Consider the following 288,358-nt stretch of genomic DNA (forward strand, 5'->3'; position numbering starts at 1 on the left):
CTTGGTTACTTTAATAGCATTATTTAAAAAAAATACATACAATGGCTTCAATAGTCAGAGGTAGAGGAGCAGAAGGGGAAGGAGAAATGGGCTTCAGGAAACTGGGGTTCAAATTTGGCTGTACCATAGAGTTATTTCTCTAACAACTGAGGAATATAATTTCTCCTCTCACCCCATCCTTCCCTCCCTCTCTCCCTCCCCGGCCCCTGTCACGTTGCCTGCCTACTTTATACTTTATGTTTTCCACAGCACAGATTCCCTCTTCCTATATATCTGTAAAGTGCTTAGGAGTCTCACACGGGGCCTCTAGCTGTTACTGTAATTCACATAATGCCAAAATAATATAAAAAAAGATGATTAAAAGTTGGTGTCCCTATTAATTTTTTAACACAGAGGAATATTGGCATATAATTTTGCTCATTGCTGGTGCTGCCACAGGAGCTGATGCAGCTAGGTTGCCTGTGCACTCACATTGATTATTAATTAATTATTATACATTTCACTTAATGTGCATAATAATAATAATACAAAAGTTGAAACTAGAGAGAAGACTGAGCAGCCCCACTTGAGACAGACTATGAAACAGATGCTAGAAAGTTTGGTTAGAAGATGTGATTTGGTTTGGTTGCATATAATAATGTTGAATTGCGAGTGCTATAAAATTGGGAACACGGTGGGCTGGACAAACAGAGAGGTGGCAGATGGCATGAGATGAAGACGATAAATAGCAAGGAGCTAAATAGTAAGCAAGCAGAGCCTCGTATTAGCTTGGGCTGTTTATTCCGAAATGTGAATGCCTGAAATGGAAATAGCATGAGGTGGCACAGATGGAATGACGACTGCAAAGCAATGGGAGATAAAGGCTGAGATGAAGGATCAGCAAAAGAGACGGGGAAATGCAAATGCTTAGCCATGCTGTCTAGGTGGGATGTGTCCTGGAAGTGGTTGGCTCTATTTTTGTATGTCTTTGTATTTATTAAGAATCACAGAAGTAGGCTTGGTAGGTGCTAACAAGGGGGTAGGGGAAGACCTAGTCCTACTGGAAAAGGATTTTTCAACTGGGGGAGTGGGATAGAGTGGAGGACGAGTGTGACAGTACTGACCAGACTGTAGAAACTCCTTAGGCCATTTCTCCATCTCCTAAAAATGGGCTAAGCCCCATCTCTCTGCTTCTTTCAACCAGACACTGCCCATTGACAGCAGCAAGAGCGACAGGCCTTTCCCCAAAAAACACACTGTATTTCCCAGCTTGCTTGCAGCACATGGAACTGGGGCGGTGGAGAAAACACAGGGATGGGACACATGACGTGTATTAACAGGGATCTCTGATAATACACTCCACGAAGTTCACAGTGCAAATCCAAATTGCCAGGAAATGCTTAGCTATGGGCATCATAGGAAACCCATAGAATAATAGATATGTTAAATGTGAAATCACAAAAATGGGTCAATACAATTAAGGAGCTTAGAAAATAAGGAAACAGCATACAAACACAGGACAATATGCAACAAAAATGACTACTGATTAGTATTGATGTGTATTACTATATTAGGTCTCCAAGTACACCCCTGAAACTATATTAGGTCGGCACCCTGTTTTTGGACCAGATCCCCATTGTGTCTGAAGCTATACAAATGCAGCGCTGAATAAAGAACACATTGAGTTTTTAATGGCAGGAAAGTCATGTTAAATTATCCGAGAAAGAATGCTATCTATTCCTCCGGTGCAGGAAGCAGAAGAGTGGGTAGTATTCTTCAGACTTAGTAGGCTTCTAACAATAAGGCAAAGGATATATCTAGTAAAGACCATTTGATATAAAAAAGATGGACAGACTTGTGTGGAAGCCATGTGAAAAGCAGTGGTTTCAACTTGTGTGGGTGAAGAGACTGATGAGCGGTTGCAACCCCTCTAATTCTCATGTGAGTTCTGGGTTTCGACAGACCCGAATATCCCTCAGAAGTGCGAAGCCCTGCATGATTTTGGGATTCCCTGTGGCTTTCATTTGAAACTCAGCAGCTCTTTCGTCTTGGAGCATTCATGTTCTTTTTCTGCGTAAAACTAAAACATTTCAGGTGTTAATCAAACCTGGGGCCGGAGAGAGAGTTCAGGAAAAGCTCTGCGACCCAAACTGTCTGGTTCTCCACAGATTTGTCATGGGAAGGCCACAAAACCGCGGCCTGGAAAGAAAGGTGAAGGGCTGAACTGTCAGGAAGCAGGAGCTGGGGACGAGGTGACATTAGACGGGCTTTCCGCCCGTTCACCAGCAGGTGGCACTTGAGGATTCCTTTCAACCCTCCAGAAAGGTCTACTAAATACGCACAAGTGAGCGGAGGAAGGCATGAGAAGGTGGCACTCAGGAGACAGACTGGTTCAGAGAGGCGTAAGTGTTCATAGGCGACAGCCTACTTGGTTAGATACGATGGAAATAATAGCAACAGGTTAAGTAGCTGCGGCTCTTAGTACCGTGTTTATTTAAACAAGAGCTCCCAAAGGGAACTATAAGCATGGAGATGAGAAACAGAATTTAGGACAAATAACAGATGCTAATACAGGGGTGGGCAAAATATGGCCCACGGGCCAGATTCGGCTCGCAGAAGGACTTAGTCTGGCCAGTCGCGGGTCCCTCGGTCCTGCCTGGCCCAGGAATTGTCCGGCCATGGTGCATCCTGCTCTCCCCTGAACGTGCAGCAGGGCTGGGGCGGCTCCGTGGCTGGACTGCCTTTCTAGGCAGACCAGGAGGCACCAGCTTCTTCCATTTGCCACCACTGCTGGCCCCAACTGCTCAGTACCAGTGGGGACCTGCACCACAGCCCCGATCTGGCATGCCCTGCGCCTGCTCCAGACTCGCCTGCTCATGCTAAAGAGCAGCAGCAGCTGCAGCAGCCAGGCAGAAACTGGTGCTCAGCATGGGGAAAAGTGGTGCCTCCTCTTTGCCACTGCCTGGCGCTCCCTGCGACAGCTGCCCGGAGCCTGTGCTGGGCTGCCCTGCATCTCCACTGCCATCACCGCTGCCCCCGCGCTGCCCCACGGGGCAGTGGTGGCAGTGCAGAGGAGACTGGGGATGCTGTGCTCAGACCTCCTCATCTGCAGTAGCCCCTTTACACCCTGCTAACAGGAGTTCCTAATGTGCAAAAGGGTTGTGTGGGGAAACGAGGTGATTCCTGCAAGGTTTATATCCTGGCAGACGATCTGTACTGAATACCTTAGTCAGTGCATATTGTCCATTATTTTTTCTGTTTGTGACTTATCCATAAACCACCACGTGTGATTTCCTGGAATTTATTCACTTGCTTTAATTTGCCTGGATTCTGAGAACAGTTCTTGGGCCAGTTTCCTGGCTCTGAGCAATTCGCTGTGGCTCTTTTCTTGGCAAATTGCTCTGACTGGCCTTAAGTCACATGCTGTGTTTTATTCATCGCACTGCTCTGCAAAATCAGGACTGCCATTAAACAGCTGTGATAATGGATCTTGCATTTGCTTGCCATAGGATTTTCAAAGGAGCCTAAGAGACTTAGACACCCAACTTCCCTTAAAAAGTCCAGGCTTAACACTTTGCCATATCTGAGAGTCTTAACTAAAATATTTGTATGAATGAAGCACAGCGGGGATATGGAACCAGTCAGTGCCAATGGATGTGAAATTGGAATAACTGTTTGTAGAAATTATTTTGCAATTCATGCCCAGCTCCACAGAGCCCGACTCAAGACCAGGAAGTCACCAGAAGTCCTTGCTTTCATTTCATAAGGTATTGCATTGGGCCAGATGAAAACCCAGTACTTAGCTTAGCACTATACTTGTCCGATCATCTTAACTTCATCTATTTTTGTGAATGATAGTTTGGTCGTTTGAGAATAGGGGCTGTATGACTGATTTTACCACTTGATTGTATTCATATAAAGTCATTGCCAGCCTGGGAGCTATCCTTCTTTGTCTGTGGGAGATTTAACTTCAGAAGAGAATTTTGCTCCCTAAATTTACAGATTAGCCATTATAGTGTGTTTAAAAAAAAAAAAAAAAAAAAGGCACTGTCCACACGGGTTAAGTCATTCCACTAAGATGGAATTTGACTTTGCTATTTCAATGATTAATTTTCATGAATTTCAAAATATGTTTTATGCTGATAAAGCTTCTTAAAGCTTTTCCTCTAAAACTGTATTAAAGAAAATAGTGCTTACATAAGTACTTTGGCATGCATAATGTGCCATAGCTTCTATTCCAAACATACACTAGTTCATTATTTCCATTCAACTTTTTCAAAGAAAGCATAGGTTGTTCACTTAACTAGTTGGGAGGGAAAGTCACTTGGGTAATTGGATACAAGCTGAATCAGCTTGCAAAGCAATTTGCTCTCTTAAATCTGGGTAACCTGGCAGTTTTTTTCTGCTAGCCTGGCTATTCCCTTGTCTCTCTTCCTTGGTCTGTGTTTTTAAGGTTGCATTATCCCTTCTTTTGTATTTCAAAATGCAAGCATTCCTCATGAAAGGTGCCTGAGTGATAGAGCTGGAATTATTACCTCCAGTAGATGCCCAGCAACCCTTTACCTCCAAACTCAACAAATGTACTTTCTTCCAGATCTGGAAGGATGCTTGCAAAGAACTCACAGACGTCCCTGGTGTAGGGTTTGTCAAGGGTGGACTGAAGTAACAGAGGTCACAATCATAGTGATCCTGTACTTCACTTAGTCCTCATTTGCCCAGATCTATAGGGTCTATGGGAAACTGGTCATCACAGCCCTAGGCTTGTTAAAGGTCATAAAAGCAAAAGTCATGTGATATTTCAAAGCAACAAGTCTCCTGCCTTTAAAGGAATTCAGGAATTTTTACCCCGTTTTAAATCCATGTCAGAATGTGACCTGATTGTTGGTGTCAGTGCCCTGAACAATCACTAGGAGCATTCACTGTGATAACTCCTCTCTCCCTCCTTTCCTATGTAATACACTTCACCTCTACAGTGGGCTCAGCCCTATTGCCCAGATCACTTTGACATAGTTTGTGTGCAAGAACCATGCTCCTACCAACCTTGGGCAGTCGGCAAAAGTGCCCTTGCTTTCCGCAGCAGTGTGGTGATTGGGATACCTCCAGAACCATTATATCAGCCTTTGTCCACAGGTACAATAGACATGGGTCTATTGAAGCTAGGGAACCAGGAGACAGCTATCAACCTGAACCAGTTCAGATCTAGTTTCAACCCCTCACTGGGTGAGAGCTGTCTCCCAGATCCCAGCCAAGGGCTCTAACTGCTAGACTAAAAACTAGGCATTACTCAGACCCCCACCTCAGCTCTCTCTTTGAAGCTGGCTTCTTACATTTTGTTTCTAAAACAAACAGCACTGGGAACGTTCCTGTATCCTGGGAGAAGTAACCCAGGCTCAAACCTGTGGCTTTTTCACTATGTGAAATAATTATGGTAATTTATATATAGTTTTCCCCACTGTATTGTGCCGAAAATTAAAATTATGCCATCAGGTGACAAATTCTATTGAAAATTTCCCTATGACTGAAGAAGGGCATTTGTGCCTAAAAGCTGGCAAAGAACAATTTTTCCAACTATTTAGTTGGTCTAATTAAAGATATCACATCTACCCAAAGAACCTTGTCTGCCTGTGTCCTTAGACCAACACGGCTACAACCAACAACCCTAACTGAAAATTGATCTTATTCAACAAATCCCTTTAACATCCAATCCCATTCTTTCCTAGGCAAATGCATTAAGATGTGCCAGTCAGAGCACCAAGAGCAGTGCATAAGAAACATGTTTTTCAGTCTTAAAAATTGGTAGTGGCATCCCTTTTTTGTACCCACTGTGCTCCAAGCCATGAGAATATCAAGTGGCACTCTTGAGCGATGCGTTTAAACCTGCCTTTCACTCAGAAAGCCAGCAAGGCTCTCTCTAACCCTACTGGAGTCAGGCATCTTCGGGCTGAAACCTTCACTTCTGACAAACCGCCTGGTCAAGGTCACCCACTTAGTAATGGAGCCACACATATTACTGGCTTGAAGGGAATACAAATGCAAGCTACTGCCAGGAAGTAGCAGGGAGAGCATTGTCGGATACTGCTGCACACCCAGCAGTATCCAACAACAACAGCCTCTATTCTTAATTTACCTTGGGAAGTCACCTGTCCTCTGATTAGTTTTGGTTAAAATTATATATTATTGTTACTAGTGTCATTGTGGCATCAAGCAAAACTCTATGCAACTCAAAAAGACTCAGGGCCTTCACTGTGGGCAATTAACCCATGGTTTATGAGGAAGGACAGTCATTAACTTCCATGAAGAGTAGATGAGTCTTTGAACATACAACCCAATGCTTATGCTCAAGTCTGGAGAGATAGTAATTGTAATTTTTACTCGGAGCTTATTGTCACAAGGACTTAGGAAATTTCCCCAGTTGCCCAGGCAGTTGGGGTTGGCTTAGCAAATGCATTCATTTTTTGAATGCTAATATTGATGAGACAGGCTTCCAGAGCTGGAGGGATAGCAGACCAGAGGAATTTCAATTTTACACCCCCCATTATTGCCAAGTGAGAAACCCTGAAAATAATGGGTTGTGAACAGAAACACTGACATAACTTTAACTACAGAGATGTTGCCGTAATTATGGATGCTGTTTACATGCAAAACAAAGTCTGTTGTGCCATTTTTCCCTTCTTGAAAGAACCCCGCAGCCCTGCTGCTTGCACAAATCAACAGTCAGTTAAGTACAGCTTGCCAGCAAAAGGTAATTTTTATGCTAGGCCAGTGGTCTCTCTCTAATTAAAAGAAACATTTTTGACTTGCTTTCAGGATTCTTTCCAGGAAGGAAAATGGAGTTCCAAGAGGCTTTCAAGCCAGGATTGCTTTTCTCAATCTAGTGCCATACCTAGGAGCCAGCAAAAGAAAGAGTGTGTTGAGGGGAAGAGAGAACAAGCCTCAACTTAGTCTGGACAAGAAAAAAAATACAACAATGTCTGAAACTAGAGAGGAAAAAGAAGAAGAAAGGAGCACCACAAAGCTATTGAAGATGCACAAAACCCAACTAACTGGCTGAGAACGTATCCAAAAAAAAAGAGGAGTAACACATCAAGGGGATTAGACATCTCCAGTCACAATGAGCAGAAGGTCAGTTCCCTTTCCCCACCCCTTCTCATTAAACATTTCAGTCTCACATGCTTTGGCTATAAACTTTCTTCCAGGCAACCCATCCATGTCTAAGGCTGACTTGCTTAACATAACCTTATGTTCTACGCAACACCCTTGGATCCTATAATGACCTTTCTGTCAACACAAAGTCTCCCTGTACACATGCAAAGTTTTTGCATGTTATAATGAAACTTTGGCCCCAGGGACATCAGTAGGAGTTTTGCCATGAACTTTGCCATAGTCAGGATTTCATTGTTAATCCTGCATCATTAGAATAAACACTTTGGAAAGCCAAAATACCACTTCTTCTGTCTTAACGGTGTGTCCCAATTTTCCAGAAGGGCTCTATGGCTATTGGAAGCTAGTTATGAGCTTTTTAAGACTTTGAATGTCCAAATACCCTTTTTTTTTCAATGGGTAATTAAAAAAACAAACATAAAGGGTGCAGACAGAAGTTACATTTATTGCATGATTGACCTCTTGAAATCCCTTTACAGCCATACTCTGACAGAATTGCACGGCTGCAGAGCACTTTAAAATTCCCAAATTTTGTGACAAATTAGCCCTCATTATATGAGAGTTTAGATGAAGGCACTTCAAAATGGAGCACCTTCGTTAACTTCTGTTTGATCGGGAAGCTAGGCTGATTCAGCCTAGCCCAGCCCTCTCCTCAGTGCTGTCTGCAAGGTGGGATCGGGGGGAGAATGGAGCCCAGGCTGGAGGTTGCTCAGCCTGAACTAGAGGGGTGGGGTGGATTGGAGGCCTCCACCTCCCTTATCCCCCACTCCCACCATGCAGACGGGAAGGGGCGAGGAAGGAGGGGACGGGGCTAAAGGAGAGAAGCTGCAGACATACAGCTCCTCAGCTGGATCAGCTCCAAATTGAGTTCGATCCCTTACCCTTACAGACAGTAAGTGTCTGTTGGGTCAGGAGCATTGATCTAACTCATGGCACTTTCTGTAAAGCACCATAAGTTAGAGCAGGGAGCCGCATGTCTGTTAGCACCCAAAATGAGTTGCATTTGGTTTGAGCAGCTCTAAAAGTTGGTCTTCAGTACCCTTGGCTGAAAAGAAGGATTTTCAGTTCTTTATTAAAAATTTGGGTTTGTTCTGATAATCCCAGAACATTTTTTGTTTTGGACACACCACCACATTGTGTTTCTGGACGTGGAACATGCTCCCAAGAGCCAGGCAGCTGCTGACTCAGATCAACATCATTTGTATTACTGTTAATGGTGGGGAGTGTGAAATGTACAAGATTTGTCAATTTCAGCCAGAAAGTATTACAGCATCTGGGATTCACAACTACAGGGGAGCTCCTACACCTACTGCTTTGCTGGGCTTCCTATCATTAGAAACTGTGCTTTTTTACCAGGCTGCAGAAATTAGGAACCCTGAGGAGATAGCTGGCAAGGTCTGGAAGCTATGGGGTGTCCCCCAGCAGACATTTAAGTGCTCAGGATTACTCTTGAGCTACCAATGCTGGAAGTCTGACTTCCAAGTTCTTCGCTTCAAGCTTGAAAGCATGGATAACCCCCAGTATTTCTCGCTACAGAAACTGATGTACTGTAAACCCTAAGGACTTCTGGTATCTTTGACTCTGCTTGTGCCTTTGTGCTGTTCTAGCCTTTTAACTCGTTTCTATACAGGTGTTTGTGCTCTACTCCTTTTAAAATGGACAAGTGTTACTGTGCATCTTTTACTGCCTTATGTATTCAGTTTCTGCAACTAGTGATATTCAGTAAAGATTTCTAAAACTAGTATTCTGTGGTACTCATGTTCTAGTGCCAACCTTCTTTTATTTTCTTGAGGGGAGGCAGAGGTGGAAGAGATGGTCCGGGTTGACACAGTGACTGATTTTGTGCCTTATTTTCACTTTCTGTCCAGTCATCACTCTAACTATTTCCAGTTGTTTCTTTTTGTTCCTTTGAGATAAAATTTCCTCAGTGTCAGTCCATAACATTCCCTCTGCAAAGCCCAATTCAGTGACTCTGCAGGGAATCATTTTCTGATAAGATGTTTTGGTGAAGTCTCCTTTGTTTTGTGCTGTGCCTCATCTATTCCCCCTGGATGTTACCCTATTTCTCACATTTAGTTCAGGTCTCAGCAGAAAGCCATGCCCCTTGTATAATGCTATGCCAGGTCATGCTGACCTGGACAGTGACACAGAAAGCAAGGAGGGGGAAATGAAGGATAACGTTTCTTTTATCTATCTCTGTAGAAAAAGAGAGAAACCAGTGAATCTGAAGAGCACACTAAGGGCTTGAAATTGCACCAGAGAGGCTACTAGGAATTTTCCACTGATTTCAATGGGAAACGGATCTGGTGGTCTGGTACACAGCAATGGCATTCTCATGTAGGGACTAGGACAGTTGAATTGTACTCAGACTCTGGTGCATTTTTTCCCTTTAGAGAAAGGCATAGGAAGTTGCTAGACAATACCATATTGTGTGTGCCCATGCTGAGCTGAGCTGTTGGGAGCAAAGAGTGTTTGCAAAGCCTCTGAAAAGAAACTCTGCTTTTTGCACTGTATTATGTAAGAAGCTTAAACCAAGTCAATACAAAGGCTAAAGTGCTTGCTTTGATATACAGGTAGTTCTAGGTGGGGTTTTTTTCTTGTTTGCCATGGTCAAGTAGAAAGGAGAGACTAACACAAAGATATAAACCAATTTCCTGTGAAACTTGGCTGCCTTTAAACTGTGGAGTGATCCCAGAGCCAGACATTCCCGTTAATTGGGTTACCACAGTACAGCGTCCTTGTATGAATCACTGGGGCAAGATTTTGCTTTGCCAGCTCGAATCATCCCACAGGCAGCTGCTTCCCCAGTTGGGATGGCCTTGGCCAACTCTCTGGGTCACGGTCTTCTGCTCGGAAAGCAAAAGGTGTAATTGTTCCTGGATCTGGGTTGCGGGCCCTTCCTGGCACCGAGGCAGTGGGATATTTCACACCTCCCAGGTTTCACCTATTCATTTGTAGCCTTCTAGCTGAATTCATCTCTTTCCCTTTGAGGTAACATTTGTTCTGCTTCTAGGCCTGCTGCCAGAGGAAGCAAATAAATACAAGCCCTGGCCTATAGAAACAGACACAGCAGAAAACCGTCATTCATCATCACCATTGTATGTGTTCAGTTAATGATGTGGGAGCCTCCAAAGGCCTGGAGTGAAGTCTGGATGCCTGGCCGAGTTCCACAGATCTAATGAGGAACCTTCCCAGGCTCTATTGTCTGCTGTCACAAGGCCTCTGGCCCATCTTTGAGGTACTTCTCACGACAGCAGCCGTTTCTGTGGAGTTACCATACTCTTTGGTTCACACATTCAGGATAGAGACTAATGCATTTTCTTCTTTCTCTTACATCTTTGCCAGCTAATTACACTTTGTTGGACTGGATCCTGCCCTGTTTTTCACCGGCAGAGCTCTGGGCTACATGACACATCTGACCTGCCCTGGTAGCTGGAGTCCCCTGAGCTAATAGGAAACCTCATAGATGAATACAATCAACTTAGTTTGGCAAATTCTTGTCCATTCCCCAACTTCCTTTGTCCCCTATTTTCTTGCCTGGGAGTTCTTCCTGTCCAAAAAGAGTGTAGTAAGTTTGCATATAAACTTACTAAATTTGCTTTAAGTTTAGCAGAAGATCAGTGTTTAGAGCACTTTTTCTTCCAATGTATATTACCCTGGAATTCCCCTTAGCATGTCAAGGAAAGCATCTATAGAAAAGCATCTCCGAGAGAGATGCCTACTCAGTACCTTTTATTTAGCTAATTACTATATTGCTCTTTCACCCAAGTGGGCTCTCCCCCCTTTGTACGTGAAGCTAATGGACAACAGTAATGAGAAGATGGAATCACAGAGTCTAATAAAAACATCAGCACAAATGCACAGCTCCTGCCTAGCATATTCATGGCCACCGGCTCTCCAGTTTCCTATCGGTATTTAGTTGAGCAATACTGTTCATTCATTCATGCCATTTTGTTGTGTAAATACAGAGTCAACCTTCCCCAACTGTTTTTCAATGGGCTCAATTGACAGAAAGGCTCAGCACCTCTTTTGCAGAGCTGTGCTCTATCCATTCCTATTGCAATTGGCATGCTGCAGAATAAGACCCCATATTAGTTTCCTAGGCAACTAGGAACTGCTATAGACATCGAGCAACTGTTTCTAATAGCAACAGCAGTTTGCTTCTATGTTTTAGTTTGTGCATTTAAACTTCTTATATTTGGGGAGGGGAGGTTGGTTGTACAGTGAGGAAGGGAAAGCAGGTTTGTGATTAGAGCTTGACATGGGAAAGACTTTTACAAATGTTGTTTGTTGGGGCAGATAAATAAGAAGGGGACAGGGAAGATGTAAGGAGTTTCCCTCATCTCTATCCTTTGTAAAAGGTGGGAGAATCTGTCCTGAGCTATGCACATGCACTGCCTATGAGAGATCAGTGAAGATGCACATTATAAAGATGGGATATAGAGATGCCCATGTGCTGGTAGAAGGAGAAAGGGGTTTCTTGTCACTTGTGAACATCAAGAAGGTCTCTGTCAACCCACCAGTGAATATTATGTAGCATTTGATCACTACAGAGTGGGGAAGCAGCAGCCTTTGCTCTTTTAGGACAGTTTGCTTTTAAAAAAACAGGAAGCCACCAACATGTTCTTGACTGCTACGTGAAGACAAAATCTATTTATGTATTATTGCCTAGGGGTCCCTTCAAGGGGTGCATTGTATTCACCACCTTTTACAATCAAAAGAAAAAGACTCTCTGGATCGGTGCTCAAAGTTTGCAGGGAAATCAGTATGGGACTGATTCAAAGCCCACTGAAGTCAAGACTCCCTTTTGCATCAGTGATGTCTGGATCTGGCTCGGTGCTTGCTTGGCTTAGCTCTTCAGTGAGCTTAAACACAAAAGGGAAGATTACAAGAAGTGGAAGCTCGGACAGATGACTAGGGAGGAGTACAACAATATTGCTCAGGCATGCAGGGATGAAGTCAGGAAGGCCAAAGCGCAGCTGGAGTTGCAGCTAGCAAGGGACATGAAGGGGGTAACAAGAAGAATATCTACAAGAATGCTTGCAACAAGAGGAAGGTCAGGGGACATGTGAGTCCCTTACTGAATGAGGGGAGGCCATGTAGTGACAGATAAGGAGAAAAAGGCTGAAGTACTTTTTACTTAGCTCTTCACTATTGCACCAGGCAGTGCAGTTTGGGGAGGAGGTGAGCAGCCCTCAGTGGTAAAAGAACAGATTAAGGACTATCTAGAAAAACTGAACACATAAATTCATGGAGCTGGATGCAATGCATCCAACGGTACTGAGGGAGCTGGCTGGTGTGATTGCAGAGCCATTGCCCATCATCTTAGAGAACTTCTCACAATTGGTGGAGGTCCCGGTCAGTTGGAAAAGGGCAAATATAGTGCCCATCTTTAAGAAAGGGAAGAAGGAGAATTCAGGGAGCTACAGACTGGTCAGTCCCTCAATCCCTGGAATAATCATGAAGGAATCAATTTCTAAGCACTTGGCGGGGAAGGAGGTGATTGGGAACAGTCAGCATGAATTCACCAAGGGCAAGGCATGCCTGACCAACCTAACTGCCTTCTATGATGAGATCCACTGGCTCTGTGGATGTGAGGAAAGTAGTGGATGTGATATACCTTGACTTTAGCAAGGCTTTTGCTAAAGTCTCCTGCAGCATTCTTGCAAGCAAGCTAAAGAAGTATGGGTTGAGTGGATGAATGGACTGTAAGGTGGATAGAAAGCTGGCTGAATCTTTGGGCTCAGCAGGTAGTAATCAATGGCTCAATGTCTAGCTGGTAGCTGTTATCAAGTGGAGCATCTCAGGACTCAGTCCTGGGGCCCATTTTATTCAATATCTTCATTAATGATCTGAAAGTTGGGATGGAGTGCACCCTAAGGAAGTTCGCAGATGACACAAAGCTGGGGGGGAGGGGGAATACTTGATGTGATGGAGGGTAGGGCTTGGATTCAGAGTGACCTAGACAAAGTGAGGGGCTGGGCCAAACAAAATCTCATGAGGTTCACCAAGGACAAGTGCGAAGTCCTGCACTTAAGATGGAACAATCCCATGCACCAGTACACACTTGGGACCGACTGACTAATCAGCAGCTCTGCAGAAAAGGATCTGGGGGTTACAGTGGATGATAAGATGGGTACGAGTCAGCAGAGTGCCCTTGTTGTCAACCAGTCTGACAGTATACTGGGCTACATTAGAAGGAGTGTTGCCAGCAAATCAAAGGAAGTAATTGTTCCACTCTATTCTGCACTGGAGAGGCCACATCTGGAGTACTGTGTCCAGTTTGGGGCTCTCCACTACAGAAAGGATGTGGACAAGTTGGAGAGAGTGCAGCAGAGGGCAACAAAAATGGTTAGGGGGTTGGGGCACATGACTTCTGAAGAGAGGCTGAGGGAACTGGGCTTATTCAGTCTGCAGAAGACAAGACTGAGGTGGGATTGGATATCAGCCTTTAACTACCTGAATGGTGATTACAAAGTGGATGGAGCTGGACTGTTCTCAGTGGTGGCAGATGACAGGACAAGGAGCAATGGCTTCAAGTTGCAACAAGGGAAGTTTAGGTTGGATATTAGGATAAAATTCCTTTGAGTCTATGATTTGTCATGTGCTCCTACATACCAGCATGCTATGTATCCAAAATGCCCAAGCAGCAACACAAAAATGACTGCAAGAAGAAGGATGAAACATTCAAAGCAGCAGTCCCAGGGAAGTGATTTATTTGCTGTATTTGTTTCTCCACAGTGATTACAAAACAGGCCAGTCTTGCTGGGGAGGAAAATCTATCATTCGAGCTTAATTTGATAGCAGGTTTGAAAATTTCTCCCTTTTTAATGTCATAGGGATGATGAGGGAATCCTGGTATTTCAGCAAGAGACTTTGATATCTTCCTCATAAGGAGAGGCTGATAGTCTGAAACAGTGGTGTGAAATGAATCTCCTAAATGACCCACAAACGATGTGTCATGCTGATTAAAAATACAAACATTGTTCTGGGGAACAAAACCCTGTTTGCATACATATACAAGTATGCAAGTGCTAAAGGAAGATGCCCTTAATTCAAAGATATGAAGAGAACTAAAGGGTGTGTCTAGATGTGCATTAATGCAATTGAGTTAATGCGCATTAAATCTAGTACCTCCGTAAGACTCTGATTCACCAAGGCACTAAACCCCCTCATCGAAAGTTATGGATCTGCTTAAATATGCTACTGAATTGGCCCCTAGATCTCAAACTTCAATTATCAAGGTCTACAACATTAAAGTGTTCTCATTAGAAAATTTTCACTGGAATAATTTAAAAGCAATCAAATGGAGTTCCCACAGACTCCACTTGCTTTGTAGCCCACACCAGCTCCGAAAGACTAAGCCAAGCTTGACGAAAATCAGTTAAGTAGGTTTACATGTGTGAATCTCTGAAGCTGTCAATCCTATACAAAGCTTTAAAATGAGACATTTTTGGACATGTCACAAAAGACTTTTTTCACGGATCAGTGAAATAATCCCTAAAACGGAGTCCTTCTGAATCATATGCATTACAAGATTTACTAGTGAAGCCAAAGCGGGTAAGCCCCTCAAGCTGCATCACTCTGGAATTTCCTTTTGTTTTGTACTTCTCCAGAAGTCAGGCAATCCAAAACCTCAGATGTGTACGATGTCAAGATTGCAAGATCAAAGCCCTCCTGGGCTGGAAGGTTTTAGTAAATGTCTTTGCACAAAGTTAGAGCTCATCCTAATTGAAGACGTAGGACAAGACCGCATGGGAGTATGTCAGTTCTTGAGTAGCTAGCTTGAGACACTTGCAAAGGGTTTCTTGGCCCCGTAGTCTTGACACAAACGGTGTGGAACCTGCAATCAATCACCAAGACTTGAGTAACACTTGCCATATTTTGAGTCAGAAAAAGTTGCCTCCTACAAACTTCTGATCTTTGCAGATGCTGATGAATCTCAGTGTTGGGAAGTGGTCACACAAGGACCATCAGGGAAGACTTGTTTCTGGCTGCCACTAGAAAGTGATTGGAAGCAGTCAGAAATATACTACTTTACACCTCCTTCTATAGCTTTCTGTGTTCGTGTCTGCTGTGGCGGTTTCACATCTCCAGAGACAAAAATAGCCTCCCCCTTCAAGGTTGACATAATTTGTTAGTGCTGCCATGTGGGTAATGTTTATAAACAACTCCTCCAATGGATGCTATTCCTGCCCGGCTAGATCAACTATACAGCAGATGGGAGCTAAGAAAAGTCCACTCTAATGTATTCTACTCCAGCAAACCAAGTCCAGCACAAACCAGGGATAACAAACAACCTGGACTGTAGGTTTCAATAGTAGTGGGCCTGGCCTCTGAACCCCATGTTCCTGGTGAAATCAGTGTCCAGTACTTCACAGGTCCAGGCTTGGTATATCTTCCCTGCTCTCTAATGGCACAGGTAAATTTGCGAACTTAATCATGGGAACAGTATTGAGAAAGAGAGAGAGAGATTGGATCAATTTATCCACCCAGATAAACGCCAGTGCCAATTTCCTCCATCAGGAGATGCAGTCAGTCATCTCTATGACTGTAACCACCTTGCTTAGCACATCCAGAAGCCTGACCAGAGGAAAGGGTATGATCTGGAATACAGAGGAGATTGGGAGGGGTAGGATTGGAGCAGATGCATGCCTTACTTCCTGAATAATCTTTTTTTCAGTTGAGAATTACGAGCCCCGAAGTGTCCCTAGCTGGAACTCCAAGCAGATGGAAACCCACTCGTTTGGGGGATATACCATAGACCAGAACAGTTGCAGTAATACAAGGCCTTTCTACAGAAAGTTCTGATTGATTCCTTAAGATCCACTAGGCTTGAAGATGGACCTTATTGATTCCTTAGGATCCACTAGGTTTGGGCATGGACTCATACCATTTTCCACAGGGAAGGAGAAGAACAAACCCATCTTTGATGAAACCACATGACAGGGACTCTGCCAGGGACTCCTCAGAGAGATTTCTCCCTCCAGACAGGTGTGGATGGTAGGTGGACAGTGATTGAGGTGAGGAAAAAGTTTTGTCATAGCAAAAATGTCATGGGCAATATAATTGTAGTTAAAATAAAGACAACCTTTGAACCTCCTGTCTTCGTACCACAATGTCCCTGTTCCATTTCAGTACAAAATAACCCTCGTACAAAAAACCCCACAAACAAAAAACAAAATGAACTGTTTTCCCTACAGACACCACTTCATACTTCTGAAGTTCCCCATCCACTGCTCCTCCAGATGCTCTCTGGCTGTGAGATGCTATTGAACCAAAGAGAAGAGCAGCACAGGAACACAGTGGCAGTGAAGAGAGAGGACCGCCTGGTTGGTAATGGTCTTGAACTGAATGAGTTAATTGTTGCTAATCCTGAATAAATGGTGATGGATGTATTTATAATTGCCCAATTTCAAGTGCTTCCCAAGTAGTTTCTATAGGCTATAATGGGAGCAAAATGGCTCCTGAAGCTGTAGTAATGGAGAATAATGCAATCCATCATTATCACTGATACAAATAGGGTGCATCTACACAAGAGGTTTACTGCAGAGCTGGCTAATTAGTAGGGGTGAACGAAGCAGTCCCTATTAGATTCGGATTAGGATTCAGGCCGAATCAGGGACAGTGATTCAATTTGTTGGTTTGGATCACTGTCTCTGATTCAATTCAGCCAAATCTGAATCTGAAGATTCAATGTTGATTCAGAAAATCAGCAGTTTGGACACAGACACAGCTTTAACTGTTTTTTCTACATGCCTTGAGGTACCAGCGTGGCTTGTAATCGCTGCAATGCTGGGGTGCATGGAGCATCCCACAGGATCAAGGGGGGCGGGGGCTCCTCATGCTTGGCATTAAACTCAGAAGTGGACCAGAAGTACTTCCAGTCCACTTCTGGGTCTGCCAGGGAGCATGCTGGAAGGCCCCTGAACCCCCCCCCCCCCAAGCTGGAGGCGGGGTGCAGGGGATCCCCTGAGCACTCCCCAGCAGATCTGGAAGTGGTCCACTTCTGGGTCTGCTGCTGAGTGCACTGGGGAGCCCCCTGCATTCCTGTGGGATGCTCCATGGGCCCCAGCATCACAGCACTCACAAGCCACCTGCTACCTAGAGGTATGGAGAAAAAACATTTAAAGCTGTGTCTATGTCTGAATCGCCAAATCTTTCTGAACCTCTCTGAATTGATTCGGAGGCTTCCGATTTGATTCAGAGAGATTAAAGTGTTCTCTGATTTGATTTGGATTCGGAGATTTGGCCACCGAATCAGGCCGAATCTCCGCTGAATCGAATCGGGAACTGAAGCTTCGCACAGCCCTACTAATTAGCTCTGCAGTAAATGTGTCAGCATCTACACGTGCACCCCTATTAGGGTGCAGTAAACTAAACTCAGTATAAGTACTACCCTGCTGTGGAGTTTTTTCATGCACAGCAACAAATATGTAGACACTGCCCAGCTGGTTGGGGCATGAGGGTGCTTCTGTGTAGGGGCTGCCTACCCAGCTACCCCACACTGAAACACTCTTATGCCCCAGACAGCCCCTCCACAGCACAGAGTTGGGTCGGAGCAGCCCCAAGCTAGCAGGCTGACCCTCCCAGGCTCCATGCCAGCCGAGGCTGCTCCCACCCAGCTCAACGTGCTGCAGTTTGGGCACATGTGTAAATGGCATGCCTGGGAGCTTCCCAGGAGCAATAAACTCCAGAACAGTAAGCTCTGGAGTTTATTGCTGCACATTAATGGCACGTGTAGATGTGTATTAAAGTAGTACACACAAGTCTCAGTTATGAACAAGGAATTCCTGTTTGAATCCATGGTAAGAAACAATGTGCTCACCCTTTGAATAAAGAGGACAAACGGCAAGATGAGAGAAAAAAGGCTAAATTTTGGGAGTGCTCTAAGAAGTGGTAAGATTTAGATAAGGACTGAATGTGTGAAACAAGGAGTGGGTGGTGTTACTGGTGCTGCTTAGCTTAGGAGCAGGAGTGACTGGGGGTATAATGAATGCACGCCTACCAGGGTTGAGAACAGCCCAGGAGAGACCACCAACAAAATCTCCCCCTCTTTCTTGTCCGCGAAGTTAGGCATTTCTATGAGCTGTTGTTTTGCTGGCCTGCTTTTCAGCAGAGGGACCTCTCAGAGGTGCAGAGTTTACCCCCGAGGATCCATTTTTCAGTGCTGATTTAAAATACCCTGATTTGAGGAGCAATGCAGCCAGTTAACACGTTCATTAAACAGCCCGATGAAACCAAATGCAATGCACGTGCAAACACCTTTAGCCCACACAGGTTAAGCAGATTAACAAATGCATGCACTTCCATTTTTGCAGTGTTGCCCCAAATCCAGCCAACTGACACTGCATAATTGTCTATATGCAAATTGATAAAAATAATCATTTGCTACATAATAAACTAAAATATGTAGCTGTTTTCTCACAGGTACGTGCTCTCTATAACTTCCTCAATAAACCACATGGTTTTGACTCAAGGTCCGTGTCTCACTATGGCAGCACTCCTACTCCTTATATGTGCCACCTACACGTGGGCTCATATTAAATGTGTAAAATGTTAAATATAGCCACGTAGGGAACCCTAAACGTGCTCCAGTGTGTTCTGATCAGAATGCATCAGAGCCAGGGCTGGATCAAACCCTTTAGTGGGCCCTAGGCAAACAAGCTCATGGGCCCTTGCCCTAGTCGATGCCCTCCTCCCCAGCTCGGCACTGCCGCCTGCTGGGAGCGGGGCTCAGAGCCATGGCTAGGAAGCAGCCGCTGCAGTGGTGAGGCCAGTGGAGGGGAGGGAAGGAAAGGGGAGGCAGGCGGATGGGGCCATTTGCACTGCTGCTGCGGAGGGAAGGCCAGGGGTTCCCGTAGCTCAGGGCCCTAGCCATGTGCCTAGTTTGCCCGTGTGTTAATCCGGCCCTGATCAGAGCAGACTCGATTTATCAAATCTGGTGGAGTTTTCTAATCAGAAAGCTCCAGTGTGCTGCAGCATCTTCTGTATTCAGCATCCCATACTTCAAAACGGCAGTGGGGCATTTAATTAAAGCTTATCAAACAAGCTTTAGTTAAAGCACCCCTGCCACCATTTTGAAACACAGGCCGCTGAGTACACGAGATGCTTCAGGCATTTAAATTAGCGCGGCTCCTGAGAGCCACTTTAATTAAAATGCTCCCCCTGCTCCAAAGCATGTGCATAGGTACCCATAATTTCAGGTAACCGAGGCAAAATGTTACATGGGTTTGCGCACGCACAGATGCACATGCACACACACAATCGGTTTAATCAACCTATTCAAAGGAAATGACTCGAATTCAGCAGGCTATGGGGCTTGAGGGCTCACATTAATTATTTGCCTCAAATCTATTTTATATATATTATACTGACAATAGCAAAGTCTAGTAATCGTGATTTTTTTAAAATTGCCCCCTTATTGTTATCTTAACACTTTGTCTTGTTGGCTGACAATAGGCAGAGCTTTAAAAAAGATGTAGTTTAAGTTGTGACGCAGAAATCCACTGTTTAAACATTGCCAGCCCTTGGACAATTTTATCTGCTCGAAACAGGTGTCCTGAATAATGTGCTCCTATTCTTCATTATAACTTTGCATCTTTAATGTTCAGCCATCTTGTATACTTTGAACCCAGATGGATTGACATTATTCTAAAATACTGGGTATTTCCTGTTTTCAACTCGCATTCAATAGGAGTCATTTTCATTATTATTTCATGACAAATTGACAGCATCTGCATTTTTATTTTTTAATATTTTTTACACATTCAGAAACCAACTATTGGGACCTGGAGAAAACTCTATGAATAATAGGGGGAAAGGCATATTTAAATAGCCTTTAGCTATTGCCAACATAAAAAGTGTACTCCTTGAGGGTCAAATTTTGAGGTCAAATTGATTGACATAGATCTACAGAAGACAATGGAGTTACTCCAGACTTACTGAATAAGCTAGCCCCTTGCTTGCTTTAAATGTTGATTGAGAACAGCAGGAAACGATACTAAGGAGAAATATCACCCTGCTCACTGCTATTCTCATTGTTCTGTCTTGCAGTGGGGTGGCTGGCAAGATAAATTCCCTTGGGAATGGCGCAGAGGACCATGTTGTCCACTCCTCAACGTGGCATGGTAAGTACCATAAGGCAGTGTTTCTCAACCAGTGGGACAGGATGCGAAGGTCATGTAGGTGGGACTTCAAATCATTGCCAAGTTGAAAAAAATCAGTTGTTTGCACTTCAAATAGATGACTCAATAGATATTTTGAACAGTGCAATTTTGTGGGGCTTTGTTTTTATCATGGGGGAGCAGGGTTTTTGGACAAAATGGTCGGTGGGACGCGAGGTGCAAAAGGTTGAGAACCACTGCCGTCAGGAACGGTCTTTGAGTGTGTTCTCGCTCCTTTTTCATGAGTATATGGGACAGCCAAGACAGAAGGAAAGCACAGGTAGGCAGGCTGGAACGGAGAGGAGAGATGGGCCATGGTGACAGGTGAGTTTTAAACTCCGCTTCACAGAGCCTCTACTAAAAAACCAGCTTTGTTAAAACTATTTGGAAGAGGTGCCAACTTCTCCCTTTGCTATGGCTCTCAATCAAAATCCATTGAAGTCAATCCAAATGGTTTCATCAACCTACTGGATAGGATTCTCCAGGGACAACAGTGCATGGTTCAAGCACTATTTCAGCTGAACTAGTGGATGGGAAATAATCCTGTAGAGGCTGTATTTCTGGGTATGGGAACGGTGGACAGATGAGCCTGCAGAGACAGCATCGGGCATTATTTTGTTTCTGTACACATACACAGCATCACAGCATCCTTTCTCTTCTGCTACTAGCCGTGGATGCTCACATGGTAGATATGACCTACACATGCAGTGGGTGTTGCTAGTAATAAAGATACTGTTGCATTAATTCAATTATGCCATTTCATTTTCAGTTGGAGCTAAGACCCATTATTCCTGTTTGTCAGATAATTTGTACCCATGTTTTTGTGCTCACAAAATTATTTGTGGGTGTGAATACCAGTAAATGCACCCTCTGCCTAATGATCTGCACCTGCCAGGAGGTATTAGAGTTGCATCTCCTCTTATTTGTGCCTGAGAATGAATATTAGGTGAGAACATTGAACAGCATACACTCTGCTCACAAAAGAAGGTAATCTCCTCTGAAAGCTGCATCTTGGGACGTGTGCTTCAAAACCTCTTCTCACTTCAAAAGCCCTTTTTGGCTCATCCATCTGAAATGAACTGATATACATTTGATATCACGGGTTCATTAAGGTAAAAAAGTTGCCTCCTTTTTTTCCTGACATGGGGCTCTTTTCCTTTCATCATTGTTTACTAGATAACAGACCCAGCCCTTTAATTTCCCACCTATACTGCTGCAAAGAAGCATCTCTTTTCTATGCGCTTAATTACATCAATTTAATTCTCCCCGCAGAACAGGAACTCCCTGGCAGTAGATGCAAAATTCTAAGGCTCCAGGACTAATGCATTGTATCTGAATGAGGAAAGTCTAGTGGATGAGCTCATACTATTCAGAGGATGAATAAACCTTGTTAACTTGAATCTTTCCCCTTCTCTCCACTGCTGTGTGCTTTCTTGATACCTGGAGTTAATTTTCTTAAAAAGCCAAGTCTCTGAGGAACTTACAAGTCCATCAGATATTGCCAAAGTGCTTTTGGAACGAGTCCTTTGAACCATTTAAAAGGCAAGCATAAATCAGGAACAGAAAAGTATTTGGATTTTGTAGGCTGTATTTGCTTTCTTGGGTGATAATTAACATCCCTCCAGGTCAAGTATCAGGTTCAGTGTTTGGAATCAAGTATCAATTATTCACTGTTTGAACATCTCAAGTAGCCAAGTTGCTGGGGAAGGGGGGAGAGGAGACAACGGATAATATCTGGCCTGGCGTTTTTATCAGCTGTTTCAGTAAAGCAGGTCAGCTTTTATGAGACCCTAAAAGAAAGCAAAAGGATGTGAGTTGTGGTATGGGGTGGCCTCCCTAGGGGACAATACAGTGAACCAGTGTAAGAGATCTCCTTCTTACTAAAGATGAAAAGGTTGGATTGTTTCTTCTGAGAGAAATACCCTCAGGAGGGGGAAACAGGACTTTCTGATAAGCCCACACGGTTTGAAGATCTGCAGAGTGGACAGTGCCCAACTTTGGGCCCCTTAGGGTTCGTTGGCCGGGTGATAGATACGGTCTTCTTCCCCCACGGAAAGATGGTTCCCTTGAGAGCTGTCTTGCATCCTTTTCACCCCCAAAGTAGAGGGCCAACATTGCCTTCTGGTTGCAATAATATCTACAAGGCTTTCTGGCAACCAAATCACCCAAGGTTCAAGAGGACCCCACTGAGTACAGGAGTTAGTCACCTATTTAGCCATAGCTTTTCCTTCCCAGCTCCCTCCCCAGGTACTGCAGAGCTGGGATCTGGAGTCCCAGGCTCCTGAAACTCCAACCAGGAGGGGTCTGGCAGCCTGGGAGAAGGGGGTCAGAAAAGCAGGTATCAGAGTCCTCCCATCCATTTATTCACAGGGTTTGCCACCCACAAGTGGAACAGCAGCAGCCTCAGGCCTACAATTGATTTTGCTTTAAAAGAGAAAGCTACCTCAAGTGCCATACTCAGTCTTCAGGATCAAACACTTGTAGGAGTGTGTTGTCTTTATATTTTAGATTCCCACAGAGACATCCGACTCGTTCATGCAACTGGTCAGAGGCACAAATATTTGCTGGGACAATTAAAAACTAACAGTTCACTGCTGTCCAGCAGGGTTTTCATCCCAAAGTGAAATGGGAAAAAAACTGAAAGCTCAAAGTTTTTCAGCAGAGGAAAACTGCTTCTCATCTAGTCCTATGGGGTCACCTAACCCCAGTTGTCTTCCTGCCTAGAGTGGGCGGGGGGGGGGGGGGGGGAAGAGGGGTCATTTCCAAATATTAATTTTGATTATAACTCGATAGCCTTCTAAATTACTAGCAGTTTCTTTTCTGTCATAAATATTTAATTTCCACTGCACTTTATCTCCATGCCAACTGCGCGAGTGTGCAGCGACGTGTGGTAGAATAACTGGCATCTTTAATGAACTAGTGAACATATTTTCTTTCGAGGATATCATCCTCGATCCAGATGTTACCCAGGATAATATTTTCCCTTGTATAGAATTAGTGGGCCATGGTTGACTGAACTTTTTCTTCCTCTCTTTCTCCATCTAGCAACAGCAGACCTCAGGAGGACACATCTTTATAGCAGGGACTTCAAATCAGACCTAGCTCTAATTGGGATCAAAAGCCCTCTCTCACCCAACTACATCATCAGAAATCCTGGTTTGGCTCTATAGAGCATCTAGCCCCGAGCATCTGCCCCAATACTTGAGTGAGCTGGAGGGCCCCAGGAAAGGCAGCATTTCATATTCTCTCTCTGAGCAGAAAGAGAGCTTCGAGTCAGAGACGCTTCCTTTACAAATGCAGGCAACGGCTTCAAAACCATCCTGCTCACAGGTTTTTTTCAGACCAGAAAACATTAGTGTGATCATCCAACCTCCACTTCTGCCCAGCGTGGAGTTTCTGGGTTTTTTGACCTACCGATTTCAGCCACCACCAGAAAGCCTAGTCAGCTGATCTAGAGGCACAAAGGAGTAAGTCTGTTATCATAAGGAAATACCCACCGAGGAACCTCACAATTAGCTGGGGGGGAGATAGCTCGGTCAGCATGCCCCTGCATTGAAGCTCCTGATGTCCCTGAGACAGAAGATACCTGCTCAAAGTGTAATTGAAGAGGAAGAAAGTGAAAGATAAGGCTGGGTATGGAGGATGCGTTAGGAAACTTAAGGGTGAGCATTGGTGAAATTAGTTTAGTGGTAGCTGTTAGGCCTGTGCAAAGTGGCTAGTATTCGCTTTGGATTTGGCCGATTTGGGGGACAGTGATTCAATTTGGTGATGTGAATCACTGTCCCGATTTGATTCAGCTGAATCTGATTCAGAGATTTTTTTTTTTCTTAAAGGGCTGGAGCTGGCACCCGTGGGGGGGCTGGGGGCTCATGCAGCATGGGGCAGCGGAGGAGGCAGCGGGGTTCACCCCCCCTACCCGGCAGCACCCAGTGAGCACTGGGGCTTTTTTTTTTTTAAAGTACCGAGCTGGGGCAGATGGGAGTAGCCATGGGGAGGGGCTGGGGGAGCATGCGGGGGACTGAGATCCCCACCATGGTCCCCTCCCCTGCTCCTAGTACTTACCAGCTTGGAGTTGGCTGCAGCTCCCTGCTGCAGCAGCCACTGGGGACTGCCCAAAATCAAAGCTTTCCGAATCTTTTCCGAAGATTCAGAGACCTTTGAATCGATTTGGACCTTTAAATTGGTCCCCCTATTCGATTCAGAGATTTGGCCACCCAATCAGGCCAAACTGAATCACCACCCAAAGCTTTTCACAGCCCTAGTAGCTGTCTTTCACTCCCCGGGGTATTCAAAATAGCACCAAGAAATGCAGGAGACTAGTAATGACGTGGTAGGGGAAGCTTGACAAAAGTGCCAAAGAAATGCAGTTTTGTTCAGGTTTTAATGAAGGAATGCAGGTAACAGAGAAACTTTAAAGAGGGATAAGGGAGAGCTACAGGGACAGAAGAGGGTGGCAGATACAAGTGACCACTCCATGGGACAGGTTTAGCTGAGCACAAGGGGGATAGGTGCGGGGGGCAGGGGGAGAGGAGCATGCACACGCAAAGAATTGTCATTTTGAAATCTTACATGACAGTTGCAGGAAGAGTCAAGCTTATAGTAGGTGATCCATATCCTTTTCCTGTGTATTTTTGCTGAGAAAGCACCCATTTCTGCAAGTCAGGGCAGTTGGAGATACCCAAGGCACTTCTTTATGGTGTCTGAGTGAATTCAAGCTGCCACACTGTTAAAATCCCAAGGCTGCAGGGCCAGGTGAGTAATATTAGGCACTGGAATAGCAAAGGCAGGCTATGCTCCTGAAGTCAGACCTGGAAAGCTGGTTGCTATCATGAGACATTATTTCAGAAGGGTTAAGGAAAAACTAGAAGTTCAGAGTTAACAGAGGACACCTTTCAGGGCCCCCACAAAAGTGATCTAACAACCTCTGGCATCAGCTTAGAGGCAGGCAGGAAAATATAGAGCAAGGCAAGAACCTCAGCTGATGTAAATGGCTGCACTGATTTGCTTTACCAACTTGCTCCAGCTGCAGACCTGATCCCTCGATCCTGCAGAAAGCTATATAGCCATGTGCATGCATAGCTGGAAGGTCTTCCTTTAGATTTCTCTTTTGGTTTTATGGTCTGTCTTTTACATAACAAATATGAGCCATCGTTGCCAACTCCTGGCATCAAACTTTTTTTTATGCAGCTCTGTTTCTTTATTAAAAAACAAAACTGGAGAGAAAGTGGTATGTCTTGCTAACATCTGTAATAGATGTTGGGTGACTGCCTTCAGGATTGTTAGAGCCAAATCCTAGGGCTTCAGGATACCCATCTATTTTCCACCTTGCTACATATTTTAAAGGATTGGCAATTGAAATATAGTAAATGATGGCCTTGCTTATTTTTCCTCAACTAGATATTCCTCTGCAGATCAAATTACAAACAGCCCTGTGAGTTCCTGACATGGCAAGATTATAAAACACCTGCAAATTGTCATGCCTTCTGTGCTGTGAAATCTGACAATTTAAAAGCTTCCAGCCTGGTCCAGGGAATGATGATTTTTGATGCCCTGTTAAAAACACACACTTCCATCTCAGCTCTGCTAGGTATTGAGGAAATGCATGAAATCTGTAATCCTGCAGTTGTGAGAGCATTGGATGATTGACTGATTTCAAGGGCACTAGCAGTGGTGGTTTGCACGTCTTGAGTTGATTAATAGGTAGTTTGCAGTGGTAGGATCATGGCTATATTTTGTAGTGTTGTTCTATTATTAACTATTTAGGGAGTAGGAGCCTCCGGCAACTTGGTATTAAGCCAGCAATTCCCATATTTATCTGTGCCACCTGGGGATTAAAACAGTTGCTGCCACTCTGGAAAAAGCCAACCTCAAGGCAGGAAAAAAAGATAATGCATGCTTGATCAAAACCTCTTTTGTTCTTTCCGTTGTGCAATAATGGTAGCCGGAGATGTTTTCTAAACAGGAAAGCTCAGCTCAAACACTGGAGGCTGTACTCCACATAGCATGGGTAGGGTGAGGGGGGTCAGCCAGGGCTGTGAAGGCCTGTTTGATTAGGGGATTGAAGGCAAGGAGAAGCCCCCTATTTTGTGACTTCAGTGCCTTTTGAGAGTGCCATCCAGAAACAAGTCCGGTCTCCCCACTCCATACACACCAGCCCCAAAGTAAAAGAGTTAAGCTGCCCTGATGCATGTCACCTGCTTAATGCCACCGTCAAACAGGCCAGAGATGGAGAGCTGGAGGGTAATGGTGAAGGGGTTGTCTTCAGGGTGGCTTCACTACCTCCTTCCAGCTCTGGAGGGTGCAGGCAGGTGAATGAAATCAGGCTTCTTTCCCCCATGATCAAACATACACAGACATCTCATGCTCCAAGTTGGACACACAGATTAATTTCAGACTCTCTCTTTTCTCAAAACCTCTGTTGCTCTTAGTGCTAACCAAGCCTAGAAAATTGGGCTGAAAACACAACTTCCAGAAAGGGCTGATTAGCTGAGGAACTGCCATTTCAGCTGCCATCAATGCGAAGCATACAGCTGCAGTGTGGCTCTAATGCAATCTTAGGCAAATTGTGCTTATATGATTAAAAAAAGAAGAAATTAGATGGGGTGGCAGGCTAGTGTTATAGGGGAAACCTAGGTTTATGACCCCCCCAAATCACCCAGCACTTCCCTCCCTAAAGATCATCACTTTGGTGAATATAGGAGAGAGAAGTTATGGTGGGGAGGGGACGGTGGTACCCAAGAGCAAGCTCAGGCTCAGCGTGCATTGAGGACATACCAGGTAATAACAAAAACTCCACACTTCCAAATCTCTTTGTAAAACAAATGCTCCAGATGGCCTGAAGTGAGGACCTAGTTCACTGAGGAAGTAAGGCCTATTTTAAATACATCATCCTAGGAACAAGTGCAGTTTTCCTGCAGTAGCACATGTCATTCAACTGTTATGGGCTGATATGGCCAGTCAGATCAGAAGCATCAAATAAATGCTGCACCCCCTTCCTCCACCTTAACTCTTCTTATTGCCCACTTTAGCAGTAGGCCTGACCCAGGATCTGACCTTTCCACACTTTTTGTATGCAAGAAAAAAAAAAAAAGAAAAAGAAAAAGTCTGCTGAATGAGATCCTGTAACACAGAGCTGAAATACCAGCTCATTGCTGTGACTGCATGTACAATCATGGGTTTGCCCAAATACCAAACCAAGTTTTTGCATTTTCACTGAAATGCTTGTTAGAGGCCAGAGGTATGCTCAGTAGCTGTTAATGTGCAAAACCTATAGCAGGGGACCTTTTGGATGGATGTAGAGTAGTTGAATCAGCACATGACATCATAAAAATCTTGCTTCTCATACATTTCTGGAACCATCACATCTACAACAGCACTACAGCCCTACCATAAAGATAAAAGTTACATAATGTCTGTGCAGATAATAAAACTGGTAAGGGGCTCACTGTAGGACTTCTGCACTGCTTCCTGTCCCAGGCCCCTCAGGGCTTACCTTCATATACTCTTGACTATGAACATGTCCATAGTTCACTGAACTATCCACTAGAAAGATGACAAGACAATTGAGTTTAGGCCAAATTTCTTTGACTTTGATGAATTTCTTGCATGGCTTCTGCTTGAAAATGTTGGAAAGCAAAAACTGGAAAAACACTAGACCCTACATTTTATTTGCTATGCATGCTTATTTTTTAGGTGATATAAAAAGTGAATGCAGTCTGGAATGAACAAGGACATTTTTTTTAATTAGGCTTTTCTTTTGAATACCGTTATTAGTCATGGTAATGTAGGGCTTGGAGGAACCTCAGGAGGTTATCTAGTCCAGCACTTTGCTCAAGACAGGATATTTTCTTGTCTCTAATTATTCTTGATTATCCGTGAAATGCACTCCTCTCCCTAACTGGAAAAAAAAAATCTGAATCCTTTATGAATCGGAGGGAACATGATAGCACGGCAGTAGACTAAACCTGCTAGAAGCTCTCAAGAAAGATGTTCAGATCTTCTAGGTATAGCTAATGTCTGCAGGTTGATTTTTTTTTTACAGAATCCAAGTGGCAATTTAAAGCAAATTGCTAGTTTAATAGTTCAGTAGGATGTCTTGAGCAGTAATAATGTGATTCCAAATGTTGTCTTTATTTCAGCATGAATAAAATATAGCTGACAGTGCTCTGTTTGTGTGTCAGATTTAGTTGGTATACATGGAAAAGTCTTAAAGGGTTGGGTTTTTTTCCAACTCTGAAACAAAAAAGGAGAATCTGTAGGTGAAGATGTCAGAAAGCAGTGAGGCCGAGGGTAGAGACATGTGACATGCTTCCTGTGGAATAATTTGTTCCCAGATATTACTCTTTAGTACATTTATTTTGTGGTAATGAGTGGACCCATAACCAGCTTGCCCCATCTGCCTGGTGGGACGATTGCTATTACATCTGACCAGTGAAACAAAGCAGCAGGTTTTCATTGAAATAATAGCTGATCCTATGGATTAAATTCACCCTGGGAGCAGATACACCCTCCCACCCCCATGTAATTTATACTGGTATCGAATTCTGTGGGAGAAGAGGGTGTAATTTCTGGGGGAGAGGGGTATAATGTCCCCCCACCCCCCCGAATCAGTTTATTCCACAGTAAATGTGTTGTGTCCAGATCTTCAGTACTTGGTGGTGTTATGTTCACAAATGCACCTGCTACTTATTCTACTTTTGCTTTGCCTTCCCTTTTGTTCCAGAAGCCACTGAGCTAATTATTTGGAGAAAATCATGGTTTTTACTAGGAAGCCCTCTTTCGAGTGGTGAAAAGTGCCCTGGTTTAATTATCCTGACAGTACCACATTATTTAATCCTTTCATCCAGTTCTCAAAATGGTCCTCTCATTCCTGCTACATTATTTCTATTATTGGAGATGGAAATGGCATTATTGAGTGAGGTTCCTTCCCCTTAGTCCAGCTCAGGAGAGACACGCTCGCCTCTTCTCCAGCTATTACACATGGCTTTTTTTTTAATTAGAGTTTATAGGGGAGGGTTCATTGGTTTACACTATCAGCATGCTAAGATTTCTGACTCCCACCTCATACAAAAGGAATAGAAAGGGCTGCCTGCATTCTTTACATTGAGGGACAGTACATTTATTACCAAAGTATCACGTTTAATCAAAATATGCCTAGGAAGATTATAGATTCCAGCTCTGAAGACCATGTTTAAGTTCTTTGAGGAATGCATGTGTGGGAGACCTTCTCCAGAGAGAAGAAGAGACAAGAGAAGAGACTAAATGAGAATGGTGCACGAGACCCACAGCAGTGTTTGCCACAAGCTGTACAAGTATAAGGATAACACAAAATGCAGGGTGCTAAAGGATAAAAGCTTTGAAAAACCCATCTCCCTTATGAGAAAGTCATGCAGTCCTGATTCAACCCATGTCAAAGAGGACCAGGTGGGCTATATGGGCCAAGAAAATCTCTTTGTTATGGGAAGTACTAAGGGCCAGAGGTGAGAATTTGCTGTCATTCACTGCCTGATTTCCCCCGAAGTGAGAAGTGATTCAAACCCCAGACATTTTGCTGACAAGTCTGTATAACCTGGAGTAACCATTGAAACCTGGAGTAGCAATTTTACACCTGGGCAACCTGGGCCCGTAACTGGTGGGAGTAACTACCATGCATGTAACTAAAGGATTCTGATGTGTAAGGGTTTGCCACAATCTGTGCAAGTATAAAGATAACACAAAATGCAGGGAGTTAAAGGATCAGGCTCAGTGGGTTATGGGCACAGCTTCGCCATCCACTGAAGGAGTGAGTAATAGAAAGGGGGAAGGAAGAAAAGCCGCTTGAGATTGCACCAGAGACAAATGAAGCAATGTCATCTCCATTTCCAGCAAGGAAGCACTTTAAAGTCTTCTAATTGCTTGATGTTGAGAAGACAGCTTAATTAGTGGTCAGAGTCGTAAAGCTTCACATACTGTTAAAGCATGCTTGAAAGTTGCTATAATTAGCGAGAAAAACCCTGCAAGAGCAGAGTGTGGTGGGGAAATGTTTTCCATAGGGTTAGCTTACCTTTAATAGAGCATGGTAAGGACAGGCAGCAAAGCTGCATCGCAGCTGGATTATCGGTTCATGAGCACAGCCTGTCGGCTTCGACAGCAACTGAGCAAGAATGAGCTTGTGCATTTGAACACCTATGGTTTCCCCTCTGCTCTGTACTTCCCCAGCTAACTCCTATCTTCCTCCTTCTGAAACCTTTTCATATTAGTATATTCGATCAACGCAGGAACCCCAAAGACACTGCGAATTGCACATGGCCAGCTGAACCCAGTTTCAAGTCAATCTCTTTAAATTAGGGCAGGATTTTTAAATATCCCTAAGTGACAAGGAAGTGTACAAAGCAAGCACACCTGCTCCCGTCTCAGTGAGGCACATTTGAAAATCCCACCCTATAAATCCATCTCTCTCTAATACAGCAAAACAATAGACAGTCCTGTAGAGCCAATACTAGACTCCCGCACCATCACTTACTGTCAAGAGCCACACTTGGGGTGTGACAGACCAAGCACAGAAGCAAGTTCTTCAAGCTCTATCAGCCCCTCCTTCCCTTTAATGTCATAACTGGGGGTGGGGGGAAAGTGAGCAATAGCATACTGTGGGTGGAGCAGCAAAAGGGGCTCCAGGCACTGGTTCCAGGGAGCCTGCACCATTGGGCTGCTGCTGCCTGAGCCAGCGCTGCTACAGAAGCAATATCATCCGCTTTCAGTGTGCAGAGAGCCCGGACAGGTAAGAGTCTCCCTGCATCTACAGTGGTTTGCATACCTTGCCCCGAGTCCAGGTACTGAATGAGCTTCCTGTGCCAATGGACTGCTCAACTACACTCAAGTGGTAGATGAATCCGTTCACTTGGATAAAACTAGCCACCCACCTTGTGACACTTCCTGAGCATCTAGGGTCAAGCTTTTTTTTCCTGAAACTAGCTTTACCAGCCCTCTGAACTCGCCAATAGATCCCTCTGCCAGGAGCCAGGGGCAGTTGGGTATCACACAGTGGCTTGGCTATGTTTAAGGCTCTCACCCTGCTAAACTTCACTGCCAGACTTGGGTCAATGCCAGAGCTGTCAGACAGGCTGGTCCCATGGAGGATCACCTCCATCTATGGTGCAAATTACACTTTGAGTCTTGGCGGGGGGAGGGGGTCTGCAAAAAAAAAAGGTTGCCCATCACTATGCCCTAATAAAATTGGAGGACCCCCCTCCCCGGTTACGATTTTCAAATCTTGCTGTCATCTCATATTTGGGGGGGGGGGCTCAGTCCCCCCGAGCTTCCCCATAATTTGAACCCAGCCTCCATCCATGTCTGAAAACTTCATTCTTGATTTTTTGTTTGTTTGTTTTTTAACCATAAAGTTGAATTTTCCGTGGAAAAGAAACCCGGGTTTTAAGCAGTGCTAATTTGAGTGACACTTAGGGACTCATCGAAGAGAGATTTTTCTGTTTAAACTTTTTGTTTCGCTAAAGCTTTTGTGGGTTTTCATTAATGTCTTAATTATTAGTTTAACACACATACTTTAGTCACTCCTATTAGGTAGGCCTTGCACAATTAAGCCTGTTCTCTTGCTGCCAAGGTCTCTTTTTCTGTTTGTGCATCTTCCCTGCAGTGATTGCTGCTCTTGAGGAGGCAGCTGCTATTTGATCACTCCTATCCTTTGTCAGCCTTCAGTAACACTACCTTCCAGGAGTTAAGTATTGCCAGGAAAGCATATGCTGAGCATGCCACCCTTAGGCTCATGCTGTGATGTCAAGGAAATAAATTAACGGTCTCACTCTAAATAATGTTATACTCCAATGTCATCTAACCAGCATGCTTTGCTTTTGATTGCTCTCTGTGCTTGTGGCAACTATTTGGAGCTTAACAAAATCTATATACTGAGTGAAAGTCACTGAGCAGCGAGCTCACCGAATGATCTGAAAAATGCAAATAGGTGAGATCTTCACTTGAGCTGTCTGTTACCGGAGATGAGGATGGATTTTATTCATAGCTTTTCAGAGTGCTTTTTTGGTCTTCCTTGGCTGGCCTGAGATCTGATTGACAAAGCCAGGTAGCTCCTCTCTTAAACATCCTCACTCAAAGGCATGGACAGAATAGCTTTGGTTATGAAGGAGGGATGTGGCCACTCAAATTTGGCCAGAAATCTTAAGATTTGTTAGAAGCTGGTTTTGCAGATCCTAAAACCAACAGAGAACTGTTTTTCTAATGGGATTTTTTTGTCTTGAAACAAATCCTCTCTCTTTCCTGCAGTGTCATGGCCCCAGCCTTGTGGCCCTGGTGACTTGAAAATGAAGCTGAATATAAGCAAAAGTGCAGTTTCACAATCCAAGTAGAGAGAAGGGTGACTTAGAATGCTTTCCGGGTGAATAGTTTGGGATAGAAGAGGGGTTCAGAAATAGTTACATTTGCGTGTGTGTGTGTGCGTGTGTGTGTGTGCATACATGCACCTTTTTTACTGTATTTTTATTATTATCATTTATGATTTGCATTGTGGTAGTGTCTAGGGACCCTGGTCATGGCTTAGGGCTTTGTTGTGTTGGGCACTATAGAGAACAAAAAGGGAAGTCTCTGCCTAAAGGAACTAACTACCCCCCCCCAATTCATCTTCTCTGCCATGAGATCAAGTATTTTAGAAATGCTGAGACTTTTATAGCTAGAAAACACACTGAACATCAGATGTCTTGAACTGGTGCCCAACTGCATGGCATCAGTTGCCATTAGCTGTCCAAGGTCATGATTCTAGACCATCAATGGTAGTCAAGGGCCATATGTGAGAAAGGTCAGGAGAAGACGGGGCTGGCCCCACACTGATTCTGAGGCTGCCCTCTGGTGATTAGGTTAAGAAGCAATGCTGATATCCTCCAGATCACTAGATGCACCACAATACGGGGACCTTTTATGGCTCTACAGTTGGGGATCTGCACCTTAGCCCCACCTTTTTTGAAGTCATGATGGGAAGGGGAATCTACCTTTTTCTAGAGCCATTCGGGAAGTTGTATAGTGTCCCACCCATGATATGCAGACTGTAGCAGCTGCAGTCACTGGCTTATGGTGAGTGAGCAGAGATCGCTGTATTCCTTTCCACTTGCTGCCTACAGTAGTCTTTGCCGATGCAGTGTTAGCAGGGCTGTTATCATAGGCTCTCTGCAGACTCTGGCAGATATCACCCTGAGATTTGAGTTTGATCTTTAAGCTTTTCTTTTCTGTTGTGAAGACTAGAAACTTTGTTTGAAAATAAATGCCAATGCCTGATGGTATCCTGTGAACTAAGGAGCTGATATGGACATCGGTGCCTATAGCCCTGGTCAGACCTGTTCCCCAGCACAGGGGACTGTCACAACAAGCATGGAAAAAAGGAACCCAGTCATGCCCCTTTTGATTCCAGCCATGCCCTTCTTCTGCTGGTTGGGAGAGTGATTGTCAAGGGACCACGTACAAAACGAAGATCCTCCAGGAGAAGAATCTACTGGGGGGGGGGGGGGACCATTCGGAATCGATGGGGAAGGGATAGTGGCCAGAGTACTGCTCAGAAATGAGTCCACAGTCACTGAGGATAAACTTCAAGGTCACAGACACTGTGGAAGCCCCAGTTAAGCCCTTCCAGCTGCAGAAATAATTATTAGCAATTGAATGATTAGTCAAAAGTATTAACAGACTTGTTATTTATTCATTAATATTTTAAAACCTCTCAAATCCCTCTTTATCCTATTGAGGGATTCCACTCAAACTCTTTCATGGAACTTTGACAGATACGCTTAAGCAAATGCTGATTATAAAGGAGCTATAGTTCTTCAACTGCCTTATTAATTTTGTTCCCTTTGGACATTATTTCCCCCTTCCTGTTTGGCTTTACTTTTTAATTAAACCATACAGAAGATTTGTCTAGGTATTGATATGGAGGTATTAGGGCTCTTCTTCTCAAAAGAACGTATGCACATTTATTTATGTCTATGTTTTTGCCTGAAACCTTCTTGTTATCTGCACTGAACAAGATGGCTGGATGTCCTACCTCCAAAATGTATGTGTGATGCATGGGAAGTGGGGATGGCTTGCCTTATAAGTAGTGGATTGGGTTAGATTGGCTCCTACTTCAAAAGGCTTGAATTCGGTTCCTAGTCCGACTTTCTCTAGAATAGACATAACAATATTCCATTTCCTCTGCTCTGTGTCTGTCTGTCCCATTAATGCTGTAAACTCTTTGGGGCAGGACTATCTTGCCATGCACATATATATATCAGCAAACCCTCACAGTTGAGGATGATTGTCTTCCATGCTTGCTTTATCCATGAGTCCAAGATGGCTGATGAGGCTGATTTGGGGTTTGACAGACTCAGGGACATTTTCCCATGGGGGTGAGTGACTCTGGATCTTGATTTGGTCCATGACATGCTGTTTCTACCACTCCTGTTTTTCCATCTCCTGTTGTCATCATAAGATGTTGAAGTACTAAGATCCTCGCAGAAGAGTCTTCCTCTGTTTGGGGTGGTCCTGAGTGATAGTTTCCCATGAGTTGATGTCAATGTTGCATCTTTTCAAGTTGGCCTTGAGGATGTTCTTGAAGGTCTTTCTCTGCCCTCCTCTTGAGCATACACCTTGACTAAGATGGGAGAATAAAATTTGCTTTGGGAGTCAGGACTTGGACATCTGGATAATGTAGCCGGCTCAGCAAAGTTGATGTAAGATGATCATTGCCCCGATGCCTGTGGTGTTTGTTCGCAAGAGGATGCTAATGTTGGTGTATCTGTCTTCCCATTGCAGTCAAAGGATTTTCCTCAGGCAACATGGATGGTACTGTACCAGTAACTTGAGGTGTCTCTTGATGAAACACATATTTCCTCAGGTACCGAAAGGCTGCTCTTGCACTTTTCAGGTGATGTTAGATTTCTTCACTGATATCAGCCATCTACAGGAGATGGCCTCTGAGGTATGGGAAATATCAACGTTCTCCAGAGTCACACTGTAAATATGAATTACTGGAGCCAGGGACTGCTCATTAAGAGCTTGTTGATGGAGGACCTTTAAATATTAAGTGTTAGTCCCATTTTCTTGAAGACTGTCACAATCATGGCATCTGTAAGGTCATCTAGGATTTCCTCATCATTCCAGATCCTTAAGATTAGGACATGGAGCTTTGATGTGAGCTCCTGTAGCTCCTGCTTGAAGATTTCAGTGCAGATTCCATCAGCTCCAGATGCTTTATTTTCCTTCAGCTGCTTGATGGCTTCCCTTACCTCATCAAGGATTGAAGGGATTCCTAGATTGTCTCTGACTGGGTGTTGCGAGATGGAACTCAACAGAGTCTCAAATGAGAAAGTCTTCAAAAAGCTCCTTCCAATACTACTTGACGGCTCCCCTTTCCTTGATCAGGTTTCCTCCATCCTTGAGTCTCAAAGGGATTGGTACCCGAGTGCTTGCACTGTAGATGGCTTTGGTGGTACTGAAAAAAAACTGTATGTATTGTGGATGTCAGTGAGATGTTGAATATACTTCACCTTGCCTTCCCACCATTTGTTCTTCATATGATGGGTCCTTCTTTGGGCCTCTGTCTTGGCTAGTTGGTGATTCAATTCCTTTGGCTTGGAATCGATGTTGTTCTGCCAAGCACAAAAGACCTTGCACTTGCAATCAATCAGCTCTAGGATCTCCTGGTCATTCCCATCAAATCAGTCTTGATGTTTCCTGGTAGAGAATCCAAGTGTCTCTTCAAAGGTGCTGATGACAGAGGACTTGAAGGCTCCCCAAGCACTGCTGACAGTATCCCATTGTTGTTGATGACTGGAATTCACCAGTTTTTCACTCAGGTACTGGTGAAAGAGGTCTGGCTTGACTGGGTCGTCGAGTCCTCCAACTTTCGTCTTTTTTTGGCATGGCTTCTACTGCAGCCATTGTTTGGGAGCCACAAGGGTTGAATCCAAGCACTTTCCCTTCATATGCACGTACTGTAAAACCAGATAAGGGATGCTATTTTTCAATGCCATCATAGCCATTCAGAACCTATGGAAGGCTGTTTTCAGTGTATTCCACAGAAGTGCAACAGCACAACCTCTGAGAGAGACTCGGTGATTGCTTCTTTTGTGACAGCTCTATTTAACCTGTGCTGTATCCAGGGCTGACTTGTGTGGGAGAAGCCTGGAAAGTAGGAAGAAGGTAAATGAAGTTTAATTGGACTGAGAAGAACAACCTTGTATGGCCATTTTAACTAACTGATTATATAAAAATATGTTGCTGCTGTTGTATTTGTGGTTGTCGCCATTATTACGGACTTCTCTTCCAGTAACACCTCAGTTAAGAGTTAGGGCTCCGTTGTGCTAAGTGCTTTGTCCAACCAACCTTACTCTCTGGATTAATGACAGGTGAATGAAACTAGAAAGTGGGTGGGGAGGAGGAGGTTAAGCATGAGAAGGTTAACCTCATGCCTAATGTCACTTCCTATACAGCTGCTACAGTTTTGTGGCCAGAGCCCTGGGAAGATGCGACTAAAGCACAAAGATGCACTCAGAATGGTAGAATTTGTTGCAATCTTAAAGGCTTTTTACAGGGTGGGTTTATTAACCTTAGCTACCCTGTGGAGTCTTTTGTTCCTCAGCTGCTGATTAGTCAGAGAGGCGAATGTGAGTCAAGGTGAGGGAAGAGGTGAAAAAAAACTTCAGCAGCTTCTTAGTGCCACTGCATTGTCTCCGACACATAATTGCTTTCTAGACATGCAGTTCAGCATCTAATTGCCTCTGACTCTTTAATGCCTTCAAGGCAGGGCAGGGTAGTGACAGGCTCCTTGCCTGAAATAACAAAATTGCCCCCCCAAATTCTCCTCTACTTGCATAAAACAGCTAAGTGAAATCAATGGTCTCTGGGCCGTCTCCTCCTCCATTGGCTTTGTGGAGCTGGCTGTCTGCTGATTGCTCCCCGTATGAGGACCACGGCCTTTTGTGAGCTGCAGGAACTGCTTTTTGTCAGCCACTGCTCTGTGAGTTGCCAAGTACAGCATTTATTGACTTGTTTAACATCCCCTGAAAGCAGCCGCCCTCCCTCCCTCCGTGAATTCATTAATAGACTTTCTGATTTCCTGCATGTAAGCCCCGTGCCTGCCTTAATCTCTTATATCTTTTAATTAGGCCGGTCTCTTTTGGAGGACAGAAGGTGCATTTCTCAAGCAGATTAATGTAAAGTAAAGCCAGGCTCCGGCAATTTTATGTGCTGTTAAGTTTTAATTGACACGCAGCTGTCCTTTTTGGGGCAGGATTTCCTGCCGCTGTTGTTTCTTTTGTTTCCCCATACAGGATGCTCCAGGCAGAGGCTGTCGCAGCCGAGGCTGGTCCTGGATCAGATCTGAATTAACCTCCAAATACAGCTAAAATACAAAGGTGCCCTTTCTGTAGCCTCCCTTCAAGTCCTTAATTCTGCAGGGTGAACCACTGAAAGCAACAGCAAAGCCCCTTGGGCCTCAAGGATACAGAATTGGGTCCTTCAATGCTCATCCTACAGTGCCCTCTTGTGGCCCCCTGTATTTATTCGTTTCACTTTCGTGTTTAATTTGCTCCTTCATTTCAGATTTCCAGCTCTGGTCAAAATTTGCTCCATCCCCGTGAATCTGGCTGTTTAAAGAACCAGTCGACTGCCGGATTTTGCCTTATTTTTCATTAACGGCCCAGTGCTATTTTGTTCTTTGCCAGATATAAAGCAATCCGCTAATCCAATAATTGGGTAGTTCGTGCAAGTTAAAATAATACTTTTGTTTTCTCTCGCACAGTTGGAGCATTTCTTTCCTGGCTTGTCTTCCCTGCAGACCTGAGTTAGCAACCTGCAGCAGCGAAGGGACAAACTATGCATTTTTGTGTATATAACTTCACGTTACTCTCATAGACTGAATTTCATCTTCTGTCGTCTGCCTCCCCAGAGAAGGTCATAGGTGCCTATACTACCCTATACGGGCAAATCACTGATCAGTTTGAAGGGGTGTAGGTTGTAGCCGTGTTGGCCTAAGGACATCGGCAGACAAGGTTCTTTGGGTAAGTCTGATACCTTTTATTAGACCAACTTAAATAGTTGGAAAACAATTTTAAGCAAGCTTTCAGGTTTAAAAACCCTTCGTCAGGCTGAGGAAGTTTCTGCAGTTGGTGTGTGATCAGTTTGAACACACTGATCGTGGTCAGGAGCCCAGAAGCATTTCTGTTTCTTAAGATAAAATGCTCAGTGATCAGTAGACACAAACATATCTGCTCACCTTAGCATTTGGGATTGCAAACTTTCCCTTGCTTGATTTCCGCCACTTCCATATTTTTTGACAGAAGTTTGCAAAGAGAACACTTTGCTCTGAATCAATGGGAAAAAATATTAGACAAGTGAGAATAAAAAAAAAAGGATTAATTCCATTCAAGTCAAGGAAGAATTTCTTTTGTTTTATGTCAATTGGGAAAGGATTCCAAATAAAATAGTTATTTCATTGAAAAAATTATAATGTTTCGGTAAGGCAAACACTTTCAATGAGAACATTTTCATAAAAAACTTCTTTATAAAAAAACCCGATGACCTCAGATTAAGATCTTCTTGCACTGTCTCATTGTCAAGGCTCTGGGTCAGAGATTAGAAGAAACTTGTCTTCTTCTTACCAAAGTATCTCAAAGTACCTCAAAAGAGAAGCAGTTATGGCTATGGCAAATCTGTTTTTAATTTTGGATTGGAGGCTTCTGGTTGTATTTTTATAGTGTTTTCCCTGCTCTTCTTTTATCTTCATCTTGAAACCTAGAGAAAGTTGACATTCAGTCACAAGAAATTACTATATGCCGAACAATGAGTTTGACTACCTGGTCCTGACTGAACTGCAGCGCTACAGGTATGTGTTAGAAAAGCAGGTGATAACTGAATGGATGTACATAATCTAAGGCATATAAGGAAAAAAATGCAATAACTCTATTCATATTGGAGTACTAATCATGCTTATCGAAATGTTTACCAACTGCAATTTTCACCGCTTAGAGCTGAACCATCCAAGGCAATTGAAGCACTCCTATTGACGTCAGTGGGCTTTTCATTATTTCCCAACTAAAACTGTGTGATTTAACTATGAAGTGGAGATGCAGTTGACCTGTTCAGCCTGCATTTGCTGGCATGTGACTTTGCCCATGACAATGACAGCTGTGGAGAACTGGGGGAATGCTGCTATTATGGAAACATCTTATGGCCCGCTCTGTATCAGTGCGATAGAGCCCTGCCCGCAAGCCAAGTTAGAGCAAACCCGGGTGCGAGGAAACCAGACATGAGACACTACAAGAATACCAAGACAAGGACCATCACTGTAGACACGGTAGCAACATATTTAGCTATGAAAAGGCAAATCTTCAGTTGCAACCCTGGTGAGAGCTATTCGACCAGTGTCAGGAAGGGGGAGATCTTTCCGCTCCAACAGGTTGACAGAGCAGGACTGAAAGGCAGGATTTGCCAAAGGCAGGCTTTGACTTGGTCCCCATGAGAACCAAGGACACCAAGGCTAAGTCACGTCTCCTTAGACGCCTGAGGGGAATGGCAAATGTAGGGAAGGTTGTGCGTGCATAAGGCTCAATCCTTGTCTGAATGTCTTGTGTCCTCAGGCAAAATAAACCTACTTTCATTTTGAAGAAGCTGCTTCTATGGCCCTGCAGGGCTGCGGGTGCCAAGCCTCTTGGCTGTTCCCTGGGACTCTACAGCCAGGGGCGGGGAGGAGGACGGCATAACCAAGAGGTTCAGTTAAGAACAGATTGATAACAGGATCCCACCCTAAAAAGAAATGAATGCGTAGGTCAGCTGCTTGAACAGGTCTGTGATGGGGAAGGGCAGTGCCTAAGGAAGTGTCTTGGGGGAAGGGGTTTCAGACTGACAAACGGATAAGGATACCCCACCAGGAATCCCCATGTGTGCCGTAAATGCAGAGTGTGGTGCCTGAAAGTGCTCTGTATGCATGATCAGTAGCCTAGCAAGGGGTGGGCAAAGCGGGCACCAGCTGCTTAGATGGGGCACAGAAGTAGCAGCTACCACTGCTACCAGCCCCTGGCACTGCCACCACCCAGGTACCGACCTGGTAGTGACACCTCTGCTTACAATAACACTGAAGGCTAACGCCTCATTGTTGCCAAGATCTTTCAGAAAGCATTTCTCTTGATAACCATGGCCTGGTAAAACCCGTGCAGTTTTCAAAGTGCGAGTCAGGCCCTTTCATTCAGCAGAATTTCCTGGTTTAAACAGAGCGAGATAGTGCAAAGTGACCCCTGGGTATGGGGTTCATTCTTTCAAAGGGAGGGAAAAATCCCTCTGTAAACGTGCAATGTAAGACTATCCACCATGCGCTGTTATCATGTGGGGCTTTCTTGGTGAGCAGCGCTTGATCCTGATATTGCATTGCAACCGATCGTAAAACAGAGACAATTTTCCACTACTGGAAATAATAGGAAAACACTGGTGCGCTCTAACATGTCACATCACCTCTCGAACGGGTGTTACACGTGGGGAACAAGGCTTTAGTTGTCTCATCTGCTGAGTGTTATTTCTGACTCAGAAGTTCAGTAGCACAAATGGTACCGCTAGGTCAGGGCTACCTCTCAGTGTGGCATCCGGTAGATCAAGGAGGGAGCATGGAACGTGGCGGCACATAGGGCAGGGAGAAGAAAGCAGAGCAGCAAGTCAGCACAGGCCTGAGAGCAGAAAACAGAGCAGCAGATCGGGAAGGGGATTGAAGTGGGGGAGGGTGTGGAGTAAATTTGTGCCATGCTTGCCAAAAAGGTTGGTCCCCTTGTTACTAAACTATCTCGGTTACCTTTTACATGCACTCATGGATCAATCGTGGTACAGACATTTCCAACTAAACATCTCCCCTATGGATTTACTGAGTGTCTGGGTGTTGATGGTTTGCAGAAAGTCGACTTTATTTTTACTTTGTTGCTTTCAGACTTGCTGCTGAGTCCTTCTTCTATCCTCAGATGCTCTAACTGCTCCCCCATTGCACAAGGACGAGGACGTGTTCTGTGCGCTGGATGTTTAAAAGATCAGGCAAACATTTCACACGTGGTACAACAAAATATTATGAGGTAATTTTATTTTGTTTTCCATTTTTAGGTAAAAATATGACAGTATACAAGATAATCTTATTAAAGGTAAAAATACATTATTTTGTTGGTTTTTTTCTCTAAACAGATCTACCTACAGTACACTTTTTATTTTATTTTTTTATTTATTTTTTTTTTACAAATATAACTATTATTCTATTAGGCTATCTGTGTTCTCATCTGGCACTTAAGATCTGGTCACAGGTCACCTTCTGGTCCTGCTTATTTTTCTGAGCTGATATCTAAATATAATGGTCAGCCTATAGGTGCGCCTTGTAAACAAATAATACAGTTTAGTGGTTCCAAAGTAGTAAGGTGTGCTTTCAACAGCTGAAATCCATAACATCAGCTAAACGAGAAGCAACTGAATATTCAGCTGTGTTGTGCGGACTGATCGCTTTTCACTTGCAAGAGTGCAATCTGCAATCACACTGAGTCACTGGGTTTAATTTCTCCTTGTTTTTGAGCTGAACACACAACTCACAGCAAACCATTCAGTTGGCAAATACCCCTTTGTGCTGATGGGATGTCCTTCGTCAGTGAGATTTTATTTCTTTTTAATTAACGCGTTTATGGTTTGAAACTATCCAACCGTGCGCCTATAAATTTCATTTACTCCGTGGCTTGCCATTTGACATCGCAAATTTGAGCTGAGTTGCTTCATTATGATTGGTCACATAGTGTTGTTGCTCTTCTTTGAATTGGATGAGTTAACTCTTCCCATTAAATCTCTAGGACAAATACTCCTGGGAAGAGTAATTGAGAGGACTGTATTTTAGTGTGTGACTTTACATTTGCTTTTCATTAACTACAGCGCTATTCAAATTCAATTTTACTGACGACCATGAAAAGCAAACAGAAAAGGAGTGTGCACACATATGGGAATGTGACTATGTTTGAAAATAGGAATGGGTATTCATGGAGCACTCTTCAGCAGGCTTCATCCAGCTCTAAACCCAAGTGTTGGTGAGTCAGATCCCCAGGTGGTATAAATCAGCGTAGCTTCATTGGAGCTATGTCAGTTTATACCAGGTGAGCATTTGGCCCTTTGCCTTCGTAAAAGGTGCTTTGGGTATCTAGAATAACCACGATTATCTTTTGGAGGTGGTGCATCTACATCTGATGTCGATGGGCTCATTTTTACACAGATGCGTCCCCTTTATATCATAAAGGATTTATATGAACATTGGCTTCATCCAATACCACAGTCTAATGCACAGTGCCCCTACCAATATTTGTTAATTAGCAAAAAGTTGAGTGTTCAGTACTCATCTCTTGCAGTGTTTTTGCTCTCTTAAAATGCTGGTTGAAATATCAAATAAATGTTTAGAAAACTAGTCAGCTTTCCCTTTCTTTACCCTCAAATGTCCTTATTTAAGTTCTTCCCAAACTTGTCACTCAGCTGTTGTATTAGTCTTGCCAGCTCTCCAGTGGCTTGTGATTTTTCTTCCAAAAGTTCATAGCGGAGACTGGAAATATCTTGCTTAATCTCTTTAAGTTCTCCTAAAAGAAAAAAGATATACGTAATCTTGTTAATAAGGTTGAATTATACCAGTCCTGGTATAGTTAATTCCTGAGAACAAGTTAAGTTAGGAGCATAACCTATGGGACTGAAATGAGTTGTGCTGGAACTGAACTGGCGTTCCAGCTCTAATAGTAGCTACTCAGAACCACACTGCAACATACTGAATGAATCAATTATGAATTACATACTGAACTAATCACAGAATTAATCACATTGCTGACAACAGTCCTATGTAGAAAGTTCCTGTTCTTTCTAAAACCTCTACTGTTCCACTTAAAAGTCTCTGGTTTACCTTGGAACCTTTTTGGGGATTTGGAGAAATGATGCTTTGAGCCTGTGCACAATAAGTAGAGTGCTATATAGAATAGGAAACTATATATCCTTTCTACCTGAGGATGATTCAGACCAAGGTTTTGACAAGGGACCTTCAAAGACCCCTAGGGAGGCACTAACGTGCCATTAAGAAATATGGATGTACTTGAAAAACCTATATTCCAGGCAAATAAAGAATGGGATCATGTTATGAAATGTAGAAGGCTTAGCATATTACAGATACTAGGAGGAAGCCTTTCCTCCACTGTAGCCCCTGTATGACAGAGTCTAGGAGAAGAAGTCCAACAGTGCAGATACTGTGCAGGGCAGTCATAAGTTTCCCGTATACAAGTCCCTTTATAAGGTCGCATGGAGGGGAAGTACCGGAGACTATGAGGCTGGGGTGGGTGGATCTATATGTACGGCAGGGCAGTTATCCTTCGCTGCGAGAGAAACTTGGAATTCCAAGTGCACACAGGTGGTTTGAAGCCACCCATGTCCACCTTCCCACTGAGAAGGTGTCTCCAGGAGCTTCAGCTACCAATCTCTGATTGGCCACAGTAGTTGTAGCTTAACAACACTATCATGTGACACGGTTCTCACAGTGGTCATACCATTATCAATAGTACAAACCACTTACCTTCATTGACTTCATCATTTTCTCGATCCACCTGAGCCTTCAGTACATACCGCTTAATAAGACGCTTCATTATTTTCTGAAAAATGAATCAAGATGGTTAAATGGGAATAGACTTGCCTACATCTCTGCGTTCTACATCTGTTAAGCACTGCTTAAGCAACTGAATTCACTGTGAGAGAAATCCTGGCTCCACCGAAGTTAAGTTTTGCAGTTGACTTTTGCCAGTATCCAGGTTTTTCTTCTTCCATGATGCACTTCACGTTACAGTAATGGGTTGTGCACAAGTAAGGATCCTAGATGAAAGTCATATTACAGCCTATTGTAGGACACGTGAATTTGGGAGCCTCTACTCAAAGAGTAAACAGATACGATCCAAGAGCAAGCTATGCATAAGGTCTGGTCTAGGTTTCTGGGGGTCTTGGCTAGGCATGTTGCTGTTTCAAATATTTGCAGAAAAGAATCTTGAGAGAGGGAAACCAGTTTCATTAATGACTCAGAATGCAACTACTTACTGTAATGGACCATGTACCTGATCCAAAGTTCATCAATTTCAGTAAAAAGAGTCGTTTTCTCTGGTAAGCTTTGGATAAGGCTTCAAGGAGAAATAGGAAACCCAGGCCCTTGGCACACATTAATTCAAAGGACCATGGGCTCTGACCCTCGATCCCAATGATTGTGCCTCCTGCCATACCACATATGCATGGCAGGAAGCACAATTGTGAAATCACTGATCAGATCCCAGTTGCATCTTTCATCTCACCAGTGCAGAAGAAGTTGGGAATCATGATCCCAGGCTTTCTCTGCACTGGCAAATTGAAAGCCAGGTGCCTGCAGCCCAGCATAACTCAATACCATCCTGGGGCCAAAAAGGACCAGCAGCTGGCCTCAACCCTGGAGAGACCAAGATCTAGTTCAAGATTGGGGGCTGTCTGGGCCAGGACTGAAAAACCAATTAATTGTCAGATGATTGCTAACACTAGGCCTGGGGCAGTTGGAAACCAGGGCTGTCTTAGGCTGGTGCTGACAATGTTGTCAGCAGGCAGGTTGAAGACTGGGGATGTCCAGTGCTGATTTCAACAATCAGCTGATTATTAAGCATCAGCCCCAAAGAGCCCTGATGTGTGGACACCACATTTTCAATTGAAGGCTCCTTACAAACCAGCCATAAGAATGTTCTACATTATATGAGAAACACTTTTATGGATGGTTCGCCATTTTATGGTACCTTAAATTGGGTGCATGTGTAGCATCCTTGCCATTTATGTTGTGATAAATGGGTTAATTGCAGCATAAATGTAATGTGTAGAGGGCCCTCAGTGAAGGACCCTCAGAAAAATGGAACACAGTTAGAGAAGTGGATTAAAATGAATAAGAATTAGCTTAGAAAAATAGTATGAACTGATTACATCCAAGGAAAAAAAAATACTACATAGAAATATGAAAGAGGAGTTTGCTGGTTAAAAAGAAATAAAGAAATATATGAGTATGATATGCAATGTTTGTAATTATGAGCTTGCAATGTGATGCTGTTGCAAAAACTCAGAAGGCCTGCAGATCTATCCATAGAATAAAAAAGGAGGATAGTCTCTTTCCTAGGATACACTCAGAGTTGTGTGTTGTTTTCAGATCTTTACTATGCAAAAGACATTAATAAACTGCCCTAAAAATAATCTAAAGAATGGAAATACATCAAAAGGAGTAAACGAAACTACCTCTCCAAAGTGAGGCATCTAAATCTGTTCTAGACACCTAAATTATGGTTCTGGGTAAAGCACTTGGTTAAGATACTCAGTCAAGTTTTGAAAGGCTCAGACAGATTGGAGATGTACAGATACCCACTTGGAAGGAATATTCTAATGCAATGAGGAGTGAAGGGACATGATCAGGCCCCCCTCTTGCTTTGTTCCTTTCAATTCTGCCACCGATGGTGAAGTGAAGCTCACCACCAGCTGGAACACGATACAGGGTCCAAATGACATTATTGAGTCCATTCAATATTTTTCTTCTCTTTCTCTAGGTTTTCTGGATCCTGAATCTTTCCTGAGATTAACTGAGAACGACTCACCATTAGCCTTCAAGAATACCTGCCCTGACTGCTACTTATTGAGCATCCAGCGACTGTGGAAGGAAAACTTTCTCTCTGGTCCAGGCTCACATTTTGCTTTAGATGTTGCTAAGAAACTTAGTATCAGGGCACGGGGTCGGACTTGATGATCTGTTCAGGTCCCTTCCAACCCTAGAAACTATGAAACTTTCCAAAGTCTCTGAAACATCCAAAAATCCAGGCTTCCCTCATGAGAACTACATTCTATAGTAACATAAGGCATGTGAATGACCAATAAATATCTGGTTACTCGTATATATGCTTTGAAGTAATGAAAAGTGAAATATTTAAGGACTGTGTCTTCCTACCAGGAGAGAGATCTGGCTAACCAGGTGGGTCAGATAAGGAAAGTATACATGAGCCACAGTGCACGTACTGTATGCTGGAGATGGCCAAGGTAGCAGAATCCAGAGGGAGGTAGTGTTGCCACCTGAGAAAACATAAATGGAGGAACATTTTGGGGAAAGTGGGGAAAGGCTGGATTCAAAAGAAATAACTTTAAAAATAGGAGATGGAAACAGGGAAGTCACAGAAAAACAAGGAATCAACACACAATTCATGCTATTATCTTGGCATTTACCATAGCATAGCATAGCATTTACCTGCACTGACCACAATATTTGCTGGTGTGCCTGTATTTACAATGGGAAATGCTCCCAATACTGTGGTCAAGTTCAGTTTCAAGTGGCAAGGGTGAAGATTGTCATGGTGGCAACTACACCAGGACATATGCTGTAGTAAGATTTGTCCGTGGATATCGAAAACCAAGAACGCGATGCATTTTGGCCAAGATTCTGCCAGGGGAAGATCACTTTCTGGGCTTTGAGACATTCGACTGTATTTTTGCCTTATTGGTGTATTGTAGCCATTTAGTTTTGCATGCCCACTTTCCTTCAACTCTGCTACTTTTTCTTTTCCTTTTGTGCTAGAGTAAGTGAAATGGTTTTTCCATAACATAGTTACTGGCACAGTGAAATTAAAAAAAACCACCTGGCTCAAATTTCCAGAAGTATCTATTGATGTGGGGTGCTTGGTTTGAGATGACTTAAGGCCTGCCTTCCAGAAAGGGCAGCACTTTGCAGGTAAAAAACCTCCAGTAACCCCACTCCTGCCGGCTTCTGGCCTGATGCACTTCAGGCATGTAGCTACATTTCTGGAATCAAAAGTGAATGTCTGTTCATTTGTTTATTGGTTCAATCTACACAGCTTAGACTAGCCTATGAAGTTTACTTCGATTCAGCCTTAGGTTTTTGACTGTTTGTGATTAGACAAGGTGATAAACTACTTGTAAATCACTACCTTGTATTCTGAAATCAGTCTCCTTTATGTACATATTGGCCCAACCTTCAAGTACTCTCTGTACCATCAGCTACTCTAGTACTTTCTGTAGATCTTGGCATGCTGGGAATGAGAATGAAAGGACAATCTTGTGTCAGGAGACTGAGATTTGTCAATGGTATCCTAAATGCTTTTTAACTTTTGCTGGGCCTCAGTTCTCCATCTGTAAAATGGGGATGGTAATACTGTCACACATTGCAGGGGGCTGGTAAGATTAAATTAAGTGTTTCAGATATGCCCAGATATGATGGATCTCAATTGAGACACTGCTTACTCCAGGTCAAGAGTAACCAGAGGTTGTTACCGTTTGATGGAGGTTCAGATGCTAGTTAAGGGGGTCTCAGCTCAGCATATCAACCCACTTTGCCAAATTCATTGTCAATTTAAGGGCCCCACCTTGTCACCCTGATCATCAGACCCATGCACAGGCTTAGAGCAAGATGGGTGTTTTATACCCAGCACAAATCTGTCCTGTATTTTTCTGACAAAGCTCCTACGTGCATCACTTGAACTTTGCAAGTCACAGCCCTGTCGTTGGAGCTCTCAGACTTCTCGTTCTGCATGCCTTGGCCATTTTACATTGTCACAGCATTAGGGGCCTCTAAAATCCTCCAGAAAATTGCACTTATCTGCAGTATAGAAATATCTGCAGTATAGAAATATCACATTAAAAATCTAGCCATATGAAATGGCCAGGAGAGCAGCTACTGCATTAGACATTCTCCTAGGTGCACAAAACTGTTATCTGCTGGCTTGATTACTGAACTGATCTGTACTGTTTGTTCCCTCTGTAATCTATGCCATTGCCTCCCCTCCCCGCCTTTTATTATTTTTACAATTCTTTCCTCAAACTTCAGACATTTTCAGCAATGTCCTTTGAGGATAAGTCTGGTAGAAACAGTGTGTGTGTGTGTGTGCATATATCTATATCTATATCAATATCTATATCGATAGATAGATAGATACACACACATATATATATACAATCTCTCTTTATAAAATGGATCAGTTTTTCAGTGCTGCCTTTGGCATTAGTAGAGAGTTGCCTGGTAGAGGTGGGCCCTGACCTGGCATGACCCTTTGTCATTCTAACTTGAAAATAATAGCTTCTGTTGTTGAAAACCTAGAGAAGTAGTGTGACTGGCAGAATTTGACTTTTTTTTTTTCTATTCTCACCAGGTTTTTTAATTTACAGCAAACATGTCATCAATGGCAAACAGTACAGACAAAGAAACAATTATGCTGTTTTAAAGGAGAGGAGGGGTGTTACCACAGTTCAGATGAATCTACTGTAACTGTTTCATCTGTCTGCTCCTATCCCATTGTAACTGGAGTTAAAAGAGGGCATGTTATTCCTGAATGAAACAGGGAGACTTATCATTACGTACTCCAGGATAGGGGGGACAAATGAAATGGTTGCAATGGAACAGCTGATAGGACTCCAAAGCCTCCTCCTTTAAGACAATGTCTGTTCACACCCTCGGTGATTTAACAGTCTAAGTCATTTGTAAAAGTGGAACTTAGCCACCTAAATTGTGTAGGCCTGGTAATGCCAAAATACTTCAACAATCTGGTTGTTGGGTACTTATGGTTCAAATTTTAGGTGCCTAAAGTCCTGAGAGGGTTTTATCAAAAAACTTCAGTGTCTATTGGAATTAGACACTTAAACCTATGGGAGTTAGGGACCTAAATGCCTTTTAGGGTCTGGGGATAAGTGCTTACAGGCATGTCTGCACGGCGTCCACAGTGTGTTTGGGTTGTTCCCGAGGAAACCTTGTCTCTTCCATCCCACTCGCACACCAAACCCTGAGTGGCAGTGCTTAGGCTGCTCTGGAGGTGTTTCTCCCATAGTTACTCTCAAGGCTTGTTTTTCTCCACCATGCCAGAGTGGTCTCTGGAGTTGCTACACTACCGTGTTTCCAGGTTTGGTATGTGTGTGCAGGAGCAGATGGGTGGGTGTGCATGCGAGCGGCTCTTCCATACATGGTGCAGACAATTTAAGACATCTTTGAACACAGGCCCTATTGATCACCTACAGTGCCCCTAGGAGGCCACAGTGACTCATGCTGTACAAACTCAGAAAAAAAGGCAGGCCCTGCCCAATGCTGAACATAGTACAATCACAGTTATTTATCCATTGCTATCCTGCCAAACAACTGCCTGCTAGGCTGTGCAAAGCTTTGGATCACTATTCGGATGCAGGGATGATTTGGAGGCCAACTCTACAAATCTGAATCGAATTACTGGAAGCTTTAGGATATAACTTTGTTATAGATATTTCATTGATTCCCCATTATACCCTATGACTGAATCTCCAAATCTTTTCCGAATTGAAGCTTCAGAGCCAGTTCGGCCGAATCGAAGCAGAAAACCGATTTGGAGCTCCAAATCGAATCGCTGGCATCTGAATCAGCCGAATCTGCACCCGAATCAAATAGTTCCCTATTCGCACAGGCCTGCTGCCTGTGTTAACCTTCTTTAAATGTCTTTGCCTTCAAGTATCTTTCAGATCATTCGTACATATTTGCTTAGTTGGGCAATCAAAGAAAAATTGATGGTGGAGATTTTGCTGGCGGAGTTGTGCTACTACACATGCAAAATCCACTGATTCTTCAGAAAATAAGTGTCCTAGTAGCGTTAATACTCAGGGCATTACAAAACAATGACAATGGAGTTACTCCTGCCATGGGAAGTCACCCCTGCTATCGCCCCTCTCAGTTATTCTTGTAACACATCACATTGCGTGCTCCACTCATGGCCAGAGAAAACACATGAGCATGGTGGCAAAGGCATAGGGACAGAAAGAGAAAGATGACATTATGTCATGACAAAATGAAATGCTGCCAATGTGAGGCTATGTGGAGTATTTCTTGCATTAGGTTCAATGCTGCTGCCTGGATTTAACATGGCAACTGTGTTGGTGTTAAATGCAGCCGATATACCACCATGTTCTCTTAAGCTACTGCGAAGTGTTTTGGGCACAATCCCACCAGTGCTATTTGCCCTTCATTCCCTCTGATTTGGCACTGGTCATTGCTTGGCCAGTCACAAGATGGGAGCTCACTGTAAGTCAACAAATTTGATCTTTGCCAACAAGCCCTTTTCACCGCCAGACCTTTAGCTTTGCTCTTGCTCTCATACTATTATTACCTGGTATCTCGTGGGCTTGTTATAAGCATTCTTCCCAGAAAAATTTTCTGTGTTTCGCATGCTAGACAGAAAACGAATTTTCTGAAAGTATAAAACATGGTAAAGTATTAGGGTACTGACAGCTTCTCCTCCCCCAAATACACCAGGCTTAAAAAAAGGGCTTCCCCAAAGTGTTAGGAAATGCTTCATTGTGGGCAGCTTGAAGGTCCTGCGGAATAATTAAACCAGCATCTCCAACATGCAATTAATAGGTTGATTAGGGAAGGGGTGGGGGGAAGTAGAGGGAGATGACCCTCTGATTTCTCACGCACAGAAAAATTACTGGACGAGTTACTGGTCCTCACATTGTCCAAATGAAGAGTGCTTTGATTGTGTACACGACATGCCCCTTTGAGCATGGGCACGCTGCTGCAGCAAGACACGGTCCACCTGCCCACATGCACTCTGCCCCAAGCAGAAGTGGTGTAAGTGGTGTAGTGTGGTACTGGTGAGCACCCATGAGCTTTGGAAATGGTGTGCATGCAACTACCACAAAAACCAACTACACCACTTTCAGCTGAGGTGGTGCATGCAGAGTGAATCTGGTGTATCTCACTGCCACTCTCCCCCTAGTACTAGACTGGGGCAATGTAACTATGATCTTTTGAACCAGTCAGCATTAAAAGGCAGAGCTTTGCTAATTATTCCAATAGTTTTGGTCTTTGGGACCAACATTTGAAAATAACTTAAAAAAAAAAAAAGAGAGAAAGAGAGAGAAAAGAAAAAGTAGTGATCTGACTCTATGGGTACTAATGAGAGTCATGAGAGCCTGCATGGAAATCTCCTACGGAGGAGACTGTTCAGATAACAACACAATTTGTTATTGGTGATCCAGCAAAAAAACCTGTAGTATTCTTGCAGCTAAGTAGTATATGCTCTGTAATCACAATGGAGCGCTCAATTTTGGAAGCTAGAGATTGGTTTTGCAGTCCCTACTAGGGATAAGGTATCAAGAGATTTGGCTAACTCTGTCTGTCCACAATATTTGTACCTTCTTGCTATTCAAATGCATGATCCATATAAGACATTTACAGCTAAACAGTCTCAAAGGGCCAAATCTGGTCTCCAGAGCAGAATAGATTCATAGAAGTCGGGTCGGAAGGGACCTTGTAGATCTTCCAGTCCGACCCCCTGCCCTGGGCAGGAGAGAAAACTGGGCTCAAATGACCCCAGCCAAGTAAACATCAAGCCTCCTCTTAAAGACCCCCAAGGTAGGAGCCAGGACCAGACCCAGACCCCTGTGCTAGGCACCCAGGTTCCCTCTACAGTGCACGGAAAAAAACGGCACCTCAGAACGGGCTCTGAAATGGCCACTACACTGAGCTGGAAACCATCGATGTCAGCAAGCTCAGCAGGCAGCTGCCTACACATGGAGAGCAAAGGGGTGGGCTGAAATCTTGGAATACAAAGCCTAAGAGTCGAACTTGGGGTTATATTATGAGAAGTACCTAAATGATTTTAAGAACTGAAGACCAATTTTCAAAGTGACTTAGGTGCTGAAAATGTTCACCCTTGATAAATAGATATTAATGGCGGGTTAGAGCATTCCTTCATTATCTTTTAAGTCTCCTATCCTTCCGGTTATTTCATTTCCCATTCCTAAAATACATGATTCTTTAGACTAAAAATGAACAGGAAAGCTGATCTACTAGAATTTGGTGACCCCAACATGTCCGTCTACCTGGGCGGCAGGCAGTTTAAGAAGCAAACCAGTTAGTTGTGGCAATTAAAACCAGGGCCTGCACATCTTAGATATTTTTAGCTTCTCTAGCCATACCTTGGCAGGTGATTGAATGCTCATCCTATGTAAGCGTACTCTCTTAAACTTGCCTAGGGGAAATGCACTCTCAACAAGCACCGGGTCAGCTCTCTGCAATACCATTATTATGGGACAACGGGACTGGTTCCTGTGCTTTCATTGAGATAGGAACGGCTCCAAGCTACCCCGAGGGCAGACTGCAGTCCACAGAGGCAAGCCAAGCAGAGTCCTCCTCTGCGTCGCTCTGGCACACGCTCCCCCACCTGTGTCTATGCTTTTATTTGCTCAGCACTTCCTCTTCAGTCGCTCTCTCTGTTTCCCTCTCACAGGGTGTCACCTTCTCTTCTGGGAGGACCTCATGGTACATCAGTGTCCCCGGAGGGGCTTTCCCTACCCCTTTTCAGCATATTCCTTTGATCTCAAACTTTTTCTTCTGCTCTCACACTTGTTTTTCCACCCCCTCTCCTCCGCTCTCTGCCTTATTTTGCCCCACCCTTCATTTTCTTGGTCCCCAGGGGACAGATCGATGGTCTCTCTTTTGCTCTACCCAGCTGCTCCTGCTAGTCAGGTTAGGCTCTGTGAAGCAGCTAACAGGCTTGAGTTCAGATGACCTGAAAAAAAATGTGCAGCTATACTCGGATTAAAATTTAAAATCCTGGTCTGATGTGCCTTCGAACATGCCTCCTGAATATTAACAACCCCCTTAGAAACTGCTGGCAGCGCTGCTGAGGAACATCACTTGAGCCTCCAGCATGGGGAGTGATGTTACCCCTTCCTCCCCCGCTCCTGCCAAACCCTAAAGCTCACCTTTCCAGGGACCACTTCCCAATCTCCTCTTCCCATTTGAAACCCCACTTGAGCAGGGGAAATGAAAACCACGGCTAGTACAGTTTAAACAAAGCTGTCTCGCTGCCTGTTTCCGTTTGCTGGATTTGACGGCCAGGGTAGAGCAGCTGCAGCTGAATTGTGTGTGAAAAAGCTTCAGGCATTTCACTGTGAAGCAAGAGAAATGCCACGAGGGGAAGGAACAGATTTACTTTGGTGGGGTTTTCTTTTTTCTTTTTTTTGTAATTCCAATCAACTTGCCAGGAACATTTTGTCCCAAAATACCCTAGGAACAGTCCTGAAAATAATCATTTCCACGGGAGAGAGAGCGCTCTCTGATTACACTGACACTTCTTTTTTTTTCAGGGGCAAGACAAGCCAGTTCTGCTGGAGAGCATCTGATTTCTACGACTGCGTGTCCTGTTTTATCATGCGGAAGCTCCTCAGTGCTTGGGAGGAGGCTCCTTCACCCCTCTGAAATGTGCCATTTGGCAAGCGGCAAATTTGTGCTTTCCCAAAGCACCCATCTATTCCAAAACAGTGAGCAGGTGGCAGTTGAGGAAGGACCTATCTGTTTCTGTGCCTGCCGTTAGAGAGATGAAGGGGGACAGGTCAGCAATTGCAGCTTCAGGTCCTCGGGAGAAATTAATAGTCCCTATCCAGACTGTGGCTCCCAACAAAGGTGCAATCAGGGAAATGCTGATTTTCACATAGTGACTATGAAATTGGTTTAGGGGGATGGTGAAAGGAAGCTGGACATAAAAGAGGCAGCATGATCCGCTGGTAGATTAAAGTGAAGGAACCCGGCTTCTAGGCTTTGTTCCACCACTGACTTGCTGCCTGTGCCTTTGAATAAGTCACTTCACCAGTTTCCTATCAGAGTTTATATAGATTGTAAGTATTTTAGCAGGTGCTTGTAAAAAGAGGTCACAATTTTGGCAGGGCCTCTGGGGGTTGCTGTCATATGAATAATACAGAAAAATAGCTTTAACTAAAACACCATGCAGCCCTTTTGAGCTAAGGATCCTTCCCCTATTGTCCTTGGAAAAAGCCACAGTCCCTCGTCAAAGAACATGACCTGCAAAGAGGTGAGTGCCTTACCCGGTGGTTGGAATTGAGCATGCCCATCTCGAGATCATTTTCACAGTTTTTGGCCTTGGATTTGCAGAGTTTTATGAGGCACATTTTGATTCTCATTATGAGATAATAAAAGGATTTGGGGCTTGGCACTAGGTTGAAAGGAGCAGGTAGAGTCCTTCCTTCGTCAAAGTATGACAGCCATAGTTTGGCACGCGCAAACTTCCACTCCACATCTGCATCCTCCTGAGAGGGGGGAAATAAAAACAAGAGCAGCATCAGTATTGAGGTAGGAATATGCCAACTCTGTTCCACTGGCAGTGAAACTAAGGAGCAGAGACCACTTCGATGGACTGAGTACGAGTCTGGTCTCCCGAGGCCCTTCTCCCTGCTCCAACTTTGACGTGAGTAGATTGTTTATTAGGGCTGTGAGAGGCCTCGGACTGTGTTTCGGATCCGGAGAAGCTTTGGATGCTTCGGCGTCCAAAGCAGCCTGTCTGCATCAAAGCACTGGCTTCATTAGGCTTTCTGAAGCGGTTTGGAGCTTCTGAACTTTGTCAGAAAAGCTTCGGAGCCACCTCGGAGATCTGGCCATAGGGTATAATGGGGAAACAATAAAATATCTATAACTTTGTTTTTTGTCTGATTTAGGTGAAATTTGCAGGGGGGGTAGACTCTTCAAAGAGCATGAAGTCTGCCGTGTTTCAGGAAGATGAGTGCCGGGGTTTGGGGGGAACTGCACCCCAAATTCTTGAAAGCAAAACTCCTGTTATGTCTATGTGTTACAACACAGGGGGGTACAAACTGCAGGGGTGGTGGCCCCTGCTCAGGCCACAAAGCCTGCCAAGTTTCAAGAAGATACATGCAGCAGTTTGGGGGAAACTGCACCATAAGCTGCAGACAAGCAAAACTCGTGACATGGGTGACACTGTGTGTGTTAAGGCACAGCAGGGTGAAAGCTGCAGGGGTGGTAGCCCCTGCTGTGGCCACGATGCCTGCCAGCTGTTGAAGAGATCGGTGCAGGGGTGCTGGGTTCTGGGGCCCTGCACCCCTAGCTGCTGACAGACAAAACTCGTGACATGGGTGCTTGTGCAACTGTGTCTGTCTTGGGGCCTGGGAGACACTGCAGCAGGCCTGGCTGCTAAGCTACTGTGTTACCAGTTACCAATCAATCATGATTCCCTCAGGGACTAGCTCAATAAGTGCTTGCTGGCTAATGTAATCAGTTAATTACCATCAATTAGCACCTACAAAACCACAGACTAAGGAAAGGGAAGACTCAATACAGACAATCAACTGCCCCAAGACAGAGCCAGTCAGGTGCACAAGCACCCATGAACATGAGTTTTGCCTGTCAGCAGCTAGGGGTGCAGGGCCCCAGAACCCCCCTGCACCAATCTCCTCGACAGCTGGCAGGCTTTGTGGCCAGAGCAGGGGCCACCATCCCTGCAGCTGTCACCCTGCTGTGCCTTAACATACACAGGGTCACCCATGTCACGAGTTTTGCTTGTCCGCAGCTTGAGGTGCAGTTCCCCCCAAATCCCTGCACTTATCTCCTTGACACTTGGCAGGCTTTGTGCCCTCAGCAGGGGCTACCATCCCTGCAGTTTTCACCCCCCTGTGGTGTAACACACAGAAGTGACATGAGTTTTGCTTTCAAGAATTTGGGGTACAGTTCCCCCCAAACCTCTGCACTGATCTTCTTGAAACTTCTTAGACTTCATGCGCTCAGCAGAATCTACCACTCCTGCAAGTTTCATCCAAATCAGACAAAAAACAACAAAGTTTTAGATATCTTGTGGATTCCCCATTATACCCTATGGCCGGATCTCCGATGTAGCTCCGAAGCTTCGTAGCCGCTTTGGCTGGATTGAAGCAGAAACCCAGTCCGGAGCTTCGGATCAGATTGCTGCCATCCAAAACGGCCACATCCAAAGCCGGATTGGATCTCTGCCAACTCACACAGGCCTATTGCTTATGTCTATATTGTTATGTGCATATTGTGCACCTAAATAACATTCTTCTGGAGTGTGGGGAGTTTTTTAGTGGGGCTTCAAGGGGGAAAGTGAAGTGGGGCATATGTGGGACCGTAGGAGACAGAGGCCAACAGCAAGTGGCAACACAGCGGCAGAGGAAGAAGACAGCCACAGTCGGAGTTTCAGAGCCAAGTGAATGATGAAGTCAGGCAGCTGCTTTCTCCTGGACTGCTTCTAAGCAGCACAGTTGATGGAAGGAAGGAAGGAGAAGCCATTGGGTCCAGCACCCCTGACAGGTCTGCCTTAGTGCAGCAGAAGAAGCTGGGAGGGAACCGACTTATCCTCTATGTCCATCTGCAGCAGTGGGTCCTGCTCAGGGTGTAGCGCAGGGGCGGGCAATTATTTTGGGCAGAGGCCCGCTTACTGAGTTTTGGAAAGCGATTGAGGGCTGCATGACAGGCAGCCAGGGGAAGATAAATATTAATTTTCTAAATTTTTTAGCGGCCCTGAGGGCCAGATAGAACAGCTTGGTGGGCCACATCTGGCCTGCGGGCCGCATTTTGCCCACCCCTGGTGTAGCAGGAGGTATCCATACTATGCACCCAGCCTTCTCCTTGATGATGATGTTTGCCAAAAAAAGGGGGAAGGTGAGCCCCTGTGCCCAGTGCCTTAAACAGCAACTTATTGCTGTTTCTCAGAGATAGCTCAGGGAAATTAAATATAAATATTGGATAACTATCCTTCCTACAAGGCCTCCTCAATTTTTTTTCAGGTAAATGAGATGCTGTTTGAAAACCTGCCAAGCTCCTCAGAACACCTCTGGAGCTGGCAGGATTCAAACAGAGCACCTGGGCAACCCTGCCAGGGTGAGCATGAAACTCGGTGACCTTCTGAATCGAATGTCACCTTCCTTCTAGGCTGGCTAATGGGCACGTTGTGGGAGATGCCAGTTAAGAAAGGGGTCGGAGAGCTCAGCTAGACTCAACAGTTAATGTGTCTGCAGTTTCCTTGTAGGAATGTCTGTGAGAAAAAAAGAGGAGAGTGGCCAAAAAAAGAAAGAAAGAAAAGAAAGGACTGTACTACAGGGAAACAGCATATAGAGAGCAGGGTGTGACGGCAATGAGGAGAACAGGTGAATAGTTGAGTGTGATAGATTTTCCAGGCTGTTATTTCTTCCCTATTGTATCACTCCCATAGGGCGATGGAGGACCTAGTTATAGACATGTCGGAATTACCCTTAGATATCTTACATAGGTCACATTTTGGATCCAGTCGACCCTAACAAGTGCTGTACCGGGTCTCCTGAAAAGGAGCTTGCTGTGGTCAGCCTATAGGTGCTGTGTTTTGTTTCTCTTTGCATATTGGAAGAATGGCTACAGCCACCTTGATGATAACTTTGACGCAACCCAAAAAGCCGTGATGTGCGGATTCGGAATTCCACGAGACGGCAGCAATTCTGGTAAAAATGTAGGATGTGAAATACCTCTGTCCTTTTCTATTCAGGACCATGGTCCTCTTTCTTGGGATGGCAAGGAAATCTTCTGTAAATGAAACGCCCATAAAACACATTCCATATTTTGAGTTTGGCCAAATATATGGGTATATTTTCAGTACCAAGCAAAAAAGAAGCAATCTTAACATTACCATTTAATAATGACTCATGCTTCTAATTAAGCACAGAGATATTTGATGCCTAAGTACCTATCGTTTGATTCGCTAAAAATTTCCAAATAGCAGCTTAGGCTTATTATGTTTTCCAGTAAATGAAAACTATAATAGCCTATACCAGCTGATTCCTTTTTTTGGTCCTAATGATATTCCTTGTCCTGTACCATTATATTTTGGTTCAGATATCTCACATGCCACATAAACACATCCGTTTTTCAGTTAAGATGATATCCCCTTATTAGATTGTCAAAGACAGCCAAGACATCAAGAACTTTCCGGAGGGCAAATGCAAGGTTACTGCAGTCTGTCTGAATCTGAGTGGCATTTATGATTGTATTCAGTACTTCTATGCTCAGGACCTCATAGCAGGATCATTTGCTGGGCAAGAGAGGATGATCTTGCAGCTTTTCTACAGCTGTTTTCATTGTAGTATATAAAGCAGACAGTAATATCAATGGGAAAAAGAGTTTTGCCAATACATCTGTGCCACGGTAACATGAATAATGCATGCTCTCTCATCAGTGTATAGCTCTGATGAAACCACTATGTTGGCAGAAATGGGCCTGTTACAAATGGAGGCATTGAGCCTAATTCTCCCTTCCTTTATAGCAGTGCATTTCTATTGACATGAATGGAGCTATTCTGACTTTGGCCGTTTGGCTTTTGGAGTTGTTTCTGGTTGGCATTGTTGGAGCTGTTTCTGATAAAACCTTGTTTCTTATCTTTTTTAATGAGATACTGATAAGATACCGATTAAAACGCTCCTCTTATCTGACAGCTAGCATGATTTCCTTGATGGGGCCATCTGCACGCAGGGCAAAGGGTATAAAAAATAAGGTAGCTCTGACATTTCAACCTAATTGCAGCATACACAGGAATCCATCTAATATTTTCACTGCTGTGCATAAGTACTCAAGCATCACACCGAGGAAATACATGCAGCCCTGGCCTTTTGCATATTTGGGTTCTGAGGGAAGATTAGAGCAGCTAATTAATACAGATTCAACTATAGTAACTTGACATTCATGAAACTGGGACAAAAAAGAGAGGAATTAGCACTGACATGTGCCCAGGCATTAATCATTCTTCTTGTTTTATTTATCTTAACAAAAATCTGTTTTTCTCTATTTTTTATCCAAATAAGCAAATCCAGTCTGCTAATATGAACAAGACTGGGCAGAGTTGGTTGAAAACCACAAATAAATGTCTGCCAACAGTGATATAGATATATAGAGAGATTTTAATAATTATCGTGCCCATGCCCCTTTTGTGTCCACTTTTTGTCAACATAAACACAAGTGTGTTTCACTGGCACAAATGTTCACGGAAAATGAATGTCAAGATTGTGCACCTATCTTTTATGAATATAATTTTAATTTTAAATCTGCATAGAAGAGTATAGGAAGAAGATAGGCCTGTGCACTCAGCCAATCTGAAACAAGTTAAAAATGCCATGTGATCAATCTGACTAATCACAATTAACCAACAGAAGTTTTGAGGGCAATATTCCAAGAAGTGCGTCAGACCGATACAGAGAATTAAAAAAAATTGTGAACTACTTTCAATAATGTACAAATCTAAAAAACCTGTGATCCAGTCACAGATGTTCAACCAATAAAAGGTAATTGAATTCCTTATTTAAATAAGCCACGGTGAATAATTTGCTTACATCTAATACCAGGTGCGAGATTTTTTGGTTGCCACATAATTTTAAAAGCAACTGCCTTCTGTTATACTCTGACATTTTACGTGCTGGACCCTTCCACTTCCTGATTTTTATAACATCACAGTCAATTAAAACAATATATATATAGTAATCAAATTGCTTATCTTACCTCAATTTCCTGATAGGAGTTGTTGATCATGGCTATTAACATATTAAGCAGCACCACCACCATGGTAACGTTATAAACTCCATAGAGAACATATCCAATATTTTCAATAAACTTATGATCGTACTTCAGCACCACTGATATCACTTCAGACAAGCCAAATATTGACCAGAATAAGGTTTTAAAACTTTCTTCTACCCTAAAAATAAAGCAAACAATCATTTCACAGCGCTGTCTCCAGATCAGCAAGGCTCAGTGTTAATAATGAAAGTGGCGCTTTGCCAATATAAATAGGATATCTCTGTGCAGTCATTGCCCATCATTATTCATCACTCTGTGGACTGCCAACTCATATTTCCTGAACTGATAAAGATATATAACTTCCTAACAAAACTATGCAATGATAAGACTTCTTTATCTGCCCCATCTGGTTTTCTCCTTCCTATTACCTATGAGCTAGACTATAACAAGTGCTCCCCATCCATGAAGGAGGTTGGGAATGCCCTATATGACCAGAGAGAAATGAGCCATGTAGAATTTGAGAAGTTGCATGGAAGGGCTTATGCAAAATAGTTACCCATTTACGTTCTCTCCAAAGCAGGTCAGCATAGGATGCCTAGGAAAGGGAAAGGAATGGGTAGGCAGATGCTTGATTAGAAGCCCCCTGTTTCTGGTTGGCTTCCCAGGGTTCAAAGAATGGCAAGAAATGTGGTGGGAAGAGTTTAGAGGCAAAGGATCACCCAGGGTGGTAAGGTAGGCCCAGACAGACTTGTTGTAATGATCAGTTTGGGGCTTACTGATTAAAAGTGGACCAGAAAGATGCATTGGAAAGGAAGATGTGAAGGAGAGGGGGAACGCATGGACTAAAACGGTGTCAGGGAGAGGAGGAGTGGTGAGGAGGATATGGCAGATGTCAGATGGAGACAAAGCTGAAGTGCCAAAGGGGAAAGGAGAACATGCCTGGATCCAAAGGAAGAGGGGATGATGAGAAGAGGCCCAGGGTCTCTTCAAACCCCGTGGTACTTACAAGGGAGGTTGACTACATGTTTCCAGTTGGTACTGTGGCCTAATCCTGACAAGTCCATTGATAAAGTAGCTAGGAGAGACTTACCACAAGTTGCCCTAAGGAACCAGTAAATTTGTACGTGAGCTCTGCTGTTGGTCCCACCCTTTATAGCAGCACAAGGCATTCATTTCTATCATCTGAAGCACAGCGAAGAGCACTGGACAGTGATTACACTACCTACAGCAGCAGCAACTGGGCATTATCTTTACCATAACCCGTTATACCAGCTTCTCTCATTCGCATACACCAGTAAGGTACTTATGCACTTTATGTACGACATTGCCTGTGGGTGCAACTCCACGGGCTTCACTCCACACCAGCAAAGGTTCTGTCTTTGGAAGCTGTTACACAGCAATTAGCACTTCAATCACAGGGCCTTTTTTTTTCTGTTTTGCTGCCATGTTACTCAAAGAGGTCATGTTGCTTGCCAATCCACATCAGTCACTCTTTTCATTTACATTGTATATACACCCTAGAAATTATGTCATCAGATGGATTCACTTCAGGTACCTGTGGGGCAGAGTTTCTGGGTTCAGACAACTCTTGCTATCACGTCATTTTGAGCTAGCAGGAGACAGCACTTTTCCCTTTGGCAGCTATTTCCCCTTGTTTAAATACTCCCACTTTTGTTCTTTGCATTGAGATACAATGAATAGTAACTGCCATTCATAGGCCCAAGTACTTAAATAATACAGGCCAATGTATAGTCCATTAAATATTGTATTTTCCACTTAAATAACATTTATAAATCCTAAATCACTGGTTTGAAGCCCATCATCCAAGTCACTTATCAGGCTAATAAAAGGTTGTAGCCACCAACCTTGATCCCTGTAGCACCCTACTATTAACCTTCTCTTTTAATTTGGAAAGGCTCCATTTGTTTTCTCCCCTCCAGGCATTTTTTAATACAACGTGTCAACTCTGCTCCTTTCCCCCAGCGCCTGTTCTGGATTGTTGCCATGTTCTCTCTGAAAACTTAATTACTAGCTGCCCATGGCCCTGGCAGCACAGGTGCTTTGCAAAGCAGAGATTTCCTCTTCCAAGGTGAAAACAGACCAACTTATTCCAGCTGTGCATTTCATGGGCTCAAGTTGCAGCAAGGGAAGTTTAGGTTAGATCTTAGGAAACACTTTCTCACTAGGAGAGTAGTCAAACGCTGGAACAGGTTACCCAGAGAGGTGGTGGTATCTCCATCCTTGGAGGTTTTTAAGACCTGGATAGACAAAGCCCTGACTGGGATGATCTAGCTGGGGATGGTCTTGCTTTGAGCAGGGTTGGACTAGATGTAACTTCCTGAGGTCCCTTCCAACTCTAATTTTCTCTGATTCTGATTCTAAGTACATACCCATAGCAAGATGGTGATATTTTCTTCACTGCGATGTTGGAAAATAATGCTCCTGATGGCACCCCAAGTGGGGATTCAGTGGTTTGGCATAAGCAGTAGGGCCACTAAGGTTAGACTCGGCTCCAAATCCAGGCTTTTCCCCAGAAATGTTTGCATGTGGGAAGTTAGTTGAACAGTGGTGCTGATATGCTGGAAGAGGTTGAGAAAAGTTCCCAAAAGGCCTTTATTAAGTTACAGCAAGGGAAGTTTAGGTATGATGTTAGGAAAGACTTTCTCACTAGGAGGGTAGCAAAGCACTGGAACAGGTCACTCAGAGAGGTGGTGGAAGCTCCATCCTTGGAGGGTTTTAAGGCCCAGCTAGACAAAGCCTTGGCTGGGATGATCTAGTTGGGGCTGGTCCTGCTTTGAGCAGGGGGTTGGACTAGATGACCTCCTGAGGTCCCTTCCACCCTCATTTTCTAGGATTCTATGAATATTCTGTCACTAAATTGATCACAAGGTCAGAATAACATCCCTGTTTCTCAGACAGCCCATTGCCTTTCTGCATAGTGCTGACATTGCACAGTTCCTTAGCACAAGCTAAGGGGAACATTACTTTTGTTACAATTTTGGGAACACATCACTAGAAAGAGGGACTTGGGGGCCAGGCTGTGAAAGTTTCTGAGGCTCAGCTGTGTTGATCCAATGTCACATTTTCATTGAAAGTGGATTTTGCTTTGGTTGCTCCATTGCCCCTCATGTCACCTGCTAAACCCCTTCTCTTTTTGGATGCTGCACCTTGCGGCTGGTTCTGGGATGAAAGAAACAGAACCGATGTCGGGGATGTTATTTGAATCTCCTGTTTTGAACCTCAGGGTGGAGCAGAAGCCAGTGGATGCAGGAAGGGCCTGTGCTATCTTGGACCTACCTAAAGAAGGGAAAGATAGTTGGCTGTGCTGCGATGAGGAAAACCAGTTGGCTGAATAATATTTTGGACAGCTGGAAGAAACTGCAACCTGGAGAGCTGTTTCCAAAGAGCACTGGAGTGCAAGCAATTGCTTTATGAAACAGGGAGGAAGGGATGCTGATGCTAGTCCAGCCCTTGGGAGACCCAGGTCTGGTGTCTGGTTCCTCCATGACCTGAGCAGTGCCTGAGGAGGTCCAGTGTTCTCCCCTCCCGTGCAATCCTTACCCTCTGAAATCCCTGAGAGTTAGCACTTAGATGCTGTTAAAAATCCCACACCGCACCAAAGTGCATCTTTATGTCCTTAAATAGCTTTAAAAATCCAGTCCTTGGTTTCCCACCTGTAGGAAGTACCTACTTCCCTATGTCCGGGGGACACTGTGAGGATAAATACATTCAAGATGTGAGAAAACCAGATCCTCTGGCATAATGCCCAGATCCTCAAGGTCTTTAGTTGAAATCAATCGGTATGAGGTGAATAAATAGCTTAAAGCATCTGGGCCATAGCGAATGGTGAGAGAACGACATTTAAAGTTGTAATCATTCAGAAGTCATGTCCTGTGGCTCTGTTGTACGAAACCAAGATTATTTTCCATCGGTCACCGAAAGGCTAAAAACGAACTCTGGAGGAACTACTTCTGGAAGAGTTGTAATCCCGTATCCAGATGAAAACATGGTAAAACTGTGAACCTCCCCATTGATTGATTGGGGATTTCAATATCCGGCGGTGAATGCAACTCCAGAACCCTGCCTTCTCATGAGGCAGGGAAATGTTTTACCTATTTTACAGATGAATAAAGAACCAAACCACCATGTACTGTATCCAGACTGGTACAGTAAAGATTGGAGGAAAGAGGATCTGAAACCTGGATGATGCCATTTCCTGGTATGGCTCCCACACTACTCCCTATCTCCCTCGTTACAAAGGATTTGAATGCACAGGAGACATTTCCCCCTCAGTGCACACATCATTCCCATAAGACAATTTGATGCTTTTGCAGTGAACGCCTCAAGAATGTGTGAGATAATATAACTGCAGTGGACTTTGATACACTATGCACTACTTCCTTCTCCATCGGAAGAGATCATCACACAGCCCTGACTTCATGGAAATCTCTCCTCTATTCTTTCTCTGCTGACTATCATAGGTCACGATGCTTTCCAATTGAGCTTTACTCCACAAACTGGAAGCACTTTAACACTTCCAAAATAACATGTAATAAATAATATATAAAAAGGAGTACTGAAATAATGCCAAAAACCCCCAAATCTCCAAATAACGATGAAAGTGAATGATAACTCAGACTTTTTAGGTAGGGGAAAAAATCCTCACATACACTGTAGACTTCAACTGGATTTGTGATGCAGAAAGCAGGACAAATGTTATCAGTCTTGCTTCCAGTTCAATTTTATTTGTACAGCATGTTCTTCGTTATGGGCTCTTTCAAGACCTGAGTTTTGTACGCAGCAGAACACAAACAGATACACACAATGAAGGACTGTTTGGCAAGTTGCATGCTTCCCAGCAAGCTTTCTTTCTGCATTTCTAGATGTGAGTTAGCTGAACAAAGTCAGTATTTAGCTGTCTAAAATTAATTCTCAGCAAGATGCACCTTGTTTCTTCTGCAAAAGGCATATGTAAATTCAAGTGACAAGAGCATGCTTTGCATGCTACCTCTGGTTCATAAATCAGTGATATACTAAGTTCCTCACACCGCCATAACACATGAGATTTGGAAAGCACAGGTAATCAGTAAGTCACACTGAGCATTCGCTAACCATTACGAGCCTAGCTAAGAAAACTTTTCAGAGTCAACCATGTTTGGACAAATTGAACCTCTTTTTCTGCTTACAAATTGCCCCTGGAAAGCTCTGATTATTCTCAAATGCTTCCAGCTTTTAGAACTATTCACCAAGAAATGTCCCTAAATAGTTGTTTATCTGTTAAGATTTCCTTGTGGGTAACCAGTATTCATTGTGTTATGATCCACCAATGCCTATTCAAGGTGGATACAAGGTCATGCAAAACTTTTTAATGTTGTGAGTGGGTGAGGAGTCTCTTTAAATCAGTTTCCAGTGCAAGCGTTTGCATTTTCACATTCCAGGACTTTTTCCCGTACATTTTTATTATATTTGTTACAATCATATTCATAGATGCCCCAGCCAGGAAATTCATTCAGTAGAATTTTTGAAAAAAAAAAAAGCAATCACAAATGAGTTATGATTGCAGCAAAACGTAATTCACTTGTTTCTTCTCCTGGGTGAATTTTCACAGGAATTATTTGAAATATTTGCTTGCTATAATAATTAGTTCCTCCTCCTCTTCATGAGTCAGCTGGTGCCAATTGCGATTTCCTGAGACACCTGACAAAACCCACTGGCAGTTCAGGGTGTTATAGGAGGAAACGTTTTGATGATGTGCAGCTGTCTTGGTACTTGTACACAAGAACATAAGAAGCGCCATACTGGTTCAGACCAGTGGCCCATCTAGCCCAGTATTCTTGGCCTTTTGGCTAAGATCAAGTATACTGTCCTCTGCATCATGTTACTTGTACCTGCGTGTATCTCTTAGAACCCACAAATCTACACCAGCGTGGCTTCCTTGTGTGGTGGGACCTTTGTATCTCCTTCCCTCCATAGGCATTGTGCTTTTATCTTCTCTATCCCCCACCTTAACCCACCTCTGGCTAAGTAGGCTACACTGTCTCTATGTAATGTAGTTGTGTCCTCCCCATGCCCTCCTCCCCACACCTATAGCCACCCTTGTTTTGGTTTGCCATATCCCCTTCCACCCTGTCAACTTCATAACTTTCTTTGAACATACACCAATAAATGAAATCTGTCTCCAACAGTGGTAGAAATGCTATAAAGGCAGAGTACTGAACCAGATATTTCTAGTGTTCTATCTCCTATTCAATATTTCCCCTGGTATCTACCATTCTTCAGGGCAGCCAGGATCTGGAACCAACTTCCAAGGGCAGTGGGGCTCACTCCTAACCTGGGGGGTCTTCAAAAGGAGGCTACATAATCACCTAGCCAGGGTCGTTTGACCCCAGCATCCTTTCCTGCCCAGTGCAGGAGGTCGGACTTGATGACCTGCTCAGGTCCCTTCCAACCCTACCTACTATGAAACTATGAGAGATGCCAGAGGAAACATCTCCAACCATTCTGTTCAATAGCCATTAAAATATCTATCATCCATGAATTTATCCAGTCCCTTTTGGAACCTGGCTGTGCTATCTGTCCCCATCACCTCCTGTGGCAATGAGTTCCATAAGCTAACTATGCATTGGGCGCATCTACATGAGATGCTTAACTTCTTATTAGTATAGTTTACTGGGAAGTAAGCATATGCATCTACACGTTCACACGCTTACTTCTTCCTTAATACCAAGTACATTTTCTACCTGCCAAGGCAAGTGGCTAATTTACTCAGCATTAGTAATGGCACTGTACCGCTCATGTAGACACCTGACTGGGACCAATATCTGACTGGCGGGGCAGGAGCAAGTCTGCTCTCAGTCAGCCGGGAGTTAGCTCCCTGCCTGTTCCCAGGGCAGGCTCTGCCACAGGAGCCCAGGTGGGATCTATGCCCCCCTGCCCTGGCAGCAGAGAGCTGCAAGCCCCCTGCCCCCAGATTGCAAATGGGCTGGGAGATAAGGGTCTGCAAGCCCAAGCCCCATGACCGCAAGGCTCAGGCTAGGAAATAAGCATCTCCCAGGAGTGTATCTGTGATGGCAGAACTCAGGCTGCGAGATCAGCAGTGGCCCCATGGTTGCAGAGCTGGTGCTGGGATCTCCCTGCTGGCAGGGGATGGGGAACTTGTTCCCTGCCCAACATTGCAAGCACAGAGCTGGGGTGGGAGGAAGCTCCCCAGCCTGTTCCCCCCGCCCACCACCAGCTCTGAAATCATGAAGCTGCATGGGGAACAAGTTCCCCAGCACCTGTCCTGTGTGTCTGGGGGCAATGTCTCCCTGCCCTGGCACTAGAGAGCTCCCAGCCCCCTTTCCCCAACTGGGGAGCAGGGGATGGCAACTCCCTGCAAGGGGACAATTCCCCGCCCAGCCTGGAGCTGGCTGAGACCTGCCCCTGACCAAGACAATTCACAGCCAACTCCAGGCTGTACAGGGAAGTGTGTGCAGCCTGGAGGTGGCTGGGGACTGTCCTGTTTTGGGCAGTCCTCAGCCACCTTTGGGCTGCACAAGCAGACTTCCCCATACAGCCCAGGACTGGCTGGGAACTGTCTCGATTAGGGGCAGGTCCCAGCCCCATGCCCGGATCAGGTGATTGAGGCACAGGGCTTGGAAAGAGCTGCAGGGGTGGGGTAGGTCCCAGCCCCTGTCTTGATCCACTGGTGGGGCAGCTAGCAGCGAGCTAACCGCTAGCTGCCCCACGGTGGATTGGGGCAGGGGGCTAGGACCTGCCACTCCCCTGCAGCTCTTTCCAAGCCCCATGCCTCTGCTGAGGGAGCCAGGGCCAGGAGCTCCATGGTGCCAAGGCAGGGAAACATTGTCCCTGCCCCAGCAGCAGGCATCCCCCCAGAGCCAGGAGGCAGCTGTCTCCTGGCCTGGTGCTCCCTGCCAGTCCATGGGCTAGCACCCAGGGGGACCTGGTGCTCCCGCAGGTGGTGGCAGGGACCCATTGCAGGGCTGCATGGAACTGGAAGCAAATGTTCTCCCTAATCTCTGTATGTGTAGACACCTACCCCAAAACCCTTACTCCGCATTATTTTACTGCACAGTAAATCTAGCCTGGAGTAAATGCACGTGTAAACATACCCAGTGTGTAAAAAAGTATACAGATACTGTAGTTTTACCATATTGTTTAAGGTTCTGAGGTTTCAGTTCGAGAACAGCACAAGATAGACCTGATCTGTTCTGTGTATATATATATTACTTGGAAAGGTCACAGCCTCTGGGAGCCTTGACACTGATTCTTACAAAGAACAGCAAAGCCAAGGTGTGGACTGTCTATTGTTGCATATTTGGACCAGCGTGACTATTTCTAATCCCGGTAATTGCAAGGTGACAGGGTCCCTGATCCTGCAATCTGTGGGGCACCTTAACTGGCATAAAGCCTCATTAACTTCAGCATGAATCCATGTGAGATTCCAGCTCTTGGAACGGATCATACTCTGGGATTGGGGCCAAATGTTTCAACTCACTACTTCTAATGGCTTGATCTGCTTTTCAGGCAGCCTCCACCTATACCCTGCTGTCAGGACACTTGGTAGCAACATAAAAGACTGCTGTCTCATGTCACTAGCTGGAGAATTTTACATCTTAATTTAACTGGTGACCTTTCTTCTAATTTTGTACATGATTTGTGTTCATCCAGTAGGTCATTACTAACAATACAAACTCCTTACAGTCCCTTGAAGGTACATAAGTATTGTTCAGAGTATTCAAAAGATTTGAACTGAGGAAAGAAGAGCCTTTTAATTTCCCTTTAAAAGGGCATCTCCCTGTCCCCTACACATCCCAGGTACAGCCTCATCTTTCAACCCTTATTCACACAGGTAATCCTACCGCACCTCTAGGAAGTTATCACCATTTCAGTCCAAGCTGTTTCCCATTTACCTCAAGTGAGAGTAGCAGGCATAAAGGGAACCCGATCATTAACTAAGCTCTTCAGTAAATTGCTTCACGATAGCATTGCATCAGAGACTGTCAAAAATTCATCAGCCAACTGTTTTGGAAACATGCGCCAATGGAATACTATAACTGACGGCTATGATCCCAGAAAGGGAGGGAGGTATTCACTCAGCTGTTGATTAACTCCTGTGCTTCAAGGGCATATTCTTCTATTCAAGTGATAAGTGAGTCGCACCCTGTGTCTTCAATTCTCTTTTACCTTGTTATGGAAAACAGATCAATGTAATTGCATTTTGTCCCTGTAAACCCCTCCATTAAAATGTATCCTCAGGTGGCAGAGGAACGCTATGAGGCACATTTTCCTTGATTAGAAAATTTAAAATCAACTTTATAAAGCATGTGTTATACTAGATGGTAGAGTAATAGCATTGGATCCTATGTGTTGGGGGAGAAACAGTCACTCAGATAAGACAGATATTAAAATGGGAAAGTCAGTTCCTCGTAGTAGGGCTAATGGCAGAGCCTATTTCCCACTGTGGAATGGATTACACGAATGACGCATCAAAATGCCAGTTCCTGCCTACTCTGTCTTATGTTAATGTTGTAGTATCAACTCACTTAACCCTTAAATGTCATGGTACAGATTGGCTTAGATCCATAAGGGGGAAATTGTTATATAATATGGCTCAGACAGGAGAAAGGAGGTTGTGGATCTATCATTTAATTCCTCTCCTGCTCCCATGTGCAGGGGGGAAGCTGCAGTGTCCTTAATTTTTACCAAGGTGGCCTTTTTAATTTATTTATTTTCCCTGTCAAGGGTTGGAAGTGATTTGGGAGTTTGGGGGAATGGGGGTGACCAGAACATCTGCCCCCTGGTAGCCTGGGGCATAGGATCCCCCCATCACCCTGTGCATGCCCAGAATCCACAAATGCATTTCCACAACCTACTAACTCCAGAGGTGAATTCCTTGCTGTATTGAAGTCAGTAGCAAAAGTCTGGCTGATATCAGAATTTCCATTCATGGACCTTTCACGAAGGAGCCAGGAAATAATGCTCCTTTGGGAGTCTGGTGGTCTCCCGAGTGAAACAGCACAATGCATTTGATTACAGCTGAACCACCATTCACAGCACAGGTACAGCAGCAGAGGTTAATAGCAGCACAACTCCTAAGGGATCCATGCTGATGCATACACAGAGAGATGTGTGGAGAGGTCAGTTCCCATTCTGCCCTGGGCCTCAAGTGCAAAGTATGTCCTTGAGGTTTCTAGTGTGCACCTCCTACTGCTTCTGCAAAGCTCCACACTGTTCTATCTGAACAAGGCATTCATCTGAAACTCAGCGTCTTCAGTGCTCTGGGGTTTTCCTAACCCTTTCTGATATTTTTGAAGTGAAAGGGGCTATATGTGGTCCAGATTTATTACAGACCAGCATGCAGGAGTATGGGTAGGTTGTCCCATATCTAGTCTGAATGCAACAAATGTGTGAATTTAGCCTGCATGCCGAATTATCATATCAATCTTTTAATTCTGAGGTCCCGTTTCTCAGGTATAGTCCAATTGTTCAGTCTTCACAGATAGGATGGAGCCCCCTAAATATTCTCCAATGGTAATTTTTCCTACCATTCAACAAGTACAGTAGTTAATTAATGTTTTGTGGCAGAATGCAAGCAACACAGACCCAATGTCAAGACGTGCAGGCAATCTCCACCTTTTCATGGATGTTGTTGATTTATTGGGTGGTCACTAGAGGGAGATCAAGAAATGCTTAGTCTCCGACTTCCCTTGCATGTTATAGTCTTCAGTGTGTGCTCTGTTAAGAAAACCATATTCTTGACTGAAGGAATGCAAATTCCTGCTCCTATCACTGTGCTATTTCTGCTTCTCCCTGAATGATTTATTATGTTGGGTTTTTGGGGTTATTTTTTTTTTTTGAGAAATTCCTCAGTAACACATTCAAAATATTTGTCTCTCTGAATATGCAGAGCCTGACAGAGCAGCTGCATTCAGCTGTGGCATTTCAGCTGCATGAGTAATTGAACTTCCTCCTCATTTTACCTACGCTTCGGCGCAAGTAGCTTACAGTCTAGGAACACAAATTAGGGCTGTGTGAAGCTTTGGCAGCTGATTTGATTCAGAGGAGATTCGGCTTGATTTGGCCGCCGAATCTCCAAATCTGAATCGAATCGGGAGACCAATTAAAAGGTCAGAACTGAATCAGAAGCCTCTGAATCAATTCAGAAAAGATTCAGCGCCGCTTTGGAGATTCAGCCATAGATTAAACAGGCAGCAGTCCTCACCACTCAGGACAAAGCTGCCTTCAACTGGTAAGTCTGTTGTGGTGAGCAGAGGGGGGAGGGAAGGGGGGACGGGGGGCAGATCAATGCTCCCACATTGAGGGACAGATTGGGGCTGGGGCTGGGACAAGCTGTCCAGCTGGGGTGGGGGAGGGCGTGGGACTTGGGGACGGTGGTGGGGAGGCACGGGATGCAGGCATGGCAGCACTGGGAGCAGGGGCTGTGCCCCACTGCCACTTGCCCAGCTAGGCGGGGAGTGCACAATATAGGCATGGCTTGCTCCAGGCAGAAGGGGGCAAGCAGCAGCAGGGCATAGCCCCCACTCCCAGTGCTGTTGTGCCCGCATCCTGTGCCTCCCACCCTGGCTGGGCTATGCCCTGCTGCAGCTTGCCCCCTTCTGCCTGGAGCAAGCTGTGCCTGTATTGTGCCCCCTCCCCCCCCGGCTGGGTAAGTGGCAGCAGGCATGGCCCCCACTCCTAGTGCTGCCATGCCCACATCCCGTGCCCCTCGCCCCCTTCTCCGAGTCTTGTGCCCTCCCCCTGCCCTCCCCCAATAGGCAGCTTGTTTCAGCCCCAGCTCCAATCCCTCTCTCGCGAGTGGGGCATTGATTTGCCCTCCCACAACCCTTTCCTCCCCCTCCACCCACCGCAACAGACTTACCAGCTGGAGGCAGCTGTGTCCAGCATGGTGAGGACTGCTGCTTGTTTAGTCTATGGCCGAATCTCCGAAGTGGCGCCAAATCTTTGGATCCGATTTGCCTGAATCGAATCAGGACAGTGATTTGAATCTCCAAATCAAAGCACTGTCCCTCCAAATCAGCCAAATCCAAATCTGAAGCAAATATTTGCCACTTCATACATGCCTAACAGAAATCACACACTTAACCTCGTCTTTTCTCTTTTTATAAAGTGATGTATAAGATGGTTCCCCACTGATATTTTCAGAGATAATGTTATGAACATTTTTGTTTCATGTTCACTCATCCCATAAAAAGCCCTTTCTTGCTTGTTCTGTTTTTACTATTTTCCTCCAGAAAAAAGAATTTCTAAATTACCAAGCTTCTGTCCCCGTTGATTCCACATTCTCCAAAAGACTTGGGATCTAACATCAAAATGGGAGACTGAAAGCTTTCTAATCAAAGATTCAACATTACCTCCCCATTCATAACTTCATAGTTGTTGGGGGCTGGAAAGGACCTTACAGATCATTGGGTCCAGCCCCTTTGCACTTGGACAGGAAAGACTGCTGGGATCACATGATCCCAGCAAGATGGGTGTCAAGACACTTTTTGAAGCTCACCAGGGTGGGTGGCTGTACCACTTCTGGGGGAAGTCTGTTCCAAAACCTCGGTACTCAACTTGTAAAGAAGTTTTTCCTTATGTCTAGCCTGAAGTGATCCTCAATCAGCTTCTGCCCATTATTGCTTGTCCTCCCTTGGTGGACCTTGGTGAATAGATGCTCCCCCAAGCCCTGATGCACACCCTGATATACTTATAGGCTGTCACCAAGTCCCCTCTGAGTCTTCTCCTCTCCAGGCTGAACAGTCCCAGGTCTTTCAGCTTCTCCTCATATGACCTGGTCTTTAGGCATCTAATCATGTGTATGGCCCTCCTTTGGACTCTCTTGAGCTTTTCCACATCCTTCCTGAAGTACGGCACCCAGAACTGGACACAGTACTCCAGCTACGGTCTCACCAAGGCTGAGTAGAGAGGGAGGAGGCATCCTTAGCCTTGCTTGAGATGCCTTGGTAGATGCATGCCAGTGCTTGATTAGCTCTGCTATCTACGGCATCACATTGGTGGCTCATGTTCATTTTGTTTCCAGTCATGACACCCAGGTCTCATTCAGTTGTTGTGCTGGCAAGCCATTCAGTGCAAGCCAGAGATAATGCGACTGAGGCAAGGAGGTTAGATGCCTACAGAGTATTTTGGGACATCTCTGACCCAAGGAAAATCTAAAGCATGCAAAACTGGAGGCAGTTGGCAGTTACTGAGCTCTCATCATGAACTTGTGAGCCAGAAAAGGCCTTGCAGTGCACTGAATGAGATCAAAGGTAGCAGAATGCTTACTGAAAAGGAGAAGCATGACTGCGTGACTCGGCTGCTCTGACAAGAGGCAAGAGGGACCCCAAAAAATCAGGATGAGAAGCAGCTGCTCAGGAAGGGAGAATGAAGGTGGCTGAGGCCACAGGAGGGATGGTGAGTGATGACATGGAAGTGGAAGAGATGATGGAGGGAGAATCTGTCGGGTATGTTCAGGGCATGCTTCATCCTGCCTCAGGGTCAAACTAGATGATCTCTTAAGGTCCCTTCTAGCCCTACTTTTCTGTGATACTAAGAGAGACTTTTGGAAGAGCACTTAGCCTGAGTATAGCTAAGCATTAAACCATAATGCCTATTAAACCATGCACAATTTTCTAGCCAAGCATGTCTTTTTGTCTTTAATGGGCTCGTGCAGTGACAAACCTCTACACTGCTTTGAATAATTGAATGTATGTTTCAGCTATAAAGTGTAAACTGCATTGGTCACATAAAGGCATGCAAAGTTACCCAGGATGCAGCCTAGAAAGGAATGTCGTTATGCCTCAAACAATACTCACTGTAGTCTCCTTTCCTAGGTACTCACGTTGTAAACGCTGGGTTATATTTTGCACCAAGATAGTAAGAGTAAAGGTTGAACATTCCAATCATGAAGGCAACAAACACCATGATGAAGATGACCATGAATTTGAAGATATCCTTCACGGTCCTTCCCAAAGAGATCTGAAGGGGGCCAAAGCTTTCGTTCGCTGGAAGAATGTAAGCAATGCGGGAGAAGCTGAGTACTACAGCTATTGCATATAGTCCTTCTGATATGATCTGAGGATCCGAGGGAAGCCACTTGTTCCTGGCTAAAACAATACATGTGCATAAAGTGTTAGTAATGGGAAGAGCTAGGGAAAGAAATCTGTAACATAAATCACCTGTGATATAGATTCTGGGTCTTGGTTGTGACCAGGACTGGAAGGAGAAGTATAATGTCCAAGTAGCTGTGGTTATCACGTTTTTCCAAAATGGGTAGGAATTATTAGCCACATTTGGAGAAGCAGAGGCATGGAAAGGTTACTTATGATTTGCCCACGGCCACACAGCAACTCACCGACCGAGACAGGAACAGAACCCCTGCTCCCTTACTCCCTGGCCGTCGCCTTATTGCCTATATTTGCTTCAGTTCCAGTTGAAGATCATAAAAGTTGTGCCATGGTGCGATTTCAAATGCAAACAGGAAGAAGGTAATTGCTAATTTGGTATTATTTGCTTTGAATGAAGGGCACCACAAAAACATGAAAAGAAACTCACTGGAATCCAGCCCAACCATTAGACCACAGAGGTTTGGATTTATTCCTATAAAAAAAATAGAGCCTCCATACCACTTGATCTCTCCAGCTTGTGTTAACTGCTCCAACTGAAAACAATTCTGAGAAATGTGGTCTCTTGCTTCTGTTCTTGATGTTCTTCTTGATATTATCTATATGCACGTCATCTATCTACTCTACCCAAAAGTTGATGCCCTCTTATTATCATGGTATCTAAGTGCTTTTACATGAATTGAGATTCAAAATAGAAAAAAGGTGGGGATTCTGACTCAGAAGTGACATATATACATATCTAATGGCATGGCAGTAAATTAAAGTATTATTAGTGTGAACCTAGACTGTTTGAAAAGTAGCAGACTGGAAGGTAACGTTAATGGAAGGCTGCCACAATGCCAGTTTAATGGCATGTTTGTGCCTTATCAATCTAGGAGGAAAACTAGTTTTCAGATCTCTTTGTCATTCATTCTGCATCAGTTCCCAATAAATTGTTTCCCTCTTGGCCACGCAATCAAAATAAAAGCAGCTGACTTTTAATACAATGACATGACTAAGGAATGAAGAGCTAGTAGGGTGAAACTCTGGCTCCACTGAAGTCAAGTAAGAATTTTTGCAATTCACTATTTCACTCATCGATAAATAGAAAAAGCAAAAGGAAAAAAAAAATCCTAACCATGCCAAAGCAAAGAGCTTTTCTTAGGTGATAATATTCAATATGCTTTGTTTTTCTACTATTCATTTGCTTGGTATAATAGACTTCAAAAAGAATGTAACACCTTTGGTTTCCCTGATAAACCCAGTGGATTTTAATATCTCGCTCTTTTCTGAAGTTAAATGGTCATATAATTATTTCTAAGTTTGTTCATTTTCATTTATTTTGACAAGGGCTGCACTTGAATGGGTATGGACAGAGTGCTACACTGAATTTTATGAAGCGGTCTAAAACAAAATGGCAAGAAAAATCAATTTATAAAGGTTGCGCTGTAAACTGCTGGGCAGCAAATAAAACCCAAACTCCAACAGCCAGCACTGCAGTTCAATACCTAATGACAACTTTTCCAGTTTCTTTAATTGCTTTAAAAAACCTATTTTTTGTTATCTGAATAAGCTACAGCTTTTGTCACAATATAAAAAGAAAATGTATCTTTAAGTATCAAAATGCTTTTAATTATCTCGCGTTGTATTTCTAATTTCATTATGTATGGCTTTTGCTTAATTTATGCTCGTTTTTTCTGTTGAAAATTAAATTTCCATAAGCCTGGGAAAAAACATAGCCTTGCTTAAGAGCTTTTAGGAAAAAATGCAATCTATCAGCAAATGAGCACTTTGTTATTTGCAGGTTTTTAAATATAAATAGTCCTTCCCCAGGTACAATGAGAAAATACACTCGTTGATGTAATATCAACCACAGTTTTTGGGACCCTTCCCCCCCTTCCCAAGGCTTCCTGCCCTGCAGGTTCTTCCTAACGTTAGAAACGACACGGATTTATAAACGACAATGTTCTTCCACATGAGGGCACTCCTTACCATATAACCAGAAGCAAATATTTTCAATAGTCCAGAAGCAAACCAGAAGGAAGACAAAAGAAAACACAAGAGATTCAGGCCTCACCATTATCTTTTGTCCAGTGAGTAAGAGAAGCGGTTGCCACATATTTTACTCAAAAACATTCTTATTTGTCAATATTATGACTGCACACATTGAAGCTCAGCTGGCATCTAACAAATCACTCCGGGAACCATCCTGCTTATACCCACTGAGTCCAACCAGAAATTAGGACCCAAGTCTTCCAAGTAGCTCAGCGCAGCAGGTGTTTGCAGACCATGTCTAACCACAGAAGCAGACTCTGTACAAAATGCAGTTGCAGCTGCTGTTTTGTCTTAAAACACAAGTACGGGAAGAGATGGTTGCGATGGCGTCACTGCCACCCACGTTTCATGTAAAACCCTAAGGATGAGAGCACTCACCCAGGAAGTGGAAGATTCAAATTCAGTTCCTGCCTCAGCTGGGAGCGTTCAAACCCACATCTTCCAGGAGATTGCCCCAACCACCAGGCTATTTTGGATGGAGAAGCACTCCTGACTTTTCTCACTGACGGCTGTGGCAATATAGAGCAAGAGGGTTCATTGGGCAGAGAGAGTGAAAGGAAGCAAACTCTCTGGGTTGGCAATCATGGGAATGTCACTGGGCAGAAGGAAACCTCAGTTCTAGTCCCTTTCCCAGGTCTACTTATGCATTTTGCATCACACAACCATGCAGGTCCTCAGTAGGGAACAGAACATTTCCTCTGTCCTGACTGCTTCCATGACGCACGCCCTAAACACTAGCCTATAGAGACCGCCTTTTGTTTCCTTTCTGGCCCGGTGAGTCTTGAATTATTTTCTGAACCCAATTATAGCTTCAGGAGGAAGGGAGGAGGGTACTGCTCACTTGGCTTAACTTGTAGCCAGGTGGGCAGAGGGTTCTCCTGGGAGGTGTGGGTTTGAAACCTCTCAGCTGATCTCAGGTTTCCCTCTTTCTGTGCGAGTGCTCCTGTATCACCAGGACAAATATTCTTATGGAAAACAAGAATAATGATTTCTGTTGAAAAATATGTAGGCACCCAATTTAAGGAGTGAACTCTGAGTTATGGATGGAAGCATTACCACACAAGCTTGATTGAGACACTTACTGTCTAACTGGATTTCCACTCCCTGTGCCCAACATTTTCTATTGGCTAGCTTAGCCAGTTTTCTGCTCAGTGTGTTGGCTGTTGAGATCCCCATTCTGAATCTTAGGGACCCTTCTACACATTACAGGTATTGTACAATTAACTGGTTAATTGCACAATTAACTAAAACCAGCTACATGTGCGAAGTCGCTATCACGCCACCGAATGCTCCAACCAGCTATGGTTAGACCTAAAAAATGCGTACTACCTTGATAGTGGGTTGGTTGGTATCCAGCTTTAATTTGCACAGGTAGCAGTGTCTTCCTAGTGGCTGGGAGCCTGGTTGACTGCCTGAGCTCCCAAACCGAGGGGTGCACCATGTGCAGCCAGGGTTGGGGGTCCCAAAACATGTGGCATGATAGGAGGCTCAACTGTGTGGATTGCATATTAGATCCCATGGCGCCTTTACCTGCACATGTACAGGGGCCCCTAGGTGTCTATAGGGAGTCTAGGCTTCTAATTAGGACTCTGGATTTCATCTTACAGATCAGATACTTATATCCTTTATTGGATCTAGCCCTTTTGTGGGTACCAATCATCTTTAGGTGTCACTGGGTGCATCTACACATGGGCTTTACTGTTGAGTTGACTAATGAGCTTTGCAGTAAAGCATCACTATCTACGCGTGTGCCCATTTTAGGGCGTAGCAAATTAATTAACTCTGCCGTAGAATAGTACTGTCCAGGACTGCCCTATTTTACAGCAGAGTAATTTACTCCAGCACAGTGCACACGTAGATGGTGACAGGGTCTAGCTGTGGCACAAGAGTGTTAAAGTGTAGGGAGGCTGCCTGCCAGCTAGCCCCACATTATAGCACCCTTGTGCCCCAGCCAGCCCTTCCACTATCCTTCACCACCACCTGGAGCCTGGGGTTGATCGCCTGGGCTCCCTGCCAGCCCGGGGCTGCTCCACCCTGGCTCTAAGTACTGCAGTCATGGGCACATGTGCAGACACTGCACCCAGCAGCAGCTGACTCCGGTGTGAACTGCTCCAGAATTTATCGCGCTCCACTAACTACATGTGTAGATGCACCCACTGAGTGTCGGTCTGAGAAAACCATGGTTCTAGAATTGTTTCGGCTTTTCATCTAACAAAGAATGCAACGAGCTACTGCAGAAATCAGTAGTGATCCTCAATACACAATATAACAAAAAGCAGCTTCTCAAGCATGGAAACAGCGGACTGTTGTAAGAAGCTGATGCTTTTGAACATGAACAAAGGAAGCTTACGCAAGATTTTTAGTTTTTTCCACTTCTCTTAGTTCCCCTTCTATATTTTTTTGTTTTCCTTAGGAAGGGGCTGTGTAGCTCAAAGTCATTAGGTGGCACGCTGGCAGGATACATCTGATCTAATCGCTCAGTATACCAGGGGTGGGCAAAATGCGGCCCAGGGGCTGGATGCGGTCCACCAGGCCATTCTGTCTGGCCCATGGGACCCCTAAAAATTTTAGAAAATTAATATTAATCTGCCCTGGGCTGCCTGCCATGTGGCCCTAGATGGCTTTCATAAACTCAGTAAGTGGCCCTTTGACCAAAACAACTGCCCGCCCCTGGCTGTAGACTATGATACAAAAGACAAAGGCTTACCCAGACCCCCCAAAAAATCAAAGGTGCATGAAGTTGTGGCAACAAACACTCAGCTGTAGACAAATTAGACATTAGATCTACTAAAAAAAATCAGGAATGTCATTTCATAGTCACTTTTCCCAAGAGATGGTTTCTTCTTTAATACTGATAGCCCAGTCCTCCCATGTTTTCACATGTCAAACCCCCACAATTTCACAGAAGTCCATCAACCTCACCAGACCACATAGCTTCTGGATGATACATTTAGTAGCCTTGCATCTCTTTTACTTTGAGGGAGCAGAACGCATTCTTCTATCTAGACTTTAAAATATATCTGTTCCCTTCTGGTTTTAAGATTATTTGCTGCTTCGTCAACATGTGATTGGACTGAGTCTGGCCTCAGTACACGTTCAGAGACTGAGCGAGGCTTAGATCTCCATTCCTTTTTAGCATGGGATAGTTGTTTACCAACATGGCTGTAAGGGATAGATCTGAGGAGAATAATCCGCTTTAGTTTGAGAAAGCTTCAAGAAGGTTAAAAAGGTAAGCTGGTGCTTTCCGCATGTTACCCCAAAAGAACACGGAGCATTAAAGGGCAAAAAACATCTTACCATAAGTAAAGTAAGCAACTTCAGGGGGAAGGGTGACATTATTGAGGTCATCGTCCGGAACGTACTGATCTACGTATTGTTGTGCTTCGGTGGCTTTGAGAAAAGCCATGAACCTTGCAGTGAATGATGCCACAAAGATGGAGAGCATGCCGAAATCCAGCAGGTTCCAAAGATGCAGGACATACTCACGAGGCCCTTCTTCCCAGATTTCTTTGCATTCTGACCATATCATCCCTGGGGAAAATAGATGTTAACATAGGATATTTGGACGTCAGATGTTCATAATATTGTCTGTGTGTTTGCTTTAGAAGACGTGCAGTTGGAAATGGAGTATGATCAGGAGTGGAGGCACTCGTAAGAACCTCAAACAATAATCTTTAAATCATGTTTGCTGACTCCATATTAATCTAATATCGTCAAGACAATTATTTTTGGCCATAAGCCAGTTGTAGAAAGGTAAACCTACTCTGAAAAAAATAGTCTGGTGCCTTAAAGACCCCTTTGTCCATATAGGGTAGACTTCTCAAAAGGTCTTAACCTAAGCTGGCTCCATTCACTTAATGGTGAAATGACACCTAATTTCAATGGAGGAAGACTTAAAAAGACCTCTCAGCAAGTCTGAATATTTTACCCGTAGCAAACCCATTGAAGTAAGACTCCCACAACTATTTTTGGAACAGTTATGAAATTCCAAACCGTTTCTACAATGAACCCAAAGCCATCCTTTTGGATGGTTTTCAAATGTTCTCTTTATAATCCTCTCCTATACTCATCCAGGAAAGCTCATGCACACACACGCACGGTGATTTCAGCACACCTAGATTCCATTTGGGAAATGGAAGCAGAATCTGCCTTAATAATGCATGAAAATTATATCTAGTATTTGTGGTATAATCAGAATCAAGAAGTGCCAGACAGATTGCAATGGAGTCTGTTCCTTTTCTCTGCTAAATTGTGCATACTAAAGAAGTTTGAATAACTTCTACACATTTGAGCACTTATCCATCACCTCCATGAGTACAGGTGACTTGCAGGTGGATTGGGGACACAGTGGGCATGTCTACACGTGTGCATTTACTGCGCAGTAACCCAAATTACTGCACAGTACGGGTGCGTGTCTGCATGTGCACACCCCTCCTGCACAGTAAACATGGCAACTTATACCAACTTGAGTGTGATACTTGTACTGAGGCATTATGCCGGTATCAGATTTACACCTTATTAAGTACTGTGCAGTAATGCATATGTAGATGCCTTACTGGGCAGTGTAGATGCCTAACTTTAGTCCCAAGTCAGTCCACACACAGTGTTAATGCTCTTTAATGCCTTCACATGTAGATGCTGGCCTATTCCCGCTTACTGTGCAGTGACTTACTGAGCAGTATATTTAAGGTGGCATAAATGCACATGTAGACATGCCCAGTGATAACTGTGTTGGTGGTGTTTAACAAATCAGAATTGGAGATAGGTCTGAGTTCTGACTGTGTTTGGATCAGTGACATAACTAACAGGGCTGTCACCCAGGACAAGCAGGGGTAGGGAAGGGAGTTGGTGTGTCGTTCTGAGACTGGATGCAGAGGATTGCGGGCTCTGAGACTGTGGGGCGGGCAGCAACCTTAGCCATGCTCAGTCCTGGCTGAGCTGCTTCTGGCGTATGTACTGACTGTTGCTGTTAAAGCCGCGGAAGTCAGAAACTGTCTTGGAGTTCCCTGCATAGCAATGCTTTCAGGGCACAGACTTGATGGGGTTGGGAGGGGCAATTCTGGCACCCCCTCCCAACTTGGCACCCAGGGTGAATGCTCCTTTTCGTCCATCCCTCGTTATACTACTGGTGCAGATCTCCTTTGGGGAATGGAGCTGGAGGAGGAGATCATTGGCCAATGTGCATCTAACAACACAGTTCAGATACTCCACTAACCCCTGGCCAAATTCCAGCTGGTAGGGTCAGTGTAGGGACTTGTAGGCCCCTTGGGATATCTACAAAGATTGTTTAACATCCTAAGAAGAACTGTAAATATTTTCTTAACTGCATCAAAGTTACACACATGTTTTGTGTCCAGCCCTGTTCCCATGGCAATGGCAAAATTAATGCTTAATTCAGGAAAAGCTGGAGCAGGATATATTGGTTCCCAGGTGCCCTTCTTTGATTTTTGTCTTTTTTTCCAACTCTTTCTCTTTGCTAGAAGTTTTTGTGATGCAACATGTAAGTGCATTTCACCGGCTACGCCTCCAGAGCCTTGTCCATGTGTACGATGGACTGCCTCAGGAGGCACAGGCTGAAGATGAAATTTTCAGTGAGAAATCAAATCACTGTGAATCTTTCCGCAGGTGGAGAATTGCAGAACTGCCAGTCTGTGCATCCAAGCTCGAGAGGTGGAAAATCAAAACCTAGCTAACATCTTAGGTTAAGGTACCCAGTCAGTGACCTCTGGAAATGAAGGTTCAGCTCTCTCTCATATCAAATGCCCATTGATTTCTATAGTGTGGGTAACAGGAGCCTACACAACTTGGCATGAAAAGGCAGGAGTGTGCCAACAATGCAACACAACTAATCATTACTCAGCTACAGTATCACAGCTGCCTGGAGAGGTTTAACACTATACAGGCTTTAGCCAACACAATCAAGACTCCTCCTTTCAGGAATAAAATGCACCAGTTTCAACTTAATAAAACAAAGGATAATAATTAGTACTACTGGCATGAGTCAGACACAGCTAGTGTACTCAGGAGTCTGTTAGCACACTGCTTGCTCATTTCTGGAGGCTTCGTTTCCCTGATGCTTTTTCCTTGTACTGGGCAAACCTGGAGTCCCATACTGAGATCCAGGTTGTTCTCTGGTAGGGTTAAGAACAGGCAAGAAGACTGTTAGTTTTCCTTTTGAGAGTTTTCTCCTCTCTGTTCCTCTATCAATTTGTTGGCAGAAGGCAGGGAAGGTATGACCTATTGACCTGGCAGCTACTTGAATGTCTTTGGTAGCATGAAAACCCTCTGGAATGAGAACCTGTGTCTCAGCAGTGGCCTGGACCCCGTGCGGCTGTGGCTCAGATCCTCAAAGAAGGCAAACTGCATGCTCAGGGCCACATCTGACTATGGCATTTAATATTCCTCCCCATGGCTAAGAAGCAGTTGCCTCTGGCTTAAGTAACGTGCTAAGGGGAAACCTCCACGGGGTGCACAAGAAGACGGTATGCAATCTCCCTTTCACTGCTCCATCCTCTCCACTTGCTGCCCATTCTCTCCCTCCATGCAGTACAATGCCTTTTGTTGGGGCCAGCAGCCGTGTGTGGCAAGAAGCCTCCTCATATGCTTCAGAAGGCAATGACTTAGCCTTCCCTTTTCACTTTCACACAACAGATCTCCTGCTGATCTCAGTGGAAGTTGCAGACCATACTCACAGTTGAGTACATCTACATGTTCATTAATGTGCTGAAATTATGGTGCTTTACCTGTAATAACAGGTACTCATTTAATGCGCCGTAATTGGCACTACTGTGCATTAGCACAGATGAATGCTTTTTATGTGACACTTAACGCCCATTGGGCTAACCTTCTGCACATTAGCACAGTTTTTGCCAGCTGTGCTAATGTGCAGTAGAATTAGTCCAATGGGCATGAAGTGTCTTGTGTAGATGCGCCCATTTAGTAGCAAGTAACCTCATAGAAGAGGGTAGCAAAACTGATTCCTAAATAATGAGATTTGCATCTGATCCACAGGGAAACAAAACGAAGCAAATATAAAAGAAACCCCCTTTTGTCCCCAGTAATTGTTGTGTGCCAATATTTAGACTGGTCCATTTTTCTGGGGAGAGGGGGTCAGTCACTGAAGAACCTCAGGAAATATTTTTATGGGTATTAGCAACCAGATTATTTTCCTGACTGACACAGAGCCATGTAAATCTGGTTTAAATATTGACTAAGCCATCATAATTTATTTCTGGACTAGATTGCTTACATTACAATGAGCTGCAGGGATTTGCAGCTGGAATATGCAATGCAAAGAAAAATGTTCAAAATCAAGGAGGCTGAGTACAGTTAAAACCAGAACCACAGTGGTTATGTTAGAACATGTGGAGACTGTGTTTTGAATCAACCCCTATTGGCCAACTTGGCTGCTGATCATTTTTTTATAACTGCAATTGCAAAAAGTCCATGCAAGACAGCAGAAGAGCTGCGGCAGAAACATTGGTGCGTAATGATATGTATATTCTGATGGGTGGAACCAAGCCATTGTTGTCGATAAAAATGTTTTAGACGAATGAAAATCAGAGCACAGATTCAGGCTATGGAAAACAGCAGGGTGAAAGACAAAGCAAGCTCAGCAAGATGGTCAGCATGAGAATAGGGAAGAACATACCATTAGAGCTGGTAGGAGCTGTTTGTGTTTCATTTGCTTTTCTTTTAATAATTTGAGGTTTGTCTGAATGTTGTGTAAAATAATAGCCGGGGCGGGGGGAGGGGGAACCCCTGCCTTTAGTTCAGCAGACTACTTATTAGCTCTGTGTGTCTGTTCATCCTAGACACGTGAAACTCCCATTCATTTCCTGCCTTTGGGCGGGGGGCTGGACTCGATGATCTTTCGAGGTCCCTTCCAGCCCTAATGTCTATGTCTATGAATCTAGGATGGGGGGATTAAACGCATGGCCTGCAGGCTGGATCCAGCCCACAGAGGCATGTCATGCAGCCCACACGGCTCTTGGAGGGACCAGAAATGTAGGGGGTGGATCCGATCACTGAATTCTGGGGTACAGAGACCTGCAAGGGATTCGAGGCATGGCTGTGTCAAGCTGCTTGACTCCTCAAACAACACAGCGATAGTTCACAGCACCACTGCACACCCCACCACTGCAGATCTGGCCCAGGGAAGCCAAATAAACATTGACACCCCTTGATTGAAGAGGAACATTTAACCATAGTCAGAAAACACTTGAGCCCAACGTCCCATTACACCACACCTTGAGCTTTCATTCCCAGCCATGCAAACCGGGTGGAAAACACCGTTCTGATCCGCTGGTGTTTTGTTCACCCACTTTGAAGTGACTCCACACTGACAAAAATTATTTCCTTCCAAGCCAGGCAATGGGAAAGCCTACCCTTCGCATGAATTTCTGAGCGCAATTTCATACAAAGGAAGTGGTAACCTGCCAAAAACCTCTCTCTCATCCTCACTTCCCACAGTTACACTGTCCTATTTAGACAGTAACAGTGGCATCGTGTGGGGCTATAAAGTTCACCCTCGCTGTTGCTAATTGGGGAGGTAATATAGACCTACCACCTTTGCCCAGCTAGAACCTGAAATTTCCCACAGAGTATTTTGCCTTCAATATGTGTATGTCTAAATCAGAATATGGTGTGGATTTCATATCTGCAGGAAGTTTTCATTGAGGTCATGATATCACAGCCCATATTCTCTCTTGGCCACAGTATAATAAATTAACAGTGTCATATTATCATGAGATAATGCTATTTTTTAAGACTCCTCATTACTGTACTGGTTGGCAGCCAGGTAACACCATTGGCCAATTTCCCAGAAAGATTTAAAGCCAGGGGACCGGTAAACTAATTACCTTAAAATGATTGGCTGAAGTCGGAACCAGTAATGCATCATCAGCATTCATCCTCACTGCCAGAGAATGAGGAAGATTGGGGAAAAATAAAAATGTGAGGAGAAGGGTTAAAAGCAGAGCAGCGAGAAGTAATATCCTCCTCCTTAACTGTACTGTGAATCTTATTTCTGTTGCATGCCTCCATGTCTCACTCTGGGAAGAGTAATTGCAGAATGAATTTAATACAGATGGTGGTGTGGGACCATACATACTGATGCTCATATTTAATACCTAGGTACTGAAGTTAATATACACCTTGGCAGTCCTGCTTGCTTTCCTTTTTCAGCAGGTGTTTTTATTTTATGTGTTCCTGTATATGGGCTCTTTATCCATAATTATGGGGAAGTGCGCTCACACTAGAGAATAGACCACCCTGGACAGGCTCGCAAGGTGGGCAGATCAAAACCTGATGGCATACAAGGTGCTCTACCTCGGGGAAAAAAAAACACTATATTTATAGGCTCAGCAATGCTACACTCACTAGCACCATGACCGAAAGAGACTTGGGGGTCATGACTGACCACAAGACGAACATGAGCCACCAATGCAATGCCACAGTTGGTAAAGCAAACAAACCCTGGCTTGCATCTACCAAAGCATCTCAAGCAAAACCCAAGAAGTCATCCTCCTGCTTTACTTGGCCTTGGTGAGGCCGCATCCAGTTCTGGGCTCTGAACTTTAGAAAGCATGTGGAGAAGCTTGAGAGAGTCCAGAGGAGAGCCACGTGCATGATCAGAGGACAAGAAAGCAGGCGTATGAGGAGAAGCTGAGAGGCATGGGACTCTTCAGCCTGAAGAAGCAAAGGCTCAGGTGTGACTTGGTGGCAGCCTATAAATATATAAAGGGTGTGCATCAGGAACTGGGAGAACATCTGTTCACCTGGGCACTCCAAGGGAAGACAAGGTCTAATGGTCACAGACTCCTGGAAAACTGTTCTAAGCCGGACATAAGGAAAAACTTCTTTACTGTCCGAGTCCCCAGAGCCTGGAATAGACTACCCCCAGAAGTGGTGCAAGCACCTTCTCTGGACACTTTTAGAAAACACTTGGATGCCTATCTTGCTGGGATCATTTGGCCCCAGCAAACTTCCTTCCCCTTGGGCAGAGGGCTGGACCCGATGATCTTGCAAGGTCCCTTCCAGCCCTAGTGTCTATGAAATCTATGAAACAGTTTCACATAAAGAGGCAGGAGACAGGGCAGGGAAGCTTTAGAGATGAACTATCCACCATATTTCATAGTTCTTGACACAACATTTTTACACTCCTCAGATTTCCATCGAACAGCTGGGTGGATGACTGTTACTTTTAGCTATGATCAAGGGGACACTGCCAGCTGCCTCCCTGTATACTGGAACACCTGGAAGTTCCTCTGATCAAGTTAAAATAAGGCTGGCAATTATGCAAACGGTTTCTACTAGGGTACATCTACACAGCCTGAGTAGCAGTATTTGATGGATAATGATCCTGTGACATGAGATAAAATTAAATCAGTGAAAAAAGTACGGTATCATGTCCCTGTGAGCTTTGGATAATATTATCATTATAAATAGCCAAAAAATGTTTTCTACCCATGAACAATTTCAATGAAAACTCTCCCTCGTCACCAATGGGAAACGTCAACTTCTCAACAAAAGGCCAAATATATATTCAGTTGTTGGCAGCCAATAGCTAGAATGTTTTCAAACGAAAAACGTAAAATGTTGGAAACACCAAAAAGTTTACAGTTGAAAACTAATGAACACAAACATTTCAGAGGCCACCTAGGATATTTTGAAAAACAACTAAAACTGCTTTCAGATGCTGACAAAAAATTGAAAAAAGAAGACAGGAAATCAGGTATGCTGCAAAAAAAATTCAAAAGCTCAACATCCCACTGGAGACAAATTGATAGAAAAATCCCACCTATCTGTAATTATTATATTACAACAGTTCCCTTAAAAATTCAGGCTATCAGTTGAGATGCTACCTTTGATATACGAATAGCTCCACCTCAATTTTTATTCCCTGTCATAACATTAGCTGCAGATATTAAGATAGCTAAAATAAAATATTTTTAAAGGTAATTGTTGTATATCCAGAGTTGGTGGGAGTGAAACTATATTAGCATGTACAGGCAGTTCTGTTATCTTTTGTGATCTGGGCTTTCTTTTTCAGAGGAAACTGGATTCTTTCCTCCGAACTGGTTGTCCATGAAATGAGGGTAGTGAAATGGAGAAAGAGATAAAATGCAGGCTAGCAAATAACTTAGGTCATGGTGTGCATGCACTTTGATACATGGGGCCTTTCTGATCCAAAGCCCACCAAAGACAAATCCTGTTGAGACTCCTCTTCTCTTCAGTGGGTTTGGGGCCAAGTCCATTTTGAGGTGTTGGGTGGCACCTTTCAGTAGGGTGAAATGTATGCTTTTATTCACAGTCTTCTGCTTTGCTGTGTGTTGTGACTTGACAAGAGGTGGTTCTTTGGTTCAATGAGAAGGAGTTGCTAGAAAAGTCGGTTGCCATCACAGGCTCGTTATAGATGAATTGTCCACAATTTTCAGAAAATGGGCCCAGTTGCAAATGTTAATGTGAGTATAGAGTATAAGCATGTTGAATGACAGTCACTCAACAGGGTTAAAAACCTGCCCTCTGGAGCTAGTACCAGAAGAGCACAGAGTGTCCAGTCCTAAAAATTTCCAGGCAAACAACACTAACACCCATCAAATAGTACTAGCCAGAAAAATCTTAACAATAGAGTCACGGTTGCTTCTTGATGGCCTCATTTCCACCCAGCCCTGTTCTTTTAAAGACAATCTTGTTATTATGTGGTGTAGGATGAGGGTAATTTTGTTGTATATCACGTTGCTATTACTGAAGCACTATGATATAGTGTTTAGGTAAGTGACCTCTCCAGAGAAGAAGCAGATGGCTAGCAAGTAGTGATTTTGAGAGGGCAAAGTTGCAATCAGAAAATCTCATTATACTCCGAAGCCTGTACAACGAGCCATCTTTCCTTCTTTTTGAAACCTGAAATAATTTGCCTTATACTAATGCTTTCTTCTTCCTCCCTCAAGAACTCACTCGGGCTGCCAGCCACCTGCAGCCTGCAAAAAAGAATCTCATGGCCAAAACCATCTCCTCCAAACTGTTTTAATATTGCGTCAAAAAAAAAAAAAAGCTCACCTATTATTCCGTCTACTTTCCCATCTATTCTTTTTTTCTGTATGTGATTCTGCTTATTTGAAAGCCAGAAAAAAAATGGAAGTGGAGACCAAAAGGTCACTCAGTATAGCAGGCATGATCCAACTCTTAGGTTGCTGTAATTCCATTTACTTACATGCTGCTCTGGACCCATTTGCCCTGATGCGAAAGACCAGGTGGAATAAAATAGGACCTTTGAAGCCAGATAAAGATTTGGCAGCGTTGATGCATTTTGCTTTCAGGAGATCTTTACAGCCAATTAGGATTAGCAGTCCAAGGTAACTGGCTTGCCCGTTATACCCATGTGGTAGGTTTTGTCTAGAGAACTTGGAACTTCCTTAAAACTCCTAGTCTGTCTATTTTGTGCCCACGTGTTCACCAATGTCAGTGCTTATCAGCCTTCATCAAGGACTCAGCTAATTTCTTTGTTTCAGATGCATCCTATTGCAAAACTTCACCTGTCATTTCTTTTATACCCCTATGATGCTCTTCCCCACTGGAAAACTCCTTGGAAATTTAAAAATCACTCCCAGTTTCTGTCTAGCTCTTCTCATCATTAAATTGCAAGGAACTTTAGAAAGAGCTAAGCATCATCATCTCCATTCTGGAGATGAAGAAACAGATACAGAGAGGTGGAGGGACTCAGTAGTGTAAGTAGAAGTGGGTGAACAGAGAACCAGACTGGTACCCCTTGGGGGAGCCCATGCTATGGTGGTGGCCCATGTGCAAGGTGTTAAGACTCTCCAGAACTAGAATGCCCCACTCCCCAATCTCCAGGCCTCATTACCTGTCACTCCCTGGGTGCCAAAGTTCCTAATTATGCCCCTGGAGGGACTCACCCAGCAGGTTCAATCAGGAATAACTCTCCTGAGGGCAGGTGTAATGCCCTGTCCACTGGGGCAATACTGTCCTTCAATTTAGTAGGACTCAAACTAATAGAGTTCTATAGAAATTACTCTACAACCCAGAGAATTATTGGTAAATGCTAACTTTTCTACAGGGCTATTTTTCTTTTGAGCCATCTCATTGAATTTTATAGAAGATGAGTAATTTCACATTAAACGCTCCAGAGCAGCCCAGAAAACTATGTATAGAAGTTGGAATTTTCTATTAAATGTATCTTTTTTTTTCTTATAATGGAAAGCATTCAACAAGTGCTTTCTGGGTTGAATCAGAATTCATAGATTTCATAGATTTCATAGACATTAGGGCTGGAAGGGACCTCAGAAGATCATCGAGTCCAGCCCCCCCCGCCCAAAGGGCAGGAAGTCAGCTGGGGTCATAGGATCCCAGCAAGATAAGCATCCAGTTTCATCTTGAAGGTGTTCAATGAAGGCGCTTGAACAACCTCTGGCGGCAGGCTGTTCCAGACCTTGGGGGCTCGGACAGTAAAGAAATTCTTCCTTATGTCCAGCCTGAAACGGTCTTGTAGTAGTTTGTGACCATTCGACCTCGTCATTCCTTGGGGTGCTCTGGTGAACAAATGTTCCCCCAGATACTGGTGGTCACCCCTGATAAACTTATAAGTGGCCATCAGATCACCCCTGAGCCTGAGCTTTTCCAGGCTAAAGAGCCCCAGGGCTCTCAGCCTGTCATCGTAGGGTCTGCTTCCCTGACCTCTGATCATGTGCGTGGCTCTTCTCTGGACTCTCTCAAGCTTCTCCACATCCTTTTTGACTTGTGGAGCCCAAAACTGGATGCAGTACTCCAGCTGTGGCCTCACTAAGGCCGAGTACAAGGGGAGAATGACGTCCCTGGATTTGCTTGAGAAGCATCTATGGATGCAAGCCAGCGTTTTGGTCGCTTTACTAGCTGCAGCACCGCACTGCAGGCTCATGTTCATCTTGTGGTCAATGTTGACCCCCAAGTCTCTTTCTTCCATAGTGCTAGCCAACATAGCACTGCTGAGCCTATAAGGATGCTGCAGGTTTTTTTTTCCCAAGGTGGAGAACCTTGCATTTATCGGCGTTGAACACCATCAGATTCTCATCCGCCCACTTGCTGAGCCTGTCCAGGTCAGCCTGGATCATCCGCCTGTCTTCTGGTGTGGATGCTTTGCCCCAAAGTTTGGTGTCATCGGCGAACTTGGACATCCTTTACAACCTTTATCTCCAGACCCCAGCTGACTTCCTGCCCTTCGGGGTGTGGGGCTGGACTTGATGATCTTCCAAGGTCCCTTCCAGCCCTAATGTCTATGAAACCTATGAATTAAATTATGTTTTTGCTATTGGCTTCAATGGGCCCAAAATCAGGCTCCATCTTTTTTTATTCTTTGGCTGATCAGCATCTATAATGTTTCATTTATCTCCAGTTATTTTGCACTTCTCTGGTATATTAACAGACATTTTGATTTTGCTTACCTAATACCCACTTCATGATAAGCAGTTCTGTCCAGGAGAACTGAGTTGTTTTCACTCTAAATATTTGTTTGGGATGATCCGTGATGGTCTCATTTGGAAGATTTTTGACCCCTTCAAATCGATCTGAGGCATTCACTACTAACAGTCCAAGGAAGATTGTGAAAGAAACTGCATGTGCCACAAATTTCATGAAAGGACTTCGGAGTGTCCGTCCCAGCTGAAAATGAAACATATATAAGACACAGTTATTTTTATTTTCTGGTCTGTTTATCATATTCCCTAGCATTTTACTCTAAAAAAGATGAGCTCATTTACACCTGGTAATGTCACCGATTACTCTGGGACATCACTACAGCTCAGGTGCTACAGCAGGTTTGCACTTGTTCAGTCACAAAAAATAAGGGTCCTTTCATGTGTTTTCTACCAGCATTGGGATGCTAAATGCTTCTTTTACCACCCACCAATATTTGTGTGACATGCCATTTTCATGTTTGTGCCATCAGAGATGAAAGAAATGGTAAAAGTATGACTAGTGAAATTTAGGGTACTATGGGCCCCTGATTCCCTCTTCTCCCATATACCAGTCTAACTTGGCATACAGCAGTGATGACATTAGCATAAAATTCTGCTAGTTGGTTATTAGGGCTGTGCGAAGCTTTGGTAGCTGAATCGATTTGGAGGAGATTTGGCTCGATTCGGGGACCGAATCTCTGAATCTGAATTGAATCAGAGACAATTAAAAGCTCTAAATCAATTGAAGCATCTGAATTGATTTGGAAAAGCTTCAGAAAAGATGTGGCCACTTCAGAGATTCGGCCGTAGACTAAACAGGCAGCTGATAGTTGCCTCCAGCTGGTAAGTCTGTTGGGGTTGGGAGAGGGGGGAGGGAAGGGGTGTGGGGGAGGGAGGGATTGGGGTTGGGACAAGCTGCCCAGCTGGGGCAGGGGGTTGCATTCCTTGTGGGGCATGGAATGAGGGCACGGCAGCACTGGAAGCAGGGGCTCTGCCCTGCTGCCGTTTGTCCAGCTGGAGGGGGGGAGAGGGGGGGAGTGGGATGTGAGCATGGCTCACTCCAGGCAGAAGAGGGCAAGGGATCAGGACCTCTAAGGGCTTGTGGCAGAGTTCCCCCATGCAGCGTGGGGCAGCGGGGATTGCCCCCCCGCCTGGCACCTGTGCAGCAGCTGTCTCATTGCACGGGTGCAACACAGCTCATCAGGGCACCGCACACTGTCTGGGAGCTGGGGTGGCTCCACCTGTCAGCTGGAGCCTGGCAGTGCTCAGTCCCAGCTCCAAGGCAGTGCACAGTGCCCTGCCAAGCAACACTGCAACCATGCCATGGCTCATCTGCCGCACGGGTGCCAGGTGGAGGGGGCGATCCACGCTGCTCTCCACTACTCCACACTGCCCCACACTGCATGGGGGAGCTCTGTCATGAGCACCCAGAGGCCCTGATCCCTGCTGCTGTAGCCAGAGAGTGCAGGGCTTTTATTTTATTTTTTAAGTGCTGGGAGGCTGGGGCTAGGCGGGGGATGGGGCCGGGCAGGGCAGCTATGGAGGCTTCTCCCATGGCTCCCCCAACCTGGGGAGTGGCAGGCACAGCCATGGGAGAACCTGCAGCTGCCCAGCTGTGCCTGCCTCTCCACGGCCAATCTGAATCACCGAATCTCTCTGAATCAGCGCCGAATCTTCTGAAGCCGATTCAGTTGATTCAGGACAATGATCCGAATCTCCAAATTGAATCACTATCTTCCAAATCGGCTGAATCCAAATCCAAACTGCATACTTCCCTACTCGCACAGGCCTACTGGTTTTCTAGCAAAACCCTCATTAATAGCGTGTTTGACACATTTTATTTAAAAGCTTCTTTAGTAATGCTCTCTTAATACGTACCAGTCTGATAATTATCTAGTGCAATTACAAGAGCAGCTACAAAGTTACCCACTAAAACGTAAGGACTTCAAAGCAATACATGCGTAAGTGATAGAGGGCTGATCTGAGCTATGCTCTCTTCTTGCAGCATTTGTCTTATCCTTATTCAGAAGCACTGCTTAGCTGTTAAATTAAATGCTCCTTATCTCATTATGTATTTTCCCTGATTTAAGAATACATTATTCTTAAAGAATATGACAGAGTTGGTAGAGTTTTTATTTTCTTTTGGATCAATGCCATCATGGAGGGTAACCCATTCTACAAATGCCTTCTTCTCATGTATAGGGCCTACCATGCATTAGAAACATCCATAGTGTGGTCTTACCCATCAATGACTCTCACACATGATGAATTATGCTCCAACCCTTCCTATGTATCCAATGCTTTGATTAATTAAAACAAAATATATGGAGGAAAGGTTCAGGTTCCCCTTGCTATTAATTAATCAACTCCTCAAGAAAGACCTACCTCTTTGAAAAAAGAGTTTAAGCCTACCTACTTCTTCCTTCTGTATCAAATTTCTAAAAGAAATTTACTGGACAACACATGATTTTGCTCTCTTTCTCTTTCTTGTCTGATTTTTTTAAAATGGGAAATCTTTTACACGATTGCTAGAGCAGTTAAACTTACTGGAAAACATAGGTGAGATGAATTCCTGGAAAATTTGTCACTATGTGTAAGTGGAAAACTATGATCCATGTCTGAGCCTCAAATCAGTGAAGAACTTAAATATATTCATAAGTCCCAGTGAAGTGAATGAAAAATGCTTAAATACTTCAGTGCTTTGTTGAACTGAGGCCTGAATTACTACAGCAAAATACAGCTTTGTCTAAGTGAAGGCATCTTTTAAAAAAAGTCCCATCATTTCTTCTACTGGTTCTTCTGCCCTATGCAGTGAGTGTAGAGAAGGCTGAAGTTCTACAGATGGTACCATGCAGATGTGTTGTACAAGGGTTTAGCATGAAGCTTTGTCTACATTATCAGTCCCACTATTTCCCTTGGACATTCTTCTAATGCAGGCTGTCACTTTCCATACTAATGCCATTAAGTTAAGGAAACCATAGTTAAGAATGAGTGAAGCCTTCAGGTAACTATGGACATATGGGTCATTGCCTAGAAGTTGTTAAGAAAACATATTTTTGACTTATACATGCCCAGTTCTATGCTGAATTCATTCCATGGGGAAAAGAGAGTTTCAATGGACTATTGATTGCTACCTAGCTGCTGGAGGCAAGGACTTCTGCGGGTGATATATTTTATTGGACCAGCTACATGGCTGGGATAGACTTAGACAATAAAAGGTATCACTCACAAAAATCCTTGCCTCACACATATTTCTTGGACCATCACAGACACAACATCACTATAATACCACCTAAGGCATAGGTGCTCTTTTCTGCCAATTTATACTTTATAAATTACAGGTCTCTATTTTATAAGATTCAAATTGCATAGTCTGCATGATCATAGAAACAACCCTGAGCTATTACAGAAGAAAATGAACTCTATGGATATTATCATTTTGTTCTCTCCAAATATCATAAATTCTGCATTTGCTCAGCATTACATCCATACTTTATCCACCGTGGCCACGTGTATACTTGCGGCAGACTGCACAGTTGTTACTTGCTTATGCAAATACTAAATGATTGCGCAGTAACCCATGTTACTGTGCAGTACCGTCGCCGCACATTTTTTTCCCCAATGCTACTGTGCAGCAGCAAGCAGCTACGGTGCAGTAGCTCATTACTACTGTGCAGTAGCATCGCGTCACGGTTAGTACCTGGCAATGGTACCGCGCTGTAGCATCTGATGTTACTCAGAAGAGTTTAGCATTTATTTCTTATTTTTCTGATCTTCACAGAAATCTAATTTTTAACTAAGCGCTGAAAGCGGTGACTGGGACATTTTGTGAAAAATTAATGAAGCATCGGTTCTTTCAGATAACATACTGCCTTGCGACAATAAATGATGATTTTTTTTGTTTTATTTTCTTAAATTATGTTCTAATTATACCTGCGTGCATAGCTACTTGTGCATACTATTTGACAATTACCTAAATAATTCACAATAGTATGTGTCATCTAAAAAAGAAGGCAAAGCAATGCTTGATCGTGATTGATAACATGACAGTAACAATTACAGAATACAAACAGCAAAGATCTATTTTTAAAAGAAAAAATTGTTTCAGGATCTCACATTCCTTATGTATTACTGAAAAGGAATAAAGTAAGCAGACATATGAGCAAAAACAAACCATGAAAAGGCCATAGGAGAAAGGAAGGGTTTCAAGATAGAAATTCATCTGAATCAAGGAGGACAGGAACACGTGAAAGAAGAAACAGTTTAAGGAAAAGTGTAGATGAGGGGTGTTAAATGTCTGATCCATGGGGCTTGTATTGGGGTCAGGAACTCAGAGGCAGGGAGAGAGAGGAAAGGGCTCAACACTGAAATCCCTGGCGTGGAGTCCCACTGCCACTTGCCCTGCTGCTGCCACCACGTCTGAGTCTGGCCTGCGGGGAGCAAAATGTTCCAGATGCAGCCGGAGGGGGAGGGCAAATTTGACACCCTTCATGTGTAGACTATTCTTTCTTTTTCCAGCATTACTAGGGATCTAATTGAACAAGAGCAGGTGTGGTCATCAGGAGAAAAATAAGACTCCCTAGAATAAAAACACTAAACTAGACTACAGCCAGGATGCCAGTGATTGAGGCTGTGTGCCTTCATTTACAATGCAGAATGTGTGAAAAGCATGTCACTGTTTGTACAAGGGAAGGAGTTTCTAAATTAGCCATGGTAATGTTCAGAATTGAGTTAGGTGCCACCTCAGTTCAGCTAGGAACAAAGGAATGACCTTACTTCCGAAAGCCTTGCACGCAGCCCACTGTCCTCCTGCTCACAGTGGCATCAAAATGAGTATGTCTTGATCTTCATCCATCTGGCCTCTGGTCTTTCACTTCCTTAGATCTTCAAATGTTCAATAATTTTGACATATGAGGTGCAACTACACATACTATTATTGTGATGCAATAAACTCTTGCACAATTTGCCCCAGAGTCAGCTGCTCCTGGGTGCAGAATTTACATGTGCAGACAGGTCCGCAGCAATCTGAGCCACAGTGGAGCTGCCCCAAGCTGGCAGAGGGTCGGGGGGGGGGGGGGGTCAGCTCTGGGCTCTGGATAGTGGTGGCAGGCAGCAGAGCACCTAGCTAGGGCACAAGGGTGCTACGGCGTAGAGCTAGGTGGCAGGCAGCCTCTGCACTGTAGCACCCTTGCGCCCCATCCAGCCCCTGTCACCTTCTACATGTGCATTTTGGTGGAATAAATTACCCCATCATAGGATAAGACAGTCCTTGACAGTACTATCCTGTGGTTGAGTTAATTAATTTACTGTGCCGTAATACTGGCCCATGTGTAGACTGGGATGCTTGACTGTGAAGCTAATTAGTCAACTCGCAAGTAAAGCACACATGTAGATGCACCCTGAATTAGCATTAGATTTTTGTATCAATATCTCATTGAGATATATCAATCAGTACCCAGCTCTCTGAACCAAAAACATTGGCTTTTCCGGGCCTTAATATTTACTGATTTGGAAAACTGCAGAGCAAGAAAGCCTCATTTTCTGTCTCTGGCCTCTTTGTCTACCAAACCATCAAGTTTGTGATAAAGCCAATAGTCTGCTCCTCTTTCGTAGAGGTGACTGAGTAAACAGTTCATATTCAAATGACTTTTGGTGCCAAAAGATGCATGTAGCTGAATACAAGATAAATTTTTAAAGTTAAATTGCTAACTTATAGCATGTGTCATGGTTTTTCAAACTTGGACAGTCAACATGATCTGGAAGTGAATGGAACCATCTCAAGAGCTGGAAGATGTAAATCATGGAAGAACCAAATACACCAAAGCAAAATTCCCACTGTGGGGTTATGATCTACAGTCACATCCTGTTCGGGATACACCTGCAGAAGAATTTCTCTAGATTTCCTCTAGGAATGGCATTTGCCTGTATGTAAAGACTGTAAAATTTAGCTGATCCATTTTAAGACATGTGGAGTAGAAATTATCCTCATTGCTTGTCAGAACTAACTATATATGGCTGGCCTAATAAAAGATAACATAAAAAGCCCTTCCTTCTTGCACATTTCCCGGACCATCGTGGCACTGACAATACTTTAGCCCTGCTATATTACAGTAAGTCTTTCCGGATTTGTAAAGTTCTGCAGTGTTTTTTGCAATACCCCCTTACAGGAGTCATGTTCATACGGGAGTCAAGGTTCATTCAACCTTGATGAGCAGAAAGCAAAATGCAGAACAATTAGCTCTAATTCTACTTACTATCTCCTTCATACTAAAGGATCTAGCTACAACTGCAGCAAGCTGCAGATACAGCTACAGCCAAGCCAGCTACAGCTCCCCTTTGTGTCACAGCAGCAAAATAGAAGAGGAGGAATAGTCACTGCAGCACTACTTCAGTTCTTATTTCCCCAAGTTTCTAGCTCCAGGTAAAAAATTCTATGAGGAACAAAACCCTTTCAGCCTGTGGAAGAGAGCTCTGAGCCTTGATGACCCATCCTGGAGATGGCTAGTTCAAAAACAGAGGCCTCCAAAGGTTCTGGTCCCTTCAGGGACTGCAGTAAGCATCTGCTGAGGGAAGGTTAAGGGATTGAGGAATGAGGGCACAACTTGAGCCTTGAGGGGTCCTTATGCCTTGCAGAGACATCCTAGAGCTGAGCTACTATCCTCGTCCAAGTTTCCTTTTCAGGGTAATGAGGCTCTGCAGCTGCAGGCAAAATCATTCAGGAGCCACCAGGACATGACTATGTTTCCTTGGTGTTCCTGAGTCCCAGAGTCCAGCTTTCCTTCAGTTGTGCCTCTAAGCATAGGTGACTGGTAGGGGGGGCATATGCCCCCCCTGACAGGGCCGTCCCTGCCACCACTGCCAGCATTTTCAGTGCTCATCAGCCCTATCCCCACTGTTGATGTTGCCAGCAGCATCTGCGGGTGCTCACCAGTCCTGTCTTCACCACTGCCAGCAGCGCCTGCGGGTGCTCACCAGTCCTGTCTTCACCACTGCCAGCAGCATCTGCGGGTGCTTGCCAATCCCATCCCTGATGCCACCAGCAGCGTCTGCGGGTGCTCTCCAGTCCCGTCCCTGCTACTGACACCACCAGCAGCATCTGTGGGTACTTGCCAGTCCCATCCCCACCCCTGACATCGCCACCAGCTTCTGCAGGTGCCCCCCCAGACTCTGGAGGCACCAGTTGCCCATGCCTCTAAGCATCTACTACAGGGGGAAGATTCAGGTAAAACTTTGACTTAGCTAACAAGTCCTTTTCATAAGATGAAGAGCATCACCGGATTTTTCAGAGCACCTGAGCACCACCTAGGAACCCTGCCCAAATCTCTCCATCTCCTTAGTGGGTATTATGATTGTCTAAAAGTCCACAAGGACACTGACCATCTGTGATGTGATGGAACGTGTGTGCCAAGAACCAGATCTTGGATCTAATAGCCATCATTTTGGGTGGCGTGGAAGAACAGTTAGAAATTATGTGCATTAGATTCATCTATTTATGTGTGTTATGGAACCATGCAGAGGCCTCAGGCAAAAAGCAGTGCTAATCCTTTCATTAAAAAAACACAATTAAAACAAATCCCTGCCTGCAGAGTCTCACAGTTTAAATTTGTGATATGATGCAGCATGTGAGTCTGGCAAACTCTAGGATGAAAAGAGAGGAGGAAGAACTAAGGTGTCTGTGATAAGAGAGTGAGGTTGCCTGGAGTAGTTAGTGCCTTATGTAGTAATTCTGAAATCATTGGGCGCATCCACATGTGCATTTTAATACGCACTAGACTATTTTACTCCAAATTTTAAAGCATCATGTAAAAAACTGTCTGTGACCTTACTTTAATGCTCAGTAAAATAGTCTACTGTGCATTAAGCATCACTAAAAAAGTGTGCAAATGCACTACAGCACATTAGTGCAGCCTAATGGGCATTAATTTAGTACCTCACATTGGAGGTACTAAATAAAATGTGCATTAGAAAAGGCCATTACTGCTCATGTAGATGTGCCCAGTGGGTGTGTCTACACTTGTACTTTAATGTGTATTATCCTATTTTAATGCACATTAAAGCATCCTGAAAAACCATGCGCTTTCACAAATGTATGTTAAAATAGACTAATGCAGCTTTTTCTAGTAACCTTACAATGGATGAACCAAATTTAATGTTCATTATCAAAAGCACATTAATGAACGTGTAGACAATGCCAGTTAAAAGGTAGCCATATTCAGTTCCCCTCCCATTTTTCAATGAAACACATGGGCTTAAGCAAACTTCATAAAATAGCCATCACTTTTAAATCATTGCCTATGCCCTATTTCCATTTTAAAATTAGCCTCTGTTTTGAAGTCGTGCTCTCAGCTTCATTGCACTTTTAAAAATTGTATTTTAAATGTCTGCATACGTATGTTATTTATAGAAATAATTGATCTACCTGCTATTATAAGTTGCCAGCCTCTGCCTGTTTATAACCAAGAATATACAAAGTGATCCTCTATTCTTGCAAAAACTGAAGCATATTCTTAAGTTTACATAGGGCATGCATCTACACATGCATTTATGCTGGCTTAAATTTACTGCACGGTAATTACTTTGCAGTAAGCAGGAATAGGTCAGCGTCTACATGGGCAGGCAATAAAGCGCATCAATGCTGTGTGTGGACTGACTTGGGACTAAAGTTTGTCCCAAGTCAGTCCACTCACATAGTGTTACTGTGCAATAAGGCGTCTTCTACATGTGCATTTCAACACAGTAACTAATTGGGAGTAAATTAGATACATGCAAGATGCAGGTATCAATTTTCCACTCAAGTCGGCATACGTTGCCATATTTACTGCATAGTACAGGCGTGCACATGTAGACATGCATGCATACTGCACAGTCATTTTTGTTACTGAGCACTAAATGTGCATGTTTAGATGTACCCAGAGGTCAGTCGTTCCATTCAATGCAGCAGCTGTAAAAGTAACTGCATAGTTTTAAAGCAAGCTCAGGTGTCTCTTTTGGATTGGGGCCTACTACAATAAAGCTGGCACAATCATTCCAGTTGCCCATTTGCTCTTGAACTGTTTTATTTGCTTTTAACATGCAGGAAAGCATCATTATAAATTAAGGCTCTAAAGAAAAGTTGTTCTAATGGATACTAATGAGTCATTATAAGCTGAACCCCTTGAAAAAACAAGATTCACATTTTCAATTAACATGAGAAATAGAGGCTAGTCTTGGTTATTTTGAAGGATGCTGGGTTTTAAACATCATTTATAATCTCATCTATTCTAGAAGCCCATCTGTTTTCCAGACGATTAGTCTTAAAATTAATCTTTTCAAATTATAGTCTCTCCTTAATGCACACCAATGGGTCAGTCATTTCTTGGGTTTAGCAAATTTAGGAAGGATTCTTTACAGACATTGAAAGCATATGAGACAAAATGCTTTAAGGACTGAGTAAGCTAGCAATCCAGGGGTCATTTCTGTCACTTTTTTGTGCATTTCATAATCACTTTGTTAAAGACACTGTCTAATGGTTAATATGGGCAACTTGTCCACGAAGAAATGTTCTATTTTTTTGTCCCGAGTAGTGGAAAAAACTATTTATTGCTCACCAAGCAGCCATTTATTTCCACCTCTCTGAGCACTTTCTCTTAGGATGGAAACCCACCGCAGAATTGTTACAGCAGACAATCGTTAGTGTTACTGGCCTCCCAATGGCTGGCTCTGGTCCCTTCACCTCTAAGTCTTAAGAAAACTTTTAGCAACACTTAACTCTGTCAGTCACCCGCTGTCCATAATGGAAATGGAGCAACTTTTAATACTGTTTAAACTTTGCCCCCATGATTTGGAGACTGGGCTGTATTTTGCTATTGGGTATCATGACTCGCTTTATTCTTCATCTTGACAAGTTACAATTCAACACGGGTTGAATTGCTACTTCATTTTCCCTGCCTCCCGTGATGCCCGCTAGCTACAAATAAAGACAAGAGAAACAAAGAGAAGAAGAGAGAGGCCAGAAAGGTCCAATGCAGAGAGGAGGAACCCCTCCCCATGCCCATCCACACCCAATACAAAATGGAAAGAGAAAATAATACTTGATAGGATCCGTTCCCTTTATTTACCTGCCTTTTCTCCATCTCACTCATACTTTCTCACATCCTTCCCACTGCATCCTAGTTCCATTCATGCCTTCTTATATTTTCTAATTTCCTTCCCCATCTTTATTACTCTTAAAAGACAAACTGCAAAAGACTCCCTCTTACTGCCCTAAAACTCTCCCAGAGCTTGCTGTGTGGAAAAACCACAGAGCACATTCATTTAGGGGGAAGAAACAGTTTTGTCTTCAGTCCAAGACACCGGGCACTAATCACCATAGGCAAGATGCACCTTAGCCAGTCTGTACCTTACTGCAGGGAGCAATCCAGTACGCTATGGCGAGGAAAGGCAGGCCGATGGAGACACCGAAGACAGCCAGGAATTTCACAGCGATAGACTGCTGCCGTAAGCCTGAGAGGTTTTCGTACCACAGGGTGAGCAACTGCTGCTGGCAATTGGGATGAGCGACAAACTGTAAAGAAAGAAAATAATTAATTAATAAACGCATTGGTAGCTGTGCCTGATGATTAGGAGATTTCAGGAGGGGGCTGCTATGCGGGGTAGAGACGCGCCGTGGGTTGTACCTCATTTCTCTGCCTACCAGAGCCAGACACGTTTCATTCTGTTTAATCAGCCACAGTTTATGCCACAGCTGTTTAGAGAATTGTAAATCGGTCTCTCTCAGCTGGCAGCCACCTGCACCACGTGTTCAATCAATCTCTTCTGTTTCCCGTCTCTTCTAGGAATACATGTGGGTGTCCCAGATCAGACCAGTGACGTATCTAATCTAAAATCCTGGCTCTCACAGTGGCCAAAACAAATCTGATGCGAGGGGTTGAATTTGAACCTGCGGCTGCAGGAAAACCTGTGGATTTGGCACAGCTGGAAAGTGTGTTGCCTACATGCTTTACAATTATAGTGCCATCATATAATAGTTACATATAATAATTGTAAATATAATAGTTACACATAATAAAGGACAACTAATATATAATATTTATAAATATAAATAGAATAAGAGCTATAAAATGTATAAATAGGTCTAAAATATAATAGTTACATATAATAAAGGACAACTAAATTATAATATTTATAGATATAAATAAAATAAGAAATATAAATGTATAAATATGTATAAAATATAGTTACATATAATAAAGGACAACTAATATATAATATTTATAAATATAAATAGAATAAGAGCTATAAAATGTATAAATAGGTCTAAAATATAATAGTTTCATATAATAAAGGACAACTAAATTATAATATTTATAGATATAAATAAAATAAGAAATATAAATGTATAAATATGTATAAAATATAGTTACATATAATAAAGGACAACTAATATATAATATTTATAAATATAAATAGAATAAGAGCTATAAAATGTATAAATAGGTCTAAAATATAATAGTTACATATAATAAAGGACAACTAAATTATAATATTTATAGATATAAATAAAATAAGAAATATAAATGTATAAATATGTATAAAATATAGTTACATATAATAAAGGACAACTAATATATAATATTTATAAATATAAATAGAATAAGAAATATAAAATGTATAAATAGGTCTAAAATATAATAGTTACATATAATAAAGGGCAACTAAATTATAATATTTATAGATATAAATAAAATAAGAAATATAAATGTATAAATATGTATAAAATATAGTTACATATAATAAAGGACAACTAATATATAATATTTATAAATATAAATAGAATAAGAAATATAAAATGTATAAATAGGTCTAAAATATATAGTTACATATAATAAAGGACAACTAAAATATAATATTTATAAATATAAATGAGATAAGAAATATAAAATGTATAACTATGTATAAAATGTAATAGTTACATATAATAAAGGACAACTAATATATAATATTTATAAATATAAATAGAATAAGACATAGAAATAGAAAATGTATAACTATGTATAAAATATAATAGTTACATATAATAAAGGACAACTAAGATATAATATTTATAGATATAAATAGAATAAGAAATAGAAATAGAAAATGTATAACTGTATAAAATATAATAGTTACGTATAATAAAGGACACATAAAGACTTCACTCTGGTTTTTTTAATGCGCACTCTATAACGGGATGTGAGGGTGCAGAACTTCTTTAGGAATACGGATCCCCAGTTCAACATTCATCCTCCTAATCGATTTTCATGTTTATGTATCTCCCGGGAACTTTGCCTGCTCTTCATTGGTTTGTTAAGAGGGACCCTGATGGATACATCAGCTTTGTTATCCATAGATGAGAACAACAGTGTTACAATCAAGTAAGTTTTTTTACCGCAGCAAAAGGGCCATCACCAGTACCACACCCATGTTTCAGGTGTTTCTCTCTTTTTGCAAGAAGGCAAAAAAAATTAAAATAAAAAATGTTTTTAATAATATCTTTGCTAAAGGCAAATGCATAGTCCAAAGAATTTTGTGCAAGGCAAATTCGCTAATTATTATTTTTGAAAAGTCAAGTCAATATTAACATCTCCAGAAGGAAGAAAAAAGAAATCTTGCCTTGGAGAGCATCCAATATTGTCTAATTCAGGGCTAGGCAAAATGCAGCCCACCAGCCCATTCTCTCCAGGCCTCAAGACCCCTAAAAAATGTAGAAAGTTAATATTTATCTGCCCCTGGCAGCCTGTCAAGCGTCCCTCGATGGCTTGCCAAAACTCAGTAAGCGGTCCTCCGCCCGAAATAATTGCCCGCCCCAGTCTAATTTGACCCTCAAAGAAGGAAACTAGAAGGGGCATGGTGCTGGACCAGAAAGAAGCTGCAATCTGTTGCTATGCGTAAAATGCTGTGTAACTCCACAGGACCCCTGACTCGGCACAAATGGCAAAGTGCTTCGTTTGCACAGACCGTCCGTAGACTCAACGAGGAGTTTGTCCATTAGCACGATTCTGCTGGTCCACTCAGCTGCAAAATGGCTGGCTGACAGTTTGCAATTAGCAACTTTGCCCTCCCGATCCCTGATTCCCTTGAAAAGAAACAGCACATCATTATTCACCAATCTGAAAAATAGACTACGACATCCCAGATTGCAGGAGAGAGAGCGCGGCTTCTCCTCTTTACACAGCACGTGTTTCTTAACTCGGCTGCTTCTTCAGCCAGGCTGCCGAGAAGAGAGAGGCTTAGTATCAGAAAATTCACAGGCTCTTTCCAAATGATAGACCTTGGCACCAGTGAGTCTCACCAATAGGTTTTATTATAAAAAAAATTAAGCTTCTTCATTTCATATCTTTCCCCAGAGAGACTGAATTTAGAACAATGTATAATTTGGCTGCTTTTTAATTACCTTTCTTTGCGATGAAAGACCCAAATAACTAAAAGGAACGTTAAGAGGAAATATGTTATTGCAGTTGATTGCATTAATAAAAAGCAGGGGTCCATTTGTGGTTTTGAAAGGGATTGCATGTTCTTCAGAGAGATAATTTAATATCTGCACTATTCCCTCTATTTTAGCAGATAAAGAAGTGGCCAGATCAAAAGGGTTTTGTAATCAAAAGACATGCACAGCTGAAAAGTACCAGTTAATCTAACTGGTTCCTTCATATTAATGATCTTTGTAATAACTAGCACATTAAAAAGCAATTTCCACATTACTAGTTACTTAGATAAAGGACTGTGACATACTAGCTAAGGTGGATTTTTATTGTTTTCTTTATCCTTTGCATCGCCCAAAATAAAATAACAAAATAACAAGCAAATTAAGATTACTACGAAATACAGCTTTCTGTTTTGGAAGATCATCTGGTTGGGGATTTTAAATATGCAGCTCCAGATAAACATACCGTTGAGCCTGAATTGGCAAATAAATAAATGAATAAAATAATGGGATTTACAGTTGCTGCTGTGAAAAGCTGAGCAAATAACCGTTCATCTGACCAAACAAATGTTGCCTCTTTTCTATTTAGCAAAGTTTGCAATGCTGCTGAATTTATGCTTTTTTTCAAACTATTGTAACGTCAACAAAAATTCTGGTCAGTCGGTCATTTGATTAATCCAAATCTAATCCAAATGTGTAACTTTGGCTATGTGATTAGGAATCAGTGAAAGTTCAGTGTTTGCATTCACACCGTTACTATTAGGATTATAACCTTTCTAGTCAGTGAACAAAGTATTTTCTCCAAGAGAGAAGCTGAAACAGACTAATTGCTTTGCAAATTTTATGTTATGGCATGATTAAGTCAATAGCAATTGGAAGGATCTAATGAAACAGATGACTGCAGTTACAGACGGTTGCCATTATGTGCTGAAGGCCCTGTGTAAAAACCAAACTTTCTTCTTTACTGGTAACAAACAATTAATCTGTTTATCATATTGTATTGATCTGGGTTAATCTGTATAAGGATTAATCTAATTTTATTGTAAGAATTGATTCAAATGAAGACATTTATGACATCTAGGTAGCAAAACAGCAAGACAAATACTCTTTAGCATCCTAAAAAATTCATCTGACACTTGAACCTGCTTGTTGTTTCACCATGCCTGTGAACCATTACAACGAGAGGTACAAATATGAAGGAATTGCCATGAAACTCAGTTTATTGGAATAATTTATTTTCTACTACACAATAAAGATTGGCAATATGCCATAAAGTTTAGATGTTGCTCATCTTTCTCTGACTAACACAAAGAATGAGAGAAAAATAAAATCAAGACAAGGAAGATAAGGGATTAGAATTCATTCAAGCTCTTACTTGCTTGAAGCAATCTGTACAGTTTCTCATTATGCTTGCTCCCATCAAATATTAATGGCCCAGTGACCCTTGAACAATGCTGACTTTCTCTATTTTGATCGCAGTTTCATAAATTGATCTTTGATTCATATGAACGACTTATATGATGGATTTATTTTACTTCCCTTCCTCCCTGGGAATTGGCAACGACCCCAAATTATGATACTAAAGGTTGGCTTATTACCTTCGGCACAGAAAATAACACAGAGATACAAGCATGGTTTCCTAGTAGAGAAGATACTGTGAATGAAGAATGGCAGTAAAGGAGATTCAAATCTGTAGGGCCAAATTCTGCAGAGGTTTTCTGAGCAAAAGTCCTATTGACCTATTTTCTTAGTGAAGGGTTGCAGAATGGGACCTGTCGACTTTCAGAGCAAGTTGTGTTTGATCTTTTACTAGTGAAGGGAATGGGTTCAAGGAGACTTCCCTGCCAAAGGTGAAAGGTGAGGGAGAAGCTTTTGAATGTAGGGAATGGAATAAAAGAGGGAAGGAAGAAGTCATGAACGTTGTCAGGAGCAATGGTAATCACAGCAGGCTCCATGTTGCTCTGAGAGCGGGCAGCCGTTTGCCTACACCTTCAGCACGTCAGCAGAGCTGCAGGAAGTTGAAATCCTAGCTAGAAACACGTAAAGACACAGAGTGTCTCCAGCTCACATCTTCTCCTTAGAGCCAACAGGGATATAACAGGTCAGATCAGGGATCGACAACATTTTTGGCTGGAGTGCCAAAAACACTCCAAGCCCGATCCGTGCCTCAACTTGGCATGCCAGGGGCAGAACACAGGGGAGCCAAGAGGAACCCAATACTCACTGCTGGCGGTGGCAACACATGTGCCTCTGGGCAGATGGTGCGGGAGGGGCCGGGGTTATGCTGCCCCAGCCCCTTCCCCACCCTGGGCCCCTAGGCATGCATGCAGTTGCTACCAGAGTGGAGCTGGTGCCGGTGCAGCTTTTTGCAGCCTGCCCACTGCCTGCTGCATCTGCCCAGAGCCTGGGCTTTGTAATGGTGGCAGCTGCACACATGACTCTGGGCAGACGGCTGGAGAGGGGTCTGGGACAGTGCAATTCTAGCCACCTGCCACCTCCACAGAGCATGGCTGGGGCTCTGAAGCCCAGTGCAGTTGTTTGCAGCCTCCCGGCTGCTGCTGGCCTGGGCTCTGGGCAGCTGCTTGCTTGCAGGAGGGCTTGCAGCCTCCCGGCCACCTGCTATGAGCAACCCAAGCTCCATGGCCAGAGCCTGGGCTAGCTGTGGTATGTGGAATAAAATTATCTCATATGCCATGCTCTGGCACGTGTGCCAGGGGGGTTGCCAACCCCTGGGTCAGACCCTCCGCTCTTGTCAACTGGTTCACTGCTATCAAGGTCAGTCTTTGGAAATACACATCTTCACGCCAGCTGGCCCTGTGTGTACAAGTTTTGAAACTCCTGCAGGAATCCTCTTCCTGTTCTTATCAGATCACAGCCTGATCTGTCACCAAGTGGCACCTACTAATGCCACATACCTTCCCAGAGCTCAGGTCTACAATCCAAATGCCAAGCTGGACAGGGGCAAAGCCCTTATGCCCACCGTTGCATCAAGACTGCCAAAGGTTGCAGTCTTGAGGGCTGTAGAAGGACAGGAACTGCAGCACTGAGGGTCCCAAAATTATATTTTTAAATGTATCTAAGGGTCTGTACTGAACTCCCACTAAAACACATTGAATGACTCCCGCTGTCTTCAACGAGTATCGTATGAGGCTCAAAGGAATAATTTTTCACTCAGGAATGAAAAGTCAGGATTGTTAAAATGATGTATGAGATTGGATAGCAGCGTTCCTAAACTTCTGTATAATTTGATACAGAGCAGACATTTATCCTAGCAAATTATGTGTGTGTGATAAGGGTACGGGTATTTTAACAGTCTTCACAACTGGGAAAAGGGCTTTTCCCAATACACTAGTCAAAATTTCTCTTTATTGTCATTTGCAGTGTGTGATGCAATGTTCTTTTTGTTGTCTAAAACTGCCAGCTTGCCATTTTGGTTGCAGTTTCACAAGATTTTAATAGAAATACCATTTTTAATTGCTATTGGTTATTTGGGGGTATCTAGAGCTACAGTTCCATTCTGTATGATATCTTGGTTTAATTGGAATAGGGCCTAGAAGCGCCAATCATGGGTTTGGATACCCATAGTACTGTACAAAGAGAAGGAAAACGATCCTTGTCCAACGAAGCACCCTCAATATCTGATATACATATTACATGAGGCAGTGATGATGAGTTTTCAAGCTGAAAAGAATCTAGGACATTCAGAAGAGTGTAAAGAAATGCCCACAAAATGGAGATGTTATGAAAAAAAATCTATTTTACGGTATCGATAGAGAGCCATAGATGTGAAATAGAACCCGAGACCTTTTGTGGTGACATAGGTCAAAGCAGAAATCGGCAATAGATTATTGGAATCTTTTAGGCGGAAAAACGGAAGCGCTGTGCCAGCTCAAATAAATGATAATTCCCTTATGACTGTACAAATCTACCTCAATGTGCAAAGGAATTATCCTCTCAGGCTGGATTATCTTGCTTTGCTAATGGCACTAAATAATCAAGGACGGAAGCCAAGATTCCAGCACTCATCAATGAAATGTTAAGGCTCTTTGAAAAAATTGACACTGAAAGTAAAACCCTAAACTTATGACTAAGTGACTCTGTCATATCTACTAAAAATAACCCCGGCTCTAAGCCTTCTGGCAAGCGTCGGCAGAAATCAACAGAAAAATTGTATATTTCGGTTTAAAAATGAACCTTTTAATGAATTAATGAGAGGAACACAAGAAGACTGTCCTCTTGACCCATCAAGGATGATCCCCGAGAAGAAGGTTTTTAAGTAGATTTTCAGAGGACAACATTCACAAAGCCCAAAGACACTGCAAGGTGGAAGGGCATTTCCCCTTAGATTTCAAGAGTGCGCTTGTACCTTTAAGTGCTCATCATCAAGTATTCATCTTTTCAGTTAGCTCGCTGCTTCTTTTCACTCACTATTACCAAATTTACCTGGGTACCATACACACCCTTTCCCCCCAAATCCTCCTTCCATAATTAGTCTGAGGGTCCTAACTGGGGAAGCTGATTTCTGCCCTGGACTAGAAGCATAGGGATGAGGTAAGGGCTGCCAGGGCTCTGCTTCGCTCTGTCACCACAGGAGAGAAGGGGCAAAGTATAGTCTGCAATATCACAGTTACTTTAAATAGATAGGAGGTGGTTGCTTTTGGCTCAGATAGGGTTAAAACTAGCTTTGGCTGAGAAGTGACCGAATCCAGCCACGTGGTCAGGATGCCCTGCAGGGATTCAGCCCAACCTCTGGAAATATCTTTTTAAAAATCATTCTGTCTTCCCAAAACAAGTTGAGCATCTCATTTGACAGAGGAGGGTGGCAGGTGCTATGTGAAGAAATATGGTAGCTTTGACTAACTCATTTTCATCATGATTTATCTGCTTCTGGAAACCCGACCTCAGATGCCTAGCACTGAAAATACTGGGGATCTCATTACTGATGGTAGGACTGCTCTTATGATGCATGTGAATGAGTGTGCTGTAAATGGCAAAGGAAACACAAGGTTCCAGGTGATTTTCATACCCATATCCATGTAGAACTGGTGCATTATCCAGGGTGGGATGGAAACTCACTGAAACTCTATGGTAAAGAGTCTTATTCCACCTATAGCCCCTATTCAGCAGTGAATAGGGTCACCAAAAACACAAAGCAGAACAATCTGCCCCAAGCACCTAGGAAGTATGACCATAACCCCACATTTTCTAATATTCTTAGAGGTAGTGTAAATGTCTGGACTTTCTTAGATGTGGTAGCTCCTCCATTTCCCTAGACACAAGGACTTTAATTCTCCTTTGCTGCCTTGCAAAGAAGGCCCTCCTCTTGAATGCAAAAACCAGTGATATGTGTAAGGTGTTTTCAAAATATAAACCATGACATAAACGTTAACAGGAAAATTGAGTTTTGTTTTCTGGGAATTTGGTGTGAAGCATAAAGGCAGAGAGAGAACTGCACAGTTTCCCTGCCCCCCAAAAAATTCCTGGCAAAATTATTCAATACTAATACTGATATTGTGAAAGGCATGCATTTAGCTCTAGCATAAACTGCTGTAGGTGGTTTCCTCTATGATTTTTTTTTTTTCATTTGTTCATTCATTCTTTTCAGACGTTAGATGGTCATTCCTGAAAACTAAACCTTAATGATTGTCCCTTTCCTAATAATTCAAGACCTTGACAAGGATTCAAAAATGCAGTGCTGCCAGACGTGTATTAGTTGACTTCTGGGGTGAAATCCTGGCTCAGCTGAAGTCAGTGGCAACATTCCCATTAAGTGCAAGATAGCCAGGATTTCACGCCTGGTTTCCTTTCCCACTTTCCCACCGACTGGCTATGAGCACTGTATAAGTTGGCTTTATTTCTGCAGATTAGCTTTCTCATCTGTAAACTGTTTATATTGGAACATGCTTACCTTATAGGTCACTGTCAATTGTAATTACTCTTTTTAAAGTGCTTTGGTATTCTTGGATTGAAGCTGGTAGATGATAAAAATGTTTAGTAACCGCCATTTTTATTCTGCTGAATTTCATGAAGCTTGCAGTCCCGTTCTTGCCAGACTGCTGCACTGCTCGTACCATCTTCAGTTCACATTAAATATGTCTGTGCATTGGTTATATACTATAAAAGAAACAACCCAGTGGTCTCTTTCCAGTGGGTTTTTCCAAACATTGGGATAGTACAGATAACTGGGTGGTTGTCTGTCCTGGAATCCTGTCTCCTGTATATCTATTTTGTATTGTTTTTAGTGGTATATCAGTGTTCGCATGACACATTTGCTTTGTTCTCTATGAATTGGTACTGTAGATAACGAAATGAAACTGTGTGTGCATTATATGCATTATAAATGTCATAGGCACACTTAGGGAGTGGAGATTGGTGTTGGAAGGCCCGGCATTTGCTAATTGCCACAAATAAAACCCAATGTCTTTGATGCATTTTCCACCCCCAGATAAAGGGTTAGGCTTCTCTTCAAAAAGGAGCAAAGCAAATGAAGAGTGATTCAGCCAGGCAGCAGAAAGTAAAATAGGTACAAAACAAACAGGACTGGGTAATATGCTTTTCTTTTTTTAATCTAAATTGGTCAAACAGAAAACAAAACCGAGGCAAATAATATCTATTTCAAAGCAATTTGCCTATTGTTCTGCAGCTTGATTCACTCTTGCCTCATGCAAAAACCATCAACTTAGCAATTATTTTATCAGTGGAAGGAGTGATACATTATTTGCTTGCTTCTTTTTATATTCGCAGGGTAACATTAAATGAAGCCTGATATTCTTTAATTGAAAAGCTAGAGATTTGCTATGAACTCTGTAGCCCATGTAGTGAATGCAAATGATTATTTCTTGTTTACATTTCAGTGGGCTTGTACTTCACTGGGGGTAGGCATGGGATCCTTGAGATGGTTTCTTTGGGACATAAACCAGGTGTTACATTTGTCCCACCTCCTCAGCTCTTTTAGTGCAGCAAAAAGCAACGGGCCACATGTTCGTTCTGTTTGTCGCACTAAAAAAATGGCTGATTTTCTGCAAAAATGGCTAGTTGATGACAAATTTATTGTACCGAGCTGTTGCAAACCAAGCTGTTGTACCAAGCTGTTGTTGTACCAAGCTGTTGCTGTTCATTTTGTTTGTCACACTAAAAAGATGGCCGATCCGCTGCAAAAATGGCCAGTCGGTGACAAATTTGTGGTACCAAGCTGTATCTGTGTGCCTGTCCTTAGCACTCTTATTTTTCTAACGCTACAGAGCTTGTAGCACTGCAAACATAACAACGTGCCAAAGGTCTTGAAATCTGATTTTCTTTGTATGCTACACGCTTACCAACAAACTGTTGAGCGAGGTAGCTTGCTACCTTTAAAGGAACTCTGGTGCCCTATTTTAATGGGATGCCCTTTTATGAAGCGCTTTGCTATTAATGTTTCTCTTCCTCTCTGTGTACATGGACAAATAAATCCTTATCACTTAATTATTTATCTGAAAACAAGCTTGCAAATTGAAAGTCCCAGCTCTGATTCTAGTTGGTGGCTAGGAAAAAAATACATATATTTATGCTCTCTATGGAAAACTGAATCCTCTTGGAAATCTCTCATCCTAATTGCAAGTGGCAAGAGAGGGGGGTTTTTCCGTGAGTTTTTGTACCCGCCTCACGCTAACATCATACACAAACACACATATTAATAATACCTACTGCTTCTAGAGAGAGAGATGAAACCAAAATTGGGAGCATTCAAGGTCAGGTTTATAGCAGAACATATTAATTGCTCTCTAAAAGAAAGAATTTGAAATTTCATAAAGGGGCTTTATCAGCCTTTTCTTTCTGTACTGGGCTTCACACAAAGGTTTTGAGTCTTTCCCCTGTTCTCCCTGGCAGTTGTCTAGATTGAAATTTAAGACCCAGTGGCATTCTGCAAATGAAAATAATTACATCTGCAGATTACAACAAATTGGGAATGATATATATATCAGCCAGCAAAAAGAAATAATTCACTAAAGCCTAGAGAGAATGAATGTTGGACAGGAAATAGCAAAATGAGATTCGGCTTGGAAAATCCAAGCTAATACATCTGGGAGAAGGCAAATAATCAGAACCACAGATATTTATTGGGAGGGAGGAACCTGGAGAGCAGCGATACTGAAAAAGGCCTAGAGCTGCTAAGGCACAGTAGCAAAATATCCACAAGGATTTGCACTGTTTGTTTGGCACAAGATAAGCAATGCAATTTCCGTGCATATCCTCTGGAAGAGAAGAGAAGGTTCTTTCCTTTCCATCTTTGGTGACCACAGACAACAGACCTCAACCACCCCGCTAGGGCTCTTCAAAGATGAAGATAATATGAATATAGTCTAAAGTCCAAAAGTGATCACGGTGCTTTGGGGATTGATTGGTTGGTTGGTTGGTTGGTTGGTTGGTTGGTATATAACAAATTAAAAAAGTTGCATTTGGGCAATGAATTAAGTGGAAGCTGCTAAGAAACATCTCTGAGACCCTCATAAAGACCATAAATGGTCACACTTCATAATCCTGATATTTATCTGATAAAAAATGAGCAAAAAGACAAGAAGAAAAGGAAGCCAACTTTCCCAAAGCCCCAGCAGGCATACACAAGGCCCTGTGGCACAAACCCCTTTCACAGGAACTATTATCCTTAATAAGGTCCCTCTCTGGCTGCTCTTCAAGGTAGAGCCTCAGTCAATCCCTACTCAAATCAGTACTTAAGTTCTTTAGAGATGGCTGGAAATTAGTGTTTCTGCCCCAAGGGAACATAGGGGGCAGCAATGGAGAAATACCCTGAAGTTTTTTTCAGTACTTGTCTTATGTCCTCAGCTTTTTCTTCCCCATTTCACAGAGAGACACACAAGCTCCACTCAAATAGTGCCCTCTTTCCTGAGGACAATATATCAGTCCCTGAGGCACTCCTTCGAGAGAATAGCATCGTTTCTACTCAACCTTTTACAAGTAGGGCTATGTTTTGAATAGTTTCAGCCAGGGGCATTGTGGGGGGGGCATGAATCAGGGTAACTGCCCCGGTCCAGGCACTTTTGGGGGGCCCCGCAGAACTGAGCAAAGCAGCGGCCAGCATGGAGCTGGGCAGAGTGGCAGGTCCACATCCAGCCACTCACTATCACCCCGCTGCACCCCCCCCCGCCCACTGCTGCCACCACTGCCACCACTGCTGCTAATGGCAGCAGCAGCTTTTTCAGGTCCAGGGCCCATAGGATCAGAGTGGGGTCGGGGCTCCTCATGGGCTGATTTGCCCTGGGCCCCACACCCTGCTTGGGTCAGCTCTGGTTGCGGCTATGAATAAACAAAATGACATTTAATTATTTCCCGAGTTACCCTGAAGGGAAGGGCAGCCCATCATGTTCATCAAGTTTGACCTAATCTATGGGTGAAGTTACAAGTTACACTTAGATCAAACTATAGCTGTGGAACGATAAGTGGTGTTAAAGTTAGAACATGCTGTGAGCAGTCGCATGTTAAAGGTTAATATAATTTCTTGCCTGCACAGCTCAGACATGCCACTAGAGGGCGGGCAAACATGGGTGTGGTTAGGAGCCAGAACTCTACTGCTGGGGGGGGGGCAAGAGTAGGAAGCAGTGCATTCTGGGATGCCGGAGGACTGCAACTTGCTCATTTTATATATCTGTGGTGCAGACAGAAGTTAGCCTAACTTGAGCTAGGAATCAGAGCCCAGAGTTGACCGATGCCTGAAGTGACCGTGTGTGAACAGTTTGTTTGAGACACTTAGTGGGTATTTAGCATGAGTTAATTAGCTTTAACATGTAGATTCTCATATTTCAAGTGCCCTTAATATGGTCTAAATGTAATGTATAATCACTCATATAATCTTTTGTTTCATTTCCATAGCTGTCTTTCCCTTTAACTCTGTGAAGTAGTTTGGGATGCAGTTTGTCAGAGATAGCACACAAAATATAACAGTATCCTCTATGATTGAAGATCTCAGATTATTTCAGCAGTTACCAAGATCTAGGTTTCATGTGCCCTTGGGTACGTGCGTCGTGTGACCAATGCAGTGCAGAATTATATTTGAATGCAGCAGCCAGTATTCTGTTTGGAGCATCTTCCATATGTTAATTATTAATGATGCAATTATGAGAACAGTCCCTGTACCATCTCTGCATTAAACAGAGTTTCCACAGCCATCTGGTGTTCTGTTTAATTCTTATTAATTGTTTTTCAAACACAATTTTTGCATCTTACTGTTCGTTCAATTAAAACTTGTGAAAGAGAAAGATGTTCTGGCTTTGGGGAGACCATGAACCGTGCTGCCAACTGGGAAAATGGAGCCAGGCACTAGACACTGTCAATTAAAGAGAAAAGTGTGATGATGCAGCCCACATTTGGAGGGAAAAAAGATGAATGTCACCTCCCACAGAGAGAGACTGGCTGCAGACCTGGAGGTAAACGGCGGTATATGAGCCCCCTGCCAACATTAAAGGATAAGCGGAGGGAAAGCATGACAGTAAGGAGAGCATGAAGAACTGACAAACTCTGTAAAGTTGTGTAGAGCAGGGGGGTTGATTAATAAGCAAAACGGTTTGGAGGCGATACATCAAAAAGTGTGCGTTACCTCACTGCAGTTCCTCCGCAGGGTGGATGCAGTTCTGACAAAACTTGACATTAACACCCTGGCAGGAAAGAGTCCCTCGGCAAGCTGAATTTATGCATGGGGAATAAGAGCCCTTCCTGCTACTCTACTTTCCATCCCTTACACATTTTGCTGCTTTAGAAATAGATCTGCTCTGATGATCATTTGTGGGCAACCTTTGTATGCTCAGTATCTGATGGAAATCAGACTACACAATGCTGCAGGACTGAGGGCTCTGGTGCTATTTCTAGCCAAGACCAGAAGCAGAAATGATTTTCTGTGATTTGTTCTCACCTTATGCTATGACTGGATCTGTAAAGATAAGCAACAATCTTTATCCCCCAAAACTTTTGCATTTTTATCTGCCGGTTTATTTTTAATCATATTAGTATTTGCTTTGTAGTTGCTTGGTTTTTTTGTCTTCTTAAGTAACGTACCAAGTTATATATGGGTGAAGAAAGCTTGAGTTCTGGTCTCAGGGGGCTGCACAGTACTTCCACGGTCAGAAGCTACAATAAGAACACCAGACTTTACAGATTTATGGTCCCCTAAAAAAGCCCACAAAATACAAGACAAATAATGATCTCTTAGTTTTGTAATTATAGACTAACTGGAGGCTGTGAGTCTGCCCTACATTCCTATTTCAAAAAAGGACTCACCGTTCCTTTATGTTGCAACTGGCTTGGTTGCCCAGGCCCCAGCTGTGCGCGGTTCACTTTGTTCTTGGCTACAGGGCCTCTAGTTTATCCAGTACTTTTAAGGAGTTGGATGTGTACCAGAATCCCCCCCATTTTTCCTAGACTAAGGTGGACTCCATCTGAACAATTCATCTAGAAACCTGAAACGCAGTTCAGGATAAGTTTGGTTTCTATTTTTTTCTCTTTAGCACCTGACCCTCTATAAAGTGAGGCTTCAGTAGTTGGGTTCATTGCCGATTGGTAGCAATAACCTTGATGGTAATTTCTGATCCTGAAGGATTTGTGGCCCACAATAAGACCACTCTTTAAGGATGCAACAGCCCTTACTGTAGAATCTCTGCCAGGTCTGGATACATATTATACATGAGTATCTCACAGCTTTGCAGACCTCATCTATGTCTGGCTTTTGGCACACACTGTTTGAGGAAGAGCTGGAGGCTATTTGATACAAGAAGATGCGGTTCTAAGCTTCTCATAAATTCTGGAGGTCTCCAGAGAAGATCTTTGAATGAGAAATTGAACTCAAATTTATCAGCTCAATCAACTCTTGAGATAAGGTCTTCATTCATGAGGACCTTCTAGAAATAGTAGCATTCTGCATTATTTTAATGATGCTGTAAACCAGGGGTGTCAAACATGAATCCTTTGAGCCAGATTTGGCCCATGGATCCTAGCCATCCAGCCCCAGTGATGCCCTTGGGTTTGAGTAGGCATTATGTATACCACAGGCCTTGAACTGTTGGGTGATGGGAGGGGGGTGTGGGCCTGATCCATCCCACAAATCAGCCCCCATGTCACTCATCTGGCTCATAGGGCCAGATGAGTTTGGCATCCCTGGTTTAAACCTTCCCATTTGACATGAACATTTCCTAAGGTACCATACAAACAGAACATTTTACATGATATGTACTACTGTTGTGTAGTTGCTCACAGCAAGACAAGTGAAGGTGGTAAACACTTGTTGACCAACTTGTAGATGGGCAGCATGCTCAGGATGAAGTAGGCATTCTCCGATAATCTACCAGTTTTAAACCAAAACTGCTCAACTGGTGCAAAAATTTCTCACACTCATATTAGAAAGGGAGATTGGAGCCAGCCAAGTTTGTGATTCTTTTTATTCGACTGAACACGCAGATGGTTCTGAGTCTCCTCCTTCCCCTATCCAGAAAGACCGAACATTTTCTACGATGGTTTGGACAGCAATGATTCTGCCTTGAGCCCTGAGCAAAGGGTTAGACAGGATGTCCTCCCAAGGTGCACCCAGCCAAACTTTTCTATGATTCTAGGATCATTCAAAGAGGTTTTCTACATACATCCTATGCCTTTATATACTTGCCCTTCCTATCCCTATCTACTCAACCCCATGTGCACCAAAACTACACTAGTTCCCTTTGTAACGGGTTCCTCCACTGTTAGGGCAAATAAAAATTGATCTACTCATAATGCATAAAAGTGCTAATCATAGCTAATGCATACCACAGAACATGAAAGCAAATTCACTAGAGGTTTGTGATGTGCTAAAAGTCCACCTCTGGGAAGGCCCCCAGAGCTTTGGTGATATTAAGAAGCATGTATTAAGTTTTTCTCTGTTCAGGCAACTTCATTTTCTTCACTGCTAGATAAAATATTTGGATTGTAGTTTTCAGAACCATTATCAGGAATCTATTACCAACGGAATAATTTGAAGTCCTACGATTCTGGGGACCATGAACGAGGAGTATACTATTATAGAGCTGTGGCAGCCCTTGGGGGACCTAATGCTTGTATTAATCCCTTTGGGAAAGTGAAGGGAGGAAGAGAATTACAGCTGGTTAGTGTTTCAAGGAACTGTTTGCTGTAATCGTTTTCTGTAACTGGTATAATTTGCACTTCCTTCTGGCTGTAGTGTATATACCGAACAGGCTTTTAATTCTGTGATGACTTGCTATATCAGGCATTTCGTTACGTTGCAGAAAGTTCAACTGTCATGGTTTCTTGCCAGCATAAATGAAATAGCTCATTTTCTTTTATATTAAAAACTCTTCAAATACATAAAACCATTATGCAATGGCCAATGCTTCACCTACACAGTTTCCAAGGTTCATTGATACAACTGCATCCTCTCAACTGAACTCTGAATTGCTTTTTTCTGGAGTAAGAAATGGATGAAGCGAATGGAGTCTCCCATGGCAAAGGACTGAGCAGAAAAAACAAAGATTGACTGAGGATCTGAACTGAAGCCCACTAAAGTTAATGGAGAAGACTCTCATCGAAGGCTTTATGTTCCCAAAATGGTCACAGAAAACTGACATACCAGAAGTCTGGCTAGCCCTATTCATGACTATGGCTTCTTAAGAAACACAACCTGAAGGAGAACTTAGGGTTGCAAAGATACCACATCAGGTCCGTGAGCTTTTAAACTGTGTGTAGGATTAAATAGTTCCCTATACATATCCTGAGGAAGGAAGATAAGGTAACTAAGCTGTTTTAAAATCTGGAAATCTCAAAGAAAACAGCTTGATTTGGCAGCTCCTTTTATGGTTCCTGGCTGTTTTAGGGCTCCTTACAGAGTAAAATATTGTACGTCATCCTCCATTTCAAGATAATAGCATCTCTATCTTCTGCATTCTTCCTGAAGTCTTTATGATGGGAAGGACTGATTGTTTAGCTGTAACAATTAAAGAGAAAAACATTTTCAACAGCTCTTTTTTGCCCAGTTGGGGGCTGTATTGCGAGAGGAGCTGTGAAATAACAGGAATAAATAAGTAGGAAAGAACAAAAAGAGGTGGATTAAAGAAGTTTTTCTAAGGTCATGGACAGATTTCAAACTTAACCTGCTCCAAGGATATCACTGATTGGGACCTGGTTCCCATTTGTCCCTGAACAGAAATGTTCGCATATATACTGCTAACGGTTCTAAGTAGAAAAGTCACCTTCTAAGGATGACACTGCTGCCAAAATGCCACCAGTGGGTGGCAGAGTATCCAGACCATCAAGCCTTCCTGATCCTGGAGTTTCCCCAGGATTCGACTAGAGGGGCAGAAAGACCCAATTTGGTTGGCTGCCAAGAAAGGGGAAGAGGTCATAATCCCCAAATGCAATTTATTCTCTTCCTTATCAAGAAAAAATAATTAGAAACGACTGATTAAGTTTAATAAAGAACTTTACAACATTTATGTGGTGCTACATGACTGGATGGACAGGTACAGGTAGGGGGGTCGGGGTAGGGGTGGCCTGGACCCCATGATGAGAACTGTTGGGGAGGACTGGTTCAAAATAGTACTTGATTTTTCTGGGGTAATGTTTTGAAGCATTCCAGGAAGCTTAAGCTGATCTTAACTGGCACTGATGTCGAGGCCTTTGGGGTTTAAAGGTTTATTTAGAACATTTTAAGTGTTATATCTGTCTACACCCTAAATGTGAAGTGAAGTCCTGGAAGCAGGCCTATTATTCTGCTTTATTATAGGAACAGTTAGTATTTTCCAGACTAGAGAAAGGATGAGGTGGTAAAACATAAGCTAAAGCAGTGTCTGGAAAAAATATAGCAACAAGCACTAAATTAAGATTGCCCATAAACATGAGAATTTTATACTGAAAAAAATATCTATAAATGAGAATTTTCAGCAAGAAAAATCTACTTTAGGCAGGAGCATGGCTAATAAAAACATGGTAATTGAGAAATGTAATGGTTGAATAAGATTAAATATCAAATATTTATTAAAACTCTGAATCCCCAAGTATTTACTGTGGAAACTCTGACTCAGTGAAAAAAGAAAGAAATCGTAATATTTTGTATTAGGTTGCATTGTGCCATTCCATAATTAGGTCCCTAAGGGAGTGTTTCAGTAGCAAAGATCTTTATCCACTGAAAATGCAGAATATGAAATCATTCAGGCTCTTTCCTTATCTATGTGGACCCAGGTAAAAATATATTTATTTCTCACTAATGCATATAGCTAGGCGAGCTGGAGAATGCAAAACCATCAGCACACATTTCAGGGTGCTAATTTGAACAGGGCAGATCATCAACTGTATAAATAAATGTAACTCTAGGAAAGTCACATGACAACATGAATATATAGCAGGATCTGACCTATCCTGTATTTTTTTGTGCCATAAATGCCAGGTTCCTTTGCAGTATGTTATCGGAGAATAAAAAGGCAACAATGAAGGTTTATACCCTATGAGATTGCATAGGGTATAAACCAGTGCAGACTTTGGCCCAGGATGTTGGAAACAGAAGGCTCTGTGGGAGTTGGGAGACACAATTTTGTAGTAGCAAACAGCATGCCCGAGTAGCTGCTGGGTAGGAGTATGAATAATGAGTTTGCCAATGGTAGTGCCATTCAGCCAGACTAATACTGCTGAAATATCATTATGCACCTTGACAACAGGGATTCCCCTTTGGCCAAGTATACATGTGGGCATTTCACAACCAGACCATAGTCAAAAGCTGATGATTTCTGGTTCTACTGCAGCAGCCTAGGTAAGATTCAACTATCCTATAACTCAGACGACACTGGCCCCTGTAATTTGACTGGGGCAAGAACAACTCAGGGATAAATCAGCCAGTTGGCAAGCTTGCCCCACTGGTAAGGCTAAAGATTTTGGTGTTCTGGGTGAGGAGGTCATCAAGTGCTCCTTCTTGAAGCTGCCCTTAAATACTTGGGGGGCTGGATCCTGCCCTAACTTACATCAATCTAAATATGTTGGGTTTGAGGGCATTACTCTGAATTGCCATAATTTAACAATCTGTCCACGAGTGTGTGTGCACACACATCTCCCTTAAAACATACTTTAAATCCATACCTCTGTATCTGTTTCCACTTTGGGCAATCATTACCCGTGTAGTACCATCACAGAATATTTATATATCAAGGTGTTCATTTGTTTAGCAAGCCAGTGTATGAGAAATATCAGTCTCTTATCATAAGTCACTGCCAATAACCAAAGCTATTTATATTTATCTCCACACCTCTCTGCCTCCCAGGCATGGAGCTATCATGGTTTACAATTATCTCTTACATGCCCAACTTTGTTTAGATATGCATTGCCTTCTGAAAAGCATGTTCTACAAGCTGCTGGAGAAAGGCCCAACAGGAGATTTACTAAGGACAGCCGTTACACATCCTGTACGTAGTCTAGTAGACGTTAAACATGTTCAAGAGAATAGCCTGATCTGAAAGGAAACTCGTTTTTGCTGAATGTATGTTGTTATGTTACGATAAATGACGGACTTGATCTTTGCTGCGTGCGACACAAAACAGCACATTTTTTTGGATGTGCCTGCCACTGCAAAAGAGATGAGTCAATAGGAAGCAGTTGCTCATGACTTCCGAAGTAACACAGTCACTAGAGATGTGTCTTTTCAAATGAGCTAGCTAAAGAGCTGATGCAAAACATAGGCTGAAAGCCATGCAATAACTGACACAGCCATTCGGCTGGGTTGAGACAAGCCTGTGGCTTCGAAGCTCCCACTGCCAGAAGGATGACGACAGAACTTAGGAGAAGAAACAAAGAATGAAAGAAAGCGAGACTTTGAGCATTCGGCAAAGTGTCCGCAGTTCTCACAAGCTTCTCGTGAACACCATATAAACCTGCTAGCGATCATGCTTTGATGATACAGCATGAGGGCATTTGGGTTTCTAAGAAAGCAAATTCTTTCCCCTGTTACAACAGCCCACAGTAGTTAGTGAGCTGGCACTGGCTCAACTAGCTGAACATGATGCAACTGGTTTAAGTGGATTTCACTCAGGATGGGCTCTGAATATGGGCTGCTGCCTTTCAAGATCTGCCCATGCACGCATTTCGATAATACAGACTAGCTCTACACCACTTAGGAAAGCAATTCATTTTAACAGAGAGCTTCTAGCTACAAGCTTTAGCTATGAGAATGAAAGATTCGGTTTAATTGATGGTGTTTGTAACAGGAAGAGACTTTCTTCCGCCAACACAGCAGCGATGTCGAGAGGCAGAAAGAAGCAGGTGGCGGGTTCATAAGGGGAAGGAGAGAGCAGATGTTAGCTGAAAAATTTGGACGGCTCCTACAGCCCAGTTGCGGGAACTCTACTTCCATCAAAACACATTGTAGGAGTAATTAATCTGAACCACCCAGACCCAGTATTTGCCAGACTAAATTCCCATTCCCATTGCATGGTTCCACCAAGCAGAATGTCTTGAAAGTTCTTCTGAAGTGGAAACCGTTCGTCTCGCTCTTTTTGCCTTCTCGGGATGTTCTTTACAGTCAGAGCACCAGTACTGGAGGAATGGACGGGCCACCATCTCCCCAAGCCAGCACCCTGCAGGAGGTGCTATAGCCACAACTTACACTAGTAGGTAGTGTCTCTTCACTTTCTGAGGAGAAAGTAGGATGACTTACCAAGGTTTAAAGCTGTGCGCCAAGTGTCTGCTCCATTTTTACTAGGAAGTGAAGTTAATTTATGACATGGGGACCATAGCTGCAACAATTCTGGAAAAAGTGTACAACATTTTCTAGTGCAAACCGGCAAGGATACTACAATATTTACACTAATCCAAAACAACTCAGAATTTAAGATTCCCCCCTGCCCCTAGAATATATACATGTAAAATATATAATGCTGTTATTATTTTGGTGTATAGAATCTAATAATGGGGGGTCATCTTAAATTCATCTCCCCCCCTTACACACACACACACACACACACACACACACACTGCTGAAGAGTAGGGGAAACCTTGTCTTGGATTGAGTAAATAAGGTAATAACAAGTTGGTCTGTTATCTAAGAATCAGAGAATCAGAGAGAGCAGCACTGAATGCATCTCTGATGTCTTGTGCATGCAACTTCAGGTTTGCATAGCTGTGATGTGCTTTCAGATATGCCTATGAGACAAGTAGGTCCTTGTGTCAAACTTAGAAGTGGATCAGGTTTTCTGATGGAATGTGTTCCCCCGTGCATTAAAAGATGCCTATTTTCCAAAATAGAAGCGCTACATAGGAGCATACTGATTTCAATGAAAATTCAACAGAAAAAAAAATCAATAGAAAAAAATGTTGCCTCTGAACACGTCAGCTGTACATAAACAATTTATTTCATGGAGGCAAGAAACTGGCAGCAGTCATGACTTTTAGTCACTACAAAAATTACCGTATCCATACTGGTGACCTACCCTCGGGACACTATACAATATTACAAGTCTGTTGAATGACTGGACGTTCCTCCATTCTTCATTTTAAAATCAGCACCATAATAACAGTTTTCAAATAAACTTTTCCATTAAAATGTACAAGAAATACACGTAAGTCCATGGAAATGTTCACTTTCAGGGGTTAAACATGGTCACGGGGGTGGGGTTCAACCACTGATTCCAAAGAAAGCAGGATCTGGCTTGGAAAATGGATCTGTATTGACAAAGTAACTAAAGGGAAATCTTACCTTTTTAACTTCATATTTAATGGCAAGCTTAATTCTGCTCAGGCTTGGGCGATGATGCTCAGAGCAGACTTGTATGTTCACATCTCCATTCAGAATAGCCTCGACTTCTTCTGTATCCCTGCAGAGATCCAGCACACCCACAACAAAGTCCTTGCATTGCATAGATAACTTCCTGTAATCGTTCTAATGAGACAAAGAGAAGCAAATGTCATTTGATGCCCTACTTCGAGCGAGTGACACTTATCCATGTGAAATTTAGGGCTCGCAGAAGCCGTGTGAAGCTGCCAGGTTTGATTTGAGGAAGATCTGTGGATTCCACGAATAATAAGCCATTGCCTTCTCCAACACTTAACGCACTGTTTTGTGGGATATAGGCAAAAACTTTACCCCTCCTCGTTCAGATTGCCTGGTGACGTGTGCTGAATGATAAGTCATTACCACTAGGTGGCATGGATTTGCCTTTAATGACTGCAAAGCCTGAACTTTTAGGGTGTGATGACAACTACACACTTCTGGTCATTCTCTTTTATTTCACCCAACAAAATTTAACTTTCTCCAAATTCCACAATATGTGCATTTCCATTCCCTACCTCTGTTGTATCCCGAGAGGAGGAGAAAAACATCTCTGTCATTATTAAACAGCTCTCCACTATTAAAACTGAACTGAATACATTTTTTAAATCACATACACAAAGTTATTTCGCATACCCTGTGAAAATACACCGATCAAACTGGTGGATCTTTTATTAAATACTTAAATGTTTAAACCCTATTATTACATTGGTCTTAGGCACTTGCAACCCATGTGATTTTTTTTGTGTGTACAGTATGCAATATATTTACATGTGCGTGTGGTTTTATATACATATAAACTCACAGACACACACACAATCCATGTGAGGAGGAAATATGCTCTACTGGAATGACAACAGGAAGCAAAAGCATTGCTTAGAGGAATACACTTTTTATTAAGGGAGCCCAAGCATTGACTTGGCTTCGAAGAGAATGACAGATGCAACAGCGGGACTGGAGGGAAAACTAAGATGATTGTGAGCTGCATTAAAACGTCATTTTGTATTTGGAGATCAGAGAAATGCTTAGGCAAGCACTACACCTTGGTGTAGTACTTTTCACTTTTGTATTTTAGGTAGAGAAGCACAGATCTGGGAAAGGACCTCCTGGGATGTCTGGTTTTACAAGCAAACACGTCATTTAATCCTTTGTATAAGCTTTTTGGGCTCCATCTTAGAGGCAGGTAGGTCCTCCACCCTATTTCTCCAATGCTCAGACTGACATAGCTTCCTTCTCTAATAGTTAAAAACCTTCCTCTAATTTTCAGCCTAACTTTATTTGCAGCTGGCTTATACCCCGTGTTCTTCTGCGGGCATCATCCAGTAGCTTAAATTGGTCTTTTCCCTCCCAGGTGTTTATCCGCTGATGTATGTATACACAGCAATCATATCCCCTCTCACCTCCTTTTTTCCAGGCCACACAGCCAAACTCTTTAGTCTCTTTTGTTTGATAGTCTCATCATTTCCTAATAGCCTAATGGCCCTTCTCTGCACCTGTTCTAGCTTCAATGCATCTTCCGCAAACAGAATCCTCCATAATTCTGGGAAGTGAAAATCTCCCATGACACAATTCCCCATATCTGTCTGACATGACAGAGCCACTATCCATAGCAACATCTGATCTGGATATGTAGCAAATTCTTGGCTCTTTCTCAACAGAGTTCTTGCTGGCATCCTTCCCCAAAGAGATCGTGACTCCCAAACTCCGCTCTATCTGTATTTTTCTTATCTCTTCATAATCATTCAGATCATAAATATACCACTCTACCATCTTTACATTTATTTCTGTCTTTCCTGAACAGGACCTATCCTTCAATACCTGTGTTTCAGTCATAATTGGTATTCCAGACATCAAGAGGTACTTAAATAAAGGTCAATTTCTTACGTTCTAATTTATAACTTAATGTGCTGCAAGTCAGCAAATTTTTAAGATGTTGAGTCCTTTAAAAGGAAATAAAAAATATTAGCACCAGAATGTGGCAATAAGCACTGCGCTATCAGTTGAATTGCAATGAAAACGCCAACTTTATTGCATTGCCTAAATACATTTCTTTATTTTCCCACAGAATATAAAAATGATGCCTAATTTCATTTTACCCAGATAATAGGATAAATACATTTAAATAGCTCTAGAAGGGCTTCCAGAACATAACATTCATTGTAACAGTCCTCCAGGAAACATTAAAAAAAGTGATACATATTTAACTCTATAAAAATTGTTTCACCTAAAGCCTCCCCCCCCCCCAAATATCCCCCCAACCCATTAATCAGTGATTGATTCTTGCACATTGGCATAAAAAATAATGAGAATACCATGACTGAAACTGAAAAAACCACAATGACATTTAAACAAGATTAAGGCTAATGTTAATATAATAACAAAACTATGATGCACAGACTCAAAGCAACTAATACAAATAAGAAGCACACCACAAGCTCTTACAGCCTGGAGAGATCTTTTCAAATTAGTTTTGATGAATTAATTCAATTCATTGGCTCACCTAATTAGGTGATCAACCAAAATATAAGACATTTAAACCTGTCTTTGATGGAATGATACAACTAAAAAAACCCCAGAAACCCTTACTTTATATTTCTAACATTCAAACCTAGTAACATGCCACCCTTCTGTAAATTCTTTTAGCCATAGACTTTCAGGCTCTATACAGGCATTAATTGACAAGACCAAAAAGCACCACATGAAACAAGTGGTATTATTATTAGGGTTTCTTGAAAATTTTTCCACAATTTTTTTTTTGCCAAAAATATGATTTCATTGAAACTGAAAAAAACATCCAGAAAAATATATATTTTGATGATTTTTAATGATTTTTTTTTCAGAACAAATCAAAATAAAAGAGTGTATTTTCATACACTCTTATGCGTTATGAGGTTAGACTTGATTCACTGAGCATGGGCATCACCTGTAGGTGATAGGACAGATGGCTTACATGGGAAGGCGGGAGCTCTGGGCTTAGGTGTGGAAAAAAAAAATCCTTGTGAAGTATTTGTTGCTGAAAGATATCAATGCCAAGTTGGTGAGCTGGAACCTAGTCCTACAGGATTACGACAAGCAGGTGATCCACTTTAAGAGGAATGGAAAATGTGATTACCGATGCCTGAGGTGCTGAACTAACTTAGACTGTGAAAGAATTAACCCAATCTGTTGAATGTCTGTACACATTTGATCACAGCTCCAGGACCCAGGAAAGCCTAGCCACTCACCCTAGCCCTGGCTGTGTTCTTCTGACCCACTCTCACCTTGACCAGGTTATTTTGAGCCTCCTGATCCCTCTACTCCCAGATGGACGATCCCCATCACAGACCCACAAACCCCCTCCACAGATGCAATAGTCCTCCCTGTCCCGCCCAGCATTGTACCTCCCCTCCAGCCCCAATTTACAGATCCTCCATGTAGCTCCTGGCACTGGCAAATGGCTGTACACCCTGCTCCTGCTCTGTGTTCACATGGCTACATGATTGTGGCAAAAGTCATACAAGACCCACAGACAGCGAGAGGGAAGAGAAGCAGAAAGTTACCTCCCAGTTTAATTATTAGAGCACTCAACTCAAAGAGGCTAGACCTTGTTTTCAAGCTCTGGTCCAGTGAATACTTAAGTGTTTTTGAAAAGGGAAACAGTTTCATTAGCAGAGATTAAGAAATCCCCACCCCAGACTATTCCAGGCAGGAAGGCTCTCAACCTTCAAGATGCCCCTCAAGGGACTCAAAGCATAACTTTAGTGAATTAAGTGGCACTCCATTTCAAAATCTAATGTATATAATACATTGCTTACTTCCTTGTAGTGAGGGTGAGGGTTTAGCCAGGCAGGGACAAGCCTAAATTTGCTCTACCAAACTGGGGCCTGGAGACAAGAAAGACAGATGAAGACTTAGCTTGGGAATCTTGACAGTGCTCAGCCTTTCACCACTTGGGTGCTTGTAAACACACTTAGAAGGAGAAATGAAGGCACCTGGAGGCTGAGGCTGGGCAGGAATTGAGCGATCTAAATGCTGCATTTAGGAATAGAAAGGTCCTTTAGTGGATCTAGCCCAGAAAGCATATAGGTAGGATTCTGTCAAATAAAGCAGCAGTGGGAAGGTTAAGATCTTTCTGGGAGGAAAAATGCTCTCATTGGGTATGTCTACAGATGCAATTGCTGCTGGATGGGTTTACTTCAGAGTAATTTACTCTGGAGTAAACACACCCTGGGCAGGCATCTACACATGCATTCATTTGGGAGCAGATTTGCTGTTCCTGGCAGCAGTCTGCTCTTGCCCCCTCTGGCCCTGCACCAGCTGCCCTCCAGGGTAGCAGGGAGCATGGGCCTAGGAGACAGCAGTCTCCTGGTGGAGACTGGGAGATTGCTCCCTGCCCCCAGGAGCTGCCTGCTGCTGGGGCGGGCTCTGCTGTTGAAGCTTGAGTGGGGACTATGTCCCTCTGCCCCAGCAGCAGGGCACACCTGGCCCTGGTTCTCTGACTGGGGGCAGGGAGCTTGGAAAGAGATGCAGGGGAGGGGCAGGTCCCAGCCCCTTGCCTCAGTCCGCCAATGGGGCAGCTAGCAGTGAGCCCCCAGCTCATGGATGACTGGTGCCTCCTGAGTCAGGTGGGTCATGTGCCCCTCCCTCCCCAGCGGCCAGTCAATGACTGGGGTGGGTACCCCCATGGCCAATCTTGCTGACTGGGGTGGGGAAAGAAGTCCCCTGCAGCCAATCGCACCCACACACAAGTGCAAGCGGCACTCCTGGAAGTGGCAGCAGCACTACTCCTGGTGCCCCCACTCTCCCACCAGTGCTCACGGGGGGGCACCCATGCTCCCACCTACCCCCCTGCCCATCACCTAAGTGGGGAGTGCTGCCTGTCAGGAGGTGTGCCAGCACTCTCAGAGGGTGCACGTGCACCCCTGTGCACACCCTACATGTTGTCACTGCCTCAGCTGGATTCCCCACTCAGCTGGGGGCTCGCTGCTAGCTGCTCCACCAGCAGATCATGGCACCTGATCAGGTCACAGGGCTAGGACTTGCCCCTGACTGGGACTGTTCCTGGCCAGCCCCAGGCTTCATAGGGAAGTCTGCATGTGCAGCCTGGAGCTGGCTGAGGACTGTCCCATTTTGGGCAATCACCAGCCAGCTCCAGGCTGCATGTGCAGACCTCCCCGTGCAGCCCAGAGCTGGCTGAGAACTGTCCCAGTCAGAGGCAGGTCCCACCAGCTCCAGGCTGGGTGTGAAACTCTTCCCATGCAGGGAGCAACTTGCCCCAGCTCCACAATCATGAAGCTGGGTGCTTTCTGCTGGGTGCTGGGTGCTTTCTGCTGCTGGGTCAGGGGGACATTGTCCATGCCCAGGCTCCAGTGGCCACCTCGGCAGAGCCCACCTCGGCTCCAGTGGCCACCTCGGCCAGAGCCCACCTCGGCAGCAGGCAGCTCCTGGGGGCAGGGAGCAATCTTCTGCCCCCAGCTGCTCAGCTTGCCAGGAGTGAATTTGCTCCTGGTCGGCTGTCTACACATGCCTTCCTGTGCAGTAATTACTTGGCAGTTAATCTGCTACTTGCATTTGCAGGTAATTTGCCAAGTAGAGCAAATTACTGCGTAGTAACGGTCTGCACGTGTGGACGCAGATCCTTACTCTGCAGTAATTTGCTCTACTGAGCAGTAAAGTTTTTTCATGTAGATGTGCCCACTGAGGTTTCCAGCACAACTATCCACACTGACGGATTAGAGGATCTCTTTCTGCTTTAGTCGTTGTTACACAGACATAGATTCCAGTAATTAGGGATCTTGTAGGTCACTGAAAGAATATAGCTGCAAACACAATCTGCTCTTGGAATTAACAAAAAACAGAAGCAGCAAATATAGAAGGAGGGGCATGAGATGTCAAACTGCCCCCAAGCAATGGAGACAATTAAGCCTGGCATGTGTGAGAACTTTGCTAAGCTTTAATAAACCCCTCTATTTATAAATTTCTTGCAAGATTCACAAACCGTCACCCTGAGTAAGTGCCTTTGAAGCTGCTCTGTCACCAGCACCGTGTCATCTGACCAACAATAATACATGTCAGCCTAAAACCTTTTTCCTCTTAGGTTTCTTAAGGAGGGAACAAGCTATGTGAATCTACATAAGTATCCCTAAAGCAGCAATACTCTAAATGTGTCATGCTGCTTCCACCAGTGAGCTCAGAAGATGCTAACCTGGATCACACCTCTCGCTAGCACCCTGTTTCCACTTCTTAAAGTGAAAAACTCCATCACGCTCTTTGTCCTAGGACAGGTTAGTTTTATGTTCAGGACAATTTTTCCCTTTGTTTAAATGGACAAGAGAAAAGTACTAGGGATAGCCAGACAACATCACAGAGCAGTATCCAAAACCCAACCAGACAATGCGCTAGACAACATGCCATCATGCGGGATAGCAGCCTGCTCATGTCAAGGTAGCCTTCATGAGCATTAATGTAGGGTTTGGAGCTCAGGGCTCAATGATCCTCATAATGCTTCCATAAGGCAGGATGGGTTGGTTACTGCTTATACTTGTACCAAAGTAGAGACTTGTTCACAGCTTTTTGGTATCATTTTTGGGCTGCCCACAGTATGTGTCTTTATTAGTATTTTTAACTAAAAAGAGTGAATACTGTGCATCTCAGGTAGCCAAATAGCCCATTTCCAACAGGCTCTTTTAAGCTTTGAAGATGACAGATACAAATAGGGTAACTAAGCATCTATATCGATGATTCCCAAAGGCTGTGCAGAAGAGTGCTGTGAAAAATGACACTTTATCATGATCAAAACCAGCCTGCAAGCCCACGTCAACTTACGTCTGAAAATATGGCAGTGGGAGAGCAAGGCAATTAACACTGCCATTGCTCCCCCACCTCTAAATTTCCAAGCCCCAGCTGCACCAGCCCTGCAGCCCTTACCTCTTTTCAGGTGTAAGAGGGCAGCATATTGCCAGTTTTAGTCCAGAAACAGTGCGCCCCAGGCATCAAAAGTTTTGGAGAGAGAGATCTATATATAAAATATATAAAATGCTAGACCAGAAATGACATTAAGAAGGCAGAAGGGTCATGAGCAGTATGGAAAGTACATTAACAATATTATTAGCTGGGATACACACTTATACCACCTATGCTATAAAAAAACCCTATTTATTCCCCATGCATTTAGAAGGTGCAGTATGCCAGGAACATATTTTCAGCTGTCACCATAATGCAGCAGCGTAGCCACTGGAGGTGAAAATAAGAGAGCCAGGAAGGGGGCGAAGCAAGCTAGATCTGTCCTGCTGTACCTACCACTCTGTTTAAACAAAGGATGGTCATTTCCTGAGTCTTTTACTCATGAGTCTATGGTTTTGCTTTGGCAGGCACAGAGGCTTTGGAAGCCCTGATTCAGAATAATGCACTCTGTTGCTCAATCAGAGGTGAGAGAGCACAGGATCCTGGGAAACAGTTCTGCTGTGGGGTGTTAGCCTATAGAGAAAAAAAATGAGTATCCTAGCCCTCTAAACTACATGTCCCAGGAGGCAATGGTTCCTAATAAAGAAATGTATGTGATAAGGTTATTATTGAGCTTTTCTACGCATGAAACAAGCATGCCCAAATCTTTCGCATAACTATTGCTTCCCCTGGCCCCTCCCACCACAAAACATGGTTAAATCAAATCCTTGGTTTTAACTGCTTCATTCAGATACAATATTCTAGGAATTTTGGGGACAAGAAAACCTAAAACATAGTCTGCTTAGGGTGACCGTATGGGATAATGTGAAATACGGGACAAGCCCCCCCCCCAACCTTCGCCCTTGCAAATCAGCCATGCTGCTGCAGGCAGAGGCGGTGGGTGGTGTGGTGCAACTCTGGTATTACTATTTAGGAAATTAAGGGAGTCAATGGCCCATTAATGACCCATTTTTCTTTACTTCATAGGTAAGAACAACCATCTCCCTTTTTTAATGATCATTTCAGTAATCAAGCTAACCTGTTTTAGGGCTTCCTATTTCACAGCTTGTGCCACTCTGCCTCCCTGCCCTGTGCTTGGGACACTCATTTTTATTTTCGCCTGCTGGCTGGGACCAGCCTCAGAAATTCAGGATTGTCCCAGGCTAACTGGGACATAAGGTCACCCTGCTTTAGCAGTGAAAAAACCATGGTCTATAGATTGCACTGAATCCTCCTAGTACTAGGTGCACTTCTCAGTGCACTTCTCAGTGTGTCTACAAAAGACGCTTAATGCGCAGTAGACTATTTCTACTGCACATTGGTGTGCTGCGGCAAAAACTGTGCTAATGCTCAGTAGAATTAGTCTACTGTGCATTAAGCATCACAAAAAGACCATGCACTGTTGCTACTGTGCATTAGCACCAGCTACTGCGCATTTATGTAGTCCCTCATATTAAAGGCACTAAACTTAATGTGCAGTAGCACTGGCGCATTAATGCAGGTATAGATGCACCCACCCAGTCTCTTGCAGGATTGAACCCCTGGGGAAAATATCAGCCTGTTTGCAGGTATAAAACTGGTTCAGTTTACATTGGATAATAGGGATAGGGAAATACTGTATCTTCTATAGATAGGCACAGTGCATCAGGAGAGATCAGAATAAATGTTTTAAAACTTTGACAATATCATTTAAAAAAACTAGAACATAATAAAAGGCCTCTAAATTAGTCATTTCCTGCTGCTTCTGACCCTGTTGTGCATGTAGAGATAAAAATGTCTAATTTTGCTGTTTTGAAAAGGCTGATGGTACTTGTCATTCACTGCAATTTCTCTGAGTACCCTGTTATTATCTGTTGATTATGTTCTAAATGAACTCTGTCATGTCTCTGCATCTGTTCAAAACCACCCAGATTTCTTCGGAAAGGAGCTCTTTCAGGTCAAAGGGACGGAGTCGTAGTTTAAGTAAAAAAAAAAAGGAAAAAACCAAGAACAGTGAAACTACCCTGAAATAACTTAATTTCAAAACCAATTACAGTCAGCAATTGAAGGGCCATCTTAGCAAGCATCTCTAAAAGGCTGTGCTTTATTCCGTCAGGAATGTTTCCGCTTAGGACTCAACATCTTCGTTTTGACCTTCACCTGTTATGAACTGTCCCAAAGGGTACTAAATAGCCTCTATTCACAAATGCTTGACTGGAAGTTGAGGTTCTCCACAGCTGCACAGGAGAACACAGCAATTCACAGGCTTGAGTGCGCAATCCTAAGCATCTTCTGACTATATCAGGGCAGACTTACAACGATGAAAAGCAAGTTTCATAACTGAATGTACTTTATCTCAGGATCAAAAAAGCCACAGACACCTCTAATACAATACAGGGCTTTTCATCTAAAACGTAAGGATATTCTGCAAAGAGTTCCATCTTTCACACTTTTAGGATTCATCTATGTATCTGCCCACTAAATGTGACTTTAAAGTAAAGCATGGCATTCACAGACCAGCTGTAATGTGCGATGACAAGAGAAACAAGACAGATTAAAAAAAAAAAAGTTTGTATAGATGAGCAGAAAATCACAGAAGTAAAAAACCTAGAAAGAGACAAGTAAGAGGGGAAAAGAAAAGGTAGATTTATACCCTAGATTTCAGATCCAGCCTTCAAAGATATCATCATTTCAAGTACTTATAGTATATAGTATAAATATTTTCCAAGCAGACTTCAGACAAAATGCGTTTGATTCAGTTTAGTACATGCTGGCCAAATCGGATTTCCTTCTGCATATTTATATTGTGGCATACGTTTGACACATGAGGCAGGTACTGGATGTGTGGGGAGGGGAAGGAGAAAAGAAAAGCAACTGAGAAAGGGGCTGCTCCTCTATAAAATTCTATTATATTCTGAGCTTCTTCAAGGCTATGAGAGACTCAACACACTCTCGACACCTGCTGGGATCTAGCCATGCGATGCTCATTAATGGCCTTCCTCCTTGCAGTGAGATGTGCTGAGCTTTGTCATCTGTTTTCATAGCTGTGACTACTTGGGAACAGATTTAAGTGGATCTCTCTGACTTCCAGATGGAAAGCCTCCGGTAGAACCCCTGCTGGTTCAAGTTGACGATGATGCATTTATTTTTGTCTCTTCGTTTTCAGAATAGCATGTCAAGGGGATTGTTTTTTTTTCTTCATTGCCTTTCTCCCTTGCATGCTAACAAATCAGAGAGCTCAGGAACTTCAGGTGTTTGCTTAATATTCACTAGACGTGTTCATAAAAATAAAGTCTGTGAGCATTTTAAACCTTTCACCACACAGTTGTGCATCACTGCATGCTCTTAGACTTGCCAACAGATGTCTCCAGTCCCTTTTTCAGTGTTCCATATCTTGACTTCTTCACCCCCGATGAGCAAGGTAGAAGAAACAAGCTGTTTGAATGCACATGTTTGACATGTTAAAAATGTGGCTCTGTTCCTTTCCGGATTTCTTGGGCCCTTGGAAGCAGAGTCAAGGAAAGCACGGAACCTGTTCATTCTCTGTGGAGTGCAACGTTGCAATCAGGCTTGGTAGAGGAAAACTGCTTTTTGAAGATGACTTCTTTAGAAAAAAATAAAATACGAGGAAGCATCAGTAGACAATGAAAGTCATGCAGTGAAACAGCTAGAGGACAAAGGTGATAATGCTGTCTCTTCTTCAGCCTGGGACTCTGGAGAATAATATATGGAGTGGGCTGAGATCTGAATTCAGCAGGAGGCCAAAATACAGTGAGTCTCCTACTGCACCATGAAAAGATTCAGCCTTGCATTATTTCAGCCTCTTTAGTGGTTTCTTATGCCATAAGGAAGAACTTCTTCATGGTAAGGATGGCCAGAATTTGGCATGGGCTTCCATGGGAGGTGGTGCTCTCCCCTACCTTGGGGGTCTTTAAGAGAAGGCTGGATAGGCATGTGGCTGGGGTCGTCTGACCCCAGCGCTCTTTCCTGCTGAGGGCAGGGGGTCGGACTCGATGATCTGTTGAGGTCCCTTCCGACCCTACATCTATGACTCTATAAGCAATGGGGGTGATCAAAAGCAGTCCAAACAAAACTGCATTCCCTGTTCCCATTTTCCTATACAGGCTGATTCTCCAGATGGTATTTATTGTCTCATATACCACAGTCATGTGACTGCCATGATGCATTACTTCCTTCCATGAAGGAGTTAGACCTCCATGTAAGTTGGTATTTCACTGTACCTACTTTGCTACTAACTGGGCATGTCTACACGAGACGCGACAGTGACGTAGTGTCAACAGGCGCTAACCGTGATGCCACCACTACTGTGCAACAGCAATGAGCTCATTGCTACTGAGTAGTAGGGTCTAAAACGACCTGTGCACCACTGGGACTGTGCAGTATGTTGCCAATTTAGCAAGTACAAAATGACTGTGCAGTACCAACTGGGCAGTCAGGGCCACATGTCGACACACCCACTAATGCTACCTTTTGTTGGGGTATTCAGCAGAATGGCACACATTGTATACCAGATTTTTAGTCAAGTTAGGACGTTTTAATCTTCAAAAATGTAATTTTGAGTCTTCATATTTTATAACATACTTTTATTTTAATCATTATTTACAATTTTTTCTTTCCAGCAAGAACTAAAGAGAAAAAAAAGTAATTTTCATGTAACAGAGCTATAGTATGGTATCCTTTATGGACCAAAGTTTAAATGAATTGCCTAAGTGCACTTTCCTGAAATCCTCTACAGGACTGGCAGTGTGAATGGCGTCTAATAGTTTCACAGCATCTGTGTTATACAAGTAGAGCTCTGAATGTGTTCATCTGAATGTTGAGTCATGTGTATTTACATTTAATATGGCCCTATCACACAATGTAATATCTTTGCTGATTATTGATTCACAATATTGAATGCACAGTAAAAATCATTATGACACGTAATTACTGGGTATGAATAAAAGCCATTCTGTTCATTGCTGAATGTGTCAGGTACCTCTAAGTTTTCCATTCATTTAATGGACTGTCAAAAGCAGCATGGGAGACAGAGTTCAGAAAAGAGGTGAGTGAAATGTTTCTAGTGAATAATTTACCCACCAAAAGGTATGGTTTCAGGGGTGCCTAAAAACTGTTTGTGAAAATTCAGGTGGAGCCTGGTAAATTGCTTTAGCTGAAAACATTTTTTTTGCTAAAGAAAAGGTGACCTGTTTAATTTTTGCCATTTGGTAAACAAAGCACTATCATGTTTCCCCCCATTTCAAAGCAATGTTCCCCGACTAAATGCAGCTACATTCTTTGGCCAGAGAAACCAACAAAAACATCAATTATTCACAGAGTTATAGTGGAGAGGGGAAGTGGAAAATTTTGGGATTTGACCGACCCTTTTTCTGTTTAAATGAAAAATGAGTCTAGGCATATTGCCTCTGTCTCGACTTGTTTCAAACTCGAAACAGCAAAATCAAAATGAAATGATGGGCTTTGAAACAGCCTTGAAACGAAACGAGGGCAGTCAAAATGTTTCAAAAGTTTTGCCTGCAGGGAAATAGAAAGTAAGGAGAGGGAGGGGGAAGAGGAGGGAAGGACTGCTTTCATATTGGCTATGTAGCTGGCCACTGACTGTCATCCTTCCCTGAGGTCCCTTCCAATCCCAGTGCTCTGGGGGAGGGATGGAAAACACACACACAGTCACACATGTCACGACTTCCGCCCGTTAGCAGCCTGAGGTGCAGTTTCCCAGAACCCCCCTGCACCTACCTCCTTGAAACTTGACAACCTTCATGCCCTCAACAAGGGCTGCCTTCCCTACAGTTTTCACCCCACTGTGCCTTAACACACACACATGACATGAGTTTTGCTTTCAAGATTTTGAGGAGCAGTTTCCCAGAAACCCCTCAACCTATCTCCTTGAAACTTGGCAGGCTTTATGGTCTCAGAATGGTGTTTAACACAGCCCCATCAGTTATGCTAGTCAGTGGGTGCATCTATATATGCACTTTTAGGCGGTTTTGTGCTTCCCTATTATAGCTTATGGGCAAAACATTGAAACAGCGGTTTTGAAATGAAATGCAACTCGAAACAAAATGCTGTTCTATCAAAACGCCAGTTGAAACAATTGTCAGCCCTGGATGTTTTTAAGGTAGAAAACCTTTGAGCTGTTTGAGAGGTTTAAAAACTAAACCTGACTCTCTCTCTCTCTCTCTCTACTCTACTGTTTCATCTGCTTTGGGAAATCACGACACCTGTGAATGCCTTTTACATTCTGATCTTGTACAGTTTCAGATCATCCCGTTTCCAAGAATGATTTTCAAGGAAGTGTCATAGATTTCATAGACATTAGGGCTGGAAGGGACCTCGGAAGATCATTGAGTCCAGTCCCCTGCCCAAAGGGCAGGAAGTCAGCTGGGGTCATAGGATCCCAGCAAGATAAGCATCCAGTTTGCTCTTGAAGGTGTTCAATGTAGGCGCTTGAACCACCTCCGGTGGCGGGCTGTTCCAGACCTTGGGGGCTCAGACAGTAAAGAAATTCTTCCTTATGTCCAGCCTGAAACGGTCTTGTAGTAGTTTATGCCCATTCGACCTCGTCATCCCTTGGGGCGCTCTGGTGAACAAACGTTCCCCCAGATACTGGTGGTCACCCTGGATAAACTTGTAGGTGGCCATCAGATCACCCCTGAGCCTGCGCTTTTCCAGGCTAAAGAGCCCCAGGGCTCTCAGCCTGTCATCGTAGGGTCTGCTTCCCTGACCTCTGATCATGCGTGTGGCTCTTCTCTGGACTCTCTCAAGCTTCTCCACATCCTTTTTGAATTGTGGAGCCCAAAACTGGACGCGGTACTCCAGCTGCGGCCTCACCAAGGCCGAATACAAGGGGAGAATGACGTCCCTGGATTTGCTTGAGAAGCATCTATGGATGCAAGCCAGCGTTTTGGTCGGTTTACTAGCTGCAGCATTGCACTGCAGGCTCATGTTCATCTTGTGGTCAATGATGACCCCCAAGTCTCTTTCTTCCTTAGTGCTAGCCAACATAGCACTGCCGAGCCTATAAGGATGCTGCGGGTTTTTTTTCCCAAGGTGGAGAACCTTGCATTTATCGGCGTTGAACACCATCAGATTCTCGTCCGCCCACTTGCTGAGCCTGTCCAGGTCAGCCTGGATCACCCGCCTGTCTTCTGGTGTGGATGCTTTGCCCCAAAGTTTGGTGTCATCGGCGAACTTGGCCAGTCCGCTTCTGACTCCAGTGTCCACATCATTAATGAAGATGTTGAACAGTATGGGTCCAAGGACAGAGCCTTGGGGAACCCCACTGGTCGCAGGACACCATGATGAGTGACTTCCATCAATTACTACCCTCTGGGTCTGACCACGGAGCCAATTTTCCAGCCAGTTTATTTAAAAGCTTCTTGAATTCACATAAGCATGACTGGTCAAGAAAACCACTTCAGTTTCCCAGTGAGGACGGGACTTGGACGTTTCTTGAACTTTTTATTAAATGCAGGGTATTTCCATGGAGCTTTGGGCAAGCACCTACATTGAACACCTTCATTTTTCAAGCACCTACATTGAATACCTTCAAGAGAAAATTGGATACTTATTTTGCTGGGATCCTATGACCGCAGCTGACTTCTTGCCCTTTGGGTGGGGGGCTGGACTCAATGATCTTCCGAGGTCCCTTCCATCCCTAATGTCTATGAAATCTATGAAAACATCCCTTCCTCACTGTGATTGCTTAAGCCTTATGTGCTGCATGGCCTGTCGGGTGTGTAGCTCCTCCCCTTGACTCACCTGCCATGACTTTGATGTTAAACTATCAAGAGAGGGGGGTTTCAGTAGAAATCTTCCTGGGAGGGCCTCCCGACAGACGGCAGTACTCACAATTGCTTGGCACAATGTTCCATGGGGCTCCGCCTCCCCTACACCCCATCCACTCACCAACTGGGTGGATATCCGTAAATGGTGATTTGTGGCCCTGTAGGATGGCCCGTGGCCTGCCTTCCCTAGTCTCTTTGCTTTTCCCCCTTTCGGGTTTTTTTTTTCTCAGAAGAAATTTTCCCCTGAGGAGGAGAGGGCTGTGGAGCTGCCTCCTTTACCCCTGCCTCCTCTAGGGGGTTCAAATGCCTCCTCTGTCCCGCTGCCTGCAGGGAACTTAAAGGCCTCCCCTGGCTCATCTTCAGTGGGGAGCTGGAGAGCTTCCCCTGCTCTGCCTCCTGCAGGGGGCTCAAAGGTTTCCCCTGCGCTGCCTGCGGGAGCCGCGCAGGCTGTGTCGCTCCCTTCCCATGCAGAAGCCACAGCACATCTAGCATGCTGCCCACCAGCGCTCTCTCTCTGACTCTCGCCTGCCCTGGTTCTGGCGGGGCTTTTAAACTTTCCCGCAGCGGCCTGTACGGCCGCCGTGATTGGTCCAACTGTCCCCGTGTGGGAAACAGCTGATAAAACAGCCAGCATAACACTGGTTCGCACGGCTGCAGCCATGGTCCCAACTCCTGCTCCACTGCAGGAGGTAAGTTATCCCCGCCGGGGGTCTGTTTCCGGGGTTTGGGTCCCGCGGGGATTACCCTCCCCTCTTCAGGAGCCTGTGGTGGTGCCTCGCCGCCACACCCATGTTCTCATGAAGCACGTTAGCTTTCACTGTGAATTTCAGAAACCCATGCACCCTCCTTGTGTATTTGTTGTGTTCGCTCTACCATTTAGGGCTTACACGGTAGAAGCATATATTAAAACACCACAATACCATTCAGCATAGAAATAATGCCACAATCCGATTCTATGCAAAGGTTTAACTATTTACATTTAGAACAGAAATGGCATTGCCTGACAATAGTTTTTAAACGAGCATATTTGAAACCTCAAGCGTGGCACGGCAGTTTTTCGGTCTAGGAAGGTGCTTGTTTATTAATGCTCTTTCCTTATAATCGCAGCCGGTTTTCAAGCTTGCAATACAAGCAAGCCACATGCTTTGGATTCCTAGACTAATTAAAACATTTTTCACCTCCCCTTCTTGCAGATTTTCTCAAGCTCATTTGAATGTTTATGCTGAAACACCTGTTTCCACAAGATAAAATATTGAGTCCCTGGATGTCACCCTTTAGCAGAATAGATCGTACAATTCTTCGGTAGGCACGTTGCAAGCAAACGCATGGAATCAGTGAAAGGGAGAAAATTCTCTCCCAACTCCCACCCTGTCAATGGCTTCTCTGTTTTTTAAATACAAACTAATGTATTTCAAAAGAATACTCTGCTAATGCTCCTGGGGAAGAAGAACTTCTGATTTGTTTCTGCCACAGGCAAAAGGAGGTTTATCATCATGCAGCCTAATGCCGCCACTCGGCTACATCAGCGGCAAATATTTGCATTGTGTGAGGGTGCAGTCTGTTGAGAGGTGCTACTCTTAAAGAGAGACAAGCCTACCTCCTCTTAGGGAATCCATGTTGATGTAATGGAATATTTATGTTAATGGCTCATATTAATGTTAAAAATCCAGTCCAGTGTATATCCCAAATGCCCTGCACAATGGTAGGAATATGCCGCAGCATTGTGGTGTCCTGGAAGTTTGTGTATCATCCAATCTGTCCTCTCAGACAAATCTCTGGGTTGTCTGTAGGCTACAGAAGACTATGCAGTAAATCTATGTAAATGTGTTGTCTGTGAGACAGAGTAAGGCCCTATGTATAGCACCATAGTTGCTCTCAGGCTGTGTATCTCTTCCAAATATGACTTAGGATGCTCTTAAACCCTCTGCTCTGCCTATCTGTTTGTCCAAAGCAGTCCCAGGCTCAGCAGGGAGGTGACAAAGACATGGGCCAAGACACAAGAATCAGCTGGAAAAGATTAGACCCATATATAAATACACCCCCAGGACTCAAACACCTATCATTTGACATTTCTTCCCGGATACGTCTGTCACATCTCCTCTAGCTTGTTACTTGTAGTCTTTTGCTACTGGAAGAGGACAACTCCATCCATGTCCTTAAACAAGACTAAGTGGTTTTGTTGTTGTAAATATTTTATCACTTTGCCTTCAATGTTGCCTTGGTTCTTTTCTCCCTGGGGACACGCTGCTTGAAAACAACCATGTAGTGATAGACTGCCACAAAATGAGACTGATTCAAACCAGAAGGTAACAGCATTTAAATCAAAAGCCTTTGGTTGCAAATACATCCAGGTTCTCACTTCCCCTGAGCATAGCTCGACCTGGCATTCCTAGCTTGGTGACTGATTCTGTAATGTGCAATTCTTTGTGCTCTGAGCCATAGGGTTGGAAAGGACCGCAGGGGTCATTTGGTTCAACCCCCTCCTGGTGCCTCCTGAATCTGGGGGGGCACCCGCAGAAACCACTGACAGCGGCAGCCCTGTCGGGGGGGCACCAGCCCTATGACAAAATCAGTGTTGGCCAACGGGGGGGGGCACCAGCCCCATCAGGGGGGCACATGCACCCCTGTGCGCCCCCTACCAGTCGCCTATGACCCCCACTCCTTCATGTCCTTTGTTCTTATATCTCCTCCAAGTCTTGGCCCCAAGCTGTATTAATGTAGAAGGAAAAAGATCCCGTTCTCAGTCCAATGTGAAAGGTAACACACTTAGCCACTGCTGACAGTAAATATTTTATTGAACAAAACACAGATTGAGCGTGTGGAGCTCACTGCCGACAAGTCTTATTAGACCAAAAACTTAGTAGGCATCCAAAAAGAGGTGCATACTTCCACAGATAAAGCACAACAGAGCAAAGGAGAGCTTTCTAAGAGATATAAATCCTCAGGTTTTCTAAGCTAACAACCTACTGCCTGGCACTAGAAACAAACTTCCTCCATGGAGTCATTGTCCTGTATTTGGAGTTTTGAAGAAGCCTGTAGTTCTTGCTATTCAAATGCAGCTCCAGACCACATAGTTAGCTGCCCTGATCCCATGTGTTAGTATCTCTTTTCCCTTCTTCTAATACATTCGGCTGGTTCATTTGGCTTGAACGGAGTCAGAAAGTTCATCAGACACACATGGTGAAAAAATACAATGCTGCCACTGAATCTGCTTCACGTGGTCCTGAAGCTGTGCTGCTTCCTGGACATGGAGTATTTCTACGTTCAAGGAACTGAGAGGATCACCAACAGATAAAATAATTAAATTCTCCCTTCCCACTTTAGAACTGCCATGATTAGTCAAATGCCAGGTATTTCAGTTCTTGATCCTCACTAGCAGTCTATTATTTTCAGGCAGCTATTTAAGTCCAAATATATTCACTGCCACTGACGGGTGTATATTAATAGGAGACTCAATATAACTGAGCATGTCTCTGTTTTGTTTCAGGCTGTTGGAAAAGGAAGAGCTATTGGCCTGGAGAGAGGCCAATCTGTTCAGCAGAAAAGTAGCTGGCTACCAAACCTCAGTCGCAACATTTGCTATTCCAGTTCCCATCCTCCCTCTCCCAAACCACTCAGCCAAATATCTCCATCGTCAAGGGTGGCAGAACTAACCGGAAGTGGAGCTCATACAGACATCATCATCTCCTCCCCCATGGCAGATGTGTTATTTCTGTCCCCCTTGGAGTTTCAGCAATGGTTCAGACCAATTCTTACCTGGCTGGTTAGAGACTGGGGAAGAAAGCGCAGCCCCAACATTCATCATCCAATATTTTATTTTACGATTTACAGGACTACACATAAATCCCTAGGTAGCCTGGCAAGAAGATGGCAGTGCTACAGGAGAGAGATGCAGATGTGGAAACATTCCTCATTGCCACTAACTAGGGCTGGGCGAATAACCAATATTTTGTTTCAGCAGTTGGACTAAACTAAGGGAGAGGAGAAGTCAGATTTCCAGGAGAGCTCACGCTTCCCTTTAGGATATCCAAATACAGCCCCACTTCTCATGCACTTACACGTGCTCAATATTAATCACAGATGTGAGGAATCCCATGGAAATAGATGGGATTATTCATATCTATATAGAAAGGGAAGAGTTCTCTAGATCAGGGGTTTCAACCTTTTTTGATCAGCGTACCCCCAGCAGCTGGTCCAGAAGCGGGGAGTCCCCCAGTGGCTGGTCATCGAGCAAAACTGGAAGTGCTGGTGGCTTCTCCGTGCCATTGCTGCATACCCCCTGGGGCCTTCCAAAGTACCCCTAGGGGTACATGTACCCCCGGTTGACAACCCTGCTCTAGATCAAGGTCCAAAGACCCAGACTTTTCAAATGTGCTCAGCAGGGTCAGCTTTTGGAAATCTGGTCCCGATTGTAGGTGTAGCCCCGGGTCCCTTTGGCTATATTGTTAGAACTGCTGGAGAAGTAGAGAAGACTTTAAAATATGCCACGGTACTTTCTAAAATATAAATGTTCCAATATGAAAAAAAAATGTGCATGATTATGTTTCCCTGTTCTGAAACGAGTCCAATTCCTGAGGCTCTGACAGTGGCGAAACAACAGATTTGGCAGTAATTGGGAGTAATTTCCACACTGCACTGGTGAAAATTCTCTGTAGAAAATTACATTCAAGGAAATTGCCATTTTTCCTCAAGTAAATGCCAGAAACCAGAGTCCCAATTATAACATAGAGGTTAAAGTACCAAGAGCTTATTTCTTAGCAATGAAAAATAGTTTGCACACTATCCATATCCCTGATCAAGTGTATAAGCTGGCTAGAAACTATGGGAATAGGTTCATTAGAGTTATCTGCTACAGAAACAATGAACAATATAATTATGAATATAACTAATAATTTCCCATCTACATCCACTTCTAGGTTGAATTCCAGATCCTCTAAACGGAGTTCGTTTGTTTGCTTCCAGTAATACAATTTTAATTCTCCCAGTGCCTGGGATAAATATACCTGTCTCCATTCTCTCCTCCCTCTGCTTGAACTAATAATGTAATTTGGTGTAGAACAATAGCTTGGATTATACTCATTTATAATGCCAGTAGATATTCTTGCCCAATCAGAGTGTGTGACAGCTGTTGTTGAATTTGAGTCATCTCACCCACAAGGAAATACTTGAGTTGAATACCCAGAGTTTCCGGTTAACCCTAAACTGCCAATGATAATATCAGCTGAAAACATGGACTCATCATCTGGTGCTATTAATTAAAAATAAAGCTTATCAATATTGTATTAAACTGAAATGCTAATAGCAATAATACCATTTCCTCTCTGTCTTCCTTTGCTATAATTTGATTCCCTCATTCTGATAAATCACTTTGGCTCTGTAGCTTGTTTAGCTGCAGGTATCTGTTTATTGCTGAGAAGAACAGAAGGGCAATTATATTAGCACTTTATTGTATCCCGCTAAAGCACTCTTAGGAAGACAGACTGCTATGAAGCTGCTCCAATAAAAACTTCTTCAAAGTTACACAGACTCTGGCCTCTCGCACTGGTACACTAGGAAGAGAAGATGGCAGATGCAGGTTGTTCCTCTTGTTCTCATTTTGCCCATCCAAGAGCCGCATTCAACTATACAGATCCCAGTGATGGTACAACTGCAAGTGCAGAGGGGGATTGAGAGTTTTGGCAAAGCAGCCTATTGCAAAAGACCTAAATCAAGTCCACAGCACTGAGTAGCTCCACCATTGCTAGAATGTAGGTAATATTTTTTTTCCAGAAGTGCTAGGCAAGGTGCCAGGGCATCATGACAGTGGTCAAGGCATCTTGCTCAGACTCTGTGTTGAAGGCAGCCCCCAGGTAACTGTAAATTGTGTAAATGCTGTAAATGGACACCTTGTTGGTTGTTCAACTTGGAGAGTTAAAGGCAGCTGCTAGCCACATTACTCCCTGTTGAGCCACTGGCTATTGAAACTGGTATGCCATAGCCAACCTAGCACATTGGGCCTAGGCTGGGAGGAGGGTCAGGAGAAGAGATGATCAAGGAAGCAAAGGCAATCTCTGAACCTGTCCCCATGGCTTGCACTTCTGGTTGCACCCCATGGCAACTACAGAAAGGATGCAATGCTATTCCCTCCTGAAGGAACAGCCAAGGCCACAGGCATGTGCAGTCCCTCCGGACTCTGCAACCATCCAATTTCCACCAGCCTTTTGTAGGCAGAATGGCCTGGGGAACCTCCGCTGAACCTCTACAGGTCTCAGTCTTGCATAGCTCTGAGGGAGAGAGAAAGGGTTTGCCACCCCCTTTAGAGACCAAAGAGACACAAAGCAATTGGGTTCTTACTGTGGGCACTCCAGGGAGAGGCTAATGAGAGCAAGCCTGTGACAAAGGCCAAGAAAAGAGAATAAATTATACCTCTGTCTGTCACACCCCAGCGTAATTAAAGAGTGCTTTAACTGCTGAATTACAAACTCAAATCCATACATTTGCATTGGAACAAAAGAGCTTGTATTCCAGATAAATGACATCAGAATGGTAATGAATTTCCAATAACTGATGTTCTTTGCCTGGCTATTAAATCTACTCTCCTTAAGCTCCTTACATTAATCACCTTGCACCTTGTGGCAGTAGCTGAAGTCTAATGCCGCTGCCGGATTGATTAGTTTGCTGTGATGTGTGTGTTAATCAGAGGCATGGCAGGCTGTTTGTCAGAAGTCAGCCACTATTAAACACAGAGGCACATCCTCAGATGAGGTCACACATAGTCTTGCCCCCCCCACAAATTACCCCTAAACTTTGAATTACTCTTTAAAAGAGGGAGTGGTGGGGGGGATCTGGCTCTAGTCAAAACAATGAGAGCCAATCAGCTGACTTCAAAGGAGTCAAGATTTTAACCTGAATATCTGAGCATCATCTCTTCCTCCATTTCAGACTTATCATAAAATAGGTGCTGGAGTTTTACAAGATCTAGTTAGCGATGGAGAAACTGAGGCAATGAAATGACCAAAGTCAGCCAATGAGCAGGAATAAAAATAAAACCTCTTGATAAACCTCCTTGTTTTCTGCCTTTCAGCATACCTTTGTGTTAGAAGATGCAACAAACTCAGGCCCAGCAACATCTATTACCAGAAAATGATTGCTCTATTAAATTATGTCATGAAATAAAATAGGGGCTTATTATGCCTTGACCTTACAGAACAATTGCCCAAAAAACCCCTCTTGATTCTCTCTTTGTTGGACCTCAATGTTACAAATGTGTTCAGATGTCATGAAATCATTATGGCAAGCTGGAAAGGACTGGGGAAAGCAAAATCGCCAGCTATCCAGTATAGAAAGCAAGCGTGCAGAGAGCTCTGCACAATCATTGTCATGCTGAGTGGGGCTATTTATTGCAATATTGAACCCTCAGATTCAGACAATAAACCCTCAAATTCTCTGTCATAAAAGGAATGTGTCCATTAATGCTGTTTTTCCCCCCAAAACCAAGTGCCCCCCTGCCCTCAGCTGCCTTATTCGTATGTGTGCAGGAGTCCCTGTGCTCACATATACCGCTCCAGCCTCCACACCGCCTTAAAAATCTATTCAGATGTTTCTAATCGTTATTTTTTGTAACTTTTTGGAAAATGCAGCCTTGAAATATGAGGATCTGAGTTTATTTTTAAGGCATGTGTTGCATTGTGGAAAGAATAATGGCTTTCCAATCAGCTGCGTGAGGCTCAATTCCTAGCCAATCAAGCTGCAATTTTTTGCCTGGGTAAAATCTATAAACCCCCATTGTCCTCTCTAAAACTCACCTCCATCCTGATGCCCCCAAAATCTTCTACAAAGGCCTAGCAGCTGGAGTGCTAAGACTGTTGCTTATTATACTAATCATTATTCCCTCAGTGTTACATGGTGCCCTCTCCACTGCTTGTTGTATCCATTGTTGGCTCCCACAGCACTCTTACATGGTGACGGGGAGCAGACATTTCTTCTTGTCATGTATGATGCTACACAGGGTTCCCAATTCCCTCTGGGACTTTTAAGAAAATCATAAATAGCTGTAATCATCATCACTGGGATTCTGCTGTGTCCTGTTGGTTATGACCAGGATTTGCTGCTAGAAGAACTGCACAGGTACGAAACATGGCAAAACGGAAAAAAGCAGCATCCCAAAATCTCCAGTCCTCTGTGGACAATGAAGGTGTCCAGAGCTGGTCTGGCTGAAACACCATATCATGGGAAATAAAGGCAATTTGAAGTTGCTCAAGTTCAGATTGAAGACATTAAAAAAAATTGTGTCTAATGATAGTTTAGGGGAAGAGAAAATGGGAGATCAGTTGACCAATACCATTTTGACACTGTGCAAGCCTTGTGTTCTGATTTGGCTTCTTTAATGTGATAGAAGTATACATTTTTATATTTTGTTTCTTAAAATTTCACTAAATTCAGCATGTTCCTTTGGATTTCTGCTTCTTCGTGTTGTTGTTATAAGACAACACCATTTCCCAACAGAACATTTTCTATCACTTCTTCCTCCTAGATTTTAAACCGTGTCATTTAAACATGGTCAAATGTGTTGTTTGGTGGTGAAAAAAATACAATCCTCCTTAATGTATAGCTTCTACATCGGTACCACTGATGGAACTGTACTTCTCTTAAATTATACTTTCTAGCTCACCTAGTATAGCTGAGGCCCTGTAAAATAATCAGCTCCACTATCACTATTATTATCATTACCAGTGTATGTGCCAATGCGGGTTGATTTACATGGGCACAAACATTTCCAAAGTACACGGGGAAAATGGTACCTTCTTGTTCACATATATAAGCACATTTTTCACATCAATTTTCAGGCACCACTAGTTTGGCTTCACGGCTAAGGCAAAACCTTTCCTCCAGCAACATTTTAAAAAGCACTTTATTTTTCAAATGTGCCAGACAGATAATGTAAAAAATGTTTTACCCACAGAGCAGCAGAAAGGGTACTTGCTAATAACAGTACTTAAAATGGAGAGGCTACTTTTGAGTTTTTGTTGCTCTCCACAAACATTAATTCACAAAATCACAGCTTTTGAGGCCAGAACAGAAGGGATTCTCAGCACTGAGAGTGCAGAAAGTTTTCCATCTGTACAAGTCCACTTGCTGAACACCCTTACACAAATCTTTCATGGCTTAGCTAGTTTAGCCATCAATGCCAGCGAGCTTCAACCTTCGCTGCGGTTGCAAACGAGAAATGAGAGTGTTTATGCAAAGTGCACCATGCTAAATCAACCAACCCCAAATGCTACCAGAACACTTAAATACATCTTCCTACCACGGAGCCATTTTTAACTTCCCATTCCAAGTCATTTCAGTGCTAAAATTGTTCCACAACTCAAAAAGAGTTTTTGTTAATGGGAAATATTTTCCTGGGCTTTTATGGTCTCTTATCTAATATGGGTATATCTCTAACATTTGAGGTACAAAAACAGAGTGTTGGAATGGAAACTATTATCCTACCTTCACAATCATCAAGTTTTACTCTTTTTAGAATAATACCTAAAAAGAGCATCGTCATCTCCATCCATCAAGCAACGTGATTCGACATCAGTTCTGGGTAAGGTAGACTATCCTGCTGTGTGAACTGGAGATTTTATAACAACAGAAACAAGGCTGGGAGAAAAAAAATGAGGCAGTGAATGAGTTAAATTTAAAAAAAGAGGGTGGTGGTAGTAGCATGAGGGTTACAGCAGAATCAACCAACTGGGCAAGATCAAGTTCTTTTTTTCTCGTGGTCTTTGTGCTTCAATTCTAATAAATATTAAAACTCCACATTAAAAAAAAAGTGTTAATTACTCGGGTGTACAACTTGCGCTATAAAATTTCAAACACTCCTAAAACCATTAAATTGTGCTTTTGAAGAAATGCTTAGCGTGAGATGAAGAGCATTTAATGGGCTGTCATATTTTCACATCTGATCCAAGTACAGACATAATGAGTTTGAATACATAAATGGTGAATGGCTTTCGGAATAAAACATTATCTCCACAATTAGGGACTGCATCAGTCTGAATGGCCCAAACACAGCAAAGTAGTCACTGAACCCAGTGAACCAGGCCTTCACAGCTGCAGGTGGAGGAATATTGGTACCAGGTGATTTACACTCCATTTGGCCCACTATTGTATGTAGTTTAAGCAATGCACCTCTCATCATCTATTTGCTAAAAAAGTTTTGACCAGCTCCAGAGCTAAACGAATATCCTCAAACCCAAAAAAGCAGTAAGCAAATTATTGGATGGAAAGCTGTTGCTGATCACTCACAAAACATTTGGTATATTTGGGGAACATTACACAAAAGGATCTCAACCCCTTTAATGAAGTCACTATTTAGTCCCAAACCCAAATCAACGTTTGCAGAGATACATCCCTGCTATTCGTTCAGCTCTATTTAATAAGACATTCGATTCCACCGTGGTCTAGTCGCTGTGGGAAAGGACAGAGCAGAGCAAAGGCATCAATGTTTAGAGCTAGGTTTGGTGATAAGAAAACAGCACACGGGTACTCAGCCTCACAAATATCCCAGGGTAGGCATTATTAAGTCTTCCCAAGGAGTAGTAGCGTACTATATGCCTCTATCATCTGGAGATTACTCCATCACGTCTGACCTCATGCTGGCTCAGCTGCTCTGGGCAACAATGGTGGTTGCACACACATTTGACTCTTCACTGTCCTTCCTCATCCAACCGTTCAGGGAGACACTACGCCAACAACGGCTGTGTAAAAATGTTCAGTTCTATCCGTGGAAAATGCCCATTGCTAGCAATGATTCCAGGAGAAGGGTAGTACAGACATTCAGTCTGCAACCGCCCCCTCTATCCTGCTCCTTGTGCCTTCCTGAGACCAGGGTGATCCCAGTCTGAAGAAAGGGTGGGCTGCTCCAGTCCTCCTGTTCTCAGAAGGATTGGAGCAGAGGGACAAAGCCCCTCTTTGCTTCTGGCACTGGGCACTCTAGAGTGAGACGCAGGCAGGAAGCACCCGGGGGCTGTTTCTCCCCTCCCACTTCCACTATCTCTCTGGGAGGAGCAGGAACAATTGCTCCCCGTGCCTTCTTCAGAGTGCGGGATGCCTCTGGAAAGCAGAGGAGCCTTTCCCTGGCTCTACTCCTCCTGGTCCTCAGGATGAGTTAAGTCAGGGAAAGCATGCAGACATTCAGTCTCCCAGAACAAACTCTCCCAGGAGTAACTTAGAATCATAGAAAATTAGGGTTGGAAGAGACCTCAGGAGGTCACATCTGGTCCCACCCCCTGATCAAAGCAGGACCAGCCCCAACTACATCATCTCAGCCAGGGCTTTGTCTAGCCAGATCTTAAAAACCTCCAAGGATGGAGAGTCCACAACCTCTCTGGGTCACCTGTTCTAGTGTGTTACCACCCTCCTAGTGAGAAAGTTCTTCCTAATATCCAACCTAAACCTCCCTTCCTGCAACGTGAGACCGTTGCTCCTTGTTCTGTTATCTGCCACAATTGAAAGCAGCCCAGCTCCATCCTCTTTTGAACCACCCTTCAGGTAGCTGAAGGCTGCTATTTAATCCCCTCTCAGTTTCCTCTTCTCTATACAGATGAATGCTGGGCATTTTTTTGTCCCCTGAACCTCTTTGTGCTATCAAGCTCTTAACGTTTTATAAACAAAACCCATCTGATTCCTATTTCCCAAAACTGCTTTATGGTAAGATTGGAAAGTCTGCAGATGTCCGGAGAGACACATATTTCAGGCTCTGACCTATGGAGAAAACAGCACTCAGCTCTTTTTGAGTAGTCCGAAGCACTCCATAATTCAATTAAGCACCTTATAAAAGACAGACTCTCATAAATACAGACTTTCTCTAGAGGTTTTGGTTCTCTCCCTGTGCCTAAGGGTAAACTCCACTGATGTCCATGGGATTTGTGCGTGCAACAGGGGCACAGAATAAACCACTACATATTTAACAGCAGGTTACAGGTGTTCTGCGTTCACATTGACTGCAGGGGAAAATACGATCAAATAAAGTTATTGCAAATGTACACAAAATGAATTAAATCCAAAACTTGCTTCACATGTTATGTTGCTTTTCTATACAGTTCATCAGCTGTAACTTTAACTACAGCTGTTTTTTATATGTCCCTCATGGCTAATTCAGCTTTAATCTGTGATTAGCCCATAACAGAGAGTGGAAAATGGAAAGAATTTCACGCAGGGTCCTGAAGCAATGTCTCCCAAAGCCAATGGGAATCTTTATGTGAGCTTTAATAGAAGTGGGAATGAAAAAGATCCCTCCTTTACTTTATCTCAAAAGTGACTGGCAAGCCTATATACAGGGGTGGAGATAGTCAAAGGTGCCCAGAGGACTTAACCAATCAAGCTCCCAAGGGTAATGTAGCTACATCCCCTCTCTACAAATTACAAGAACACAAATCACCATTGGCAATGTGTAGGGGGTGCACCCCCCTCCTCGCCACTGACACCACCACAGCTGCCTGCGAGAGCTCCCCGCTCACCACCGCCATGCCCCCACTGCTGCCCCCTCGCCCCCACTGCCTGGGGGCAGTCGCCGTGCCCCCCAGCCTCTCGGAGCATGCATCGTTCATGAAAATCACCTTGTAAAAATGCCAGTTTGATTGTCTTTTAGGTGGCTACTTTCAAATCCTCCATTGCTCTGTGGCAAAAGCTACAGCCATCGAGGCACTGAAAGCCTAGACTCTGTCTGGCCTTTGGACTGCATCTCAGTGGTGTAAAGGGGGGGTGGTAGGTCTTGGGCAGGCTCCACTCCTCCATACTCTTCCTAGGTATATGCATGGAAAGTCTTGGTGCGATGGTTGCAGGACTCTGTACAAATGGATTCATCAGACCCCTGACTAGACCTCTTAGGTGCACACCATGATCCAGAAGAATGATGCTTGCCTGCTGCTTTTAAATCCTAGCCTGGGATGGAGTTTGGCAGGGAAACCTGCAGCCACTGCACTAATGCTGCAGGAGAGGCTCCAGCATCTAACAGTGAGACCCCCCCCACAGACACAGAGACAATGAAAAGTGGCATTTGGTAGGAAAATCCTCCTCCCCAAGCCCAGTGTCAGGGGAGAGCAAACTGTGCAAATCCACAGGATCCTAGTCCGGTCCCTGGTTCCTATTGTGTTAGCAGCTCTGAAAGTGGTTAGCACCTGTCCGTTCCAAGGCTACGATCAGTATGGCTTTCTAGTAACAACTAGGGCACCTGCCACTAATCATTTGTAGGGACCCCAAAAAGGGACACCCTGCCCCTACTACCCCAAAGGGAGCATATTGGGCTTCTTTAGCCCAGAGCCTCTCTTTAACTACATCCCCTGCCATGCAGCTCAGAGTCAGCAGCCCCCATCACTTCCCTGGACTGCCTGCAACCTGCCATGCTCATATGCATTCCCATGGAGAGAAAGCTCCTGGATTCTCTCTCTAACAGGCAAGGAGCGGTACTGTGCCCTTGTGTGACCTCTAACACTTCTGCACCTAAGTGTAAGAAAGCTATGACAGGTCTGAGACGTTTTGGCCATATTGTTATGTTTTTTGCAGCTCCTAGAGGCCTTTGATTTCAGTGGGAGTAAGCTGCCTATGCTCCTCTAACAATCTTGGCCTTTGTGCCTTCCATAGCAATGCCGATGCTAGGAGATTTCACGCTGAGGATCTTCAGGACAAACCTTATGAAGTGTAAATTCATACTGTGCTCCAGCAGGCATCCAAGTGGGTGACACTGATATCATGTCCTGTGCAGCAATAGCGCAAGAAACAACAATTTCTCTATTAATCAAAATGCCCTCAGATCAGACTCTCAAATGCCACGCTGTTACCATTATTAGTTCAGTACTACCTTTTCCCAGCAATAACCCTACACTTCTGCTTGATTCAGTTTCTGTTCTGGTTGTTTTTCTCCTTAAATGCCTATCTTGTTTTTATAACTGCTGCCTTCTGATTGAGTATTTCCCAGGAAGTAATTCTCCCTTACAATTTTCAGATTATATTGTTGCTGTTTCTTATCCTGATGTTCTTTTAAGACATGATCTACATTTTCAAAATCATGCCTGTGAAAATAAATAGCAGCAGTTTTCCCTCCTAGCCTCCTGTTTCCCAGTCATTACTGTCTGTACCTCTTTTCTTACCATCATTTTCAAGAGACAACAATAGCCTAATTCTATTTTATCAGTGTGTATCATGCATTTTTCACATCAAATTATTCCCAGACGTGTGTCTACAGAGCTCAGCTCATGCAATCACAATTACACTTTTGTCTCCAGCTTCCAAATACAATTAAAAGCACTTGCTCCCCAAATTCTGTCTTGCTTAAATTAAAAAAAACTATTAGTTATTTTTTGGAACAGTAGGCCCTACTACATTTACTTCTGCCAGTTTACGGTAGCTACTATCATTTCCACAGAATCAAGCACCAAGTCCAAAAGTTCAGTATTGAAAACGCCCACTCAGCCTGTCCCTAAAGCCCATAGGTACCTTCGTGTCTTACTTTAAAGTCCCTTCTGGACAGTTGCACCTCTGAACATGTTAAAAAATATCCTAGTCCTGACAGGTCTGAGCAGCTCAGTGCTTAACACAAGATAAACTGAATTGAGTTGAATGACTAATTTTCCCCAGGCACTACATAAGGAGATTTCTTTCTTAACTTGAAATTCTGCTTAACTTCTAAACCCTGAGGTCTTTTATTGGGAGTAGCCCTGGCTGAGATCCCCAGGGCCACATGGGAAGTTTGTGACAGAACAGGGGACTGAACTCAATGTCTCCCAGATGCTAACAGACATCTTCTTTGCAGCGTCTGAAAGGGTACCATGGACTTGCTGGGCATCGCAATGGTACTCTCCCTTCCTCCAAAGCAGAGCTGAGGTGCACAGCTAGGGCAGCATCATTACAGAGAACATTTCTCAATGCTCCCTCAGCTCCATCTATGCTGTGGATAAACAGAGAAGCTCATTTCCCCTGGGTCTTAACATGGGACCTTTCCCAAGCACTAGATTTAATGGTAAAATATTTTCTGTCTCATCTGTTTCTAACGCATCTTCTGTGAGCTGTATTTCTCTTGCTGCCACCAGGTTTCTATTAGCACTGTAACATATTGCCAAGCAATCACTGAGGCTGCATTAAAATGCTGTGATTTTTTGATTGTTTTTATTTTTTTTGAAAACTCGTATTCATGATCATAGGGAAATGCCAGGTCCATAGTCAGAGTCTGGCCTTTGGAAAGAGATGGGCAAATAATCTGGCACAGGCTAGATACTCATATGCTATCTTCATCTTCAGGAACACCCCACAAGTGCTTCTAGGTCACCAGGGGCATGGTCGAAACCCACAGGGAGGGAGACTCGGCCAGAAGACTGAGATAATGATCTCTCACTTTTCAATAAAGAAGCCTCACAGCTCGTGTGGCTGCTCTAGACACAGCCCAGTGTTTCCAGGCACAACAACTGGGAGACATCTGGCATGATCTCAGGAGGCAATGGGCAAAAGGCCACTTTTGTGCTACCCCAACCTTGATCTCATTAGATGCTGAGCTAATCCAATCAGAATCAGATGGAGCAGCCTGGCAACTGCTCTAAATTTATATCAAATACTAAAGGTCTCCAGGAGCCACCAGAGATTGTCCCAACCATCCTCCCTCCCCCCTAGTCACCAGCTGTGCTATCAATTAGGGTGAGTAGAAGAGTTGCGATGCCTACATCTCACTGATCTTGCTGTGGCCTACCCCAGCTCCAGATACACCAGCTTAAAAGCCACTTTGCACTGGCAGTAACATGGTCCTGTCAGACTGTCAACCCAGGCCCTCATATATGTCATATAAATCTGGTCATAGAGGGAGCTTGCAATGGCACGTCCATTAACAGATTTTCATCGAACATCTTACATGAAGTTACCAGTACCCAGCAGATTAGGGGGAAAATAGCAAGAAGACAAGCCTTGTTAAAGCAGTGATTCTCTACCAGATGCCATGGCATCCTGGAGTGCTGTGAGACTCTTTTAAAGGGTTCTGCGCATTATTAGTATTGTTAGGTGTGCAAGCACCTACGCACGATTCACAGATATACCCAGAGGAAATACATATAGGACTCCACAGTGTCAGGAGCCTTCCTGACTTGTGCTTTCCAAGACCTTTTCAACAGAAGCATTGCTCTATTATTTTCTGGCGTTTAAAAAATGCATGATACCTAAGAGCTGGCATTTTCCAAGGGGTGTCTTGAGTGTAACAAGAGCTAAGAGTCTAAAAAGGTTGAGAACAACTGTGCGGGAGCATTAGGTTAAACCATGAGGGTGGTCTTACTGTATCATCGCATGTGCAATTTGCCATGTCCTTTTGCTAGAGGCCCAATGGGGGCTTTCATTATGAATGGGCATGTTAGAGGAAAGATCTTCTGCTGATGGAAAATGAGTGTAGCCCCACTGAAATGACAGCTGTTTTACACCAGCTGAGGATCTTGTCCTGGGCTTCAAATTACTTGATTGCCTTTGCAAATACTGGTATTACTGACACATCAGCCGTCCAGATCTAGCTATTTGTACAGGCAATTATTGACCAGGTACAATGCCAGAGGGTGAGTCTATGTCCTCCCCTTACAATTTAGAGAAGGATTGATTAATGTGGACAGCAACAGGTAGAGCAACAATGGCAACGAGGGGACCAGCAGGGAAAGGGAAAACAAAGGTTGGTGTAGAGGAACAGACAATGCTGATAGGATTAATAAGCAAGGATCATCCACCGTATACCTTCCCATATGGAGCGCACGGTGGTGGCTTTGATCATTTCTGCAGTAACATTTGAAGCAGCCTGAATAAAGATCTTATTACACTGCTTCTGATTGGCAAGATCTTTACATCTCCTCCTTTGCAATTCTGTATGTAATTTGCTTTGACTGCTGAATGGAGCCTTGCTCTTTGTCACAAGGACATGCCGTGATCCTGAAGCATGTATTTAAGGTGACAGCAATGGCCTTGCAGAGACCTGTACATTGTAGACCTTAACAGAAGGAAAGAGGGTAATCCCAGAGAATAAAGAGTGAGCAGAGCTAACGGGCTGCATTTCACTCACCATTTTCGAACATTCATAATATAGCTTTCAATTTAGCCTGACATTTCTGTTATACATGTCAAGGGCGTTGCCCCATCCAGTCACCTGCTAAAAATGCAATCACCTAACAAGATCAATAAGCACACAGCCCTTTTTTAATAATAATACTGCCTCTGCTCTGTGACATCCCAATCTAAGAAATGAGTCACCGGATTGTGTGCAGATGATGCCTGTGAAGATATTTGCATATTGTATCACAGGAAGGTTACACCTCTAAGGAGGCTGCATCCTATGGGCCATGTTCTGTTTGCAGTTAAAGAAGCGTAAATACTGTTGACCTATCTAGATTGTGGCACAAGTCTGGTTTATTGTATCCCTGCTACAAGTGACTGAAATTGCAGGAGCAACATGAGTAGGAGGAAGAGAATACAGAATATAAATACAGATAGATTGTTTTCTCCTTTTATGCTTAAAAGAGAGATTTTTCCACCTAAATGGGGAATATTCATAAAGTATTTCTCAACTTGAATAAAAGTACTGGAATGCAAAGCAGAGAAGGTAGCCCATCAGTTTAGGGCTGTGCATTCTTTCATATCTGACTGCTGTGGAATATAATATAGAGCTATGAAAACTTAAATAAGGTTTAAATATAGTCTGGATGGGATCAGATTCAAAATTTAAGCGTATCTAAATTTTGAGCTGGGATCTCAGTTTATAATTTTACTCTCTGGGCTGTAAGTAAAGATAGTTGGGAAATATATTTCTTGTTTTGTGACTTCTTGCCTGTGAGATTCCAATATTTTCCTGTACTTTCTCAAGCCTTGTTAGCATTTTTAATAGAGGGAAGGGAAAGAAAAGAGAGACCCATCCGCCCACCCCAGAATAACTGGTAGTTCATGGGCGGGGGCATTACACTGAGATGGCAGTTCAACTCCCTGCTTCAATGAGAGAATGAGAAAGACACGAGCCACTAATTAGCCACCTGAGTATGACTATGGAAGAGCATAGACTTGAACATAGGTCTCGACATCCAGGTAACTCCCATAAGCATTGTGCTACAGTCAGTTCTCACCCCCAAAATAGCCCAGAGATGTGAGAGACAAAAGCTCAAACCCCTGGACTGGATCTAGCAGAGCAAAGTCTTGAAGGGATGGATCTCCGACATCCCTGGTAAGTGTCCCGCCACCGGACTGTCATCTCTGTTACAGTGGATTCCCACCCCTCTGCCCCATCTAGTCCATACTGGAGCAGGGGACTTCTGTCTGCTGGACAAAAACTTTATTGAAAATGACCCATTCCCCCCAAAAATGTTTAATTTGGGGACAACAAATCAGTGGGAAAAGAAATCATAGGAAAAAAACCCCAACTAGCTGTAGTTGTAAGCCAGCATTTTTAATTTCTTATGAAGATGTCTCATTCCTGATGTTTTTAGGGCTTCTTTTTGCAGTGTTTTATAAGCTGCAGTTGCACGTTGCTACATAATTTATGACCCCTCTCACAATTTGTTTAGGGTGCTCATTTATGACTTGTTACCTACCAAGAGGCTTCAACAACATTTTAAAAGTAAGACAAAGATCAAATGTTTTGCTTGGAGGGCGGCTCTCGTGTTAAAGAGTGACTTGATGAAAGAGGCATTGTGAAGTCCCATCACTACGTAAGCAAGGGGCTAGCAAAAAATTGCCCCACTCCTGCTCTAGAGCCGGCTATGGCTTTTCCCACCACTTGATACAGATCAGAGCAGCCTTGGAGATGCTCTTAGTTGTGCCTGGTTGCAGTGCCCCATAAGAACCACTGTGCCAGTAAAGACTGCCAAGAACACAACTACTTCTGCTATACACACGTCCACTCCACCGTGCCCTCCATATGGGAAGCTGCAAGAGGAGGGCAATACAGAGTTGGCAAAGCTAGTAGTACATTATCTAAAGAAGCCCCTACTTTAAATATACAATCTGGTGTAAGATCTGCTGCTCTTACATTTTCCTTTACATCAGGAGTCACAAAACAATGAAGTGTTACCGCTCCTACTTCACAACTTATCCCCCAGTTTACCATGAGGTCAGAATCAGATGGGGGGTAGGTGCCCTGAGTTGCCCTGAAGTATAAAATAACTAACTTGTGGAAGGCAAGAGTGCACTTTTGTCTGGAAAACACTATATTTTACCCTTGAGTTACTAGTATGCAAATCATGCATAAATTGCCAATGAATCTCAATGACTCAAACTCTTGCTCCTTTTTTTTTTGTTGCAAACTTTCAAAAAATCTACTTTTGTCATGACTTTTCCCCTTATTCAGGCTAGTTGCCAAGTAATTAAATGGGACCGTGTTATGACTGTGCTAAAGGCAGATGAGAGAATTTTTTTGTACAAACGGCAAGTTGAGTATTTTCCCTTCCGTATATCTTGGGTTTTGCCTTTTATTGAAAAGTTTCATTTTAGAACCAGACTGCTGCAGCCTCATTCGATTCTAGCATTAATAGGGGAGCTTTCTGTGCAAGACATTGTAAGACATCAGAAGCTTAAAAGGAAAGACCTGGGGAAAAAAAACGCACTTCTATGGCACATAATCCTACCCCACACTTTTCAGACCTTTTCTTTTCAAACCAAATCTGATCCTTTTTCAGACCTTATTCACAAAGACAGATCCTCACATTCCACGCTATCTGAGAAATGCATCCTGCCTCCATGCCTGTATTCTAATTAGGGGCCCAGATCCATCACTGCTGTGAATGAAGCTATACTGATTTACATCTAGTGAATATCTGGCCAAGTCTATGTATTACTGATTGACACTGAGTTTCTGTCTCTCAAACCTCCAAGACTCCTTTCTTGTACTTCATCCCAATACTTCAGAATCAAGATCATAGCAGACCGTCCGGGTCTTACCAAATTCACTTGTAGCCTCCAAGGCTAAGTGGCAAAAAATGAAAACCTTAACTTTCCCTCTCGCAAATATTTATGTATGTCTTCTCAGACAGGGGGCTGTGCTCCCACAGATCAACCATCAAGGGATATGCAGGCTTGCTTTTCAATGTAGATGTTCAGTGACTGTGATTTGATATGCTGTAGGTACATCTATGCATGAAATTAATGGAGCACAATGAACTCCAGCCCATATTGCGCCAGAGTTTACTGCTCCTGGGCTGTGTTTGCATGTGTGCCCAGGACTGCACCATGTTAAGGCAGGTTAGAGCAGCCCCAGCTGGCAGAGGACCTGGGGGATCAGCCTGCCAGCCCAGGGCTGCTCCGACCCAGCTCAACATGCTGCAGAGGGGCTAGCTGGGGCACAAGGGTGATCCCATGCAGGGATAGCCGGCAGGTAGCCCACACTGAAGCACCCTTATACCCTAGCCAGCCCGGTCAGCATCTACCCATGCATTGCTACGCATGAAAAACTCTGCAGCAGGATAGTACTTGAATTTACAAGTACTAACATGCTGCAAAGTTTATTAGTTTCCTGTGGCCTAATAGAGCTGCATGTGTAGCTGCATGTGTAATAGAGCTGCATGTGTAGACACTGAGCTCTTTAGTGAGGAACTAATTAGACAACTCCACAGGAAGCATCTCATGTAGATGCACCCTCTGAGGGTGCAACAAGTTGCAGTGAAACCCTTAAGGTAAATTTTGAAGCATGGTGATTTATGATAAGACTCATTCAGGGCAATCCCTTTATTGTCATTGAGAGTTGACAATCAGTTCTTGCCTAGGTGTGATGATATGCGCATTTCCCCATTAACTTATTTGGCCTTCCATAGGTAATGCGTCTTTTTCAAGCTTTTTTATGCTATCAGGAAGTTGTGTTTCTAAAATAAAAAATTTACGTTTCCAAACTTGTACACAAAGTTTAATTCTTCTAAAATATTTCACACTGCCCCCCCCCCCCCCCCCCCCCGCAAAAGCAATTCCTGTATTCTGCCTCTGACCTAACCGTATCACAGGATGAATGTCATTCTTGTATAACAGTGCTCTAAGCCTAAGTGAAAACAATTAAAAATGGGTATTTATGTATAATTAACTCATGTTACATGTTTCTTCATGCCTGCTACCATCATTAACACTGAAATCAGGTATTCCCACTAGAGGCAGCATTTCCATCTTGTGCCAGTGTGTTACTGGCATGCTGTGGATGCAGCCCTAACAAAACAGTCTGTAGGGCAATTCTGAAGTTTACACTGAGTGACTCACTCTCAGCAACCCAAACCAAAAGTTGAGTCCAAATTCCACTATTTTTCTTTTCAAGACTGAAAACACCATCTAAAATTAGCTGGATGCCCTTAGATTTTGCACATTGATCATTATTTTGTGAGTTTCTGGAGTGCATTTTAAATCACAAACTCTTCATGGGAATGCATCTCACAAAATGGAAGAAGAGTGAGGGTTGATTTACTCCCTTGTAAAAATTGCAAATAAACACTTAGTGCCTGACTGGGTGTTCCATCTTTTAGATTAAGATAATGAAATACTGTGTGAAAAATTGTATTTGCCTACATTAGTAATACATTACATTTCTTCAGACCTTGCATGTTCCTGAAGACACTGAAGGCTAACCTATAAAAGATTATGAATCATATTAAATAATGTCTCAGTAAGATTTTAACTGCATCTCTAGATTGCTAACACGTAAAGAAAAATGTTTCCTAGGGCCTTTGACAAAATTATGGGAATGGACCAACTATCACATGCAAATATAAGAGAGTAGAGAGAGCAGAGAGATTCTTTATCCCTGTCTTTCTACCTAACTACTTAAGGCCATCTACTAATGTCAGATATTTATAAGGCATCTGTCACCATAGCATTTCGTCTCCTTTTCCCTGTTAACGTCAGGAGTATTCGTTTCATATGGTAGATTTGACCTAGGCAAGAACCAGAGATGGCAGCTTCAGAAACAAGATGGGAAATGCAGAAATGTACTTGTAGTGGTGCAGAGAGCCAGTTATCAGGGCTGACAACCGTGCGATGGTAAAAGCTCTTGACACTCCTCACATGACCTTTTTCTCTGCTGAACAGAAACTGGAACATTAATGATCTCTAATGGTGATAACCATGGATCCAATATGACACCTCTTCCTTGCTGGCACATCCAGGCAGGCAGTCAATCGGACTGCTTGTGCTTGACTGATCCCAGGAGCAAGTGTTGCAAGGTTAGACTCCACGCCCTTTTTACATGACTGCTATTGGAACCAGATCCTGCAAAGCATTATTCCCGTGCGCAAAAGAGTTCACTAGATCTGGCCCTTAATATTTTTCCAATGAGATCACTCCCCTTTCTCCTATAATAATATTTCTAATTCATTTAGAAGGCAACTGCTTAAGAAGATATAGGATTCTTGTCACCTCCAAATCAGAGTATGTACGCTGAGAAATTCTGAAAAGGATACTTGAACACTTGACTAGTTTTTCAAATTAAAAAATAATGGGATGCCTGGCAGCCATCCTACCCCATTTACTGACAACCTGGGCTTTTATTGCACTTACGTTACTGATCAGAGATACAGCTGCACAATACTCATGTCTCACAACTTCTCATAAGCTGACGGCTGAGCTGCTGAAATTGGATTTCTATGACTAATATCTTTGGGGTTATGCTAATGACTTCAGAAATGTTGCAAACGGCATTGGACATTTACAAACTCAGCCTAAGATTAATCCTGAATAATTTGTGCAAGACAGTTGTCAAGTTTACTGTGAGGAGAAACACAGAAGCCTTAGTGGACCTTTCACAACTACTTCCTTCTGCTTTTATTATTAATCCTTCCTCTGAGCACTGCTTCTCTGCATGGAGTTATAGCATTTTAAGGTGCAGCTTGCCACATTTGAGGAGAGAAAGCATTTGATTGATTACCCACCTCGTTTTAATCAGACTGGTTAGAGAGGACTTAACACAAGAAACCAAACATGATGCCATCTCCTCTTGGGAACCACAGGTCCAAATAAGCTAACAGAGAAGAGGCAGGAGCCTTTACTTTTGAAAAAAGAGACCCTCCCCTTTTTGTCCCTACCGCCACGATGACGTCCTTTGTGCACCCTGCGAGTTCTAGTCCTTTGGAGTTTTGCTACTATATGTTAAAAGTGAGGGATGACATCAGTTTATCTTTCAGAGTGAGATGAGTATGAATTTTGGATCTGGAACCATACAAGCTGTACATAGTTATTATCCAAAGCATTTCAGTTGCATTCATTTCTGCATGCTCTAGTATTCAGCACTTTCAAAGCCTATCCCAGATAAACAGGTACAGATTGGCAATTTAGGAGTTGAAATAGGCTGCTGTAAAGAAAAAAAACACAAGGTTTGGAGAGCAAAAGCATTAAACATATACATGTGCTCTTAACTTCCCTCATCAGTTACCCCCAAATTTTAAGGTTATGGGATAGCATGACTTTTCCTCAGGGATTTAAAATGGAAGCTTTGCTCCCTCTTGTACATACAAAATGGTGGTCATGGATGGAGAGGAGGATAAGCCTTTTGGCTGTCCGGTTCTTCTTTCTAATATAGTAAATTGGGTACATCAGTCCTTGATTTAGAAAGCCTAGATTTCACAGTGAAAAAGAAGTTCTTAGTTTCTAATGAACTGTCATTTATAAAAATAGGGGGAAAAATCTGAGTCTGAGGGTTTTTTTTATAGTAGTAGAAAGACTGGAAGTGCCCCCCGCCTCCTTTCTAGGAAGCACATACCATTGATATTTTAGCTAAAAGCTCTAATTGAATCTAAATACTGCCTGAGGCCTCCCTTCCTCTGAGGTTGCAATGGAAGATGATGACTTATAATGAATCTTTCTTTTTTGAACCCTGAATTATTGACCAACACTCTTTCATATGTAAAACATAAAGAACCACATTCAGCCTCAGGAAGAGGTTTTATGTTAAGTTACCTTAAATTCTGTTTCAATGTTGGCTAGCCTTGCTAATTCATTGCTTAGCTCCAAAGCCGTTAGAACAGGGTCTTCACTGGAAAGAGACAAATAAGCGGCACTTGCTAATCCTTTGTAGGCATTCATTCTTGATCGAGAGTGACTAAAAGAATCTTTCCTCTGTTTTTCCACACATTCGTTGCACTTGCAGAAGTAATCATGGGGCCTTTCTATCCGTGCGCCCTTCAGGAGCAAAATGTGAACAATTTCATACTCCTGGCAATGGGCAGCGAGTATTATGGGGGTGATGTCATGGGAAAATCGAGTTCCGTCTTCATCGTAAGCATAAAAATCGTCATCGCGTAGTTCCTGTTCGAGAGGACTCAGTGTCAGGCGCTGCCCTTGTGCAAAGGCCGGGTGGTTTAATATTGCTTCCACAATGCGGACATATCCCTTACTGATGGCTAACAACAGCGCATCCCCAACGCGTGCCAGATTCTCCTTTTTCAGAAGGAGTTCAGTTACCTCCAAATGCTCGTTCCCCACTGCTAACTGCAGGGCATTTTGTCCCATATAATCAACGCAATTAAAGTTCAAAGTTTTGGATTCCTCCAGCATTTTCCGCACAACCGGGATATTGCCATATTCCGCAGAATCCAAAAAGCGCTCTTCCTCAGTGGTCAGGCTGGTGCCCTTCTCATTGAACATATAGGCTGGGCCCCGGATAGCCTGTCTCCGGCCCTTCTCCCGAAGGGTTGTGTGCCTTCGATTCATGTTTTCAGAACTGCTGTTTCTCAACCTGTGCAAAGACAGCAAGGAAGCTCCATTACTTTCTCAATGACTTTCTTTTAGATCTCCTATAATCTCATATAAGGTAGGAAGCGTTCTATTAATTTAAGCTCTTGCATTTATTCTGCCATAATACAGTTAGGACACATTCTGGATGATATAAATTGGCTTATTGAGCAATCGCCAAATACTTTCTTGACTTCTAACCTTGGGGATTTCATCTATGATACCCAACATGCAAGTCACTATGGGATTCTCCAATAGTAAAACAAGAACTAGCTGAAAAATACACAGCATCTGAATTCTACTTTCAATGAAATTTCACTTTGCAATGACTGCTGAATGATTTCCACTACTCCCAGCACAGTTGAACCATTTGGATTTCACATTGCAGCCCTTGTTTTAGTCATTACAGACCCAACCCAATGCAAATTGAAGTCAACACAAGTCTATCTATTCCAATTGGTTTTACATCAGGCTCTGAGTCAGCAGGATATTTAAGCTCGTACCTAATTTTAATCATTTAGGTATAGTTCCAATGGGGTTAAAGTGAGGCATGTGGTAATATCTACTGAATCGTGGCCTTGGCAACAGATGGAAATTGCCAGTGCAATGAGCTATAGCTTTGGTACGTTAAAACTTCAGAAAATTACAGTGGATCCTCTTGACAGGAACCACATTTTCAAGACAGTTTACTGCTATGTTCTGTCCCACCAGAGGAGAGACAGAAATCCTATGCACACCATAGACTATGCCACTGAAACTATTGATTTATGGACTATTGCGTGCCAAAGACCCCCTCTTTGTAGAATGCAATTATTGTTTAAATATCATTATTCTGCATGTGATAAGACTTCAAATGTTTCCAAATGTTTATGTCTTGATAACAGAAGCTCCAGAAAACTGCAATATTCCATTTTAGTGGAAGGTTGTTGCTCATTCAGGGGGAACTTCTTCACTTAGAAAGTATCCTGTTTCTTATAAAGCAGGTAAAAAGACAGAGAAAGAGAGAGAGCAATTCCCCCCCTGTCTTTCCATATCAAGTGGCAATAGAGTACTCCCATGTGCAGAAAAAGCTTTGCTATATATAGGCCAAGACTGAGCATATTGTCTGTTCTGCTAAATCCTACCTGATACAAAGAAACTAACAAACAGGCATCCATTCGGTTCCCTCTTTCATGTTATTTAGGGCGTCTCTTTTGTTTCCTGACCCAGAACAATTTAAGGAGTAAGTGCCTCATTTTCTTGCTCAAATTCTGTTGCCAGGTGTCTAAAGGTAGGTGCCTAAAATTAGACGCCTCTCCTAAAAACCTAGGTCATACCTTCTGATTTGGTGTTGTGTCACGCTCCAATTAGCAGCTTTTCTGAAAGCTAGAGGGAATATCAGGCAACAGAGATACATGCAACATTGAGCAGAGAGCAAAGGAGCAAGATGATCAAAAGTCAGATCCATACCCACCCAGATACCTCACAGCTTGTCATTGGGAAAACTACTCTGTTAGTCTAACACGGTGATGGGGCAGAGACATTCCTGTCTTTACCTCATTGCCTCTTTCTCTTACAGAGACTTGTCAAAAGGATCTCTCTCTCCTGAGTCTGAGTACTTATGCTCTACTGGTCTACGATTTCTTAACTCGTCCTAGGAGATTTGGACACCCAAGTTCCATTACTATGACTAGAATCAATGTGCTTATTAATGAAACCCAAAAAGGGCTGTGCATTTATCAGAGTTTGTACCCAATAAGCACCCTTCAAGTTGTATTATTTATATTGCAATAGCGCAGCAACCAAATCACAGCCCCATTAGCACCACTGCTTTCCCTGTACCTATACTTTAGTGACTTGGGAGCAGAGGTTCTGCTGTCAGCAGTGACTAAGGGCTTTATACACCACTAAAAGTCTTAAGTTCTCAGGTGCTTTTGAAAATGTTACCTGAGACATAACAGACAGCAATAAAAAATTAGCAGGTGGTGCTGCTCTGTGGGCGGCACAGGGTTTCTCTCCATGTGCTCCATCTGCTCCCCATTTTGATATTGACCTTCAGTCTAGGAAAAGTAGATGCATCACTGCAGAAATACCACTGCACTGTGGGCTTGAAAGAACGCTAGAGATTGGCACCAAAAGGACAAAGGAGATCAGATAGTACGCATTAATGAACACAACACCATTGACTTCTTTTTTCATCAAGACAAATGCAATATGAAGCCGTACCCACTCACTTCCCTTGCCCCAAGACTTGGGCAAAACAGGCATGGAGCAAAATGAAATGGCCCCAGTTTTAGAAATGTTGCTTGAGAAGACAGTTTGGTCCAAAGATCCACATATATGAACATAGTAACTACTTGCAAGTATAAGTAGCTCACCAAAAGGTTGATCTATCATGTTGGGTTTCCCCTTCCCTGCCCCCTACAGTGAACACAGATGTCTCGCTTCATTCTAGCATCAACAGCAAGAGTAACAAGAGGCTGAAAGATGCTGTTCACCTGAACCTGCCCACCAAAGTGTGACTAATGTAAAAATGTAATCACTTATGAATGTTCTATAGAAGAAGGAGCAGAGCAAACTAAATTTAATCTCTACTCTGTGCTGGGGAGAGGGGGAGTGCAAGAGCATCACAGCTTATAGAAAGGTGCCCCTGTGATGAATGACAGCCCCTAGCCTTGGTCATGATGAGGGAAAATCAATATCTCAGCCACACCATTTTGTCTTCTTTTAAAGAGAGAAGAAGATGCAGAAAACTCTAACCTTAACTTTGACTATTTCCATAAGAAATATTCAGTTATTGATTCACGTTCTCAAAACTGAGCTTGGCCCTAGTATTGAGTTATAACAAAGCAGTGACAATGCGGAGGATTGTGGATACTCAGGCATACTCGTGTGTCACGATTCTGCTTGATACTGTACTGTACTCTACTTGTGCAGGCAGTCTCAGCACTAATCATATGTACTGAGAGTGTCTAATGCACTCTCCTAAAAAATGTAATTGTAACTTGATTGCACTTATCTTAACATTTTTGTTTAAAGGTGCTTTGCATTTAAATGACTATGCATTTGCATATTTTATTGAGACAGCTAGTGATCAAACTCATCAGGCGTCGTAATTAAAATATTGTGCTTTTCTAGGAAAGAATGTCAAGGCCTGCAATGTCATCGGGAAGAAGTGTTTTGGTAAAAGGCAAAACCATGGGCCATAGCCTGACCTCAGGGGACTCTCTCCTGAGTATAGATCCACTGTTGTGAACTTCTGCATACCCACTTCTAGTGACATTCTCAGGAATGAACATACTAACTAGAGGCAGTGTCACAGGACATGTGCTCGCAGCACTTCACAGAACATGTTCCTAAAGCATGACAGAGTCTCATTCTCTATGGTGAGATAAGGGTGCTTACCTAGGATAAAAACCTCAAGTGAACTGGGTTAGCTTGCCTGCGTGCTTAGTTTACAATACTAGAATAGAATCCCCTCCCACAAACCAGTTGCCTAAGCTTGCAAACCAGGGCCCTACCCACAACCCACCTCCTGGTTGCTGCCTAAATCCCGTTTTCAGAAGTAGCTTAGAGCCAATGTTTTTAAAAGAACATAGATACTCAAAGATGGGGACGTATGCTTACTTGGATTTACAAAAGCTCATAGGTACTTAACCTGATAGGCTGCACTGGCATGCTAGATTCATGTTTGGTCCATGTTATTAGCTCTCACGGGGCATTTCTTTTACAAGTCACTTAGGAGAAAAAAGGCTTTTTAAAAGGTATTTCACTTCCAAGCAAGGCAGCAAATATTTTTCAAACATCAGCTTAACTTAGATAAAAGCTTTAATGGAGTCATATTCAGTTACTTCCTATTTATAGCCCTAGTATCATCTGGATGGTCAATCATAGGGCATTTTTACATGTGTTTCTGAGGCAGTGCCAGGCACTTTTATTTACTGAGTCGCACTAATTAAAAGCCCCTGTGTGTCATGTGTATCAGTGGGACAGTGCACCTCCACATTGAGAAAATGGCAGGGGTACACTTTGAGCTGAAGCACATCATCCATGTTTTAGTCCAAAGTGTGTCACCGCTGTTTTCTCAGCACGGAGATGCACTGCGCCGCAGATACACGTGACACATGAGGCTGCCAGAGCACATCAATTTACATGCTCCAGCATACTCAGTTAACTGAGTCTGCTTTGTCACACTGGACTTCCAGCATGTCAGAGCAGCTTCCTGCACGTAAGTGCCCTTAAGTCCCAGTATTTTTAAATATATAAACAATGCTATACTTGAAGTCAGACTAGGCAATCCAGCCTCAAATGTAGTCTGAGGGTTCAGGTAAGTGTTATAGAGTTACATGGATGACAAAATGCACTGGATAATAATCTGAGCACTGGTTTTGCATGCCTAGAGAACTGCTTAATTCTTATAGCAGTCCTGTGAAATAATTGTGGCAAGAGGTATTCCCTCTCAGGCTCAAGGTAAAGGAACATGATTGCTCCAGGTCAGCGTGGCTGCTTCCCATTTTTGGATGTGATTAGCATGGGTAAGCTTTGTGTTTGGAAAAGGCATTGCCAACATAATTCTGCATCCTAGCATCTCCAGTAACTCGATAGCAAATGCAAACTACATGGCAGGGGTGCATTTACACGTGCTATTAAGGCAACTTAACAAACTTAGAGTTTATTGCTCCTGGGCACAGTGTTTGCGCATGTGCCTGGGGCTACAGCAAATTGAGCTGAGGCAGATCATCTGCAGCTGGCAGGGGGTCCTGGGAGTCAGCCTGCTAGCCTGGGGCTACTCCAACCCAGCTCAATGTGCTGCAGAGGTGCTGGCTGGGGTACAAGAGTGCTCCAGTGCAGGGCTAGCTGGCAGGCAGTGCCCACACTGAAACACCCAGGTGCCGCAGCCATCCCTGTCAATGTCTACACATGCGTTTTAGTGTAGCGAATAACTCCACCATAGGATGGTACCTGTGTCTGGCAGTGCTATCCTATGGCAGAGTTAATTATTTTACTCTGTCCTAATAGCAACGCATATGTAAATGGTGACATTTTACTGTGCATCTAATTAGTCAGCTCTGCAGTAAATATCTTGTGTAGACACACCCCGGAAGTGCTAATGCTCCAGCCTGTATCTGCAGTTCATTGAGCGGGTTGCAAAATATCTTGCCCTGGCATTGCAAACAAAAAACACAAGGGTAAAAACTGGAGGTCAAGCCTGATTCATTTGAAAAATGTAATGGTGAAATGCATTCAGCCACAGAGGTAAAAGCAAGGTCTTTCATGTAATGTATCACCCCAGGTATGGCTGGGGAGAGGATCTCCCAGGACTGAGGGGGCTGCTCAGCCTGGCCGTTATATGGGCTGGGGTCCTGTTTGAGACCTAGCTGAAACAGTCCAAGGAACCACTAGTCTTTCCTGGAAGTCTAGGGATTTTGATCACCCCATAATGTCTGTGGTGAAGAAGAAGCAAGAGGCTATGGAGAGAAAGGTTATGTGGATACCTATTTGCTTGAGTAAGAAGGTGGATTGTCTTCCAAAAAAACCCCTTCTGTAATCCACAGGTGATATTATTCTGGAGGCAGTTAGTGATTGGATGATCATAGCATTGCTGCTGGGATGCAAGGCATCAGTGTGGCGCTGTCAGAATTGTACGTACTTCACCGAAAGCCACATTCTGTAGCTCTTACGCAAAGAAAACTTGATTGAAAGCTGTGGGCCAGCTATTTTAAACCAACTACTGATTTGGGGTGAAAAACAGACCCTTGTAGAGTCTATCTCTGTGAAGGCAACATGCTATCAAGGCTCACAAAACTGCTACATTTTGGTCATTTGTTGAAACTCCTGGAATATTTTGGTAGTTGGTGAAAATAACGACTTTATTAAGAGGCCTTATGATTCCTACCCCTGCCTGCCCTGCCCCGCTAAATCTACAGAAATCTCTATCAGGGACTGGATTTTTCTTTTGCTTCCTTTGTCTTTTCACCTTACATAGCAAAACCGGAAATGGTTCATTTACCACTATAATCCAATTCCACCCCAGGATACATGCCCTACTGGCTATCTATCTATCTATCTATCTATCTATCTATCTATCTATCTATCTATCTATCTATCTATCTATCTATCTATCTATCTATCTATCTGATAGATTATAGTGGTAAATGAACCATTTCCGGTTTTGCCATATAATCTGATATAGATAGATAGATATTGTAACATCATTCTATCAGTCCCTGAATTCATTTATTTTTTCTTTTGACTCATGATTACTAAGTCCCCTTCCCCAACCCTCCCCACTCACTAATCTAAAGCTATAAGGATGACTAAAGGACATATATATATATTGCAAGATTTCTTAAATCAGGCAATGCATAGCTGTAAAAATATGAGACCTCATACATACATACATACATTCATTTGTCTGTTAACAGGCTATAGGTACCACTGTCTTCCTATTCCCAATTGCTGAATACGTTTGTCCAGCCAAAGTATCTTGAACGTTTTGCAATATAATAATGCCTGCATCACGATGAAGCCTAATCTCAAAGATGCTTACTCCTTATGGGCTGTGTAAGCGCACTGAGAATGAGATAAAACTCCAGAGGATAATACATCATCCGTGTCCATTCATAAATTTCAGTTTTGAAGGCAGCCACTACAACGTTTTTCTTCGCTTGCCAGACGGTGGCAGCAGAAAGCTGACTTTCCACCCCCCCCCCCTTCCACTTTCAACACAGAACAGAATTGGCAAGAAACGGGAAACCTCTGAATACTTGATTTCCCTCTTCCCCCCCAACTCAGACACACACACACTTTTCAATGGACAGCATCACTTCACAAATGTCTTCCAACTTAAAACAAACGGGGAACAGAAAAATAAAGAAACCCCCAAAGAATCCGTGGAGACATCAAGATCCTATAGCTAATTTGGGACAGAGGGAGGGTGGGGGGGACATCATCCTAGCTACACCTGGTACATTGCCTTTTCCATAGGAGAGACCTTTTGTTTTTTTCATGCAAAAGCTTTCGAGCAGAACCCGGACACCAGCGGGTTCAACCAGATGCAGCAGTCCCTGCTTGGCTGGATTTGCCACCAGGGCCGGCAATAGACGTCTGCACTGATCTGCCCCCCCCGCAGCCCCGTATCCTGGGCCTCTCAGCCAAATGCCTGATCAATAGAGCAATCAATGGATAGAGCAGTGGACGGATCCGAGCCCACCCCGCCGCCCCGGGGTGCAGGCACAGGGAGGGATCGGGAGCCGCTTACCCTGGTGCTGGGGCCGCCAGGGGGGCTGGCTCGTGGCTCGTGGCTCGCTGGCTCTATGCGCCGGGGGCGCGGGGCCGGGGCCGGGGCCGGGGCCGGGCGGCGGGCGGGACGCCCATGCTGGCGGCGCGGGGCCGGGCGCTGTCCGCGGTGCTGAAGTGGGAGCGGCCGCCCCCTCGCTCAGCGGGTGGAGGCAGCGGGCTGCGCGGCGCTGTCCGCGGTGCTGAAGGAGGAGGCTGAGCCTTCGAGGCGCCGCACCATCGTGATCAGCTCCGCGTGGTCGGGGGCAATGTGCCGGGGCGCAGCCGGGCTGGGTGGACCGCAGAGGGATCCATGGGGCGTCCCCCCCGGTCCGCAGGCAGGCAGCAGAGCTCTTGCTCCAAGCTGTCGGCGTTGCGTTCAGGCTCCGGGAGTCCCTCCGAAGCGGGCAGACGGGCTTCCCCCGCGCTGCCTATCCCGGCGCAGGATGGCAGGCAGCTCTGACCACTCCGGCCTCGATCCCCCTGCGTTTCTCCGCCCCGCCAATCAGGGGCTCCTACGGATCGAGCGAGACGAGCCTGTCTCCCGGTCCCGTCCCTACGGTTTCGCTCGCCTCCCGGTCTGCAGCCCTGAGTTAGAGAGGAGGCAGCCGAGCTGCTCCCGCACGTGATTGTGCATTCAACGCCCGGCGCTCCGGGCTTCCCAGAGTTTGGATGCAGGAGGCAGCCCCCGCTTTATAGACCGGGCTGGGGAGCATCGGGCAGCGCCAGCCAGCAGGCAGCAGAGCAGGGTCTCTGTCGAGCAAGGCAGAGAGGGACGTGACCCACTGGGGGTCCCTCCCTTCCTCCCCCCATCCCGCTCTCCGCGAGTGAATTGGTTGGCAGAGGGTTTCACCTGCTTTCTGCCACAGCTGAGCTGCTTGGAAATGTGTCCCTGGCCACGGGGAGTCAACCCGGTTTTTAGAGACCCGTGTAAAAGGAAGGACAGATCATTTGCCCCGCAGTCTTGGAGGCTTCATTAGATTTAAAGACCTAGGATGAAACATAGGAGATCAGAGAGACGTAGGATTCAGATTCACAAGGCACAGATACATATAGATAGTATATATTACACACACACACACACATATCTACACACACTTTTTAGATAGCTATGTATGTATATATGTGTATGTGTGTTGGTACACACACAATAGATAGAGATCTATGTGTATGTATTTATATTTGTGTGTTGGTACACACACACATAGACATCTGTGTATATGGTAGTACACATATAGATAGAGATCTATGTGTATATATGTGTGTGTGTTAGTACACACATATAGAGATCTATGTGCATGCATTTGTGTATGTTAGATCTCTGTCTATATGTATGTGTGCTAACATGCACGAATACATACACGGAGATCTCTATCTGTAAGTGCGTGTACTAACATATACAACTAGGTACACAGATTTCTATCTATATGTGTGTGTGCTAACATGCACAAATACATACACGGAGATCTCTATCTGTAAGTGTGTGTACTAACATACACAACTAGGTACACATAGATTTCTATCTATATGTGTGTGTACTATGTGTACCTAGTTATATATGTTAGTACACACACATACAGATAGAGGTCTATGTGTGCATAATTGTGTATGTTAGTACACACACACTTTACAGAGATCTATTCATGCATGTATATATATATGTGTGTATGTTCATACACACACACAATTTATAGACAGATATGTATATGTTTTTATATGTGCATACACACACACATATATATATCTATACATATGCATATGTCTGGACACTTGCGGGACTGGGACCTGATTTGCTGATCCTGAAAGTTTCCTATCACAAATCTAAGGTGCCTCAGATCAGCTCTTCCAACAAGCACTGCATAAAGCCGAAGTGCCATTGCCAGCCTTTGCCTATGTCAAGGACAATGAAGCTTTCTCTTTAGCGAGGAGGGGAGAAGCGGGGCAATTGGATGGGGCAGGTGATAGTAAATGAGAGATCTCCGATATGAAAGCACATGGCCTCTTATATGAAAGCACACGTTCTCTGACAGAGGTTCACTATAGGAACATCCTGCTCTTGCCTACAGGATTAACGGGACCCACCATACTGTCCCGACACAAAATGACTATACTTAAAAACTCCTTTCTGAATGTACAGAACGTATCCTTTCATGCCATGCCGTCCCTTTGAGAAATCTGCAAAGCATCTGATGGGCTTGGATTCACACACCAAGGAAAAGCTGTATAAGTCTCTGTACAAGGCAATAGTTTGTGTTGTGAAGTCATAACCAGCACACGTCCTGACTGCATAGGGTGAAGGAGGACCAGAGAAAGTACTTCCTAGAACACAGGTAGGGTCCCCCCTGGCTCTAATTTCCCCCCTGATTCTACACTAACTCTTTAAAAACAGACTCAACATCACATTTCAAACTCACTTCCAGGAGCCCTTCTATATGAGAAAGCTTCTCTCCAAGCTAGGGTGCTGGTAAATGCGTTACATGACTGGGGAACTGTCAACAGCCCATACTGTTAACTTTTTTTCTTTAGACACAATAATCAGATATTCATAGCTTTATGTACTTTGTGAGCTTCCCTGACTGCAATCAATGTAATTTTATGCCAACCTGTAGCCGCCTTTCACCCATCCAAACTAAACTAGGGAACATTTTGTATGGAAAATCCACTTAAAGGAATATGGTATGTTGGTATAAAAACAATACTAGTCACCGTTACCATATAAGGAGTTAGAAGTACTTAATCATGGTGATATATGCAATAAATCCTTTATTTTACATTTTTCAAATCTGTTCAATGAGGAACGGAAGCAGAATATATAAAGCCTATTTTTTCTTCCCTTATTAATAATCAATACTAGCAGATCATCAGAAAAAGTATTAATTATGGAAGGAATATGTGATTGGTTTGACCAAATACAGGACATTTTTTTCCTATTGTGTTGCCAGAAAAGATACAGATGCAGACACAACGTATTGAGCAGATATTTCAATTCCCTTCTGAGTTATAATTACTCTCTTGAGCTTTCTAGTTATAATACAAATTGGGAGCTCTCACCTCATAGTCTTTTTATTTTATTTTATTTTTTAATAAACATACCTCCATTTGGTGGGGGAGAAATTACAAACAATATCCAGCACTCAGGGATATCAAATAGATCTCCCTGGAGAATTTGTATCCAGAAATTAATAAACAGATTATACTGTTCCATAAATGTCGTTTTCATCTGTAGCTGATAAAAAAACTGACAATATTCTCAATTGAAACTAATTATTTCAGCTTGCCATGTGTGAAAGGACAGGATGCAATGGAAAATTGTCTGTGAAAGATAGAAGCGATTGTAGAATTCTATGGTCCGTGGCAGTTCTTGCAGTGGAGTGAAAACCATTTCACATTGTAGCTTTAGGTTTCATTTATGGCATATCCTAGTATTGCTGGATGGCTACCACTGAACAGTCAGCAGGTGATGTGTCTTTCACTTCCCGGGTATGCCAGAAAATTTTGCAAGTGCTAAATTGTAAAATTCCCATCGATCAAGTGCATTGCTTTGCTGTAGATTTTGTTAGAGCAATATGCCACTTACAGGAGAAATCAGGCAGCTGTTGTTTTGGAATATGATAAAATACCCTCCTCTTGTTTGACTTAAACCTTATTGATCATGGAATTACAGGAAAGCTTGTCTCTTTGAAAAAGCACATGCACAGAATTTGACCTCCTGGTGAACAATAATGGGGAAGTCCTTCTTGCAAGGTATGTTGAAGTTGTGCAGGCCCTGCTATTGCTTTATAATTAAAGGGCTTCTTTTACGGCTGAATGTTTTTATTTGTTGATTTCCCGAATCCTGCATCACACTGCACAAAAGAACGTGTTGCCTAAATCATCATTATGATGGATGCGTACCACAAGTACACAAACCAAGACCTTAATTAACAGACATTAGCAGTCAAGTCACAGTTTTGTTCTACCTACCACAACTTCCTAAGAAAAGCACTGCGTAACCACACTGTGGGAAGCCTGAAGTCCAGTCTTGGCTTTTTGGAAGCTGTTGAAATTCTCTGAGTTCAGTATTAAGGTGCATGTCCGTTCTAAATAGATGGTCATTTTGGTGATAGAGACATTGCAAAACAGATAACAAACAGTAGGGAAAAGTATCTGAACTTGATTTAGAGACTTGACTTTGGACAGTCTGTTAATGTTAAGGAAAACTATCTATGTTGCCCAAGAAAAGACACAGAAAAGAGATTACTACTGGAAAAGAAAAGAGGTGACAGTGGATCAAGAGGAACCTAAAATGTAGCAGTAAACTTCTGCTTTCTTTTTCCAGCAGACCAATCTTCTGTTATTTTGCAGAGCTCTTCTCACTCTCCCGGTTAGCCAACATTTGTATTAAACCATTCAACTCTTTTCCTCCTGTCATAACCTATACCAGCCAGAGGAGCAAGGGAAGTTACGCCAAGATTTCATCAGTTTGTCAGAAACAAAAATTTATCTTGACAAACTCTTCTAGTTGCTGCCAGCCCTGGCCCAGGGACTTTATTTAGAGTTACTGGTGACTTTGACTTGACCCTTACTTCAAATATATATAACATTAACTATGAACATTTCAAGCAAGTGAAACAGCAAAACAGTGGAAATGTAATTCTTACAGTAAGTTCAGTGAATTACATGACCAGCAGGACTAATGGTGCTATTATAGACCACTAGACATAAGCATGCAGCCTTGCTATAAAGACTCATACACTCCTTTTCAAAAATGCACCTTTTCAGAGGGAAATTCAAGTAAATACTTTTTAATTGCTACAGGTGTGGGCCCCTTTTGAGCCAATGGTGGCCTAGATATAAAAACACCATATCACTTTTCATATTACAGTCTCATGAATTATCCATTCTCCAGGACAATTGGTTATGATGATAGGCAGCTCACAAAAATATTCATGAATAATAATCAGCATTGGCTGTATAATCTGATCTAATGTTATTCCATCTGAAAGAAACAGAATAAATGCTGAAGTGTCCACCTATTTGTCAATGTAGAAAATCAAGTATATTTTGGTTGTTGACTGGTTGCTGTACCTGAAACCATTATATTCAAGAGTAGTCCCATTCCCTTCAGTGACTGTTCCACTTGTTCATACCACTTTAAATTCACTTTAAATTTCAGAGCAAATGTGTAGTAATTTACCAAGTTAATATATTCTTTTTGATAATGTGAGCATGAAATCGGTCCATAAATGGTCACCTCAAATTAGAAGAATAGCAGAGAAATTAAGTTAACTGGGTATGGCCAGCAAAGGGGTTGACTTCAAAAATGAACCCCTAAGCTATTCTAGTTAGGGTATAATTAATATCTTAACCAACTGTAGTACAATTTTTTCCTGTCAATTATGTCAGTCTTAGATGTTAATCTGTTTCTCATATAAATAAGACAGTTAGCATTTGAACAAAATATATTGTAGTGCACAAGTAAAATACCATATTGCTTAAAGAACTGTAGTCCAGTTATAGGCTTAATACAAGAAAGAATGAACAAAAATTACTTACTGGCTTGTGCTAAAGCAATTCTTGATACAACCTAAGGAATTTTAAAATAGAAATATGTAAATCCTATTCCCTTTTAAGGCTTAACAAGTGCACTCCGTGACATTTTTGCTTCAAATTAGTTGCCTATGTTCTTTTTAACATTCTCTTTGTTGGTGTCTCTTGGTATTATTGGTAATGGCATTTCCATATATTTTTGGTCTGTATGAACATGAAAGGTAATGTGCCTCGATTGCTTTGGTCTTCACTGTATTTTGGTTCACTTTCGTAGCTCTTTGGTGATGTGCGAGACATTAACAGAGTTTATAGCTTTTAGAACTATGCATGCATTTCTCCTTTGGGAATTGCGCATTGATATCTCACTTAAGTTCTTTAATGGCATGCAAATCTCATTGTAATTTGTTCTGTTCCAGTAAAAACAGCAGTGCTATAGTCTGGAAAACTTTTACAAATAGGTAAGTTTCAAGCCCAGATTCTGCATGCTTGCTTAGGCCCTAGTTCAGCAAAGCAACAGAGCGTTTCTGTAACCTGAAGCACATGCTTCATTTCAACCCTATCTGGTGTTCTAAGGGAAAAGGGGCCTGTTCAGATTGACCCAGATCCTGGGTTCAGTATTCAACTTTCTGTGACCTACGCAGACTTTAGTAAAAGAGAATGACATGAACAGAGCTCTAACTGTTGGCATCATCTCCTCAGTGCTATGGCAGTAGCAGCAGGACAAGCATTACCTGGAAAGATGATGGCTCATGAAGCAGGTCCTCAAGGAATCTATTTTGTAGCCCCTGGAGATGATCAGGTGATCAGGAGCAACCAGCATAGATTCACCAAGAGCAAGTCAGGCCTGACTAACCTGATTTCCTTCTACAATAAGGTGACAGGCTCTGTGGATGAAGGGAGAGAAGTGGATGTGATATACATTGACTTTAGCCAGGCTTTTGACACTGTCTTATATGAAATTCTCATTCAGAAAAGAAATACAGATTCAATGCAAGAACAGTAAGGTGGATACATAAGTAGTGGGATCATCATGCTCAATGTGCAGTCATCAATGTCTCAATGTCTAGCAGGAAGGTTGGGGCTTCCCAGGGGTCTATCCTGGGTTCAGTATTGTTTAACATGCATTAAGGAATTGGATGATAGGTGCAAGTGCATGCTTAGCAAATTGAGGATGACAACACATTGTTACCCTGGTTAGGGCTGTATTGCCTCGTCTAGGGAGCCACTGGAATCTGACTGCCAAGGATCTGGCTGCCAACAACAGAGAAGAAACATGGAGTCACAAGGGTCCGTCAGAGAGCACTGACCATTGGAGCAGATCAAAACCCAGGGTTTCCTTCTTGTAAAACAATGTTCATATTGCAAAATTTTAGACATGAAAGGCCAACATTTTCAGTTTTTCCCCATGAACCAGACTCTTAAAATTCTTTCTAGGCCTTTTTTTTTTCCTTCCCTCCCCCCACAAATATAAAGTCAAGTTCATTTCTAAACAGAAGGTCAGTTTGAAATGAGAACATGCAATCTTCTGAATGCTTTTTATAATTCCAATTGACATTTTTCAATGCCAACCCATCCCCCAACAAGGTCTTTTAGTTGAAATGCCCTCTACCTCACATTGATTTTGTGAAATATTTTGTTTTCTTCCACATGGCATTTTCTTATTCATCTTTTTTTCTCAAAGCATTTTTTGACCAGCGTCATTGGTCTCTCTCTTACCTCCCAAGATCTGTGCAGGTCCTTGGGTTCCCATAGGCCAGAATCATGGCTCAGTCCTATTGCCTTCTACAACAAAGGAAGGATTCACAGATGCATAGATGTTTGGGCTGGAAGGACCCTTAACAGATCATTGAGTCTGACCCCCAAAGGATTTCTTTTCCCCTTTTTTTGCCACAAGTGGTAACTTGGCCTTGGGGTTTTAGCAATGTCTGTTGCTTACCTGGGCAGAAATAACCTGTGCTATTCTTTGCAAGTCATGTATTTACAGATGTCTTATTAAACTTATCATAGTATTATTCTTCCCAGTCTTTTTCTTTATACCCTACCATTTTATTTATTTAGTTGTAGTATACTTGGTTTTCTTGACACCTTTCCAGAGCTCCTATGATTTTCTTTACTCTCTCTCTCTATTTTTTTGTTTTTATTTTCTTTAGTATTATTTTTCCCCATCACTTTCTGTCTCTGAACAGTTGTTTCCTTCCTCCCAGCATATGGATTCTGTATAAATTACCAGATGGTCACTATCGCTCTTGAGCATATATTAATTTAGTATTGAATACTTCCCATTTCCCCTCCGCATTCTTTCCCTCCATTGCCTTTTCTAATCTGATTTTATGCAACACTTCCTATACTCTTTCACAAGCTGCTTTTCTAAAAACTCCATACCTATCTTTTCCCTATGGTACCGTCTCCTTTCAGGTTTCACTTTAATTATACCTAATTGCTACACTGTATATCTTATTTTTGCTTTTGTGTTCAACCTTAACATTTCTACTCCTGAATTGCTTAAATCTCAATTAAGTATGGTTTCCACTAGAGTTGCTTCAGAAATATTATATAATTGGCCAAAACCTGAATTCTTTCCTCAAGCAAAATTCTTCTGGAAGTCAATGGATGTATTGCCCCAGTGAGGAAATGCAAAACCTGAGGAGCAAATTCAAGATTTTATCCTCCCGTTTGCAGAACTGTTACTGTCTTCCAGTCTAGTGGTTTCTCAATCTCTCTCCCTCTCAAATAATTTTCTCTATCCTTTACTCCTCCTTTGTTCTCTAGTAAATTGCTGCACTTTGGAGGAAGCGTTATTTTATTCTACTTATTCCTCTACTAAGAACTTCTACCTAGAGGAAGATCCAAGCCTTCTTCTACTTCAAAAAAATTAACAGCTACTTATGGGGAAAGAACCTCATAAGCTGCAAAATTGCACTTCACGTCAAACAGTATTGACACCCATTCTTTTGATTTTTATTTCTTTTCTGCCAATATTCTCCAGAGCAAGCTTACTGGCAAGAATGTTCCTTAAAATAGTCAAGTGCATCATGTGAGATATTTATGGAGAGGTAATTTTTAATTCATAGTTGTGAGAATTCACAAAAATAATAAAAAGAAAAGGTTGTACTAGTTACACTTCAACAATCAGAGAACAAAAATAGTCCGCCCAAACTTTGGAGACAAAAGACCCTAAAGGCTGACTATGCAAAGCAGCCTGTAAGCAAATCCACATGTAGAAATTTGTCCACATAAAATAATCCTTACATGTGATTTTACACAACGGACATGAAGGAAAAGGCAATTTGATCCTATGCATTTGTGAAAAGAAAACAAGCATGGATACTTGTAATGCACACATTGCTCACTGTGAATAGTTCACCAACCTCGAGTATTGAAAACACACGCTGCTTTTTCCATCCACAGCTCCAAAAGAGGGAGGCAAATGGCTCGAACATTTATTTCTCTGTGGGCTTAGGAAGTCACCAAGTGGCAATTGGGAAGAAATGAGCAGGCCTAGGCATCCATTGACTACAAATGGAGGAGAAAAAAATCTTTAAACGCATGTGTTTTTTCTGTCCCTTTCAAACATACAGCAGAAAGATCTGGGGAAAAGGACTTAGCTGAAGTGGAGAAGAGGGTGACCAACTTTCCAAACCCTCTAGACCAGATCAGTGCCATTGCCTCAAAATAACTACCAGAAAATATTATGCTTTAAAGATTCCCTCCCAGTCCCACTGGATGAGCGTGGAGGGAGTGTACCCTTGGCTAACGCTTTAGGGCAGTGCAGTGTGTGCTCCCCAACGTGATGGACATCTTTGCCAGTTAGTGTTGTTAGGGGCAGGATCATGGTGCTGCTACTTCTCTCCATGCTCTCTTCTGAGGAGAGCACAGGGACTACAACCAAGTCTGTCTTCCATGCAAACAATTCAAGTGGGCCTGGATATATGTACGTGGAGAGCAGAGAGGGAAGACAACAGGAAAGCCAACAAGACAGCAAAGGGAGTACTGGAGCGTGTCCCTGAATGAAAATGCAAGGAGAAAATGTTCCTTTGTTTGGAGCAAAAGGATGGCTGGACAGAGGCTTGGAATACTGAATAAGGACAGTTCCCCTGTTACTTGATTTCTAGTCTGTTCAGAGAAACGCTGGGCTGGATGGACCCATCAGCTGATTCAACATGGCGATTTCTGCCTTTCTAAAGTATCCAAATCAAAAGTGGAACAGCAACATTTTGAAAGCCAAACTCAGATGAATTAAGCCATGGGGAGGGGACTTTATTCTTTTGGGTGACCTACCTATGCTATGACAATTTAGCATCTACATTTTGTTGAACTGTAATTAATATTATGCATTTATGTATGCATTAATACCATGTAATTAATACTATTAATACTGTAATTAATACTTATTAGATAACAATATGACACATCTAACCTTCTTTTTTTAAATGCCAAGACAGATGGGTCCAGCAGGCGAGATGCTCTGGCTGAGCTATGCAGAGTAGGAGAACACAGTGCTGCTGTCTGAGGATGTCAGGAACCAAATAGCCCAGGGTTTGAGTTGTCTTTCAACCAGCACTCCAGACACCCAGCCATTCCACTGGCAACGGTGTCATGGCCAAGCTATTGTCTTGTCATTTTTGGAGCAGTTGGGGCTACGCAAAAAAACAGGGTACCCAACCTGCCTGGCTTCCATTAAATGTCCAAAGGAATTAAACACACAACTCAAGAACTTTTTGAATCTTCATTTTTCCACAGGCACATTTTCCAGCAGAACAGTTGTGATCACTTCTCCGGATTATATTACTGACAAAAGCTCCTAGGAAATAGATGGAGAAAGACTTTTAAATCATATCAGATCTGTATAAATATATGCCCCCGTACACTTCCCGAAGGATACAAAATGCCCTTGTGCTTTTCCTCTTCCATTTTTTTACTTCACCTCAGTACAGCAAAACAAAATGTTAATGAATTCCGAATGCCACAGGAGCCAATGGGGGATTGTGAGGGAAGATACTTGTGCATGTAAGTGCTTGCAGGGTCAGGCTTAATATAAGCTAGAAAACTCATCCTATGCCTGAGGGAGAGTCCCCTAGGGCCCGAGTAATGTTGCTGGGCAAGAGGTTGACCGCCCACTGATAACTTAAAGTGATCTGTTGGGAAAGGAAATGCAAGTATAATGCTAGTAATATTGCCAGGGCAAGTTTGCCTACTTCTAGGCTCGCTAATACTGTGTAGTTACTAACTGTAGATCTCATAATAACCTGCAATGCCTCTGGTTCTACTGCACCCCTGCAATGGGGTACAACAACAGGAGACGTGCACATGGGAACCCCATTTGCCCCAGGGGAGCAGATGGCAGCACTGTACTAGTGGTTTATCATACCCCTTAACTAAGCCAATGTGTTTTACTAAACATTGTGGATCTCTACCATGTACTCTATCTGAGAACCTCAAACAAATTTTGCAAGCTAGTTCCATCCACCGGCACCCACTTTTGAGGTAAGCATGGGTTGGGAGAGAGATGTCATTTCATACACGATGGAAGTACAACAGCTGTGTGCCTAGTACATGTAAGTATAACACCAGCACAAAAGTACAGCAGTACTACACACCAGTTTCACATGACAAACATGACAAATAGCATAGTGTTCAACTGAAACAAGAAAGGAGAAATTTAAGTAAGAAAGAATCCAATTTCCTGGAAGGTGATCTGTTGTATGGTGGTTGTATAGTACGGTGTCCCAAGTAACAAAAGTCCAGTTCAGCCTGTTGCAAAAAAAAAAAAAAAACCAAAAAAAACTTGTATAAAGAAATCAGTCAATTTTAAAGACTGCAGAGCTGAATTCATGCAAACCAAAACTGTAGCCAACGATCTCAGCAGGGGTGTTCAGATCAAGATCCAAGTAATGACCTAACCCCTTTTCTGTCTGGCCAAAATGGCACACTGGGGAGACAGTGGCAGTTTCAAAAGCATATAAGGACATTTGGAACACAGTATTTATTCATAGCAATGAGAATTTAGTGCCTAAATTGCTATAGTGAATGAGATCTCATTCTGGATTTGTTTTAACTGCCCTACGCAGGGAGAACAATTTACTTTTCCATTAAGTTCTATATAATGGATCAAGAAAACCATCAAGAAAATATTGTAAATCTAACATTTTGAAGTATATAACTTTATTTGTTTACCATTTGTAAGCATTTTGTACTGGGGAGGTAGGTATTTTTGCCTTTTTTTTGTTTGTCTGTTTGTTTTTGGCAAGGTAATATCCTGCCCTCACTGAAGTTAAGGGCGGATCTCCATTCTCTTGATATTTTTTTTGGATCCATTATATAGAACTTAATGGAAAATTAAATTGTTCTCCCTGCATTGGGCATTTAAAAACAATCCAAAATGAGATCTCATTCACTATAGCAATTTAGGCATTAAATTCTCATTCATATGAATAAAGAATTTTATTAGTCCTGATTTTAACCAATATCTCTACAGGCCAGATCTCAAATCAGAAAACAAAGCCAAGTGTCTGAGGTCAAAAATAGCATACAAAGGATAAATGTCTCTAAGAATGAGAACTTGTGTGATGCCAACATCCCATTTTATAGGAAACTGACACTTTCAGAATTTGCTTTCGTACCAAATCAGAACAAAACCAGAAATACAGAATTTCCGTCGAACCAGCATTTTCAAATCAATTTCTTTTGGGGCCAGTTTAAACTTTGAGCCGATAAAATGCAGAGGCATCGGTTTGCATTTTGATTTTATATCAGCGTTGCTTCTAAATGGAATGTCACTGCACAAGGAAAAACTGAAACAACTGAATTTTATTAAAACAGACATGTCTCGTGGGACGTTTAGATTCTGAAGAACCGGAATTTCATCGGAAGTTTTTTCAAGTAGCTGAAGCAATTACCCAGAAGTGTTACTATTTAACAGATGCTATAAAGGGCATTTCCACAGAAAATTGCTTAGAAAAAATACATGCATGCTGCAGCACAGCAGCCCTTAAGTGATTGTATACTGCTTGATCACTGAAAGAGGACTTCCCCATTTCTACCAAGTGTCAATGAGAAATGAACTATTCCCTCAATGGAAATCCATGCTAATGCAGCTACGTTTATCATTTCCAAATTGCTCCTGCTAAAAATTAAAATATGGGTGAGGAATAGCCATTGGCAGCACAAGATAAATTTTAAAGTTGTCACTAATGAAGAACTGCATCAATGCAAACCTGGAATTCAAAGTAAGGGGTAGAAGAAGGGGAAAAAAGTGCTCTTTCCTCCATTAGTTATTTCCATGTTTCCAATTTGTTCATACTGCTTCTTCCTTGTGTTACATTTGATGTGCCCAAAGTCAGAAGCATTACTTATGTGAACAAAACAAATGCCATTGCCTCCTGTCAGTGCTGGGTTATGTGTTTGCCACCACATTGAAGTCAGGTTGGCACCGATTCTAAATATCAAGAATGGATTTAGCTTCCAAACACTTATTTCACAAGACAAAATAAATAAATCAAAATAAAAACGCTAACACTTATACAGCAAGACTTTATATCACTGTACATAACATTTTATGAGGCTATCTACCTTCAGGGATATATATGTGATTCTTAAGAAGAGCAGGTCAAAACTTCACTGTGTCATGCCGACACTCAACGCAGCTGAAGTAACCAACTAGGAAAACATAAATCTAAGATGCCTTTCCATGCAAGGATTTTTCTCTTTCAGGGGGAATTCTCAACTAACCCCTTCTAGCTCCTTGTCCATCTGAAGCAGTACAAAGCATGAAAGGCCCAAAAATAGGCCCCAAAATTAGCCCAGTTCTGCTAGATTTTGGATACTGGGCCTGAAGCCATTGCCTCTTGTTTCACCTGAGAAAGACTTCAGGACTAGGCTGTTTGAAGTGCGAGTGAGCTGTCTACCTATTCTAGCTGTGTGAAAGCTTAATCTGAGTTGACCTGTTTAATCTGTAGAAACTCACTCCTCTCCAGTGTGCACCCGATGACTAAGTATACATGTGACTGCGGGGTGCGATGACTGGTTTATTCACAACAGGCAAGACTTACCCATAGGCAAAAGACCCATATTTGAATAAACAATCCTCATTACACCCCCACAGCCCTCTTTTCATATGTTTGAACAGCTCATGGTAACAGAGGAGAGTTAGACCATTAAGAAGTTTAACTCCGATATACATTCAGAAACCCGATTGCTTGTTGGAGCTGATCTATTCCTTATTTCTTTGCAAACCTTGCAAATCATTTAAGCACAATTTTTCTGATGGAAATTAAATACAGTGCTCCCTGGTTCTTGCTGCTATAAAATACATAAAAACCTGTGAGTGATCCTTTTGATGGCCTTCAAAAGACTAGGGAATTTTAATGGAGCCACGAATATACCAGGTGACGATCAGACTATATAACATGCTGGTCATTTTAGAGACGGACAAGATGGCTAGACGCTAGGAATATTATAACATTAACTAGAAAGTGAACAGGAAGATATTAACTGAGCTGTGGCAGAGGAGATATAAACCTTTATCATGGTTACTATGCTGGAAACTAGTAGGAAATTAGTTTGTCAGGCCCTCTACAAATCTAATTAAAAAGTGAATGCAAAAAGTTTGGCCCTTGATTTGAGGTGCTGGTGTTTGTCCTGCTTTTTAGGTCTCTCTATATATACACAGCAACAGCCAGACAACAGCACCAGACAACAAGTAACTGTGAAATATTTATTTTCTGTCCTGCTTTTTAGGTCAGTAGTTTCAGATCATCATAGGAAAGCATACTTTCAGTTTGGACTCATGTTGCTAGCTTTTGCAGGTAGAGGATGATATTTTACAATATACTAGTGTATTAAAGACCTGGAAGATGTTATAAAATATTCTGGTGAACCTGAAGATTTTTTGGCCCTCCAGCTCCAAGAACCTGTAGAGTTACTGGGAAAGCATGCCTGTAATATTCCTTATATTTAAAGTTCATGCATCTTCCAGGAGGTGGACCCCAAGGAAGAAAGCTGTTATACTGTTAAACATAACTGCTAGCAAGAGTCGGCAGCAATTATGATTTGTAAATTGTGCTGTACAGATAACAGTATTCAAGGGCCAGGTCTTGTGTAGCTCTCATGTGGTAGCGGTTACTCAGTATAATGTAAACACAAATATACTGAGCATATTTGACAGAACATGCCTTTGTCAATGTGCTTTTCCCAAGCAATTATATCACTACAAGCATCTCCGTTTTTAAAGAAATGAACCTATTGGCTGCCAGAATAATAAATAACGGACGTATCTACACAGTGCTGTACAGCGGTGTATTTTTTGAAGTACTAAAGCATGACACAGTATGGGTGGTTACTGCACCCTGCATGTGGTACACAGTTAGATTTTACTGCTATGTCACCATAGCGGTGCACTATACCGGAGGAATGCGCCACTCCAGGGGGAAGAGCTCTCTGTATATATGTTTTGGGGGTTTTAAATAGGTATCTTTATACTAGGCTGAACTTCTCTTTAAAAAAAAGATATTTGATTGAATTATTCAGTAAAGTCTGTGATTTACAGAACAACAGCTCACCTCCTACTGCAATCAAACTTATCATCAAGGTAGGATATCAACACTAATGCTGCACAATCCTTTTTTTTTCCTGCCCAGCTACAATTTTCCTTATAGAAATCATTTTTGTGGATTTCTTATCTAAACAAGGACAGTAGGATTGAGACTATGATGTTTTGTCATTTTTCCTGGAGAACGTGTTTTCTTTTTTAAAGTATGCCTCCAACTAAAATGACCTCACCCTACAACTACAGTGTTTTCAGATACAACCGGGAACAAGCTTGAGAAAATCCAAAGAAGAGCCACCGGTATGATTCCTAGTTTCATAGATTGGTAGGGGCTAGAAGGGACCTTGTAGATCATCAGGTCCAGTCCCCCTGCACTAGGCAGGAAAAGACACCTGGGGTCTAGTGACCCCAGGGAGGTGACTGTCCAGTCTCCTTCTGAAGATTTCCAGGGTAGGTGACTGCACCACCACTGGAGGGAGTTTATTTCACAATCTGGACACCCTGACTGTGAAGGAGTTTTCCTGGCATTAAGCCTGAGGTGGCCTTCCAGGAGTCTGTATCCATTGCTCCTGGTCTTCCCCGGGGGTGCCCTAGTGAACAGTTGTTCACCGAGTTCTTGATGTACTCCCAGATGTAGTGGTAAGCTGCTACCAAGTCCCCCCTCATCCTTCTCTTTTGTAGGCTGAAGAGATACAAGTCCCTCAGCCTCTCCTCGTAGGGCTTGTCTTGCAAGTCCCTGATCATACGAGTGGCTCTTTGGACCCTCTCATGTTTTTCCACATCCTTGTTGAAGTGGGACACCCAGAACTGGACGCAGTACTCCAACTGTGGTCTCACCAGTGCGGAGTACAGTGGGACTAACACTTCCATAGTTTTGCATGAGATGCAATGGCTAATGCAGGCCAGCATGTTGTTTGCCCTGCTGGCCACAGCATTGCACTGCTGGCTCATGGTCATGCGATGGTTGATCACTACCCCTAGGTTCCTTTCGGCCATGGTGCAAGTCAAATTGTCGTCACCGAGCCTGTAGGTATGTCAAGGATTGTTTGCCCCCAGATGGAGCGCCTTTCACTTCTGAGTGTTAAACTTCATCTGGTTCCAGTCCACCCAACTCTCCAGCCTGTCCAGGTCCACCCATGTCTGCAACCTACCTTCTGGCATGACCACACTCCCCCATAACTTGGTGTCTTCCACAAACTTGGCCAATGAGCTTTTCACTCCCCCATCCACATCATTGATAAAGATGTTGAACAGCACCAGTCCAAACATGGACCCCTGAGGGACACCACTGCCATGATCAGAGTCTTAAAAGGCAAGCTATAAGAGGAAAGGCTGAGGGATCTGGGACTCTTTAGCCTGAGGAAAAGAAGGTTACTGCTACACTAGGGGAGCTTACCACTACACAAGGGCTCCGTGAATAACTGTTCACCAGGGCACCCAAGGGAAAAACCAGGAGTAATGGCCACAAACTCCTGGCAGACAGTTTCAGGCTCAACATTAGGAAAAACTTCTTCACAGTCAGGGTGTCCAGACTGTAGAATAAGCTCCCTCCAGAGGTGGTGCAATCGCCTACCCTGGAAATCTTTAAGTGGAGACTAGACAGTCACTTCGCTGGGGTCACCTGGCCCCAGCTGTCTTTCCTGCTTGGTGCAGGGGCCTGGACCTGATGATCTTGTGAGGTCCCTTCTGGCCTTACAACCTATGAAACTATTACTGTATCACTATGACATATCCATTATGCAAACAAACACATGCTATGGAAAAAAAACCCAGAAGTGCTGCGTGCAGATTCTAGGTGGAAAGGGTGCCAAGGAAATAAAAGGACAGCCTGCCAAAACCTGCGGACATACCAACATTACTGATTATATAGAAATATGAAAGTTAACAAGACAAGAGCCACACTCATTTGCATAAAGCTATGGATTCAGAAAATCTGAGGTTAAAAAATGTGTCAATATGAATTGCAACACTAATATTTGCAAGAAAAACAAAAATATGCAATGGGTATTGGCAGGGGCCAAGTCACACCATTTGGGTTCTTCCTGTAACATTTACACAATCTTTAAAGAGCTTGGACACCTAGGACAACTTCTGCCATTGTTCTCCTTGTTAATTCCCTTAACTTATTTTTTCCTTTCAATTTTCAAACCTTGTCCACTATACATGTTTAATCATTTGTGATTATCACCTCACTTGCAGATATAACGAGATTCCTAGTCATGGGAGAAGAAAAATGAAATGTTAAATTACAAAAGATAAAAAAAAAAATCCCAATTTATTTAAGCCTCAACTTTACACATTTCCAGATGCTTTCCTATGATACAGGATAGGATCAAATGAATTGCAAACAAAAATGAGGAGAGCACTACTGTAACAAATGCCCTATCCTATATGGATCATCCTACTCAATAGGCATATTTTTATTCCAAACATATATATCCACCTCTTGTGCTATTATTTAAGTTGCCCTCTTCCATTAAATCATACGCTATATCATTTCACATCTTATAAATGACATTTGCATATTTTTGTGGCTATTCTTGGCATCAGTGGTCAATGTTGTCATGAGATTCTTAGCCCATAAATAAGGAAGGTGCATATGTCCCAACCCCACTGACTTCCATACTCCACTAGGAAAATCTTTAGGTATTGTCTTCAGGTAACTTTAAAGTGCCCTTTTATAAACCCTTGGGCTGTCATGAAGTTGGCCTCATGCTTTTCAACCTAACTGCTTACAAGTTACACCCCACTTCAATTTCTGTTTCCAAAAGCAGAGGAATTAGTCCACAGATGCACAACAGCCCGTTACACATAAGTGTGTTTTATAGACATTAGGGATAGAAGGGACCTCATAAGATCATTGAGTCCAGCCCCCTGCGCAAGGGGCAGGAAGTCAGCTGGAGTCAAAAGAAGCAAGATAAACATCCAAACATTTCCTAAAAGAGTCCAGAGTAGGTGCTTGCACCACCTCTGGGGGAAGTCTGTTCCAGGCCTTAGGGAATAGTAAAAAAGTTTTTCCTTATGTCCAGCCTAAAACGGTCTTGGAGGTGTTTGTGACCGTTGGACCTTGGCATCCCCTGGGGTGCTCTGGTGAACAGGGGTTCCCCCAGATCCTGATGTGTACCCCTGATGTACTTATAGGCAGCCACCAGGTCACCCCTAAGCCTGTGCTTTTCCAGGCTGAAGAGTCCCATGGCTCTCAGCCTCTCTTCATAAGGCCTGTTCTCTTTAGAGCTTCTGCAAAAGGATACAAGGAGACAGCACACTCATTTCTCAGGTTTGGTAGGGTTTAATAAGATAAGCCAGAAGTAGAGGTGACCTCTAATAAGATAATATTGGAAATGTGTCAGAAAAGCATTAAATGGGATGGCAATAGTCACTCCAACTGCCTGAGCACCCAACACGTTCTTCAATACCTGACCCCTAGCAAGGGTGAAGACTTCCCCTTAGGAACTCCTTCCTCTAGAAGGATGCTTCACTTTCACAGCATGGTGTAGGAAATGGAAAGAGAGGGCTTGCACATGGTCCAAGTTAAGGACACATTAGTTGTGTGCACCAGTTGCATATACGGCATGTATACCTTCTTCACAATTAGCATAATAAATGAGGTATTATTTGTGTTACAGCCCAAACAGACAATAGGATCATAGGAAAGAGGAGCCAGCATGGACCTCACAAGGTCATCTAGTACAACCCCCTGACTAAACCATCCCAGCCTGTTAGGCCATGAAAATGTAGTTGTTCAAATATTCAAGTTAATCAGCCCACCTAAAGGATACTAATGTGTTGGACCCAAATCACTCAATCAAAATGGCCAATTTATTCTCTAGTGAATTAATGAAAGTTTCCGCAGTCTAAATGGGCCAGGAAGCCAATTAGAGAACTAGTCAGACCATCCAATCAAATCCTTGCTAGTCCTGTACAAAATGCTAATCACAACTAATTAAGGACGGACTCGCAAGTTGGAACTGACACAAATTAACTGGTTTATTAATAAAGGTAAGTAACAGTAAGGTAACAACAATAATACAATTTCAAGAACACTTAACACAACTACACAAGTATTATATATTTATTCAACAGGGATGAATAAATGGTGGAGGGCTTTTATTATACAGCAGTGCAGTGCTGGTCTCCAGAGGAAGAAACCCCCTTCTTTTCTCAGAAAGAAATGCCCTTGGGAAGGCTGATACTCACCAAGGCTACGTGAGCTGCTACTTGTTGTGCAAATCACACCCAAGGAAAAGGTCCGGGGAACCGACTCAGTCACAGCTTCATTTCTCTAAGATCAATGATGAGGAGAGCCCACAAGGTTTTGAACAATTCACTCAGGGTCCCAGGTCTAATGCTGTTCCAGCTCCAGCTGCTCACTCTCTCTCTCTCTCTCTATATATACACAGCAACAGCCAGACAACAGCACCAGACAACAAGTAACTGTGCAATAGTACCCACTATCCAAAAGGCCTCTTCCATCCAATCACACCAAAGCACTCAAGCACCCAAACCCAGCCACACCTGCACTGATGCTCCCAGTCACATGCTGCCAAGCCCATACTCACATGCTCAGTCACGTGCAATCCCGCACTCATGCACTGAGTGTCAATCATTAGTGTCTTTTCTATGCAGGGTGTACATGGCACCTAGCCTCACAGCATTCATTTCTCAACAGGTGCACTCAGCACTCAAACAGGCGAGCTTCCAGGGCATCCCAGTCTTTTGCTCATGCACACTACAATTAAGGTCATCTATAGTTCCCTCCTTGACCTAATTTCCATCGCACATGTGCAGACTATGGTACAGATGTGTGACACAGACTCAGGTCTAGATGTTGGCCCTACAAGCCACATGTCTGTACGACCTGCTTTTGCAAGAGGCAAGGCTTTCTTTGGGTGATATATTTTCTTGGACCAACTGCATAAATGGGATAGAGCTAGAGAAGCTTTTGAATGTAAGATTTCTTCGTCAGGTGTGACTTATGAACATTTCTAAGGATGAAGATTCCACAGTTTCTCTAAGTCTGTTCCAATGTTTGATATCTTCCTAGTCAGAAAGTTCCTCTTAAATTTCAGCCTAAATTTTCTCTGCTGAAGCTTGCGGCCATTTCTTTTACTCCGGTCTCTTACAGCCAGAGATAAAAGGACATCTCCATCCATTCTATAATTGCTGTTCAGGTATTTGAAGACTGTTATCAAAACCCCTCCTCCTCAGTCTTTTCTTCTACAGAGTAAATAATTCTGGGCATGGGTGACTGGTGCCACCTTACTTGGGGGGGGGCGTGTGCCCCCCCAGTGACCAGTCAGCAACTGGGAGGGGGTCCCCCCATGGCCGATCTCATTCACTGGCTTCTGGAAGTGGCCATGGCACTTTGGGAAGTGGCCACAGCACTCCCACTCCTCAGCCAGGGCTCACAGGGGGGGCACCAGCACTCTTGCTGCTCCCTGCCCCCCACCATTGCCTAAGCAGGGAGTGCAGCCTGTCAGGGTGTATACCAGCGCTCTCAGGGGATGCACGTGCACCCCTGTGCACCCCTTTGCACCCCTTCCTCATCACCGCTGACCCTGGGTCTTTCAATTTTTCCTTATAAATCATGCTTCACAAGGACCCTAATCATTTCTGTTGCTCTCCACTAGACTCTTTCCAGTCTGCTCACATCCTTCTTGAAGTGTGTGGCCCAAAACTGAACACAGTAGTCCAAGTGAGGTCACACCAGGGCCTAATAGAGTAAAAGAATCACTCCCCTTGACTTGCAAGAGACACTTCTGTTAATACAGCTTAGTTATGCTGTTAGCTTTTCTGGTGACAGGAACACATGGTTGCCATATATTCAGTTTATGGTCTACTGTAACTCCAGAAATTCCAGCCTTGCCATTTCTTCCCCAGTCTGTATTTGCATGTGCAATTATTCCATCTCAAGTGCAGGACTTTGCACTTGTCCTTGCTGGCTCTTGTCTGATTGATTGTGGACCATTTTCCGATCTATCCAGGTCATTCTGATTTTAGCCATGCCCTCCAGAGTGTTTGCAACTCCACTCAATCTCCCAACATGGTGTCATCCTTAAATTAGCTAAGCATCCATTAAGTGCCATCATCCAAGTCATTAATAAGATATTGAACCATACCAGATGTAGGGCAGACCCCTGGGGAACCCCTACTTGATACCTCCTCCCAGCTAGATATTGAGCTAGTGAGGACTACTCATAGAGCATGGTGATTCAGCTGTTTATGTATCCACCTTACAGTTCTTTCCTCTAATCTGTATTTTCTTAGTTTGTTAACGAGACTGTTGTGGGAGACAGTGTCAAAAGCCTTGTTAGAGCCAAGATATAATCACATCCACTGCTTTTCCACTATCAGCAGAACCTGTCACCTTATTGTAGAAAGGAATTAGGTTGGTCAGGTCTGACTTGCTCTTGGCAAATCTATGCTGGCTGTTCCTGATCACCTTGTCCTTCTCCAGGTGCTTCAAAATAGAAACCTTGAAAACCTGCCACATAATCTTTCCAGGCATCAAGATGGGGCTGATTGGTCTGTAATTCTTCAAATCCTCCTTCTTCCCTTTCATAAAGATGGGCACTATATTTGCCCTTTTCCAATCACCCAACCTCCGTGAATTCTCAAAGAGGATGACTCTGAAATTACCTGAGCAAATTGCTTCAATACTCTAGGGTGCACCCATTCCAGCTCTGATGATTTGAAAGTATGTAGCATCTAACCTGTTCTTCGACTACTCTAGGCATTTGTTTTTTTCACTGTCTTTGCTACCAACTGCACTATCATCTGGTAGTCATCTTTGTGAAGACAATGATTTGATCACCATTGAAAAGGTCACCCTGAAATCAACATGCTTTAGACGTTGCAGTTGTTTAATGTGTCGCCTTCTACTTTATTCCTTCCTCCCGATTACCTTTATCCCAAACCATTTTCCTTAGATAAGATGAAACAACACAGTATTGTTCATTGCATGGTACCCAAGACTTCCTTGTCCTGATTCTTAGTCTTAAGTGCTGAAAGCAGATGAAAGCAGGTAAAAACAGTTTGTGTGGCGAACAGATCCATTCAACCAAAGCTAAGCTGCAGTGGCTCAACCATTTATTGTAAGAGCTGCAGCACCAAGGTACCACCCATTCAAGCTCTTTACAAATAGCAAGGGACTTCCAGAATAGCACAATGCTGTATCTGCGGGCTTGACAATGCTGTAAAGAGTGCTGCACGTGTTGAACTAAATAGAAAGTAGTCCCATAGCCAGACAGTGGTATACCTGCAAGGTAAGCATTGGTGTTCTCTATGAAGTACTCATTTAAGGAAAAGGTTACATTAATAGCTCCCCGGCACTTTCTACACTGAGAAAATAAGAGGCATAATTAAGGTGAAAAGGAAAAAAGAACAAAAAAGAAAACACAAAGCAATGAGTACCACTTATTTTTGAGATTCTTCTGTCCTTCCAAGCTAATATTCTTGGAATATTTGACTTCATGAGCTTTGTGAGAATATGGCTAAAAGAGGCTGAATATGAGGGAAGGATGCACCTCACAGAAGATTACTGCTCTAAACCTAAAGATGTCATTCTGGGATTTCTCCCACTTGTTCATGCTGCTCATGCATACCCCACCTAGAATATGTCTTCACTTTAGAATTCACTCAGGTTTTGCCCCAACCCACCATCCTGTCCTTGTACATAACTCATCACTAGATTTGAGTGAAAGAGTTCAGCCTAGGCTACTCAACTGGGGACACAGGTCACTACTCAGGGGCTGCTGTCATGGATAGCTTGCTCACCTTGCAGAGAGAAGGCAGGCCAAGGTACTAAAGCACCGATAATGCTCCAAAGACTTTTCAGATTTCCCCTTACATGCAGGACACATAATTTACTCAGAAGGAATCAGAGTGATTCAACTTATTGCAGCACAAAGGACTACAAGACAGGCCTCTGGAGGTTTTAGTAATATTTACAGATGAGTGCAGGCCCAGTAAGGATGCTCAGTAACTCAGGAATGCCTTTTTAGGGTAGCTACTCACACATGGACTAGCCTGAGCCATGGATCAGTGGGATTTTCTCTACAGGAAGGACTCTATAACATGGCCAACTACCGCTCTTTGATCATAGGATTAAGAGCAGTGTTGTCAGCCATAAATAATCCCTCTAAATTGAGTGGAAATAAATAATCCCACTAAACTGAGTGGGAATCTGCATGGTCTTCTGCACTTCTTGTGCCTTTAATAATACCAGATTAGGTCCTAGGTTAGTAGTAAAGCTAGGACCCCACATCTTATACTTTCAGGCTTTTACAGTTTGTTCCCTTTGCAGTCACTTTTGCTAGGAAATGCCAGTTTCATCCAACTAAACCAAGGTGCTTGGATGATTCTCTTGGCTCATTTTTCTTTTTCTTAAAAGGGGTTTAAAATTGTTGAAATGGGCCATTTCCAAAGGGAAAGTTTCAGGATTTGAGTTCAGACACCTTTCAAAACTAAAACAAAATGTTTCAATATTATCTACACTTAACTATGTCTATTGGCCCTAGTTATACCCCCTCTCCCTCCCCCCTCCCACATTTTCTACACACGAAAATTCACTTTTTCATCCTGATTTTAAAAAGGGGATATTTCCAGTTTTTCAAAACATTTCATGACATGGATAACATATTTCATACATAATGAAAATCATAACTTCTTAGTGATGTAATATGTTTAACATGTAATATTAACATCTGGCCAAATGTACTTCTAACAAAGCAGCTGTAAATTTAAAAACGGGGGTTAATTCCTGACCAAGTCAATAGGAGTTTTGCTATTGATTTCAGTAAAACTAGATTTGACTGAAAGCCTTCAGGAGACTGAGAATTTATTTTGTATCTTCCATACGTGAGTGTTAGGACTAGTTGGCTGGTAGAGGCATTTTATTCCCCTTGCTTTTATGCCTGGTGCAATAAATCCAAACAATTAGAATGACAGAAGTTATTAAAATATTACTTCAATATGTACTATATTTTCAGATGGAGGAGAAATAATTAATGAGCTATTTTAGGCTGCTAATGTCCCATACACATATAAGCTAATGTTGGTGTTAGTCATTTCCTGTAAGTAGCAACCAGCAGGACGTTAAAAAAATACAAGTACTGTAGCATTGCCTACGGAGAAAACAATTTAATAACTGTAAGGATGAGAATCAAATTACTAGCATGGGAGTCACTACTCATATGAAATATTGTTATGCAAACACGGACGTGATAATGCTTATGTTCAACTTCAGGATATTCTCAATATGAACTAAAACTTTTCAAGATGAATGATTATTCAGTGAATTCCTCCTGACAAACCTTCCTCATTAGATGTAAATTTGTAAAAGGGGAATTGCTATCAGTAAATTATTGCCTTGCTGAGAAATGCATTTTTTCAGGGCATCTACAACTATTCAGAGAAAATTAAAAACAAGTTTTGGCCAAAAAAATGGAGAAAATAATCAGAAATGTTCAAATATAATGCGCTTTTTTCTTTATGAAATGGTTACTATTGCTGATACCATGAAGATAGAGCCAGGCTGTGTGTTTTATCTTTGGAGATTTTTTGTATCTATTTAGTTTTAACATAGATTATTATAAAACTTTACTTTATTTAAATAAGGATGACAACGGTTCACAATCCAACTGGTCACATATTCCATTCACAGGCAAGTTGCTTCATTTTGTTCTGACTCTTCACACACAAGATACCATTTTTCACCCTCCTTTTCCAATAATTTTTGCTGTGACACTTTACCTCCCTAAAGCCCAGCTCAGGGTTCATGGTGAGTCATGCATTGCTGACAGTTTGGTTGCTCCTACATCATATCCAAGTAAAAGAAAAGAGAGAGAGATTTTAATGTCCATTTAATGATGTGGGGCTTGGATGCTTAGATATGGCAGGAAGTCTCTAGGCATCAGGCTGACAAGAGGTCAACAGCATCTAACAAATGATGCTGCACCAGCGTATCCGTTGGTGTAAATCAGCAACACTTCAGTGATTTCAGAAGCTTTCCTAAATGCTGTCTCTGTTGTGCTCTGGTGTTTGCTAATTTGCCCTGAACGCATTTCTTATTTACTGAGCTTTGTGAATGACCCTCCAGAGTGTTTCAAATTGTACAAGGCACTTATATTTGAGAAGCAGCAGTTGTACATCTTAGGAGATGCACATTGTGTTGCATGATGGATACTGAATGTCAATACTGTCACCTCGGGGAGCCTGGGAATTGGTGTCTTTCATTCCACTGTGTCAAGGGGAGCACCGTGATCCACTGAAGAAAGCTGTCACTGAGACGCCTCCTTTCAGCGACGAAAGATGCAAGGAAATAATATTTAACAACAAAAATGAGAGCTCATGTGTGCAAAATTAGCAAAAAATGGCAAAAATAAGAAAAGGAACAAAAAAAAAGCCCTTGATAAATTGGGCAAGTCTCTCTGGCCTCTCCTATTATCGATTTCACCTCATTTCTTTTTTCCCATTTCACATTAAAGCGACCGACGGCAGAATGGTCTGAGATGCATGCAGCAACAAATAATGCTTTGTTTGCACCCTGGTCATGGTTTTCAATTTATGGGGTAGAGACCAAGAAGACTTCATGGCCTGTATAGATGCGCTGTAAAGACCTGAATGAGCAAAGAAAAATATCCGAACAAAAAATATTTCACATTCTAATTTCCTCTTGCTTCTGTGTAGCATAAAACTGTACTGCAAGGAAACCATGCTTGGTGTGTGTGTGCATGTGCACGTGTGTGTGCATGTGTGTGTGCATGTGCATGTGTGTGCATGTGTGTGTGTGTGGTGAGGAAGAGACTTGACAGGCATGATGATAAGAATTAAAAATATCGGTAGAAAAGAAAAATACTCAGCATGCAGCATTTGGGGAATATAAAATATAAAACATTTAATTCATGATTATCATTAGGTCAGGAACCTCCATGTACACCTGACAGGGCTGTCCTCAAGGAAGCAATTAATTCTCTACCTTTACCAAAATAGCTAGCATGCCACCTAAATGCAGCTGAGTGCAGTGATGTAATGTCTGGGTAACTCTGAAGCTACGAGCATTTGAACCAAGACGAGGAGATGGAAGTCCAAACCTGGAGGCAAGTCATGCCATGGCAATTGCACACAAATGAGCAGGCTGGGTATTCAGAAGCAGGAGGAACAAGGCAGGCTCTGTCCTGACTAAAGACATCTGAATGTGTGAGAAAACTGCCCCTGACTTTGCTATTTTGGGGGCTGGAGCCACATCACTTTTAGAGGGTACAGCATGTGTTTCCAACATTTTAAAATCAGGAAACTCTGGCCTGCTAGATTAACTTGTTTGCATGCCCACAGTCTGCATCACCCCTGCTTCTCACCAAGGGACAGCAGCAGTTTAGGAAGAGTAACTTATTTATTGTTAACAAGGCACTTGCCTGAGGAAAAAATATATTCTTATTCCTAAAATAGTGAAAAGCAGATTCCCTCTGTCCCTACTTCGCTTTTCTGCTTTGATGGCTGGGCTTTAAGGTCATGGACCCATTAAGGTCATCAACTCCTCTGAAACAAAACATAAAATCAACTTCATTTTTTTGCAGTCTTTCGAGATTGCCCTCAAAAAGGAAAAGGCTAAACACATAGATAAGCCCAGGATAGGAGGACAGAGAGCTTTCTCAGCTGGTTACATCTGCTTTCAGATCTAGTTGGCAGCCTTTCTAATGGTGAAAGTCAAAGGTTATCGTTGGTCGGTTGTCTGGGACTAACCAACTGACAAGTTTTCAGAGGAGAAATGAGCACGTTTAGCCACTTTTGTGCAACACTCATGTATTTACATTTGATCTTGCTCATTTATGTCCCAGGTATCTGGGATCTCCTTTAATCAAGATGCTAAAACTCACCACTGACATTTATGCACTACAGAGGTATCCACAAAGCACTGAATAACTCACCACAATCCTGTCCCAATGAGAAATGAGATCGTTGCAATGCAAAGTGTCTTTGGTCGTTCTAAATTTCTGCCAAGGAAGCTCAAGGCTGATAGTCCCAACACATTAAGTTCTATATTTTTAAATACTATTGTCTGATTCTAGGCTACTCATAGTATTACAAGTAACATTTTCCCAGACCAGACTGCCCACCCTCACTGTTGGACAGAGTGCAGCCAATGGTGAAAATTTCTCTTACCTTTTCTTATTGCCACTGACCTCATTGTCATATTATCATTATCATATATTTTTATGGGAAAATAGGCTATTTACATGTTGTTACCAATTCTACTGACTTTCTCCTCTCCTCTTTTATTGTGCTGGACATGCAAAATGACAGGCAAGATGTAAAAGATGTAATTTAATTAAGCCACGGTGTTATTAAGTTAACTCATCTGGGACTTATCCTGCAAGAGTATCATTCCTTTGACAGTCATTTACATTTATTTGGTGAAAGCTGCCATGACTCCCTCACCCCTGAAACCAATCTCTAGCCCCTTGCTGAAACAACATTTCCCCCATCTCCAGGTATGAGGATTAAAGGACTGGGGAATAAGGTTGCAGGGGTCTCTACTCACTTCCAGCAGCAGGAGCCCCAAATCTGCTCTCAGGTGCTACAAAGGACACTGTCCTTTCTGTCCTCTTCCAGCTTCAATTTATCATGGAACAGGACTCCTCATGAAGCAGGTATCTGCCATTATTTTGGTTGCCTGCCTCTGCACCTGTACCTGCATCCAGATAGCTAAGTATTCCCTGGCATTAGGAAAAACATCTGCTCCTCAGCTGGAAGAGTGCTCCTCATCTTCTCTAAATAAGTCAGGTCCACAATACGTACAAATGTAATCACTACCAGTTCTTAAAACTTCTAACTTGGTTTTGGCAGAGCAAAGCTTAATGGCTCCCTGCTGTATCTGTTGCTACAGCTTTTCAAACCAGTTCATGGTCACCTGAGAAAAGGTCTCAGATCTGTCCTAACTCTCTCTTTGTCCTGATAATGAAGTTAACCCCCTCTAGAAAATCCCAGACTGTTCTCACGTGGGTGTAGCATAGTCACGGCTGATAACTGCTGTCTGGTTGCCAATAAATTATCCGGTTCCACAAAATGCCCACCTTCTCCGCTCAAACTCACCTGATCGCTGAGACTCACCCGTGAACATCTAGGTGACGCGCCAGCTCCGCTAGGGTTGTTGGCTCAAGTCTACCCCTCTTACAACCCATTAAGTAAAAGCCCACAACAAGGATCTGAGGCCTATTTTCCCACTACAAAACGTGGTGCCTAATAAATACCCAGAGATGATTTATAATACCAATCATTATAATTTTGCACTATAAAGCTCCTAAAGGAGTCATATACATATTTATCTTTCAGTATGAGTCGTTTGATTGAGATCAGTGCAACTCCTCATGGGTTTAAGGTTTAGAAGGACCAAAGACTACATTATAAACCATTAGATCCCTGCACAGCTTACATCGCCGAGGCACCTGTCAGACATTAAGGTAAAGGTGCGATGGGATCTGATGCAGGATCCCAACAATCACACATCCTGACATGCCACATGTGTATGGCAGGAGGTGCAACTGTGGGATCCTGCATCTGGTCCCATTACACCATATTGCCAGTGCAGGGTGGGGGCCTGACCTTACTGGGAAATATGATTCACCCACCTGTGGGGAAAAAATCAAAATGCTTATTTAGAAACCCATCTTTATGCAGCCAAGATAGAAAATTTCAGTTCATGTGTAGCTGTAAACCAGTTCCCCAATAAATAAAGTAAACCCATTCTGAGTCAACCTTAAATGTTGACTCAAATCACTTAACCCAAGAGTGATTTTGTTTTTCGGCTATTTCATCCTTTCTTTTATAATCTTTTTATTTTTATTTAATTTAGGTCAAGTCTAAAAAAAAAAGGGGGTCAAAACAAATAAGTCCAAGCTTTCATATTGAACCAACAATGCTGCAGCCTCTCCAAAATAAAATAGTTCATAAAAACTCATAATTAAGTTTTCTGCATTTCCATATTTCTTCGCCAACCTTTTTTTGACTAAAGTGACTTGCCAAATTAAAACTTTACCTCCTCCCCTGCTTCGAAATATATTGTTTATTTACCTGGAAAAAAAATGTTACCCAACTGTAACTCTTAAAGGCTCTACCTAAAGCCTGCTTGCATTATAATTGTCTCAACCTACTCTATAATATATGTTCGCTCTAAGAATAATGTCTAGCTGGGCACTGAATCCGAAGCTAGCCTGTGTGGTAAATTACATTCTAATTGTCGCTACATTTTTCAGCTTCATCAGGATAGCTCACGGGCGGTATATAGATCATCTTGATGGAAGGTATAAATTTAGTGTTCAGCTTCATGGCCTCAATTCCAGCCTATAAACAAAAGCCATTGTTTCCATAGGTAACAAAAACCACCGGATTACATAAACTCTTTGAATGCTGTTCCACGTTGTCACTTGGGAGGGAAGAGGAGGCTGCACTTTTTTTTAATGGGCTGAATTCACTAGTGGAACAAACCACTTGTATTAGTGGAAGTCATCATCAGACACCAGTTCAACATATGTTCTCAAAAGAAATGTATGGGCATCCAATTCATCGCGTAAATCAAGCAGAGAAAACGTGTTACAGACAACAGGTTATTTCTTCCTCGTGCAACATTTTCAGCCATCAAAAGTGTGCTTTGCAAAAAACAATCTGGGATGATCCTATTTTCTAATCTCTTAATAACATGGCTGGTCATGGTGTGTGCATTTACATAAGCGTGTTTGTCTCAGTATCTCCAGCAAATAAACTCTGGGAAAGGGTCTGCGATACTCAAAACAAGATGCCTGTTACCACAGTAAGGGGAAAATGAATTAATTTCAGCCTCTACAGTGAGTTGCCATGTTGTCTTCAAAGGTAAAAAAAAATTATGCATGCCCCTTCAAGTGCTAAAAGTAACACCAACCTCTAAAGAGCAGTTCCAGTTCTGTCTACATACTCAGCCTGCAACCAGTGCTGAAATCCAGGTAAAAAGACCTTATCTTTCATAAACACACATAGACTCTGCAGTCAATAAGAAATGATTCATGCTAAATGCTTGTCTTTCAATGTCCTATTGGAGCACCACGAAGGGCAGGATGCTGGAATTGAGAGAGATCTATAAAGCAGAAAATGGGTGGAAAAATCTTTCCTCTTCAAACTTTTAATAAAAATCTGGCCTTATTTCCTTGCCTGCTTTAGAATTTAAAAGGTTGCTTTGATGGCAATTCATGGATTTGCCTAAATACCGTATTTACTACATACCAGTCCTAGTGAAGTCCATGAGGACGTTCCTATTGACTTAAACAGAAGCAAGATTGGCCTTATATAAAGCCCATTCTAACAGAAGATTAAGCGTCCACCGAGTCCCATCATTGAGCCTTATATCAGGCACACGGTCAGCATTTTCCAGAAAAAAACATGACCTGTACCTTTCCTGAGACTCTTCTTTGAATAATTTTCCTATAACAAAGATAACACTCAAACTCCTTCTGCTTCCTCCCCACAAACCTGTACACACCCTAGGGGGTGAGCCATGGGGTGGAAGGCCTAGATGAGTAGCCAGGCTGAGGTCCCAGGTTCAAGGCCACAGCCTAACAGCTTGGTACAGTTCTGAAACAAAGCTATTTTGAAACCAAAGGAATGTTTTTGAACAACAGAGTTCCTTGTAACTGCCCTTAAAACATCTGCAGATTGGCGACATGTAGCAAAGCCCTTCACTGTGGAGCCAGCTCTCTGTCAGTCCATCCTGGTTGTCCTGTTATGAATTGCTAAGGGGTGGTTGTGAGGGGAAAGTTTTAAGCTCTTTGTACTTCAATAGCCATTGCCAAAGTAATGGCCCTTCAGGTACACAGAAAAGCAATCTTCAGGCTCTGAAGATCATTTGTAATGGTAGCCTGTTCATTTCCTATGAGGCCTGAGGTTACGGAAGATGAGAATGTCCTCAGGCCACCTCTTCTTCCTTGCTCACCTTTGCACTGAGCTCCACTCTAGCAACCAGGGGCTGTACCTTCAGTGAGCTATTTATTTGGCAAATGTTTTCCACCATGCTCTGAATTAATTGTTTGCAGGTAATAGTGTTCATTCATATCTACTTTAAAGTGCATTTCTTGCAGTTTTAGAGACTATAGAGCAGCTGGAGTTTTGCGCATTATTCAATCACAGGAATATTTTGCTCCTGCCTTCAGGTTTTTAAAAATTATTTCCTTTCAAGAAGATAGAGTGCGCACTGAACTAGGCACCTCAAATGAATTGGAATCATTTATACAATCAGACAGCACCAGGGCAATTTTGTACTTTCTCCTCATTTTAAATATTCACAAAGTGAGTATGCTGTCTACTTTTGCTTCTTCAGTCTGCTTCTTTAAATGTCATGACAAGGGGTGAGGACCTCTTGTTCTAGCTGACACTGGAAATGGAAAGAAAAGAGGACAATTTCTGTTTCGTGTGTCTATGTTACTGCCCAACAAAGTATTCCCTTTCATTCATTTCAAAGAGGCAACAAAAGAACAAATACAATTTTTATTTGGAAGAATACAGAGGAATTAGCTAGATCATGCGGGGAATGGGGTTCAGCATGTCAGTACAAAATCAAAGTGAAATCAAAGGCAAAACCTTTTAAATATACAATCCTGAGCTAAGTTCTTGCTGCCATCAATTTGTGCTATAGTGTCAGTAAAAAGCAACTGCATTATATCGCTTGCTTGCTCTCAATTCCAGTACCCAGAATAGGTATAACTTTTAAATATACGTATAGCAGTGTGGGTGTTACTAGGGAAAACAGGCATGTCCAGGAACTATGCAACCCATCCACGATCTGAGAATATCAATGTAAAATAGAGCCCTAGTTCAAATGCTTTGCTGGGTCTGCATACTAGTCCCCATATTACTTAGTATATATAGGTGTGGCAGGCCCCTGCCCTACTTACCCTGGTGCTGCAGCCCAGATGGCCAGGCTGCAACCAACACAGCTGGTGCACCATGGCCAAAGGGTCCATCCCTGATTGGTGCAGAGCCTGGTAGCTGCATGCAAAAAAGTAGTCCAGAGACTGGAAGATGGGCGGGAAGTGTGCAGACACTGGAGCTGTAATGGGACATGCTCCCCACTCCCAGAAGCACCCTGCTGCCACCTCTGCTGGCCAGGGAACCAGGGAAAGCTACCCAGGCCTGCTGTAGCCCAGCAGGAGCCAAGCCTAATGGATGCCCACATGCCAGCCAGAAGACTGCCTGGACACAGCTGAGTACAGTCCCAGTAGCCCATCTGGGACAGGTCCCACTTGCGGTGACTAGGCAATATGGCCCAGAACTGCAGGGCCAACCAGCCTGTGAAATCACAAAGCCTGGAATGATAAAGATTAGTTGAGGATGGGAGGGAGTGGTCCAGTGGCCCCTGAGGGTACCCACCAAGGGTGAACCCTAGAGGCATGGCTCACAATGCCCAAGCCTCCCTGCAATCCAACTTCACATCTGAAGTGTGCCATTGGGGGACATCTGCCATGTTTGGCCACAAGCGAGCCCAGCAAGGAACATGCAGAGCCCCTGGGACACACAGCCACAAGGATGTCAGAAAAAGCCCTGGGTAAAAAGGCGCCTTGTAAAAAAAGAGGAAGGGTAGGGTCAGGAAGCAGATCCTTAAGCCCTGGTGCTCAAGATTGAGCTGCTCAGCATGGGGGCAACGGTGCCCTTCCCACCAGGCTGAGCCATGTTATGTTACATTGTTTCTTGTGTTCGTCTTTTTTCTTGGTGTGTGACAGAATCACAGGAAGTTCCTGTGACACTTGTGCAACATCCCACTGGCACATCAAACAACCTGCAACTACATCAAGGCAACTCCTGGAATCTATGATAACACCTGAGTGGAAAGGGGTAGAGTGTAGGGGAGGAGGAGCCCCACAGAAGATGCATCAAGGAAGGTGTTCCTGAGCCAGTAAGAACCACTGAGCAACATCACAGAAGTACTGGGAACACCAAAGTTGTGGTGGGGGAGTAAGCTGAGGGGTAGTTCCTCCCTAGGTGGCAGGACCTGTCACAGTATATATGAAGACTCGCCACAGTATGTAATAGGCTGACATTAGTGGCAGCCTCTGATTACAGATATAATGCTTTGTGTTTCTATATTCCCAGTGACAGTGAGTGGAGAGAATAAAAGTTTTTAGAACTCATTATTATGAATTCTTAGGTTTCAATCCAAATCTTGCCCTGCAGCCATCCATACTTCCCTGTTATGTGGATAAGCAAAGGGTCGTCTTCTGCAGGGATGCCAATAAAATAATCTAAACTTAGCTCACTAAAATGACTTCAAGAAAAAAAAAGGGTGAGGGGGAAAGCAAACCTCAGTATCTTCTTGGGGAAGACACTCAGCTCCAGCTTTCTATAAGCAGAGTTGGGTGAAATATGTTCTACATTAAATATAGCTGGCAAAATAATTGTTACCAGCAAGATACAAAATTGTTCCCTTCTATACTTTGGTTCATTTTCCATGTTTGCAAGATTTACAGGTGGAAATTCAAGACCACATGTATTCAGACTCAGTAAAGCAAGACCATAGCATACAAGAAGAAAAAAACAAATTAAACTGGAGTAACGTGGAGAAGCTGGAGTCATTATCTGGACAAAGAAGGCAGAATCTCCCTCAAAGGACTGTGGGGAAGGATTTAGAATATTATTCAGTGGTCTGGATTTTCCTTCTTTAAAGCAATAAAGTGAAATTAGCTATAGGTTTACATAATGAAAGTCATCAGCCAAAACTTCTGTGATATGCATCTGTTCTTTTAGCTGGAAAAAGTGTATCAGTTGTGATATACTCCATCTGAATTGAGATTGGTGATAGGAAGATGCTTGGACTTTTGACAGCCAGGCTTTGGGGTGGGTTAAATTTTTTATTTTGTAAGGCATACATAGATCATATTATGTAAAGGCATATAGTTTCCACATCATTTTTTAAATTAAGTGGTCCTCCTTATCTAGTGACAGAGAATATATATTTTGCCCACATATTTACCTGTCAGTTCAAGGTATTGGCTACTCTGAGCACAAATATTGTTGAACATTATGATGCCTCTGAAGAAGCCGGGGAGCAGTTTATAAAAGAAAAGGTGGACAATGACTATAGCCTTCAACTGGCTTAATTGGGCGGCTGGACAATAGCTAAGAATGACCGAGAAAGTAAACAGGGATTGTCTTGTCCCTACAAACAAATCCTATTGTGTCTACAGACCAAATGCAGTTAGACATGCAATTTCTCAATACCATGCACATTCAAAATTGTAACAGTAAAAACAGGAAGGCTATCTGGAGTATTTGGGTCTATTTGAGAGGTGACAGATGAGACCAAGTATTACCAGCTATATTTGAACATTGTAGTCAGTCTTTTGGCCATGAAAATGTGCATGCTTTCTACATACATGACTCCATGATTGAAGCTGATCTCCACTGGGAGTACACAACAAGAAAGCCCAAGAGGCTTTCATTGGCAGCGATTGAAGACAACAAAACAAAACCTGCTTGTTTTCAATCGTACAGTCTTTGGGAACATCAGGCAACTGAATGAAAAAATCTTTGCGATGATAGCACACCCTCTATGTTGGCATTTTAATAACATTCGCCAAGGGAAAGGTTTTCTAGGGGTGAGTAAATGTTATCTTGAGGTCGGAGCAGGGAGCAGTGAAGAACATGAATCAGGCAAGCTTATAATGGGAAAAGATTTCGATTGCATCAGCAACCCTGGAATATGCCAGAAAATAATAAAAAGATATAAATCAAGAACAATCTTTCTCAGTATCAATGATTTGTTGACTGAAAATATCAGTAGGTATCTAAAAATAAATTAGGTCAAAACAGGAGCGGGTTTGATGTAACAAATGGAAATAGGATGATTATGTATCAAAAATTGGCATGTTTGCATGATTTATATAAATTGTGAATTGCAGATTTTTTTTCCAATTATCCATGTATATTCTATAATAGAAAACTAAGCGAGGCTATAAGAGATTAGGTCATGGTGGCCAATACAGAGCAAATTGCATAGCCAGAACTTAAGTCATAACCAAAACACTTAGGCAACACCTGGTCCATTGACCTCAGGGACAGGATTTTTCCCATGAGACCACAGTTTCAGGTTTGGGCTAATGAAGTTTGTGCTGTATTGATGACTTGAAAAGGAGCCAATGAGCCATCCATTTTCATCTTAGACTCGCCTGCTTAGAGTTTAGACATTATATTGACGGCCATGTATATTTAGGTTATGAACATGGAACAGATATAGCCAGTTTTAGGTATAATTAACATTTCATTTCCTTTCCAACTTTCCCCCACATTATGCTAAGGGAACAATCCAGAGAACACCACAGTGTATTTCAGTGTTATTAAAGGACAAACCGTTAGCAGTTGGAAATGAGATTTCTTGCATAGTACTGACTTATAGTATTAATATCAGGTACAGTACCTGGAGCTTTAGAAATGATTGGATTTCATTGCTTTTTACAGCTAGTTTCAGTTAATTATTCTTATAGATTAAAAGTTTCCATTTACAAACTTTTCTCTTAGCAGAGGGGTTGGGAGTATAGTAGTTGCAGAAACTAGAGTGAGCTTATACCTGGCTTTAGGTCAGATGCATAACAGCCTCTTTTCACTTTTGTTGCCGGCTCCTTCTGCCTCTTGCTATACACAAATAGCAGACACAATTCATAACTGCAGCCCTTGAGATCTGATTAGAGCTAGGGGTAAGGGGAGTTCCCATCCCCATGGCAAGGGAAACATGATCTTTAAGATATTTCATGAAATATTGAGATTGGTCAGTGTTTCCTGTTGAATCTATTCCACTTGGCATTAAAATATTCATGGGCCCAAAGATGAAGAAAGATCAACTCTATAGTCGAGACGCTGGAGATCCCATACTATGGAACAGTCCATTATAGTCTACATGCCGTCCAGGCAGTAGGTGACCCAGTTTCCAGTCACTACATTTCTCACATGCCCACTGGGTGCCCTATCCCATCCCCATTAGGTGCCCTTGGAGCTATTGGTCTGTCTCTGGTTTTGACTAGACATTCTGGATCTGAAAACCCTCCTGTGATGGTGTGGGCCAGCTATCCCCTGGTGAGGAATGAATTAAATTGCTGCTGGACTCAGCTGGCCCCAGTCTGGTATGCTTGCAGCCAATGCCAGGCCTCCAGGAGGGGTACAGAAAGGGAAGTCAGGCTCAGAGAAGAGAGGGCTATCAGTGTTGACTGAGCCGGGCTCCTGGTCAGATGTTTTTTGAGGAAAAAGCTACATGGATCCCCTGGTCAGTGCAGGTGCCTGGGTAGGTTATAGCACAGGGACCGGGGAGCTATCCTGGTGCCCCCTTACACTTCCTGATAAACATGTTGCTCAAACCACTGTGTTTCCATGCAAAGTTGAGGGTGGTTGGATTGATACAGAGGTGTCACACTGAAAAATTCCCAGCTAGTTTTTGTCTTTTGCTCTGGCACTTGTTCCTGACACCACAGCTTGAACCACTAGATACTTCATGTGGTGCAGGGGTGAGAAAAGACGGGATTCTCCTGTCCAGGGACTGTGCTATCCGTACGTTGTCTCGTGTGCACCAGGTTTCTCCTGCAGCCATTAGATGGTCTGCGAAGATTCCCTGCACTTCCCTCTCACACACACATTTCATCTGAAATCACAATGAAGGAAGGCCAGGAAGCCTTCCTGCAATAGGATAATTCCCAGGATTTCTCTTTAGGCTTCTCTACACATTGCCACTGATGCAGATCTGTGCTTTAATAGCCTTAGCATGGAACTGATGTGCTTGCAGACAGTGGATGAGAGGTAGGAGGGATATGATTTTCGCTATAGAGTTCATTGGAAGCAGGTGAACATCCCAGGCACAAATGTAAGTTGTGGCAGTTTACACATAAAAAGCTATTGAGCAGAACTTGGAGCAGGTTATAGAGATCAATTTACATTACTATTTCGCATTGAATTTAATTCTCAACAAAGGTGCTCACCGTACAATCAGCACAAAACCATAGGGAATCACAGCGGAGCCTTAGGAGAATGTCACAATAACCAGGAAAAGTGATTATGCAAAACCAGAAAACAAACTCAGAAAAACTAACAAACAAAACCCAATGTTTTATTCATGCTCAGCTAAGATCTCCTGAAAGCCACTGACTAACATGGTCCTTTTCAGTGCTAGCAAAATCACCCACATGGAAAATAAATCTTTATGATACATGAGTATATTTTCAGAAGAAAGAGGAAGCATTAGCAGCAAATTTAAATTACAAAAGTCATAAAATCCTTTCACTTTGAAAAATATTGTTTAAATCCAATCCTTCCAATCACGCTGGTATTTTATTCTTTGGATGATGTTTTAGCTGATGAGGTAAAACATCCATAGTTGTTTCAGCCCTGCTGGGCAATGTCTGCCAATAATAAATGCTTTTTAAAAGGCTGTTTCAAAATCTCTAAGAACTAGCTGTTTTAATGATACTGTTTGCTGATCATTTTCTCTTTTTCATACATTCATTACATCAATTAAGCAATTAAGCATTAAATTGGTTAAGAGCGAGTACTCTGGGCTGGGATTCCTAACAGAGAGTACAATATAAGGACTTCGATTCCTGAAAGTCAAAGTTATATCATCGTTAAAATGCTTTACTTTAAGTTGAAAAATAATTCTGTAAGATTCTAATAGCAGGGGCTTTGATTTTTACTCTGACATACCTTAGAGGATGCTACTCCTATAAAAAAAAACCTGTTGTTAGGGTCATTCCTTATATACCAAATGCCTGCATGGCTATATCAACAATTACTTGTATGATGATTACGTTATGGGGTGGGTGGGGGGATGTCTGACCTATCCACCTTGAAGTGAAAGGAAAAAATCTAATTATTTCAAAGAGAGCATGATAATTGTTATCACAGAATCATAGAAAATTAGGTTTGGAAGGGACCTCAGGAGGTCATCTTGTCCAACCCCTGCTCAAACCAGGACCGTCCCCAACTAGATCATTCCAGCCAGGGCTTTGTCAAGCCAGGCCTTAAACACCTCCAGGGATGGAGATTTCACAACCTCTCTGGGGAACCTGCTCCAGTGCTTCACCACCCTCCTAGTGAGCAATTTTTTTCCTAATATCCAACCTAAACCTCCCTTGCTGCAATTTGAGACCATTGCTCCTGGTTCTGTCATCTGTCACCACTGAGAACAGCCTAGCTCCATCCTCTTTGGAAACCCCCTTCAGGTAGTCAAAGACTGCTATCAAATCTCCCCTCAAATCTCCAGCTAAATAAACCTAGGTCCCCAACCCCTCCTTATAAGTCTTGTGCCCCGGGCCCTGAACTATTTTATTTGCTCTCCACTGGACTCTCTCCAACCTGTCCATATCTTTTCTATGGGGGGGGAGGGGGGGGGGGGGCTCAAAACTGAACACAGTACTCCAGATGTGGTCTCACCAGTGCTGAATAGGGGAGAATAATTACTTCCCTTGATCTGCTGGCAACACTCCTACTAATGCAGCCCAGGATGCCATTAGCCTTCTTGGCAACAAGGGCACACTGTTGGCTCATATTCAGCTTATTGTCCACTATAACTCCCAGGTCCTTTTCTGAAGAGCTGCTGCTTAGCCAGTCAGTCCCCAGGTTGTACCATGGGATTGTTGTATCCTAAGTGCTGGACTTCGCACTTGTCCTTGTTGAACCTCGTAAGATTTCTTTTAGCCCAATCCTCCAATTTGTCTAGATCACTCTGAATCTTAATCCTACCCTCCAGTGTATCTACTATGCCCCCCAGCTTGGTGTCATCCATGAACTTGCTGAGGGTGCAGCCCATCCCGTCTTCCAGATCATCAATGGAGATATTGAACAAAACTAGCCCCGGGACCAAACCCTGGAGCACCCCAGGGCTGCCAGCTAGACATTGAGCCATTGATTGCTGCCCATTGAGCCTGACAATCCAGTCAGCTTTCTACTTACCTTACAGTCCGCTCATCCAACCTACACTTCCTCAGCCTGCTTGCAAGATGGTATCTAAAGCCTTGGTAAAGTCAAGGTATAGGATGTTCACTGCTTTCCCCACATCCACAGAATGATTTATCTCATCATAGAAGGCAATCAGGTTGATTAGGCATGACTTGCCCTTGTTGAATCCATGCTGACTGTTCCTGACCATCTTCTTCTCCTCCAAGTGCTTAGAAATGGATACTTTGAGGATCTGCTCCATGGATTTTTCCAGGAACTGAGGTGAGCCAGACTGCTCTGTAGCTCCAAGAATCTTCCTTTTTTTTCTTTCTGAAAGATGGGCACCATATTTGCCCTGTTCCAATTGTTTGGGACCTTCCCCAGTCACCAGGAGTTTTCAAAACAATGGCCAGCGGCTCTGCAATCACATCAGCCAACTCCCTCAGCACCCTCAGATGCATTGTATCTGGCCCCATGGACTTGGACATGTCCAGCTTTTCTAAATATTCTTTAACCAGTTCTTTCACCACTGACGGCTGTTCACCTCCTCCCCAAACTGTGCTGCCCAGTGCAGTAGTCTGGGACTCAACTTGCCTGTGAAGACTGAGATAAAGAAGGCAACGAGTACTTCATCTTTTCCTTATCATCTGTCACTAAATTGCCTCCCCCATTCAGTGAGGGACCCACACTTTCCCTGACCTTCCTGCTGTTGCTAGCACATTTGTAGAACCCTTCTTGTTACCCTTCACGTTCCTTGCTAGCTGCAACTCCAGTTGCTCTTTAGTCTTCCTGACTTCATCCCTGCAATGCCTGAACAATATTCTTATATGCCTCCCCAGTTGTTCGTCCAAGTTTCCACTTCTTGTAAGCTTCCTTTTTGTGTTTAATCTCACTGAAGAGTTCTCTGCTAAGCCAACCTGGCCGCTTGCCACATTTGCTATTCTTCCTGCACATCAGGATGGTTTGTTTCTGTGCCCTTGGTAAGGTTGCTTTAAAATACAACCAGCTCTCCTGGACTGCTTTCCTCCTCAGACTGGCCTCCCAGGGGATCTTGCCCATTAGTTCCCTGAAGGAACCAAAGTCTGCTTTTCTGAAATCCAGGGTCCATACTCTGCTGCTCTCCTTTCTTCCTTTTTGTCAGGATCCTGAACTCAATCATCTCATGGTCACTAATGCCCAACTTGCCATCTACTACTACGTTCCCCACCAAGTCTTCCCTGTTTGTGATCAGATGGTCAAGAAGAGCACCACCCCTAGTCTCTCTAACACTTGCACCAGGAACTTGTCTCCAATGCTCTCCAAAAACTTCCTAGATTGCCAGTGCATTGCTGTATTGCCCTCTCAGCAGATGCCAGGGTGATGAAGTCCCCCATGAGAACCAGGGCTTGTGATCTGGAAACTTCCACTAATTGTCTGAAGAAAGTCTCATCTGCCTCATCCTCCTGGTTAAGTGGTCTATAGCACACACCCACCACAACGTCACCCTTGTTGCTCTCCTCTCTAACCTTAACCCAGGAACTTTCAACAGGCCCGTCTCCAGTTTCATACTGAGCTCTGAGCAATCATACGGCTTTTACATACAGCACAACTCCTCCTCCTCTTCTCTCCTGCCTGTCCTTCCTGAAGTTTGTACCTATCCATGACTCCTCCAGCCATATGAGCTCCCACCAAGTCTCTGTTTTTTAAATCACATCATAGTTCCTTAACTGTGCAAGGATTTCCAATTCTTACCGCTTGTTTCCCATGCTCTGTGCAGTCATGTACAGATACCTGAGGTGACTGTCCTACTTTCTCAGGAAGAATGAGGCCTCCTCTGTTGCCCCTTCCTGCTTCTGCTTCCTCCAAGTCCCACGGTCCTTCCTCCAGGTCTTCTCTTCTGAGACTGAATAAGTCCAGGTGCCTCAGCCTCTGCTTGTAAGTCATGTGCCCTAGCATCCATCACCATGTAGAGAGCAAGTCATGGCATAACTTTATTGAGCCTATGAACTATGAATATACAATCTAATAAAAATCACATATATGCAACCTGTCTGCTTCTGCAGTCCAATAAAAGCAAATGAAGTAGTGTCAGACGTGATGGCCATTCTTCTAAGCCTTTTTCATATAAGGGAGATAATGATAACATCTAAAGCTATAAGAATGAATCCAACTAAATATAAACGCTGCTCACATTGTTGACAACAGACATCAAAATGGAACTGAACTCTCTGCAAGTAATTGAAAAGCAGGAAACTTTGCTTCGTTCCGCTCGCACTTTAATTTTTTCCTTTAGTTCTCATGAGTCTTAAAGAATAATGCATAATAATCTAAGCCAGTGGCCACTCCAAAGAAAAGGGAAAAATCTCCCATAATGGGAAAAGCTTTCAACATTGACAAATCTGTCAAAACCACACACCAGTGGATGTTCAAATCAACCTCTTCCTTTGGGCTGAGCTGTCCAATGAGTCAACTGATTAATGTAGGAGTTTGCAATACAGCATAAGTGAAAGCTGTCTCCTATTCCACAAGAAATGGCATACAAAAAACTATGTCTAAAGTTGCAGGAAGTCAGGCACAAAAAAGAAGTGACAGAATATACACATTTCCATACTCTTGCCTGATATCACATAATCTGTGGGAGAAACCAGTTGTCTTCGGAGTCCAAGGCTGGAGATCCTAGCTTTGAAAAGAAGAGCATCTTAGTCCGTGCAGCATGCCACACTAACACTGCTCTAGTTTAGGAGCTAGCATGACATGTCTGAGATTGCCACTACCTTGTGTTGTAGAACCATACCCACAATCCTCTCACACTGAGCTTGGGAGCAGCTACTACCTCCATTGTAGAAGTAGGAAAAGGATGGTCTTATCTGGGCTTGCATGATATTTGGACATTTAACTTCAATTCAGATATCTAACTTTCAACTGACATCAACAGTTAGGTGCCTAAATACTTCCCATAGATCCCATAGATCCACTCTAAAGTGCCTTACCAAAGTTACAGAGGTTACAGTGGAAGTCTTCTGCCAAACAGTCCTTTGCAACTGCCTTAATCATGGGACCGTTCTCCCTCTACTTGTCAGCTTTTCTAAAACTGTATACACTGTGAAGTGGAGAGAATTAATACTAGTCAGTGCAAAAGCTGCAATGAGAATTTATGGCCCTCTCTGGGATGCAAACTCAGCGCCAGCCTTAATGCAAAATATCTAAAGATTTCAAATTATTCACTTAAGTTATATACCAAAAAAATGGGTGATAATTCGCTTACCTTACAAGACTCCTAATAGAAACAAATAAGAAGTATTCTAACTACTGTTAAAATGAATGACACCTTATCTGCCCTGCCTTCTGCCTGACTTCAGACTACCTTGGCTAACTACCTCTCTCCACTGTTAAAATGTTAGGTAATCATTCAAAACCAACAAGGAAGCACAAAGCTGAAATTAGAAACCAAAATCAAGTCGCTGGAACTCCTGCGATACCCAGTAAGACTCCTCCGTGTCTTTCCCTCACTTAAATAGTCTTCTGTGCATTAATTTTTCTTTAGAGTTCATGTCCTCTCTTTCAAACCTAATACTAACTCTGGAGCTAATAAAGCAAGACATCACATGGCCTATTACTTGCAAGAGGAAAAAAAAAAATCTGAAAGAAATTGAAACCTGGTTTTTTTCCCCAAACCAAAGTTAACAAGTGAAACAGCTACACAGACTATTAAAGGGGAAATATTTCTATGTAATTTATACAATGTCACAAAAGCTATACACATCACAGTTCACTTGGGAAACGGATTGCATTAATAGATTTCCTTTAAATATAGCGAAGAAGGAAATTAAAACTGTCTTAAAATAGAAATTGAAAACCTTACTAGAAGGATGAAAAATAGACTGAGATCCGTTAGAGAACTGAAATCCCCAGAAGCCAAGTCCTTATGAGCTTACTGCCAGTCTGTTAACATCAGTGACAGAGCTACAGATTTATCCAACAAATATGAGAATTCCAGAAGATGCTAAAACATATTAGGCTATTGGAGAGTTCACACAAATATCGTGGTTTCCTGTAGGGAACAATAACTCTAACTAATATTGCCTTTCATTTGACATATATTGGAAGAAATGTTGAGGTAATTGGTGTAAAGAAAGCAATTCTCTAGGTCATGCTGCAGGAAGAGGCAACATTGACTGACCAACTAGGAAGCTAGTTGTGCATGCAGCAAATAGCAATAGCCCTTCTGCCGTGGAAGAAAATGCTTCCAGCTACACAGAGTGGGAGGACCTTGGTGATTTGGTTGCTTTCTACATTTTGTTTGAGTTGTTTCCCAGTTGCCTCTCCAAATATCACAGCAAGTTTTCTTGCTCATTTTATTGTGCGTTATTTATTCCTATCATAAAACAGTGTCTCACTGAGTTACAGGTTGTTACTGGTGCTCCCATTGACTTCCTCCAGGGAAATGGCTGAAAGTACTGGGAAGTAACTCCATACCCCTGACCAGCCCTGGGACACCCCTATGTAGAGGTGAAATCTGGATCCAGTGCTCGTGGGGGGAGATCAATACTGTGCCAACTTAATCTACTAAAAGCGAAACAGCCACAAGAATAACTGCAAGGTGTCAGCAGGCATGCTTGTCTATGACACAGCTGCTCAAAGTAGCCAATGACACAGCTAGTTTGAGTATCCATTTAGATCCATGCAATTCCTACAGAGGACATAAGATAAAATTAAAATGGTTTACCTCTGCTTCTTGCAGGTACAGTAACAGGTTGTATAACCTGACAAAAAAGAAAGAAATTAAACTGACTTTCCCATTGCATTCATGAAACACTAGATATATTTTCCAAGTCACCAAGCAAGGACCTAAAGAGAGGACAATTAAAACAAAGAAATGGGATCACTTCACTGAGCACTGATATTCTTCTGAAGAACTTTATAGACACACATCAGAGCCCTGTCATTAATCAATAATAGTCTGCAATCAATATCTGCCAGGTAAAACCTACCTAAACCTTTACCTGTAATCAGAGATGAAGCTTCTAATACTTGTACAATACTCATGAAAACTATTGCATCTGAAAAGGTCACACTGACATTTCATATCATTGTGTTTGCAAAGTTAAATCAAAGTTAAAAACCACAATGCCTTAACTGCCACTTCTCAGATCCTAAAATCACTGCGTGTAACCATAGTGTAAGGCCATAGGGCCACGCTTTCACAACTGTTCGACAGCCATAAAATCAGATGGCTTGTGCAGTGGTACAGTAAATGAAAATAACAAATGCTCAGATAAGAAGCCATGTCATACCAGCCTGGTGCTTTAGTGCCAAATAATCGTTCCTTCAGATCTTTTAGAGGATCTTCCGCATCCCTCTTCAGCTTTCTGCGGGGAGATCTCACAGGGCCGTCTTGGTCACCATCTCTTCTCCCTTTACACCTTACCCCTGGATAAGCCCATTCACAAACACCAAACTAATTCTCCCCTCTCTGCAGACGACTCTTGTATCTCCCTCTGTACTCCAGTCTTCTGTCGGGAATGAAATCTCAGCTTGCCTCTCTGACATCTTCTGTTGCCAAGCCATCAGCTGAAGCTCAACATGGCGCAGAGCTCTTAATAGACCCCTCTAACCCTTCCCCTAGGTCCTTTGTCAGTCATTATGAATGCTACCAAAACCCTGCCTGTCACTCAAGCCCATGACCTTGGCACACTGTTTGACCTCATTCTGGGTACTCATATGTTTGAGGCTATGTCTGTTTTACAGACTTTTTCTGAAAAAAAAAATCACTAGACTTTCTGTATCCAACTACACAGCTAAAACTCGCACTGAGGCTCTTGTACCTCAATTACTTGCAACACTTTTCTGCATGCTTAGTGCATACAATTTTGCCCTGGTCTTATCCATATAGCATGCTCCTGCAGGTATTTTTCTTATTCTACCTCTTTGACAATATCAGCCCTTTCATTTAATCCTTTCACTGGTGCCATCTTACTCTATTGAGCATAATCTGCCCTCTTCATGTTTAAAGCCCTTCCCAGCCCACTTTGTTCTCTCTTTATTGAGCATTTAGGCTAGGGACAGAAGCTATGCATAAACCAGTATAAGTGATTGGAAACTGGTTCCAATCTGTAATACAACAGAAGTTCAGTGCACATAAACCACTTTCAAAATGGCCAAAACCAGTTTAAGATAAACCTGGAGGGATGTAGTATCAGCCTTTACTGATTTAGATTAAATCAGTTTAATGAACTTCTGTCCCAGATCCCCTCCAGATTCAAGGTAATTCACAATTCGCCAGTCTCCCAGGATGTTTTGCACCTCCCCTGCAAGTCCCATCCCCTTGCAGGTTGGGCCCAAGCTGTCTGCTCCAGCCCAGCAGGGAGGTGTGCTCTAGCGCACCACCTCCCACCCCCCTGGGCATCTGACCTGGGCCACTGCAGGCATGTGGCTGTATTTCTGGAATCAAAAGTGAATGTCTGTTCACTTGCTTATCGGTTCAGTCTACACAGCTTAGAGTAACTTGTGAAGAATGAATCAATTCAGCCTTGGGCTTTTTGACTGCCTGTACTTAGCCCTAGAGGTCAATACCCAGCTCTGATCAGTCCATGACATCAGCTCTCGTTAGCTACTTGTCAAATGTTTAAACATCTTTTAAGTTTCCTCTCAGGCTCCCCCTCACATCTGGGAAGAGATCATCTAGACATCTGCCTAGCTACCTTGTTGGTCTCCTTTAATTCCTTCTTTTGCTGTGATACCCACAAAATCCTGACAGCAGTTGAGTCACTGGTGTCCTGAGACTACCCTCTATCATCCTAACTAATATTTTTCATTATCTACTTGTACTCGCCATCTGTTGTCCCTTCTCCTATGCTCATATGGCCTTCTTATTCGATTTCTGTGGTACATAGAATAATATCCTGATACTACTGTAAATATATACATTAAATATCAATAATACATTACTGCATATAAACACTATTCTGTGGTAGGCCAGGTAGGTAGGCCTTAGTTAGCTATTACTGGATGTTCATTTTAGAGCACAACCTGTAGACACACTAAAGGGAAAACACTCAGTGCCTTTAGTGGGAGAGCTGTGCGTTCAAGAACGATGCCCTTAGGAGTTAAACAAACAAGGGAAGTTGTAAAGCAGACTTTAAACAGTACAGCCAGAGATGTCATTAGACTAGATCTGGGCTGTAGGGCTAGTAACACTAGGTCTGAATTTAGACCTGTGTATCATTTTACACATACATGCACAAACCATTTCATCTGAATACTTGGTCAGATGCCATCAACAAAAGTTGCATTATGCACACACAGACATACTCTTGATTTTCAAAAGGGCAATTAACACTACCAATTAGACAAAGCGTTACCATTTTGATAGGGAGGCAGAGAAAAATGCATAAATCTTCTTTTAATAATAAAGTTTGATTCCTGCATTTTTTATTCATGACATATTTTTTCTTTAATTGCCTCTGATTGCTCTACCAATAAAATGTCACCCAATAGTCCCCAGAGTTTACTAGTTGGGAATCATTTTTTTCCTTTCAAAATACCAGTGAGTGAGAACTTTAGAGAGTGGAAATCAAGATTAAGACTCGTGTAAAGAAAAACACGTGATGATTCTGTTAGGCTACAGGTTGAGTAAAACTATATTTCACAAAGAGGAACAAGGTAGGTTCCTCATAGAAGTGAGAAAAAGATACATATATAGCAAGGAATCAAATTCCTCATGTATGCTCTGCTCTTCAAATTCATGGCCCCTGCAAACTCTTCATAAATTTCATAGATTTCATAGATGTTTAGGGTCAGAATGGACCTCAGTAGATTGAGTCTGACCCCCTGCCCTGGGCAGGAAAGAGTACTGGGGTCAGACAACCACAGCCAGATGCTTGTCCAGTCTCCTCTTAAAGACCTCCAAGGTAGGGGAGAGCACCACATCCCTTGGAAGCCCATTCCAGATTCTGGTAACCCTTACCGTAAAGTTGTTCCTAATATCTAATCTAAATCTGTTGTCTGTCAGTTTGTGGCCATTGAGTCTAGTTACTCTTAGGCGTAAATAGAGCATCACCTATTCCTTGCTGCCCCCCGCCCTGACGAATTTGTAGACAGTCACTAGATCACGTCTCATCCTTCTCTTGTAGAGGCTGAAGAGATCCAGGTCCTTTCTCATGAAAACATGAAATTTGGAGGAAAAAGTGGTGCTTCTTCAATAACCTCCCTCCCTTTGAAGCTACAGTATTTGCTTAAGAAGTGGAAGGTTTGGGTATGAGCTGCAAGACCAGACACAAGTGGGATTTGAACCTGAGTCTTCCATATCCCATCCTAATGGGTGCTTTAATGGGGTCAGCGTGGCCCTTGTCACTGTAATCTCTGGAATCCCTATATAGATTATAATACTTGCTTGCAAGGTGAGTAAAAAAAATGAACTGATTCACACTTAATAGTTTCCAAAAACTGCATCTGGGGTTGTGGTATCTAGGCCAAACAACTGGATTGTTCATTAAAATTGTCTGATTGCAATACATTTATCTTTGTTCTCTCAACAAAAGAGCGAGAGCGAGAAGAGATGCTTCTTTCAATCCTTTGTCCTAGAAAATCTCTTTCTATTACACTGTCTGTTGGGAAGAGATTCTGCAGTGATTAGGTTCTTTGGCAGGTATTTTTACTGCTTTTCATCTGAAAGAAAAGGTAGCTAACATTAAATGAATTGTTTATTGAATAGCCACCCTGCTTTGAGAGGAGGTTACTTTTTATTTGGATGCTTTAATAGTGTGTTAATGATTCCTTTCCTTACAAACACTTTGTGCATAAAAGGCAAGTGATTTGAGAAATAGATTGGGAAAATACAACTTTTTTTTCCTCTTACATAAAAGTAATTGAAAAGATCATTGTTTTGAAGAGAAGGTTGATTTTTGATAACACACAGACCTACTTAGTATGGTAATCTGGCACTGTCAGAAAGAACATGATCAACATACCATGGGCCAGCAAATGGAACAGTCTGGTTGGCTGATGAACAAGTGCAACATTTAAATGACTGCACAGGATTGGTCACAACTCAGCGAGGTCAGCCTGCTGGATTATACCCTGCCTAAAACAGGAACAGAAAAATTACTCTCTTCTGCTTGCATTTCTATTTATTTTTGGTTCCTGTTACAGAATCTATAAAATGGTAGCTTCTCTCGATTGAAGCCATGTCTTGGAAGAACTGCCCAGTTATACTTCTCATTATACCCAGTACATCCACCTCTTGATGAATCGGCTTTCTCTTCATTTTTAACCTCCTTTGGGTTAAATCCAATTCAGGTTACAGTTTTCTTGAAAAGCAACTTGAGTCATAAAAATACAGGGGGTGAAATAATAATAAAAAAGATTCCTTTATCTTCCTTAATAAGGGAGTTCCTTTATTATTTCAATTGCTGTAGTTTGCCTACTGAAATGCCATGCCGTGATTTTCTCTGGTTTCCTAAGAGACTGAGAATTAATCCTAACTTCAAAACAAACTGTACTTATTCATGTAAGCCTCACCCCTCTTCTGAGAGCCAGCATGAAGTTTAGGACTTTGAGGCCTTCAATTGGAGGCCTTGATGGAAGGTCTACGTCTTTCATGGGCCTTTTGCACAAGGACAAATTTCATCCTCAGTGACTTGCCGGCATTACTACATACAGCAAAAGACCCTTATGGACAAATTCCAAAGTGTCAGCACCCAAGGGCATGGACAGGCATTGTCTTTGCTTTACAAGGGAAAGGAGAGCTGCTGCTAGGGAGTGTGCATCAGCTGTTATGGTGTAACTGTTAAATGTGAGAGGTAACTGTTGTGACGTTAATTAGCCAAATCACCCTGATTTTGACCCTGGATGAAGCAGGGTTAAAGTTGTAACAGTTTTGCTACACTTGTGTCATTACAGAGTCATGAACCAGCTTATGTTGTTATCCTCCTTTGACAGAGCTACAAATGTTGTGACTATCCGTACCAGAAGACAACCAAAATGGGCAGATGTTCATTCATCAGTGTGGTAGACTGAACAAAAGCATCTGTGTTGAACAAACATCTGGACTATTAAAAAGTCTATATGTAGGAGCTATTTCCCTGGACAGAAGGATCACAAGTAACCATCATTGGGGTTTTTGTAGCACTAATCTTGGAGGTACCTATCCAAGGAAAAGTTACTAAGTGGTCAAAATTGACACCTCTGAACGCGCTGAAAAACTTACCTGGTGCAGTTCTTTATCCTCTCACAAATTACTTTTGCAGCATATAGTATTCAATTCAGTTAGATCTGTATTGCGAGCCTTTAACAATTTGTCCAGGACAATTTTAAAAAGTGCTTCTAAACGGGATTAGACCTTGATCCTTAAATCCTTACTCATATCAGTAGTTCTATCCACCTCACTAGGATTACAGATAGGAGAAAGGGCATTAAGTCTTAGCTCTTAATTATTGTATAGATATGAAGGCTTACAGTGTATCATCTTTGCAAAAGAAGTATTGAAGAACCCCATATATTAGGGCTCTGGTTCTGCTGTTAAGTTATTAAAAAAGAAAAAAAGTGCCTGGTTCAAAAGGAATTTGTAGAGGTAGAGCTCAATGAACAGATAAGGAGATATGAAATAATATAGGAAAAGGTTTCTGTGCATATAAAAAAATTCCTTATTTTTAGTTATTTATTTATTTTTAATGAGAGGCAGGGTTTTTTGTCATATCTTTTATTGAACAAACTGTATAGCTGGGTGAGATTTTGGACAAGCTTTCAACTATAAAGTATCCTTCTTAAAAATATTAACTCTTGGTCAGCTGCCATTTGACTTCAAGATATTTTTGTCTTACAAGTATGGAGGATGCCAACAAATATAACTTCCATAATCCAACACCAGACATAAAAATCCCATCACCTGGCTAAAAAGATAACTATTTTATAAATACAGTACATTTACCAACTACCCACCCCCTGGAAGACTGAGTGAGTGAGAGTGCGGGTATTTTTAGCTAACTCCAAGCTTAGAAAGAGCAGCAGTAGCACTAATCATAGTCATATTCAGCGGTCAGCCAGAGAGGAAATATGGCAAAAGAAAGGTAACAATAGCAGAATAGTGAACAAAAATTGCAGCTGAAGCTGCAGCTTATTACAAGATGAGAAAGCTTCAAAATTAAGTCATCTACCTTGCCTAAAAAGCAGAGACTACCAGTTAGGGGAACAAAAAAACCAGGGAAATCTCCTTTTGCTGAACCATATGGTCAAAACCCACCCTAATGGAAAAAAAGTCGAAGGATGCATGATGATGTGAAAAACAAAAAAGCAAGCAAAAATGAGACTTGATCAGGAATTATAACTAATATGCTAGATATGGGAATCAGAAAGCGTTACTTAAGGAAAATATATGCAGCTGGGTGCCGTGAAATGGCACATTCATTTACAATTACACGTAACGTAAATTAAAAGCCTGCAATACACACGGACTGGCCTGCTGCTTAGGCAAATACTGGACCTTTGCATTGCCTCTGTGGACAGAGCAGAACTGCACCTGCTTTTTTATTACTAAAGACCTGGTGATTTTGGTTCACAACAGGATTTCAAAAGCAGGGTCTGCATGGAGAGGTTTGTTGTATGCAAGAAACATTTGTGGTTAGATGGGTCCTTGAGAAAAATCCAAATTCTCTCCAGCTGTAAAATGGCTTAGAACTGGCTGAATTAAAACTGGAGCTGCACCTTTTCTCGCTCAGTTACGATTAAAGTTTCAATTTGCAAATTGAAGACTGCAAAAATATGGAGAGCATTCAGCAATGGATCTTGCCCTGAACTTTGTGGCTTTCCTCCATCTCTTCATACCATATATCTTCTCCCCTAAATATTACATGAGCAGTTAGTGAAGAGAATTCCCACTATAGTCTGCACAGACCAAATAACTTTTCTGTTTTATTACAGCCTTCCAGATATAGAAAAAAATCACTAACCTTGAGAAAAGTATAAACACTTCTCTCCCCTTGAAGATCCCGAGCCTTTCTCATGACTTCTATGAAGGTAATAAGAAGTGCTAGCCCAAGAGATCCTTTGATTGCTTCTGATAAACTTTCCTCTCCTTACTCCGTGTAAGGAGTGTCTTTCTGCTTTCTAGGCCTGTCTTTTCCACTAATGTGAAGCTGATTGTTATGTGCAAATAAAAAACCTCAGGCCCTTTTACCTCGAAACAAAAATAAAATGCACCTCCCCAAACTCTGTCTCATAGCCATATATAGTCTAGGACTTATATTTATAAAAGCAAATATTTTCCAGCACATGGAAATATGTATTTGCATGCACCTGCTCACGGAGACCATGAGCCACTCTTTTTACTCATTCTTTTTTTAATTTTGACCAAAGACATGAGTAATAAGAGCTGGGTACTGGTAACATAGGCATGTCTGACTTTATATGAATGAACCTTCACCATTTAGAGGGAGAGGAGAGTTTTTCAGCCACAGCAGATGTAAATTTATTGTAACTAAAATTATTTGTTGGAATGTATTCATTCCAGTGAAATGATTGTCAAGAAAGGCTATTAAGAACCAAGAGGGAATTTATGATCAAAACCAGGGAGAGGTAAATCACCACCAAAATAGCCCCTACCTTGGTGCTCAGGGCATTTATATGAACTGAATGCCCCCATGAGACTCATCACCTCCAAGTATTGGGTGCTTTGAGAGTCAGAGGTGATCATCTCTCTTTTTTCTTTTAAAAAGAAAAACAAAACTTCAGCAAATTTTGTCCTATAGTGGAATAACATATTTTTTTTGACATTTCAAAATTTTCTGGGAATCCTTTCCCACTTGGCTTAAGTCAATGTATAACTAGTTACCTCCAAGGTACAACAGATGCCCGATGACCAGACATGAATCATGGGCAGCCAACACAAGCAGCACATACAAGAACAGTGTAACTAGATCTTCAAAAAAAAAGGGAGACAGGAAAACATGTGACAGTGTCAGGATATCATGATAAAAGCCTTCTGCTGCCCAGAGCAAGGAGAGGTGGAATCGTGGAGGCTTTGGGCTGGACTCAGGTGATGCTGGTATGATTATCAGCTTTGATTTTCCATACTTTACTATGCTTGACTGATAAAAGTTGTCCTGTGATGCTATGAATGTTTTCTAGGTTCCCAAAGGGGTCAAGTTTCTGAAAGAAATCAAAGGTCTTTTGGGTTTCTTTGGGTGTCAAACAATAGTGCGGATGATGCCAGAACCCAGGCTCAGTGTCCTAGATCTGTAAGCCTTCTTCTGGCTACAAGTGCAGGCCAAGAGCCTAAGGACAAGTCAACCTCTAACCTTTATACAGTTTTCCAGGGCATGTCTACACAACTTGTGGACAACTCCAGGGGCACCACAATGAAGTACTAAACATTAAAGCTCTAACTGGGTTCAAAGTCCCACCTTAAAGTAGCACCAACCATGTGTCAATGGGCATGCCTGAGGCACGAAGTGTATTGGTGCTACCTAGGGACTCTCTCAGTTAACTTTTAAGAGCTGAACTCATCTACGGGTTTAGCATGTGCCAAGCAGGCTTGAATACAATGTCCCATCACACACTACCCAGTGGTGATGTATGCATCCCCTGAGACCTTAAATGTTGGAAGGTTTACCTACGTGATACTGCATCACCGTAGCAATACACTATGGCGAAGTAGCTCATCGCTACGGTGACCTAGTGTCAGTAGGCACAAACCATGATGCTGGTGCTATGTCACCGTAGTGACAAACTACCTCACTAAGTGTGTTGCTACAACGACATAGCTGCTAAAAATAACCATGTGCCACCGGGACAGTGCATCCTATCTCCCATGTTCTCCTTGGGCATGGCCCTCTCCCCATCAGCAACATTTCTGAGCTAAACTTCAACCAGTTGCTTTTATCTACCAGTTCTTAGGTCCCCAGAGCACTGGGACAACTGGGTGATCACATAGACTAGAGCTGTATGGCTGGGTGTCTGCAGCACACCAGTAGCACTGGAAACCTGAGGGGTTTCTGTATTTGAAGAAGAGGGGAAAGGATTGAATCCTATGGGAAACTACATGTGAGGGTCACAGTGGATGGAGAACAACTGTCTATTATGCCTCTCTGGAAGCTCCCAGAAAAACAAAAGGCTTTTTTACATCAAAGGTTTTCTACTGAGATCAGCCGCAGAGTGTCATAAACCATGTTGCTGATGCTGACAGTCAGCACTGGCTGAAGTCCCTTCTCTACTACTGCAAGGTTGGTTGGACACCCCAATTTTTTAAACCACAAGAATACTGGTAGATGCAAGGATTCTTGATATTTGCCTGCTACCACCTTCCAAGTGGTTTTGGTCCTGGAATGGATGGTTGGTTACAAGACTTTGGTGGTTCCTCTGACCGGCTGGTATCAAGTAATGGCTTCAAAAGAACAACCAAATTAATTCGCCATATCTTCCTTAAACAAGAACGGAGAGAAAGTCATTTAACAGTGGGCCAGATGCCCCGAGCGGGCTTCCACTATCCAAGCTAGGGGGTCAAATCTAACAGAGTTGAAAAGTTGTTGAAAAGCTAATGCATAACACTGAAAAATCTCTTGAGAAGACAGTCCATAAAGGCTAGTGCTTGATATCTTTCATTGAGGATGCCATTTTTCTACAGTGAAAGGCAGCTTTGTGAGCTAAAATGAAGAGGAGGGGGAAAAAAAAGTGAATATATCAAGTGGCAATGAAGTGGTAATGGAGGGTGGGGGGAACATAATAGCTTGTATGGCTTCTCCTGCACTCTTACAGCATAATTTTACTTTGAATGGCAAAGGACCTGAACTTCTGAAATCCAATCACGATCTAAATGAACCTAAAGTGCACAGGATGTTTTGTTCCTGTGGTTTGCTCCAATTTTTTTTCAGTTTTTCTGGGTTTAAAAATTACATTAAAACCTGTGAAAACAGCACAGAATCTTTTCAACCAGTTTTGTAGAGCTGACAGCACTTTCCAGCATAGTTCATCCATTCTCACAAGCAGGGTTTGAAGTCAGAGATAACATATAACACAGGATCTCACACAGAGGTAAAATTCACAACTATATCAGCGGTGCACTACATGCAAAACCACCCCGATGGCCACTGATGTGCTCAGTCTCATGCTACCAGCTGAAGGGAAAAGATATATTGCTTGTAGGAGCACCCCAAAGAAACTAATTCAGAGACTCAGTGTGTTTGTGACAGAGCAAAAACATGCAAAGAAAAGACTCTGATAAAAGGCCAGATCCTGAAGCTCTTTGCTAGACAAACTCCCATTAGGGGAATAGTTCTGCACTTTGGATTTAGTTGCCTATTTTATAATTATATTCTCAGTAACCTTCCACAGGGTGAAGATGACCTAGAATGCCATGGAAAGATTGAACTGCTTGTCAGTGATAATTAGTGAGAATAAGAAAGATCTTCCTCAGCTGACAAGCTGACATTAGGGGGTAGATGGAGGAGAGTGTGAAAATAATGTATAAAAGGATTACATGGATGAGAGCCGGTGCACTTTCTAAGGATCCAGGAAGGAAGGTAAAAACTAAGTGTCACCTGTTAATGCTATTTAAACCAGGAAAACCCAAAGCTTCCTCTGCAGGGGGATGGGAAGAGTTAGACAGTTCTTTTGCTCTCTCTCTTGGTGAGTTCAGGATTTAGAAGTAAGGTCCAAGCATTATCCTGGCTGGCACCCTGTGCAAGCTCCATTAATGTCAGTGCAGTACAAGCCCTGGAAGAACTCTATCCAAGGATTGATTTACTAGTGAATCCAGAGCTGATGAAAGGTATCAGACTCTCTGGCCTGGAAGTGCATCCTTCCATGCGCTGAAAGGCCAGACAATGGCCATGACACCTGTCCCATTATCATGCTCCAGTGCTGTCCTGCAATCATTTCTATTGCAACAACAACAACTTCTGCTGAACCTGCCAACAAGGAGATAGCAATGATGTTAACACCAGGCCAGTGAGTTGTAGAAGATCACAGCTCATTTTTCATACATCACTGAAAAACCATCAGTGAAACTGCACTTGCCTGAACTGAACTCTGTATCAGCGACCCATACGTTAAATACTCTACATTCCAGTAAAGCCCAGACTCCATAATTTGCTCAAAAACTCAATATTACACTTGCCGAAGAGCTGCTGTACGGGTTGCATGCTTGGCTCTTATAAGGCTGGGCATGTTGAATCACTAAAGAGCAAGTCTCCCATTCACTCGAGCAACGCCACCGATGCATTTGGCACGTATGTTCATTCAGCACTCCTTTCTCAAAAGGATGATCATGTCATATGAAAACATAATGTGTTAAAGCAATACGAAGCTGGAGGAAGCACAAGGGATTTAACTACCTCATTCAAAAGTTGAATAGCTTTCTAGATGGACTAGCAGGTTCTTTCCACTCTACTTCTTTGCTTTCTACACTTGGCTGATGTTTTAAGCTTCAAAATGTCTATGTTCCCCTCTTTCTCTCTTCCTCTGCTCCAATTAAACCTCTTTAGAGAATACCCTCATCTTTGCAGCCACGGAGCTCCTTCACTGAAGCGAGATATTTTGACAGGATTGATGGGTACTTTCAAAAACGTCCTCTCCCTACTTTGCAACCGTTTCCCTCAGTGCACAGAACGGCAACGTTAGCTGCAGATGTCACTGTACAGCTGCTCAAGCTATGAGATATGTAGGCAGAGAAATGTGTTGTGCTGCAGTTCTCAAACCAGGTTATTTATGCCGAGAGAGCCTAGAAGCAGGCTTAATTATGAAGCGCCGCATCCAACCGAGTGCATTTTTCTGCAATTATAATCAACTAAAAAGTAAGTTTCCTGTTTCTTAATAAAATGCTGTCCTTATGCCATGTTATTCTAAGTGGCATGACTAGAAATAAGACTCACCTACAAAGTAGCTATGAAATGGAGAAAGCCTAAAACATTTACACCTGAAAGAAATAAGGACATAACACTTCCACCTAAAAAAATCTTGAGATTTTTGAAAAACTGACTCCTAAGTCATTATTTATTGAGGAAATATTGGAACTTAGCAAAAACACCAGTTATTTTGTTGCAAACTTTAAAAAAAAAGTGTACATGCTCAAATGTTTATTCTTTTTGATAAAATCAGAGTCCAGAACCTTTTTGTGTTCAAAAAAATTTTCAGCCAAAAATGTTGCTCTTTGAAATCCAGGATCTGGACATTTGTATCAACCTGTATTCTTAGGGCAGGCCTCAGCAGTAAGCCTACAGGTACCACTGAGAAAAACACCCTACCCCCACTTCAGCACATAGTAAATTAAGCAATATAGTTAGGTAGTATACCCTCGGTGCACCACAAAAAACGTGCCAAAGACAGAGGACCTGAGAGCTGTTGTAGGCATGTACTCATGGTTGTGCTAAGACACTGTGGGTGCTTCTATGTGTTCATTAATGCACCGTAGTTACGGCACGTTAAGTTTAGTGCCTGTGTAATTACAGGTATTACCTTAATGTGCCATAATTGACACTTCTGCTTATTAGTGCCGGCACATATTTTTTTGGTGATGTGAATGTGCAGCAGACTAATTATATTGCGCATTAGCATGAGTTTTGTCCACTGCGGTAACGTGCAGTAGAATGAGTCTGCTGCGTTCGAAGCCTCTCCTGTAGATGCATCCTCTTACTGGTTAAGTTGATACAAGAAGGCATGGTAGGCTTTTGGTTCAGGATCCTGTCCTAGCCTGTTCAGGTCTTGGTTTGCTTTTCTTTACAAAACCTTTCAAATTAAAGCATTCACACTAGTTGAAAAGAGATTACAGTGTTGAAAAAAAAATGCTCCAACAAAAAAACCTCCAAACCAAAACCACTTATTGCCTATGTTTGGGTAGTTTGCAGTTGAAACCCCCCTCAAATGCAGGACTCTCATGCAGGGACATTTAAAATCAAGAATAATAGATTAGCTCTCCACTTGAGATGAGAGAGATCGTCCAGTGCTGTTTGTAAACCATCATTCAAAGGGGTAGTATGAAATGAAGTTGTACCACTAATTAAAAAAAATAAATTACAGTTTCCTCACAGGTTTTTTTCAGGAGGATGAGACTACACAGGGTGATTCTGATTTCACTTAGACGACACAGAACTCAGGAGCGACCCCACCAAGTCAAAAGCATTTCAGCACTGATCAAAAATGGTTTTAGACAACAAATCAAACCCATCACTTTTTATGATGTCTACTAAACTACCTATCAATGAATCCTATGGTGCTTTGGAGCCCAGAAGGCTGGAATACTAAAGAAAAAAAGAAGTTGTTATCTCAGTGTGTTCAGTGTCAATGCAGATCTCTGGCCTAGTCAAGCTCTTTTGCTTCATCCTAATGTAAAAGCTTCTCAGCCTACTTTTTTCATGCAAGTAGGACCAGAGGCTCATCAATCTCCCAGAAAATATAGGCTCATCAATCACCCAGAAATACCCCTTGTATCTGTGTGAGCTAGTCCTACAGCAAGTTACCTTTAAGCCAATTGCATTATTATTGCCTGAAGAGTAAATCACTTCCTGCTCAGCTTTATGCTTATTCTGTTTGTTCAGCATTCAGGGGATGAGTCTAACATACAGAAAGTTTAAAACAGAGGGAGAGGGGACACTGTGTTGCCAGCAGGGTAATTTATATCACAGAGAGATCTTTGGAAGTATGAGAAGTCAGGCTATTGTCACTGCAATCCATCATTTCCTCACAGTATAATATCCAGCCCACTTTCAAAGGCAGGACCTGAACTAAACAGGGCAAAACTACCAAAGAATCCTCCAATGGGAAAGCTGGGCACTTCTCTTCCTTCCCTTATCCTCTTCACTTCTCTTCCTTCCTTCCTTCCCTCTCTTGCTCCCAAAATGGGACTGGGGTTAAAAAAGAGTAGGGAAGCAGGAAGGGAGAAAACATTGGTGCAATGGTCTAAGGCAGGGGTTGGCAATCTTGGTGGAAGGCCAAAATGACCCAACTCATGTTGGCTCTACGACACGGCCACTTGTGCCATTTCTCCCTACCACCACTGCTCTCCGCCACCCAGTTGACCACTACCAAAGCCCTATCTCTGCGGTCTGGATCCAGTGGCTCTATAAGCCAGATCCAATTCACCAGCTGAAGGTTGCTAGCCCATGGCTTAAGGAGGATCACATTTTTTTAAATGATTCATATGAATGTGCCATTTCATTTGTCATTTAAACTTCTCTCTTAAAGCAAGATGGATCTTGTGCCACATCCTCGGCTTGTTTAAACTTCCGCTGTCACTCCAGAAAAGAGAATGACAGAAAAAACCATTCCTCTTTCTATCACAATCCTTTTGTCACAGCAGTTGATTAATTTTGTGTCATTGCTTGTTTTGTTATAAGATTAATTGCAAGAAGAGAGAAACTACACCACGCTGGCAAGAAAATACATCAAATTATTGTAACTCTCTAGCACCACAAAGGGACAATTGTAACTAAAATGAAGTCTCAGACCAATAGTGAAGTTCAATTGGTTTCAGTCGGTTGTGGTACATGTTAAGCCAAATGAAAGGATACACTCGCTTGGCAGTGCTCATTCCCCACACCTGGTACCTCTCATTGCTATTACGGCAAAGGTCTGAAGGGCTGGAACTTCTCTCTAACACTCGAAGCAAGCAAGATATTTTTTACATGTCACATAGACCCATCAAAGACAAAGAGCTTTATAAAATAAGGTCAAACTCTAAAAAATAGTCAATTGGAGGTAAGGAACAGGTTTTTTTTTTCCAGAGGTAAGGCTAATATGTAAAAGAAGACAAATCTAAATTATTCTTGTAACGAGAACAGAATTCATTTTCATATCAGCATTTGTAACTGCGAAGGCACCAAGTCTCTGCTGTGTCCTCAATAGAAAACACAGATGTTTCCCTGATGTCACAAGTTTTAGGCTTCCCTCCTTCTATGAAGTTCAGATTTTGTTGTTCCTCATAAACATAAGCTTGCCATAATCACTGCACAAGGTCATCCTTGAGCCTCCCTATATTTAAGGCTCTGCTGCCAGACCACCTCAATTTCTGGAGGCTAGTAATGAGGCAGCCAGAGAGACTTATAGTGACTGTTGAACCAAAGCCATGTGCCAACATCAACCAAGAATAATTACCTTGGCTAGTCAAACCAAGGCTTTAGCATCTGAGCTTCATGAAGACTCAGCAAAACAACGGACATTCTTGCCACCTTAACACATAGGAAATTGTGTTAAGTTCCTTATTTGTGAAGGATGTAAGACTTCCCGGACCATTTTCCCCTCAACTGTATGTTGCCAAGTTTTGTTTTCAAGTGAGGCTTATACCTTGAATACAAAGCTCTAAACATCTGTCAAGTCAACAAAAGAAAGCAGTGGAGGATGACAGATAAGCTTTGTCATGATTTGTTCTTTCTCCAGGTAAACTAAGGAAAACGGAAACCAAAACCCCTAAAGGATGGCATCCATAGATGTTGTTCTTGTGATTAAATTTACCTTGCTAATATGAGTCATTAGAATAGGTAAATTAGTTATATGAGGCCCAACCTCTGTCCTCAGTTCCCAGTTTAGCTGTTGAGGATAAGGAATAGGAATAGGGTGAGAAGGCAATGTGTAAGGGTAAGGAGGATCTTCTCCATCACAGAAGCTCTTTTGGCCGCAACCTTAGTTGTCTTCTCATCCTTATAGCTTGGTGGAAGAACCGGACAAAGCCATGTGTCAATACCAACCAACAATAATTATCTGGTCTAGTGCAGATCTTCATCCTCCTCCTCTCCTTATTGCTCTGAGCTCTGCATTGCCCAAGGATATCTCCTGGGAATCCCTCTCCAAATCCTCCCTTTTTAGTACTTGGGATTGGCCAGAGGATCCAACCTCAGAAATAGATTGCTTTCACTAGATGAACAACAGTAGGTCCCTGCCATGGAAGGTGTATGAACTAAGGCCTGAGTCCTTTGGCCCGAGTCAGAAAGAAGAGAAGCCAGTCAGCCACTAGTAGCAAGAGACATTTTACAGAATTGGCCCTTACAGGTAACAGTAGAAACCAAGCTAATAAAAGACACGAGACAATTTGCACATCGAGGACCAGGACCTGCAGCTGCAATGTTTCCCAAAATGAGAGTCGGGAATGAGATTCACTGGTTTGGGATTCAGTAAGAAGATAGATAACTCGCCAAGTCCTCTATTATTTATCGCCTTCAGAAGCCCAAGGAAAGAGCAGAACAAAATGGAAGACACCCTCGTCCAGTAGCAGCTCCACAGGTGGTTAATTAGATTACTTGCCTTTTGATCTCAGACTGAGTTCAGTGAGTTAGAAGGGACAGCTCTAACTTGTACAACACATTAGCTGACTGTTTGTTGCAAACTGTCATTCAGCAAACTAACTTCTCTCTGAAATTCAAGAGTAAGCTCAATAGTTTATTGCTTATTCAAAGGATCTTTTATGTTTCAGATTCATAACATTTGGCTGACGTTCCACTTCAAGTCTTTCATGCTGCTGAGCCATCAGATGCGAAAGAGCTGCCCTTTAAATAGGACCCACCTTCTCTTCCACATCTTTTTCTGCTGAGCTTTAGATAATCCTCCATCCTTCTAGTTCATTTGTATTCTGTTGATGGCAGAGATTTTTTAATAGGTGTCAACTCAGCTCTAATACTGAAGGTGCATCAATAATTGAGGGTCAAATCTCATTGCTTGCAACAAAGCTCATATATAAAAATATATTTTTTTGCTTTGTGTTAAGTCATCACAAAGCCTAAATTAATCCTCATCTCCCACTGGGTAGCTTTGCTAACTGGAGGGCATCAAGATACTGGAAAAGCTGTTGATCACTGCTTCAGTTTCCACCCTGTGAAAATGGAATAATGATGGTGATGATGGGGATTATTACTACTACTAGTACTGTATAAAACTCTCATTTATCCATACACTGTTATGTCAAATCAACTTCTAAGAACAGTAGGACAGGGATTGTTTCTTGCCAAGAGTCTACATAGCATCTAGCACAGTGGGACCTAATTCAATATGCATTTTATATTACATATTACACCTCCTATGTAATAGAAAGTACCATGGAGGCAGATTTTATTAAGTGGTGCTAATCCAAGGCCCCTCCAGGTGAGCTGAGCTCTTCAGTATTCATAAATGCAGGTAACTGTCATCAGCATTTGGGGCAAGTGGGCAGTTGCATTGTACTAGACTGACCCGAGAACAATGCACCAACAAAAAGCAATTGCGGCGTTCTGGATGTTGCTGCCTCTTCTGTCAGGCGTTCCCAAGCCGCACTTATTTTTTTGTGTTGGCTGTTTATCCTTGCAAGTCCTTTTTCCTCTTCCTTCTGCAATGTCCCCAGTGAGCGTCAACATGCTTTTAGCAAAACCACCTTGCTTTGCATCACTTAACCTTGCCCCTACCCCTGACACTGTCGCTTCTCCTACATGAAAACCCCAAAGGACTGGCATTCAACACTTTAGCTGTGGAAACAAGCCAAGCATTTTGCACAGATTTTCCACTTAATTCTACACCCCCCAAAATATTTTGCACTAAAGGTCCATGACAAGGAATTGCTGGTTCCTTCTTGGATTTTCCCTTGATTCTAAGAATTAGTTCCTGGGGGTTTTTTAACAACCTATTATATAACATAAAATAGTAAAGTGGATTGTGAATGTCGTTGCTTTTTCATTCCAGTTTTTTAACTGATTTATACTTATGATGCCCAAGGGGCAATAAAAGATCCTAAACCACAATGGATTAATCTTCAGTTCATACCCTAAAATGTCAGATGCCCTTGAAAAGCTGAATTACAGAATTTGCCACATTTAATTTGCAGCCTGCTAAGAAAAGTTTCACCCTTCCTTCCATCTTACTGCTGAATTTATGGTAGAAGCTTGCTTTTACTGACACTAATGCTATTTAAATGTTCTTCCCCAAAACAATAAATGCATGTGAAGTAAGGGAGTGAAGCAGATTTTGGAGTGTTTTATTCTTTAATCTGGAGCAATGCATATGAGAAACCACATTTTGTATTCAATCAAACTTTCTTTATCTTGTAATAAATATTAATTTCCCAACTGAGCTGCTTTGCATTATATCCCTGATTCTCCACTACAGCTTGCAAATAATGGATTATATAGTCATTGTAGACATTTTATTATTAAACACACAAGCTCTTTTATTCAATTTATTCTACAGAGCAATTGTCTGGCAGTAATATTACCTATTTATTTTAAGGACAAACCTAGTTCTGCCACTGACCTCTTGTTTAAGTGATTTTGCTTCTCTGTACCTCATCCCACCATTCAGTAGGATGATAAATAATGCTTGGTTCATCTTGCTAACAAAGAAAACTGTATATACTTCATCCTCATTGAACTCTAACCAATGAAAGTTTTGTCTCTTCATCAATTAGACAAGACAGAACATATTTTTTGGCAGCATAAAATACATATTTCATGCATAAAAAAAGAATTGTGTATGGATAATGTGTGATTCATGAATCACAAGGGATGCACTTTAAACTCAAATAATTCATTACATATGATGGTTGTTGGGGCTCCTACTTCTCCACCAATCTTGTCTATCTAAAAAGTTTACACTTCACTGCCACCTAAAAAAGCTAGTCCTGAATTCTGGCACTGTTGTCCATAGAAGCTGTATTTAAAAAAAATGAAAATATATCTATTTAGAATCTTTTCTTTACAAAAAGTACCCTGGCAATTTAACAAGCAAAGAGGTCCTAGGCACAACATCAATAAATATGCTGGAATTGAGGGTCACAAAATATAAGATTTTTAATGGGCATAACTGAATGCTGTGATTGAGAAAAAAGCACCCAGCAGAAACCCAGGACAGATTACATTATACTTCAAAAAGCACCCTTCATTTGAAAGTATGGAAATGCACATGAATTCACTATACAGCCTTAATTCTGACTGGCAATTGATATAAACTACCTGTCTTCCTGGATTTGTTCTTATATGTCTGAAGTATGATATATGTTGAAGGTTGAGGGATTACTTATATATATATATATATATATATATATATATATATATAAAGGACGTTGGCTCATGGCCCACTGTAACTTAAAGAATGTGTGGGTGGAATATCAAAAAAAAAATCTGTGAGAAAGCAAAAGGCTGTATTTGATGAGTCATCACCGAACAGTTTTGTTCTTTTGAAACCACTGCTATGATCTGAGACTGCATGCTCACATTAGAGTTCATTAGGAAAAAATATGAAAACCTGTGGATTTTTTCCTTCCCATTTTAATTTTTTCTTTTGGTAATTTTCCATCTGAATCTGTATCTGCAAAACACATTTTTCTTCAAATTAGGCTTAATAATTGCTATGGATTTGGAATAAAGACTGCTGCCAGTTAACACTTTTGTACACACATATATGTATACATATCCCCAGAGCCAGCCTGAGCAGGGTGCAGGGCCCAGGGCAAATCAGCTCATGTGGGGCCATGCCCCACTCCAATCCCACGGGCCCCGGACCTGAAGAAGGTGTTGCCGCCATTGGCGGTGGCCGTGGCAGCAGCGGCAGGGGTGGGTAGCAAGTGGCTGGATGCAGAGTTGCTGCTCTGCCCAGCTCCGCGGGGCCCCCAAAGTGCGGGGCCTGGGGTGGTTGTCCTGATTCGCTCCCCCCCTTCGACAGCCCTAAATATCCACATACCCACATACACACAATCATATATTTATCTACACAAAGACCAACACATGCATATACCTACATATGTATACATATATCCTTTTCCTAACCTCCCCTTTGCACCTTCTTCCTGTTCCTACCTCAATCACGCTTGATTCTTTGAAATTCCTCCTTAGACTAAAATTCTTCCTTAAAGACCTTTAATGTTAACCCACAAACTGTAGTAGACAGTGAAGTTAATGTGAACTATTTATCCTCTAAATTGTGTCTTTTTTTGTGTATGTAGAATCAAGTAATGCATACATAAGCCAGATACATGTGTTACATTTCTACTGGGATAACTGCTACTCTTCCAATAGAAATTGCCAGCATACAGATGTTCAGTCAGCTGCTCCTAGATGAAACATGTCCTATCAGCAAGAAACTTCTTCCACCTTCACACTTGGAAGATTTCTCTGCAAGATTTCCCTTGATAGGATGAATGCCTGTACGCTTGACTCTTCTGTGATTTGGAAGAACCCAGCTGCTGCTGCTCTCCCATCCTTCCCCAAACTAGGATGCACCATGGGGAAGGCATGGGGAGCAGGGGAGAGGGAGTACCTGGCTACAGGCTGAAATGCCTGTATGCTCCTTCTCTTGAGAAGATTTCTGCTTCTGCAAATTTCTCAGACATTTTCAGTGGTAGAAATGAAAGCCCATCGTGGCCACTGCTGGCACTCAAGCAATGGAAGTCCTACTTAGAGGCTGCCTCACACTGAAACTACCACTCCAAACACTCCTGAACTGTGCAAGTTTGGATATTTAGAGCCTAACGATGTAAGAGTTCAGGGAAAGCTCCCCATTGACTTCAGCTGCTGTTGAATCAGACCCTAGACATATAAGATGTCTCCCAGGGTAGGTACACAATAATATTTTCTGTCTTCCAAGCATCTGGACAAAAACATGAATTGATACATAAAGACTTATCTACAGTATGAGAAGGTATGTCAGTGGTGGAAGCTCAGTTTTAGAGAATTTCTGTGCAAACTGTAATATTTGTACCAGATACCATTTTCTTACTCCCTCTTTATAAAAGAACAATCTGGGTAAGGCATATGTAAAAGGATGATAGACTATGCTACAGTAAAAGCTGAATTATAAATAAAATCTGCCCAAACGGATACATAATGAAACATTCACACTATCTGTAAATAGCATTAGTCTCATCATAAAATATTACAGCGCTAATAGGAAGCCTACCAGAGCAACCAGATTCAGTTATTGAAAGCAAGGGTTCTGGCACCATTTTCATTGGCTATATTTATAAGCCTCTCCTTAATGAATTTTACTTACAGTGAATGCCTGTATGCTGTGTGAATGCATAATTGACCATTTGCAATCACGGTGTCTAGAAAATAAGGAATGAATGCTATTAAGAGTATGCTTTGGAAACCTTTCTTTTTGCTTCTTGACAGGATAGAATTGCTACACGAATTTAGCATCTGCTGCGATGATTTGTTACCACTCTGAAATGGGGAAGTTGTTGGCGATGGTGGCAGTAGTACTAGTTGTTATAAAAATAATACCAACAACAATGATTAGCACCCTTGTCTGGTTTAGCTCTTTTTTAATCAACATAAAAAATTCTCTAGTCATTTCTTTGCAAGTGTTGCACAGTATTTTGGGGGAGGTGGGGGAGCCTTCAAGTAACATATTTCACAGTGGAAAACACAGCTAATGATTATCCTTTGCCTGGAAATAGGATACTCTAGATAAATGGGGAAGGGGATGCACATAACAGGGGAAGAGTGAAATTTTCAGTCTCCCAAAGGGCCCTAGATGTCCAGTTTCCATGTATAATTTAACAGGAATCGGGTGACCAAATCCTACAGGCAGCTTTGAAAATCTCAGTGCAAAGGTTTATATCTGCAACTGTCCAAGAGGGGAAGGTTGATTGCTCTGGGAGACGATGCATTCATATTTTCAGTGGAGCGGAAGGGACTCGCATAGACCCATAGACCTCGGAGGGTTCCAGGCGGGTGGGACAGATCTCAAGAGTCATCTTGTCCAAACACCTGCATGAATTCAGGAAAGCTATTCCTAAACTGTCTCTATCAAATGCTTTTCCACCTTCCTTTTGAAAACCTCAAATGAAGGAGATTCTACAAATTCCCTAGGCAGCCTGTACCACTGCCTCTCTGTTCGCACATTAAGGCCACTTTTCCTGAGTTAATCTAAATCTGCTTTGCTGCAATTTAAAACTGTTGCCTCATTGTCTGCCCTTTGTAGCAAGGGAGAACAACTATTCTCCTTCTTCTTTATGGTAGCATTTCAAATATTTGAAACCTGCTGTCATGCCCCCCTAAATTACTTTTTGCCCAGCCTACATTTACCTAGCTCTCTCAGCCTTTCTTCAGATGACTTACCTTCTAAATCCCTCTAGCACTTTTTCTGCCTGCCTTTGGACAGCTTTCTCCATGTCCTTCCTAAAATGTAGAGTCTAGCACTCCACACAATACTCTAGCTAAAGCCTAACCAGTGCCTTACCTCCCATGGCTTACACCTGTTAATGAACCCCAAAATTACATTTGCTTGCTTTATGTGACTCATGTTGAGCCTGTCATCCACCAAGACCCCCAGAACCCTCAAATACAACCTAGCTACCATATTCTTTAAGAACAAAGATAAAAATCCTGCTCTGTGATGCACAGGTAGGATAAATGGGTGGAGGAAAAGAACATAAGACTCTCTTCAATGACTAACATGGCTTCCATCTTTCCAATGACCTTTGATAACCTCTATTGGAAAATAATTGTTAACTGAGATTACATGATTGTACACAAGGAGACTCTATTTAAACGTATGTTGCAATCCAAGTCCTTCTTTCCCCATCTCGCTATACAGTTCAATTATTAAATAATTGAAAATTTGATTTGCTGACAACCCCCAAAATACCAAAACCAAAATTGAAACAAACCCATATTTTAGTTTGAATTAAGATTATGATCAATGATTTTTCTTCTGCTTTTTAAAAAATAAATGGAAAGAAATTTCAAAATCATTCAAGCCCCAAAATATAGGAATAAAAGAGGTTTCAACAGGTCATGAACTACAGTTCCTTGCTTAAGGCAGGATTGTCTGCTTAAACAGTCTCTGACAAGTGTTTGTCTGATTTCCAGGCTTCCACCTAAAGACATTTAGTGATGGAGACTAGACTCCACAGTTTCTTTATATAAACTCTTCCAGTACTTAATCACTGCCATAGAAAGTTCCTCCTACTATCTAATCCTGCTACAATTCAAACCCACTATCTCTTGCCCTAGCCCTGTGAACACAGGGAACAATTGATCACCACTACTGAACAGAGTGGAAGAATCAATCATGCCGCTTGCATACAATATTACAATATTCTATTATACTGCTGGCTTTTTTTCTTTCTGGACCAATTTTCCATGTAGACCCATGCTTTTTTGCAGTACCTGCAGCAAAGCTAGTTGTTCCCCATTCCATATTTGTGCATTTGGTTGTTTCTTCCTAAATATATGACTTTGTGTTTCTCTGTACTGAACTTTATCCTATTTTAATTCAGGCCAATTGTTGAGTTAATCATTCTGGTTTAGATCATTTTGAATATTACTCCTATGTGCTCAAGTGTCTTGAACCCAACCCTGCTTGGTATCTTCTGCAGATCTACTAAGCACATGCTCAAGACTACCTCTTAAACAATTAATGAAGATACTGATCAGTAATAGACCCAAACTGACCCCTTGGGAAATCCACTTGATACCTCTTCCCAGTTTAATAATGGGCTATGGATGACTACTTTTTGAGCAGAGTTATACAGCTAGTTATGTACCTACATCCTATTGTAGTTCATGAAGACAGGATTTCCTTAGTTTGCGTATGAAATGAAGTCAGTCTGAATAAAAAAAAATCAATTTTTTTCATTTTGAAAATGCTTCATTAACATTGATTTAAAAAAAAAATTTATTGTTTCTATATGAGCAATTTGATGAAGCAAAACCAAAATAGAGAAATATTTTATCCTCAATCTTCTTTCTTGGCTGAAAAAAAAAAAGTTTTGGTTGAATTTCTTGCAATTCCAGTAAACAATCCCAATATATACCAGCACATACAAAACTTATTCTGAAGGGTTTCATGGATGGGAACTCTTATGTTTCCTTTTTTATTTGTTGCTGCAGAGGTACATTTTTTTGCTAAAAAACCTGTCTCAGTGCAAAACCTGTAGCACATTTATTTAATTTTAAAAATCTTGATATATCCTGAGTGATGAGTTACATTTTAATATGTTGGATACATCTCTTCTGTTTCTGTACTTGAAACAGAAGCAGAGAACGCTCATTAATGTTATTAGGACTTGTACATTATAATACTGCTGATAAAGCATTCTCAGTCCTGTGGTCCGGAAAATAAGGAGAGGGTACAGGTCAGCTAGAAGAGACTTTATAAAACAGAGATATTTGCAGAGAAATCGCAAACCTTACCTTTGACTGTACAAACAATTGCAAAGCAATGTCACATACTAGTAAAAAAAATCAGAGAATAAAAGCCAACTGAAAATCAGATTATCAAAAGCAAGTATATTCAAGTTTAGAGGTCTTCCGCCATACTCTTACTATTTTGCATTCTTCAATCTTCACTTATTCCTACATTAAACCACAAAACAAGCTATTTATGTGCTTTCTAATTATGATACAAAAATAGTCCTTATAAACAGAAAACAACCAGGTCTTTTTTCCCCCCACCTATAAACATGGATGTTTGTTCACTCCTACTGGATCTTCAATATGCATCGTGCCTTGTCACTATTAAAATACACCATTTAGATATGACTGTCACAATATTTGGAATTATATTTATTCTCCCTGGATGTTATACTGTAGAAATAGCTTAACTCTTCCATATGCTCCAGTGTGGATAGCCTTAGAAAAGTGAGAGATAAAGGTACCTGGACTATTTAGCTTCAGTTGTAAATACTGGCAGTAAAAATTAATTAACTAGTTCATAAATATGCTAAAAGACTTCCATTAGCCCCCTGAACTAGGGTGAATTTCACAGACTGAATGTCTGTTGGACTCCTGGCTAATCCACTTCAAACTTTTCTATCAAAGATTACATACAACTTAAAGGAAATATTGACTTTTATGGTCAACATGTGGTACTGAGAATTCTTCAGCGAATGGCACTGCAGGCATGATCCCAGCATATATCCATGATGGATTATCTCAGCATCTGACAGGTTACATCTCATTGGTCAGCTCCTCAGCAGACTGGAGATTCATTTTTGCCATATGAAGGAATAGGTGATTGTTCATGTTGCTTTCCATTTTTATTTTCTAAATGGCTAGTGTGTTAAAGAGTTCAAATTGATCATCAGGGATAGACAGTAAACATAAACCAGTTTAAGTTATCAGAAACTCATTTAAGCCTGTAGCAGCACAGAGGGTCAGTGCACATAAACCAGTTTGAAAATGGCTGAAACCACTTCAAGATAAACCTGGTTGAATGTAGTATCTGACTTAACTGATTTGGGTCAAACCAGTTTATGCAATATCTGTCCCAAACCCCTTCCTTGTTTAAGGTAAATCACAGTCCCCCAGCATCCCAGCATGCTCTCTGGGCTGGGTGGGGCTCTCTGCTCCACAGCATGGCAGGCCCCTCCCCTCTGCCCCCTGGCTGGAGCCTGGCAGAGACTGCAGGTGTCTGCCAGGCTCCCTCCTGCTCTCCTCCTCCCCTCCCCATCCCCTCTGCCTTACACAGACACACAGCATTAGCTAGCAGACCACATGCTGGCTATGATCTGTGCTATAGCAGATGGGACAAAGGCAGAATCAACAGGTGGCTGGTAATGTCCCTCTGTTGTTTTCTTAATGGGCTGATAAACACTGAGTTAGGGATGATAAACAGTCTTATCAATTCCCTGCTGGACTGGTCAGAAGGGGGGCAGGGGGAGGTGGGGCTACCTATCAGAGCATCCTATCAGGGCCTGGCCACACCCCTCTCAGCTCAGCACTGTGAAAGGGAAGGGAGGACTGCTCTAGCTTCCCCTGGCTTCTAGCCTGAGCCCCTGCAGGCATTTTCCTGCATGTCTGGGATGTCTGTGCAGTTACAAAGCCTAGCCAGGTAGGACTAACCTGCAAAGATTGAATCAATTCAGGCTCGAGCTTTTTGAATGTCTGTCCCTAGCCGAGAAGACAAGTGTCTCATGGCTGCCTTTATAGGAAGCAGACAACTTCAAGATGCACTTACTTGAATCCTGTGCTGGCAATAATGCCAGTTCCTAGAGTAGTTGCAATATTCAATGCAGCCCCAGCATTGCAATATTTACATCTAGGGAGGCATTCTTTCAGTTTCTTAGCACCTTTTATTTTTGGAGGAAGCTAAAGGGCTTATTTTATCAAATCCCCAAATACCAATAACCATCAATGTATGATATGTGCTTTGATTTGCAGGCATGAAGAGGAATGAGTAAGTAAGTCACAAAGATATTAAAAATAGCATACATGGGATGAAAAATGTTTTCATTTTATCATTATTATTATTATTATTATTTATTCATTTCTTTACATCTCATTGGCTCATTTTTTCATTGAATGAGCAACATTTCATCGCAGAAATTCTAGTTTCAATGGAATCATTGGGGTACCTAAAATTCAGCATGTGCTTATACACATCGCTGAACCAGGACCTCAGAGGATAATTAATGCCATATCTGAATTGCTCCAAGATGTCCAAAACATGGGAGTATGCAGGCTCTTTCCACTCCTGTGATTTTGGGTATTGGTTTGAACAGCTCTGGACAAGATGAATAATAGCTGAGTTTTACCCAGTATGCACAAGGAAATACAGAAAGCTATGTTGGAATTCAAGGGCATTTCTCCCCCTCATCCCACGTACATTTTTAAAAGTCTTCATTATGCAAAACATTTGGCATAAATATGTGTTTTTACCGCATAAGCTGTTTTAGTCCATTGGGTAAATTTAACACTTTGAAATAATGTACATATTTATCGATAACTAATAAACCAGGATCATCTTTGGTAGCAGTCTCATATAGCTAATACATCATTACAAATGCGATTGCCTATTTTTTTTTGTCAAAGAAACTAGACATTTTCAGAAGGGAAAGGCTGAAGAAGAAAGTTTCTAACAATCTTTAGGCTTTACATTTTAAATCCTTGTCATCTGTTAATGATAGCCTTAATGTTACTACACTGTAGCAGTGACTTTTCCTATAAATGCAGAAGGAAAATATAAACATTTTTATTCAAGGCTTATTTCACATCCTAAGAGGTGTTATAAGATGTTACATTCTTAGCATGTATATAGTGACATATGAGTATGAGAAAAAAATATAAGGCATGTGAATTTAGAAGCTATTTTAAGCATATTCATGATGAATATTTGTAATGGTGGTTTCTGCAATATGCATATCAGAGACACTGTAGTAACATCCAGGATGTTCCAGTAAGTATCTGTATGCAATACAGAAGCTATTAGCAGAATCATGTTGCTTTTGTAGAATTTGGTCTTGTCATTGGATTGCTTCCTGATTATCTAAATTATAGATACTTTATTATTGTTGTGCCACCACTGGTTTTCATGTTATATAATGCACAGCCCCCCAAAACTACTGAAATTTGCTATTGTCATATGTAGCTTGATATTCCACAATGCCTTATGACATGAAAAAATAAGACATCAAATTTAGCATGGCAGTGTTATTGTATTAGTGAATGGGATATTCTGATTTCAGTCCATAAGCAGACATTACACATCACTCATTGTATACATCTCTACTTAGTTTCGATCTGAGCTAATGGTCCTTTTAAGTAAAGCTGGGAAAGAAATTTCAGTCCAAATTTGATTAATTAATTTAATCAATGAATTTAAATATTAAAAATACACTTTCTTGGCGTCTGTACTCTTGATATATATCATGATGTCTTATAATTTTATTGTTAATCATACAGATGCGAAATCTCCAAAATTCTAGTATTATAAAAGCCTTTGTTTGTCTGTCTGTCCGTCTATAATGCTTCATTTGCACTGTGACTGGCTTCTCAGCAGTCAATCAGAGTGCTCTAGACAGATAGAGACAGAAGATGGAGTGCTGCCATGACAACTGGTGATGGGGGCTGGAGTGGAGGGCTTGTCCTTGGAGGCAGAGGGGGACGGTGGGGACTGGAGCACCGCAATAATGGAGGGGACAGAACGGTGGGGCGAGGCCAGTGGTGCTGGCCTCTCTCCCATGGGTCTGCTTCTTGGTGCTAGGGGCCATGCGCCCTCCCCCCACCCCTGCCACAGCTGGCAGGGAGGGGAGGCGGTGGGGAACAGGGAAGGACAGAGGGGGGCAGAAGGGGAGGGGGGCCTATCAGTGGCTGTGCCCTGCCACAGCTGCGACCACTGCCATGGTTGTGGGCCCTGGGCCTGGTCCAAAGTGACAGGGGAAGACAGGGAGAGGCCCTGGCCTTAGCCCAAAGTGTGGGGGGGAGGCAGGGAGCAGCCCTGGACTGAAGGGGAGTGGGAAAAGGGCCCAAAGCAGGAGAGCAGAGCCAGGGAATGGCCCTGGCCCCAGCCTGAAGCAGGGAACAGCCCAGGCCCCAGCCCAAAGCGAAGCAGGGAAATGGCCCAAGCCCTGGCCCCAGCACCAGCCCCAGCCCAAAGTGGTGGGGAGAGGCAGGGAGTGACCCCAACCCAAGGTGGGGGGTGGGGGGAGGGAATTAGACACAGGCCTCTGTCCCCACCCATCATTCTTGATGGGCAGTTTTCTAGTTATTTAATATAAATACCATGATGTATTATCTATGAAAAAGACAAATAAATCATGATCTGCTTCAGAATCATGGGCAAATAGCACACTGTATCTATAACTACCTTTCAATGACCTCTACGTAATTGAAATGATCCTCATATTGCAATAATTGAGACTGTGCCTGCAGTTCTTCATACCACTTTATTTATTTCATTTTCTTTTGTCTGTAAAAAAGTTCTCCATGAAGAAACTTAATAATTGCAACAGCCTAAAGCTAGACACACATCCATAAAACAACATTCAAATCAACAAAGGACATGAACAAGCAAGAAAATAAAGCAGAAATTCATTTACTTCTTTTGGCCAAGCCTTATAGTCTACGTGCATATAGGTATGTAATGGGATTTAGGGAAATACATATGCTTAGAGTAACCTGAAAAGCATATATTGAGTTTGAAAGCTTGTCTAAGTTTTTTCCAAACATGCAGTGTGTCCAATAAAAGATATTTTATCCCCACCACAATCCTTGTCTGTCTTATATTTTGATGTAAAGCTTTTAAATTATTCCTTTTTGAATTCTGAAAGCACATTGTCGTCCTGAAAAAAGTGACATTTCCGAGTAAAATCATTTCTCTCATATATAGGGATTTCAAACACTTTCATTGCTCTCACAGTTCAGGAATTATTGAAAAGATCTGAAAGCATATTTAACTTTCTTCAGGAGTTTCCAGATCTTTTCCACCAAACCTACCTAAAACAGATGAGCACCTTAATATAGTATTCTTTTGGAAGAATGGTTTCAAACATGACATCAAGAGTTTCCATGACAAAAATTGGGTGTTGTAAAACCATTAATATTATACAAGGAATTTTTTTTTCCACACAAGTGTTCCTGAACTGGGAGGTTTTGGTGGGAAATGATCAGTTCTGATTTGCAGACAATGAAAACATTTTTAATTTTGTTTTTGACAAAAAACCCAACAAAAAACAGTTTCTCTACCATTTCAATGGAATTGAATTGTTTTTACCACAGTTTTTCAAGGGAGAAAATTTGTGATGGGAACTATTAATTTATGTAGTTGCACGTAGTCTTTCTACATCATTCTTTGTTTAGCAACGTAGTTATAATTTATATTATAAGTACCAAGCTGCTTTTGAGGGCAGCAGAGCTGAAAACCTTATGCCTAGAAGAAAGATTATTTTAGCTAAGCCTTATTAAACCTTCAATAATAGAACAGGACTAGTAAACTTCACTTTCATTTCTGGCCACCTTTGCTGTAAACTAAATGATTGTCTCACAATAAAGCCATTTATCTCTGAACCCAACACCTATCCTTGAAAGATCTTTATGAAAACTTTCATAGGAAAGGTCAAACTCCTTTGCTGAAACTTGTATAGCGGTGAGCTTTGAAATGCAGAATAGACCACTTGGGAGACGACAGACTCGTGTATTAGCAAGAATTTCTCAGAGAATCCATATGCTAACAGACATTCATTGTAGGAAAAAGACTAACTCAGTTCAGTTGACCGCACTACCTATACGATACTGATGGCCTGTTGCTTTGCTCTTAACAACTTGTTGCCCATACCCATAAATCTCTCATCACTGGCATATATTGTTAGGCTAAGTTACATATAACACACTAAAATCTGATCAGACTGACATATCTGAAAGCATTGAGTCATTTCAAACTTAAATTTTTTATTAAAAAAATCTCCCAGATTATATAATATCAAGCTTTGTGTGGAGAAATAACAGAATAAAACAGCATTGTATTCAAAGCTTAGCTAAACCCTTCTGGAGCTAAACATTCAAGTCAACAGCAGTTTTTAGATCACAAGCAACCTTTTACCAATCTGTCCTAGACAGCCTCTAAGACCATAAAAAATTGTCTGATAATCTATTTATGCTTAGCAGACTGACACAGAATAAGTGAAAGCTCTGTATTTAGGCTGATAATGAGATTTCTAACCTGGATTCCAGCACACGCTGTCTATATGCTGAGTAGCATCTGGAGTTAAATTTGAAATGTGTTAAACCAAAAATGTATTATTAATACATAGTTACTGAAATGCAGGTATTAGAGAAAAATAACGGCACAATATGTATTTGCTGTTGCAGAATTTAATGTGATTATATGAAATGTTTATTCATTTGGATAGAGGTGTTCTAACGTTTTCTAGGAGCGGACATCCGAGGGAGAAATCTCATAATAGTTCCTAAAGAACTTTGTGACTCTATCATGCCTGTTCAATGGGCGCATTTAGAAATTTCATAGACACACTATGGCACACTTGTCCCATATTTTTGTTTCCAGGTGTTTGATCATCTGTTTCACCTGGAACACACACAAGAACGGGAGAAAATATCCATTTCTTGACACTGCTGACTCCACATGTTACTATGGGAAGGTGCATCTTTTTAGGGTGTACAATATCAGTTTGTGGAGTTGGCTTTAAAATACTGGCAGAAGAGGTCATCTCCTGTGGCAGAAAAATATGATGAGCAGCAAAACGTATTAAGCCGTTTGTGTGGGGGAATATGGGCTGATGGTGTGGGAAGCTGCCTGGGAATTCAAAAGTTTAAATCTCTATGCCCTCTTCTACCAGCTCCAATTCAGACACGTTGCTTTCCCCTGCTGTAATGCTAACCTTCCTTCCCTAGCGACTTCAATTTTAACAAACTTTTTCTAACTAAACAGAGGCCTATTCTTCTATAGGAAACATCCGGCAAATATTTAAGTTAAAAGCCTTATATAGAATGTATTTTGTTACATGTTTTTCTCTAAAATGTTTCTACCCTTACCCCCTTTTTATTCCATGTATGCATATGTACTTTGCACTCTAATACAATCCCATTTCATTTTACTCCCTATACTGTTTTCCCATTGGATATTTCTCTCTCTCATCCTCACTAATTCCTTTATTCAGTCCCTTTTAAGCAGAAACTGTGTCTAATAATGTTTGGGTAGGAACTGAACTTTCAAATTCATCCTACTTGAAAGAGTTCAATACGAGCCCTTTCCTAATAGCAGTTCAATTTCTTGCAGTATTATATTTGTCATGTATAGTCAGTCAACTGATAAGAAAAATTATGAGCATTTTGGTGCCAAATCACTATGCTGTTATTTGGCTGCTTTTCATAGGCATTAGGTCTCTGTCCAAATGAAAATTTACTAACAGTGTTTTATTTAAATAAATGAAAAAGAGCTTTGTCTGCAAAATAAACCATTGCTTTGTAAATGACGCTGTTCTCCCTTTCCAACAAAGGTATGAGAGAACATTTTTAAATGAAAGACTTCCAGAAATGATATATTTGTTATAAAATAGTGACAAATCATCTAGAACCAGTCTTTTTTACAACCTAAAAGTTGCAAACTAATTTGACAAAAATGGTGACTATGTCCAAGTTTCAACATGAAGGGAGTTTGTATAAATTATGGTTAATTTTCAAAAATAAGAATTATTTTAACCAGACTTAAATGTTTGACAAGCCACTGCGAATCTGATGTAAACAGTGGGCTTGCTTCAATAGTAAAATGAAACTTCCAAGTTAATAGTAATCTAAAAATAATATAAAAAGACTCAAAAACAATAAACAAAAAACAAATAAATGGAAAAATATCAGCAGTTATTTTATCCTCCAGAGGCCACCATCTGTCCTGCTCCTTCACAATGCTTTGCTTCTCATTGACCCCAGTGGGACTATCCACAGCATAAAGTGTTACTCAGCATGAGTTAATAACATAATCTGCCCCCACCTTATTAACCAAATTTGAATATACGCGATTGTGTGAGTGCCTAAAGGAATGCTGAAAGTGATTTAGCTGTACCGAAATCTCACTATAGGATTTTTATATAAAAGGAAGATTACAGAAGTTTCCAACAGCCAGGAAGTTATTATGCACAATAAATAAGAATCCACAAATTAAATGGAGACCAAGGATAAACAAAATCATGCAACTGACCTTGCAGACAAAACATGGAGCCCTGAGCCAACATGCGCTTTATGTCTATGAGTAATCCCATAGAGAAAGCAATATTTCCTCTGCATAATTAATAAAAACCAAGCCTGAAACCAATTCCTATGAAATTACTCCAGATTTCAGTCATTTTAAGTAAGAAAAGAACTGGTTCCATCCAATTCTTATAAAAAGGGGACAATACCAAAATCCCTTTACTCTTCACATTCTCCTTCTCTGCAACATTCATCTTTTGAACCCAGAATATATATCATAAGGGTCTTTGACCTATGTGCTCATATTTCCTTATGGTGATTAATGGATGAATAAATGAATCCAGTATGAATGGATACACCTCCATCCCATCTGAATGGATAAAGCTTTGGTATGCTAAATCGAAGTCTTGGATTTGACCACCTATGAATGTTGACATACATAAGATTTAGAGCCAAGTGTTCATACCTGTACACAAACTTGTGCAAGATCAAGTTTCCTCAACAATGTAATTGAAAAATGCCTGTTATATTAAATGCAGTTTAACTTACTCCTTTGGAAATATCTAAATTTACTTCTTACACTAGAAAGAGGAGGTGCCAGTTCATGGGCTATATTTTGTTTTATTTACTGTGCTTGTGCTTGCATCTGTGTATCTCAACAGTATAAGTGTAGTTTCATTAGATCTGATGTGTAGGCAACATTAGATTTCAATGAGTCCTATTGAAACTCATAAAGAGATGTTCCTTCTTCTGATTCAGTGGCTGAATCAGCCAAAAAACACAGGGTAGGAAAAAAGGATTATCATCAACTCCATCATCAACTCCAGTCTCCCACAATCACAAGCAACCATGTAACAGATGTAAAATAATTCAGAAGAAGATGCATTCCACCACACCTCAAGTCACAAACCACCCCCAGACACTCAACAATGTAGTTGGATCTTTGATACAAAAAGCAAAGACCTCAAAAATAACCAGGTGCCCAGAAAGAGAGCAGGAAAGCCCAGGGACATCATCAATGCCTTGAAGGGAGTACAACTGCATAGAACTTGTTAAGTAAAATATGGCCACATGATCCTAGGAAGCAAACCATAGAGGAAGGGAAAAACCCAATGGTCCTCGACAGTTTGACCTGGCCCTATATCAAGCAGTTGACATGACTCTGCCTAAGCGTCTAAAAAGGTTTTCAGTACCAGCAGGAGCACCACCAGCACCCCCATCCCCACTTCTAGTTGTGGCCAATCTACAATGCTTCAGGTTAAAACAACAGAAGCTCAATTACGTACTCGTGGAAGAGAAAAATTTCTTCCAAGCCCCATCAGGCAATTAACAGAAGCTCTGAAGCATAGAATTAATTGATTAAATTTGATATAATTAAGTACAATATAACATGGTGCAACAAGTACTGTAAACCAATTAAAAGTTCCAGAGAAAGGAAGATGAAACCACAAGGAAATCTAATCCAGAAATGGCCATCATAACAACCCTGTTTGCCCTGCTTACTTGCCATAGGCAAACTGTAGACCTGCCTATAATCCACATAAATTGCACCTTCAAAAAGACATCAGACTTGTTTAAAAAATGGCAATATAAAAACTGAAAGGAACATGGTACCTTCTGAACCTCGGGAGGAAAAAAGAATTCAGAGTACTATTAAAACTACACAAAACCATCATTCTCAAGTCTACCACTCCCCTGATTGCAAGTCTGACTTGAAGTTGAAAATAGGTCAACACCCATTCTCCTTTCTCTCTCTCCCAGCAAGTTGCCTGCACCAAACATCACACCCCCCTCCTCAAACATTATCTTAGTATCCAGTCCCATGTCCCCTTTCAAGCTTCATTCCTCACAAAACGGGTCTATGTGCTGACAACACCCCTACCCAAAGATCCCTCAAAAATGTTACACCTCTTCTCAAGAAAAGTGCCAACTACATACTCTGCCATGATTTTGCTTTTTAACTTGTGAAGATGAAGCCTAGGAGAGGAAGGAAGGTATAAAAACTTTCTGCATTTGTATCACTTAGGTTTATTTTTCTGGACTTCTGAGATTTTCAACAAGATCCCCAACTTGTTCTGTTTTGTAGATTGAATCATGATTCTTGGGCCATTGGTAAATTTTCTGACTTATTGATTTTACAAGGCAGGCACTCCATTTAGTGCTTAGTAATTCATTTTGGGTTGGTTTTTTTTAATAGGATGCATTCATCCTTAGCCTTCAAGTAACAAGAGCACAGCTGTGAATCAAAACTCCCAGTGAGATTTTAACCTTCAGTGCTGCTAATTTGCTCCTTTCCATTAGCTTTGGGGTGTGAAATCCAATTCTACACAGAAAACCTGGGTAGAAGATCCTCTGTTAGGTTTTACCCACAGGCGTGTCTGAAAGGATGTGATAGGGTGGAGTGGCAGCTGCCATGCCCAGCAGGAATTATTACTGACTCAAGCAAAACATCCCATAGTCACTGGCCAGTGGCACTTCTGATACACGTTTGAACAAGGAGAGGAATCTCGCCTTGTGGCTTGGCTGCATCTATTGACATGGATATGAGGGGCCTGCCCTCATCCTTCCTGCTGGCTCTGAGCATCCATAGGGATACTCAGAGCCAGCAGCAACTGCCTTCCATCAGAATTTCATCCTGACTCTGTGTGTGCATGGGGGAGAACCTGAAAAAGTGAGCATGTGAGTGTGGATGTGCGAGAAACAGAAATATCCTGCTTTCCCCACTTCCATTACCCAATCCCATCCTGGAGGACGCGTATGTTTTCAAACTTTAAAAATAATTACATCCCAAAAGCACCATTGAACAAAAACCAGAGAACACTGTTCCAGTTTGGATTGAGGATGACATGTTTTATAACCACCGTAAAAAACTTCTCCACTCTTTTTTTAAGCTTACTCAGCACTTTTCTACTAGGGGATCATTTCATTGCCCGTACAGTGTATATTTATATGGAACCAAATGATTATCTAAAATCCTATGCCTATGAGATTACCTTTATTTTACACTCCTAGTTCTGGTTTTGAATTCTCCTGGGGGAGAAACGTGTTGATCCTCAATGCCGTGCAATTTAAAGAGTACATGGGGCTAAATTCTGTGTTCAGCTGCACTGATGTAAATTCAAACTATCTCTGCTGACTTGGGCCTAAAGGCAAAAACCACATTTCCCTGCATCTTTCATGACTTATTTTTGTCCACACTAGGCGCATCTATATAAGACACTTACTGTGGAGTTGCCTAATTAACTCCACAGTAAAGCATTACCGTTCTACATGTGCAGAGCTATTAGCTTCTTAAGTTTATTAAACTAATTGACTCCCCTGTAGGTTAGTTAGTACTGTCCAATACAAGTACTATCTTATGGCAAAGTCATTTACTCTGCCACAACACACCTGTAGATGCAGATGGGACTGGCTAGGGCACAAAGGTGCTACAGTGCAAGAGCTGCCTGCTGTCTTGCCCTGCACTAGAGCATCCTTGTGCCCCAACCAGCCCCTCCACAGCACACTGAGCTGGGTCAGAGCAGCCCTGGGCTGGCAGGCTGAACCCTGGGGCTGTGTCACCCCAACTCTATGTGTTGCAGCCTCAGAGGCACGTGTAAACACTGCACTCGGGAGCAATAAACTCCCATGCAAAATGTGCCAGAGCTTATTGCATCACATTAATATTCATGTATAGATGTGCCCACTAGGTAGACAAATGAAGAGTCTCCCTTTGTGGGTTTGTTTAGATACTTGCACAAAAAAAGTAAACCTCATCTCCTAGCCTATTTGTTATGCCCTCATATTTCATCTTCAGCTCCTCTTGTGACAGCTGTGTTTTAGGACCTCTTTTTGGCCTGTGGGGAAAGGAAAACTTGGACAAGTTTCTACCACAAGCTCCTTCAGTTGCATATCATTTTTTTTCCTGGCAGGGAGTATACATGAGCTTTTCTGAAGTGCCTTTCCCAGACTTGTTCCTTAAAGAAAAGGAAAATCTTTCTAAAAATAAACCTTTCCTTTATTTTTTGCATTTTCCTACCTGGACAGAACTATGGGTATGTGTAGAAAATTTATTGTCCAATGTATAAACAGATTCTCTCTTTCTTTTTCACCCCCTCAGGACCTTTACATTAGGATGACGACTCAGACTACTCAAATCACTCAATCGCAAATGCACTTTGATCAACTGATGACTCAAGGAGACTCTGAGATTACTTCTGGAGGGAAAGATGAGGAAAATTGATCAGTGCTGTCACTGGTGAGAAAAGACTCCTGAAGGAAGTCTTAAAATGCATTACCTTTAATGTGATCAAAGAAACATGTCATATAATTTTAAAATGGCTTGCAACATTTGTTGTTCGTAGTAAAGTTTCAGAGGCCTTGAAGGCAAATGTTAATCTTAGCAACTAGACATTCCTAAATTGCTTAATGAAAAATGATCCCACTTGTATGGTTGTGTCATCGTTAAATAATATGGTAGTATAAGAATGATCTTGTAGCCATGATGGTCCAGAAATTATGCAAGAGGCAGGGCTTTCTTAGGATGATATCTGTTATTGAAGCAACTGCATATCTGGGATAGAGTTAGACAACCTGAAGGAAGTCTTGCATCCAAAAGATATTAGTAATGCTGAGGGTAAGTACTTGGGCACAGGATCTCTTTAAGTAACTTCAAAATATTCACTGACAAGTACTTAAAATAAAGATATTTTTTGGCCATGCATCTTATTAATTACTGCTGACGTTGGGTGTCAGTAATTTCCGATATACAAAATTACCAAAACAGAAAAGGACTATTTATAGAATTGACTTTCCAAAGGTTAAGGACAACCCAGGAGTTACCCATTCAAGGAGACTGGACATTATGCAGACTTCTCAGGATTGTTCCTTAACCAGGGACTCCATTGCTGAGAGAGGATGGGCGGTGGAGGGGACCCAGCAGATTTGGCGATGTCCCGAAAAATGCAGGTCTTCCTGTGTCTCCATATTAGCTTTAATCTGAGTTAGCTCTAAATTCTCTCTACCTCTGTCATCACATCTGATGGAACTGCAAACCAGCTGATGTCCTACATTCCTCCTAGAAACAGCTCTTGTTTCTGCAATGAATATATGGAAAGCACCCAGGGTAATGTTGCTTTTAGCAGTCCTGTGTGAATGTGGTTGTTCTCTTCAAAGCCCCATTACTCAGACTCATCCCCTTCATATATGTCCTTAGACCTTCTAGGAAGAAGTTGTCTTATGTGGTAGAGTTGATATCAAGGAACTGGCATTCTGACACTCTCCTCGTTCTGCCTTTGTATTCTTTAGGTGCTCAGAGGAATGACCTGAAAAAAATTGAGGACAACATTTTTAGAGTTCAGTTTGGCCATCAGGATGCAAAGGGCCTTGTGATTTCAAGAGACCTGCTAAACAAAGTAGCTTTAAAAACTCATTCCTTCTTTTTTTCTGAGATTTTATGGGTTTACAAGGGCAGTTAAGAAAAATGTTTTTTGCTCATGAAGCCTGAAATTGTTGTTCATTGCATAATGATTCAGGAAAATGAAATGGAAGTTAAGTCAATAACATGTGAAGACAAGACATATTGTCTGGGGAGACTGTATTTATTTCTTTCCTCAGGATATCATGAGATGGCACTAAATATAAATCAAAAATAAATCCTTGTGCAGGCAGAGAAAGGAGAGATCAATTATAGATGGAAAACAGGATTAAGACAAAGGAAATAAAAATTGAATCCTCCTCCACCAAAAGTCCCAATTTGAAGCCAGTGACAAAGGTCTTCCTGCTTTCTCATATCTAACTGCAGTCCCAGATTTAGGCTTAAACTACTTAAGCTACAGTTTAGGGCCTCATAATATGAGGGGCCTCTAAATAAGAAAAGAAACCTGGACAATTTTGTGCTAATATGACAAAAATATACATATATATGGCTCCACAGTTATTATTCATATTGAGTTCATAAATTTGTGCAGAAATAACAATAATTCATCTTAAAATGTCATGAAAATCCATTTTCATGGATTTTGTGGATTATTTTTATTGCCTGGGGCCTCTTAAAATGGACATAGTGTCGGATAACGACATGCTGACGCCCTAAACTAACTGTACACAGTCGAATCGCCAAGATAAAGGATTTTAATGGTTAATGCTGGAAGTGTCAGCTACAGGGATTACACAGATAACACTGGTCTGATTCCGATTTCATTTGCACTGTGTGGCAGGGCACTTTAAGGGCCTGAAGCCAGCAGCCAACAGGTGCCTGATGAGGGCAGCCATTTTGGATTCAGGGCTGCCCATATAAACAGGGCATTCTGCTGCTGGAAGGCCAGGCAAAAGCATTGCCTGGCTGCAGCGCTGCTGGTATCATCTGGAGGTAAGGGCAGGAGCTGTAGAGGATGGTTTAGGAGTCTCCTGGGCCTGGGCATGACCTAAAACTGCACCCTACCAGGAGTGGATGGCCTGGTGGGGCTCCCAGTGGTGTGGGAGCCCCCAGGAAACGCCAGGCCAGTTACCATCCTGGTGAAAGGTGGGTTGGGGCACCTTAACCCCAGCTCCCACCTTTGGGTGGGTCAGGTGACAATGGAGGTAGAGGGGGCCAGGCACAGCCACGGCCATTTGAGCCCACCTGAGGAGGGAAGCCCTGAGACCCCAAGTAGAGGGGGTGGTGTGGAGGGCCCAGTACACATACAGACACTGAGTGTTACCTTGAAAGGGGCCAGAGTGTGCTTAAACCTGGTTGGGTAATTGGCTGGCCACTACCCCAGTGAGGGTCATGGGAGAGGCCCAACAGACAGTACGTCTGCCACCCAAGGAATGAACTAGATAAGCCTATGGCCAAAGGGTGCCCGCTCCAAGAGGGAGCAAGGCAGTATAAGTTGTCGATGCAAGAAAGAAACCCTGTGAGAAGGTGGAGTGAGTGAGGCCCAAGTGAGAGGTGGGTGGTATGAATGTGTGCGTCACTGAGGCCTGACGGTGTAGCCTAAGCATGCTCTAGCTGTAGGCCAGGGACACTGGAACATCTGGATGCCATCTGCGAGGTTTGGGCCACGGGGTAGGGGAGGTTTGGAGCCGTGGACACCCCCAAATGCGGGGGTGCAGTAATGAGAAGCCTCCCACTTTATTTAACAGCATATCATTATTCCAACAAGGCGTGGTGGGTGAGACAGGCTGGTGGCATGCCCAGAGGCAGGTAGGGGCTAGCTGTGGCTAGCGGGGCTACCGGTTTGTGGCAAAATGGGTATAAAACCAAAAGTACCTCCTTTGGATTCCATGGCGATCTTTCAGATTTATGCCAGAATTTATCTCATCTTGACGTTCTTCACGCTTTGAAAATGTGCTCAGTGGATTACATTGGAAGTAAATGCTCTCCTTCACAAATTAGTGACTCCTTAGCCAAATTGACATGAACAGCAAAGAAACTTTCCCAAGAAAGACCGTTTTATTTGGGTTATCCTGGTCATCTACTTCCCACTATTCAGAGACTCAAGTATTGAAGACCTGGAAGTGCTGAATCTTAACCACCAAAGATATCCATCTTTGTGACAAGAGATACCCAATGCATTGATTCAGCAGCCATTCCCTGTATCATCCCTGTCATGCATCCTGCTATCATATAATCCACGCATATCTATAACCACTGAAGTTCTATGATCAGAGCTATACCCAGAGCACCGCCATTAGCAACCCATTAGCTGGAGAAATCTTTGGGATCTTCCCAATAAGCTGCAGAGAAACTCCACTACTGTGAGTACAACCTCAGGATGGGCCGCATCTAGTTTTATTGGCCTTAGGCCTCCACAGTCACCCTTCAACCCTAGGAAGCTGCTTTACTATTAGAAGAGCTCAACAGAGCTGTGTTACAAAGTGCACAGTGAACATGGACATGCTGAGCTGGGACCCACGTCCTGGCCATTAATCCCATACATGAAGTCATAGCTTTCTTTTATGAATCTTGGTAACAACTAGGGGATTTTTCTGCTTCTTCTGAAGCAATGGGACACTGACCGCAGCCAAGAGCAGAGGTTTTTAGACTGGGATGCACTGATTTACAGTGGAAACAGAGGTTCCTGGCTAAAGAGTTTTGCTCTTCTGCTCAGAGACGTACCCACTGCCAAATTTTGAGAAATTATGCTCCCAAATCAGATTGGCATGTATTGTGGGGAGTTTTGCCTCCTTCTGTAGCTTAGGGAATGGTCCTTTTCCTATGGTCTTCTAAGCGTATATTAGTTAATTGCTTCCCTGTCATTGCAGTGGCAGGACGTCGGCAATACTGTCATCTCTTCTACTTTGTCTTATGGTATGTTATCGGATGGGGTTGGTTTTGAGGGCATTGCCTCTCTTAGCTGTGTGAGAGAGTGATCTGGGGAATTCCTTTACCTATGGAGGACAGGACTGCACCTGATGACCCAGGAGGCCCCTTCCAGTCATAAATGCCTTTACATGCCTTCAGTGATCCTGATACAGATGTACCATTAGCCTCATGTTCAGACAAAATACTCATGGGTGGGCAATGTGACTGATCCAAGCTGGCTTCATGTTACCAATTTTCTTGTTTCTGAGGAATAATGAAAAGAATTAAACCAATGCTTTGGAACAATAAGAATTTTGGGAGTTTTTTTACATACTGAAGGAATGACAGAAAAACCATGTGGAAGAACTACTGAATGCTCAGCTATTTGTTTGTATGGAAATTGTGCCCTCACTAGAGAAGAGCACTCCAGTTACACAATACACAGAACAATGCACAGCCTTATTGTTCATGTACGAGAGTGTCCCACAATCTCTACAATGAACAAAGAGCCCCAAAAGTGAGACTGCTCACTCCCTCTCTCCCTCCCCGATATCTTACTGTTTGGTTTTTAATGAAAACCTGAGTGGTGCCAGAGGAGACACTCGCTGGAAGTATTTCAAAGCAACACCCGGGTCTGAGATATGCAAATGAGGCCAACAAAAACACAGAATCAGTAAGCGATCTGGTTGGCTGGAGAACAAGAGTTCCATGAAAAGCGTTGAGGTTGGTTACAGCAGCTGGTTTACTTCCATTTTTAGATGGAAATGAGAATGTCCACATTTTTTTACACAAAGGAGAAGGCAGTCCCAGGTTAGCCAGGGGACCTGTGTTAGGGCACTCACTGGCTCTTTGGAAATCCAGGTTCCAGTCCCTGGTGTGCCTGATGAAGTGTAGGAACTTGAACTTTGACCTCCCATCTCTCAGATGAATGACCAGCTTGCCAGTTAGTAGAGTCAGGTTTGTATCTCCGAATGAGCCATCAACTCTTTGTAGGAAGCGAAACAGCTTCAAAATGAGACGCACAGTACATCAACACATGGCATTAAGGTGACGTGATAAACTTTGGCGTGGTTTGCTTTGGAGTTTATCACAATGCTTTAATGGCATGTGTAAATGCCAAACTGCTGTGGTCCAGGGCATGCATGTATAGGCTGTGCCTGGGACTGCGGTAGTTTAAGCTGGGGCAGACCAGCCCCGGGCTAGTAGGGTCTCAGTGGGGCAGCCCTGGGCTCTGGGTGCCAGCATCAGGAGGCGAAGGGGTTGGCTGGGGCCCAAGGGTGCTAAAATGCAGGGCTGGGTGGCAGGCAGCCCCCACACTTTTGTACTCCCATGCCCCAGGCAGCCCCGGTCACCATTTACATGTGTGCATCAGCACATTAAGTAACTGTGCCCTAAGATAGTACTATCTTGAGCTTAGGTCACAACCCTCCCAAGAGAGTGCCACAGGCACTGGGCCACTTGGTTTTCTGAGCAGATCTCTTTATGTTGCCTATTGCAGCTGTTCCAGCAAGAGTGTTACTGCACTGTAACACTATAGTACTATCTTAGGGCACAGTTAATTAATCTACTGCACCCTAATAACAGCACACATGTAGATGGTGACGCTTCACTGCAGAGCTAATTAGTCAACTCCGTAGTAAAGTACACGTGTAGATGCCAGACACCCAACACTGAAGCCAACCACTTGATAGTCCAGGCACACATCTGAGATAGGAAAGACTTAAATTTAAGTCCCTGCACTGAATCAAGTGCAACAAAGACTTGGAACTGCTCCTAACTCTGGTCCATTGTATTATCCAATACTCTGGGGTCTCTCTCTACCAGAAAACCCACCCTGGACCTGAGAAACCTACTTAGCAAAACAGATGCAGTCCAGTGAAGTCCTGCTTTCTTCTTAAAAAAGATTTTTTTTTTAAATCTTCCTGACCATCTATGATAATGAAAGTCACAGAATATGATCTGTTGCATGTGTGCCTCTGTTATACACTTTACCACTGAAAATGACTCTCTCTTTTTCTCTCTCTTTTTTTTTTAAAGAAATCACTCCTCGATCAGCTAAAAGTAATTCAGCGATTCCTTGGCTCTGTTCCTGATGCTGCCTTCCTCTCCTCCTTCCTCTTCATTTGCTTGCTCTTTATTTACTGAAACTTTCCAGCTACCCTTGACAGTCCTGGAAAGCAGCCAAGAAAGAAAATTGATGCGAAGACGTACATTCTAGTTCAGGCTCGTAAGCCTCTGCCACAATGCTATGTGAATAATTGATTTGTTGGTTCAGTGACCAAACCGGGGGGGGGATGTTTCTGATCAACCCCAAATGAATATTTTTCAATTCTATCAGCATATAAAAGAACAAAAAATGTGTTTTGAGTTCAACAAAATGTTTTCTTCAGCCCCATCTGAAAAGCTGGATTTTGAATTAAGGCGTTTTTACCACTTTCTTCAAAAAAAAAAAAATGAAAGCACAGATAATTTAGGAACAAAGGGGCAGATTCACAGGGATTTCAGCACTGTTCATAGAATAAGTTTCATTGTGCAAGTGATTTTAGCCCCCTTAGGAACTTTTATATAGGTCCAGCATCTGGGCACATAACACCTGGGAGGTGGGAAAGACAGGATTATATTTCCTCTCTATGTGATTGGAAGCAGGGGCTTGTGAGCTTGGGTCACAATCCTCCCAAGAGAGTGCCATAGGCACTGGGCCACGTGGTTTTCTGGGCAGATCTCTTTATGTTGCCTACTGAAGCTGTTCCAGCAAGAGTGTTACTGCACTGTAATTATGTTGAGTGATGATTAGGGCACTCACTCAAAGAGGTGAGAGACCTGGATTCGTTCCTACTCGGTCAGATTCAGAGCAGGGAGTGAAACACCCAAGGTTTCTATCTTGCACATGAGTTTCCTTACTCCCAGGCATCTTGGGGGACAGCAACCCTGTGATGTTTCAAGAAAGTCCCTTTGTAATCCCACTCCCAAAATCTAAGAGTTTCATCTCAGCCATAATTAAGCAGTTTCAACCTGGTTGAAAAAGAAAATTCCAGTCAAAACAGCACTCGGTAGGAATAAGTTACATTCTGAAAAGACTTCATCCAGCTCTGTTCCAACATGTATCCTCTGTTCGATCGATGACACCAAACACCTACCGAATTATGCTCTTGCTGAGCTAGGCAAATGCAAGGTCATTGTTCGGGCAGTCAAGGTAAAATCCAAGATGCGTAAGCATGGTCGGAGAAGAGAAATGTAAGGAAGGGTATTGATATTTTTCAAGTGATGTTTGTCTCATGGTTTTGTACTTATAAACCTAATAAGTATTTTGCTCGTTTTCCTTAATGTTGATTTTCAAAGCAATTGTAATCAATACAAAGGTTTGGAAAAAAATGGTCCCACACTGAGAGACAGGATAGGGTTATTTCTTTCTCATTTCCAGCTGTCTAGCAATGTGGCACTTAATGTGATGTGCAATAGACTTACGAAATGATATGAGGGACTACTGATGACTGTAAAGAATTCAGTCCCACATACAATGCTTACATTGAACCAGACAGCTACATAAAAAAGGAAATGTCTTACTCAGCAGATCACCTTTTTTTTTTCCAGAAAGTATATTCATTGCTGCTTGCTTTTAGCATTAGCTTTCTATTCCTTTGGGACTTAAAATGAAGCCACCAGTCACAACATGATTTGGCCAACGGACTGCCTACTTTCTAAACAGGCCACCCCCAATGCTTCCATTTTTCACCTTAATATCGATCTTTCTGTCCTCTAAGCAGAAACGTGATAATAGAAGTAGCACATCCTAAAGTCAAGAAAACAAAAATGCTCTGAATGTAGCAATTTAAGTCGCATCACCCCTATCCAATCTCTCCCACAGCTGTAGACACAGGAAAGCAGCCACATTCAATCTGGTTTTCATTCACAGTTCCAGCTGTAGCTGCAGCTGCAAGAAACATTCCCAGAGGAAGCAGGCATGTGAAAACGAGACAGGAGCAGAAGAGGCAGCATTTGAGGATAAATCTCAAAAATACAAATTCAATAAACCAAAAAATAAAGAAAACTGTAAAATTCATATCAAAAGAACATGCCAGACACTAGTAAAATTTATTCTACTAAGTAAATAGCATAGCAGTCTCCCGATCACACCTGCTCTGCCTTCATATTGTCCCCAGAAATCCCATGGTGTATTTCTCTAGGGAACTACATCATAATTTACAAATCCAGGGCGACAAATCCAGGCTACATTCATTTTTTATGTTATTTTTTATTTTGTAAATTTTTATTATATTTATTTTTTATATCTGTTGGTTTTATTTTATAGTTTTTATTTCTTTATTATTATTATTTTTTAATTCTTATTTATTTTTGAAGATGTATTTCTCCAGGGAATTTTGGCAAAATTAAAGAGGTTTGTAGTTGCAGTGGAAAACATTATTCCTCTGAACAGTATCTGTATTGCTGTTAATAGAGCAGAAGGTTGCTTTTGAAGTATATGTGAAGTAACATTGTCTCTGCACCACAGACTTGTTCTGTGCTTTGAAAAATATCTAGTCTGAACCTGGAGACCTTTTCTAACAGGGAGGTTCAAAGTGGGGAGCCCTGGCTCCCAGGCTCTGGTTCAGCTCCAGCTCCCCATTAGCTGGGCTTTGAGTAGTACTGTAGCCTTTAGGGCTGCTATATCTGATAGCCCCTGAAAAGGCTAGGCATTTCCATTCCTTCACTCTCACAAGCACAATATACATTTGTTGGTGTGTACACCAACAGATGTACACTAGGGGTGTGTGAAGTGGGCCCTATTCGATTCAGATTTGGCCCGAATCAGGGACAGTGATTCAATTCATTGATTTGGATCACTAGCCCTGATTCGATGCTGATTTGGAGAATCAGTGATTCGGACACGGACACAGCTTTAAAAGCTTTTCTACTTACCTTGAGGTAGCAGACGTGGCTCGTGATTGCTGCAATGCTGGGGCGGATGGAGTGTCCCACAGAAGTGCAGGGGGGCCCTCCACGTTCTCGGCAGTGAACCCAGAAGTGGACCAGAAATACTTCCGGTCTGCTTCTGGGTCTCCCAGGAAGCACACAGGGTGCCCTCCCCATGCTTCCTCCCCCCCCTCCTGATCTTGAAGACCCAGGAGGCACCAGTCACCGAGCCGGGGAGGCACGGGTGGGCCCCCTTGTGACCTCTCCAGCGGACCAGAAGTGGACCAGAAGTGCTTCTAGTCCACTTTCAGGTTTGCTGCTGAGCATGCTGGGGAGCAACCTGTGCTTCTGTGGGACACTCCATGGGCCCCAGCATCACAGCATTCACAAGTTGCCTGCCACTGAGAGGTATGTAGAAAAAAACATTTAAAGCTGTCTCTATGTCCGAGTCTCCGAATCTTTCTGAATCTCTCCGAATTGATTCAGAGGGTTCTGATTGATTTGGAGAGATTAAAGGATCCTCTGATTCGATTCAGATTCAGTGATTCAGCCACCAAATTGGGCCGAATCTCTGCCGACTCGAATCAGGGACCGAAGCATTGCACAGCCCTAATGTAGACCAACATGCTGTGCTTGGATTTAAGGCATGGGTAGCTTGCGCAGCAGTATGAATGGAGAGTCCTGTTCCCTGTATGTCTGCACCACAGCATTTTGACAAGAAATAATGTAGCCCTGGATTTGTAAATTAAAGTGTCAAGAAAAAAAAGGGCAGAAACAATTTTAAGACTCAGCATTGTTACTTGAACAGCAAAGAAGGAGAATACAGATTTTTTTGTTTTTGTTTCCAGAGCTGGCAAATCAGCCTATTTCCTTCCTATTGCTCTATGCCTATTCCATGTCCACTGAGACCACCAACTTGCTGTTGGGTCAACATTTCCCAGGACAAGCAAAGAAGAAAAGCTATATTTCTGTTGGACAAACCTAATCGGGTTCCCCCTGAAATGCTTGGACTCTCAGGGCTGTTGAAGTGGAAAACGGCTTAGATGTACTTTCATGTTCAGAAACTAGGTTATGTGAGAGTAACCAGCCAAGCCACACCTCACAACACAAAAAGGCACAAATAGGGAAAATGAGATTAAATTTTCCTGTTTCAGACAACTGCATAATGCTGTTAGGGGACCTGGTTTGTGGGAAGAAGCCGAGGGCACGCCTACTGCAATACTATTTTGCCTCCATGATTACATTAAAGCTGACAGCAGCAGCTGCACTTGTAAATAAGCTGTGTGACAGGCGAGAAGATGAGTGTGCAAAAGGAGAGTGCGGAGTAGTATGGAACAGCATGGTATGTCCAAAATGCATCTTTTTTGACTATCTACCGAACAAATTGGGATAACAGAAGCAATGTCCTTGCGATTTCTCCCCAGGCATGATTGCTGAAGGTCAAATTATGTGAATATGGATTTTACCTTATTCCTTTCTATTTCTGCTTTCCACATCTTGCTCTTCTCTTACTTCCTAGATAACCTGTACTATATCATGCATGCTTGATTTGTTTCTGGTGAATTTGCAATCAAAATTAGGTGTTTATATGAAAGGAACCAACACTAAAATAGAGTCTATATTTTTTGCCAGTTTATAAGGCACTTAATTATAAAAGTATCATTCAATACATAATCTGGCACCTCCACAAGTACTTCAGCTAAGAGATTTGAATTTACACTTTTATTGAGTTCTTGCTCAGATCCAGACTTCCATGATATATAAGGGGCTCCATTCTTGGGCTCCTGCTACTCATTACATATATTAAGCACCTGACTGGTTAATCACACAATATTTTTAGACTAACCACGCATGCAAAGTAATTATCGCACAATAAAAATGACTATCCAGTTATAAAAACAGCCAACACGCTATAAAGTTAGTGCTTGAAAATGTGTAACAACTATAGCTGGTTTCTGTCTATCTTTAATTTGAACATGTAGCAGGGTCCTTACAGCGAGATATTAAAGGAATCCTACCCTTACTTTTCACCCCACCTCTTTTGGGATAACTGAACGTTTCTTGGGGTTTCAGTTTCTGCCAGACTCACAAAACCTGGAACAGCTAGTGTTTCTACTAGAGAGGTGCACATAACACCAGTGATTCTCTTAAGTTCTTCAAATGTATTAATCGGTTAATTAGCAGACTGAATTAGCAACATTTCCTTCCATCCCATGCCCAGATTTGCTGTGGGTCTAAATATCTGCAGGTAAATTTCTTTCTGAACTGGCATGGGCTATAGTAGGAGCGGGCAATTATTTCGGGCAGAGGGCTGCTTACTGAGTTTTGGCAAGCCATTGAGGGCTGCATGATAGGCAGTCAGGGGAAGATAAATATTAATTTTCTAAATTTTTTAGGGGCCCCGCAAGCTGAATAGAATGATCTGGCAGGCCGCATCTGGCCCCCGGGCTGCATTTTGCCCACCCCTGGGCTATAGTCAATAAATCTACTACCTGAGCCATGAGGCAGTCTCTCTGATCATACCAGTAGGATCTATGCTAAAGTAGGCTCAGCTAGAAAAAGTTCTTTGTCTTACATTTTTTTTTCTGTCTTTGGGAGCAGCACATAGGAGCCAATTCCTTTCCTTATTGATGTGTTCATCAGTCCGCTGACTGATATGATATGATATGAGAACAGCTGTCATCAGTCTTCTCCTTTTCCCAGTCATATATAGGCAATAGGCAGTTTCTTTACCAGGCTGGACAAAAAGCAACCGGGCTAAGTTCTCAGTGGGTGGGGAAAAATATAACTCAATGAAAATGTTATTGGCTTTGAGTCAAAACTTTAAATACAAAAAATATATATATTTGCCCCAAATCCATGAGTGGGCAAAAACCTGACAAAAGAACACCAAAAACAAAAACTATGGGGATCTCTTAAATGTCTTAATACACTTTAGCTGACACCAATTTCTTTTAAAATATCTTTTAAGGTTGATGCTTAGAAACAAATGAGACCATAACAACAATTTGTTTTACTAAAGGCTCTTGAGAATAAGTAGCAAGTAATGGACTGTCGGGTTTCAGAGCCTGTTTAAAATAAACCCACTTCTATTCTCTAACAATCGACCAGAAAGGTATTTGCAACCTGGATTTTATGCATCTGTTACACAAAGTAAGTACATTGCTTTTCAGTCAAAGCTTCAAGCTTTCAAGCCCTTTGTAAGTGAAAAATGCTAAAAGTTACTGTTTGCCACAGACACTGGACATACCGGACGCCTCCAGATGAGCACACGCGCGTGGTAGGGAGTGCTGCAGACCTGTTCGTGGCACCACAAACTACACATGCTGCACATGCACGTGTTCCCTACACTGCTAATTAGCGGTGCAGTGGGGTTTTTTGACACCTGGAGATCTTGGTGTCAGAAAATCCCACACCTAAAAAAGCAGCATGGTACATGCGGCAACAGCATACACCACCTAAAACCAGAGCCCGGCCAGCCAGATCCATGCTCCAGCTGCCGGGCAGGCTTCACGTGCAAGATTGCCAGCGCCGGAGCCCCAGGAAGCCCCTAGGACTCCAGGTAAGGCTGCTAGAACCAGCCCAGGTGCTGGCCCCAGCCTCCCCTACCCCGCCTGGGGCAATTTGCTGCACGCCAGAGCATATGTGCATGAGCGTTCCCCTGGGACAAGCAGTGGCAGCACAACTATGTGCCGCTGCTATTTGCCCTCGTGTATAATTCATGTGGGCCCGCCCACACAGGACATATAACCCAGCTTAAGTTAGGCTGGAAAAATACAAAAAAGAAAGTAATTGCTCTATTCGGTAAAGCCAGATTATATTTGAGGAGATGAAAAGAAGATAGAAAAAATAAGCCTGAGGTTGGAAAGAGGCTTGAAAGAAAGCCCAGGTTTGTTTTAGAATATAAAATGTGTTCATCTACAGTTGGTCTAATCCTGCTTGCCTCAGATACCCTTGGGGCCTCATTTTCAGCGGTCCCACTGAGTACCTACAGTACGACTGACATCAGAAAACACCTAAAAGCAGCCCCTGGATCTATTCAGCTCACATAGGACCAAGTTGAAAGTAAAATGCAAAAGAAGAGCTAAAGAAGTAACCTCCTATCAAACGACAGAGTACTTTCCCACTGAATTTAATTAGCAAGCTCCCATGTAGCACTGATAGAGTTCCATATTTCAAAAAAAAAAAAAGCCATTGAATAAGGCACTCGCCCTAACATAATATTGACTGGCAGCCATCATATTTGATCAGCTGCTGCTTAAGATCTGATTATAATGTGCATGATCGCTGTTTGAAGTAATTTATACATCAATGTTCTCCTGTGCCAGTAGCAAGATTTAGGAATCTCACTCTTTATTCCAGTTTTAATAATTTCACAGAGTAGTAAATTCAAAGGAGCAGATGCCTCATCTGGGAAAATCTCCAGACTGATTTAGAGGAAAGTGAGATTTCCCTTCCTGGGCTGAGTTCTTTGATCAGTGGCAAAACTTCCTGTAGCATAAGGAAGAGCTCGGAGTAAACATGGGATGTGTACACTTGTGTAAAATAGTAGTAGACACAGATAGCTTCATGGTTTCCCTTTGGATGCATGCTTGAAGGCATAGATCTGTTATAGTCATATAGACTGACTATTTTGCTTCACCCTCTGATACATTGAAGTACCCCAACTTTCCATACCAATCATTGGATTTAATGAAAATTAAACCTAAAGCGACAGATTGGGGCCCCCTTCCCTGGTTTGTTGGTTTGTTTGTTTAACGTTCATTTTCAGGGATTGAGAAAAGATGGGGTTTTTTAAATGAGCTGAAAGTGCACTGTAAGAAATATCGGGTGGCTGGACAGATCCTGTCCAGAGCAGCTTCTACAAACATAATGCTTTTTCATATTTTTCCTGCTTTGTGGAAAGGGCAAGTCTTCACTTTGAGCCCCTTTTAAGTCAAGTGTCTGAGAAAAAAGCCGAGAGACCAACAGGTATATTTAGGCTGCTAAAAGTAAAAGGTACCCTTAGTCTGGAGGGACAAAGTTTCAAGGTCATGACATTAGAAAATGGGATCCTTTATCTCCTTTTAAAGCTGTATATAAGCGGAGGTTTAAAGCCAAAATCTGTGGAGTATCCACTAGGTGTGAAGTGTGTCATTTTTTGAGAGTGCAGAGTGAGAGTCCTCAAGGTCCAGTTTTCAGAAGTGTTAAACACCCACAACTCATATCCAGATCAAAAGGAGTTCAGCAACTGGAAAAACTGAGCTGGAAATAAATCCCAATTTCTCCATTTCCCCCATCCAATGCCTGGCCCCAATCACTCTAGCTGTACAGGGGAAAAAATTGCCCATTTTATCTACTGGTTATAAGAGAGGTCCAAAACTAATTACAGCAAAAAGTTACAAGCAAATTATTTACCCTCCAGCTTATACTATGTTAACATTAATTCTTCTTAATTTTTATTGTATTAATGAAGATTTAAAATGCACCCTTGGGGAATTCAATTATAAAATAAGAGTGAGTGACCACGGTGTGTCTGAATACTTAAGCCAGATTTTTTTTATTTTTTTTTTGCATAGGCAAAGAAGAGAGGCACACGAGCATATCTATTCATTCCAGGTTAGGTATGAAGGTCATTTAACTTTATTACTATATCTTGTGAAACGTTATGTGCCATCCTTCTGGAAAATGTTCTGCAAAACAGTTACCATTGCAACCCAACTTAAGGGCTTTCAAAGCGCCATGAGTTAGTTGGCTGGGGGGAATCAAGCCTGCCAGCACCAGCCCTGGCCAGCACACAGGGGTGCTCCTGTAGTTTCCAAGGAGGCTGCTGAACTGTTCCTCTCCCCGGTTCCCTCCCTCCCCCCTGCCACCCCCTATTGTGTAGCTCCAGCCACCCCCTAGGCTGTTAGCAGGGGATGGAGGGGAGTGGGCAGCACACAGCTGCTGGGTGAGTTTTGCCTGGCTGGAGCTGGAGGCGGGAGGGCAGGGTGGAGCAAAGCCCCCTCACCTTGCCAGCCCCACCCCCCCAACTATGCCATCTGGGGTATTGGGGGGAGCCAAGCTGGGCCCATGAGGCAAGGGAGAAGTCCCTTCCCCACCCCCCACCTGGGTCTCGACAGTGGCAGCAGCAGCTGCTGGCTCAGCTTTTCTGGAGCAGGGGCGGGGGGGGGGGGGGTTGTGAAACAGAGCCCCTCACCTTGCAGGCCTGGCCCAGCTTCACCAGCTGGGGTAGCTGGGAGGGAGAGGGCTGCAAGGTAAGGAGGCTCCATTCCCCCCCCACCTCCAGCCAGGCAAAGCCCAGCCAGCAGCTGTGTGTTGCTCCTTTTCCCTTTCCCTCCCTCTGCCGCTGACAGCCCTGTAAAGGTGTGACAAGTGAACCCTCGAGGGGACACACATTCCTCAAGGTGCTCTGTTCTGCAGCGCCTTCAGCTAATACCTGATTTATCAAGGGTTAATTTTTCACATGATCGACCATTTTAAAAGCACTCTGAAGCCAGGCACACGTTATATCATGGCTGTAAAGCACTTTCAGGGGCCCAATCACACTAAAATGTAATGTGCCAGTGCCCTAAGACTCCCAAAGGAATAATTTCCAAAGAAAAGGACCCAAAACTCCAGCTTAAGTCATTTAGGATACTTTTGCTTTCTAAAACACTTCAGGTCGCATCTTGTCAAGGTATTTTTCCTTTGTTGTTGACTTATGGCATATATATGTATTTTTAGTGCCTATAACTGTCTTTTCTCACCTTCAAACCACCATCCCCACCAGATATAGTAAAACATTGAAACAGGCTACCCAGACTGCTTGTGCACTCTCTATCCTTGGAGGTTTTAAAGACCTGGCTAGACAAAGCTTTGGCTGGGATGATCTAGTTGGGGCTGGTCCTGCTTTGAGCGGGGGGTTGGACTAGATGGGACCTCCTAAGGTTCCTTCCAACCCTCATTTTCTTTGATTTTATATCATCTTATCCTTTTCTTGAACAAAACTTCTATTCCTTCCTACCATACTTTCTATCTTTAGAGTCTCCTTAAGTGCCAAATCTTTAATCTTCACTTCTCTCACCTGGGAACATAAAGCACCATCTCCAGAAATTCTCTCTCATTTCTCCAACCATTTGACAAAATGGTGCATTATAAATTCCACTCCTCACACACAACCCCATTATTTTAGCTTCATTATTTATCAAGCATTCATAGTGCTCCATGCATTTTTCAGGAGAGAATGATAATGAGAAGATGCCTGAAAGTTTACCTTTTTCCGGTTCCCAGCCCCTATAACGTGTCCCACAAGGCCTGTTTCTGTTTTGTCTTCTGTTGCCTGTTCCCTAGATGTGTTCTCTAATTAAACTTTTTCCTCTCCCCTTCCTCCTCCCTAAATCCAGTGGCATTTTTCTTTTGACTTCAGTAGGTCCAAGATCAAGACATAGCAACTTATTAGGGATAAAGCAAAAGTTTGATATGAGCAAATTTTTCCAGACATAACGAGGTGAACTAAAAGCATTGAGCAGGGCTGAATTCTATAGATAATCACGCAAAAATTCACATCAGCTATCAAAACACGGAATACATTTCCAATCAGTGCAATCAAATGTCTATTCAGGGCAAAGGAGTGATGTTTGACCTGAACCCAGAAGACTCTTCCTTTCCCAAGTAATATATACAGTAATATTTTATTTAAGCCAGCAACTGCCTTCCTTCACAACGTAAATTCAATCTGACAACCATTAATTAGAAAGAGAATTACTTATGTTTATCCCAGTTGTGTTGGACAATGGCTGTGAGGGCATCGTAATACAGGCTGTAATTCACTCAGGTTTCTTTCAGCTGTTAGATATATGCTGGCAGACAGATGGGCCAAAAGGACTCTCTCTTACGGATTGTGCTGCTGGCTGTATTTTCTCTGCACTATAAAGCATAGCACCTCTTTATTTGATATTGTTAATATTCTTACTCCTGCTTTAGCATCACAATTGTGAATGCTGGGGAACCTATTTCATTTATGAAAAAGGAAATGAAAATACCAGTGCTTATTGAATTATTATGCCCGAAGTGTGCATTTTTTTCCCCAGACATACAGTTCATTAGATGGCGTAAAGCAATGGAACTCAATTACTTTGTTAGAGCCTTTTTCAGAGCCCTAAGGGCCAAATCTTGCAGCTCCCCTGTGCAGCTGCTGAATACCAAGTGCACTGTAAATGTTGTGGTTCAACTACACTAGGGAAGGAGAGACTGACTGGTGGGAAGCAAAGAGAATGAGCCAAGAAAAAATCTCACAGTGCCTGGGAACCAGAGAGCAATGGCAAGCTGGATGTCTCTGGTCCCTGTATCTCCCTTAGCTCATCTCTACCAACACCGATCTTCATCTCTGTGTAGTCAACATTCAAGTCAGGCTGCTACTTATTTCTGCCTTTCCATCCACGCACCGGTTTAAGGAGGAGACACCAGCAAAGGTATAGGAGAAAAAGGCATTGAAGTGAGAATGTGAAATCTGGCCCATCGCTTGCCCTGATGTTAGGGATATTCATTTTGTCAATCTGAAAAAGGGATCTCCCACATCCGAAGGTGAGGGCCTCAATCCCTCACGGGAAAAAAGTCATAACCAGTTCTAATTCAGCTTGAGCAAAATACCCAGGAGGGAAAAATTGCAGCCTAATTAGCTAAAGTTCAACAAAGTTATAAAGCCAATGAAACAAGGTCTGATACTGGAAAGTGTCAAGCAACCTTACCTAAAAGTAGGGCTACATGCGCCAGTTATAACGCTTATTAGTGACTGCAACCTACCATGGAGAAAAAAATTATTGGGCTAGGAATCCCTCTTATCACAGTTAATATTTCAGCAGCTATTAAAATGAACAGCTCAAGTGAAAAGGAGAAGGACGATGCTAAAATGCAACAATCAACATGAAATTAGCTGTCACTTTTACAAAGTGCATCCATGCCAAACAAGGTGGAACAGAGCACGAGAAACACTAAATTAACCTGTATCAAACACTGGCAGTTCTCTACATCTTGAAAACAGCCGAGTGTGCTGATGCCCATCCAATTTGAGCACTCGCTACAATAACTTCAAGGAAAGAGATCAAGGAAAAGGAATCAGTATGAGTTCATTTCGCTTTTGAGATAAGCATGGCACTTCAGAGGAGGATATAAGAAAATAACTGGAGAGAGGGATAGAGACATGGATTTTAAAGCGAGTAAATTATAAGGGCAAATGTAATTGCCTGGCCAATGTTATGCAGACCTGTTGCAGCAGGGAAAGGAAACGGTTCTGAAGTCAGCTTATACTAAGCTCATGTTGAAGCTACTAAGAATTGCAAGGCGCCCCTAAAGACTATTACAAGAAAAAGGTATTTAGTTATGTTAATGGAGCGTAACCTGTTAAAGCCAGAACAAGGACCTAAAGACCTCAATGAACAGTCAGGTGAATCTTGCATTTAGAAACTGGTTGGTGAGTCAGACTTTGTGTTACCTATTACTCATGGATCCCAGATTTTCTCTCCTTTCTAGTTCTGAAGTTCCTGCTGCTTTTTTCATCTTCTGAGGGCACATTTATCTCCACAGAAACCACCTGTGTAGCCGAATAGACGGCTGGAGCTTCAGGCCGGGCACGACAGGAAGCTCATATGAACTCTTCAGAAAGCAAAGCCCTTGACTGGATGGAAATGTTCATGGTATTGTCAAATGAGGGATCGATTTTATTTTAGAGGGCGCATAAGGAAGATGGTTTCCAATGAGAATGGTTTCCATGGTGTTTTAGGAATGTCATCGACAAAATCAAAACACACAGCAGGCTGCAATGTATGCCTATGAAAGAGATGCAACAGCAGGCCTAATATTTATAGGTTGCTTCCTAGCTGTATATCGATACAGATCCAAACTTAAGGATCACTGCACTATTCCTAGAGAAGAGTTGTGTTTGGACATGATGGAAGTGATCCATATGCTATGTTGTCTTCTTTTAAGAAGTGGAGATAGGTGATAGGACCTAAAATTCACATGTGCCGCACATAGCTGAAAGGATTTCGGTTTGCCAAAAGAAGCTTAGGCATCCTTCCATTTGCTTCCTGTTTCATCCCTCTTTTCCCAAAGCAAAAAAGTGCACTTTTTCACTCTACTCCATGACCTACCAGCAGAGTAAATGGGGTGATTTCAAAGAAGCAAGTATGTCGGCATCTTAGCCCACAGCATTCTCATCAACCCATCCTAGAGGAAGACACCACTGCAATCAACCAAGTTTCGAAGGATACCATGCACCTGCCAGTGGGCTAAGAAGGGTAAAACCTTCCTTTTGAGGAAATACTCATAGAGATGCTCTCATTAAAAAAACACCCTCCCATCAAAGTAAGATGGTGAGGTTTATCTGCAATTCCTATTTTGATTGATTGTGTGAGTATTAGGTTAAAATATATATATTGCCTCCAAGACAGTAAGACAAATTAGAGCAATCAAAGCTACCTTTATCCCAACATTTTATGTTTTTCCCCCAACAAATCCAATTTTCCATATTTTTTCCCAGGAAACAAAGGAAAATGGAAGATGAGTTTGAAAACAACTTTTTCCAAAACCTTTTTTCCCTCCTGAATTTCAAGACACCCACGCATGCTCTCTCTCTCCTGCTGTAGGCTATGCCCAATAAGTCTGAACAACCTGATCAGAAGACAATATTACTCCCACAAAGCACACCTTGCCGTAAGCCAGAGAAATTCTTTTTGACCTTCTGTTTCTTTGGCTGCTCATAAAGCAACTTTGCTTTCACTCCCATTTCTCGTCTAAGGTGGGGGGAAGAAAAAGCTCAGAGCCACTTTGGGGAAAATAGGTTTTCTATTGAGCTAGACACTCGTTGCATATTTTACCATTTAATTGAATTATGCGCAAGGCTTCAAAAAATAATATAATGGTGTGTTGTAATGGATTGAGTCATTAAAGCACAGAGACAGGCGCCAGGTTTGCAACAATATCTTAGCAGCCAGATAAGGGTTTAGGAGATTCAAACAGCACGTGCTACTCTCTCTCAAAACAGGATCATTAGGAAAGGGGGCATATTTTTCCATTCTTTTGCACATTTTTTTTTTCTTGACAGACTTTAGTGCCAGTGTTGTTCATGAATACTGATTCTTGTCTCAATCATAGGGTCAAAAAAGGTGCTTTCCAATAACTACCCAGGGACAGTTTGAGTAAAGCCTGAGTAGGTAATGAAGTAACCACTCCAGCATTCCCTGGTTGCAAATGACCCATAGCTTGTGTATTCCAAGCTGCATTGATATGTCAAAGTTCATCACATGCAGTAGGTGAATTCATATAGATCTGCTCCTTCCCATTTCATTTGTATTCTGTACATAGCAAATGGACTAATATTTGCAAGACCATTTATATGAATTATGCAAAATTATATCAGTGCTGTGAAACACATGCACCCTTCAGCTGCTTATGAGGATGCTGTTCAGGAGTGTGACAGTAATGAAATGTTTTAAAACTTCAAAAAAATAATAACTTAAAAAAATAATAATAATAATTCCATGCATGCTGTTATTTGGCATTGTCAGGTCCCATCAGCACAAGAACACACAGTGTGCTGGACTACCTTTAGCTGCTTGTTTGAGCTCAGAGCGATAAAGACACCTTGATAAAAAGCATCAGTAGGATTTAGTGTAACCACTTTCCAAATCCCCCTGAAGATATATTGTGTAATTCTTTGAATAATATGCTGGCATGCATCAACTAGTGCATCTCAAGCAAAAGTAAGGAAGTTGTTCTCCCGCACTGCTCAGCATTGGTGAGGCTGCAGCTGGAGAACTGCATCCAGTTCGAGGCACCACACTTCAAGAAGGATACAGAGAAGCTTGAGAGAGTCCAGAGAGGAGCCATGTGCATGATTTAGAGGCCTGAAGAGCAAGCCATATGAGGAAAGGCTGACAAATATGGGACTGTTCATCCTAGATAAGAGAAGACATTGTGGGGGGTTTGGTGGCAGCTTACAAATATATCGGGGCGAGCATCAGGGGCTAGGCGAACAACTATTTAGCAAAGAGCCCCAGGGGAAAACCAGCAGCAATGGCCATAAACTCCTAGAAGAAGGTTTCAGACTGGATATAAGGAAAAACTTCTTCACAGTTTGTGAGACCAGACTCTGGAACAGACTCCCAGCAGGGGTGGTGCAGGCATCTATCCTGGAGATCTTCAAAAGGAGACTGGATGCACGCCTTGCTGGGTTATTTGACCCCAGCAGTATTTTCTTCCCAGAGCAGGGGGACTGGACCCAATGATGTCACCAGGTCCCTTCCAGCCCTAAACTTCTGTGAATCTGTCAATAATAATGATTTTTTAAAAACTTCTAGGAACTTTGAAATCTGGAGAAACAATTAAACCCTATGTTACATCTCATGGCTTTTTAATAGTAATGCCTTTTTTTCAGCTTCTTAAAAACCCTCTTGGTGATGATCTTTTCCCCCAGTTACAAAAATATTAGGATCAAATCACATGGACAAATATCTGCGTATCGGCTCACAGACATGAGAAGGAGCTAGGCTGAAACAACATATGGTGATAGTCTTATATGAGAAGTGTTTTGAATTAGCTGCAATGGGCTGTGGTTTTAAGGGCTTGCTTTGGGGTGTGGTTTTAAGGATGCAGCTGAGAAACTCTAGGATATCCCAAAAACTTAGAGAAATGTATTGTGTTTTGATATTTTCCCACCAATAGTTTTCTCCTTTAAAAAATTGCACGTTGGGAACTATTTATGCTACAGTATAAGAACCTGCTTGATTTCAATATCCATGACTCCTGTGGAGGTTTTGATTTCCATCCCTGTTACCAGGCCAAAGTGTGCAGGCATCCTGTATTATTTGAATGATTTTGTCCCGTGTATCCTTCTCTTCCCTCCCCACAACCACCCTCAACTTTTGATCACATCCTGGTGGTCCTGAAACTAAATTTGCTCTTTCCTCTGCTATAAAAGCCAAAAACCGACTTTTGAATTATTGGTAAATGATTCCCTGCATTTACTTATCAGACGCTGTTGATTATCTAGTTGGGAACTGCAGGCACCATCAGGTAGAGCTAGGCCACAAATCTCCTTGTGCCTTGTAGTGCCGTGGGTTTGATGCGCTCTGGGAAGGGATTCATCCTCTATCTGCTTCTACGGTCCTAGAGACACTTGGGTCAAACAGAGTAGATCGTAAGGAGAGGGTAATCTGCTGTGTGCTTTAATGAGTCTGTTTCTTAATGATAAAACAATATTCATGTTAATGAACCAAGTAATCAGGTTTTGACCTTGGCTGTTGCCAGCATTCATTTAGCTATGATATGGATGGTTTCCTCTCACATACATGAGTGCGCAATAGGTGAATACTTTTCTGATGAAGAATTGACTTACCCAGACCTAGTTCCGGAGAGACCAAAGCTATTTGGGAATATGAGACTAATCATTTCAGCTAAATAAGGGGGCAGACATTTTTTGTCGAAAAGGTCCAAGTATTGCATTGACAAACCAAGTGGTGGAAAAAAGTGTATATGCCCTTTCCAAATTGAAAAACATTTTCAAAATACAAAATGCTGACTTTTCATTTCAAACTGGCATTTCTTTTGCTTCTTTTAAAAGTCAAGTTTTAGAAGGCAAAACAAAAGCACTAAACAAGCTCAAACAGAAACAAAATGCTTTGCTTCAGGTCAAACAAGATGTCTTGGGTTGACCCAGAAGAAAATATTTCAGGCTCTTTCTTTGCCAAAAACACTTTATTTGGCCACAAGCTGATTCCTTCTCCCCCCCCCCCCCTTTTTTTTTTCTTTTTAAGGCCCCAGGCCAAAAATAATCCATTATTCACCCACCTCTAGCGCATATGCTACAAAATTAGCTCCGTTTAATGACAGTTCTGCTACTAAGTTACTATTCTACTCCAGAAAACGAATATATTAAATCAAAATAATGTTACAGTTACCTCCATCAAGCTCAGTTTATGCAACATTTTGAGGAGGACTTAATTGACTAGCCTCGCAGACATAGGGAGGACTTTCAGAAATGTCCTTCATTAATGAACCTGCGTAAAGCTAGAGCAAATGACTATGGCCCACCTAAAATTCTGACTTAGTGCCACTAATGATGACATTTTCCAGGGTGACCGATAATATACAATTAGCACTAAGCTGAAAATGACTCTCTGCATCTTAAAAGCATCACTGAACCTTTTCCAAGGCTGCCCAACCTATTTATTAAGCACTAGCCAAGCAGAAACCAAGCACAGCTCACCATCCCCAAAGTTGTTTTTGCTCTGGGGACCTTTTTGCACTCTCCTCTTTCCCCTTGCTGCATGCACGAGTAGCAGTCTTTCCCCCTGAGTTTCAGCCATCTGCTCTCCCAGCGCTCTGACAATGGAAAATTCCTCTCTTTGTCTGAAAAGGTGACCCGCATGTTAAGTTTAGCTGACAGACTTACGGAGCGTCTTAAAACAAATTAGCAATGCCAAACAACAGAGCGGGGCTTTCTAAGTTTTGTTACAGGTATCCACTGTCCTGTGCACACCCCCACCCCCATTGCTTTTTTCACTTTGCTTTTTATGCTTACCAGTACATAATTTGGTTTATGTAGCTTCTTATACCTAACTTCTGTGCCCAGATAAATATAGTTTGAGGGCATCTCAATGCTTTTTTCTATGCCCTGATCCCACCGTGGGATCTACTCTTGCCTCTCCCAGATTCTACATCTGTACAGGAGATCACTTTGGCAGATCCAGGTACAGAATGACCACCTACAGCAGTTCTGCTGAAATAATTTGGCCTTGCAAGCTGAAAGTCAGCAAGTTCTTTGTAAAGCCAGAGTCAGAAAACTTAAGATAATTGATTTTTCATAGATTTATGTAGTTCTTTTAGTTTTTCTTCCAATTCCCACCATGCCATCTCTTTTCTTTGAGATACCCTAATCAGTTTTCCTATACGATGTGCAGGACACAAGCAGCCATTCCATTATGTTGTAGCAACATAACAAATTGCCCGAGATGGGCTGAAGTACTTAACACGATGTGCTGGCACGAAGGCAAGAACTTCAATGATGTTCCCTGTGTATCGCTTTTTATTGCCCAACAGATGTTGAATTTTGATACAACATGCCATGAAGTCTCATTTGGAAGTTTTATTCATTTTGGTTAAGATGTGAATACTATCACATGGACTAGTCACTGGCTAAAAGACAAGAACTGCTACAGAATACAAAGTGGAAGCAAAGAGCCATCACAAAGGTAGGAAGAATCTTGGGCTAATCCCATTTTTGTGGAGTTTAAGGAGAATGACTGCAATCCTGTTTTCCCCTCCTCCGAGGATTACTGGGATGGACACACACACACACACACACACACACACACACACACACACATACCCCTCCAGTTAAACAGATTTAAGATGCTGATACTTAAACTAAATCTAAACTTCATTAGCAGCTATGGTTAGACAGAGACCATGGTTTAGGTTGTTCCTCTAACATAAATCCTAAAAGTATTGCCTGATTTTGTCCAAAAAAAAATCACAATTAAAAAAAAAATCACAATTTTACATTCCACCTGTAGACTTCCAAGCACATGACAAACATGTCCGATTAGCACAAAATAATCTTGGTCCAGATCATGTGCATTTGGCTGGCTAGCCTGCATTTTCCAACAACATGATTTTACATTAGAAAATCCTTATTTCCTGTGAATTGAATTTTTAAGAAAATTACATGAAGATCAGCAACAGTCTCAATGGGAAAGAAGTTCCCATCCAGGATGTAATTTATGTTCAAAATCAAAGTGAATATGTGTGGCCTAGAAAAAGCAATATCTCAGGAGCTAAGGCACACATCTAGGATACAGGAAGCCCTGACTCAAGTTCATGCTCTGCAAAATTCGGATGAGGAGCCTCCCATATCACAGAAGGATGTCTTTCTATTCTAGGTAGGTAGGTCTCTCTCTTTTGCATGCATGACAATGTTTGTTCACAGTCTTTTCATTCTCCACAGCAGCACAGGATTTTTTTTTTTAAACCTAAAAATGTTCACCTGATGGAAAAAGCATTTCCTTCCCAGCTCCAGTGACTAGAAACTGAAACTTTGGAGGAGGGGACAAAAATTATACAACACTGTCACTTTAGGACAGCTGTTCATCAAGGCCTACTCCCCAGCTCCTGAGTTCTTCAGGTATTTTCTACCTGCAGGAACCAGATGTTATTACCATTTTAGTTTGCAAAGCTCCCTCTGACACCATGCCTTCAGGATTTCCCCATAGGGTATTCAGTGACCAAGCACAGTTGCTCTCTCTTCTTCTCACAAGTGAAGATCAAGTGGCATCTAAACTGAGGTCCACTCCTAATGCATCAGGTGTGAATCATGTAAGTGCATTTCTGGAAGATCTCTCTGGGCTACTAGTCCTTGTCCACTCAGTCCTGGAGTCTGAAATCTTTGCCCACAAAGCAACTCTTCTGGAGTCTGAAGGAAAAAGACAGATGCCTCAAAGTGGCATGCTGCCCTTATTTCCCTTCTAGATCAGGAGAACCAACAGAGGAGAAAATATGACACATGATAATTATTCTGCATCTTTAATCTGCATTAAAATATAGTTCAATGAGCCCTGTGTCTAGGCTTTCAGCATGTGGAATCCCACACACGACTTTAGAAAATTGATTTTTTTCTATTGCATCTGCAGTTCTGTGCATAAGTTAAACTTTTTAATGAACCAAATCCTAGCCCATATCAAACAACTGAATAGATTTCAGAGCTGCAAACATGCTGAAAATGACTGTTAAAAACACAATGAAACAGTTAGAGGCACAAAAAGCAATCTTCCCCCTGACCCGACTCACTTTTGAATATTGAAATTCCATTTCAAGGACTCTCATACTTTCCAGCTGGATTGATTGTCAGCACTGCTTAAAAAATACCAGTGATAGATGGAAGTACTATTGGTTCCACACAGCAATCTTACATTAGGGATAGGATTCCTATAAGTAAAAATATGAATTTCCATACAGTTTCATGCTCTAGTTGCCCCATGACTTGCTGCCCATGCCTGTGGTCTTAACAATCAAAGGTAGGGAAAAGGAGGAATAGAAGCAGGTTTATAATACTGCTTCTGGACTTCTCTAGGGCATGCTCAAAATGGAGCATAGCACAGCCCACCACTCCTCCATGGTCCCCTAAAACAGGTGTAACTTAGTTGTGATAATCAGCTGCTAGATTTGACCTTGTATATGTTGCACTTTTGGGGACAATTAAATGGCCAAAGTCAAATCCTACAGATTTCAAATGACATTTAATCAGGAAGCAGTGACTGATACTCAGGATTTCTTCCAAATCATTACCAGTCCAAAGAGACTGCACATTTACAGGAAGAAGAGGATCAAAAATACCAAGGAAGCAGGTGGGAAGGGAGACAGGGAAAAAAATCAATGAGGGTGTGAAAACAGAGTTGCCATTTGCAAGGGCTAGGGACAGAAATTACACATAAACCAATATAAGTGATCATAAACTGGTTCAAATCTGTAACATAACAGATGGAAAAGCAGCCCAGCCAGGGAGCTCTGCAGGCAGGCATGGTGCTGCAGCTGCAGGTCGCCAGGGCAACTGGCTAATCAGATAATTAGCCAGCACCTGCAGGTAGTCAGATGACTGGGTGCAGGCAGGGCTTAGTCTGCATATAAGCTCCAGACTGGGGCTGGTGGGGTGGTCTTTCCTTAGCTGTCTCCAGGGTAGGAGTTTTTGCCCAGGATATTGGGTTAGTGAGGCCTTATACTGCTGAAGGGGTAGAAGGCTGCCACATGTTGTTGGGGTTGTGGGGGGTTTGTAGCTCAGGGGTTTGTGGTTATGTTCTGTTAATGTGGGTTGCAGATGAGGCTATAGGGGAGGTGGAGGCCTCATTAGTGTTGGGGTGGGCACTTGTCTGTCTTAAGCCCTCCCAGGGGCATGCCCAGGACCTGAATGCTTAGTGAGTGTAGAGAGGCCAGGGTGCAGCTGCAGACGAGCCAGGGGCTCAGTGCCTAGAAAGGACAAGGGAAGCTAGTGCCTCAAAGCCATGTCCAATACATTAAAGGGGTAGAGGCCAAGGCCCCAACAGAGGGAATATACTGGTAACATCTGTGAGACATGGTGTGTGGTAAAGGGGAAGGTTTGCAAAATTCTTCACCAAAAAATTAGAAAATTAAAGTAGTTTTTCTGGAGTCTTTTTTTGGTTGGTTGGGTTTTTTTGTCATGCCAGGGTATATGGAACCAGGTCTCAGAGTTGCCCAGGGTCTGGGAAAGCATCTAGGATAAGAAGTACACAGAGTCTGTGTACAAGGAAGCTAGAAGCCATGAGGTCTGTCAGAGGAGCCGAGTCAGAGATTCAGAGGGTGAGGCAGAGAGCAAAGTCAGAAGGCCAGCCAGGCTGGTTAACCAAGAGATCAAACCTGGAGTTGGGTTAGAGAGCCAAAGGGTCAGAACAAACTTGGGGTCCATGAGCAAGCCAGACTGAGTAGCTGCAGAATCTGTCGGGGAGCCAGTAGAGGTATAAGCCAAGGGTAAAGCAACCTAGGTCCAGATTCTTCTTCAAAGTCAAGGGTTTTTATAGGAAAAGATGAAGTTTCAGCTGACCCTGGCCAGCGACTCCAGTGGCAGTGTGGGTAGATGGCTAGGCCATGATGGAAGGATATGACCTTTGGTATCCCTGCTAGGTGCTTGGCTCAGGAGGTAGCAGACTGGGAGGAGTGGCCATGCTAGACGGGCTGAGGCCCTGGGTTTGAGGCTATGGCCTGACACTTCGCTTGTCTGCAACAGCCCAAACGTCTTCTTAGATCTCATTTAAATGTCAGTGTTCACACTCCCACACTAAGCAATGATCTTGGTCAAGAGCATTAGGAACACAGATACCACATTAATTGATAAAACAAGGCTTAAATGAATAGTGGAATAAATGATAAATAGATTACAAATGTGACCTTTACACTAACGATTCTTTCTGGAAATGCTAACCACACAGTCACAAGATATCCAGGGCTATCCTAGAACATAAAGATCCTTAAAAGTTTAGCTAAAGATAAAGGCTGAGTCATTCATGCAATGTTAAATTCTAGCCTCTGGTACTCAGGATTTTGTGTCCAGGACTAGAAGAAACTGTAGAAATACCCCATTGGTTCCAAGTTACTGATGTGTCCCCTATGAGCACAGTATTTGAGTGCTTCACAGTTCCCTGATTACACTAATTTTACAAAGGCTGGACTATGACATGGGTGTAGGTTGTGGCCATTTACGTAAGATCACAATAAAGGTATGGGGCACAACAATGTATTAATCCTAGGGTTCTTGCCTTGCAGAATGCTCTGAACCATTCAGCTTGCCTCTCCCCCTCTTTTCCATTGCTTTCAAGTCAATATTTATTCCTTTATTCAATCATTTTAATGTTGCAATACATCTCTATAGCTGCATACATTTTATATCCTAGACAGTATCAAATTATAGAAGTAATATCCTATCCATATATAGTTCTAGTTTTCAGCCTAAACCTAAAAACTGTCAAGCACAGCATTTATATACAAGGCATATAAATAAAGTAGCCATATCCATTAGTTTGAATCCATACAACAGTCTTTGTTGAATGGGCTTTTCCTTTCACCTGATTACCATACTGTATGCTGCCACCAATAAGATGTTAAATCAAAACCATTCTGACTATTGCTAGTAACTCTGTTGCAATGTATAAAAATGTCCAGGGCAGATGACAACCCAAATGGTAACAGCTCACATAGGCTCAGTTTAATAGGACAGACTGAAGTATAGTCTTGAAAAAGGGCAGACTATACTATGGGCTACAATCTAGGACATTTATTTTGAAAAATTCCTGCCAAGACATACTGCACAGGGTCAGATCTTGCAGTGACTCCAGGCTTTCACCCACTGCAAGACAAATCTCCGGCACATGGAGTAGAAATAAGAAGATATTGTATAAAACCATGTCAAAACAAACAGCAGCAGCTAGGGACTAAAACCATCCATGCAGCAGAGCAGATAGTAAATGGGAGTAGGGCGATAGTCATTGAACTGCTACACTGAACTGTGACAAACAGCTGCCTCTGGTGTGCTAATTCAGGTGGCAATGCGATGGCACTACTCACAATGCCCAGCTTAACAACTAAGGGAACAATTTCGATCTGAGAAACGGGAAACAATCAAAAGTCAAGCAGGGCCTGTGTCAATGTCCATTTAAATTAAGAGAAAAATTGGGAAAAAAAGATTAAAAGGTCTGGTTTGGCATTTTTAAATGACATGAATCCATCTTTCATTTCTAAACTAGAAGTTTAAAAATGTATGTTCTCAGAAAAAAATGAATAAAAATTGGAAAGAGACGTTTCCATTAACCTAATGGCATTTTGGGTGGGGAAGCCAGTTTTGTACTTTTAGACTTTTCATTTTCATTCCAATTCAGAAAGGGGGGGGGGGTGGAGAAATATAATGGAATTGCACTTCAAATGGAAAATCCAGTCTGTATGCAGCTTGAAGAAGTCAGGCTGAGTTGGGCCTAGTAGATATTTCAGTACTGGAAGGCTTAACTCGAAAGAGAATCTGCTAGAGCCTTCTTCATCAGATATATTCATTTTGTAATAAATCCAAGCTAGGTCCCCAGAAAAGGGATCACAGAAAATGAAATACTTCTCCACCAAGGACATGTAACAGGAATTTTTCAAGAATATGTTTTCCTTCTGCAGATACAATTTGCTTCTATAAAATTCACAACAGCTTCATTGCACCTGCATTTGACTAGCGATTGACTAGTCAATCTGAGCAACCAGGGCTCTGGCTTAGTCTGATTGGGGCAGAACTGTGCTATCAGATGGATAAATATTCTGATTTGTTGCCAATTAATAGGGGGGGGGGTGGAACAGTAGCAAGTTAAACCCACGGACAGGGAGCCCATACTTGAACCCTTCTGAAAAATGTATCCCACAATCGACAGCCACAAAATCAGTAACACGTGGTTTCACCCTCGAATCAGATAAAAATTAAGGATGTGAAATGCTGTATTAGGGTACTGACACTTAAACAGCCCTGTCAGCAAATCCTTCAGACTGTGAGAGACGGCATCTCTCACTCTGGCAACATAGGATCAGCCAATATTGTAAATTTGCTGCTATGTCATTCGGTGTAGCTTTAAAACATGCCAGGTGAAAAGTGTCTCACATCATTATTTGGGTCAGCTAAACTAAATCTAGCACATCCTTCCATAAGTAAGTACATATTATTGCCCAGGATCTTTTCCTAGCCTAAACCTAAACTATAACTTAGCTGAGCTATTCACCTGTCGTTCACTCATGGCTAGATCCTGCACCACTGAAATCAATAACCACTGGATGGCTCTTAAAGATAATGTTATTCCGCCTGCCTCCTGTGTTTCTTTCCTCTGAACTCCATTTAATTGGTCAACTACAAAGGCAAAACAGGCCTTGACTCCAAGCAACTGCAAAAGTTAAAGGAGAGGTTAGGAAGGAATACCTTTCTTGTAGGACTTCTAAGGGGCTCAGCAAACTAATATGCAACCCTTCTTGACCCTGTGCTGTCGACAAAAAGGCTTGAAGCAAGACCTGTGAGTTTTGAGTGGGAGCGGCTGCAAGGCTACAGGACCTACTCTACTGATTTTTAAGAAGAGATCATGGAAGTTACTCTTCAATACCCTTTAATCCCCGTTCTGTGCAAAAGAATCAGAAAGAAATCAGGCGATGTGAATTCTTCTGCATGTAAAAAGTTGAAGGGATAGTGATTTATGCAGTATGAGGTGGAAAATAAACTTTTTCGAGGGGAGAGGTAAGAGGAAGCTCCAGTACCAAAGTGCCTCTCTCCTGCTGGCTGTGAGAGTGCCGAGTTTTATATTGAATTGGATTTCATGCTTAAATCTCTCTGGGATCAGTGAACTTTTAATCTAACAATACCAGAAATGCTGTACAGATAACTACTCTGTGACTATCACTAAATCTTTAACAAAACACAGAAGAGACAATACAAACAGGTTATTTTTAAACTGTTGTCGGACCATCTGCCCAATCACACAGTGCTGAAAATATACCCTGCATGTCTTATATTTGAATGGCACACTCATTTGTCCAGAGCTATCATATTTGCAATCTGAATAGGTTTTTCTCTCCAGCGATAGGAGATTGAATGATAGTCCCTTGTGGTCTCAAATGCCCATGCTTCCCTTCTATAAATTATCTCCCATGAAATACTTCAATTTAGCTCAGGTTGTTGATAACCAGTTTGATAAACTACATCACATTTTCACGTTAGAGAAGAAAAATAGTCTTTTCCTCAGTTTTTGAAATAGAGTAACCTATTTCAACTTTCATTTGTGCAGAGTAGGACACATGCATGTTTTCTCTGCCTCTGACGTCTTAATAATATCATGAGACAGAAGATAAAACTGGTTTTCACTCTACTGTGAAGTGTGGGTTAAAACTGATTGTGATTCTGCAGTCGTTCATTGATCTAGTTTTTCATATGGTTGCTCAGCCCTTACTTCTCTCCGCATTCATTTTCACTCTTGTTCTAAAATACTAGTTTTATATTGGAAAACCAAAGGTCTTAACTATGTGTTTATGATAAAAAATATAACACTTTCACACGTTATTTTTGGCCTGCTGGGCAACAAAGCAAAGTTAAGTCATTTGAAAGTTGAGCAGGTCCACTGTACGTGCAATAAAACAGGCATCAAGCATCAAACCAAGCAGCTCTGAAGTGTTCAGGCTTTTAAGGCCAAATCAACAAACAATAAGTAAATTGAAGTTCAGCATGACACTCTATTAGTTTCAATGGAGAATAGTGTTAGTGTGATGTTCTAGCCAAGATGGTTCAAGAATGAGGTGAGAGGCCAGGGTTTCATTGGGTAATATCTTTTATTGGACCAACTGCCTAGTTGGGACAGCGTTGCGATGGTCAATACTAATTTAAACAGAAATGCAATGCACTGGCATGTGTTGCAACATGGAATAAACTGGGCTGCCAAAGTGTAGCTGCAGGGGTCAAATTCTACCCTTGAATACATATCCCCGTGAGAGCCTAAGTATAGTGTGATTGCCTACTGATTGATTTGGATGTTAAACAAGGCTGTTATATTGAAACCAAGATGAGTTTATGGCAAATAAAATATCTATCAATATAAGTTCTAATACTACCATGGGTAAACTATGTGCAGTATCACAAAGGGCATGTTTAGGAGAAATTGTAACAGTCGAATCCTTAACAAGCAAGCTGTCTGTCATCTTGCACTGGCTCATTTGATGTAGCTTTGGCCCCAGGCACTCAAATAAGAGACAGCATTCTGAAGTCCGTTATTATTAGTATTATTGCAGCACTTTAAGAGTCATGTTTCAGGCACCATGAATACACAGAATAAGTCATGTGTAAGGTCCTTGGAGCAGGAGCTAAGTATAAAGCAAGGAACAGATGGCTACAGGCAGACCTGGGAGCACAAGGAAACCATAAGAGAGTAATGGCCATCCGTCATAACACATCAGGGGTCTTAAGTTTTTAAAATTTTTTGTAGGCATCACAGAGATTTGAATGAGGGATTTCAAGGAGCATAAGGTTGCTTCATTGATGTTTCTGCAGAGCTCCCAATGGAGCACAAGGATGGCATTAAGGGACTTGTTTGCCCATTTAACAAGTCGGCTATTGAGATGGGCATAATAAAGCAAATCAGGGGTGGAAGTTAACCTCTTGATGCTGAATAGGATACAAGTAAGGTAGGGATAGGCTGTGAAGAGCAGCTTACAACAGAAAACAGCACACCACAGAGATGCAGAGAGAGGTTGACAGAGGAAGAGAAATGGCTAGGGAAGTGAATTTCCACTACACTTCTAGATAAATAGAGCCGAGGTAAGACTGAATTTTTTAAGGGCAGAAAAAAGGATATTTCAGTAATCAAGATCTGAGGGAATAAGAGTCTGGACAGGAGTTTTAGCCTTGTGGAAAGATCTGAAAGGAGGCATCCTGGAGAGATTATACAGAAACAGTCTGCAAGATTTAGCTGTACTCTGGATATGAAGGCTGAGGTCAGAGTTAAAGATGGTACCAGAGTCAAAGATGGGACCCAGTATGAGACTGAGAAAGGAGTTAGCAAGGATGGCATGGGAAGAGGATCAAGAGCTTTGTTTTAGCCATGTTGAACTTGGTGATGACTAGACATCCATGAAGGGGTATTAAAGAAAGAAGCTGTTTTCTTCTGGGCAGGGGATGACAAATGGGCAGGGGGGGACCCAACGACTAATGCACGTTGTGAATCAGTGTGTTAATAGACCAAAAACGTTTCAGTAGTCCAGCCATCAGCCTGTCATGCTACTCATTGACAGTCTCTTGAATGGAGTTTTGCTAATAATCCTATTGGCTGGTAGTAACTATAGTGCTTATAATAAGTCATTCAGCTTGTGCTGCTTATTGGGAGAGTAAATTACTATCTTTATAACATTTTGTGTTAGATTTGTCCACCTACTGTTCAAAAACCACTTCAAATTTTAATGACTAAAGCAAGATCTCTGCTTTTAAGACAAGTGCACACCAACAACTACCCATTCAACTCATTTGAAAAGAAGCTGAAATTATAGATTTTAAGGAATACAAGATTTCTGCTTAAATGGAAAATTATACACTGCTTATTATTTTTGCAGTGAAATATACACACTTTGGTAATTAGCCACACACTCTACCCTTTGTCAGAGCCAAAACACTTAGCCAGAGATTAGAAAATGTGATTTTAACAATAATACTGTTAAGATTTCACAATACAAGGACCCAAAATGACTACTTTATAGCCACAGTTGAACAGGGTTTTGAAAAAAGCCATTTCTAATGCTTGTCAGTACAGTAGCTTGTGTCACATCCTTTGCTGTATATTATTGTACTCGGCTTCCAAATAGAAACAGATTAGATCGGAGAGCCGTGAACTCTATTAACATACAGAAAACTAATAGAAACATTTGTAAGCAAATTCTGTTCTCCAGTTTTCATTTTCAATGGGTATGAAAGAGTTGGAGCAACGTACAAGAGTATCGCTATCAAATACCAAGAGATATCACTCCAGAAGTTAATAGTGTTTGCAGAGTACATTTGCCTGTGCACCGTTACCATGGCCTGGTTTCTTTGAGTTGGTCTTAAAATTTACCTCTTTCTATTTCTTTTTTGACATTTGCACTTTCTGAAGCTATGCTTGAGTAAATTCACATGCCCTTTCCCTCTGCTGTAACAAAACACATTTCTTCTCAGCAAAATTGCAGTGGAACATCTGAAAATTGTTGAAAGCAGCTTAAAAATTCTGAATCTATTGCATTCGGCGGCTGCTTTTAAAGTGAAAGTCGGTATACCTGAATTGAAGGTTCATGTTGGACATATCCATGGATATAGGGCTTGAGACTTCAAAGTGCCAAGACCCCTGGCCATGAGCCAGTACTATAGTGAAGCACAAATCCCAGTGAAATCAAAGAGAATTCAGATGCTTAAAGTGAAGCATACGTTTAAGAGCACTGCCATACTGGGATTAGACTCTTCTCCCCATTCTGGGATTAGGTTACAGTTTAGTGCAATGTAAGGTCAAACAGCATAAATCAAATACCAAATGCAGGGAGGTAAAGAATTTTATTGTAAGGAAAGGTGAAATCAAGCGATGGGACAACATGGTATTAAAATGGCATTTGTTAACAGCCGATTTTTAGCAAGTACTAGGTTGCTATGAGCAGTGCAGTCATCCCAAAGGAGCTCCAATAAAAACCTTCACAAGACACCGTGCAATGTATTTTGTTTATATTTCCTATAAAAAAGAAAAGCAGAGCTGTTTTAGAAAATTAATTTTTTAGCTGTTCTAACTCTTGCATGTCACCGTCTAGAATACTAATCTGGTTTTGGACAACTTTATGGGCTTTGGAAGGAGAAAGAAAAGCAACTCTGCAATTCTGAAACCCTTAAAATGGTCAAAACTAGCTTTCTGTACAAAATAATGGGATGATCTCAAGGACGACATATTGTGATGTGATCTGCTGGAACCAATCAACAAATATTATACCCAAAGGAGAATTTCCAGCTCTTCAAGAATGTATGTGTGCACACAAGTATGTAAGACAGGAAATGTGCCTGGAAATTTTCCAAGGCAAATTTTGCCCAGCCTAGCACATTTCATTTGGAAAAAACCCAAGGACACTGGTGTGATTGAGAGAAGCAAAACTGATCCCAATAAATGCAAACTATCGTCCACAGCAACAAATTTATAGTCAATAATTAGAAGGTTGCCAGAAATATTTCATTTCTCTTCTGTACTCTTCCCCATGTAATCAATCTAATTAAGTAGGAAAATGAAGTGTGTAGCACAAATGCAAGTTCTAGGTGGAAAGATGTATATTTTGACAAGCCGCTCTGACCTTACCTCATTTGTCAGGCTTTTCTACCTGGAAATTCTCATATAAATCTTTCCAAGCTTCTTATTCCATTGCCAAAGTGAATCAGCATTTCTGGGAATAACTTCCTCCTGAGAAAGATGACTCTATGGAGAAGGGGAAAAAATGTTTAAAAACTACCTCCCTGAAAGGCCAGTTACGAAAATAAATGCCAATAGATACAGGCATTGCTTGAAAAATCCCACACCTTTTTTTTTAAATTCTTTTTAGGGTCCTCTGAAACTCCCTGCCTTCATTTTTAAGCAGTCATAACATTAATATCTAAAGTACATATTCACAAGAGTCCTTTTACTAACTACAGCACACAGGTCCATTCTAGGGAACTTGTGTTGAAGTCAGGACAAGCCATGCACATCAAAAGCCAAATCTGTCCTCAGCATGAAATTATATATTTATTCCATTTTTATTTCATGGTGAGGTCAAATTTGGTCAAAGTACATATCTATATCTATAGATATATAGATATGTAATCCAGTAACATAGAGACATTTGAGAGTCTGGACATTTGCAATGTCCAAACATGTACATTGCAGGGAAAATGTCCCATGCTTCCTCACTTAAAGCTTTAACTGAATAATAGAAGATGATTGGTTCTCTTGACCGCATGCTATATGGTGTAATTTCACTAAGACGCACACTGTGTAGTCTGGATCTGGACCTTAGTGGACAGGCACCTGCAGTGCAAGAACTGGGATCACTTTAGGCGTTGACTTTCTTGTTATCTTCACCGGCAAGGAAGAAGCTGAGGAATGGGCATAACAACTGAATTCTCTCTTCACCAGGAGATGTAGGACGCTTAGATCATCACTGTTTAGACCACCTGTGACAGATGTTAACCACATTGCTTAATGCACACTTCAAAGGTCCCAGGTATTACAATGAAGAGCACAGTGTAGAATTAAAGGAATTGTTTCGTGTGTGATTGCATATAAAGAAAATCAAGGTGCCGCCTTTATTTGCCCCTTCCTCGTGCATATGCATTACAATGCAAATTACATGTCACATTCTTTCCTCCAGCGTCCCCGCTTCATCCAGTGCATAGGTTAAACGGCTGACATAATGAGCAGCTACGCTTTGTTTTCTCCTCATTGTTCCACACGTGGCTCTGGGCCATATTTACTGCACACTATTCAAAGCCTCCATTCAAGACAGAATTATTCATTCCTCAGAGGCTTCTCTGTGTCGCTAATCATTATATTATCCAAGTGCTTTATAAACATTAATTTATCCTCCCAAAAATCCAATGAGGAAAAGACGTAGGAATAGGCCATTTTACAAGGCAGGAAACTGAGAAGGAATAACTTCGACTCATTTGCTTCGTAGGGATGACCTGCCTGCATTAGTAGGAGCTGTGAAAGGCTTGAGCGTGTCCAGCAAAAAGGGAATCTTGGGAGATTTTAGTTGCAATAATAAGTGTTTCTGATGAGGATATGGACAATGTAACTGTCCAGTGTCTTGCAGCCTAGCCAAATTACCATGTATTTTCATGGGGACATGAACGGATACATCCCTGATCACCTGCCTAAATTCAAGTCCCTATTCTAAAATACAGGGTTTCTAAATTTGCTCAAAGGAAAGCTTGCCAGAGTTATTATTGTTGTTATTATTTAAGAAAAGCATATTTTTCCCTGTCTTTGTCTTTGGAAGGAACTGAACAAAAGAGGTTTGACCTAAGGTAAATGTGAAGGATGGGAAATTTCAGTCTAAATGGCTAATGTCTGGCAAAGAAGCTGACTAAGTAGGTGGTTGCCTATCCATGCCCATGCCTTTCTGAACCAGTTAGTGTAATGTGTAAACTTCACGCTCATGGACTGAGACCATACTAGGGCACCTTGAAACACAAGCATCCACATGTTAACCCAATGGTTCCCAATGACTTTACTGGGAGTGGAGTGCAGTGGCAGCAGTGGCCCAAGGGCAGGGGTGGTGGAGCTCCCGGCACACGGTGCAGCTCGTCCTTTGTGTGTGGCACCACCGGCATTGCCCCCAGGGCCCTCATTTGGGTCTCGACCGAAGGTTGGGAACCGCTGTATTAAATTTTGTTAACTCACACTAAGTACCCTCTCAAAAGTTACGCTAACTTTCAGACAAGGGATAACTCTGGGCCATACTACCTAGCATATGTTAGGGTAACTTCAATCTGCTCTGTGGAGATAAAACAAGCAATATGAAATCCTCCAGCATCCCAGGATGCACTGCTTCCAGCCCCCCGCCCTACCCAGGGCAGAGATAGTGCCCAGGTGTCCTGGCACCTAGTCCCACCCCTGCCCACCAGCTCTAGTGGTAAGTCAGAGCTGTGCAGACAAGAAATGGTATTAACCCTGAACGTGTGACTGTTCACAGCACATTCTAACTTCGACACCTCTCACCATGCCACAGATTTAGGATGGTCTACGCATAACGTGTAACTTCACCCTCTGAGGTACCACCTTGCCCTACTTTCTGCTTAACTTGTGAGTAACCACTTCTCTGCAAAGTTATAAGTAACTGAAAAAACAGAGTTATAATTAGAAGTGCAATATGACCTTAATAGATGGCACTGCCTATATTAGAACAGAATAAAATCATTACCAAAAAAAATGCAAGTCAGATCCTTGGAAAGTTTGAGTTGACAAACCTCAAGCACCTGAAATAGAACTCTGTTGATGTACCTGGCTGAAGATCCGGCCTATTTTGCAAAGGAAAATTAAAAAAGAAACGATGTAACACCAATCCGTTCAATTAGAGGTACCTCCATTAAGGCATTTTAATGGAGGAAACATAGCATCACTTCCCATTAGAGATGAACATTGCGTACATTCACCTTTTGTGTGAAATGTGAGCAGGTAAGCAAGCTGAAGAATGTTCAGTGACTTTTATCTATTATTCAAGAGGTTTTATTGCCTTACAAGAGTCAGATAATGTCAACTTCTGAATTGTTCCTCCACGTTCTTTCCCTTGACTTCTTGATTTTCTTTTCAGATCATATTTTTTTTTTCCACATTCAATTCATTTAAATCATTTAAGTCTGGATTGGCTGTAAAAGCTTTCATCTCTCATCACTACAAATCTGTTCTTTTAATATGATAGCTGAGTCACCATACAAAGGTGACTCTTTCTTGTTACATAGAAGTGTTGAACTGATGAAAAATTATCCTTGAGCTAAAATCTCCCGCTAATGTAAGAGCAAATATCCTGATCCATATGCCACTTGTTTTTGAGTTATTTTTATGAAGACAGCCCTAAAATCAATGGCATTTCATGGCAACTTGATATCAATCTAGTGTCTAATTTGGCTTTACTTTGTTTCATCCTATATACTTTTTCCCTCACTTATTGACAACATGCATTTAATGCCTGCCAGACTCAGATTAAAACCACTTTTGTTGTGCTTTTT

At 42.5% G+C, this 288,358-nt stretch overlaps 1 protein-coding gene across 1 annotated transcript; it reads right to left on the minus strand.

Annotated features, from left to right (window-relative positions):
- Window positions 1-41,382: 41,382 nt before the first annotated feature.
- TRPC7 (transient receptor potential cation channel subfamily C member 7) lies at window positions 41,383-163,398 on the minus strand. The gene is made up of 13 exons (XM_059733423.1): window positions 163,394-163,398; window positions 161,085-161,862; window positions 122,419-122,601; window positions 100,656-100,820; window positions 90,266-90,482; window positions 79,125-79,358; window positions 73,511-73,775; window positions 59,647-59,842; window positions 54,192-54,413; window positions 50,468-50,548; window positions 46,356-46,409; window positions 43,876-43,951; window positions 41,383-42,901 (listed from the first exon to the last, which is right to left on the minus strand). Exons 1-13 carry the CDS (start codon window positions 163,396-163,398, stop codon window positions 42,759-42,761), a joined length of 2,619 nt encoding a protein of 872 aa, XP_059589406.1. The 3' UTR covers window positions 41,383-42,758.
- Window positions 163,399-288,358: the final 124,960 nt, after the last annotated feature.

Source organism: Alligator mississippiensis, chromosome 9 (assembly GCF_030867095.1).
Source record: "Alligator mississippiensis isolate rAllMis1 chromosome 9, rAllMis1, whole genome shotgun sequence".
NCBI classification, from domain to species: Eukaryota; Metazoa; Chordata; order Crocodylia; family Alligatoridae; genus Alligator; species Alligator mississippiensis.

What these genes read in the sequence shown, in the direction of transcription:
- TRPC7 (XM_059733423.1), bottom strand. An exon ending in TATCATGAAGTGGGTATTAG is followed by an intron (nt 79,359 to 90,265) that starts GTAAGCAAAATC and finishes TATTTTCCCCAG; the next exon opens with GGATGATATGGTCAGAATGC. An exon ending in ACAAGCCCACGAGATACCAG is followed by an intron (nt 46,410 to 50,467) that starts GTAATAATAGTA and finishes ATGTTTTCTCAG; the next exon opens with GTGGCAACACTACCTCCCTC.